The sequence below is a fragment of the Meles meles genome, chromosome 5 (genome assembly GCF_922984935.1).
Source record: "Meles meles chromosome 5, mMelMel3.1 paternal haplotype, whole genome shotgun sequence".
In the NCBI taxonomy this organism is placed as follows: domain Eukaryota; kingdom Metazoa; phylum Chordata; class Mammalia; order Carnivora; family Mustelidae; genus Meles; species Meles meles.
In genome coordinates, this window is record NC_060070.1 from 61,457,716 (window position 1) to 61,738,227 (window position 280,512).

General features: G+C 37.8%; 1 protein-coding gene across 8 annotated transcripts; it reads right to left on the bottom strand.

Annotated features, from left to right (window-relative positions):
- Positions 1-72,179: 72,179 nt before the first annotated feature.
- ADGRG6 (adhesion G protein-coupled receptor G6) lies at positions 72,180-208,709 on the bottom strand. 8 transcript variants are annotated; one of them, XM_046004886.1, is made up of 26 exons: positions 208,107-208,708; positions 200,223-200,323; positions 142,329-142,673; positions 139,523-140,146; positions 130,794-130,862; positions 128,261-128,344; positions 122,150-122,235; positions 119,326-119,378; positions 118,301-118,363; positions 115,033-115,175; positions 112,129-112,240; positions 110,964-111,028; positions 110,075-110,285; positions 108,886-109,057; positions 107,392-107,532; positions 104,716-104,835; positions 103,065-103,110; positions 101,596-101,702; positions 96,916-97,043; positions 95,399-95,667; positions 94,134-94,230; positions 92,573-92,856; positions 80,949-81,050; positions 80,162-80,314; positions 77,555-77,599; positions 74,948-75,083 (listed from the first exon to the last, which is right to left on the bottom strand). In XM_046004886.1, coding segments are annotated over exons 1-25 (3,591 nt in total). In that variant the 5' UTR covers positions 208,109-208,708; the 3' UTR covers positions 74,948-75,083; positions 77,555-77,585. The 8 variants fall into 8 exon arrangements, with proteins under 8 accessions (XP_045860837.1, XP_045860838.1, XP_045860839.1 ...); XM_046004887.1 differs by having other exon boundaries at positions 142,329-142,670; positions 208,107-208,706; XM_046004881.1 differs by lacking the exon at positions 77,555-77,599 and having other exon boundaries at positions 72,180-75,083.
- Between the last annotated feature and the right edge of the window lie 71,803 nt (positions 208,710-280,512).

The window sequence follows — 280,512 nt, forward strand, 5'->3', positions numbered from 1 at the left end:
GGAGAAGATATTTGCAAACGACTTATCAGATAAACGGCTAGTACCCAAAATCTATAAGGAACTTAGCAAACTCAACACCCAAAGAACAAACAATCCAATCAAGAAATGGGCAGAGGACATGAACAGACATTTCTGCAAAGAAGACATCCAGATGGCCAACAGACACATGAAAAAGTGCTCCACGTCACTTGGCATCAGGGAAATACAAATCAAAACCACAATGAGATATCACCTCACACCAGTCAGAATGGCTAAAATGAACAAGTCAGGAAATGACAGATGCTGGCGAGGATGCGGAGAAAGGGGAACCCTCCTCCACTGTTGGTGGGAATGCAAGCTGGTGCAACCACTCTCGAAAACAGCATGGAAGTTCCTCAAAATGTTGAAAATAGAACTACCCTATGACCCAGCAATTGCACTACTGGGTATTTACAACGTAGTGATCCGAAAGGGCTCGTGTACCCGAATGTTTATAGCAGCAATGTCTACAATAGCCAAACTATGGAAAGAACCTAGATGTCCATCAACAGATGAATGGATAAAGAAGAAGTGGTATATATACACAATGGAATACTATGCAGCCATCAAAAGAAATGACATCTTGCCATTTGCAATGACGTGGATGGAACTAGAGGGTATCATGCTTAGTGAAATAAGTCAATCGGAGAAAGACAACTATCATATGATCTCCCTGATATGAAGACGTGGAGATGCAACATGGGGGGTTAGGGGGATAGGAGAAGAATAAATGAAACAAGATGGGATTGGGAGGGAGACAAACCATAAATGACTCTTAATCTCACAAATCAACTGGGGGTTGCTGGGGGGGAGATGGGGTTGGGAGAGGGGGAGGGTGTTATGGACATTGGGAAGGGTATATGCTATGGTGAGTTTTGTGAAGTGTGTAAACCTGGCGATTCACAGACCTGTACCCCTGGGGATAAAAATACATTATATGTTTATTAAAAAAAAAAAGAAAGGATGAATACCCAACTTTTGTAGCAACATGGACAGGACTGGAAGTGATTATGCTGAGTGAAATAAGTCAAGCAGAGAGAGTCAAGTATCATATGGTTTCACTTATTTGTGGAGCATAACAAATGACATGGAAGACATTGGGAGATGGAGAGGAGAAGGAAGTTGAGGGAAATTGGAAGGGGAGGCGAACCATAAGAGACTATGGACTCTGAAAAACAACCTGAGGGTTTTTAGGGGCAGGGGTGGGAGGTTGGGGGAACCAGGTGGTGGGTAATAGGGAGTGAACGTATTGCATGGAGCACTGGGTGTTGTGCAAAAACAATGAATACTGTTATGCTGAAAAAATAAATAAATTAATTAATTAATTAAAAATAAAAAAATAAATTAAAAAAACACCACATTGGGAAATTAAAACAGAGGAGGAAAAAAGTGACCTTACTATTCCTTTATTGAAATCAACCTGCATCTCTTAACCAAAGGAGCCTCAGTGTAGGGAGACAACCTATTCTTTATCTAGACTTAGGGCTGGACACATGTTTATTGGAGATAGACATCAATGAAGTAGATGCCCTTTGAAGATAATGCTTCATCAATCAAAGCTTAAGTCAGGTACTTGCATAACAAAAAAGAATTTTAAAGTCAGGGCTCACACTACAATCTACACCATGATGCCAAGGCATCAGAGACAAAGGTGAGGACATTGACTGCCTGGTAGCTGGTATGCTAAAAGTCAGGGGTAGGGCATATTGTAACCCAGAAAGTGCACATCTAACTGGGATTATAGTAGCAATTCCATAATAATTACACAGGCAATAATCTGAAGTATAAGAATACTCACTAAGAGTTTCTGAATTCTGAATGGATCTGGTAAGGAGGAAAAGATGAATGTTTATTCTTCATTAGCAAAGGTACATCTTACCCAATTGCTGATAGCTTGAGAGAAAAGAGAAAAGGGTTTCCTTAAATCTGGAAAAGCAAAACATAAAAGAACCAACAATATTTCAAAAAAGCCATAAAAAATTATAGTTATCTTCATCAGGTCATTCAGTCCTATGTAATTAATTCTTGATCTTTATCTTTCATTAGCAATGTTATGAACACAATTTTTCCTTAGAGCTCCATAAACTATTCCCAACTCAGTGACATGATCGGAGAATTATCAGAAACATGTTCTTGGGGCACCTGGGTGGATCAGTCATTAAGCATCTATCTTAGTCTCTGGTCCTGATTCCAGGACCCTGGGATCAAGCCCCACATCTGGCTCCCTGCTTGGCAGGAAGCTTGCTTCTTCCTCTCCCACTCCCCGTGCTGTGTTCCCTCTCTTACTCTCTCTGTCGAATAAATAAATTAAATCTTAAAAAAAGAGAGAGAGAGAGAAACGTGTTCTTGTCAGAGTCTTTTCCATGAATCTCCCTGAAAATGAAACACTTTTGTAAAAGCACAGGGTAAAACAATAACTGCAAATGCCAAAGGACATAAAAATGTCCATAGCTAAAGATCCGATGAGAGTTTGTTATAATGTAATTAAGAAGGAAGTTTTATTATTGCTGTGACATACAGTGTTTTAAGACGATAACTGGAATTATGACAGATAACATTTCATATCAGATTTTTAAGAATTTCACATAGTTTCTGAAACACTTAATTAATGACCCATATCCACACCATGATATGCATAAGAAAGGCTTAGCATTATTTATTTGACAATGCTATGAAATTTAACATATCAAATAAGCCTAATTAGTTTAATGTCTCTCTTTTCCTAAGGAGAGAAAAAAAGACTCTTGAAATGTCCCAGTGACCCTTTGGAAAATACCAAGTTATTTCCAGGTCAAAAAGATTCACTTAAGATTTGATTTGAGCAAGTTTGTCAAAACTATTACAAGGTTTGGACACTTGACTAACTGGGATCACAGTTCATTATGAAACAATACTTACTTATCTATTTAACCAAAGTGACAAAAATTTTAAAGACAAAACAACAAGTTACATAGTGTGAGCAAAACTTAGCTATTTTAATTTTCTTAAGTAATCAAATACCTGATTAAGACAACATGATACACAGGAAATTATTTTGATAAAACACCAAAATCTTTGCTTTCTGTTCAGATTACTTCAAAAGTAAAGAAACACTAAAACTCAGGAGCAGACCAATGCTCCAAGAAAACTTTGTTCTTTTTTTTTTTTAAGATTTTATTTATTCATTTCTTTTTTATACTTTTTTTAAAATTTCTTTTCAGAATAACGGAATTCATTGTTTATGCACCACACCCAGTGCTCCATGCAATACGTGCCCTCCATAATACCCACCACCTGGCTCCCCCAACCTCCTACCCTCTGCCCCTTCAAAACCCTCACATTATTTATTCATTTGACAGAGGGAGGGGGATGAGAAGTAGGCAGAGAGGCAGGCAGAGAGAGGAGGGGAAGCAGGCTCCCCGCGGAGCAGAGAGCCAGATGCGATGTGGGGCTTCATCCCAGGACCCTGGAATCATGACCTGAGCTGAAGGCAGAGGCTTTAACCCACTGAGCCACCCAGGTGCCCCGAAAACTTTGTTCTTTTAGCAGATGAAAGAAAATTACAAAAGCATAGTATTGATACTAAAGCTTATTTAAAAAGAAAAAAAAGGGCGCCTGGGTGGCTCAGTGGGTTAAGCCGCTGCCTTCGGCTCAGGTCATGATCTCAGGGTCCTGAGATCGAGCCCCGCATCAGGCTCTCTCTGCTCGGCAGGGAGCCTGCTTCTCTTCCTCTCGCTCTGCCTGCCTCTCTGTCTGCTCGTGATCTCTCTCTGTCAAATAAATAAATAAAATCTTAAAAAATAAAAAACACCATTATAATAACAATTCATTTTAGCCAACTTGACCCTCAAAAAGTGAAATTCTCTTTCCTGCTCTTTCTTCCCAACTTTCTATACTATTTTGTCTTTTATTTTCTTCTTTCTTATTCTGAAATAACTAGCTTTTCTTTTCTTTTTTTAGGAAAAAATTACATTCTTTTTCTTTAACAAAAATGCATTTCCATACCTCATACCTTCTCTTAGCCAAAAACACATCCTAGTTTTCTTGCATACTGAGTTGTCCCCTTATTATTTCTAGTAGCTTTAATAACACATATTAATCTGAATTCTTAACCCTTAGAAATCCCAGATTCTAGTTGAAACCTCAAAACCGAAAAGCAATTATAAGCTGTTATACCAGTATTCTTTACATTGGCAAATTTATGAATACATTTCATAATGTCTAGAAGCATATATTTCCTCACAGCACTATTTTTCAGCCATGAAAAACACAGCAATGTTTATTAACAGATCCAAGTATATCAATTCAATTCCTCTGTAATAGGAGGTTTAAAATAGGTAAATTTAAACTTAATTGTTGAGCAATTAATATTTTTATATTTAATCTTATTTAGAAATGATCTAGACATGCAAGGAATTCCCACTGTTTACATTAACTTAGCAAAATTCTAAAGTTTCAAGTTGCCAAAGATATTTGAGAAACTGTTTTGAAGGAGATACAGCATAACATATAATTATTGTTGAAAAGTTTACCCAAAATTTTACTCCACTTATATCTATGTAAATCATTTGGCTTCCCAAAATGATGTTTAGACTACCAATGAAACTTGATTACATAGTAGCCAAAGTCAGTTGTCATTCCAAGCTATTTTTCTTGTTGACAAAATTCATAATAGAGAGAATATGAATTTATTTGACTAGTAAACACAGGTAGAATTTAAGTTGTTTATCTGCATTATATTTATTGCTCACAACTCTGAAGACATACCTATTTTAATTAAGACAAATTTAAACTAGCTTTTATTTACCAAAGATTATCTCAGATGATGTAAGCTTGAAAAATATTTGGGTTAGTGTCTATATTTCTGAGTTTTAGGAATACTTAATTCATTAGCACCCATTATTAAGCCAATTAAATAGAGCTCTTTCACAAATTAACTTTGGCAATACTATCTGGAAGTGGCGGGGGGAAAACACATATGCCTAACATAAACCCATAGACATTCATAAACATAAGGCAGACACAGAGACCCTATAGCTTCTATTCCAAATATTAGCCACAAATCAGTTACAAATGACAGTTGAACCCAAATTGCCAGATAAAACAAGTTAAGTTTATCTACTCCTATGGCTAAAGCTTTACTAATGTTTGTGGGGAAGACTTTCAAGATTTGTATTTGTCCTTGATTAGCAAGCTTATGGAGGCTGTGGACTAGGTTTTATGCAAGGAAGTTTTTATAACATTTTGTGTGTGTGTGTGTGTGTGTGTGTGTGTGTGTATATATATAGAGAGAGAGAGAGAGAGTATAGTTGACATATAACATTACATTAATTGCAGGTGTACAATATAGTGATTCAACTTTATACCTTAAGCTATGCTCACCGGAAGTGCAGCATTTTTATTTTAAAAGGCCTTCCTCTTCCTCCCCCACCCCCCACTTTTTCTTTCAGTCTCAAGTGATTGCAGGCAGAGTTGTATTTACTTTATAATGTGTTTGTATTTCAAAGACATGGCAAGATTTACATCTTCAAGGGACAGAGAAAGATTGTGAGTTTTCTCCTAGGAGTTTCATTGTCTTTCGGATGGTTTCCATAGTCCTCATAAAATGTAGTAGCACTGCCTCGTTCTTAGGGAGAGTACCCTAGAAAACTAATTCTTGGACTCAAGGTCAAATGGGACCTCCTCAGGCTTGGAAATGAAGAGGGGGTCATTTGGGTCACTGTGGTCATGGAAATGATAAATCCATGGGACCATGTCAATTTTGTGCAGCAGGAGATGGGCTTCATCTCAATGTTTTCCATTCCCCGCAAGCCTTAGCAATGATCACTGTGATGGAGGAATGGGCACAGTACCACGTAATAAATGTCCAAGTGAGGAGAGGGAAGGCCCTGGTATGAATATGGATAGCTCTAGAGGCCTTTGCCTTCCCATTTCACTCTTCTTCCTCACTAGAACCCTGTCAGCTTTTCCCTTGGTGGCAGGTTCATTCCTTGTGAAGTGTGCTTCTAGTTTTACCCCGTTCAAGAAAACAAGCACAAAGCCCAGTTGGATCTTTAACAAAATCACAGATTTTAGTGTCTTTAGACACTAAAACCCAATTGATGGGTTTTGGCAGCTGTGAATAACAATTCAGAGCCTATTCCAAACAAAGGAGAAAACTCACATTAGTCAATTAGTTCCCCCTCTCTTCTTCCTGATGTGTAAAATCTGTAAGAAAGGTTTGAATTTCAGGTGAGGTAGAGCTTTTGATCTTAATTTCTATTTCTTATTTTTATTGTTACCTTAATGTTACATGTCATTACCAGAAAATTTTGGATGACCTCCCTCATTGTGAACACTCTTTATAGGTAGCTGCTTTCCTTTCTAGGGTGTCCCAAGAGACTGCTCTGGGATTGGGGTCCATCTCCACCAGTTAGATGTGCATAGAGTCTTTGGGAAAAGACCTAGGCCTCAGGAATGTGACACCAGCCCCAGGGCATGCCAGTGTGCATGGCACTAATACCCAGGAAAGCCGTCATGGGGTTTTGCATTTCTCAAAGAGCCTGTATACTTCCTTTGTTTCTTGCACCAGATGTTCAAGAATTTGTATTTGTCCATTAATCTTTAAGCAAAATCACTCCAGAGATTGGGCCCATAATATCCCAACAGGTGAGAGGGCAAAGAAGAAGAGTAGTAAGTGAAGGTGGTGACACAGAGACCACAAGCCTCTGTGCTATTTTCCCTTTGGTGAGGCTAATAGTTTCCAGTTACAAGACGGGTTTAGGATATATAGTCTTGGTGTCACTGACTAGCTCAGTGGTCACAGGTGGCATTCTCCCATCCTCTTTACCCATGGAAATCTTTTCTGGGGGCCTTTAGCCCAGAGTCTGTCCTTGGGTATTGACCATAGCCTTGCAATCAAATCCTCTCTCCCTAGTCATCCTTGGCCTTGCTGTGTGGAGGACCCTTGTGCTCATTAAATCAATTAGTCAATTAGGGACTTTATAATTATTGGTCTAATCATCTTGTTAGACCTTATGGCCTTGATTGTGCTACTCTGGGGAGATCGTTGGATTATTATGGTACCTTTTGCATTGGATACCACAGGGACACAGAACAGAGGCAGTATGCAAAAGCATTTAATTGTAGGGTAGATCCAGAGCAAGTAGGGCTCCTGTCCCAGATGGTGTTACCCACCTGAGTTAGGTGGTTAGTAAGCAAGTTGCAGGTAGAGGGCATTCCTTTAAATTTAAATTACGTAGCACACCTGGGGTCACACAGTGAGTTTGAGGGTAGGAAAAAAGAGAAAGAGAGGGAAAGTGAACATGGGGCTGGGGTTCTGCTTTTATTGGGGTCAAGGGTGGGACCTATGACTTATGGGTTTACTCTTATTGGTGCATTTAAAGTATAGTAGTAGGAATTGAAAGCAGGAGAGAAAAGAACAAGTGACTAAGTGGTCAGTTATTGAACTTGGCCAACATCTCTAAACCAAAGGGAATAGCCTTGCGGGAAAGTGGCCTGATTATCTAGTTGTGAGGCTGTCCAAGTGTTTATCTGAGATCACCATCCTTGAAGTATATACCTCTTTGAAATGGACGCTGCACAATCAAAGCTTAAGTCAGGCACTTGCATTACAAAACAGAGAAAAAAAAAACTGTCAGTGCTTATAGGACAATGAGCCAACATTACAAAACAGCTGAGAGAAGTAAAATGAAGTTGCAGAATGACTTAAGAAAAAACATTGTCAAAATTACACTCTTCAGGATATATAAGGAGATATAAAACCTTAATAATTATTTATTTAAATCATTTTATTTTATCAATATGTCACATGCAGTATCACAATTCAGCTGGCAGCTGGTATTTATTTTTGAAAGATTCTGGAATTCTTTTCCTGAAAATCAGCTTTCATAATGGCATTCTTGCTCATTGCCTCTTAAAAATGGTACAGTCTTATTATATCATAGCTGTTTCAGCAATAACATGATAGATGCTTTGAAGAACTTTTCATTGATTATAAGAGTGTAAGGACCAGTAATTGATTAGATATATGGATGAAAGATAGGAATATGAAAAAGGCAACACATCTTAGATGACCAGGTCATTGGAGATTTCAACGAGAACAAAAAAAGTTGCAGAGAGAAATTATATTGTGAATAATGGATTTAATTTTGATTCCAATAAATTAGCAGCAGTGTCAGGAAACCCAAGGAAAAGGGCTCAGGAGGCACATTCATGACCATGAAAAGACCGTTCTTGATTTGTGATTTACTTTGTTCTTGTGTGTGGCAGGATCTCTCCTTCCATGCAGGGTTGTTCTTATGCACTAAGTCATGAATACTCTATTTACTTGAATAATGAATGTTGATAGATATTTCCGAACAAGCCACTAGGACATATATCTGTATTTATTCATTCATTTGTTTGTTTATAAGAAAATATACCCATATTAAACTAATTGGCTAACTTATTAGCTCTATCTTGTGTATTTGTCAATAGAAAATATATATGAAGTCAGCTTTTTCAGAACTACCTCAGGGAAACAGCAAGTTTTCTACTATACAATCTGTAAGTCTTGATTAGGAATAGAGATTGTGTTAATATGAAGTAGAAGACTTATTCACTAAAAACATTCATGGATCAGGTAAAGAATATCAAGGAGAAGGCCAGTAAGCAAGTGACAGGTTGCCGGAGTACCCACTGAGGGTCCTCAATTTGATTTAACTGTTATTGAAGGAAACCAATGATCTGAGATAGGCCATTGCAAAAAAATATTGAAGCTTTTATAATTTTATGAGAATAGAATGTGAAAATGTGGGAGAAATCAAGTATAAGATGTTTGGGGATCCTATTCTCTAAACAGTGAGGGACAAGGGTAGCAAGGAGGATTTAGGGTTAACCTTCTCTTAAAAAGGTAACTGTCAATGTATTTGTGTAAGAGGAGAAGAATGCCAGAAATCTGAGGATTAGAGAACATTTGATCTAGTGTAGAGGAAATATTAGATTGAATGTCAATATGAGAAGACTGAGGTTTATGTATGTTGAAATAAGAAATGCTGAATTGATGAACTTATATTTGGCATTATGCTTAAGTGGGTTTAGGACCTGTAATTTGGAGTTGACTCCTACCCATTCAAGAAATAATTGAAATATTTAAAATTTAGCCTCAGCTATTCTAGAAAAATAAACAAAAGCCTATTATTAATTTAAATATTTTAAATTACAGGAATCAAAACATATCTTAGTAACTATGATGTAGAGTAGGGAACGCAATGAGTAAGATCCCCATGTCTGAATGAAGGGAAGCAGCATACTGGACAATAGCACTCTATCATAGAAAACTACCTTCTAATTTCCTCTTTCTAAAACTAATTTGCTCAAAATAGCTTACCTATTAAGAGTGGGACCTAAACCCAGATGATCTGATTCTGAAGGAACAATATCAGTTTTGAGTCTCTTGCTTCCACTTTGCTCCCATCTGTAGATTGCATGGAAGCAACCTGCATCTGAACTACTTTGCCATCGTTTGATCTCCTTTCCAAGTGGAAACTTGAGCAGTTTAATATTCCCTTCACATATCTGTTTATGTTACTCAGATCAGCTCTAGATGTTCAAATTTGTAGCTCAAATTCAATGATGTGTACCTTTCTTAAATTAATAATCGATCTTTTAATCTTCTTAGATGTAATGCTAATCGGACAGTTAAACAAGTTTTATTCCAAGTTCTCAAGGCTAAAAGAAAATTCAAGAATAGCCTTAAAGGGAACATAGCAGAGGGGTGCCTGGGTGGCTCAGTTAGTTGGATGTCCAACTCTTGATTTTGGCTCAGGTCATATCTTGGGATCCTGGAATTGAGTCCCACATTGGCCTCTACACTCAGTGCAGGGTCCTCTTGTCCCCCTGCTTCTGCTCCTCTGCCCAAGTTGCACATGCTCTATTTCTAAAATAAAAAATAAAATCTTTAGAAAAGAGGGGAGGTACAACAGCTAGCCCTGGAGTTCTCAGATAGGCAACAAGAAATACCGTAAGAGTTGGCCACACCTTTTTCTTACCTTCTGCATGCATGGGTAATTATCAAGTTTTTATCTCTAAGTGACTAATGAACTTTGTTGTCAGGGAGTGGTATATCCTTCATTCTATATTCTGGGAAGGTGTATTTAAGGGAATGGGCCTCTGACTATGGTAATGTTTCAGTGCTTTCCTAGTCAGAAACAGAGAATTCATTAAAAGAGGCTATTGGATTGAGGTTTATAAGGAAGTTAGTGGGATTAAGCAGAAACAGTTACAAAGCTCCCAGGCATGATATCACTACACTAAGGGACAAAGGGATAAAAGAGTTAACAGAACCTAAAGAAAGTGCAGTGCTTAGCTGTAAATAAGCTCTGTCAGACAGGAGCTACAGCTTTCAGAGAACAAACAAGAAAGAAAAGAAAAAAAAAACCTTACACAAGCTTAGTAATGACTCAGCAGGCCCAGGTTTAGGGAAAGATACCCAACCTGATATCACTTTCCTTCCTCAGTCCTATCTCCAGCCAGTGCAGCACTGCCAACCCACGTGGGAAGCCGATGACCAGAGAGCCTTTGATAAGACATGGAGGTCATTCTCCCAGGGCATCAGGAACAGCTAAGGGGAGTGCATCTGAGGGGCAGGCAGTGTCCAGTGCAGATGATGACAGTGAGTGAGGTTAAGGCAAATTGACTTTTTTGTGGACCAATGCTGGTTTTATCTGTGAAGTATTTGATAATGATTCTCTAAATCAATGGCTCTTGGGAGCAGAGATCTGTTGTTAATAACACCCTCGGGATCAAGGAGTAAACTTCACTGTCTGAATCTGGAGTCTGAGCTGGGACGGTTCAAATCATGGCTTATCTGTTAATAACCCTGGGCCAAAGCAGATGGGGCACTCATAAAAGAATCCAGCAGGATGTCAATGGCTTTCACTTTCCTAGAGAAACAACCACAAGGGTGAAGTAGATGAAATCAGCAAAGAAGAGGTTATTTCATGGTCAGGCTTCTTCTAGGGTATTGGGAACAGGAGACAATGCAAAAGTTTTTGCAAATGAGTTGGCAATGTTTCTTTAAAAGCCAATTAAAGGAACCTCAGATTGAAAATGACTGTGAACAATGTTTTTCTCATTTCAAATCGGGGATTTGAGGTTCATTTGTGAGAAATCAATGTAACCACATTTATCCTTGGGTTATTATTGAAAAAATATATAGTATAGTTACAGTGCAAATGATTTTAGTCTTTTGAAGCTATGGGTAATATGAATACTAACTGAATGGAAATTTCAGGTTAATGTGTATGAAATGACAATTCAATAATGATGAGGAATATTTGGGGGGGCACGTTTAATCTCAAAAAAGATAGGTAACTTCTATGCAAAAAGAATCATTGTATTGCAGTAAATGATGTAACCTCAAAAATTTCACGGGATGGGTTCAATCACGTTTTCACAACCCAGCACATTTCAGCATCAGTTAAATATATGCTGTGAATGCAGAGGAATAAGGCCGGTATTGATGACAGCAAGCCTTGCAAAAACCAGACCCGGCACAGCACTCCCCTTTTGTTTTCCCCCTTTCATGAAAGGGCTTCAAGCGTTCATTTGAAATTTGTCTCTTAATCTGTTTTCCATTGATGGCAGCAACTGAAAAAGTTTTCAGCCAGAAAAAGTCAAGTTAAGTCAAACCAGTTTTGTGTGCAGCAAGCATACAAATTGGCTATTTTTTTAAAAAAATCAGAACTTAACCATATGCTTTGAATTCAGAAGTGGGATTACATACTAAAAAGCTGCGTTATCCTTAAATCACCTTGTGTGTGTGTGTGTGTGTACGTGTGTTCACATGCACGTGTCTGCTTGTGTTTGAATGCATATGTATCCCTGTATGCGGGTGCATGTGCATGCCTGTGAACACACAGGCAAGTGTAAGTCTGTTTTCTCAGCACTCTGCTTTGCAGATGATCCTGAAACAGGGACAGTGGGATGAGTGACCATTACCAGAGATTCTACCACAGTCCCCCACAGAGATTGTCTGTTACGGAGGCTGGAGAGACACCTCACTCTAAATGTACTCTGAGATAATATGTAGAGAGCTCCATGAAGCATAGAAAAGATTTCAGTAAAGTGCCTTTAATAAATAACACTTGAATAGATATGTTCTTTTAAAAAAATAACATGCTGTTAAATAGTGTACCTTGAAGTTTAAGAGATTCACCATTGGTGAATGGATGTGTATGATAAAAATGTTCTACACACTGGAAATACATACAAGAAAAGGAATAAAGAGAGAGCACACCCAGACACTTTTCCAGCAAGTTAAGCAGTTGGATGGATTCAAAATACCTCTAGAAGTGACTGCTTCATAGTCTCCATCCCAGGCAGATTTATATACAACGCCAAAGTTTCAGGGTTTTTAAAATTTTTGTCTGGGTGCTATGCATATATGAATATGGGGCACAGGCCCCGGTATTTTTACTGGGGTTGGAGACCAGAAGTGTATGGCCATCCTATATGCCTCAATGAGCTCTGGCTCTAGCAAGAGGGAAGCATGTTTCAGCCCTTCTCCACATCCCAGACAATATGCTTCTTCCAGAAGTCAGAATGAGGCATAGAGAAAGTATCCAGTGGGGATCTTGAAAGGGCCAGTCAATCGGGATGTTATTCTATCTCGTAACCAAGATTGGGTGAGAAGTGGAGTGTCACAAGAATTACCCATCCCAATTTGACCATTTTTGGGGGGAGGGTACCTACCTTTCCGTGTTCACAGCCCCTGGGAACTATCATATATATATATTTTTTTAAATAAACAAGTGTATTCCTTTACTCACTTTCCTACAATGTTATATGTAAATGAATTACCAAATAACCTTTCCCAGACCTGTTTTTGAACACTGAGGCAAAAACATGTGCTCTAAGGTCTTTGTATCTCAGCAATGTTTCCAATTATCCAACAACATTTACCAGATGGTGCATCAGTGTAAAGAGACTGGATACTGCTCTGGGACCCCCACCCCATTCTCTCACACACTAAGCAATTAGAGATGCCTGATCAGAATCAGTGTGACAGCAGTCTGTGACCACCTGGGGCTGGACCCTCATTGAGCAGGGTAGATCACCAGCTGGGACTCTCAGGTCAGGCTTGAGGTGGAGAAAGAAGGAAACTTAAGTATGCATCCTCTTCCTCTCTTTCATACCTGCTCCAATATGTCTGGTCATGTTTCTCCAGACCTTTGGACAAGTGGTAGTGGAGAAGGATGGAATGGTGAAAAGAAGACGGTAGAAACATAGCTACAAATAGAAGGATCACACCCTTCACCAAACTGCTGGTCAACATAGAAGTGTTTGTATGGCTGCTACAGTCAAAATAGAGGGGCATGGATGTTGATGTTACAGACTTCTATATATAGACATTCTGTATGCTAGTTCTCCAAAATCTGGGAAAATTTCCTCCCTAATCATAGATAAATCCAATTACACTTCTGGAATACTTATTTATTATAATCTTTATCATATTTTATCAATCAGTAATAATTTTTTAAAATTTTCAAAATTAAGCAAAGATTTTGACAAGATTTCCAAAAACAATGGAATGTAACTCCTGAGAAGTCACCTATGGTTACCTTGTGGTTGGATTCAGACAGAAGTTTTGATTTTTAATTTTTTAGTGAAATCAAGAAGCATAGATGGGCTGTGACTTTCTGTGACTTCCATAACACATTATATCCTTCTATCACTTATCATATTTTATGTAGTCATTTCTGAATTTTTCAGCTCATAACATGCATTAAAAAATAAAATATTTGCATTAATCATTGAGCTAATTGGATAAAGTTGCCCATAGCTAGAGGCAACTGGTCTTGGGATCCAGTCATCCATTGCCCAACTAGTCTCCCTGGTTCTGAGTTTACCAAATTGAACTCTTTGCAGGCTTTAAGAATGTCTTCTCTGACTGCAGAGCAATGGGGAGCCTGGCCATTTTGGTCTTTTTGAAAACACTGACAGGTGAACAATGCTCTGAAAACAAATTAAAAGTGTCATTCTGAAGAGACCTGAATTGACTTCATGACACATGGATCCCAATCTAAGCAAGGATAATTTACACTGTGATTGCTTATCTGCCACATCGGATTTATCTTTTTCCTGGCTACTACATGCATGCTGCCGTGGGAAGTCAACTATCACTACTATTCTTCTAACAGCAGAGTCTCCTTATATCTTGATATTTCAAGAGACAATGAAAACATGTAACACCTTTTCTTACCTACATTTCAACCACCCTTGCTTCAAAGCCCTAGTGTGACTCCCTGATACTCTACCTTAATTGTGAGAGCATGATATATAGAAATGTTAATAAAATACAATCTATTCTAGTTATCAAATAACATCAAACTTGAGTATAAAGATCCCAGACTTTGAGTCTGTATCAGTGAGGATAGGCTAGTTCATTTATCATTAGACTGCATGTCCATCATGATCCGTAAGAGGGTTTTCCTCATCATTAACACTGAGGAAGCCAGATGTAGAAGACTCCATCTCAACATGTTCTTCATCAATGCAGAGGTGGGGAAGAGAAGCATGGCAAACCACACGCTGATACTTAAAGCTTCTGACCAAATATAATCCATTATTTCTTCAGCTCAAATTTCATTGGCTAAACAAGTCACATGGGTATTTCTGAGTTTTTTGCAGGTAGGGACACCCAGTACTTGTAAATAATAATACAGTGTACTGCTGACTGCATGGTCTCATTAACAGAAAGAAGGCATTCATTTGTTCAGCAAACACCTTTGAGCACCTATTATGTGTCATGACTGGTTGAGGCTCTTACAACATGTCAAACACAAAAACATATAGAGATCCCTGCCCTCATGCACTTTATATTTTAGTGGGGAGACAAAGACAATGCACAATAGCATAATGTATAAGTAAGGTATATGTTTTGTTAGAAGTTGATAACTGCTATGGAAAAAGAAATTTTAGAACAGGGTTAGGGAGCAAAGGGTAGTATGTGATTGGAAGTGCCAGAGAAAGAGGAATGGCAATTTTAAATAGAATGTCAATTTTAAATAAGTAAAATATGAGCAAAAATTTGAAGTAGGTCAGGGAGTTACCTAAATGTATATCTGATCATATATGTCTTCTTTGGCTTTTATTTTGAGTGAGTTGGGAAACCATTGATAGCTTTTGAACAGAGAAATGGCATGACTAATGGACTTCTGTTTTAAAAGGAACTTCTCTGTTGAACATGGACTATAGGGTTCAGGATAAAAGCAAGTGGATACATTAGAAAGGTACCTCAGGAATCCAGGCGAGGGTAGCAGCATTGGAGATGGTGGGAAATAGTCAGAATCTGGATATTTCCTGAAAGTAGTGACAACAGATTTGGGGAAGGACTAAATGTGGGATGTGAGAGAAAGTTTTTATCCTAAAGAATTAGATGGCTAGTGTAGGAGTGCTGACAATACTGACTCCATTTTGGCCCTCCATCTTGTTCATGGTTGCTCAGTGCCCTCTCTTGGGACTATGTGTTCTGGGCCCCTTGGAGATTAATATACATACTTAAAAGTGCTTGCCAAGGCCAGGTTTGGGGGAGGCTTGTTTTGGCCTCCCGCAAATCTGTTAGAGATAACATGGTCTTTCCCCTTCCTGATGCAAGTTGATGCCACAAGATCTAATTGAAAGTTAGCTGGCATTTAGGTGCATGCAAGTTGCCCTTTGCGGTGTGCGTGAATCCTTTAACCTCACTGCAATGCCCCTCTGTAGGTCCCCTCACTCTGTAAAATTTGTGGACTAAGGTCTGGATTTTGCAGGGCATAATTATGCAGCTGCCATGGATTGTCCTCCATCTGATCCCCCCTCTGTCAGTAAATTACCCTGGATAAAACTCTGTTGAACTGTTTGGAATGATCCACTTCATTTTCTGGTCTCCAAGTGCCTTCTCAATTTGGGGAGTACATTACTGCCTCTCCTCTACCTTCTAATAAGAAAAGTGGAGCAGAGCTCATGTGGGGCAGAATCTGGGGGAAGATAATTTGGTTTTATATATGCTACATTTGAAACATTTATTAGATGTTATGTGAAGATATCAATTAGGGAATTTAACATACAAATCTGAAGTTGAGCAGACAGATTGGAGTTGAAGATAGAAACTCAAGAGTTGTCAAAGTGTGGATGGTATTAAAGCCATTAAAGCTGTGATATTAAATCAGAAATATGAGTGGGGGCACCTGGATGGCTCAGCGGGTAAGGCCTCTGCTTTCGGCTTGGGTCCTGATCTCAGGGTCTTAGGATCGAGCCCTGTTCCAGCTCTGCTCAGTGGGAAGCCTGCTTCTCCCTCTCTCTCTGCCTGCCTCTCTGCCTACTTGTGATCTCTCTCTCTCTCTGTCAAATGAATAAATAAAATCTTAAAAAAAAAAGAAAGAAATATGAGCAAAGGTATTGAAGGGAAGGAAATCCAGGCCTGAATCCCGAAACACTCCAAAACTAAAGGATGTTACTGAGTTTTATAGGTCCAGTGTAAATCAACCATAGAGTTCATTTAGTTCTTGGTTTTTGTTTGTTTTTTTATTTGTTTTGTTTTGTTTTGTTTTTTGCCTCTTTAGGTTATCCTACACGAAAATGCATTTTCAATTCAGTGGACTTTTTGAATGAAAGGTATTTATTCCCTGCTATCATGTAGGAACTAGGCTCCAAATCAATTCAATTTGAAATGAAATATGAAATGAGATCTATGACTCTGTGCTAAGGATAAAAAAAAAAGTAATAATAAATGAAAGAACCATTACTCTAGTCTTAAATCTATGCATTTCTTGTATTTTCAATGGGTCAGAATGAGCTGTTTTTCAAAAAATATGAAGAAGAAGAGGGGAGGAGGAAGAGAAGGCAGTGAAGAAGAAGAAAAAGGAAAGCAAGCCGGAAGTGAGGGAGAAAGAGAAAAGGAGTGGGAAGTAGGAGAGAAGAAAAATGCTTGAAACTCATCAGTGGCTTCCTACTGGCCTTGGGATAGACTCCAGTCTTTTATTACCCGTTCTTGCTGCCTCTCCAGCCCTCTCCTCATTCTGGTCTTATTTTTTTTTTAAGATTTTATTTATTTATTTGACAGAGAGAGATTACAAGTAGGCAGAGAGGCAGGCAGAAAGAGGAAGGGAAGCAGGCTCCCCGCTGAGCAGAGAGCCTGATGAGATGAGATGTGGGGCTGGATCCCAGGACCCTGGGATTATGACCTGAGTCGAAGGCAGAGGCTTTAACCCACTGAGCCACCCAGGCGCCCTCTGGTCTTATTCTTAAGTACCCTTCAGGTCTTAGCTTCAATGCCAAGTCTCTGACCCCATCCCTATACTCTCCCCAGACTGGAAAATGTGTCTCGATATTTGCTTCTATAATCCCCTTTGCTTCTTTTAGCGTGTGCATGATATGTTGTTATATTTGGACTCAGCCAGGTTGTGTTGCTCATCCACATATGCCCAGAGCCCAACATTTTATGAGACGTTCAACCAAAAGTTAAGAATATGAGTAATAAATGATAAAAGGACACTAAAGTTTTATTCTCTTTCTATAGAATGTTTACTTTCTAATGGGGATAAAATCTTTGATACCAGTTAGAGCTAAACCTGTAATTGATAGTAGGTCTGAGGAAGAAGGCTCGAAATACTAGGAGAAGTATCATGGAGAAAAACCTTAGCTGCTCAAAAAGTTTGGACCAGGGAAGGAAGTGGTAATTCTCTGTGTCCTGCTCCCTGCAGGAGGGAGGATGAGATGGGTGGAGCATGAGTGAAAGTTCTGCATATTTCTTGGCATTCTTCCTCTTCCTCATTCTTCTCCTCTCTGCTTTAACATTTCACAAAGGAGAAAGCATTCTTTCTTTCTTGAATTAATGTAAATTTATTTGGGATTACCTCATTCTGAAAGCTGTTTCTATCTGCCTGCTTTTAATTTGCTGGTATTTCAGAAAAGAAGATGATTTATGGATGTGTCAAACAATTCATGTTTGAAGTAACTTAAATACCAGCATTATTTGTCCTGTTGAATATTTCAAGTATGAAAAAAATATTTGTCTTTAGAGTCTTCAGATGCTTAAACTATATGGGAATATGTAATACCTGCCATAGTGCTCTGATTGCTCGTGTGTTCTCATGAAATGAGCAGTCATGGACAAATGACTTAGCTGGTTGGCCAAGACAGATGGAAAGATCAGATTAAGAAAGTCTGGATCAGAGAGCTATGTATAGACTTAATGGAAGTGGAAGTGAGAATGGACATATCAGATGTAATATATACATGAAATAAAGTTCTTTGTATTCCATGATAATGGTCACCTGAGAGCACCCACTACAGGAAAAAAAAGAAAGAAATCCACCACTAAACCAAACAGACAGGACAGAACAACTTGACAAGTTGACACCAGTCAGTCTCTATCATCAGATGTAAGTACTCAACAATATGTGAGTGGAATAGTTCTGGTGGCAGGAATGGAGGCTATGCATGGGTCCAACAACATGAGCTGCCATTCCCAGTGCTAATCTAGCCAATGGTACTGACAAATATCTCACCTACGAGTAACAGAAACAGAAAACAATGATGACATCCTCTCCCCCCACACACTTCTTCCCTGGTATGGCATTTTATTTTGAGATCAATCAGCCACTTGGCAGAAAGTTGGCTAGCATGGATATCATCTATGCTAAAAAGAGCAGTGATTCATTTTTATGGGAATTGATTCATATATCTGGTTTGAGTTTACTTTTCCTTCCTGTAGAGCCTCAGCTGACACCACTCTTTGAAAGCTGAAAGTGGTTGATCCATTAATATGGCATCTCACATAACATTAGATCAAAGTAAGTGAATCATTTCACAACAAATTGGGTGCAAGAGTGGGCAAGCAATCATGGGCTCCCTGGGTCTCACCACACACTGCACCACCCAGAAGATGCAAACTAATAATGGTGGAAAGCTTGTTGATGGCATAGTTGATGTACTAGCCTGGGGACATTACCTTTCAAGGATGGAGAACCATCCTCCCAGATGTAATATATACATGAAATAAAGAGCTATTATATGGTGTTGTGTCCCCAACAGGTAAAATATATGTGTCTGGGAACCAAGGGATGGGAGAAGAATAACTTCACTTCTCATCAATATAATCAACCCTATTGGGGAATTTGTGCCTAGGGTCTGTGATTTTAGAGGTCCTGGTGCCCAAAGGAGACATGTTTCCAGCAGGGAATACAACAAACATGCAACTGAATATTAAGTAACCCTGCCATCAGGAAACATTAATTTCTCGTGCCAAAAGACCTACATTTAAGAAGAGGAACTTCTACCATAATCAGGAGATGGAACTAATCTTCAGAAGGAGTTGGGACTGTTTATCACACAATGGAAGTGGAGGGGAATTATGTGTGGTACCTAAACAAATTAGCTGGGTGTCTATTATAGTCCTCTTTCCCGATTCCTAATTTTGATGATAAATGGACAACTGCAATAGCCATAACCTGACAAAGGCATGGTGATGAGGTGCTTGGAGTCCTCAGGAATGAAAATCTAGGTCACCCCACCAGCCAACTAGACCAGCCAAAGTGCTAACAAAGAGGGGAATCTAAAATGTAAAATAAAGGAAGAAGATAATACGTCATAGTGTAACCTTGAGACCAGATGAAACAAAGGTTTATTATCCACTAGCTACCTTCTTCTAAGTCTCACCCAGGAAAAGAGGTCAACTACTATCCTGGAGGAGTTTCTCCATAATATATAAAATTAGGTTGATCCAAGAGGAACAAAGAGAGGAATGTCATGGGTGCTGCACTGCCTTGCTTAAGTTTCTTGTTAGGTCTGCAGAACCTATTTCCTATGGGCTGAAGATAGTTACGTCACCCAGCTTCATGCTCCTTTGTTGGGGCCATCTGTACCCAGTAACTTCTCAACATAGGGGCATAAGTCCTTACCTCTCTGCCTCAACAAGGCAACTCTGAAGGTCCATCCAAGCTTCAGGACTCCCAGTTGCTTGAGGTTGGCCCAATCTCTTCCTTTGTCCTTTCTTGTTTCCTGTTCTTCCTTCCCATGGATTTTGATCCTAATAGCACTTCCTAACAAAGTTCATGCCCACATATCTCTGTCTTGGAGTCTGCTTCCCAGGGGCCAGTCCCTGGACAGATCAATGCACAAAGATAGAAGAAAGGTTTAGGGAAGCAAAAGGGCTGCTACTACCACTTCCAGGCCTAAAGGAACAAGAAGAGGAGCTTGGAATAAGAGCTAGATAGGAAAACCAACTGGACAGTTTGTAAAGATTCTATCAGAAGCACAAGGCCAAGCCCTGTCAACCTCCGCCTCTCATTCCTCCCACTCTTTGAACTTCTGCTGGTCCCTCCCATTGGTAGAACCAAAATGGATGCTGGAGGTTCAGTGATTCCATACAGTCCATCCTCCTGGGGTAGTAAAAAATGTGGAAAAGATTAAAGACTGGGTTTGGAGGGACAAATGAAAGTTATACCATAGCCTGTTTGGTTATGCTGAAGCTTTCTTTTTTCCGCCTTTTCCAGGAATAAAATTAGATTGTAGTTCTACCTTAGAGATAGGATGTGACTTCTACTTTGAGTTATTAGTGTCAATTAACTAATATACAAATAAAATGAGATCAAAAGAAATGTTTATTTGAATATGAAGGGCAAAGACTTAGATCATAACAAAGCCAGCTCTTTAAGTGAGATTTTATGCAACTGCATTTATAAGAAACAACATTATTAAAAACTGCTACAAAAACTGGGACAATGATGTTCCTGTTAAATTCTTGCAAGGGAGATGATGTCAGCCCCCACCTCATTTCTAGGCTTTTACCAGCTTAGATTCCAAATGCCCTGCCATTCTGCAGACTCAATCTTTCTTCAGACAAGGAGCAATCCATATGTAAGGCATTCAACTATATCAAACTCCACATTTAATAAGTTCAAGGATTAAGTTATGTTTCTAAATCCAAAAAGTTCAGATAACATGTTCATCAGATAGTAAGCAGAGTCAGAATTTGAACTCACGCCTTTCTTACTCATAGCCAATGATCTTTCCACCAATCACACATTATTAATTCTTCGGTGTTGTACCATTGGTTCATATACGTACACCAGCAGAAGTCATTACTTCATGCAATGTTGTCTGTCAAATGGGAGCTTTGGGCTCTAGATTCTGGTTTCCTATGGAGTGGCTATGATGTTATTAAGGTATAATCATTTCTCTTTAGTATAGAAAACAATTGTGGGTTTCTCCATAGGGAAGGGCTTTTGCAACATGAAATTTTATTTCAGCCAGAAAAGTAAAGAAAATTTCTTGTTTTGGTTGATACATCATCATTAGAACATATATAAGCTGTAAAGATGAGCAAATGTGGCTGTGAAAGCCAGGTTGTCATCGGGGTATTCTATCCAATCTTCTAAAAGAATGGCCTTTCTGGTTGGAAATCTGAAAATGGTCAGAAATTCTGCAACTATTTTTATCAGATCAGAGATTATAAGTTAAAACATAGAGACTTTGCAGATGAGTCTTTCTTGGTCATCAATGTGCTTTCTAAAATATTTTTTACTTATCTGACAATTTTTAAAAATCATACTCCTAATATAAAAAATTGGGCTGTACACTTCACCATAGAACTCACCATTTCACATAGTTTACACTGGCCCTGCAACATTCATTTAAGATCTGTAGACATCTCAGCTTATGACTGCTGGTCTAGGTCTTCAGTAATTTCTTATGATGTTCTGAGTTTCATGATTTGATGGCTTTAGAGCTTAATGTCAAAATGGTCCAAATGGAAAAGCCCTTGTTTCTTTTTTTCTTAAACAAGGAGGACAGTCAAGCCTTCAGTCCATATTATATTTACATGATACACAAACAGATTAATGATATTGTAGTCTAAGGAGACATTTGGGAGGGGAAAATAGTTTCGTGATTTAACCAGAGTGCAAATTTTACCTGGTACATAGTTTTTGATATTTATCCTCAGAGAACACCTACTTCTCTGCCTGGGTGATGTATATACCATTCAGACTGAAGTATGTAGATGTGAGAATAGTATTTAATTCATTCCTCTCATTTCCTTGTCTTTGGGGCTTTGGTGCTGACACTGAGCTGTGATGCAAACAGACACCAACTTTGAAGATTCCAAAGGTTTTCCTTTTTTCTTTTCTTTTCCCATCTCTCATCAAAAACATCTTTTTCCTTTTTGCACATTTAAAAAGTAAACCTGAAGCTAACACTTCAAACTTCCTTTAGCAAGAGTTTCTTTAGTAAAAATGTGGCTTGCCTTAACTAAGCTCCAGAGCTTGCCAGCTATCTTCCCTCACTGGAATTGAGGTGGGATGCAGAGAGATGAAGAGCACTGATGATTGATGAGATCTTATGGGCAGAAAATATTTCCAATTTTAATTTATTAGGTTTGTATTGACAAAGAAACCATAAGCCTTTAAAAGCTTACTTCATTCACATATTTTTTGGCGAACGAAAAGTTTCACTGTTGCCAAGTAAAAATGCTTCCTTTATTTCTCTCACTTCTGCTGACATATAATTTTTTTGGAAAGACTTAATTAGAATCAGAAAGCAGCTGATCCAGCCAGAACTGTTGATGGAGACAAGGTGTTTGGTAGCTGGATCCTGCTTTTTAAAATATATTTCCCTGGTTTTGCTATAGAAAGGAGTGAAGAAGCACAACAGTTCTTTGGCAGCAGAGAGTTCCTCTCACACTGGAGCACTTTCACTCAGGGAAAAAGGAAAACTAGGGCTGCATGTACTACCCCTACCAATATGGATGCTGCTGACCTTGGAGGTTTCAAAAGAATAAATGTTGTTTTATGATTCTTGAAATTGCTGTTGCAGTGAAAAAATAATTTGACTTCCTGATGAATTCTTTAGAAAAATGATTTTTGCAGTCTCTTCAGCTCTGTATTGGTAGCCAGAAATGAAAGAGTTAAAGATGCTGAAAAATAAGTACCTTCTATAATCATGAATTTGGGGGAAGAAGTGGGTGTATCCATTTGGTGCTTGCCAACTCTTGCTTTCTGTTTACTTCCCTCTTGTGTAATCGTTCTTCATGATGCTCTTGTTGATGTTAACATTTAATGAGGGCCAAAAATATGCTATGCCCTCCGTGGTTTCACAGAAAAAAGTAAAGCCCTTTCTCTGATGTCTCACAAGATGAAATGAAGGTAGATAATAAAAGATTATAATGGGAGATATAACTATAGAATTATACACTGAATTCCACCAGCCGTTCTCAAAACAACACAAAATACCACTCCTCCAAAGATAAAAATCAAAATGAGGCAAACTGATTGATGGCCAGACCATATATACTAGAATATGGGGGGAAATATGTTTTCAGTGAATATACATTCATGAACTTATAACTTTAACCCTTCCAAAGTCCTGGAATAGGCTCTATGTGGAATAAAACGTGTTTCTATCATATTCTTGACCTAAAGGAATTTCTGATCTGTTAAGAAAGATAAAGACAAAGGGGCGCCTGGGTGGCTCAGTGGGTTAAAGCCGCTGCCTTCGGCTCAGGTCATGATCTCAGGGTCCTGGGATCGAGCCCCGCATCGGGCTCTATGCTCGATGGGGAGCCTGCTTCCTCCTCTCTCTCTGCCTGCCTCTCTGACTACTTGTGATCTCTCTCTCTCTCTGTCAAATAAATAAATAAAATATTTAAAAAAAAAGAAAGATAAAGACAAAATAGGTACAAGATATCTGCTGACTGGACAATACCACTTGTTTAATAAGAGGAAGCCGATGACTTTTCCCATGCAGGTGTCATCTAAGGTCTGAAACCTTAGTTCAGACCACATCATGTACTGTCTAGTCTCCTGATATCAGTCTTGTTTCTCTTTTGTCCATTCTTTTTAATCAGTAGCTGGTGGGCATTTCTCATCTGGAGAAAACCTGAAGGTTATGCAGGACTTGGACAACAGAGGGGAACTAAACATGTTCTCAGAAGAAATTCACATGTGAGATAAGCACATGAATGACATAACAGTACATATGAGGAAATGGAAGACACGTCTGTGCCTCTGCATCGGATTCTGAGAGGGAGGAGGTAGTGCGAGGTGAGGCAGGAAATGCAGCAAGGTCTTGCAGGTTACGTGGATGAGCTTATGCTTTCTCGGATATGTGAATATTTGAAGGTGCAGAAGACTTTGGGGCGGTGCATGGCATCCCTTCACACTTCCTACTTTCCACATCTCTCTACCTCTTTGTATCCATAGGACATCTTACTCTCCCTTAATAGCACTCTATTGGGATTTCCTTTCTATGCCTGTAATTGAGACTCAGAATTCAGGGCCCAGAAATACAGCAGACAGATAGTTATCTTTCCTTTTAGATAAATTTGTTTGTATTGGATAAAATATTTAAAACAAAATTATGATAGTATAAAATTCATTTGTAGGGAAAAAGGAACCCCTCAAGTGCCAAGAATAAAATGGGATTTTAAAGTCAAAACAGTGAATGTCTAAGCTGATGTCAGGAGGTATCTAACTCATGTAAAATCTCCAAAGGCTAAAAACAGGAAGTTTAGTATCCTCCCAGGAAATCCCAAGCCAGGACCATACGATGGCACAAACTGGGTGGCTTAAAATAACAGAAATTTCTTTTTGTCACAGTTCTGGAAGCCAGAAGTCCAAAACCGAAGTGCTGACAATGTTAGCTTTTTCTGGAGGCTCTGAGGGAGAATCTATACCAGGCTTCTCACCTGGCTCCTAGTGGTGCTGGCAGTCCTTGGAAGTCCTTGGTTTGTGGCTGCATCACCGCCATCCCAGTCTCCATTGTCACAGGCCTTCTTTCCTTTGTCTATCTCTGGGTCTCCGTATCAAAATCTCCCTCTGCTTTCTCTTATAAAGGTACTAGTCATTGGACTTAAGGTCTGCCCTAATCCAACACACCTCATCTTAATTTGATTACATCTACCAAGACCTCTTTCCAAATCAGACACATTGATAGATCTAAGGGACTATGATTTAAACATATCATTTTGGGAGGAAACACACTTCAACCCACTAACAAAGACATTAATACAAAATTCAGTCCATAATAGTAAAATACCTATGGTGCCACATGAAAGCAAATATAAAATATCTCACTAGAACAATCTCCTCCATTCAAGGCACATGGGACTCCCAACAAAAATATACACACAAACACACACCTGAATATTAGCTTATAGAAAAAAATGACAGAGAACACAAGGAAATGATATTCCACAAGGAAGAAATAGTAAGCACAACAATAAGGGACAAGAATTGGAAATAACAAAACACATCCTAAGGATTTAAAATTATGAAAAGCATACACCATAAAATAGTACTGAAGTGCTTAAGACATAAAAAAACAAGAAATAGGAAATAAAATGAAATATAGGGGGTGCCTGGGTGGCTCAGTGGGTTAAGCCGCTGCCTTCAGCTCAGGTCCTGATCTCAGGGTCCTGGGATCAAGTCCCGCATTGGGCTCTCTGCTCAGCAGGGAGCCTGCTTCCCCCTCTCTCTCTCTGCCTGCCTCTCTATCTCCTTGTGATCTCTCTCTGTCAAATAAATAAATAAAATCTTAAAAAAAATGAAATATAGGAGTAAGAATAATGTGGACTTAGAAAAGAGAAAACAAGTGGCACTCCAGACATAAAAATATATATTATTAAGCTAACAAACTTCATAAATTGGTGTGCTCGCTTCGGCAGCACATATACCAAACTTCATAAATTGGTTTAACAATAGATTAAACATAATTGAAGGGGGAAAAATCAGTTTGTTGGAAGATGAATCTGGTACAAGTGCTCTGAAAGAAGCTCAAATAGATCAAAACATAAAAATAATTTGTTAAAGATTGAGAAAGGAGCATGAAGGACTAAAGTTGAAAATCCAATATATATTCAATTAATTCTGAAGAAGAAAAGAAAATTAATTTATGTGAGGCAATGTTTAAAAATATAATGACCGACAATTTTGTAGAATTGGGAAAAGTTATGACCCTCAGATTCATCCCTGAGCATCATAGATTCTCAATAGACTTTGGACTCTCAGACAAAGAAAAAATCCTAAACAAGCAAACACACCAGCTTAACAAAAAGAACAGATAATCTGTAAAGGAAGAACAATGGGACTGGAGATAAAATTTCTTACCAGTAAAAGTAAAGGCTGGAAGACCATTGAATAATAATACCTTTCAAGTGCCAGGGGAAAATAATAGTCAACTAGAATTCTACCTTAGGTGATTCAAGAAGGAAGGTGAGAGAAAGCTGAACTGAATGAATGAATGAATGAATGAACGAAGAAGCAAGTAAATAAATAACAGAATGAGTCACAAGCAATACAAAAGCCATAAGTAAATGAGAAAATAAGAAAGTAAAATGAAGCTCAGGGAGGAAAGAAAAGAATAGGACCATGGACCACAAAGCAATAGAAATTTTAGAAAGTATAGTTACTAGTAACCTATCTAACGAATGTAGGTATAAAAACAATGAATGACACATTAGCACACCAAATCTAGCAGTGTACGTAAAAAGTGAGAGTGGGGCAAGAAGTGAATAGCCAGAGGCTTTTCATGGCCGTGAAACTGTTGCCATTATACATTTGTCCCACATTATAGAATACATAACACCAAGAGTGAACCCTAATGTAAACTAAGGACTTTGGATGATAACATTGCGTCAATGTTATAAAAACTGTACCACTGTGATGGGGGATGTTGATAATGCAGGAGACTATGCATGTGTGGGGACAGAGGTATGTAAAGAACCTCTGTACCTTTCTCTCATTTTTGCTATTAATCAAAAACTTCTCTAAAAAATTAACATCTTAAAAGAAATACATTTGACAAAGGAGAATTTATTTCAGAAAGATAAGGATGTACTGATATTATCAAATGTAGTAAGATCAGAATATGTAGTAAACACATTTTAAAAGGGAAAAATGGGGAAACAAAGTACTTGAATATCTCATTTGATGTAGAAGTAGTATCAGATGAAATTCAACATTCAAATGTTATAATGCATGTGCACACACACACAGACACACACACAACACACACAAACGGGCTTACTTAGCTAACTATGAATAAGAAGGAAACCCTTCAACAGGTGAAGAAAATCTAACAAACACATATCGCAAAAACATTATTTATCGAACATCAAAGGTATTTTGCAAAATCCCAAATAACACAAAGGTGCCAATTTATAGACTTAACGATTTTTTAACTTTTTATTTTCAATGACTTCTAAGCTTACAGAAAAGTTAAAGAATTTTTTACTATCTCTCACCCAGTATCCCCAAATATTAACATTTTATATGACCCATAGTATAATTATGAAACCAGGAAATTACCACCAGTACAATGCTATCAACTATGGACCTTATTGAAATTTTGCCATAATACACTTTCCCTGGTTTCTATGTTACATTTCCTTGTTTATACACATAATTGTCCCCAGCAATTTGTAATAATTCCTTAGTGTTTCCTTGTCTTTCATTATCTAGACATGTTAAAAAATATTGATCAGTTATTTTGTTGAATGTGTCTTAGTTTGGATTTGTTTGCCATTTTTTTAGAACTGGGCTGAGATTATGCAATTTTGGTAAAACTAACACAGAAATAAGGCTGTGTTCTTCTCAGTGTGTCATACCATGGGGTTCAGCATGTCCATTTGTATATGTTTTTAATATTTGTGATGGTAGCAACAAGAAATGGTAAGGCAGAAAATAAAGTTTAAGAATTGGAATGAATACAGTAAGTTACCTTTTTCACATATAATGCTTATCTATATAGAAAATCCAGTATTTTTCACATATAATGTTTATCTATATAGAAAAGACAGTACACAAACCAACTATTAAAACCAATTAGATAATTAAGTTTTCTAGATAAATGATAAAATATAATATTTTTATTCAACTGCATTAACTGATTTGAAAATGCAATAATAAAGTAAAATGTCATTTACTAAAATGTAAAAAAAACAGAATATGCAAAAACTTTATTGTAGGACTTGAAAGAATAACTAAATGCATAAGGAGATGCACTACATTGAAGGAGAAAAATAAACTATGACAGTTCTCCCAAAATTGCTCTATAAATTCAAAGTAATTCCTGTCAGTTTCAGCATGGTTTTTCAGAGAATTAGACAAGCTGATCCTAAAAGATTATAGGAAAATGAACCATCAAGATAAGATAACACAATTTGATAGGAGATTTAAAATTCTTAGTAAATAAAACTGTGATATTTGTGTGTGGATAAATAAATAGACCAACTGAAAAAAAATGGAGCAGAAACACTCTCATATTTTGAGTACTTTGGAATATGACCAAGATGGCATTAAAAATTAATGGGAAAAGGATGGATTACTGAAAATTTTTTTTATTTTATTTATTTATTTGACAGAGAGAGAGGTCACAAGTAGGCAGAGAAGCAGGCAGAGAGAGAGAGGGAGAAACAGGCTCCCCACTGAGCAGAGAGCCCGATGCGGGGCTCGATCCCAGGACCCTGAGACCATGACCTGAGCCGAAGGCAGAGACTTAAACCACTGAGCCACCCAGGCGCCCCCTGAAAATGTTTTTTGATAATTGGTTATTTCCATTAATCCCTATGTCACACTATGACAAAATATCAATCCCAAATGATTTAAAAGTCCACAGTGAAAAAACCAAACACTCAGAAGTTCAGAAAAGGTTGGAGATTATGAAAGCAAGTAGGAATACCTTAAAGCCTAATAAATGAATAAGCCATATAGAAAAATGTGTATATTTGTCTACTCCAAGATTTAAAACTTCCCTTTAAAAAGGTACATGTAAAGACAGTGAAAGGAGAAGTAAACAAAATATTGGAAACTCATATAATGGACAAAGAATTAGCATTCAGATATCATACAACTTAGATTATAAAATGCACATTTCCCCGTATTTTAATATCTCTAAACTGGATACCTATTGCTACTGAGAAGATAGTTTGACAATATCTAGTAAAGTTGAGGACACTCATACCATTTAACCAAGCATTTCTGCTCCCAGATATACACCTTAAGCCAGTATTTTTTAAACTTTTGGTGCTGACTCATTGCTAGGTCGTAGAGTCAATTCAGTATATCACCCTCAGAATTTAGAAAGGAATAGAATAACATAGAATGGAATGGGATGGGATGGGATGGGATGGGATGGGATGGGATGGGATGGGATGGGATGGGGTGGGATAGAAAAGAAAACAAATACATCAGATTGTACCGCAATTTTGTTTCAGTTAGATGCAGGCATATGTTTCTGTGTGTTTGCATTTGGGCTTGTGGATGACGACATAAAAGGTAGTCATACTGTGTGTCCTTGTCAAAACAAGGTTGAAAAACACTGCCCTGGAGAAATTCTCACAATATGAGCAAGGAGGCATATACAAGAATGCTCACTGCAACACTTTTTTTTTTTAAGATTTTATTTATTTGACAGACCGAGATCACAAGTAGGCAGAGAGGCAGGCAGAGAGAGAGGGGGAGGCAGGCTCCCTGCTGAGCAGAGAGCCCGATGCAGGGCTTGATCCCAAGATCCTGAGATCATGACCTGAGCCGAAGGAGGGGCTTTAACCCACTGAACCACCCAGGCACCCCAGCACTATTCTTTTTTTTTTTTTTTAAAGATTTTATTTATTTATTTGTCAGAGAGAAAGAGAGAGAGAGACCACACAAGCAGACAGAGTGGCAGGCAGAGGCAGAGAGAGAAGCAGGCTCCCTACTGAGGAAGGAGCCCTATGTGGGACTCGATCCCAAGACCCTGGGATCATGACCTGAGCTGAAGGCAGCGGCTTAACCGACTGAGGCACCCAGGCGTCCCCCCAGCACTATTCTTAATAGCAAAGTTTTAAATGTGTAAGTATTCTTCAAAAATAAAAAAAAAATGGATTATGGTAAACTCATATAAAAGAATAACAGTAAATTAGCAGAATATACTGAACTTAGTCTATGTGTGTCAAATCGGATAATTTTGAATGGAAGATGTAATGTCCTAGAGGGCTTATAAAGTGTGATACGATTTTGAAATATTAAAAATCAAAATCATGCATTTTGTAACCATGACCACCAGATAAGCAGTCTAATAGTTACCTTGGGGAAAAATGAAGGAGAGAGGGAGAAAGGAAAATTAAACTTTTGGCAGAAAGTCCTTCAATTCTCTTGGTAACATTTTCTTTTTCATCAAATTAAGTCTTTAGAAAATTTGGCAAAATGCTGATACTTATATCTGCTTAGTATTATATTAATTGCTATATTTTTGACTATCTGAATTATTTTACAATAAAAATTAATTTCTTTTTTTTTTTTAAGATTTTATTTATTTATTTATTTGACAGACAGAGATCACAAGTAGGTAGAGAGGCAGGCAGAGAGAGAGGAGGAAGCAGGCTCCCCGCTGAGCAGAGAGCCTGACGCGGGGCTCGATCCCAGGACCCTGAGATCATGACCTGAGCCGAAGGCAGAGGCTTAACCCACTGAGCCATGCAGGCGCCCCTAAAAATTAATTTCTTGACAACAAAACAAAGTATTGCATAAATCACGTCTATTGCATATCCTTAGCATCTAGGGCATGCTTGGATATAGTAGTTGCTTAATTCATTGGCTAGTCAACCAGTGGACTTTAGGATATTGATATCTTTAGAGTGCTTGCTAAAACCAGGTATCTTGCATGAGATAAACTGGTAGAGTGCTCAGGCTTGTAGGAAGAGGGTAGGCAGGGTTGGCAGGTGACAACCTTATGACTAATTGCTTTTTCATTCCTAAGCACTCCATAGGAAATCAGGAGGAGAGTTCAGACACCCCAGATAATGTATTTTTAAAAATTATTGCAGAATTTCATTTTACTCCAGCAATGATACAAACACAGTTATACTACAAGCAATGTCTCAATGTGGAGAGAACTGCCAGATAATGTATTTTTTAAAAATTTTTTAAAGATTTTATTTATTTATTTGAGAGACAGAGATCACAAGTAGGCAGATAGGCAGGCAGAGAGAGAGAGGGAGAAGCAGGCTCCCTGCTGAGCAGAGAGCCCAATGCAATGCTGGGCGATCCGAGGACCCTGGGATCATGACCCGAGGTGCCCCCAGATAATGTATTTTTGATGGAGATGACAGCGTGAAGAAAAATATCACCATCCCCCCTTCTTAAAGAATGCAAAGTAAGAACCAAGAAGGGATGTTCGGTTGCTGGATGCTTTTCATCAGTGTCAGGAATTCCCAGGAGGATATCTTGATCCCAAGAAAATCCCAAAGGGGAAGGAGGAAAACCTTAGGGCATCACAGGACAACCCCAGGTGCCTCAGGCTGCCATGAAGCTGGAGATTCAGCAAAGGGGTGCATGTGAAGAGAGAGACAAAGAGGATTTCGGCCTCAGGGGAATGGCTTGCCTTGACTGTGTGTGGCTTTGTAAATTCCTCTGCATTTCTCCTAGTGTGAGGATCCAAGGCAGCTCTACTCAGGATACAGCCCATCCAAGCTACATCCAGCTGTGATGGATGCTATTGCTCTCAGGGAGAGGACAGAAATAGGTTTGTGAAGGCATACAATTCCCTGGTTTAGAGAAAAAGAGAGAATTTGCAGTGAGAGAAAGATTGTCCACACCCATTCTTCCTTGTCTGAAATGCTGCCTCAGAGAATATGCAGTTCTAAGCCATTCAAGGTTGATTAAAAGTGAAAATCCCCTTAGTACCTGATCACAGACCTAAGGAATCAATTGGTCCCAAATTATGTCTCAGTGCTTATTGTACCAGCCTTGTTGCACCTGATTAGGGGAGATAGGGGGCATAGGACAGTTTCCTAGGGATAATTTTATAATCTCCTTGAGTTTTCATCTTTTAAGAGAGGAATCTATTTATTTTGACAAGGAAGAAGAGGAATTTTCTTCTCTCCTTTTTTTCCTAGCAGTGGCTTTGTGAGGTGGGGGATGGAGGGAAGGGCTGTTCCCATTTGGAGAACGAGTGCACTGGCAGACCAGAACACCATGCAGACTGGAGACCAAGTCCAGGGCTAAAAGGAAGGGACCAGGGTGGGGAAAGAATGAAGGAAAAAGAATAGAGAAACAAAATAATGCCTAAAAGCTATAGTGGTTTACTATAGATCAATCAGTTTATAGAATCGTTTAGACATTGCTTCATTTAACCCTCTAACAACCCTAAGAGATAAGCACAGTAGAATTATTAAGGATAAATACAGGAGGTTTAAAAAACAAAGTAACTTGCCTGTGGGAGTCATTAGGTTTGCTCACCACTACTACACATCCCCTCCTTCTAAGTGCATGGTAGAAGAGTATCCTTCCGCTTCCTGAAGGTAAGTGTCACCATGTGACTTGTTTTGGCTAATAAAATATTAGTGGTGACATATGCCACTACTGGACAGTTTTAGGAAACTGTGCTTCCTACGTCCTTCTCTTCCCCTTGTCATGACAAACCAGAGCCACTCCAGTCTGGGTCCCAGAATGAAGAAAAATGAGCCAGTTCTGTACTGATTGGAAAGCATAGCCAAAATCTACTGTTTCAGCCCTTCCCATGATTTTATAAGTAGCTAATTCTGTGAATTCCATCCCTTTTTGATTAAAATACCTGCCATGTTTTCTGTTACCTTTCTTGACTAATAAACTTAGGGAAAGACTCCTGTAGAATCTGACACAGAGAACTACTCCCTCCTTGACCATCTCCCTTTGGCCCTGGTGGCATTGTTTTTTCTAAGTTTTCTTACTCCTTCCCAGTGCCCTTCACAGGTTCCGCACCCCCTGCCCATCCCTAAAATGTTGCTTTGTTTCAAATTTGATCCTTGGCAGCCTTTTCTTTTTGCACATTTTGCCCATAAAATTCTATCCACACATGTTCATTTTCTATCGTAATCTATATGGATGCCTGCCAATATGTTGATGGCTATTTTCAGACCTCCCTTTTGAGTTCCATATCTGTGTTTGCAGCTACCAACTAGACATCTCTATTCAAGCACTACATAAATACGTAAAACTCAAAATGGAACTATCCTCCTCAACACCACCAAACTTGCTCTTCCTCTGGGGAGTCACTTCTCAGCTAATGATATCATCTTCTTCAACTCCTTCTTTCCACTAACCCTCACACTTTACCTCCCATCTGTCAACTCTACTTAAGCAAGTTTATTCTGTCCTCTTCTCCATCACTTTTTAGTTCAGAAAATACACATTAAAAACAGAAATATGTCAGAAACATCATGTCAGACAATGGTGAATAAGATGCGGTCTCTGTCCTCAGAAATCTTAGTTTAGTTCATGCATCATTATGCCTCACCCAGCCTATGGCAATAACCATCTAAAAGGCGCATCACTCCAATGTACCTCGTTATTGCTAACGTGATCTTTCTGTATTGAATTTGAGATTAGAGAGTCTTCTGTACTCAAGAGTGATCTGGTTTTGAATGATTTACTACTTCTTAGTTATGTACCCTAGTAACTCAAGTAAATTTTATGTTATGTTCTTCTATGTAAATAGGCATAGGGAGCTAAATAAATGTTAATTAAATGTAATTAAATTAATTAAATGTAATTAAAATAAAAATCTGATCAAGTTACTAGCCAGCTTATACTTCTTTTGTGACTCTTTGTTATGAATAAGAAAAAGTCAGGGGCACCTGGGTGGCTCAGTTGGTTGAGCGACTGCCTTCGGCTCAGGTCATGATCCCGTACTTCCGGGATCGAGTCCCGCATCGGGCTCCCAGCATCTTGGGGAGTCTGCTTCTCCCTCTGACTTTCTCCTCTCTCATGCTCTCTCTCACTCATTCTCTCTCAAATAAATAAATAAAATCTTTAAAAAAAAAGAAAAAGTCAAATTCTCTTTATCATAGGGTATTAGAATCTTAATGAACAGGATAGAATAAATTTGACTTTGTTTCTCTGCACCCCCACACACCTATCCTGTGTTCCCACCACACTGAATGACTTGTACTGAATGTATCTGTTATGTTCTTTCTGGCCTTTGTGTTCTTGTGCAATCTGTTCTTTCTGGCTAGAACACTCTTCTCATGGTTCACTGTGGACTACTGATCATTTTTCAAGACTCAATTCATTCAGCAATATTTATTGGTTATTTATAATTTCCCAGAGACTACTATAGGCACTGGGGAATTGAAATTTTATAAGACATTGTATCTGTTTGGGAGGCCCTTACATTTTAATGAGAGAAGTGTTTAGTAAGCAGGTCATTATAATACCAGGTGGTAGGAACTGTGATGGCAGAAGAATACAGAGAAAAACTATCTCAGATTCAGAGGGTGCGAGATTTTGGGGCTGAGGAGATGCCTGAGCTGGGTTTTAAAAGAGGAGATGGGGGGCACCTGGGTGGCTCAGTGGGTTAAGCCGCTGCCTTCGGCTCAGGTCATGATCTCAGGGTCCTGGGATCGAGTCCCGCATCGGGCTCTCTGCTCAGCAGGGAGCCTGCTTCCTTCTCTCTCTCTGCCTGCCTCTCTGCCTACTTGTGATCTCTCTCTGTCAAATAAATAAATAAAATCTTTAAAAAAATAAAAAATAAATAAAAGAGGAGATGGGAGGTGCCTGGGTGGCTCAGTGGGTTAAATCCTCTGCCTTCTGCTCAGGTCATGATCTCAGGGTCCTGGGATAGAGCCCCATGTCAGGCTCTGTGCTCAGTGGGGAGCCTGTTTCCTCCTCTCTCTCCGCCTGCTTCTCTGCCTACTTGTGATCTCCATCTGTCAAATAAATAAACAAAATCTTTTTAAAAATAAATAAATAAGAAGATGGAAGAGAGGAATTAGAGCGTATAGTCAATGCTTTTGAGCAATTTGCTATAGAAGGGAGAAGAGAAATAGGGTACAAACTCTTGGGGAAATTGGGTCAAAAGAGGTGTGTGTGTGTGTGTGTGTGTGTGTGTGTGTGTGTTTAAGATAGGAAATATAAAAACATGTTTCTATACTGATATAAACAACACAACTGATTCAATAAAGAAGCAGTAATTGATAGGGTAATGAGAGTGGAGAGTTGTGAAGTGGTGACTTTGAGAGAACAAAAAAGACAGGATCCAGTGCACAAAGGAAGGACTTGACTAGAGATTGGAACATGGAGTAGTAGAAGGACTTATCTACAGTACACTCATGCCTGTCTTCTCCTCTGGTATACTCATTCTCATCTTTCTAGAAGCTCTTATTACCATTTTCCCAGCAGAGATAGGATTTTAACCATACCTCTGTAAGTAGAAATCTCAAAAAAAAATCTGTAGAATGAATAATAAATTATGAATAGCCTAGAGACTGCACTAATATGTGCAAACCTAAAACACCAACATGTGCAAACCTAAAACACAAAACCTAAAACCTAAAATCTTGTCCAAAGGAAAGAATAATTGAATTACATATTGTCTTTTGGAGCACACTTATCCATGAATTAAAAACTACCTTTAAATGAACTTTTGGGATTTCATTAAGGTAAAAAGCTTCTACACAGCATAAGGAACAGTCAACAAAGTGAAGAGTCAACCCACAGAATGGTGAAGATATTTGCAAATGACACTACAGACAAAGGACTGATATCCAAGATCTATAAAAAACTTCTCAAACCCAAAACCCAGAGAACAAATAATCAAGTCAAAAAATGGCCAGAAGACATGAACAGACACTTCTCCAAAGACTACATACAAATGGCTAGAAGACACATGAAAAAATGTTCATGTGTCAGAGAATTCAAATCAAAACCACATTGAGATAACACCTTACTCTAGGTAGAATGGCAAAAATTGACAAGGCAAGAAACAAGTGTTGGAGAAGTTATGGAGAAAGGGAAACCCTTTCATACTGTTGGTGGGAATGCAAGTTGGTGCAGCCACTTCGGAAAACAGTGTTGAATTTCCTCAAAAAATTAGAAATAGAGCTACTCTATGACCAGCAATTGCAATACTGGGTATTTACCCCGAAGATACAGATGTAGTGAAAAAAAGGGCCATATGTACCCCAACGTTCATAGAAGCAATGGCCATATTCGCCAATCTGTGGAAAAACCAAGACACCCTTCAACAGATGAATGGATAAAGAAGATGGGTATATATACACAATGGAATACTATGCAGCCATCAAAAAATGAAATCTTGCCATTTGCGACAACATGGATGGAACTAGAAAAACTGTTTTTTAAAAGATTTTATTTACTTATTTGAGAGAGAGAGAGAGAGAGCAAGAGTGGAGGAAGGGACAAAGGCAGAGGGAGAGGGAGAAAAAAACACTCCACTGAACATGGACCCTACTCTAGGGTGCAATTCTAGGACCCCCAGATCGTGACTGGAGCTGAAGTCAGACACTTAACCAACTGAGCCACCCGGTGCCCCTGAAGAAAAAATTTTTTAGTAGAAAGATTAAATTATATAATTACTTATCACAGCACAGTTAATTAAAAAAAAACAGGAAACAAAATAATCTATAAGAGGAAATTAGATTTAGAATTTTATTAAATTTGATACAGCCACTGAAATGAATAAATAAAAGAATAGGTATATTTAATGATAAAAACCTGTTTATTATATGTATATATATAATAAATAGATACAAATATATATTTATATATAAATATAAATTGTATATATAAATATATATTTAAGTGAAATAAACAGTATGCAAATAATATGTTCAATATTTGTTTTAGGAAAGATACAGATTTATGCATTGGAAAAATTATCATATAATTTTCTTTGCATATTGGAAAAATCATAGTTTTTTTTTCTTTTCTCTTTCTTTTTGCTTATCTAAATTTTCTAGTTTCTGCAATGAAAAGATATTACTTTTGATTTTTAAGTGTTATTTTTCATTAAGAAAAATCTATTTGCTGCATATTCTATCAACTCCTACAGTCAACATTCTATCCATGTGGCCTATTTTAATTCTAATCCTAATTGTCATCTTAATTCTCCATCACTAACATCTTTAACAGACCACATTTTCCTTCAGCTCTTAGGAGCAAAAGTATTTTACCTCAGTGTTAAATCTCTCCTGAAGTAAAAGACTGTTCATATAGTGTTAGCATTCACCTGGGAGGAGTGTGATGGTGTGGCAATCATTTTATATTTTCCATTCCAGACCAGGAATTGTACATGTGATCTGGGCATGTCAGAAATAAATGTTCATGGCCATTGGATATCTACCTAGCCTTAAAAATGCGCAGTAGCATTTTTCATGCTGTTTCTTCAGGTGGTAAATTACTATTCATTTATCATCTTAGAATATTTCATTTTCTCCATTGCAAGTATGCTGCTTAAAAAGTAGTCTTCAGTCTTTTGAATGAGGAAAGGGACGGTTTAAACTGGTGATTGCTTTATATCTCTAACACAGAATCTATAGCATCTCCAAAAGGACACTGAAGAAGTGTTATACAACTGGTGTTTGTGTTTCCTGGTTTGGCTTGTCATAGGTAAAAGTAACATTTTCAATTTTATGTGCTTAATGCCCTCCATCTTAGTTATCCTTAATTTCCACTGTAATCGTCTCCAAAATTAGCCACCAATAGAACACAAGCCTCCTCTCCAAATATAGCCTCCACCAGAACTAAAATAGCAAGCTTCTTTTTTTCTCTTTCTTCTTGGTCACAATCACAGAAGAGAGAATTCAGTAAAATTCTTCCTTGTGAGGAGCATCTTAAACATAATTTGAATCCTTTTGAAAAATAACATCTCTCTAGATGTATAGCTGCCAGGGGTTGAGACTATTAATGTTTAATATGGCCAGTGTTCCTTTATACCTAGAATGGATTTTGATTAAGCAACTATGTGGACTTGTCTCTAGGCCAGGTAATGGGAAGCAGGCTGTCAGTTCCCCTCACACTGTATGTTTTCACCGGTACTAGTCCTGAGGAATGCCAATGTGTGTGGAAGAAGGAAATGCAGTAAGAGAAGATTCAGAAGGAAAATAATTTTTAAAAATAGCAAAAGAGAATAGGAAGGATCTGCACATTCATGGGGGGAGTTCAGAATTATAAATATATGGGGAATAAGTGCCAGAGAGGAAAAAAAAAAACAGACTAGAACAAGACTACAAGATTATTCAGATGTTGGATGCCCAGATAATTGAGAAAATATCAGTCTTGGTCAAGGAGAAAGAAGTACAAACTAAAGATTTAGAGAGCTTCTCCAAACTAGAAAATTAAGAAATGAGTATAGGGGAGTTATGATGTTTCATGCACAACAAATATTCAGGTATGGCACTCTTTTCTACCCTTCAAAGGAAGGACTTTGGAGTGAAACAAGCCAGAAAGGCATCTAGAGGGAATTGTCATTTATTGGAGGGAGAAAGTCTTTGGAGGGGGAAAGATTTGAGAGTTTTTCCCATTTGTGCCTCATGGAGCAAGATACCTTCCTCCAACCCCACCCTCAACCTGAGTCTGCTTTCTTTTATTTAAAGTGGGCAGTTTAGCCACTATCTCTTTGGAGTTTTATTATCTCTGAAAATAGATAGCATGATGCCTAATATGTGATTGATGCCTCCACAAAAATGTCTATAATTACTTCAGAGAATGTTCAAACCTGTAAATACAGCTTCCCAGGAAATGCTTGGTTACTCTGACTTTGGGGTATAAGTAACACAGTGATACTATACATGTTTGTCTAATGTACCCAATGTCATTCACTTTTTATGAACAAACCAACATAATGCACAGGTTAATTGATAAATAATATTTTCTCACTGAACATCATGATTCGGTGTTAAATATTATAAATACACAGTAAATACATTTTGCTTTCCCTGTATAAATTTAGGAAGTAGCAAAGACCAGAATGGAGAAATGGATAAGAATCAACAACAGAGGTCAGGTAGAATATGGTCAGAGTATTAGTCTCTGGTATCAAACAGACCTGATTTGAAAGACTGGCTGTGCCCACTTAATGCTCTGTGGTCCTGAGCAAATTGTTGCATCTCTGTAAGTATCAGTTTCTTCAACTCTATAATATAATGAACATAGTAAATATTAGTTATTGTCATTAGTAAGTAAGACATAAATGGGTCTTCAAGAATGGGGGGTAGTGGACTCAAGTCCCTTCCTTGCCTAGTGTAGAGATGCAGGCTTATGGTAAGAACTTGAAGCATCCAAAATGGACCTAAAATTAGGCATTGTGTTTGTAGGTATAAACTTTTCTCTGCCCCTTGGTTAAGTGTTGAGAACTCATTTCATATTAAATAAACACTTCTGAGTTTTATTTTTAAGTTACTGTTAGAGATGGTAGGATTTGCAAAGATGAATAAACACCCAATCACAGTTTCTTTAAAGCATACATTACTGAGATACATACAGAGACAAATATATACAGAGACATACAAGTGAGAAAGTGACATGTGTCATAAGCCAAGTGTAGATAAAATGCTATGGGACTTTGGAAAATTATTACTTTCAGTTGGGGGTAATAGAGATGTGATAACTTCTCATGGTTTTTTTAAACCCCCCAAAATCGTATCTAAATATGGGGTTATTGAGACACAAACAAGCTCTACTTTCCAATTAATCAGGGGATATTTGAGTACAAATTGGAATTATGTCATGAAGAGCACCATAAACCAATATGTGTGGGTTCCTTTCAATTTGAGGTAAAAGATCAGTTTGTACTATTGAGTGGAAGTTCCCATATGAAAAAAAAATATACTGACTGAACAAGCCAACCAGAAATTTTGGTTCTAATTCAGTTACCTCGTAGATGATTAGCCTTAGAGGAGAGTGAGCGAATTGTACCAGGACTTCTCAAATATGACATTAACAATAAACCAACGATTAACTAACGGTCACTATGGAGAAGTGTTCAATCAGACAACACTATTTGTCTATACTCAACAATGTGGAAAGCAAGTAGCTCCAAAGACTTAAAACCACTTCCCTGCATAATAGAGCATTTTGTCTGCTGGGAAAAAAGAAAGTATAACCTTAATTGCAAATGGGCTCTCAACTCTGAGAAAGTATTTCTTATTTGACTGAAGATCAGAACAGCAAGTTTGCCGTTACTTGGCAAAACTAAATAATGACAGGATGTCTTTTTCACAGATTTGATATTGATTTTGACCTATGGATTCTCTGACAGACTGTTTTTACATGTCTATAATCTCTGCAACTCTTTAAGATTACATAACTACATAAACTACATAATGTAATTCAGACCATTTGAAGTCTCCATTGTTTAGGCTATTTTTAAATGTTAGTGGTGCAAGAAATCAGCTTATTACATATTCCCTATTCCTATTTCCAGATATTCTCATTCAGTGAGTTTTGGGTGGGACACAAGTTTTGGTATATGTCATAAATGGCCCCAAGTCATTTTGATGCAAGAGGTCCATGGACTGTATGTGAGAAATCCTGCTATAGATTTACTAAGCTTGATGTAATGGCCTCCTTTAATCAAAGATCTAGTAAGTTCTTTCTTCCTGAAATTTCTAGAGCGCATCCTGTTCCCATGTTCATTCTTTCTTAAAAATGCCACTCACTCCTGGGCCAAATCTTTGCCATGCTGTGAAAAAGAAAAATATTCTTTCTGTGAAACTGTTTAAATGCTCAAAGTTAGTTGTCTTCCAAGTAGGTGTGTGCACCCTAAGATTTGCACAAGGAGAGCCACTGGAGAAGGAAAAAAAATTAGAATTTCTATTTCTATTTGATTTTATCTAAAAAGAAAAATTAAACGTTTTAATTTCATATTGGGGCAATAGTATAAGTGTGTGGTTTCTTTTTTTAAAGATTTGTTTATCTATTTGAAAGAGAGAGAGAGAGAGAAGGAGAGCTGGGGGGCAGGGAGAAGGAAATAGAGAGAGAATATCAAAATATCAAACAGACCCTATGCTGAGTGTGGAGCTTGATATGGGGCTCTATCCCAGAATCCAGGATCATGACCTGAGCTGAAACCAAGAGTCAGACACTTTACCGACTGAGCCACTCAAGCACCCCAAGTGCATTATTTCTAAGTAAGTAAATATACAATAGAAGCATGACCCCTCAAACATTTTTTACTGGTAAGAATGAGTTATGAAGACAATGAGAATCAACTGCTTTGAGCAGTAAATTTCCCATTTTCCTAAAGTTTTTAGCATTTATTAGAGCCTTGTATCATTACTTACATGTAATGTGCTTAGGTCTTCTTTTCCCATTTAGAATATAAACTGGTGGGCAGTTTAATTCCCTCTTCCCACACCTAGCACTTAGCCCAGAGCTTTCAATTAGTGGACGTTAAATGACTATTAGGAGATTAACTGACATGTTTCACGTCTTTCAGTCTATTCATTCTCTAATGTCAGTAAGATTGGCAGTACCACTGACTGCCCTTTTTTATCCATATTTTCATATGCTGTGTCAGCCAGAATGACTTTTTACTCCTGTTTCCCTCCGGCCAACAAATACATCGTTGCACCAGCTCCAACGCTACCTCTGATGGCTTTCCTACTTCCCCAGCCTCTGTTAACTCTACTTGTTTTCCTGACTTTCCTGAGTAATTCATCCATAATTCTGTCATAGTCATTGTGATGCTGTGTGCAAGCCTGAACTTTCCTGGATTCAAATTTACAAGAGAAAGACTTAGGTTTTATGTCTATAACATAGGAGACACTCAATGTGTGTTTTTAAATGCTTGGTTGAGTAATGAATGAAGGAACAAAAAAGCTGCCTTTATTCTTTGTCTGTGGAGATAAAGAATCTTAGAAATATGCATATAAATTTAAAAAGAAGAAAGCATAATTTTATCAACTTAAAGGGAGTTTTCACAGCATCTTTTCATTTCAGTGTGTGAATTGCTATGTTAGAACTAAGAAAATTAGTCCAGTTTCCTTTCAAAGATAGCAATTTATAAACAATTACAAATAAGAAATGCCTTAAAGAATGCACAAGCACCCCAGAGTGCATCCCAGAGTGCTGATGAGTTTATATGGTGATTTTAGGAAATAAATGGATGAAGTTAAATATATATGAAAGGATAAGAAATAATCTTAATTAAAGTTCATCTCTTTAGATCAACAATACAAGAAACAATAGGTGTCAGTGAGGATGTGGAGAAGGAGAAATCCCCTTACACCTCTGCACATCACTGCAGCCACTACGGAAAACAATATGGAGGTTCCCAAAAGTTAAAAATAGAACTACCCTATGATCCAGCAATTGACCTACTAGATATTTACTCAAAGAATACAAAAATACTAATTCAAAGTATTAACATTAATAAAAACATATTAACATTAAGAAATATTGCGCCCCGATGTTTATAGCAGCATTATCTACAATAGCCAAATTATGGAAATAGCCCAAATACCCATTGACTGATAAACGGATAAAGACAATGTGATGTGTATATGTGCACATATGTGTGAGTACACACACACACACACACACACACAGGAATATTACTGAGCCATAAAAAGAACGAGAGCTTGCCGTTTGCAATGACATGAGTGGAGGTAAAGAGTACTATGCTGAAAAAAATAAGTCAGTCAAAGAAAAACAAATACCATGTGATTTCACTCATATGTAGAATTTAAGAAACAAAACAAAGGAATAGAGAGAAAAAGGGAGGCACACCAAGAAACAGACTCTTTTTTTTTTAAGATTTTATTTATTTATTTGACAGAGAGAAATCACAAGAGAGGCAGGCAGAGAGAGAGGAAGGGAAGCAGGCTCTCTGCTGAGCAGAGAGCCCGATGTGGGACTCGATCCCAGGATCCTGAGATCATGACCTGAGCTGAAGGCAGCGCTTAACCCACTGAGCCACCCAGGCGCCCAAGAAGCAGACTCGTAACTATAGAGAACAAACTGATGGTCACTGGAGGGGAGGTGGGCAGGGAAGTGGGTTAAACAGATGATGTGAATTAAGGAGTGCACTTGTGATGAGCCCTGGGTGTTGTATGGAAGTGTTGAATCACTAAATTGTACACCTGAAACTAATATTACAAGGTATTTTAACTAACTAGAATTTAAATAAAAACTTAAAAAAATGAATCTCTGTCCAGGCTTACTTTCATTTTTTAAACAAATATTTGAACACAGTATTTGGAAATTTTCCATAGTTATATTATTCCAATATATTTTTTAAAATCTCGTATTTCCTAGTAGCTGAGCATGACTCCATCACATTAAGTGTATATTGCCAGAATGATTCTAACTGAGATGTTTTATAATATGTTCAGGTTGCTATTCTATATTCTATGCCTAAAACCCTAAAGATATTACCAAGGAACTTTTGAGCCAGGAAGTGATTGGAAGGCCTGATTTTACCCTGAAAAAGATGGACAAAATGTTCTGGTATTTACAGTAAATGAATATTTATACCTATCATCAGGAAAGTCCCTTCCTTCCTTCCTTCCTTTCATCCTTTTCTCTTTTCTTCCCTTTCACCCTCCCTCTCTTCCTTCCTTCCTTCCCTTCTGGCAAATTCAGTGATAAAGGTAAATAATAAAGCTGTAGAAAGTAACTGTTATTCAAGAGCATAAAACTATTCAAAACTTTGTCTGAAGCCATCCTCGTGAAAGGTAGTAGTAGCTTCAGGTAGGAAGGGGGCAGCATCTTTATTTTATTTCTGATTTTAGGGAGAATATATTCAATTTTTCACAATTAACTGCAATATTATCTCTGTTTTTCATAGTTCTTTATCAAACTGAAGATGTTCCCTTCTATTTCTAGATTATTGAGAGATTTTTCTCAGGAATGGATATTGGACTTTGTCAAATGTTTTTTCTTCATCTTTTGAAATAATATACATATATTTTTAGTTTGTTAAAATGTTATTTACACTGACTGATTTTCAAAGTTAACCAACCTTGAATTCCTCAGAAAAACCATACTTGATGTCTACTCTCACCACTAGAACAAGAACTGAAATTTGCACAGTTGTAGAATATGAGTTCAATATACAAAGCTATTTTTACTTTTATGCACAATCAATGAACAATAAGAAATTGAAATTTTAAAGAATACTGTTCACAATAATATAAAAATTATTAATTTAGTGATAAATCTGGCAAAAGATCTATATAACTTGTATACAGAAAACTACCAATGTTCCTGAGAGAATTTTAAAAAATTAAAGGATATCTAAATAAATGTAGAGATATACCTTATCCATGGGTTAGAAAATTCAATATTAAGATGTTAATTCTCTCAAAATTGGCCTACACATTGCAAACAAACCCAACCAAAATTCTAGAAGTCTATTTTGTAAGGATTGAGAATCTGATTCTAAAATTCATATGAAAGTACAAAGAATAAGAATAGACAAAACAAATTTGAAAAGGAAGAGCAAATTTGGATAATATTTCAAGATTGTTTATAAAGTATTGGTAATCAATACAGTGTAGCATCAACATAAAAATAGGATAGATAAAGGGACCAGAATCCAGAAATACACGGCACCGATGTGGACAACAAACACCTGACAACGGTGCAAAGCTACTCAGTGGAGAAAGAATCCTCTTTTCAACAAATGGAACTGGGATCATTGGACATCCACATGGCCTCTCCCCCAGAATGAACGTTGAGCTATACATCACACCATAGACAAAAATTAGATCAGAGGGAATCAGAGAAGTAAATGTCAAACCTGAAGAAAACATAGGTGAAGTTATCATGACCTTGGGCTCGCAAAGATTTCTTCGCTTCCACACTAGACACGCCAAACATAAAAGAAAAAAATGATAATCAGACCTCATCAAAAAATTAAAACTTAGCTCTTCAAAAGATGCTGTTAAGAGACTACAAAGGCAAACTGAGAAAATATTTGGAAAATATCTGTAAGGAACTCATGTCCCGTATATAAAAAATTCTCAAAACTCAGTAATAAGAAAAAAAAATTAAAAAATGATCAGGATTCCTGGCTAGCTCAGTCGTAGAGCATGTGACTCTTGATCTCAACACTGTGGGTTCAAGCCCCATGTTGGGCATGGAGACGACTTTATTTATTTGTTTTTAAGACTATTTATTTATTTATTTGACAGACAGTGATCACAAGTAGGCAGAGAGGCAGACAGAGAGAGAGAGGAGGAAGCAAGTTCCCCGCTGAACAGAGAGCCTGATGAGGGGCTTGATCCCAGGACTCTGGGATCATGACCTGAGCCAAAGGCAGAGGCTTTAACCCATTGAGCCACCCAGGCGCCCCCGTGGAGCCGACTTTAAAAAAAATGATCAAAATAATTGACTAGGCATTTCACTAAAGAAGACATAGGGATGGCAAATAAATATATGGAAAGATGCTCAGCATCTTTAGTCATTAGGGAAACACAAATTAAAACCACACTCAGGTACCTGTTATGGAAATGAAAAAGATTAATCATGCCACTCACTGGCAAAAGCATGAAAGAATGGGCACTCTCATTCACTGCTGGCGGGAGTATAAAATTGTTATGACTTTTTGGAAAATTTCATCGGTTTCTTAAAAAGATAAACATCCACCTTCTATAGGATCCAGCCATTCCCCTCATATTATTTACCTGTGAGAAAAGGAAAGGTTTGCCCACATAAAGAATTATATACAAATGTTCACAGCAGCCCCATTAAAGATAGCCCCAAGCTGGAAGTAATTCATGTCATCTACAGATGAATAAATAAACAAATTGTGGTTTACCCATATAATGGAAAACTACTCAGTAATAAAAAAGAAATGAACTACTGACATATGCAATGACATTGGTGAATCAGAATAATCCTGCTGAGTGAAAGAAGCTAGACATAAAAGAATCCATACTGTATGATGTCATTTATATAAAATTTTTAAAAATTCAAATTAACTTATACTGACAGAAAGTAAGTTAGCAGTTGCCTGGGGATGGAAATGGAGGGTAGAGAGGATGGGCTATAAAGAATGACAGGAAGCTTTTGGAAGTGAGGGACCCGTTCATGGTCTTGTTTGTGGTAATGACTTCACAGTTGTATACATATGTCAAATCTTTTAAAATTGTACTCATTTTTGTACAAAATTATACAAAAAATTTAAATTATCCATTTTCAATATGTGCAGTTGATTGCGTGCCAGTTACACCTCCAGCAAATCTGAGGCATGTGTACCTGTTAGAAAAGATGAAAGACTGTAATAAAGCACTTTAGAATTTTAACATCTAAAATGACTCTTAAAAAGCTTCTTTTATAATTGTATTTATTTTATTTTTTAAATTGATAGGTGAAATAAAAAGAACAGTTTTTCTCAAAAGAAAATTCTAGGAGGACCTGGTCATCCCCCTAGGTCCTGGGTAAGTCTTTTTGCCTTCTAAGATAGTTGGATCCCGGCATACACCTCCACAGTTTCTTCACAGTAAACTGTGTATAGGCTAATTTCTCATTTACCCCCACATATTGTTAAAGGCTTTATTGCTTCTTCACCTTTGATTCTTGCTAAAATGTTATTGCTTCCTACAATTATGCTCAGAGTCAAGTACAGCCAAGTGGCTTGAAGTCATGTATGTGTCAGCCACTGTTTCTATAAAAGTCCTCACTTTATTGCTAACGAACCAAAGACACATTTTTAGATTTTACAATAACTTCTGTATGGTTGGATCATCTTTAATCATGCATGATGTAGAAACAAGGAAGGAAAGTTAGATTTCTTTAGCCTCAGTATTCTAACAGAATGAAAAATAGTGAGTAAAATGTACTTAGCCAATTGCCAAGCATCTTGCAACCAATAGTCTTTATTATTGTTACGTCTTTATCATTGCGTCCCAATGAATGTCCATCTGTCTGTCTGGCTATGAGCCTCACTCTCCTCCGTGTCTGTTTCCAGACAGAAAAAACTATCAAACTTCCCAAGGCAAAAACAAGCAGAAACTAGTAAGTGATGTAGCTTGGGTTTCAAGCCCTTTCTGCCTGACACTACTTGTCACCATTCTTGTGTGCTGCTTTCCACAACTGCCAACTGACGTGTTAAAATACATAGTAGACTCTCATAGTAGGTGCTTGGTATTTCAGGGATTGAATAGAATTGAAGCTTGTATTAGGAAGAAGGGATGGTTGCACGCCAATACTTATTTTGCATAACGTGACCTTGTATGTGGCTTCCTTAACAGAAGGCAATGCAGTTTCATTTCTCTGCGGTTCCCTGAGTAATTTCCCACTGCATTTGCTATGTATCCCCCGCCACTTGCCAAAACCCAGATGCTCTTTTTCGATCTGTATTTGTTCAGTAGCTGTATTGTGCATGCTATCAATTGGTCAGTTGGCACTCATAATATTTATACCTTTATGATTCAAACAGTGCCAATTCTCTTGGGGGGAAGAGAGCAGTTGTTGATATATTTTGGCCTGAAGATCTTATTCTGTAAGACATCAGCCTGTGCTTACATTTCCCTTTCACAAACATTAGAAGTAAAAAATCTTTTCTTCCTCTCCATTTTGTTATAAACCTAAGCTTGCTCTAAAAAATAATCTTGAAGGGACACCTGGGTGGCTCAGTCGGTTAAGGGTCTGACTCCTGATTTTGGCTCAGGTCAGATCTAGGGTCCTGAGATGGAGCCCCATCTGGAACTCCTCATTCAAAAGGGAGTCTGTTTGGGACTCTCTCTCTCCCTCTGTACCTCCCCCTCCCAAATAAATAAACCTTCAAAAATAATCATTAAAAAATCCTTTTTTAAAAGATCTTATTTATTTATTTGCGAGAGAAGAGAGAGCACAAGCAGAGGAAGAGGCAGAGTGAGAGGGAGAAGCAGACTCCCTGCTGAGCTGGGAGACCTATGTGAGTTGGGAGCCCGATGCATGGCTGGATCCCAGGACCTGGAGATCAAGACCCGAGCCCAAGGCAGACACTTTACCATCTGAGCCACCCAGGTGCCTCCCCCCTCAAAAAAAATCCTTTTTTCTTCTTCTCATTTGCATTGCATTCCACATCCCATTCCCATCCTAGAGAAACCATGAAAAAAATTCAGGGTGTAACTAAACTTTTAAGTATTTTACACGATAATAGCTTGGTGAGTGGGGTGTGTGTGTGTGGCTATGTGTGTGTGTGTGTGGCTATGTGTGTGTGTGTGTGTGTGTGTGATTTGTGCTTATTATGAAAATATTCTTTAGTTGATATTGGTATATTAATTTTTAAAAATCTAATTTTCCAAAAATATTATGGGGGAAAGACCAAACATGTCATGAGTGCCTACTATGTACTATGTACGTGAGATTTTGCATAGGATGAGAAATCTTATAAGAAATCCTAGGAAAATGGAGGTTCTGAGAAACTAAAGAAATTGTCACATTGTAAGTGGCACAATCTGGATTATTTGATCCCAGCTATGCCTATTTTAATGTTCCTCATTGCAGTTACTGGAGGGAAAAGAGGATTCTCATATTGGGAAAGTTGCTGCTGTCTACTGGTGTTAACACCCTTCTTACCTTGAGTCTTGTTCTCCTCAATTCAGGAGGAATTAAAGCTAGTTTTAGAGAAACAAAGTTTAGTTCAGAGGTAATGAGGAGGAGCAGTCTTGCCTCATCTCTCTACTTCTTGTTACCCACAGGGAAGCTCTGGTAAATATTGGAGGAGAGCTGAGTGAAAGAATTGTTAGGGCTACTCATGAGGTCCCTGAGGGCTGTTCACATCGTGATGGCCACTTTTAAGCCTCTGTGGTTCTACTCTGGAAAGGAAGAGTGGAAAAGGTAGGAAGGCAGTCAGTGGAGAAGGGACTCATTAGAAACAGAACGGGGTATAGTAATTTGAAAAAAGAAAAAAAAGGCAGCAAGCAGAGAACATAAGGGTTGGAGGTCAACGATATGTTTCATTAGCTCCTCTGAGCTACTAATGGAATATGGATTGTTTGCCCTGTGATGGCTGGTTACAGCATAAGTCAGTGGTGATGTTCTTGCAGAATACATTATCAAACTTTCTCCTGCCATAGCTGATATATCATCATTTTACAGTAAGGCAAACATAAATGACATAGTAAATTTTCTCAAGAAAGAAAAACATAAGGGAAGCAATTCGACAAGTTTATAAATCTTCTCTTTTATAAATGTCCTCTCAACGCATCATATATTCATTAATTTGAATCGTACTTTTGAGTTGTAGGACACAAGGGTACCATTCCCAGCTTTTGGTTGGGAAAATTTAGATGCTATAACCAAGTTATTTAGCCAAAGCCTTATATGGGTTTGTGGCAGAAGAACATAGGTCTCCCAACCCAAGTGCTGTCAGTTACTAGTTGGACTTAATATGTTTCCTTCCTGCCAGGAAAGACTATGCAGTTTACTGCAGGTGAGGGCTTCTGAGGGGTAGAATTCTCAGCTGGGAATTTCCTGTGAAAGAAATCTCACCCTGAGAAATAAGTACCTCCAGTCAAGTTGCGCAGAGTTCCCACTGGGGATAGGGGAGAGGGCTGGCTGTTCAGCCCATGGGGATAATGTGCTCTTTTCCTCAAGCAGACATCCAGGAACTGCTTCCTCACAAACTTCAGGTCTCAACAAGAGATGTCCTCATTTTGCAAATAGAAAATTGACAGCCTGACGAGCTATGTCTAAAATTCCATGGGGAATCATCTCTGATCTCCAAAATATCCTAATAGACTCTTCCTTGAATCAATCTTCCTCCTTCCTTTCTTCCTTCCTTCCTTCCTTCCTTCCTTTTTCCCTCCCTCCTTCCCTCCCTCTTTCTCTAACATTTCCTCTCAACTCTTTTTTGCCAATTAGATTAGAGAACATTAAAAAATGAAAAGAAAAAATGAATATCTCTTTTCCTGGGAATTGTCAGAGAGCAAGCCACTTTCTCATGCAGTAATACTTATAAGAGACGTTATCCTTGTCAAGCACCTAATGTGGGCAAGATACTTTATAGGCATCGTTTCTATTCCTAACACAAACACTAACAAGTGATTGTGCTTAATCTCATTTTATAGATGAGGAGAGTAAAGCACTCAGAATAAGGAAATTGCTGACGGTCATACAGTGACCTTGGATTAGAGGTGAGATCGGAAATGAGGTGCACATGGAGGCAAAACCCATGTTTCTTTCTCATGCAGTCCATCCTGAAAACTCAGAACAGGCTTGGGGTAGATTTGGTGTTTAATATGGAGAGATCAGCAGAAAGAACTATTTAACTCAAGACCAAATGGTTGATTCCCTGAAGTATTTGGTTTCACTGAGGGAGGTGTTGCATGCTGGCTTTTTTGTCTATCTGTGAGCCATGACAAGAAAAATAATTTTTATGATATGTGTGCTCCTGGCGCTTGGCTCCAAATGGCCAGTGAATGAATGAGTGAAATGTAGCTGGAAGGAAGGTGGAAACAGGAAGCAGCGTGGCCTCTCAGAAGTGATGTAATGCCTCCCTTCCACCCCACAGTCTATAAAACATCTTCAGAACAGGTGTCTTCTGGAACGACAAGACTCAGAGAGCTCAGTGCCTAATGAGTCCAGGCATTTCCTAACAGTACATCATGATGATCCCTTTAGACCAGAGCGCATGGAGTTATTCCCTCTACCAAGTAATTAAATTGCGTGACATCCCTTCTCCCACACCTACTCCCACCCTCACACGTGGCTTTCTAAATGAGAACATGTGGCACTGTAATGTGCTTAGCAGTACCAGGTGTGGGGTGTAAATCTATCTAAGGAGTAGGAGACAGGCATGGAGGAAGAAACCTCTCTGTGCCTTTGAGTAACTCAGGAAGAGAGAACTCAAATAGCTAGTAGATTAAAGGCTTTATTTTAGCTTGTCATTGCTGCTCCTTAATAAAGAAATTGTCCCTAGAAAAGGAAATAGTGAATTTTTGTGGTACTTGGTACACCTCCAAGGCTTCAAACACTGAACAGCAATATCTGAATCACTCCAGGAGTTTGCACAAATTCTTTTGTCTCTGTCCAGCATTGTGCCAACATTAATTCTTCACGTCTGCTTCTTTGGATCAGCTGACAGTGGCTTCACTGCCTTTTTGTGTTGATCTTATTCATGTCTTTGGAGGTGAGCTTCTTTCTTTAGGATGGAATGAGGACAAGAGGAATAGAACTGGAGTTTAGCCACCAGGCAGATGTCAGTGACCCCCAAATTGTCAAGCCTGGGGAGTTGAGCAGCTGCATTCCCTCCTAGGCAACCAGATAATGATGGGGCTTCTGGTACTGGTTTGGAAGCATTAGCCAACACTATGCAACCTCAGGACTGTTCCCAACCAGAAACATTCAATGGCTCCCAGGCAGCCAAAGAAGATACCAGGGTCTCTTTTTCTCTCTGTGTCTTCCTTCCCCCTCTCTTTATCCCCTTGCCCCTCTTTCCCTTTTTCTCCTTCTTTTCTCTGATTGTGGCAAATATGTAGAAATTCAAGGATTCAATAATAAGAATAGCAAGTACTCATTATAGAAACTTAGAAAGATGGAAAAGTTTAAAGAAGAAAACAAATGGCACCAGGAAATCGTAATTTACAAATAAACACTATTACTATGTTTTTATCCAGCCTTCCAGCTCATTTTACTATGTGTGGGAGGGGGAGGAAAGCATGAAATTATCAAACCTTTCTAAGGATTATTGTGCTTCATCTTATAAAGGTAAATATAATTTACCATGAAATGATGATGAAGTGTGAAGACTGAATTATGGTATTTCCTATTGGTCACCCTAAAACCCATATTCTTCATATTTTAGCATAATATTTTATAGTAATTTTAGTTTTATAAACAAGAAAAAATAGTATGAAGTATTTCTGCTCAACCTGAACCCACATCCCCAACTGTTAATATCTTACCACATTTGCTTTATCATTCAGTCTGCCTTACATTCTCTTCCATAGATGATAGATGATAGGTAGGTAGGTAGGTACATGGATAGGTGGATTTTTTTCTAAACTTTTTGAGAGAAGTTATAAGTTGCAGACCTTGTACCCATTTACTGATGAATACCTCAGTGTGTATTTCCCAAAAATAAGATCATTCTTTTATATAACCATATACATCTATCAAAATCAGGAAATTAACAATGATACAGAACTATTATATAATCCACAGACCTTTTTCAAATATTTCCAGTTTCCCATGAATATCCTTTCAAAAGATTGTGTGTGTGTGTGTGTGTGTGTGTGTGTGTGTGTGTGTGTGCATATTTCATGTTTCTGGTTTGAAACCAGATCTAGGGTTACACATCTAATTTAATTGCTAGGCTTTTTGAGTTTCCGTTAACATTGAAAACTTCTCAGCCTTACTTTTTTGGTTATGCCATTTTTGAAGAGCCATTTATTTTGTAGAATGTGCTCCAATTTAAGTTAGTTTGGTGTTTCCTTATAGCTGGATTGAAGCTTTATATTTTTAGCAAAATACCATAAAATATTCCATCTTTCTCAGTATATCATATTAGGAGAGACATAATAACTACCTTACTACTGGTGATATTAACTATAATTACCAGATTAAGGTAGTATCTTCCAGATTTCCTCACTGTAAAATTATTTTAACCTTTTCCATTAGTAAGTTTCTGTTGGAAGAAGTATCTTATGAAAGATACTTATATATATAAGGATGGATACTTATATATATACACTTATGAAAGATACATATTCTTATGAGATATATATATATATATTATTAACTTGTCCTATAAGGTCTTAAAAACGTAGTTGACGGGGGCGCCTGGGTGGCTCAGTGGATTAAGCCGCTGCCTTCGGCTCAGGTCATGATCTCGGGGTCCTGAGATCGAGCCCCGCGTTGGGCTCTCTGCTCCGCAGGGAGCCTGCTTCCTCCTCTCTCTCTGCCTACTTGTGATCTCTCTCTCTGTCAAATAAATAAAAATAAAATCTTAAAAAAAAAAAAAAAAAACGTAGTTGACGGAGCTAGAATGTAAACCCAGGAAGACTAATTCTCAAGTCTGTATTAGCCAGTCTCCCAACATCCTTTGACCTTTTGTCACCCTTCCCACCACTGCCTATGACTACGGTAGGGTGGTTTTCAGAACCCTTTGGCTCAGTCCACTATGGTTCCGCAGTAAGCCATATACCTCTGGCTTTTGGCACTTACTTCAGCTTGATGCCAAAATGCCGGGGAGCCAGTGTTCTCTGTAGGCAAACTTCTTCCCTCTGAGAACATGTGTCAGAAGGTGTTCAGTTGAAATCTGGCTGATGTATTTGAGAACATGGTAAAGCATGAAGATAATGTGATTATTCAGAAGACATTGTATTGAAAATATAAAAATATACTCTAAATAAAAGTTTTCCTTTGCTCTAATGACACCAGTTTGTTATAATCAGGATTTAGGTTTTTGTTTTTGTTTTTATTTTTACAAAGCAGCAAACATTTTTGAGATTATTACTATCTCACCCTTAATTCAAGGAATTTGATGAATAATGACTATTTAGAGCTGGAAGGAATTTTTGCAAGATCACTCAGACTGGTAGTATCCAGACTGTGCTCTGGGGAAGCTCAAGATTCAAGAAGAGAAAGTTCAAAGAGAGAAAGATGGAAGCTCAAGAGACAAAAAGTCTCCTTCAACTCAAGCACGTTCTCTTATTTTATATGTTGAACTTTTGGATGAATTTTTTTTAAAAGATTCCACTGGTAAAAATATTTGAACTTAATTACCTAACCCAATGCCTTAATTTTTAAAGAAAAAGAAATTAAGGCCCAGAGAGATTAAATAACTCACTCAGGAACCCACAAAATCAGTGACAAGACAAGCACTAGAACTTTCTCTTTCTCTCCCTCTCTCTCTCTCTTTTTTTTTAAAGTAAGTTCTCTTTCCAGTGTGGGGCTTGAACTCACCACTGGGAGATCAAGAATCCCATGCTCTATGACTGAGCCAACCAAGATTCCTAAAGGCCAGAACTCTTTAACCCTGAGTATTTGTGACCCTGAGACTCAGTGTGGTGAAATGTTAGAGAAAATGTTGGGTCAACTGATGTGTATCTAACATTGGTTGAGAGACTAGAGAAATCATTTTCCCATTCTTTTTTTTTTTTTAAGATTTTTTTTTGTTTTATTTATTTATTTGACAGATAGAGATCACAAGTAGGGAGAAAGGCAGGCAGAGAGAGAGAGAGAGGAGGAAGCAGGCTCCCTGCCAAGCAGAGAGCCCGATGCGGGGCTTGATCCCAGGACACTGGGATCATGACCTGAGTGAAAGGCAGAGGCTTAACCCACTGAGCCACCCAGGCCCCTCATTTTCCCATTCTTAAGTCTCCTTATATACAAGAGGATTTTAGCTGTCTTTGTTTTCCTTCTTTTCACCATTTTGTCTTGGAAATGTGGCTTTCAACAGAAACAGAACAGTTCTTCTCAGGAAGAACAAGGGGAAATTTAAAGAGAAGCTCTGGACAATTATCTCTTCCTGCTTACACATACTACTTCCTCATCACAGCAGTTTTTTGACTGTTCATTGACCAGTGGCAACCAGACTCTGCATAAGAACCTTGCACACAGTAGGAGATCCATAAACATTTAAGTATATTGATATACCAATCCCCAAAGATTTTCTTTAATTCTACAAAAATTAATTTTTGTGAATTTATTTTTGTTCAATTAGCCAGCATATAGTACATCATTAGTTTTTGATGTAGTGTGCAACGATTCATTAGCTGCGTATAACACCGAGTGCACATCACCACACCCGCCTTCCTTAATACCAATCCCCAAAGATTGAACCCACCGCATTCTAACTTTATGCTCAGCTATTATTAATGGTGCAATGCCATCTGCTGGCAGTATGAGTAATTACAGTTGCATCCGTGAAAAATTTTGAGGGACTTTTTCCTTTCTTGCTTTATATTGCGTTAACAGAGAAAATTGTGTGGGAACATTTTATGTCTTTATAATAAAATAAAAAATATGATCTCTGTAGGCCATAAAAATCTCTTCATTTTCCCTGCAAAAATGACAAAACATGAACCCTCACCTATAGTGAGAATTCTAAGCAAGCCAGGGGAAAGGCTGGAAGCGAATACACCTGAATCCTGAATAAGGAACCGAACAATGGTGAGGCGCGCCCCCCTGTGGACATTCTGAGCCTTACCTAAAATGGTGAGGTGGGACTCCTTAAAAGAATTTTAAATTAACAATAAGATTTCTGACTCCCTAGAAAATTCTCAAGTTTCATTTGCTATGGAGTTTGGTCCTTTAGAAACAAAATCTTCCTTGGCATGTTTAAATTCTTTTAACATAAGCCCTTGTGAGAAAAATTTGTGTTTTTTAGAAACAAGAATAGGTTACTACAATGTGGGATTTCTCTGGGCCTCGAGGTTGTCCTATAAAAGATGGATTGTTCTAGAGAAACTCTAAGGTAATTACAGCCTTGAAAACCATTAAGTCTGCTAAGCATTTCAGCTTTCCTCTTCAAAAGCGTCCTCACCACTCTCCTCTCTCTAGGATACAGTGCCTGTGAATATGAGAACTTACATGGCAAGTGGGAGTTTGTAGATGTGATTAAGAAGGATTGTCCAATGGGAGGATGGTCCTGAATTATACAGATCAACTCAATGTAATGACAAGGAGCCTCGTAAGAGGGAAGGAAGACCAAAATCAAAAAAGACAATGTGACAGCAGAAATAGATTGGAGTGATGTGGCCAGGAGTGTCAGCAACCTCCAGAAGCTGGAGCTTCCAGAAAGAATCTGCCATGTCAACACCTTGCTCCAGAAGACTCATTTCAGATTTCCGATCTCCAGAACATTAAGAGAATAAATTGTGTTGTATTAAGTCACTAAAATCATGGCAATCTGTTACAATAGCAATAGGGAATGGGTAGCAGACATATTTTTAATAAATAATGATTTTAATATAATCATGGTGCTATTATCAGATTCCGCAAAGTCAACCACTCCTTAATACCAAATGCCATGTTCAAACATCCTTAATTTTATGGTTCCAATCACTGTGTATTACTGTCACCTGTTTAACACACCTGCTTCCCCCACCAGACCATGATGAGTTAATTAAGAAGGGTTGATTCTGTTCAGCAATGTATGCCCTACAGTGCTCAGGTTGTAGCATATAGTAGGCGCCTAATAAAAAGGGTTGAATTGAAGTTAATCAGAGCCACGAATAGCCTTGATGTGAAATTTCTGAAAATGCAACTTCACTCTCATGACTACAGTGTACACCAAATCAGAAAGATATCTCACTCCAACGACAAAGTTACTGTTTATTGAGTGGCCAATCTGGCAGATCTTATTGCGTGTAGTTTTAAATCTAATTGTTCTAACCGCTCTGTGAAATAGCTGGTGTTATCATATACAACCATACCTTGATTTATTATGCTTCACTTTATCGTGCTTTTCAGATAATGCGTTGTTTTGCAGATGAAAGTTTCGTGGCAATCCCTCATCAAGCAAGTCTATCGGTGCCATTTTTCCAATGGCACTTTCTCACTTTGTGTCTATGTCACATTTCGGCAATTCTTGAAATATAGCCTACCTTTTCATTATTATTATATTTGTTGTGGTTTTACGGTAATCAGCAATCCTTGATGTTACTGCTGTAATTGTTGAGGGCACCATGAACCACAGCGATATGAGATGGCATCTACCACCCTGATCAGTCAGCAGCCATTAATAATCAAGGCAAGACCCTCCAGCAGCAGAGAGGAGGACTCACTGGAAGCTCAGATGATGGTTAGCATTTCTTAGCAATAATGTATTTTTTTCCCACAGATTTTATTTATTTATTTGACAGACAGAGATCACAAGTAGGCAGAGAGGCAGGCAGAGAGAGAGAGAGAAGCAGGCTCCCCACTGAGCAGAGAGCCTGATGCGGGGCTCGATTCCAGGACCCTGAGATCATGACCTGAGCAGAAGGCAGAGGCTTAACCCACTGAGCCACCCAGGCGCCCCAATAATGTATTTTTTAAATTAAGGTAGGGGGCGTCCAACTGAAATTTAAAGGTCAGTAACTGGATTAACGTCATTCAACAGGTGATTAGCTCAGACAAGATTCAAATCGTGGAAACATCTACTGTGAGCCACCCTGCCTTCTTCATGAATAACAGCTGCTTAGTGCGTTGAAGGGCACAAGAACAAATAGGATGGGGGAGGAGGGGAGCGCAAACCATGAAGCCCACAATACCGCTTGCTTGCTGTAATTCCCGCAGTAGAACTGTAGGTGGAGACAGACTGGCAAAGAGAGTGCCTGGAACCTGGCAAATTGGAAGGTAACGATTCATGTTCAATGTAAAATGCCATTTAGTTCCGGAGTTATGACTGCGTAGGAATGAAGGTCATCCCCGCCCCCCCCAAAATATCAGCTGCAGTAAAAACAAAATAACCCCCTTAAAAGGCTATGGTATGGTAAGATTCCTGGGTATCGGTTAGATTTTGCACCCTCTCACTTTTTACGGTGCTAGGCTAATTTACGCCTCCTGAATTGATCCAGGTCCTAATCCCTGGAACCTGTGACCAGTACCTTGTATAGCGATACAGGCTTGCAGGTGTGACTCAGTTAAGGATCTTGAGATAGTGAGAATGTCCTGGATTAATTTCGTGGGCCCTAAACATAATCACAAATGTCCTTATAAGACAGAGAGGGAAGGAATGATGCACACAGAGAAGACGGCAATGGGACTGAAGCGGAGAAAGACTGATCTCTAGAAATGAAGAAAGGGTCCCTGAGGTGAGAACGGAAGGAGTGGAGAAGAATCTGGGAAAGGCAAAGAAATGGATTCTCCCCTAGAGCCTCCAAGGGAGTGTAACCTGGCTGACACCTTGACTGTGTAGCCCACTGAATCTCACTTGGAATTTCTGGCCTCCGGAATCATAAGAGAATAAATCTGTATCATTTTAAGCCACCGAGATTGTGGGCAACATGTTAGAGCCGTCACTGGAAACTAGTACACATACATAAAGAGATTATCTCTAATTGCAGGTGTATTTTAGTTTCTAGAAAAGGCATGCTTCAGAAAATACTCCTAAAAAGTATATCGCCCTCTCCAACAAAATTTTCCATTGTCTTTTATTATGAAACAGCAAAAATCATATTACAGAACTTCAAGGGAATTCCATATTCCAGGAGCCATTAAAACTGGCCCTCTAGCGACTATCACACGGTTTTACTTTTAAAACTACATACACAAAAGAAACTCAGGAATTGTAAATGCAGCTTGATGAATTTTAAAACAGTGGATGTTCCTGTGTTATTAGCGTCCGTCAAGAAATAGAACATTCCCAGCGTCCCAGACAGCTCCTGCCATGCTTCCTCATAGCCATTTCATAGGCACTCTCAGCCTTGCCCCTAAGTATCTTCTTGACTTGTACCTGGTTCTGACATTTATTTATTTATTTAAAGATTTTATTTATTTATTTGACAGCGATCAGGAGAGAGAGTGATAGAAAGCAGAAGTGAGGCGGCAGCAGAGGGAGATGGAGAAGCAGGCTCCCCACAGAGCAGAAAAAGAGGGGAGAGAGCATCGTAAGCTGACTCCTCAGTGAGGGTAGAGCCCAATATGGGGCACAGTCCTATGACCCTGAGATCACGACCTGTGTGGAAACCAAGAGTCAGATGCCTAACCAATGCACCACCCAGGCAGGCATCCCACTGTGGCTTTATAATAAGTCTTGATATATGACAATGTTAGTTCAGATCTTTAAAGCTTGCCTTAGTTATGGTTGTCTCTGTTTTTCTACAAAAAATTATAGTTTTAGCTTGTCAGTTTGTATATACAACAAAAGAAGTCCCACTGGGATTTTTAAAATAGGATTGAATTGAGTGTACAGATCAATTTGAGAAGAACTCATATTTTTATATTAATGACTTTCTCAACCTATGAATGTGGTATACATTCCTGTTTTATCCATGCCATCTTCAACTCTCAGCCTTTGTCAATAAGGTTTTATATTTTTCAGTGTAAAGATCTTGCATATTTTTTCTACATTTATGATTTTTATGCTATTTCAAGTGTCCATCTTTTATAATTTTGTTTTCATGTGAGTTACTGTTTATATAAAGAAATACGTAGCATGCAGATATATAGAGAAATACATTTTATGTGTTATTTGACATTTTATCCAGTAGTCTTATTAAATTTATTTATTAATTCTAATTTAGATATTATTCTTTTAGATGTTCTATGTACAGAATCACAGTATCTGCACATAATTACATTTTTAATTTTTTTAACATAATTACATTTATGTATCTCTTCCTTTATAATCCTCATAATTTCTATTTTTTCTTGTCTGATTTTCCCTCTAAGGCTTATTGAATAGATGTTGTGTTGGCATGCACCTTTGTCTTGTTCCCAAAAGCAAAATAAAGCTTTTCATATGAAATCTGATATCAAATGAAATCTGATATTTATGGTAGTATTTATTTTGTAGGTCATCTAGATTCCTAGTTTGCCAACAGGTGTTCATAAGAGAGCTTTTCTGTATCTATGAAGACGATCATATGCCTTTCCTACCTTATTTTGTTTACATCACAGTAAGTGATTATCTAAAATGAAACCCATCTTATCACTCCTATTCAACATTGAACTGATGGTTTCTGCCAGTGCAATAAAATAAGAAGAAATAAAAGTCATCCAGGTTGAAAAGAATCAAATTGTCTTTATTTCTGGATGACATGATTGTATATATAACAAATCCAATAGAATCTATAAAATAGTTGCTAGAACTCATAAATGACTTTAGAAATGTTACAGGATACAGAAACAATTGTGTTTTTATATTCTGGCAATTAACAATAAAAAGTTGCAATTTAAAAAATAAATATAATTAATAATAGCATTAACAATATGAAACAATAAATCTGACAAAAGATACAATTGATATATAGATACACTAAAAATGAGACATGACTAACAGAAATTAAAGGAGATATAAATAGTTGGAAATGTGTCCACTGTTAACAGGTTGGAAGTCAATATATTTAAGACGTCAACTATCCCAACTTGATTTGTAGATTCAAAGCACCTTCAATCAAAATCCCAAAAGGCATATGTGTATGTTATGTATGTGTGTGGGCGTGTGTGTGTGTGTGTGTGTGTGTGTGTGTGTGTGTGGGCTGATAGACAGATGTAGGTATAGACTTATTAAACTTAAACTCTGCCTTATTAAAAGACTTGGGGGTCAGCAAACTATAGCCTGCCAGCGAAATCTCACCAGCCATCTGTTTTAGTAAATAAAATTTTATTAGACCACAGCCTTGCTCATTGATTTGTACACTGTCTAATACTGCTTTCATGCTACAGTGGGAGAGCTGAGAAGTTGCAACAGAGATCATATCCTTATAGCCTACAAAACCTAGAATATTTACTATCTAGCCCTTAGAAAATGATTGCCATTCTGTGCTAAAACTTCTATGATAGGCGAAGGAATTAGCCTAGATAAGACAATTTTGAAAAAGAAGAAAGATTTGGAAGACTAAACTATCAATAAAAAGGAAAAGGCTACTGATACAAGAAATTAGATGGATGGATTTCAAAAGCATGCTGAGGAAAATAAATATGTATGCAATGAATAAGTATATAATGAGTACTGTGTAATTACATCTGTGGTAACTTTTAGAATAGAACTAATTTATAGTGACAGGAATGTGATTTTCTGTGGTTAAAGAGATTGCAAAAGACATGAGTGACCTTTCAGGAAGATGGCAATTCTGTATTTTGTGGTAGTGGTTACATGGGTTTACACTTTTGTCAAATCTTACTGAACTATATGCTTAAAATGATTACAATCAATAAAGTTGATTCAGGGAAAAAGAAAAATGGATATAAGGAGCACAGGTACAGGTATATTAATCCAAAAACAGATGTGTGGCTTTGAGGAGTATGAAGTTCCTCAAAGTCACAGGTTTCTCAAGATGACTCTCGCTTGCCATGAAGCCCTGTCACAGGTTTTTGTTCTGTTCCTGGGATTCAGAAATCACTAACTATATTATTTTCCATCAAGGCTGGTGTCATGGTTGCTTTTTAAAAAAAATTTTCATAAGACTTTATTTATTTATTTGACAGAGATCACAAGTAGGCAGAGAGGCAGGCAGGTGGGGGGGTGGGGAAGCAGGCTCCCCACTGAGCAGAGAGCCTGATTTGGGGCTTGATCCCAGGACCCTGAGATCATGACCTGAGCTGAAGGCAGAGGCTTAACCCACTGAGCCACCCAGGCGCCCCTCATGGTTACTTTTATGTTTCACCTTGTAAGAGCCATGTGTGCCCAGATTACCCATTGTTTCTGGGCGTATCTGTAAAGATGTTTCTGGATGACATGAGCATTTGAATCCATGGACTCCGTAAAGGAGGTCGCCTCATATGGGTGGGCATGATCCAGTTTGTTGAGGGCCTGAATGGAACAAAAATTGGAGGAAAGAATATGTCCCTTTTTACCTCCCTTGCTGAGTTGGGACACCTCATTCATCTGTTCAGCCCTTGGACTGCATTTTGGACATGGACTGTATTACACAGCTGGCCTTCCTGGGTCTCCAGCTTGCAGACAACAGAGCGTGGAATTTCTTAACCTCCTTAAGCATATAAGCCAGTTCCCATAATATATGTCCATATACATATATATTAATCATGGGCTCTGAGTATTATGAAAGCCTTGAACTCTAAGGAAAGGACTTTATATCTGATTTAGTGAACAAGACAGGGGAGAGGGTGGTGATACAGTCAGAACTTAGATTTTAGGAAAATTATTCAGGTTTCTGTGTGTATGATATTTGGTGTACATACCACACGATATACTCGATGAAAGTGGGTTGGATGAATTTTAGAAATACGGCTTTATAAATTCAGGATTTAAGAACAAAGCAACAAAAGGAATGTAAGAGTCCTCCATGCAAACTGATAAAAGAGTGACATTAAGGTTCACAAAATCTTAGTACTTGTTACGCTGTATGGTATGTATATACATTAACGACAGGAGCCAGCAGGGATGTGGGTGATTTTACATATAATAGAAATTCACATGCAGGATAAATAGAGAACACTATCTGCTATTATTATGATTATGCTAGTAATCTAATGGGCAGCTATTTTGAGAGATGGTAAGGATAGAGTTGGGTAGTGAATCTTACTGGGGGATGAAAAAGCCACAAAAGATCATAGTAAAACAGAAGCATCTCTCTTAGACTAAGAACTGGGAGAAGGAAATCATGCTAAAATTTGGAGAACATGAGCGTAGCTAGAAACCTGGATTCTGACAGAAAAACATCATAAATTTTGGAGACATTATGGACTTCGGGTTTTTTTTTTTCCACTAACAAGTTGGCAACATCTGCAGAATGTGGCCTAGATCGTATGTTTCCATTGCTATTTGAGAGCCTGGACTTTGAAGGCACAAAGTTGTCACCAGCATCAAAAACACTAGTTTTCCCAGGAGCAACAAACCCTAATGATACTTCACATTACTGGTTTTGGTTCCACTCAGTCAGGACGGGAGGTATATATAGTAATTTTCTGAGAGCATTGCAGCCAATGCTGGAGGCCGCTGGCTGTGCTATAGGAGGAAAGCATTTCCTGAAGCTGAGGGATCCTCTAAGAGGGAATTCCATATTCCAGGAAAAAGACTGTGTTTGGTAGGGCCACCAACTTACTAGGTAGAAGTGTCCCCAAGTCTAAGGTCAAATTTCTGAGTGACAAGTTACTAGTTCATGGAGACACAGAGATGCCTTTTCTTTGTTTTGTTTTTTGAGATGCCTTCTTTAACAACCACAATTTCCAGTCATGGTCAGAGACCTGAGACTCTAAGAGGGTATAGGATTCCACAATTCAGGGAATTTGGCTTACTAGAAAACTGACTGTACCAATCAAGGTCACAATCCTTGATCATTTACAAAATACTTCTACATACTTTATCTCCACTGATCTCCACAATCAGGTGTTATCATCATCAGAATCACCCCCCTCCCCCCTCTTCAGAGGTGAAAAAAACCTGGCTTGGAAAGATAAAGATAAAAAAAAAAAAGAAGTTAGTTTTGCAGTCCTGACTATCACTTTAAAGGAATAGTCAGGACTGCAAGACTAACTTCTTCTTTTTTTTTTTTTTTAAGATTTTATTTATTTACCTGACTGACAGAGAGCACAAATGGGCAGAGAGGCAGGCAGAGACAGAGAGGGGGGAAGCGGGCCCCCCACCAAGCAGAAAGCCCCATTGGGGGGCCCAATCCCAGGATCCTGGGACCACGACCTGAGCAGAAGGCAGAGGCCTCAACTCACTCTGCCACCCAGGCGCCCCCAAAACTAACTTCTTAATGGAAAGTCCTTTGTTGTTTTCACAACATCATGCTATCAGCTTCTGATTTAAGGCAATCACACTTAAGGGACAGAAAGAACCATCAATATATATTTTTTAAGATTTTATTTATTTATTTGAGAGAGAGCATAAGCAGGGGGAGGGAAGGGGCAGAAGGAGAGGGAGGAAGCAGGCTCCCCGCTGAGCAGGGAGCCCAAGGCGGGGCTTGATCCCAGGACCCTGGGATCCTGACTTGAGCTGAAGGCAGTTGCTTAACCAACTGAGCCCCAGGTGCCCCAGAATCAACAATATTATCAACATTTTAATTAGAAATGAATGACACTTTTATATCATTTTCCTGGACTTTTGGAGAGATATTATAAAGAAGAAATAAGGTTGGGAGAAACCGGGAGTTGGTGGCTGGGACACATGACCTCCTTCAATTCCACAAGGTTAGCCTTTTCAGAGACAGTTTCCAAAGACAAGAGTTAGCACTGCCCCTTGTAAACTCCAGGAAATGTTCAAGTGTTTACCTTCCAGAAATGTCCGAATCCTATGTGGGGACAAGAATGAGAAGAGATACATGAAGTGGGTAACAGCACTCCATCCTGCAAAATCACATTGCACGTAGTCCCTCCCTATTAGCATACAGGTGATGGTTAATTTTACATGTCAGCTTGGCTGGGAAACAGTGTACAATTGGCCAAGCATTATGCTTGGTGTTTCTGTGAAGTGTTTTTGCTTCTCTCAAACAAGAATGAGTGTTGCCGGCAGATTGCTTTTAGACATAGACCACAGCTCTTCTTTGCGTCTCCAGCCTGCCGGCCTCTCCCATCAGATTTTGGACTTGTCCACAATTGCATGAGCCAATTCCTTGAAATAAACTTCTCTGTATCTAGTGGTTTTATTTCTCTGGAGAACCCTAAATAATCAATAACACTACATATATTATATGGTTTATAATATGTATTATACATACACGCACAGACACACTCATAGACACAAACAGATATATCTTTGTACACTCTATGCAGCCATTGAATAAATGAGCTCTACTGCCCCCCTATGGAATTAAATCTAGCGTGCCGACCAAGTAAACAGATCCTCCTTTTAAGACGATGACGACCACACCCCAGTTGCCTCCAGGTTTGAGGTTCAGGGTTTAAGAGAGAAGGCAGTAATCTCAGTTGAATTCTAGTTGCCTCCTTCTTTGAGAAGGAAACAGAGAAGGACTCAAATTGCCTTCCAGTCCTCTAGGAGACCGTTTTCATTCGCCTGGATAATATGGAGCAATTTATACCCGAAGGAATGTTTCATTAAAACCAGCAGCTCAGGCGCCTGGGTGGCTCAGTGGGTTAAACCTCTGCCTTTGGCTCAGGTCATGATCTCAGGGTCCTGGGATTGAGCCCCGCATCAGACTCTCTGCTCAGCAGGGAGCCTGCTTCCCCTCTCTGTTTCTGTCTGTCTCTCTGCCTGCTTGTGACCTCTCTCTCTGTCAAATAAATAAATAAAATCTTAAACAAAAAACAAAAAAAACAACAGCCCATGTTCATGAATTCGAAACAGAACACTACTGTCATTTGGGAAACACTAGATTCTAGATCCCTGTCCACACCCACGCTGGACTCGACAGACAGAGGTTTGCGTTGATGAGAATTTAGGAGGAGGGAGGGGTTGGGGTGTGGTGGATTTGCCCTGATATTTCCTTGTAACTGGAGAAAGCAAGGGGTTCATGTCATAAATCCTTCCAGAAGTGCTTAGAAGCCCTAGGAGCCTCAGCCTGGGTAGATCCGTAGGTGTAAAGAGGCAGCTGTAAACCTGGAGAGGCTGTGTCATGTACCTGCTAGAGCCACCATGACTCCAGGTCGTTCATGGCCACTTGGATCCCATATACATACTATGTGAGATATAGGAAAAAAATCAAGGGAAGGACTACAGAGAGTCTGCTCTCTGCAGTGGAGTAAACACTGTGCAAAACAACAGAACAAATGTTTGAGAGAAAGATCCTTTGAAAAAAAATGTCCAAGTCAATCGAGAATTATTTGGAAGAATGAAAAGCCTCAACTATGTTAGCAATCCCTTATCGCTTTTGTGGATGAAAACAACAACAAAAACCCCCAAACCAAACCCAAGCAGAACAAAACAAAATGAAACAAAAAACAACCCAATGCTTTGTAGCTACCGACCAATTTTTCTGTTAACGGTGGCAAAGGTCTAGTAAAACATTTTCTAACTCTTCTGTGTGGAGTATTTGCTTAGGATTGTTTCTAAGAAAACATCCTTTTAATAATTCTGAGCACTTTATTTAGAAAGCAGTCTGTGTGTACGTGTGTATACATTTTCACACATATATAGTTATCTACCAAAAATGTTGAAGAAATGCTGGTTTGTTTGTTTTTTGGTTTTTTGTTTTACCTTTGGGTTAAAATGTAACTGGAAGCCAACTAATCAGACTAGTGTATATTTGCAGAAATATACCTGCATTAACACTAAGATACTAATCTAATAGCTGCCTGGACTGCCAAGTTATTCAAGAAACCCTCCTCCTCTGCCCCACGATTTGCCTTGCCATAGACAGTTTCCTATTGTCGTGATGTCTGTAAACTCATTACAACTTAGGAGACTCTCAGGGACCTTGAAAGGGAATCACATGAATATTACCTTTTCAAAATGTGTCTTCTGTTTTCAGCAATATTCTGTACTAAGAACTGCCTTCCATAACTTATATGCACAAAGCTTTCTTTAATTTGAATGCAGCCCTGGCCTCGGCATTCAGGGGCAAAGGTAAAATGTCCTCTGGGCTGTGGGGCATGTCCATGTGTACTTATTAAATGGCCCCCTATTGGTTTTGCCTTCTCGCTCACCCAGCAAGAGATTCTGTATTGCACGTCTGAGGACAATTCTTGGCAACAGGCAAGTCTGTTTTGCCTGCTGTCTTTGTATTTCCTGCTGATCTGTTTTCTCCTTTTCCCCTGTGGCTATGCACATTGTTGTCACGCAGCTGGGGAGGAGAAATGGGACTTTTTTGTACCCATGTTGGGAGGATCATTAATTCCACAGACTTGTTCAAAGAAAACTGGGGTTTTATCTCTGATTTTCACAATGAGTACTGACTTGCTAATGAACTATATTCTCCTTTGTATTTGAGAGTGAATCTTCCTACTAATTTAATCCCTAAAGATTTCATTAGTGCCCTAAAAATATTAAAGTATGTGTACAGAAAAGGCATTTATTTTGAAAATAAAAAGACATAGAATTTACATTCCCTTGAAAAATTCAGATGGAAGGAGATCAGATGTCTTGGTTGATAGTTTTTGGGTATTTAGAGTCTGTGTTTAAATGGAAACTATGAGCATTTTTATATTTAAAGAAGTTAAAGGGAATTATAAAATTCTAGTGCTAAAAATATTTGAGCTCTTAATCAGCCTCTTTTAATTAATTTATTGATTTTTAAGATTTTATTTATTTGAGAAAGAGAGAGATCACAAGCAGAGGAGAAGAGTAGAGGGAGAAAGAGACTCCCCGCTGGGTGGGGAGCCCGATGTGGGACTCGATTGCAGGATCCTGGGATCATGACCTGAGCCAAAGGCAGACGCTTCACTGACTGAGCCAGCCAGGTGTCCTCAACCTCTTTTATTTACCAGATAAACTGAGGCCTACAGCAGATGGGTGACATACTAAAGTCACGCAGCATAGACCATTGCTAGAAGAGTAAACACTCCCTAAAAATTAAACTTGTGACGTTCCTTCTACATTATATGACTCCTTTCAGAGGGCAGGAGCTATTGGCTTTAGCAAAATGTGATCAATACCTTTCCAAACCTAAACAATATTAACTGCTTTCTCTAGTTCTTATCCTTACTAGTTATGGGTATCATAGCTTACCATCCTTGCTGTAGGCTGTAACATAGGTTTCTTGTAGAAACTGCTAGACAGACAGGCTAATAAGCTAGTTGGGATCTCACACTTTTCATTAACTGCAACAAGCTAACCAGAACGAAAGTATATTTGCCAGAAGTTCCTACAAAGCAACTCTAAAAGATACTGGCTTTCTGTTAGCCAAATTACCACTGTTCTCTCAACAACCTGACAGACATCCAAGGGAACTGATGAATTTACAAAATGGGGATAAAAATTAATCCTCAAATGCTCAATTCAGCATGCTTCCTAAACGTCTCTTGATTTTACACATTGAATGTAGAGAGAGAAAAAATATGGTAGTCACATTTAATCTCTAAATCCCCCTTTGTAGTATTAAAATATCTTCTCTCTGTAAATCACAGCAGAAGATACTGCGCTCTGGTGTCCTGTGCTGGATGTTTGCTGAGCCTCTGCTCAGCAGCACTGGGAAGGGGTCCGGTAGCAATCCATCAGAGTGACTCTGCATGGCTCCTGGCTACACAGACTTTGAGGCGGACTGTCTAGCCATTTTGTATTTCTGTGAATTGGGAGGGGTGCCCAGAGTGGGGCGCGCCACTTGGATCTTTCCCAAGAGAACTTACTGCAAGGAGCAGAGTCAACTAATGGCCTCTAGATATTTGCCTCAGAGGTCAGCTGCTGTATGCGGTGTCCCTGTAGACATGAAGACCGTCTTTTCCTAAACAATCCCAACCAGCACGGAGCACAGTGGAAGTTGCGCGGTATGGGGGTGGGGGGCGGTGCGTCCACCCAACATGGTGCCCAGGGATGAGAGATCTGTGGGCTGCGCAGGCTGCCAGGACTAGCTCAGAGTTGGGCTGCGCTCCGAGGCTCTTCCTACACCATCCTTCTCCCTCCAACTCTCCTTACATGGGAATGACACCTGCAGGCGCTCCTTCGCCGCCTCCTGCTCCCTCTGGCTCCTTCATCTTTCACAGGTGTTGTTCTCAGTGAATTGCTCGGGTTTCTAAACCCATACTGCTTCCTGGAAGACCCAAGCTGACACAATGAGCTGGTAATAAATCATTTTTTTCCATAATCCACTTGTTCTAATTGAATATACTTTAAGAATCCTGTCTGAATTAGCAAGTTTGAATGACCACAGCTTCCCCTGATGGGGCAGCCTGTGCAGCCACAGTCACACCAAATATTGTTGGACAACGTATAGACACTTGAATAAAGCTGGGTGAACCAGGCTTTGTTTTTTTGTTGTTGCTTTGTTTTTTTTTGTTGTTTTTTCTGATTTGCAAGGTTCTGATCAATCTCTTAAAACCATTATTAATGGAAGTAAAGCTGACAATGTTGTATTAGTTTCAGATAGGCAACATAGTGACTCAGCAATCCTTTACATTATACTCTGCTCACCACAGTAAGTGTAGCTACCTTTTGTCACCAAATAAGGTTATTACAGTATCATAGACTATGTTTCCTATGCCGTGCTCTTCATCCCTGTTATTTATTTGTAACTGGAAGTTGGTACCTCTTAATCCAACTAGGGGCTCTTTCTCAAGAATTTAAATTAAGAGATACTGAAAAAAAGGTGGTCTGGTACTGAGAGGCAGAGATGTAATTTCGTGTTTAGGGTGGAGGCCCAAATCGGCACGGTGGTGATTTCAGACCTCACGTAAAGCACAGCTATGAGGGGGAGGTGAGTCTAGAGCAGGTGTGGAATGATGCACAAAGCTGAAACGTCATAGCTTCACCACGTTATAGACTGTCTGGTGGTTTCCTACAGAACTAAACACACTCTCACCGCACAATCCCGCCGTTGTGCTCCTTGGTATTTATCCGAAGGAGGACCCTCTGTGCTCTCACATTGAATTCCCTAGTACTGAAGCTAGTTTGTGCCATTAAACAGTTTGCAAGACAACTGCTCGAAAGCAGGTTTATAAGTTTATTTGTCTCAGACTTGAGTTGAACCTAGCTCCTTATTCAATACCATTAAAATTATTTAGAGTTACTACCAAACTGATTTTTTTTTCGTTCTTACCCCACTTGCCGTATCATATAAAGTAAAGGGTAAAGGGCCTTGTGCAATGTAACGTTAATACTTTTCCTCCCTTTGCTTTTTTTTCAAATTATGTTCTTGCAAACCCACCAAAATACAAGGTACTTTGGAGATCTACTTTTCCAAAATATAAAATGCAAACAGACCCAGCAAACTCCATATGAATTTCAACTTAATTCAATAAACTTTAAAACCAAGCACCTGATATGTGGCCCCAATAGGCTATCACTTATGAAAATGATGAGCATAAGCTTAACCCTTAATATTAACTTCAATCACTAGAAGACATACATGTATGGTTCTTTCAAGAAAACCATAATACAGGGGCACCTGGGTGGCTCAGTCCATTAAGCATCTGCCTTCGGCTCAGGACATGATCTCAGGGTCTTGGGATCAAGCCCCCCCATCACGTTCCCCGCTCAGCGGGAAGTCTGCTTCTCCTTCACATTCTCCCTCTGTGCTCTCCTGCTCTAATAAATTTTAAAAAATCTTAAAAAAATATATAATGTGTCAAGTTTATGTGGACACTTTATATTTGTTGCCATTGTGTTACGGCAGAAAATCCATTAACTCTAATTTGGCAGTATTGATTACAGCTCAGATCTTTACAGATAAACATTATTTTTTGAGTTAAAATAGCTTCATGTCATATTCATTCACTCTACCCAGCAAATTCCTTGTAGGATGGTTACAGGGTTATAATCATTTAATATCCTTGATTGATGGAGCTTCAGGATGATGAAGGAGGAAATTAAGGAAAATACTGCAGTGCTCTAGAGATCTTTCTTTTGCTCCAAGAGTATTTAAACTTTCTTTTGTATTGTTTTCTCATGCAGTGCAACTAGACACTCTAAATATTAATATTAATATGATTTAATGTGAATATCAAATCTTTCACTTTCACTGGCATCTTGAATTTATAAAAATAATTTAAATTGATTCAGAATGAAAATGAGTCAAGCCAACCAGAAGATGTCATTTGAAAGATTCAAAAGATTTTGGAGTATGTCTGAAATGATTCATCATCCAATTATTCATAAATGTTTAAAATAAATCCTTGATCAATAAGGTTTGAGACTTTAGAATATTAAGTGTTTGGTTAGGCCCTTGAAATAAACTAGCTTTTCAAAACATACCAAATAAAAAATATTTTAATGAGATGATTTAGGGAATGTACTTGTAAAAGCTACTCTAAGGGCAAATACCACTTACTTGGTAAATTAACCAAGGATTTACATTCCCTGTAAGGTTGCTCCAAATCTTTTTAATTTTACTCAGATCCCCATCTGGACACCACCTCTGTTATAATACCCAGCAGGTGAAGTGAGGCTCTACATTATTTTGACTGATAAAAATCAAGAAACTCAACAAGCTTTCCTCACTCTCTATCTGGTTATCCCTCCTTGTCTCACGTAGTAACTATCTTCCTCCCTCCAAAGGGCACAGTGCCTCTTCTCTTTGCCAAGACCAGCTCACTCCCTACAGTTCCCACTCCTCTGCCTTCTAATTATCCTTCTGTGGTCACCATCTTAAAGTCTCCTTGCAGTGAGGATTCTGCTCCTTCCCTGCCAGTAACCTGTATGCCTCCCGGGCCTGCCCCAGCCACATGCCCCCCTCTTAAGCTGTGACCTGGACTCAGCCTCCTTCTGCTTCCACACCCCACAGTCATGCCACCCTCACCTGTGTTCCACTCCCACTGTGGACTTCCCGAGCACCAGGCCTGGAATGACTCTCCTTACTCTCAGGACAGGCCTATCAGAATTTCGGAAATTTGAAAACCCCACGGTCACTAACCTGCTGTGGGCCCAGAGCTTCTGTCTGACATTCTGGAAGCTCTCATTGGAATCTCATGACATGGATCCCATCCTCAGAATGCCTTCCTTCACGAGGATGCCGGTTCTTTGAGGAAGGCCTCGAGACCCTCCAATGTAGAAGAGTGAACAGAGACCTACGGATTTACGTTTGAACCCACTCTGACTTCCTCTGCGGCCACAACAGGTTACTTATCAACTTCAATCAACATGCCCCAAAAGGAAGATTAAAACAATAACCCCTCCTAGAATTCTGCCAGAAATAAGGAGAGAGAGCAAAGAAGTATCTTGTAGCCAAGTATGTTTGCAGATTTATCTTTTTTTTTCCCCCCTCTTAAGTCCAAAGTACCCAGTTTGGTGTGAGGCTACCTGTGGTAATAAAACATGTCACCCCCCGCCCCCATTTTTGTGTTTCTGACAGGCTATAGAATACAAATGCAAACATTTGAATATTTCACATTTGTTCTCATTTTTCTCTACGCTGGCAGGAAAAGAAAACCATTACTTTACTCTTCCTTAAAATGAAGAGGGAGGTCAGGAAGAAGAAAGGGTGGGAGGAAGAGGAGGAGAGCAGAAGGGAGGGAAGGAGGGAGGCAGGAGGCAGGGAGGGAGGCCTTAAATGCCTTTATATAAGGAAATTAGAATGTTATTCAACTGCAAACACTGTAGTGCTTCCCAAACACTGCATGTGTAAAGCCCAGTTCCTCTAGATTTCACAAGATTGCAAACACAGGTCCGCCCGCGCATCCAATCAGTGTTTCCCATCCACTCGCCCCAGCTGCTCCCCAGGCTTTCTGAAGTAACCTGCTTGTGTATGAGTGTAGACGAATCGCAGCAACTGCTTGCCTGTTTTCTTAACATGGCTTGGCCGGGAGTTGTGAACATTGGCTCAGAAGACCCGATTTCACAGTGACCAGCCAACACGCCTCACAACTTAGCACTGAGTAGGGCTGGGAGCCAAATTGGCCTTGGCTCTCTGCAGAAGAGAGCCTCAATAACCACAGAAAAGGGATGTGGGGAGGTTCTGTTCTAATCATGCAAGTAAGCTGGCTAAATTCTGTCATTTTCTAAGCTTCCCACAATGAAAACAGCAACTATAAATATGAGAAAACATCTCAAGACCTAACTCCATGTTATATTACTGACTTGGTTCTCTTTTTGAGATGCTGAAGATATCCTCAAAAAGGAACCTACATTATTTCTAATCTTCCATAGGGCTTGGCTTGGTCATCTTAAGAAAATCTAAGAACTTCAAAATGGATTAATCCCCGGTAAACTGGATCTTCGTAATATATTCATTCTTAGTGTTTGGGCAAAGTAACACCATGTCACTAGCTTAATTGGTGGCAGGTTATTTTCCAGTTGTCCAGGGATCTTTTCCTATTTAGGAGACAGAAATAAAAACACTCACTCATAAAGGAATTGAATAATTTGGAACACGAACAACGTAAGTATTTATTTGAAAAACATTTTCCATTTAAGTAAAATGACAAATCAGTTACAATAACTTCTTACTACTAATTCTAATTTGCACTCACAGTCACTTTTATTCATCATATTCAAAGATATTACTACAGAAAACTATTTCACAAAGTACTTAGGAAAAATATATACAGTCTCTCCAATAGAAAGTTAATTAAAATAACAAATCCAGGCAATATAAAGCTAAGATATGAAACAAGCTGGCACTTATAAACACAAATAAATAAATATGTACAAAAGAGTCTATGCCAACAATGGACAAAGAAAAGCTTCACAATGCAAGGAACAATGGTAAGAAGACAAAGTGTCTCAGAACCCTAGACTAAGACTAACATAATGTAGTTAAAAAAGATGAAAAGGAAGAAAAAAAAGAAACACCAGGGAATATGAATTGGTATTATTCCCAAGGTTAGGCTAAATTAAATTTTGGCTCTACAGCTAAATTCCTGCAATTCTTCTCTGAGGGAACCCAGTGAAGGCGAGAAACCCATGCTTGGAACTGAGGGTAGAATTTGGCTCAGTCTTTTAAATTCATCTGCAAATGTTTTTATTCAACTGTTTCTTCATTTCTCCTTACCTGATTGCTGGAAATTTTGAAAGCAGAGTTGACACTGTTGTCGATGATGAAAAAAAGAAAACGTTTTCCCTGGTCTGAATGAACAGGAGTAGAAATGAAAGCCATTTTGGAAGCTATCTCTGAAATACTATTAACTAATTATATACTTTGGGGAGAAATCTCACAGTAGAAAAATAATGAAATTCTCTCATGAATCTCTAAGGCTTGGGGGAAAGTATATGAAGATTCAGTGATGATTTAAGACTATTTTTTATCTACATGTAACCTCTGCCAGAATAAGCAGCCTATTAACAATACACCTATAGCAAAGGATTTGGCTCTACTTCAGTGAATTTTAGTGTACTTGAGGCTTATTATTCTTTCCTACTATATATACTCCTCCCCTGTGAAAGTCAAGCTGGGTAATGCTCATGTCTCCCAGGCCTGGTCCAGGCTGCTGCAAAATGAAATGGTAATAAAATCCCACCACCATATTACCTTATCACCCACTTAAGTCTGGCTAATAGCTTTATGACTGAAGATCAGCAAAAGCTGAGAGGTCCCTTGGATGCTGCATAGCCTGAAATCTCTCCTAGGTCTCAGACTGAGAGCTACCTGCTTTTTGCACAGAAAGACCCCCAGATGCTCAGTTCTAGCTTTTGTCTTCAAGCAGAATGGCACTACCAGAAGGCCTTGTCTTCTCACCATGCAGGTTAGTATCTCCCAGAACCTGATACTTCTGGGGTAACCCAGAGCAAATATAAAAGTACAACATGTACTGAGACCAATTTCTAAAGACCTAGATACAACTCCATCATATTTAAGAGTAATTTAAAAGTCCTCTCTCACACATTCACTAGGAAGCAGGTCACTTAGGGTAGTTTGAAATTTAGGTAAACTACTCAATATGCATGATTTGTACACAGAAACCTAATTTATCTATCTTGCCAGACCTTCTTTGGCTTTTATAATCAGAGGGCTCATGTACAAATGGTTTTTAGACTAACAACTGCAGACCCACATGTTTATAAAGTATTTTGTCTAAAATAAGTCACCCATATGTCTCAGTTTATATTCTTTGGAACAAAATGCTTGAAAAGGAAGTAAAGAGGATTTCCAATTGTGCAAATGGAAATGTCTTAAAGTCTCTAGAGCAAGGACAGGACCACAGAGTCTCAATGACTGTATTTTCTAAAAGGGAGACACTATTATACACAGTATGTCTAATGGAAATCCTCATTCCTCCCATGAGTCTATGGGCTCAACAGATAATAGAGGAGCAAAACCAGAGGTCTAACAGATTCATTCTTCAGCAGGTACTTGGAAGTCCACTTTAATATAATCTCAACATTATACTTCATTCAAATGTATGGGATTAAATTCTAATTTATGATGATGCTTAAACTTTATGTCTTGAGTATGGTAAGTGAAATAGTAGAAATTTACAAGGCCTCATATTAACTGAGTCAAAATTTTGGAAATTCTTTCTCAAGCATATTAATGTTCTGAAGGTGAAACATTTGGTATAAAAAGAATTAATTCCTTTCTAATCCTTGGGTCAGATATTAAGCATTCTTCTGTATCTATGGTTGAAAATTTATGGAAAGTAAAGAAATGCTACCACATTCATAGACACTAGCACTGAGAAGGGACTTGTGGGCATCCAAATAGTTATGACTATTCCTATGCTTTTCATTGTTGAGAAAGATGATGTACAAATGGCATATCTAAACCTTAATAGTGAGGCGTGAATGAGCTCTGAGCTATGCTTGTCCCTTACTCTGCCGCTCCCTTGTCCATTGACTTTAACGTCCCCCACCTCCCTGAGTTCTGATTAGTCCAATCCAATTATAGATTTTAAAAAATCACATCCCCTGCAGCTACTGGGTCATGTTGCTCTCAGTACTAAAGTTTTAGTGATGATCAAAATGCTCCTATGGAAGAAATGCACTGAAAAGACAGATATTTTAAATTTCACAAAAGCCTTCTTAACAAAGTACGTTCCTCATACACGTATATCCAGTTACCAAGGTCACAGCACGTTCCTGTGTGTTCGTCACGGTTTTCGCTGCTGCAGAGCTTCATGCCACATAGGTGGATTCTTCTCTGGCATACTAACCCCATTAAAACTTTGTGCTGTGGCTAAAGTTGTCTGACATGATAATATTTTTATAGAAGTTATCTGAATGAGCATTGCAATAACCTTTGACCTTATCAATGACCTGGTGGACAGGGATGATTGATGTTTGTTCTCCATCAGCATGGGTCAATTTTGACAAGGATTTGTCCCTGGAAGCGCTGTCTGCAAGAAATGATACCAGAAATTAGACTGCGAGATGAGGTGACTGTGCCTAAGGGCCACCAAAATGGGCATTATTTTGCACATTCAAGTACACAAAGGAAATGAAGTCCTGTTCTTTCTTAGGTTAGGTAATAGGCAGCACTAACATTTCATGCTTCTCATCTTCAAAGTGCATTTCTGTGCATGATTAAATATTAATTTGCCTCCTAGTAATGTATGTTGGAATTTGTTTCAAGAAATATTCCTGTAAAGTGGCATTTTTCAAAGGGTCAATGAATAGAATAATCAGAAAATTGCCACGAAAATAAAATGTGGCAAGTAACTCAAAAGAAGCAGGGGCAGATTATATAGCAAATAAATTAAAAGCGACAAAAACATCTATGAAAGAAATGTCTGATGTCTAAGATAAGATTTCAGAATAATACAGGGTGGGGGAAACGGGCAGATGACCATAAATTGATAGGTACATTACACTATCCTCTCTACTTTTTATATATGTTTACCACATTCCATAATAAAAACTTTTATGAAACATAATCTAAACTATGTTGAAGAATAAAGTGAATGAAAATGAACATGAAAGGGTATTTTGAACACATTTCTCCATAGTTTTTAACTTATAAAAAATGATTGGAATAAAAAAGTCACCTTTTCTTAATTATTTCTAAACTATAGAAATCAAAATTATCAGAAATATTTACAGATGTGTTTTTATTATCTATGCTACTTTCTCAGAATGATGTTATTGTTGATGGCAATAATATCAGAGCAATTGATGGTGACAGAGGACTGCTAAATACATTTCTGTTCCAAATTTCTCAATATTATTTGTTTATTTATTCATTTTAATTTCAATTCCAGTTAACACACAGTGTAATATTGGTTTCAGGTGTGAAATTTAATGATTCAATGCTCAATACCATATATTTAAGTATTATCTCCCTAGAACCAAAACCTTTCTAAAATTGGTTCAGATAGTAGTCTAAAACTCACACAAACCCTATTATCTACAAATTCATATGGCTGTCGTTATGTACCCTATGAATATTTTGTTAAGTATCAGCTCTTTTCCCCTCCCCAACACACTTTGGAGAAAAATTCGAACCTAAAATTAACCACACGGATCTCCCACCAGTGAAGACCAAATGTGACGTTTGATGAAGTATTCCATTCCCTATGTTGTATATTCTCTATTAACTGTGGAAAAGCCAAAACTCTATCATGAAAAATTCCTTCTAGGAATCATGGCTCCAAATTTGATATGTTCATTGCAGGCATTTTTCTGCTTTGTGTAAGTTGCCCCAGCATGTGACATAACATGAAAAATCCATGAGTAATTGGTAAAAGCCATCATTGCTCCATCTGTTGTCTTTGGAAATGACTCATATTGTTCAACTGCTGTCTTGTGTGGAAGGAGACACTAAATAAAATGAAGGCTAAAAGAGGAAATGGTGTGTCCACTCCCTACTAAAGGAAGAAAGAGAAAACAGATGGCTCATGGCAAGAATGGCAAGTTGAAGCATGGCAGAATGATTACATCCAGGACTGGTGAGGAAAGGCTGAGGAAGTCATTGTAGAAAGGCCCCTCCCCATTTAGCTCTCAGCAAGCTGACTGATCCTGTGCTTCCTTCAGTTCATATAGTCACTAGCCATTGGTTTTCTACTGAGAATTTTTCTGTTAATTTAAACATCAGTAACAAATAATTTGTGTTTGATGTTTTTTAGAAAAACCACACATCCTCAAAGAAGCTTCAAGGATACACTCATTCTGCTTCATTGACAACTTCCAGGAGCAGGGGCCTTTGAGATATTTTTGACCAGCTCCTTTTCAAATATGTGATCCAATTTTCTGGGTCTTATAGTCAATAAGGTAGAATTGTGAGTAAGGGCTGTATTTCAACATGTATGCTATTCCCAGTCCTCTGGTTAGACATTACATCATTAACAATAGAGATTTTGGTTATAGCTGGAAGTTTGAAAACCAGGGGCTAGGGAAATGAACTATTATTTGACCTATGCTGAAATATCAAGCAGGTAAAAATCTTCAAAAAGCAGGCTTGGAGTGGACGATTTCTCCATTATGACTTCTATGAATGTACCATGACATAGCCAGTAATTCATAAGAGCAGTGAAAAAGTAAAGAATTTTACTCTCTTCTATAACGAACTTCTCAAGTACTACTTTCTCTTCATTATTTTACCTGACACATGACCCATTAACTCTAGAGCATGGTACATTTCCTAGAAGGAGCAGCTTGCAGACACCCCCATGCAGAGAAGAACCAACACAGCACACAACCATTCGAAATTCCAGAAATTCCAGCTCAATGAAGGAATGTCATTGTGCTAGCTGAATATTGTAAAGAACAAGCAATTTTGCTGGTGCAGCAAGAGTCTTAGTTTAATCCATGCAAATATTCTTCTATTACCTTGCAAAAAATTCATGCATTCAAAAAAGTAATAAAAGTTTACCTGAATGATCCACTTTTGCTGAAGAATGCTCTTAGAAGACATTATCTACACCATAAACATATGAATTTCTAGATCAATTTCAAGAAATAAACCAACTAGATATCCAAGATGATATGCAGTGACTTTTTGCATACTCCAAGGGACCCAGTACACCAGCAGTCACACTGAGAACTGGCTAGGTAGCTAAAGACCATTGGTATATCAGTTGAAAGGAAACCTTAAGTTATTATGTCACAGAAGTAATGTCATATAGCTGACTTATGCTAGTTGACAAGAACTCATTTAACCCCAAGGTTTTTGTTATGGGAAACAGAAAAACAATAATGCATTCCTTTAAAAAACAAAAACAAAAACAAGAACATGCACAACATTCTGAAATAGCAAAGTTTTTCTTTGGCACCTCCATTTCTGTATTTCCTTTTATCTTTTGGTCGATTTTCCCCATAATTCTTAATACGCCTAAATATTTCATTAAGACTTCCAAAATGCCCCCTGTTCAAATGATCGACCTTGTTATCTTTTCTCCCCTTTGAATAGGGGTATTTTTCTGGCTAGCTATTCTCAGCTGTATTAAGAGGAAAACAATTTAGTTGGTCTAATCCCTATTCATTCATAACTGATGTACAATGCACTATTTGCATTAGAAGGGCAGGCAAAATGAGTAATTTTTTTCTTATAAATGGGATTGCTTTAATTTCTCTTTCTGCCACCTCATTATTAGCGTATAGAAATTCAACAGATTCTAGTATATTAGTGTTGTATCCTACAACGTTACTGAAATTCATTTATCATTTCTAGTAGTCTTATGGTAGAATCTTTAGGGTTTTCTGAATATAATATCATGTCCTCTGCAAATAGTGAACATTTTACTTCTTCCTGACTAATGTGGATCCTTTTTCTTTTTCTTATATGACTGCTATGGCTAGGTCTTTCAAAACTATGTTGAATAAAAGTGGTGAGAGTGGACATCCTTGTCTTGTTCCTGATCTTAGAGGAAAAGCTCTCAGTTTTTACCACTGAGTATGATGTTACCTGTGAGTTTTTCATATATGGCCTTTATTATGTTGAAGTATGTTTCTTCTAAAACCTACTTTGTTTTTACCATGAATGAATGTTGTATTTTGTCGAATGCTTTTTCTGCATCTATGAAGATGATCATACAAACATCTAATTTTAAGGCTGATTAAATAATGTGAAAAATTCATTCATTGTAAGTAAAAGAAATTTGTGCCAGGGAACTACCAACTAGGTAGAATAATATATCTCAGACTATACACCTGTCATCAATTTTCTTACTCAGGTATTTAAAGAAGGGAATGCACAGGCCTCTTAATTTTAGGCAGAATTATTTGTGTACAGGACTCAGAGGTTGCATCTTATACTGGAAGGGAGTCCACAGCTTTCATTTGGTTCTTGTAAGTGTCCTCTACTACAAGAAATTTTTAGAACTGCTATCCTAAGCTGCTCTAAATTTTCAGGTCTTTAATTAATTTTGTAATTAACAAACTCTCCAAACGCTCAAACACTTTTCCATAGAGCTATCTTGAATCTGGGGCAGTGGCCATTCCAGTTGCAAGTTACGGACTGTGGTGTAAACAGAGACATGTAAAATGATTCAAATGTACATAAGGGTCATTTGAAATCTAAGTGTTTGCAATATGAACATTTACAGATACATTACACAACATGCTTCTTATTTGCAAAAAGCCAAATATGAATCTCTTCAGTGTCATTCACCTCTGCTTATGTTTAATAACTAAACAAATTCAAAATTAAGTTATTTCCATTATCCTTTTAGAAGATCTTTAATTAGGAAGTGCTGGTGCTAAGTGTTGACAGCTGTTTGCCTGAAGCATAATTAGTATTTCAAAATAGCAATTATGCTTTTTTCCTTTGAAATTATTAAAAGATTGCAACTTCCCACACCACTCACTGGCTATCAAGTACGGCAAAAGAATCTTTATTTCTACATTGTCTTCAGGATTATTCACACACATGCTTAGTGTCAGAACCTGTGGTCACTGTAAATATCATGACAGTCCAGAAGATGAACAAAGACATGATGTTTCTCACCATCCTGTATCACTTGCCAAATACGATGCTCTCTATTCTGTCATATTTAATCAAGCAATTAGCAATAACACTTCCAATGGTTAAGGACTTAAGCCTTAAAGGTAATATACCCTGTATAGTGTTTCCACCTGTTCCCATGCCAACTTGCCAATTAACTTTCATAATAAGTTATAAAACATGAAATACACAGTATTATGAATAATTGCAACTCAGTTTCGGTATTTTTAAAATAAAAACATAACTTTTTAAAATATAGTATTTTTGAAAAGAAAACAGGTTTAAAGCAAATGAAATAATAATAATACTCAGAGCTAATAATATTATGGCTCGATTTTGGTTATAAAACTTAAAAAAGACAAAAACGTCCCCAAAAGTGTTGGATAAAGTCTTCAAAGAGATTGTGATTTTCATAAATCTAACATAAACACCCTAAAGGGCACTGTTATCTATCAATATTCATGATATGCCAATTGTAATATAAAGATGGTGAGAAATGGACCAGAGAACATCTTTACCACTGTTAGAATGACTCACCAGTATGGCTATTCCTTTTGAAGTAAGTAGTAGAGCTGGATTTAGATTTGGATGTAAGGTATGTTGAGTTGGACCCAATGGAGCTTGAGGACAAAGATTTCCCTAGGTTATCAGAACTTTTCTTAATGATATTGGTGGCTGTCTTGCTCCAGTCTGAAAGAAAGTACATCTCTCCGTGAATGTGTTTCAGAGGGCATATGTTCTACTATGAAGAATCACCACTGTATTATTTAAGTAATTTAGCCAAAGCACTCAATTTTGTATGTTAGCAAAGGGCTCAGAGAAGAGACTGGCATATGAACAATGTAAGCTTCAAACTTTGACCTGTAGCACATATTGTTTAAAATCCTACTTCAATTTTGTAAGGGTGAGAGGTAATTATTGCCAAAAAAAAAAGTAATGCTATTCTTCAAGTACTTTTTCTATACCAAGAAAAATGTCTTTGCCTAATAATGTGATCAAGGGCCTCGAAAACATGGAAAGGAGCAGGTAGTATGGTGGAACCCCTGGATATCTGAGTTGTCAAATTGGACACAAAACCTTGAACAACTCCGTTCACCTGGCTGGAATTCATGTTTTTCTGTAGAATAGAAGGGTCAGGCCCAGAGTCCCCAGATAGCTTGCAGTCCTAGTATTCCAAGATTCCAACTAAGCATCTTCACGGGCAACACTTTTACAATGTGCTACCACTGGGACTGCACTGCTCTGACAACGGAAGGCCAGGTGACGAAGGTTTCTGACTGCTCTCCTCTTAGGTATAAAACCAATGACCAACATGCCCCTTTACCTGAGTTGTCTGCTAACCGAAATCTCCCACAGCAGAGATGCCGTCTCCACTGTTTCTGAACATTTTCCTTCATAGCACAGTGGAAAATAAATATAAATAAGCCTGGAACAGAAGAAAATATAAACCTTTAAGCCAACAGACACATTCTTAAAGATAAATCTTGTGAAACACATGGATTCATTTTAAGTTTTTTTTTTGTTTTTTTTTTGTTTTTTTTTTTAGTGTCTGAGTCACCAAGAAACAAGATCTTAAGGGATCTTGAAGTATGTAGATGTTTTAATCTTTTAGAACAGAATAGGACGGCTCAAATAAAACTCGAATAATTATACATATCTGATTCTTTGTCTGTTCTGTTCAGCAATTATTATAACTTGGCCTAAAGGTTAAGCTGAAATGGGCAATTTTCTATTTAAGAGGCGTTTAATAATTCTCTTATGTTTGTTTTAAAATTCTATAAAAGCATCTCAAAAATCATAGAAAAAGGGAGAAAACTGAAAATATCTATAAGTTCAATTACAATTTGTGTATTCTAAGCTATTTTATGTATATGTATTTTTATAAGTTTGGGCCACAGAAAAATGGCATTTTTATGGGTCAAAACTGGCCAAAAATCAGCAAATTCGTGTGGCTCTACCTAGCCTGCTTTAGTTTTTCAACATTTTTAAAAGATTTTATTCATTTAATTTAGAGAGAGAGATTTTATTTATTTGAGAGAGAGCACAACCATGAGGGGCAGAGGGAGAAGGGGAGAGAATTTCAAGGAGACTCTATGTTTAACCGTATACATACCCAGCTACTCCCTGGCTTACTATATTTTCTATGGCTACACTGTCCCAGTACATACTCATCCTCTCCAGTCATGTGCTATGAGAGCCACATGCTAATTTTTACATTTGTCCCCATTTCCTTCTCTTCCTGCCACCGCCACCAAATACAGGACATCTTCATTGGCTGTACCTCTCTACCTAGCAGCATCTCAAATGCCTAATGTTCTAAACAGACATCCTCTTCATTACTACCCTCAAACCAACATCTCAAGTTCATTCCTGTCCAACACCATTTCAAAGGCTCTTCTTTCAAATCTTCCTGTAAGTACTTCCCATCTGTCACTCAGGTGTTAGATCAACTGTTAACTCTTCAAAGAGGCCATAACCAACTGTTTATTTCATTTTCATTTTACTTTAATGTTTTGGCTCTAGTCACACCCTTGCACCTACTCTTGTCAGGGCACTAATCAGTACCCGATCTTCCTGTATTCCTCATTTATTTGTTTGCTTGGTTGTCTATTGCTAGGAAATAATGAGCTCCAAGAGCACAGGATATTTGTCACCCAATGCTGTACTGGCCATTCCCAGAAGGGTACCAGGAACTAAGCAGGAACTCCATGAACGTTGAATGAATGAATAGAAAGCTTAATTAACTGCTCATCTATTTACATGAGCTAACTGAATACTTACACGTACATTCTCATGTGTTAAATGTATTTGGCGGTAGGGGATGAATGACAGGAGTAGAACACAAATTAAGGAGCCACAGAATGTAAAGAAAATATATTTAAGGCAAAAGTTTCTAAAAAGTATGCAACCTAGTTGCCCAGGTACTACCTTAGTAATATACCATGGTAACCAGAATATCCACATAAGGGAGGGTCTTTTAGAGGGCATAGGGTTTGAACTGAGTCTAAAGAAAGCTTTGGCTAGGGAGGCAAGGGAAGTTTCCAAAAAGGATAATTCATTCGGTGACTACTAAGCACTGTTAGGCAGGAGGAACGGTTGTTTTAAGCCGGATATTCCAAGGTAAACAAGGTAGATGATCATTGCATTCATGAGGCAATGGATCTAGCATAGAAAGATATAAAAGAAAAAAAATACAGTAAATTTAAGGGACATTAAGACTTTAAGACTTATCTGTTCTTTTCAAATATGGAGTATTCATCAAGAAAACTGTAAATTACATTGTACAACTGGAAAAGTGGGGGAAAGTATTCAAAGGACTCTCTTTTGATGTGTGTCATTAAACTCGGAAAATTTGTCTAAGGTTATGCTTGTATGTTTTTATGTTTCAATATCTTAACTCAAAATGGTCTATAATTTAATTCCAGAATAAATTACATTATGAACTATTAGACAAGAAGTGTGCTGGATGCTACAGGATGGGCCCTGACCCCAGTGAAGGACCATGGCTGATTCTCCTCTTCAGGGATTGGCTTCTTGGATCATCAGTGAGTCTCTGACATTCAGGAGGGACTTTATAAATTCCTATTGCTATCTCTGATCACTGATTTCAATAGATAGCTAACTCACTAAAAAATTCCTGGGAAATGCAAATGTATTTATCTCTAAGAGGTATAAATAAGACGTACAATGACCTAAGTGAAGTAATACTGGTCATCAGCAATATTACCAATTTATTATTTTTATGATTAAATCATCCTCTGTATATTTATATAAGTAAAACTATTCTTTTACTTATGTATTATTTATTACTAGTATTTTATTCTTAATAAAATGGTTAATAAAGGAAATATATCCTAGTGACCTAGTTATTTGTCCAAAATGATATCAGGATAGGGTAAGGAAGTTCTAATTTTAAAAGAAAGCTCTAACAAATATGAATCAGATTTCAAATACTGAATCACAAAACAAACAAACGCACACACACACACACACACACACACACACACACACCCAGAGCTTGTTGACGGTGCCTATGCTGTGGGTAAGAAGGTGGCTGCTGGGTTGGGCAGGGAGAGCCAGAGAGAAGTGGCTGTTTGCAGACCTGCCTGGCTTCGGCATGACTAGTCTCAGAGTAGGGGGAAGATTTCCTTCCACACTCCAAACCCTCAGAGTCAGCACCAGGAGGCTGACCCACCTTCCCAAGGAGTAGGAGAAGACCTCACTGGGTTTGGACCTCACCCTCACACTGACTAAATCTGACTGCTTGTCAAAACCTTCCCACACGTACAACCCCCATTCCCTATGCAGTTTGCTTGATACAGACAATCCCGTCAATAGGTAAACATGGCTTTTGGTAGCACGGAACCAAGGTATAGAAACAATCTGAATCAGTTAACAGATTCTTTGAAGTTTCTTCGAGGTGGTGGCCACAAGGAGCAGGGGGCACGAAAGCCTGAGGATAGGTTAACACAAGTCACAGATGAAGGAGGCTGCCAGTGGAGGGGACAAAGCCCCTGCCGTGGGTTTACTCTATTTTTGTGAACTGGGGCAGAATTTGCAGGGTTTGTTCTTAGAGGTATTTTTGTCAGATCCTGAAAACCCAGGTAACCATGTGTTCTCAACGCACTGTTTCACAAAATCACGTATCAGCGCTGGGAGAGATTACAAACTTCAATGAGAAACCTTCCTCCCCAGGCGTCACTCACTATAGGGCCTCGCACTGAGCAAATGATTTTCTTTTAGTGGCGAGCAGGAGGTGAAGTTGCCCGATGTTGCTTCCTTTGTGTCACACTCAACAATTTTTATACATGTCATATCTATTCGAGGAAAAAAATCTTCAGGGGTTATGTCTGGTGTTTTGAGGACACTGGGAGGGAAACAGTTCTTGGATTCACTTTGTCATCCTTGCTGGGATGCTAAGATGGGCATTACATTGAGGGTCTGACGCTGACCACAGCCACAGAGGAGGAGGTTAAAGATAAAACTGACTTAATAAAACAATTTTTTAGATTGTGCAGTGCTGTTCTAAGTTATAATTACACAGCATTAGATGACAGGGCCTATTTTTAAGCAGCTGTATGCGCCAGTAAATCTAGAGGCACCCAGTAAGTTCAAGAGATGCTGGAATGTAAATTACATTCAAAATCAGAACATCTCTTCTAAACGGCTATGATGGCAGTCATTGAAATAATCCCCACCCACCCCCCCACAACCACGAACTGCGATGCTGTAAGACTAAAATTAAACGCCAGGCACGAGAAATTAGAATTCTTAGGAGTTAATATATTTTTAAATGCCAAGATTCTTTAGCCATGAGATACATTTCCATTTTAAAGCAGAATAGAATTCTCATAACAGGTTATTTTACTATTCAGAGTAACAAGCCCTTTCCGCATGAATTTAAATTAGTCTGGCAATTAATAATACACCAAGATTCTTACAGGACAAAACCTCCCGTTTACAGTTCAGCTGTGGGAAATGTGGTAGCTATGCACATCTGGAAGAACACACATTCTCAGTATGGAGAGAGATTCTAAGTACCTCGGGGAGGAGATGGAGAAAACGCAGCAAGAGAGCCAAGGGAACTTGGAGGCCAAAGGGAGAAAACAGAGGGCTAGTCCCTCCTTAATTTTGAAGGTTTTTCCGCTCCCCCTTCATATATTTATAGGTGTTGGTGCCAGAAGCAGAGCTAAAATCACAACACCTTAAAGTTCTACACTGACATCCAAGGGAACCTGTTTGATTTCTCATCCCCATCTATGCTCTCTTTCTAGCAAATGTTTTCCCTTTGAGAATCATCCTATCAACCACACGGCACCTCAGAGAGTATCTCCATACCACCCGGAAAAACATGCTCTTCTAGTTTTCTGGAAAGGGCTTTCAGCAGGGACCAGGGACCAGGATAATTGGACCATACTCTTCATACTGACTTACAGCTTTATTTAACTGACCAGGGAGTAGAGAATATTGCTCATAAAAGTTGGAAGCTGAAATGGGTGAAAAGATTCAGTGAGAACTAAAACCTTTACTTCATCCTGACAGGCTAAATGCTAGTTCCATGAAACCTTTATAACTCACAAAACACAACTCATGATGGTCTTTCTTTGGTGAATTTTAGCCTGAAAACCAACCACTCTAATGAATCCAAGCCAAAATTCCTTAGCAATCATTTCTTTGACTTGATAACTGCTTTGATTCTTTATTTTAACTGCATGAACCCAGATTCCATGTTGGAACAAGAATAAAAACAAAAACTTAAACATATTTTAAACTAATAGATTCCCAACACATCCTCTACATACACCCCCCCATCTCCCTTGCTTTCCTTTTACCACACCACCTTTCACTAACAAGAGGGACCTGCCCCCTTAAAAAACAAAAATCTAGATCAAAATGCGAATTCAGTATGTTGTACTTCTTCGTGAATTTTGCCTTTTTCTTATGTAAAATAAATGACCTTTTCAATTTCGATGGTAGATGGTGTTGCAAGTATGTGGGATGGTGAGTCTGCCCATGGGCACTGCCAGGGAAGAAAAGGTAATGAACTCCACCTCCCCAAATCCTCCCTGGGAAGCACATCACAGGCCAAGGCTGGGGCAGCAAACATGCTGAAGGGACACCTACAAGAGTGACCTAAACTTGGAGTCAGAAATTTTCTGAGAACTCTCATCAAGAACTGGATTTGGTTTTTGATACCTAGTCCTGTCACTGACCTGGGAATGCCTTCATTCCCATTCTTCAGGCAGCATGTCTGGGGTGGGGAGGAAGCTTCCTTCTAAATATTGGCACTATGTTTGCTGTAGATTTTATGAGCTGTGTTTAACTATGAATTTAGAAGAAAAAAATTCTGAGCCTCAATATTTTGGCTAGGAATTTAGCTCCCGCATGGGACTCATTCTCTTTGGTTGATTCTGGCAAAGATCTGGGGCTTTCTGGGGCAGATATAAAATGAGCAGCCAAAGGGATGTTCTCAGATCTTGAGCCTGATTATCAAAAGTTAAAAAAAAATTTTGCCAAGGAACAGTTCCCCTTGGATATAAAAACGAAAGCGGGGCAGTAAAATTCAGGGCAGCACATGCTATCATTCTTTCTCGGCTCCAAAATATCCCTTTCGAGAAGCCTCGGTGGAGGGGAAACCAACAACAACAACAAAACCCAAATCAAAACCCAAACCTTGGGTCCTCAACTCTCAATGAGTGCTTTACTGACAAAAGGCCACTGACACTTCCAGCAAGATTGTCATCAACAAATTCCAACAAATGGCCTCCCTTAATTTTTTCTTACTCTGGATAATAAAAGATCCAGAAACATAGTTAGGGGCAAGGCGATAGATTAGCTATCGATAAATTCAGGGAAACAGGGTGGAGTCAGAGTAGGTAGTGATGAGTGAATCACATCTTAATCAGGTCCACAAGCACAATTTGTTCTGGAATTTTGATGGGTAAATCATTAAGAATTAATCAAATCACATATGTGAGCAAAAAAGGATGCATGCTCTAGATAAATAATTTTTTTTTTTATAAGTAGGTTCCACACCCAGGGTAGAGCCCAATGCGGGGCTTGAACTCATGACCTCGAGATCAAGAACTGGACTGAGATCAAGGGTTGGCTACTTAAATTACTGAGCCACCCAGGCACCCCAAGAGAACTGCTTCTTGACAAAAATGGTCTAGATTACCTCTCAGCTTCCTAGCAAGCCTGAGTCCAAGTCTCTGAATGGCTCATATATTCTGTTGTCACAGAGACATAGCCAGCTGGCCGCTGCGCTGGGTTTATAGCTCTCTTTGAGAACCTCTTGAATCCTTTCATACTAGCAAGATGCCCTTTAGAAAATTATTTCTCTATGGCACAAAATGCCCTGCCAATAGAGGAGTAATTTATTTCCTTGCAGTGCGTGACATCTCAGCCAACATGACATCGTTTCGGATGTTAGGGTTTTAAGGTGGTTCATGTCTTTACCTTGGCACCAATGCCCTATGTTGCGTATGTGATTACAACACAGCTTAGCTTTCAGGAGGCTCCTAACTCTTAATTGGATTTTTCTTACTTTACCAGTAAGATTAAAATAATAATAATAATAAACATATTCCCTTTAATTATTTTTTTCTGAGTAAGGGTAAGAATAACATTTATTCATTAAGCATATAATTACTAAAGGTTTTTTCAATGGATACAGATACTCACTTCTTAGAAACTTTTAAACAAAAAATTGAAGGGCAGTAACTTATTTTCCTTATGCTTTACTCCATCATAATATATTTTTCTATTTTAACATATGCTATATTATAAATATTACACTGTGAAATTCAGACTGATTTTGGAGAGTCATTAACTCTTCTGAGCCTGTTTATTCATCTATAAAATGCAGAAAATACCTTCTTTCTTGGGTACCTACTTTCTATTGTTGCTTTAAGAATTATATCAAATCACTGATGTTGTGTGTAAGTTTCTTACAAGCCATAATGCATTATGCAATACAAGTTATTTCTGTTGCTTTGGGTATATCTTAATGTTATCAAATTAATTAATAGCAAGCATTATTTCTGAGTAGACTGACAACCCTCTATGTTCACCATGGCAGCTTCTATTTCTAGAACCATACGTTGCATCTTATGCTTTCATAAATATGTACAGCAAATGGGCTGATTGTGCCTGAGATGATTAGTCAATATTGTTTCACATGCCTAGAAAAGAAAAATTGAAGACCACCTTCTTGCTAACGGAATAGATTTCAGATCTTGATAAACTTACCAGGAGTGTTAAACTTCCCTATATATTGAAAAAGCCTAAAAAAAAAAAAAAAAAAAAAAAGCCTAATCTAATAAATAATGTCAAATGTCTTTGTACAGTTCATGAAAAATATACACAGCCTGAATACTGTTCACGACTTTTCTAATGAGCAACTTTGTGCACATACTGCATCTCAGAGCAATAACTTATTGCTTATTGTAGAATAACTTATTCTACAAGCACATCAATATTGCCAAGGGCAAGAGGAGCTCAAGAGGACTCTGGCCATGATCTTCTCAACAATCTGGGAATTGCCTTTTACTTCTTTAAAATGAGTTACATTGTATTTCCTGAAGTGTAGGCTAATGTTCTCAGACATGTGAATTATGATACACTTTTGTCAAACATCTGTTCCCTTTTAAACAGCAATTTGTATACCATGCCATATTCTCAAGTTGTAGTCTTTAGAAAAAATTAAAATATCTAGTACAGTGATCTGCCACTTTCATCCTGGGAACGCAACAAGGATAGCAAAAGCAGGTATAGATGTAACACTACCATGGCAAGATAAGACATATTTATCTTTTCATCTTATAAGAAAAAAAATCAGTGGATCGATTAAAATATAATTTGTTGAAGTGAAGAAGGTAAAATAATTTTAAAAAAGCAATGTACTGTGAAAAATTAGAAAATAAGCTTAGATTCAAGCTCATTTCAAATCATGATTTCATTTGCTCATTCAAATAGGTATAATTTTGGTTATAAGCCACACAGGTTATAATAATTTCCTAATATTCAGATGAGATCTGGCACGTTCAGGGTGGTATGGCTGTAGACAATTTCCTAATATTCAATTAGCACTATTTTGGCAGTTAAGTTGTATGGTTATAAATGCCCATAAAAATTAAAAAATACATATACTAATAACAAAAATATATATTAAACTGAACATTAAAATACTAAAGAGGCATGTACAAAATTTTAAAATGTAGGCTCTGCAAATTTATGTAAGTATCCATATAATTATACATGTATATGTGTTTGAATGCACTCATATCCATACATGCATTTATTTATAAGAACCCTGAAAGATAAAATGGATTTTTCACATGTTTGCATCAAAGTTTGGAAGACAGACACAAAAACGAAACGCAAGCTGCTAGCAGAAGCCACGCCTGTGACAGAGACATCTTGGCTTCCCTGCAGACACAGCTTGAACATCTGTCCTTGGAGGCCTCACCTCTGTAACACTAAAGGGTGACTTGTGGGATTCAAAATGAAGACCTGCTGATTTTCAGATGAGCAGCTCCAAGCTAAATCTGAGACTAAAATTTGTTTGGCATAGATTTAGTTTTTAGAATATTATATCACATTCTAAACCTTTGGCTGTTGCTGAGTCTAATACTGGTAGGTGTCAATTAGCTATGGTATGGCATTAATCAAGAAGACCGCTCACCCTAACCACTCTAGAAAAAGAAGAGTTTACTTTAATGAAACTCAACACCAGTGTTGAGTGTTTTGTGGCAGCATCGTTCCAAACTTTCTGTTGACTCTTTTCACGTACCTCCAGTTCCCCCTGCCCCATCACAGCCTAAAATACGGCACTGCCCTATCTCACCCAGACCACCGAATTAGTCTCCTCTCTGCTCTCCCTACAGATACTCTGAGAGCTCTAATCCCTTCTCCACATTATGTCCAGCTTCGTCTTTCTAAAACGCTCATCTGATCATGTCATTCCACAGGCCTAGAAGATTTCAAAGACTTTGCATGGCTCTTAGCAAGATCAAAACGTGGGGCCTTCTGGTCCAGCCCCAGCCTTCCGTTTGTGCCATGCCCACCACTCTGTCACTCTGTAGCTCTTTCTTGGTTCTCCTGTTATTTGAGCATTCTTTTAATTCCTGGGGCATACTCATAATCACCAAGGATAGCAGGGTTTTTGCACATGGAGGGCCCTCCACTTGAAATTTTCTCTTCTTGGTTCCTACCCGCACCTTCACCTTATTGTCCCTACGTATCCTTCAGATTACAGCTTAGACACTGATTTCTGTCGTGTGTTCTCACCACCACCAGCTACGTTTCACAGGTGACTATCTAGTTAATGGCAGTCTCTCCCACTAGAACATAAACTCCATGAGACAAAGGGATCATGTCAAGTTTCTTTTTTTTTTTTTTCTGGAATAAAAAAATACTAGAAAGAATAAAAAAGACAATATAGTCTGCCTAAGTCTTACCTCAGTTTATTTTGCCTAGATACTACCTACAGTTCACGGACTTGTTTCTTTAGATGGTTTAGATTCTAAGGGCACCTTTTAACAAAGCATATGCTTCCAACAACAGCCAACAGCCTTTTCTTGGAAGGTTCAGGAATGACTCAAATAAGAACCATTAAGTGACTTTCTATAGCATCCTGACAAGTTTTTGTACAAGCTCAGCCAGTAAGCAATTGTTGGTGGACTCATATGCTCGGTATCACTGTGTTTTAATTTAAATTTCCTTTTCAGGAAGTGTTTTTAATGTCACTGGATATGCAGAAATCTGTTCTGAATTTATATAATTTAACATCAGTCTTAAAAGTTAGCAATTTATGAAGAACTGGGACTTGATGATGGTTTAGAACATTTTTCCCTCCTGACAGGAGACCTAGCCTGGGAAAAATAAGACATCCCAATTCTCATTAATGGAAACAGAGCTGAACAGACAACTGTAGCTGCTGAAGCTTACTAAAACTGCCAGGAAATTCTAAAAGCAAAAACAAGGTTGGGCTGGCAGATTAATGTGCCTGAAATATAAAACCACGGAATTTCTAATGTTAAGGGACATTTTTGTCAATATTTATCTAGGCACTTTTATATTGTATATTACGGAATAAATTAAATAGAGGAATGCTCACTTTACAAAGCGAGATATGAAGGTGCATTCATATGCTACTTATCCAGTTTCACTAAAGATAATGAGCCCACATATTTCCTCTGTTATGGAAGAGTGAACCTGAATAAAATTCACTGAACTAATTAATGCCTTTTTATGCCAGAAGAGTCTCAGGTTGGACTTCGGCCATCTTGAAAGCTCCTTCCCTTCTTCACCCAGCAATTCATTTACTTGTTTAACAATCACTGAGCACCTACTGCATGACAATTTTTTTTTTTTGCAGGAGCTCATGAGCTGGTGGAAAAACTAGGAGTAAGACAAAGCGTGTATGTATGATACAAAACAGTGAACACTCCCCTGCGGATAAATACCAAGTTCTCTTAGAATGCACATGTAGGGGAGCAGCTGTCCAGGCATCTTGTTCAGTGAGTAATACAACATGCCCCCCACCACGCCACCCACCCCAGCTCAGATTTCATCAGCTTTAGTCAGTTCGCCTTTCCCCACGTGCTTACAACTGCACAGCCAGGAGCTTCAGGTAAGCCCGTAGTAATGCCCTACTCAAAAAATTCCAAGCTTTGTCCCCTTGTTCCTTTGTTGTGTGGGCCTCCTGGTGCTTCTGAACATTGGGGAACTATATCAACAGCCCAAGGTATATCCAATATCTTAAAGAATGTCATTCAGCTTTTGAAAAATATAATTTATGCTTATTTAAGTTTAAATGTTAAATTCATCATGGAGTATACTCAGGTGTGTATTATGGAATCAGAAGCATGACCGTAAGCTCCTCAGAGGAAGCCTTCGATTTTTGTGCACAGCAGGCCATTGGCAAATGTTTGCTAAATTGTTGAACTAATTGCTGTATCTCAAGAGAAAATGAGCACTTTTGAGCTGGAGTACTGGTATTTATTTTGAAAACCAAGGAGCCAAAGAATCTAGAAGTGTTCTGTCCCTGCATAGATACTAAAACTTCTTCTGGCCAAGATTGTTACATCCACGTAGGATATTAAGGAAAACTGTGTAGAAGGTAAAAGTTATCTGTGCCTCCGTTTAAACTCCTCATTGGATACCTCCATGCTCCATATTTAGTCATTAAACAATACAGATTTATTGAGCACCTACTACCTGCCAGGCACTGTTCTAAGTGATACACCTCACTGAAAACAAACTGACATCCTACCTCACCTTTCTGTTCAAGATCCTTTTAGTGAGTACCCTGTACCTGGAACTATGTTCATTACCTGGAACAAAGACATAGAAATTTAGCACAGCATCTGCCCTTAAATGAAGCTGTCTGTACCCATGATAAAAGTTGGAAGGCAGCAATTACAAAGGTACCGCTTATCTTACCTTGTAATGAATTGAAGATGGAGAACAGGTACATAAAAGGGACATTTAAAGGTCCCCAGGCAAAGAAAGCAAAACCCCATGTCATGCCCAGCAGAAACGTCAGGCTGACCACACTGCGCAAGTTCCTTAGAACCTCTTCACGCAGGGTCCGGTTGCTTCTTTTGCCATTCCTCCCACAGATTTGCACCATCACCACGATGAACATGGCAACATTCAGGAAAAACATGACTCCAAAGTACCCAGCACAGGTCACATAAAATACGACTGGATCCTGAATCCAACAGCTGAAAGAAGAAGAAACCAGAAAGAAAAAGAGATTTATTACCACATCCTGTTGACTGAAGGCTTCTCCTGGCTTAGTTTGGGTTTCAGCAGATTTTATAGCTGGGCCTTTCTCAATGCCTTTAGACAGTCACTTCATTTTCCTGGGCCTCAGTTTCTTTTTTGATGTTTACACAGTCGTTTTTTGTTTTTTTGGGGGGGGGGTTTGTTTTGGCTAGCCATCATCCTAATATCAAGTTATTTAAGTCAACAATTAAAAAGAAAACAGGGTGGCTTCTTGAATTTTGACTTGGCGTGAAGACACTCGTGTTTGGCTCACCCCAAACCACGTCTAGACCCCTTTCCTCTTATGAGACTACACTCCAGAGAATGGGAAATCAAAGTACTCATTTTCTCAATTTCTTTTGCATTTAAGGGGGGACCACGGGGACACTGTTCTATGAAATGGGGAAGCAAAATCTTCTAGGGGATTTTTGGGAGAGACTCTAATGTGTTCTTTCTGCTTCCACCATGAAAACAAGCTCTGGAGCTGTAGCAACCACATACTAAATTTCAGAGAAAGGCCAGGATCTCTGTAGAGCTGCTGATCCTGACATTTTCAGCCATAAGACCAATGGCAGTTGCTGCCTAATTCCATGTCTCCCATCATGCAAGCAGAGTAAATTCCTACTTAAGACACATATAAATCATGAATTCCATTACTGTTGCAAAATAATTCCTGTTAATATAAGTGGCCTAGTTGAGGCAAGACTTCATTATAGAACTTTGATACTCCTATAGTAACGTTCCTCATGAAGTTAAAAAGCTTACACCAATCACAACATCTTTATAAGATGCGGAAGGATATACTTGACATTCAGAATCATACACACACACACACACACACACACACAGATAGATAGAAAATAGATGAAAGTAATTTAAAAATTGTACCATGTGTAACATGTTCTATGAGTAAAGTCAACACAAACTACAATTTGCAGATGCCCCCATGCCTAATTAATACTATGGGAGTTCTTAAGGTACCTCAAAACATTGGAGAAAGTATTTAAAGCAATTAAATTTATCTAAAAATTCTCGTGAAAAAGGGAATTATGTATTCCACACTGGAACATGTCTGCCACAAAGGCAAAATCTGTCTTGAACATCTTTGAATCCCAGACCCTAACATGATTCCTGGCATATAACAAATGCTCAGTAAATCAGACTACTGATGGCACAGGAAGCAAAGGAGATACACTCATCACAAATAAATTTCCAACAAGTTGTTATTACTTACAATTCATCCCCCTGTCCTTTTCCATAAGTATCTTTTCCGTAGACCTCTTTTTGTTTTCCGCTTACCAGAACAATGGACACGACTAAACTAGGCAGACCTGTTACAGAAAGACCATGACATAAGCAACTGCTCCAAAGCATCTAGAACTGCCTTAGAAGACTGATAATGGCAGGGGGGAAAAGAGAGAGAGAGAAAGAAACCCCCCCACATCACAGAATTTTTTTTTAGAACTAGCAACTTGCTTAAAAAAGCAACAATATCCCTTCTTTGGTGTGGAATGTCCAACTCTAACTGGCAACAGTTAAAACCTGTTCTTAAATGACAGTTAAATATTGTGTTTGCTTACTGTTACTCATTAGAGACCCAGAACCTGGTTTATTCTGAATCCAGAGCAAATGTCCTTCGTTGATGACAGCTGCCAGAGTTTGGGCAGTAAGGGAACTGCAGTTTATTTTGTCCCTTTCTATGTAAAGAAAACTCTTTAGAAACAGTGGGGAAGAAACCATGGGGCTATAAAGTTTTTCCAGTCTCCTCTTTTCTCTCCAGAGAATCAATAAAGTCTTTTCATGTATATTTCACTGGGGAAGCCCACACCACCTTAATTCCCTGAAAGATGCTTTTAGTGCCCAATATCTTGGAAATGTCCCATACATCTGTATTGCTATCTCTGCCCCCACCCCAAGAAAAAAAGAAAAGAGCAAGCTCTAAATGTTTGCTCCATTATGAACCCAGATAGAGAAAGAAGCCCATTTAGAAGATTCCGAACAGGCTAAGGCTACCATCCACGTCTGGCTAAGGAATCATATTAAGAAGTACAAGGCAAGAATTTTGTCAGTATTCTGGTTGCACACACAAAAATAACATTCTCTTGCTGGATCCAAGACATGCGCATGTGTTCGGGGGTGAGGACAGCAAGGAGTCTAAGCTGCTTTTATATTTTGAAACATAATGGAAATGCACCACTGTCCGCCAGCTGCTTCTCCAGACTTGGGTGGGCTGGCTCTGGTCACAGGAAATAAGTTTGTGGTGACTCAGGAGGCTAGGGCTTTTTCCTTTACTCCTGAATTTAGTAAGAATGGCTGAACAGTTTTTAAAAATACCATTCTGAGGAAGCCCCTGCCTTGGGATGTGTACATCAAACCCGCATCATTCACAATTTTGAATTTTCTTTTAGCAGCACTAATCTTTCAACATAGGACTTTCCTGTGAGCGACGGGCAAGTTCTCTGACAGTGAACACAAAGCCAAAACTTTTATGAGGCTTACCCCAGCCAACGATGCAGAATTTCAGTATGTATCTGCGAATGTAAGTGTTAAACACTTTAACCAGGGCAATGTACATGTGAACTGCTTCCAGCCCCATCCAGGTAAAGGTTGCAAGAAGGAAGAAATGGAGCAGGGCTGCAATGGCCATGCAAAGGCCGTCCACGTGAAATGAGGTGATCCAGCCGTCCAAGAGGAAAAGGAGGTTCAAGAACAACAGGGCTGTACTCAAGTTCATCAGGATTTTGGAGGGGTAGTCCCTTCGCAACTTTCTGGAAAAGGGAAAAATGAAGAGGAGAAGGAATACTGTAAATTAGTATTTTAAGCACAGGTGGTAAATTGCTATCTTCTACAGATCCCCGCCATGGAGCCATCTTTGTGATGGCACCACTAGGAGGAGATTTGTATCTAATTAGGAGTATTTAAGAATATTTATGAGTATTTGGCAAATTACTAAGTTTTTAAAAAATTTTTAAACATTTTATTTATTTGAGAGAGAGAGAAAGAACAAGTGCACAAATAGGGAGAGGGGCAGTGGGAGAGGGAGAAGCAGACTCCCAGCTGTGCACAGAGCCAGACTCAGAGCTTGACCCCAGGACCCTGGGATCTTGATCCAAGCGGAAGGCAGATACTTAACTGGCTCAGCCACCCAGGTGTCCCAAAAGTTTTTTTAATATCAATTTTATTTCAAAACTGTTTCCAACTGTTTACCAAATTTCTAATTAGTTTCAATGGATTGTTGTTTTAAATCCAGAAAACATATTAGTTATAAAAATGAGATTTTTGTTAAAAAATTTCCCTAAAATTCTCTGAAATTTCCTGATTTTTAATGAGGTAAGGATCCATTAAAAAAAAAAGTTCCTGTTGGGGCACCTGGGTGGGTCAGTCAGTTAAGCATCTGCCTCTGCTTCAGGTCATGATCTGGGGTCCTGGGATGGAGCCCTACCCCCAGGGTCACTGCTTGGAAGGGAGTCTGCTTCTCTCTTTCCCTCTGATACTCTTCCCCTTCCCCCTGTTCATGCTCGGGGACAAGCTCTCTCTCTCTCTGAATAAATAAATAATGAATAAATAAATGAATAAATAAAAAATCTTTACAAAAAAAAGGGTTCTTGTTTCAGGACTAATTTTGTTTTAAATTAACATAATGTATTATTTGTTTCGGGGTACAGATCTATGATTCATCAGTCTTACGCAATTCACATTTTAGGACTAATTTTATAAGATCTGTGAAGCAAATGTTTTCATATTTACCATGTAAAAAGTGCTTTGAACCATTTTTATTTATATGTTAATCATCTATTAAATGCATTTTATCCATGGACAAAGAATACTTATACATTAAGATTCTATAGCGAGAAAATTTATGTTGCATGATATATGTTATGAGAAACCTGAACACTAAAGTTGAACCATTCTCCATGATTCAAAAAGTGTACAGGTATTTTTTAAAGCAAAGGCAATTTTCTTATTCACATTTTGGGGCAGTTAGCACTGGGTTTTGAAAGATAAAAAATACTTACTCAAATGCAACATATGTCAGGAGAGTGGCTGCTGAAAAGATAGCAGATATCCCACACCCAATATAGGTGATGAAGGTGAGAACTTTGGTGTTTCTTGCATCTAACTGAGAGGCAGTTCCTTGAAGGTCCTACATAAAAACATGGGAAGCAGCTGTTAAGAATCTCTCTTTTCACAGGAATGGTGTTTTATTAGAAAGTTCATTGCTAGCACTTACAATTTTAGCATAATCTGAGGGGCTACAAACAACACTGCAAATCAATATCGAAGCTTCCATTTATTGTACTCTTGCTGATCATTCCATGAAGCCAAAGTGTAGCATTACTGAGAGGGTTGCATGTTGCTTTCTCTCATTACCTGGGAATCCAAACTCTTTGCCCACCAGAATAGCCTGAGCAGCAAAACCACTGGGTTGGCCCCCCACCAGAAATTGGGGAGGTCACTGCCTTGCATAATAAATGATCAGGCCCATTGCTAACATTCACAGGGCTAAGGACACAAGTACAAATAGAGGCCACCATGGCCAATGGGAGCCCTGAGGCAAGTGCTGGCTTTCCAGTAGTGGGGGGCTCAGCCAGCGGACAGCCAGAGACTGGTGCCTCTGAGTGTAGTGCTGAGGATCTTAACTGTGGTCATTTCAAAGCTTGGTATGTATTGGGCTGAATGGTCTTTATTTATTTTTTTATAAGTGAGAAACCATTATAGATTTTTAGATTAAAGAGACTTTTTTTTTTTTAATCCCTGTTGACCTGAGAGGGCACCATTTAAAGTGTTATGATTTATGGAATGGAAAGAAGTAAACACTTTCTAGCATATTAACATGAAGTATTAATTTCACTTTGCAGAGGCAAACCTGTAAAGTCTGGGTCTGGGAGGGAAATTTTTCTTTTCCTCCTTAAATAGGGAATTGGGTTAGGGACAAATCTTGAGTTAAGACCATCCACTAATCTTGGTTGGAGAAGAAAAGACATCTCTGTTATACGCAGGTGTTCAAAAATGGAGACTTCTTGGAGAAAGGCCATATTCCAAAGGGGATAATTGGTTTAAAATTTTAGGTCTTAAAGAAACTTTTTTTAGGTCTTAAATTATGAAAAAATAAGTTCTGCTTTATAAGATTTTCATTTTATGTGTTAATTCTCTTTAATTTTCACCAGCATGCTGATAAAACTTGTTACTCACAAACAAAGCCTCCAGTAGGTGGTGTTTGCATGTGAGTATGTGTCTGTGAAATGATGACAGGAGAGTCAGTCTAAGGTTTGGCTAAGGCAGTAAGAAACGGGTAACCACTTCTGTGGCTCCCAAAAATGCACAGTGATCGAATTCAGCAGACACAGGGCTCTAGGTCAGAAGGGACTTAGCCTACCTTTTTCTTCCAGAAATCCCCCCAAACACTGGAAGAACCTGGGGCTGCCCTGGCACATAGGATGGGGTTCAAGTCAGTGTCAGTGGACTCACAGATAGATTACCCTGACCAACATTTTGGTTACTCCAGGATTTCATGGAGCAGAGAAATGGTCTTGAGGAATCTCCAGGTAACTTGTTCTGACCTCTTGAAAAACTTGTGGCTTCCCATCTAGGTGAGGTGGTGAACTTGCAAGCCACAATTAAAACCACAATTTAAAGTGTAAATTAAATAATGTTGTTTACTATTACACATTCACAAACAACTCTCATGTTGTTTTGTACTTTTAGAGAATGAAGAATATGAAAATATTTATTCCTCTGAATTAGCCAACATGAAAATGTACTAATGTTAAAAGTATTAAAATCAGTTTTACTACAAGAGAATATTAACAGAGGATATTAAATCCTTCACACATTTGTAGATTAAAAGATAATAATTACAGGTCTGGGGTATTTTTTTAAATTTTTTTATTTATTTCTTATTTTTTTATAAACATATAATGGATTTTTATCCCCAGGGGTACAGGTCTGTGAATCGCCAGGTTTACACACTTCACAGCACTCACCATAGCACACACCCTCCCCAATGTCCATAACCCCACTCCCCCTCTCCCAACCCCCCCTTTTTTAACCTCCCATATGGTCAGTGTGTCACAGGGCAATGTAGACTCTGGGAGTATCTTATATAAATGAATAAAGAGTTTGTAAATCAAGAAAGTCTCTTAGCAAAGTCTTGGTGGTCTGGAAAAGCTGAGGGGACATGGGCTCATCGCCAGGAAGGATAGATTCTTGGAAAGTTTTTCTCCCAGCAGTTTATAAAGTTGTAAGAGCAGCCAAGGTGCAAAGAACAGTACTAAAAAAATGCATATATTTACATATATGTAAAACTAATTATTTTATCAAATGGCAACAGAAAAATACACAATTACAAATTCATAATAAAATTCAAACCACAGCATGGGGGGTTAGGGGGATAGGAGAAGAATAAATGAAACAAGATGGCATTGGGAGGGAGACAAACCATAAATGACTCTTAATCTCACAAAACAAACTGGGGGTTGCTGGGGGGAGGTGGGGTTGGGAGAGGGGGAGGGGGTTATGGACATTGGGGAGGGTATGTGCTATCGTGAGTGCTGTGAAGTGTGTAAACCTGGCAATTCACAGACCTGTACCCCTGGGTACAAAAATACATTATATGTTTATAAAAAAAAAAAATTGGAAGGGGAGGCGAACCATAAGAGACTGTGGACTCTGAGAAACAACCTGAGGGTTTTGAAGGGGCAGGGGTGGGAGGTTGGGGGAACAGGTGGTGGGTAATATGGAGGGCACGTATTGCATGGAGCACTGGGTGTTGTGCAAAAACAATGACTACTGTTACGCTGAAAAAAATAAATAAATTTAAATACTGAAAAAAAAAATTCAAACCATATGTGAAGAAACTAACCAAAGTAACAGGAAACCAACTTTGGTGACACATAAACCACTGCTGTATACTGAACTGTATTACTGGTTACATATTTATCTAACCCTAGACCTACAACATACACAATCGTGCTCAAACACACACATGGACACACATATATGTGTGCACATGTACACAATTCAAAGAGATAAATGAATTAAGCTAGAGCTTATATACCTGAGTGAATAATGTTGCAAATCAATGTTTCCTAAAAGAATGTCTACTGTCACTTTTGGAGAAAGGAGAACATGGAAGTTAAAACTGAGTGTGTTTTGGGGCGTTTGGGTTGCTCAGCTGGTGAATGTCTGACTCTTGCTTTCTACTTAGGTCATGATCTCAGGTTCTTGAGATTAAGACCCATATCGGGCTCTGCACTCCATGTGGAGTCTGCTTGAGATTCTCTTTCTCCCCCTCTCCCTCTGCCCCTTCCCCAGCTCATACTCTCTCTATCTGTATCTCTCTCTAAAATAAATAAATAAAATCTTAAAACCAAACCAAACCAAACCAAGAGTGTGTTTGTTTTACTTAGAGAAAACATGCTATAGTTTAATTGTTCATTTTCATGCTCTAGCAGTAGACAAAAATAGTTATATTTTGGGAAAGTTAAAAAGTTATTTGCTATAATTGCTGCCTTTTTCAATGACTTGCTTTATCCCTCAGAGCATTTATGCAGTAGAGTGTCAGGAAGATCACTTTCAGGATGGCCGTATGACATCGGCCATTTACACTGGCAAGTCGGTTCATGAGCCTAATGCCATATCCCACAGTCCCTACTGCACCTGCCCAGCCCCACGGGAAATGGGAGTAAGATCTAATGGAGGGGAAAAACGTAACCATGATGTCTGTGATTCAAATTCAAAAAGCTTTACTGTCTCAGCATACATGAACGCCATCATCATTTAAAAAAGCAAATGTGGTTTGATCCTTGGGAACTATACCAACTACCAGAAACAAGAGCTCTGTTACAACTGGAAGGATACAGAACACATCTGAAATGTATCTTCAAAAACACACATGTATGAGATATAAGACAGAGGTAAAAGCCTATCTGTGAATCCAAGAAAGTTGTTACATGGAGGGTGGCTCTCAAAATTTTGGCAAGATGAAAAAAAAATGTTGACGTGATCTAATTTTTGTTTTAAAACTGTTGGACAGGCTGGCTAATGAGACAAAAATAGGGCCATAGGAAAGAAGGAAGGAAAGAAAGAATAATATGAAGGTCTAGTGGTAACAGACATGTCACACCCCCCTCTTCTCTTGCAGTCCTAAGGACTTCATGGTGTCCTAGTCCCTAACCTGTCCCAACAGGCTGTGCTCACCAGGGGTTGGGGCCGGGGCTGCATCATTTGGGGTGACAGCTGGATCACCTAGCACAGTACCTTCTATAAAGTCACATTCAATCCAATGAGTGATAATACAAGAACAATATTTTATCAAAATTTTCACAGTTCCCCTCCGTGTTAGTAAACCCCAACATTATCTTCCTCTTTAACTTTTTTCTCTCTCCCTCCCCCTTTCCTCTCTGCCTCCCCAACTCTGTTTCTATCTTAATTCAAGAGTCTCATGGTGATCCTCTTATTTCTAGGATTATTTATCATTGCTGTTAATACTACAGGAAAAAAGAATTCTTTTTTATAATTACTGTTACATATTTTAAATATGTGATCTCTCCTAATTACCAAGATTCAAAATACAGATGATAATTATCAGGAAATAATTTCCCAAAACACATAATCTAAAAAAGCTGACTTACAAAAAGAAGTATGCCTTCCTAAATTATACCATTTCAAAATGAGTTTAGAAATTCCTCCCCTACCATCAGAATTCCGAAGTGTGTGAGGTGGTTACATAAGCAGACGGTCTCGCTCTCATCTGAATTTCTGTGTGCCACACATCCTGAAGTGTTCCAAAATCCAGAACTTTCTGCAAGAGGAAGTCCACAAACAGTGTGAAAATAACAGCAGGCCAGTTCCTTTTCTATAATAGATGATACCTTCTTTAGGAAAATATGCCTCAGTCTTTTCTGCCTTGCAGTTTATCAGTCAAACAGATAAAATTCTTAAAGCTGCCAATACTCAGAATAATTTAGATTCCTGGAATCATAGATTGTTAGTGCTGGGTTGGCAGCAGGACATTATCTAGTCAGTGATTTTCAACTGTGTTCTATTGAAGATCCTGCAAAAGTCTGATTTTAGTTTAACTTTTAATGTATTACAAAATAAACTTCCATGAAGAGTATCCCCCTTTCAAATATGTTACATACTAATGAAGTCTGAAGATCAATACATTTTTTTGCCTTGGGTCAGCCTCTATTTTTGTAAAGACATAAGAACAAACAGAGGTCAGCATTCTTAATATGTACAAAGCAATCATGCACAGTGGAAACCTCTTATAAATGCCCTTAGTGCATCTTATCTGACTTTTATGGCAGGATGTGGAATATGAGCAATTTATATATTTGAAGAATATTTTAAGTCTGCAAGGTGATATCATTTTAATTATTTTCCAGCAAATCCAATTTCTTAAAACTGTGCAACTAGAAACCAAACAACATAACTTTCCAGCTGTGATAAGGCTTATCAAAAACAGAGGTTGGGACACCTTCAGACTCCACTTCTACCAAGAAGCAGGAGTACTGGTCCTAGTTTAGATTTAGGCAGGGTAATCCCACCGGGTATCCCCGAGGGAAGGTGACCCTTAGGGGGCAGAGAAGGGAAGTTTAATAGCTTGCTCTTCCCATCGAAGAGATCCCCATACCTCATACCTAGTGACTTCTCCCTGAATTGTGCCTTTTCCTCTTAATTGTCAAATGCCATTTTGGAGGCAGTTCATTTCTTTCAAGCAACATGCATGTATTATAACCATTTCTTATTTATAGTCCTTTAGTATGTTTTCCCCATAATCTGAAGTCTGGTAGCTAGATTCTAAATTGTGTGCCTCATGCATATTAATACTCTCAGAGGCATCCTTAAAAGAATGAGATCAAGCATATATCGATGTTCATCTAAAAGTGGCAATCAAAATGCATACTGTATTTTCAAAATAACTGAAATCAAAGAGATTGGTAAAAAAAAAAAGGTCAAGTTTACTTATTTCTTCTTGCAATGAGTAAAAAGTTGCAGAAATTCGGTTCACTTCCCAAGCTACCTAAACTAAACTCTGCAGTTCAGTTATCACACTTACACTGTGACTCATTCTGGCTGGGGTGGAATGAAAGGAAACGGGGGTGTCTAACAATGTTTAAAATTCAGTTGTTCTTAAGACAGCCAATATTTTAAAACTTACCGTTTTTGTTCAGATCCCAGAAGGCACAGATGGGATGAGGCACTGCCTATATTAACATAAGAATAAACATGCGAAATTGTGTTTAAAATAAGTGAAAGATCTTATGATCTGAATATGGGAAAAGAGTCAAAATGCTAAGGTTTTCACAAAGAAAGAGACCGGTATTAGTCATGCCGATACGATCTAGGAACAGCAGGCAGTCCAGAAGGATCTCCTCTCACAGATATTTCAAGTGGAAATCAACCATAACCTCGTGAGGAATCATGCTTCCCATTTATCTAAAGGTGACTACGTATGTCCCACCATAAAATGCTGTCCTCAGCATTTATCAAAGCTCTTTACATTGTAACCTCGGTTTACTTTCAAAATTCTCCTTTATGTCTAAGTATGTGCCCAGAATTGAAAGTAAGGATTCAAACAGATATTTTAAACATCCCTGTTCACAGCAACGTTACTCTCAAGAAAAAAGAGGTGGAAACAATCAAAGTATGATGAATGGATTAAAAAATGTAAGACACACACACACACACACACACACACACACACACACGGAATATTATCCAGCCTTAAAAAGGAAGGAAATTCTGGTAGATGCTATAACCTGAATGAACCTGGAAAAAGATGGTTAAATGAAATAAGCTAGTCACAAAAGGGCAAATACTATACGATTTCAATTACAAGAGGTGCCTAGAGTGGTTAAGTTCTCAGAAAGGGAGAGTAAAATGGTGGTCATAGGGGCCCAGGGGAGGGGAAATGGGGAGCTACTATATAATGGTCCACAGTTTCGGTTGGAGAGCACGAAGAAGGTCACACAATAGTACACTTAAAAATGGTTAAAATAGTAAATATTATGTAATGTACATTTTACCACAATAAAAAAAATTCTTTATGGATGAAGGAGCTGAAACAAAGGAAGCCAGAGGGTAGAGCAAGGACGTCTCAGAGGGCTCAGTGACAAAGCCAGGCTAGTTCTTAGATGACCTAACTTTCAAGCCTCAGTCCTTATCAGCCAGCTTCCTTCCTGCCTGCCTTCCTGCTTTCCTAATAAATGCGAGACTCATGAGTGGGCCCTCTGGAAAAGAGTGGAGAGCCTGTGCCTGGCCTTACCTGAGACCAAAGGACCCCCATATAATTTTATCAAATAAACAGACGATAGCAAGGGCATTGAAGCAACAAAAAAAGCAACATTTGCCAAGATTCGAGATAACTGCTAACCTCTCAAAAAATGAGTCAATCCTGCCCTGTTTCCCTTCTGCTTTCCCAGTAGCAGTAATTTCTGGCTTTAAAAAAAACAACCAAACCTTTTAACGGCAGGATGGTGCAACGGCATCTGCCTCTAATTTCTCAAACTGATGTGTCGTTCCTTAAAAAGCGGGGTCCTTCTCTTCACTCTCATTCTTCTGAAGACCGAATCCTAGAAGGGATGAATCCCCCCACTTGCCAACATTTACTGTGACATTACAGCACCACCTGCTTACCTGTTCTCTCCTGTTTGGAAAGTTGCCCTCCTCCAAAAAGTGCCAGAATAAAATTCTTAACATGTAGGGAAGAAGAAGAAGAAAAAGAAGAAGAAGAAGAAAAAAAAAAAAAGACCCCACACTTCTCTGAAATCATCTGCCTCTGTTCATTGTCCTTTGTGGCATTTTCTTACCTGGTTTCTCATATGTTTGATTTTAATTCGAACAGGATCCTTCAGACCCTGGATAGTCGTGTTTCCAATACTGCATGCCATCACATAACTCACTAAGCTGCGTTTCTTGGTTTCTACATCCTTTGAAAGAAAAAAAAAAATGTATTACTAGTCAGAAATACACTTGTATTTGATTTTGTGCTCCCAAACATGCAAACTGTCAGCACTTTTTGCTTTTAAGATTTTCAATTATAGAACATCCTGTTTATAAGATCGAATTGTTGGCTTTCCTGAAAGAGCTTTGCTATTTCCCTTATTATAATAAATACATTGAGGGAAGATTATGAGCTAATGTTATAAGGCGATGTTCATAAAACCTCACTCGTGATTGCTGTGACTGATGTCAGCCAGTTAACATCAGAAACAATGTGAACCCAGAAATCATGTACTCATAAAAGCCACGAAACAATTAGATCATTTCCCTGCCCTAGAAAACAGATGAAGTTGTTTGCTCTTAGAGAAGTATAAAAGAAACACGGTGAGAAAAATAAACTAAAAGAAAAAAAAATTCATCATTCAAATCCACGCTAACAACGACCTGACGTGTTTAGTAACTTACAACTAAATGTAATTCTACTAGATGAAGTTCCCATCCAGAACTTCTTTTTTTCTTTTAAAGATTTATTTGATAGCGAGTGAGAGAGAGAACGAGCATGGGTGTGGGGGCAGAGCGAGAAGGAGGGCGTCTTATTCAGACTCCATGCTGAGCATGGATCTGAGGAGGAGGGGCTCATTCTCGGGACTCTGAGATCATGACCATGAGATCATTACCTGAGCCAAAACCCAAGAGTCAGACATTTAACCAACAGTACCATCTAGATATCCCCATCCAGAATTTCTACCTTCTTTCATTGTACACTTGCCACCCTCTGGAGCTTCCCCTTCAGATATGAGGTTGTGAAGAAATCAAAGCAGTGAATCCATATTGCAAAATGACTGGGGCCAACAGCATGTCTGTCAGCAAGACCTTCTCTCATTCCCTCTTCCCTCATGTTTTTCTTGTCAAACCTCCTGCATTTCTCTGTTGCAGCTTACAAATCAGCTGTCTGGGAATAATTACATGGCTTCTTACATGCCAAATAAATCTCAGCATTCAGAGTATGGCTTTTCTGTTACTTACGTGTGATCATGCTCAATAAAGTTGGTAATGGCTTGTGGATACCTAATCTTTTCTTTAAAAAATATTCATCTCTTGACTATGGACTCTGAAAAACAACTTGAGGGTTTTGAAGGGGCGGGGGTGGGAGGTTGGGGGAACAGGTGGTGGGTAATAGGGAGGGCACGTATTGCATGGAGCACTGGGTATTGTGCAAAAACAATGAATACTGTTACGCTGAAAAAATAAATTAATTAATTAAAAGACAAAAAAAATATTCATCTCTTGTTCAGTATGTTAAGGGAGTAGCAGAGAATCCTTAAAATCTTCTGACTCTGCTACAAATTTACTTTAAAAAGCAAATATATGTTTCCTAATAATATGTTGATTGGGAGGTACCAAGGGAGAAGGGAAAGGCAGCATGCAGAAGACCGACTCAAAATGAAACAATGACAGATTCTGACAGTTCTAACCTTTCTTCCAAACCCTTCCCTCTGGACTCAACCTCTTTGAACAGAGCCTCCTTCACCACCCATCACATTTTTGTGACACATACTGCATTGTTTTGTTTTTCAAGCTGGCATTGTAAGCCTCAAATAATTTTTACAAGTGCAGTTTTATCTGTTCCTAACTATTAAAGCCTTCAGAATAATAGTAATCACATTCTTAATTTACCCCAAATTTTATATAGCTTGTTTCTAAAACACTGGCTGAAAAAATGTTAAAATTTTAGAATTATTGTAAATGATTTCATGGTATTTCTTCTCCGCAACTTACATTGCCACGCCTCTGTACGTGACAGTTGGAAGCAATGCTGTTGGCCTTGAGACTTGCCTATTTTCTCTTACACAGATGACATTGTTTAATATATGCTGGTATTTAATAGACAATTTCTATTTTTTAGAAAGAGTTCAGTGAAACTACTCTGGATAGGGTTGTACTTTCACAGGCAATGAGAGGCCACCAGTGTTTGCTGGCAGTGGACTTTCTAGTATCTAGAAATGATGCCAATAATAATGACAGTATGTGCTCAGCACAATGCCACCCAACTCTGGGGTGTGAAGGCCAAAGATCATTTGAAATATTAATGGGAAAACTGATTAAAGCCAAGAATGCTGCTCATTATGTAAACAGTCCTTCCTGCTGAATTAAAAAAAACAGAAACAAAAACCAAACCTTTCCTTTGGCATACAGTTTCTTTGACTCTGAAGGTCTAAATTGTTGGAGAGCATAAAATATTTAACAAAAGGAATAATAAATAATCCTTTCTCCACAAATTCCATTCCTAATTGTACCATGCAAGTCTTAATCTAGTATTTGATTTATTTAAAAAACCTAAATGAACACTTCCTGTAATAAGGATATAATCATCTGAAATAAAATGCTTAACTAATTATGTTAAAATGTTTCATTTTTGAAGATATAGTAGGTTAATTTCTCTATATCTCTTGATATATTTTCAAGGAATCCAAACTTTCATATTTTCCTTCTGAGCAAAGAAACTCAACTTGCAACTGAAAAATGATTTAATGAACCCTTACCTGAAAAAGTCCAGTTTTATTGAAGAAAGTAAACTGTGCTCTTTTAACTAATACAGAATCTTCTTGACTTAAATTCTCAAGTAAGTTGGGAGGCAAAATTACAGAAGCCAATGGATCCATTTGTCCACTCTCAAAATTCATCTGTCACACAAAGAGAGATGCACAGGTCAAGTAATGACAAATTACCATAACTACTCCATGTACTGAACGAGGCAGGAGAGGGGCTACTTGGCTAGGGCTGGGATTTCCCTTTACCTCCACTAGAGTCACTGCCCTCCTGACTGAATCCCTACAGACAAAAGCCTGGATCTTCTCTGAGTTTTGCAAATGTGGAAAAACAGAAGATGCACTGATTTCAAGACAAGTAGAGCGATCCACAAATCAGCTAACATCTTCAAGTATGAGTGAGATTTACACTTAATAGACTTTGAACTTTTCTCAAAACACTTAGTGAAAGATAACTACAAAAAAAAGGAAAAAAAAAACCCACAAGATTGGAGTTGATTTGTCTGGTTGCTGAGACCGAGTATCTCTGCACAGAGGAAGCAGCAGAAGTTGTATGAATACTCTTCGATATCATTTCCCCAGAACCCGCAGATCAGGCCAAAACATGTCTTTCCACAAATGGATTCAGAATGAGACTGAAGCTGACCAAGTTTTCACTCTTAAATGTGAAACAGAAATATCCAAAAGGGCCGCTACTCTGAGGCGAAAAACATCCTTCCTTTCCTCCAGATTTTTAAACATTCCATCTTGGTTTATCTCCACAGTGGAGAAGCGCCACTGCGGGCTCTCCCGTCTCAAGGACGATGTTCCAATCATTTCATTTACCCATGCGGCTAACACTGACACACGTGGGAACTTGAAAGCTATCTGCTGAACGGTCACATCCACAGGGCAGAGAGGCTCTCCATTAACCCATCCAGTCTCATTACTGCCTACCCCCTCCCAGGCTCCATGCCACTGGTTCTCAACAGAGCGCTGTTCAAAGACTAGCCCAATCTGCAATGCCGGGAAACTTGTTCCAAGTGCAAACCTTGGAGATCCACCCAGGACCGACTAACTTAGAAGCTCTGGGGATGGGAGCCCGCACTCTGTTCTGACAAGCACTCCAGGTGATACTATGCAGTTTGACAACAATTGGTAGGGTTGAATACAGGCCAGTGCTTCCCACCTAGACCCTGAATAAAGCCCTTTCTTCTAACTGGGAAGATCCCCTCCCATCACTCTCAATAGGGGGTTCCCACTAATGGTTGAACACTCAGTTCCACTGTCACCTCTTGCAGAAGGTAAGCTGACCACCCCATCACACAGGTGCTAAAAGGACACCTCCTCTCAGTGTCCACATGCCTGTGGCTACTGCTACGATTAACCTCAGCAGACCTACGCGCCTGCCACCCCACCAACCAAGATCCTGAAGCAGAAACTGGCAAGTGATCAGGTAGTTTTTCTTTGTCTAATTAATTAAAATTAAAGAAAGCACCAGCTCATTACCTGGAAATAGGATTCATTATTGCTTGGAAGACTGATGCTAAAATTTGAAATTTCATTTGTCCCTGGGGACAGGGATGATACTCCAAGGGCCAAATTCCGAGTTGTAATATTCACATGGGATGTACTACTTAGGTCTATCTTGAAGGCCAATTCGTCAATTGTTTTTAAAGCTCTAAAGAAATGATAATACCACTGTTAACACGTTATTTATGTACTTGTACACATGCGATTTGCAGCAGGACAAAATACAGACCAACTAAAACCGCCTTTAAATTTTCTGATCTTAATGACGTGAATACCAACAAAATTATTCCAAACCACAAAAACATCAATAAAAATACAGAATCATACTGATGAATACATCCTCAGGAGAAATATCCTTTAAGGAATACCAACCATTACATCACCCTAAACAAATATTGTTTTTCACTTCCTAGTCTTTTTCTTTCCTTTTATATAAAAATACCTTTTCTATTTCATAACTGAGTGAGAATCAAAGGAAAATAATGATGTAAAAGCATTTCTTTGGACTCTAAGACACTATAAAGAAGTTTATAATTATTATGTAGATAAAGAAAGCAAAAAAATACATTTTAACAGATACAAGATTTTCATTGAAAAAATTTGGTTGAAAGGAAGGAAACAAGAAATATTAACACATTAACTGAAATAAGTAGATGCCTACTAATTGTGTAAAAATGGTACATTTCACATGTCCTGAGCATTTTCATTCCTGAAGTACAATGATCACAGCTATGGCATTTCCATGTCACAGTCCGTAGGACAGAATTTACATCGACCACATTATGCATAAAAGATCTGAGCGGAATGTTTGCTAAATGTCTCCTTTGCAAGAAAAGTGTCCTATGCTAATATATATAATAGCTTATCTTGTGAATTAATTCCAGTTAACTTTTTTTCAGATGAGAAATGACATACTGATTATGTTTTTCTGGAGCTATTTATATATCTTGCCAGATGGACAATCCTAATCATTTTGTAAATTATATTTCTCAAGAGAGAAAATAGAGAACTTTGAAATCCATTTTGTGAATGATCTTGGGAAATGTCCATGCATCTTCTGGAGATTTAAACGACGAAAGCTGGACACCTAGCAGTCAGATAACTGAGAAATTACATAACATGTATCCAATAAATTTTAATCTCCAGAAGAAAAAAAAATACTTACTCAGAAGAAGACTCAAGCAAGTCACTGTCTGGACTGGTTAAGATATTAGAAAATATATTCATTAAAGTTGAACCAAGCATTATATCAATGTTTTCTTCTTTATTCACAATCCTTTTGACCTGTTCTACAATTCTGGTAATATTGGCTGAGCTTAAGGTCTGCCCATCACTGGTTAAATTTAAAATTTCGTTGGCCACTTCATTTGCTTCCTCTAAAAAAAGACAGAAACAAACAAATAACAACAACACACAAAATCTTGAACATTTCAGGAATCCAAAACATACTTCACTTCATATTTTCACTTCATAATCCCAACTTTGGAGGGATCAATATTCATACAGAGTTCTAAGAGAACTATCCCCAGAATCACAAAAAATAAGTGTATATCTCCTGCTTAAAAATAATACACAACTAGGGGTGCCTGGGTGGCTCAGTTGGTTAAGAGTCTGTCTTAGGCTCAGGTCATGGTCTCAGGGTCCTGGGATCTACCATCAGTAGGCTCCCTGCTCAGTGGGGAGCCTGCTTCCCTCTACCCCTTCCCCTCCACCCCCGACCAAGGTTTCATGCTCGCTCTCTTCCTCAAATGAATAATAAATAAAATATTTAAAGAAAAGAATACACAACTGAAAAACATTGACACAAGTATCAATTTATATGTTACATGTTCTCTAAAATTGTCTATTTTTAATCTCCAACAGAAAAAACAGTTAAAAAAAAAAGTTAGAATCTGGAAAACAGAATTTTCTACCTTAAGTGAAACAATCATTTACTTAGTTTTTGTTATTACAATGGTTATCATATAGGAGAAGAATATATCTAAAGAGGATGAAAACTATGACGTATGAAATCATTTCATTTTGCCTGTGAGAACTGAAGAAAAATTGCTCACTTGAACAATTGGAGAGATCAGGAGGCCCCCAGTAGACTACAGATGTGTTGGTAGAGTCATGATAACTATGGAACAAAACAAGATATTTCAAATATTTGGCATAAATGACATTTTAAATGACAAAATTAGTTAATAATAAGTTTGAGAGTTTGCCTTTGGTACCTAGGTAAGTTTCATTTGAAAATAAAATTGTAATACATGGAACTAAAACTCCCACTAAGAATCTTATTAGAAAAAAAAATCAGGTGCCATGTACCCTGGAAACACTATTGTGTGTCCTAAGCTAGGATATTCTGGTTACTAAGGTCAATGGCATACTCAGTAACATGGGTCAAACACCTCTTTAAGAATTTTGATAAAATCTGATTTTGATTTCACAAGACTCAGCAAATCGGGTTACAATCCACACTTTATAGGTGAGGGAAAAGACAGAGAAATCAAAGAACATTCCAAAGTCTCACAGCCAGGAAGAGGTAGAGCCTTGTTTTAAACTAGGGTCAGTAACTCTCTAAAGCTCCTTCCTTCCTTCCTTCCTTCCTTCCTTCCTATCACATGTCAAACAGCAGAATGTGCAAAGTTGGGCCAGTTTCCATTGCTGATCCCTTCTTTCCCTGTGAGAAAACTCTAACTGGGGGTGAGGCAGAGGGTGAAGGGCTGGTCTTAGTATTCAGTGAATCCTCTGCGGTCATGCTGTGTCTGAGGTTTTTGCTAAACTCTTCAGAAAAATCTATTCCCTGACAGCCTGCATTAGCAGCCCAATCTGAATCTTGAATGTATTCCCTCTTTTTCTGCCTCTTTTCACCCCCTCCACCAATAACCATTTCCAACTGTTTAAAAGTTTTGGAATTTCAGATGCATATTCCAAAGCTGTGGGTTAGTGCTGTTCATCCACATGCTTTGCTCTAGAATCACCCTATGGTTTCCAGATTTCCCCATCTTTCTTTGGAGAAGGCTTACATCAGCATGGTGCCTGGAGTCAAAAGGCTTCTCTGGGTAACCTACCTGCCTCTTTACCCTCCATTAAGTGTGTGATTTAGGTATTCACAGACTTTCTTGCCCATCTTTCCAATCAATATGCAATGCATGGGAGCTATCGTGCAACCTGTGTAACCCAGGAAGGTAGGTAATATGGAGCTCTACTAGCAAGATTCAATAAAAGCATTACCATGTCCGTGAAGCATAAAAGCCCTGTTTCCCTACACAGGGATGGATGTTTACAGAAGGTTGGACGGTTGGCCAGTAATAGTCTTTGGGATCCTCATCTTCAGGACAATAACCTACATGAAAATAAAAGCCAACATGGACATGTTAATCTATTCTTTGAAGTTACGGGTGAAAGATGAGAGAAAATGATGGTGTTGGTACTTAGGTATTTATTTCATGTAATACTAAAGTACCAGTTTTTTGTGGTTAGAATTTGTAAAAATTTAGAAATCAGGAACAATAAACATTTAGTACATTTCAGATACCAAAATTATTCAAGTCAAACCACACACCTAAGTAAGTATAATCATAAAACATGCATCATTATTCTAACATAAATCATTAGCCAATAAAATGAGTAAGATAAAGATATATTCAAAAAATAAACACTACATGCAATGATAATCCTGAAAAATTCAGAATGTGATTTTTGAAGATCAAAATATGATCTTTTTCCAAAGGTGAAACCCTATAAAGTAATGCATTAATTGTGCTGTCATTGAGTTGTAAGCATATTTTATGGAAAAGTTGTCTAGCTGTTCTGAAAGCATCTATTGCCTGGACGTTTGCTGGGGGGATGGCAAGAGGAGACCCATGAACCAGCATCACAGGCCTCTTGCACATGCCCTTCTCCTCAAATCATCCTACCTGTTGTTGGAAAACTCTGTGGGCAAACGTCATGGCATCAGTAATTCAGATTTTATGATTTTAAAAATACTTCAAATATACGCAATATATTAATGACAACAAAATTATGTCATTTCAGGACTGAAAAATAGCAAGTTATACCAGACTATTGGAAACTTGTATTAGAGTCACCAGCCAAATATTTAAAGAAATTTCCCATCTACACATTCTAAACCTTAACATCACCAGGGTTTGTTCTTAATATTTTCAATTGGTAGGAACTTCTCCTCATAGGTCCACTTGGAGAAAAAAAATAAAGCACAGAATTTACATTAAGTCATATAAATTATATATCTAGGTATGCAGAGAGTTTTCTGGAATTCCTCAGTCCCTTAGGACAGAGATGAAGCTGGCTGACCCTCACAGAGCTACCCTGTCATATATAATCCACCATTCATCAAGCCACTTCCTCATGGAGACTCATTTGTGAAAGGTAGCATGTGCACTCTCTCCAGCCTCATGAAGCCCCATTTGCTAATAAGCAAGCACTTTCCCACAGAGACTGAGAAAGTGTTCATGATGATGATGTTCATAATGATGACTGGCATTCTGCCACCTCTGTGAGTTCTCTGTAGTTGTGTAAGTGGACACATTACATATGGGTAGGTCCTTATCGAAGCAGGGATGCCTGCTTTACTATCACACCGGGATTCTGGCCTCAGTGGGAATCAGCCTCTTAGAAACCGAGAAATAACTTGCTTCCCTCACCTTAGCCTAATGTGTGTGTATCAGGAAAAGTATCAGTTTTATTTCCCTTGATCTCTATTAATATGCTTAATCATAACATAATCATATAACATTACAATAATGACTTCACTTCTGGTTGTCCACATATGTGACCATTAATGTTACCAAAATATTTACATCAAACCTCATTCACTTAGTTTTTCAAGTATTTAAGTGATAGGAAATGTGCTGGGTGTTCACAGGGCAGGTAGGAAGTGAGGGTGATTAAAAAAACAAGCTAACAAACAAAGAAAGAGGTGTTCTCAAGCCAGAGGAGATTCCTGTTTAAAGAAAATATCCATAAGAATGTAAATAAGTCCAGTCAAATACTGGTCTTCTAATTTGTCCAGTGTTCTAGGGATCCAGAAAGCAGGAAGTGGATGCTCAAAGGCACTGACTCCTACTTATGCATCATGATGTCACAAAACACATCACAGAAAAGACAACTTTGGGCTGTCTTTAAAACAATGGTGTGATATCAAGTGGAGTGTGGGAGTACGGAAGAGCCATGAGGGCAAGACACAGAAGAGCATCAAGGAGCATGGCATGTCTGCAGAGGTACACGTGTGTGGTTGGAACTCCATATGCAAATGGCATCTAGGCAAGAACTGATTCTAAATCTGGGCTAAGTCCCATATTTTCTTATTCCTGTGAAGTCAGTGCTATCATTAATGAAGATAGGAAGCATAAGAGAAGGAGATGTTTTCTAATAAGAAACTGCCTTTTCTAAGGTTTACCTCATTAGAGTTCCCATATATCCACATATATACTTTTTAAAATTAACATATAATGTACTATTTGTTTCAGGGGTACAGGCCTGTGAATCATCAGTCTCATACAATTCACAGCACTCACCATAGCACGTACCCTCCCCCATGTCCATCACCCAGCCACCCTAACCCTCTCCCCCACCCCTCACCCCAGCAACCCTCAGTTTGCTTCCTGAGAGTAAGAGTCTCTTATCGTTTGTCTCCCTTCCCCAGTCCCATCTTGTTTCATTTTGCCCTCCCTTCCCCTTATGACTCCCCCACACTGCCTCTCAAACTCCTCATAACAGAGAGACCACAAGATAATTGTCTTTCTCTGACTTATTTCACTTAGTATAATAACCTCTAGTTCCACATATACACTCTTTATTCCTTAAGTTGAAGTCAATTCTGATCAAGCCTACATGGGCACTTTGTTCATATTCTTAGTTTTTCCAGAACAGGTCCCCCCAATAAAGTGTAAACTCTCCTCTGCCTCTTTCATTCCTTTAGATTCACATGTGTCGATCTCTCTGATGTGAACCACGTCACCCACTTGTTACTAAGCCACCAATATGATGACATCATCATCGGAAAGAATAGTTTTCAATACGCAAACAATGCACAGAGGAAGAATATCGTTGTTGCTGCCTCAATTAAACCTGAAAAGTTATATAAAATACACATAAAAAATTAAAGGCACTTACCCAGTTGCCTCACACTCACTGTATACAGCCTCAAGCCCTCATCCAGGGACTCATTATTTTTTAAGATCTTCTGTTCAATGTCTTTTCCTTCTAAACTGGCATTGTTGGTAGCATTGTAAACTAGAAGGGCCAAAATCACCAACCTAGAAAAATGTTGCAGATGTAATTATTGGGATTGCTGATTGGTTGGTTGATTTTTTTTTTTTTTTTTTTTTTTGGTGGAAAAGAAGGACATTTGGATATGGTAGTAAAAGGGATGACCATGAAGGGTTGAGATAGGAGAAACAGGCCAAGGCACTCAGAGACTCCTGTGGCTACATAAATTGTAATGTTAATAATATCTCAGTATGACTAGATTATATATATAAGATATCTCCTGTATAATTCTATCATATCATATCACTATCACCTCATTTCTTTTAAGAACTATTTTAAGTAATATTTATAGCATACAGGCAAGAAAGGATCATACTTGTGGTTAATTCTTGTTTCTTTAGAGCCAAAAATGAAGTTTTTTTAGAAAAGTTCCAATGAATCTGACTAAACTGATCATTTGACTTTAAAATTATTAAGGGTGTTATTGTTTACAAACGTTTTACAATTTCTCCAGAATAGTGATAATGATTTTCCATCTCTGTGAAGCATTGCCAGTATGTTGTATGGTGAAAAGTTACAAAATAAATACTTAAAATATACATGGTGATTGCGGGGGTATTACAGAAGGAGTTTATAGACTGTCTGACCTTGGATGTCTTTAAAAAGAAAACATTTCTATGAGAAGCAGAGGTACATCCTAAAAACCCCACCAAAACTTTTGGTTCTACATTCTGAAATAATATAATTTTCTGTTTCACTATACTCATAGCTAGAGTCAATAGCAGAAATCAAAACACGCCAATTTCAACATAATAATGCTGCTTTTGAAATAAGTATTGCCAATAGAGAGGCATGACATATTGTATTTATAAAATTATGTAGGTGTCAATAAAAATAAAACAGAATACTGATATATTTGTGGTGCTAAAAAATGAAAGACTGAAATCTATGCTATTCAAGGTTAGGTGAAATGAAAGAAGGGCTCCATTTTTCCCCTAAATATCTGTGTTAATTTCAAAGACAAAGTGTGACTGTTCTCATAATTCAGTCCGAAAAGCTATTTATCTCAAAAATGATCTACTCCCCACTGTTCACATATAAGTCATACTTCAGGTTGAGCAAGACACAGATGTAAAAAGAATGGTGAACTGTGATAACTTAATGATTTTTTAAGTGGCCTAGGAAAAGTATCCTCTGATTAAATTATTGTAGGAAGATAAGCTTTGCTACTCCAGTTACTGAGAGCTTAGTGTTGGGAACATGACCTTTTACTTCTCTTGAATACTAAGAACATAATGAGCACAATGCATTGTGATAATCCTGAATACCCAAATTCAGCAATTCAAGAGCGGCCATGCATTTTCACTGGTCTTATCTCTGTATTTTCCTCTCTCATCCTGAAAACTGAAGTTCATTTATGGTTCCACAAAGTTTCATTGGTTGTTACCATCAATCATCCTTTATTTGAATAAACCCGTCTCTGCAGCTTTGGTTTCCTCTCTGTCCAGGCAATAGAGGAGGATAGGATTATCTGAGGTTATGGTCTATGTTAAGTGTTACAACAAATTGAAGAAAAAGTTTGGAAAAAAGTTTGTGTATAAAACTAATAGAGTCTGGTTTTGAGAAAAACTATGAGGGACTACAAAGATTCATCTCTGAGCGTAGAGAGGAGAAAAAAGGGGAAAGACTATAAGAATACATTTTAAAACAATTCAAAAATCATTAAAACATGCTTAAACAATAGGCTTTTAAATAATTTCAAAAATTTTTGAGACAAAGATTCAAAGATACATACTGAAGAAAAACTAAACATGTGGACTTTTCCGTATACATGGTCTTAGTTCCCTCTCCCTGTAATTTTCTGTAAAGTTGCCTGTTGGTTTGACAGACAGAAAACGGAGATCCCATGAATTTAAATGTTTTTCAAGCAAGAGTTTCTGAGATACTGATGTACACGAATGATGGCTGACTTAGTATTACCGGGTATTAGAAGAATCATAGAAGGTCCACTAAAAAGGGCACTGCTGACTTCAAGAGGATTCATGACTGGTGACACCCCAAACTACGGCTGCCTCAATTATTAGACAAAGTGTTCAGCAAAGGGATCCATATCTCTGATCTGTTATTCAAAGATCAACATGACCGAGCAGCACAGGTTAGAGAAAAAATGATTTGGCTAAATAGAAAAATCCTGTCACCATCAAGAGTATAGTATTAAAGTAATTATTCTGTTCTTCAGATCATAAAGGAAAAAGAACAAAGAAGATAAAAACAAATTTCCCTCATTAGATAGCTTGAGCCAGTCTGTTGAATATATACCAAAATGAAAAGTTTCAATTATAACTTAAACACATCTGCTTTCCTAATATTAAACAGAAAAAAAAAAAAAAAAAGAAACTCTCTGGCCAACTCTCATATAAAATTCTATTTTTATTTTTTCCTAGTAAGATTATATCACCTGAAAAGAAGGATATTCCATCATTATGGTTTAAATTTGTAAAATTAATTCAGTGTATTGACACAGAGCCAGACTTAATGAACTTTTGCCTTTCAACTATTTTCTTTTCTCTTCTTTGGAAATGTAATAGACTACCTGAACACAACTAAATTTACTTCATTTAGGAGTTTAAGTTTTTTTAAATTACACAGCACTCTGAACAGTTGGCCTTTATATGCCAGCTGAATCTGTAGGACAGATCTGTTAAATTACCTGCTTGCTTAAGTCATCATCTTGATTTAAATTTTAAAATGGAGACTTCCAAAAATTAACTATTACCCATATTATTAGATGCTACTGTACATAAGCACCTTACTTAAAGCTGTAAATATCTTTTTTTTTTTTTTTTGACGGTCTTTTTGAAATTTCAATTAAGAGGTAATGGGTTATCGTAAGTAAACTAAAAATACAAAAAATAATAACTCATACATTTTAAGTGTTCTACTTCTAAATTATTTTTCATCAGATGTACATCTCTATCCACTCTACTATTTGATGCCTTTGACCACAAGACAAAAAAAAAAAAAAAATTAGTGTGCCAGTGTTAAAGAGATAACTTAAAAGCATTACCTGTTAAAATGTTTCCCTCATCTCATTATTTTCACTTCTCTACCAGTCAAAACAAAGAGCTAGAGAAAGAATGTTACACTCTCTGTGAGGCTTTGTCAGTGTTACCTTTGATCATTCACAATGCTTCTCTTGACTTTAATCTTGTCCTCTTCCGTGCTCAGGTGAAAACTATAAATACAAATATGTATATTCATTATCAACCTCATCTGCCACATCATCAGCAACAAAATTTGAGGAGGTAAAAGAAAGAGGCAAAATGAACATTCTAAGCCAGTATTTCCAGCACGTGTCCTGAGGTTCCTGTTCTTTTCATATGTCCGAGATCAAATGGCTCCTTTGTAAATAAGCTTGGCAGCTGTGCGCCCTTGTTCTCTTTTCAAGACTCATGATGCCATGTTGGTTATACTAAATAATCTGAGATATTTGGATTTATAGAAATCTGCTTCAGTTTGTTTAAGAATGTACTTCCTGAGCTAATTCAACATGTGATCCCTTTTCATGTGTTAACTTATGATGTCTCTTGGGTTCACAGAATATCTCTCTAGGGGTAATGACATACACTTTTGAAAACTAATTTGAAACTGTGAATGCAAGTTGCAGAGGAGGATATGTGGATGATACTATTTGCTAGGCAGTGCAAGTATTTAAATAGAATAGTAAAATAAATTTTTGAAAAGCTAGGTGCAGAGTGTAAATGTCTTATCTTGTAGAAAAACAGCCTCCAAACTGCGGTGCTATCACTGGTTCACTGGGGTGTGAGATGAAACTAACAGAACTTCTATAAATACTTGATTATCTTGTTATAATTTGTAATATATTTCTAACATGTACTGGTTAAGTAAGACACAAATTTATTTAAAATCACAATTATATTTTGGGAATACATACTAGTTTTTTAAAAACAGATTGGGATCCATGATCAAAAGAAAATTAAAACCAATTGCTGAAGCACTGAAGATTTTTATGCAAAGAAATGATATAATACAGAGTTGTTTTAGAAAGACTATAAATATGGTGTATGTATATGTGCGTACTGGTATCATGTGTGTGGGGTATAGTCAGAGAGATGAAGAGTAGCATTTAACTAGACACTACTTTTTATTTTTCAAATCATTCATTCCGTCATTTACCTGATATTAACCACATAAACAGTGTAGTTCCAATTTTGGAAGGTTGAATTGAGCTGAAAAACACAATGGAAAAGGGTGAGTTCTGATAATACTTTCTAAATAATATCTGAATCTAGTTTCTTCCCTCCCAAAAGATAAGTTGTTATTGGAATAAGACCCTGGGAAAATCCCAGAGAGCCAGAGGAGTGAAAGAAAGGTAAAAATAACATTCACTGGATCATAATATGCCAAGAACTTTACAATGGTTGTTTCTTCGATCTCACAACGACTAATGAGATCGGTATTATCTGTTCCCCCACCCTTATAGATGAAGAAACTGAGCTTCATGGAGAGGAAACAGCTTGCCCAATGTCCCCAACTAAGAAGTAGCAGATCCCAGATTGGAATCCAAGTATGTTTGTCTGGAAACACTATACTTTTCCTCTCTAGTCCATATTATAATGGGCCCCACTCTAGTGGTTCTTTGAATTAGCCATAACACTGAGGGCTACATAGGAGGATAAACACAATAAACACCTTCTATATTCTTTATTCAACAAACATGGTTTGTTGTGGTACAATAACACATATTTTTCTAGTAAGTATCTCTTAAAGGATATTAGTAAGAAGAATTACAAATTAACAACACAAACCCTTAAAAAACAAACAAAATGAGTTCAATATTATTGGGAACTATGTTAATTATTATGTGGGTTATTTAACAGTCTTATAGGTCTTAGCACCAGACTTTTTAAAGAAGCAATGGATTATGGATTCCTCTCAATATAAATAGCAACCTCCCATGATGCACTGTCCAATACGATCACAAATGGGATATCTTTACTGTTATGAAATCTTCCTATTTCTGTATCACTTTCAAAGGTTTTTTTAGGTCTTATTTCATACACACAGTTAGCCTTCTTTGCAAGCATTCTTAAAGTTGAATGTAAATTCTACGAGGTGCTGACAAAAAGTATTAAATTATTTTAAAATTAAAACAGCAATAATATGAATCAGGAACACCACTTGTGTTTTCTCTAGTATCAAGCATCTGCTTTGGTATCTTGCATCCTAAATGAAAAGTTTCCAGTAAAGTTTAGATTCAGATGAGAATGAAGCTACATTGAAAACTATGCACGTAATAAATATAAATGTAAAATTATATGCTGCCTAAGGCACAGACTCTCCAGTAAATGTTAATTTCCCAGATTAATAATATTAGTAGTGGCTTATTTGAGAATGAAAATAAAGAATTTTATCTTTTTTAATTATTCTGACTTAAAACAAAAAGAATTCTTGGAAGTAAATGGGTTGCAAGACATTGGGGAGGGTATGTGCTATGGTGAGTGCTGTGAATTGTCTAAGACTGATGAATCACAGACGTGTACCCTTGAAACAAATAATATATTATATGTTAATAAAAATTAAATTAAATTAAATTAAATTTTAAAAAAGAATAGGCTCTTTATATAAGGCTGACCTCCATTTGGAAATGAAATATATCTCCCAGTGTTTGAATTAATTACTGACCGTAATATGTCAGTCCAAAAAGTCAACAGCCCCATTTTTCATTGACTTCTATTAGAGAATGTTGCTCTTCTCAATTTTATAATAGAATTGTTCTATCCATATGATTGTTTCCTATGTTAACCTGTTTTAAAGTGTATTGAGAATAGGAGTTTTCTTACTATAGACCCTTCAAAACAAGACTGTATTGTTATATTAAGTTATTCTTCAAAGATAGATAGATGATAGACAGATAGGTAGACAGACAGTCACCTCTACATCTCAATGTATGATTTAACTTTGTTTTGCTACCAAGGGAATGCTTACTAGATACCTTCTGCATAAGAAGATCTGTCTTTCACAAAATGTATACTAGAGTGACTTTATTCAGTGTTAAGACTACAGTAGTATTACATATAAAAAGCAGTACAAAGTCTCAATATGCAGTAGACAAAAAAGAAAAAAGAAAAAAAGAAACCTATGGAAAATGAAATTTTTGTTATGGAGACTAAAAAATAGGTGACGTCTGTAAGGACAAGAAAAAAAATACTGAGGTTGTTTTCTTTTTACTGGTAATTATAAAAATTTTCATTAATAGAATACTGATTAAATAAATTAGTATGCCCTAAATCTCCAACAACAGAAGACTTGGGAAATCAATGACCAGGTAGCCGCATAATGGAATACTATGCACCATTAAAAAAAAAAAGAGGAAGGTCTCTGCTCACTTACAATATAAATCTGGCAATAACAAAAGTAAGTACAGTGTGTAGAATGGTATGCAAAATATGTTTTTAGTGTAAAAAGGAGGGAAAAGAGGAATCTATAGTCTTATTTTCTCTTATATGCACAAAGAAATTCAGGGGGAAAAAATAAGAAAAATTAATAGTGATTGCTAAGCAGATGGGTTGGTCTCCAGGGAGATAGGCTACAGGGATGGGTAGAATATTTTCATGATATATTTTGTTATGCTTTTTGGTTTATGAATCAAATATTCAAACACTTAAATTAAAGATATATAATCAGTTTTTTAAAGCTCTGCTGAAAATGTAGGGATATAGTAGTAAACAAAGATACCTATGAAACATATTTCTATTTGTGTGGTTCTTTTCTTCCTTAGATATTAATCGTCTATTAGGCTTGTCCTTGATTCAAGTGCACCTCCCTTTCTAGAAATCAGCATACACCTCACTTCTACATCTATTCTTAGTATGTATAAGGAACAGTGTCTATGTACCAGTGTGATCTGTGGACTCAGTTATCCAGACAGCAGAGTCCCTTCCAGATTTCCTGAGGTTAAAGTTTTCAAATCAAAAAGAAATTGTACAAGTTCACTTACCCATTCTGCTGCCTTGCTCTGCACTTTAACCTCAGGGTGACGAAGGATATTTTGCATCACTATGGAAATTCTATAGACAATTCCATCTGTCCATTGGAAATAGGATTTAGTCCATTAATTATAATTTACAGTTATATAATTCCCAATTTAAATTTACAATCACACAATTTTAAACACTTTAAAAGAAATGCCTTTTTTGGGATATAGAGATTCCAGGAGGAATGAATAAGTCACAATAATAAAAGGTACAGTGCAGAGAACACAGTCAGCGGCATTGTAATAGCATTTGTGTGATGACAGATGGTAGCTATACTTGTAGTGAATACAGCATAACACACGCACTTGTCAAATCACTTTGTTGTACACCTTAACACTGTCAACTATACTTCAGTTAAAAAAAAACTAAAAAGAACAGAATACCTTCTACATAGGTACAGAAAATTTGAGATATTTTGACATGCTCATTGACCTTTGTAACTTCTTAGAAAGAGTTCTCAATTAATTTATTCTTATAAATAATTCATTGTCTCGCAGTTATCACTTCCATATTTCTTTAATTCTATGGATTTTGGAAATGAATTCTAAAATTTTTTCATGACTTTTTCATGTACAATTTGATCTCTTATAACAATTATCATTTTTTTGTACACTATAAAGAATGACAGAGTTTGGGATATGAAAACTTGAGTGGGATGATGGATGAAGTTAACCTGAAAAAGAATAAGCATACATATATTTGGTGCCCTTGGTCCCTTATTCTTCTTTTTCTCTTTCCCCTCCCGAATATAGCATTTATTTCTACTCATTTACCAGATTTTTCATCAAAATTCCATAAATATAGTCGCTTGTATCAGAGTAAAGGGGAAAAGAAAAAATATTTGCAGATAGAAATTTAACTGGGCTAAGTTGCTTCAGAAAGAAAAATCTTATGGGAGAGGAAAGTTCTGCCTTTTTCTTTTTGGGACAATCTTTAAAGTAGCCTGATATATATATATATATATATATATACACACACACACACACATATATACATACATACACACACACACACACACACATATACACACACACATATATTTTTTTTGTAAATGTAAATTGAAGTTACCAGCCAGGCTTTGCTAAATCTCTCTAGATGTGTGTTAGAGGGTAACTTACTATAAGCAGCTAATAAAAAAAAAAAATCATTTTAAAATATCATAGGCTATATATACAGAGAAAAAAAAACTGAATATCTGTTATTGTCAGTCATCTTTCTTCATGATCTTCATCTTTCTTCTTATAGTTTGGTATATCTTAAGTAAAGTAAGCACAGAAAATGTAGAAATATATAATTAAAACAATGTTGGGGAATAGATTTAATAAAAAAGTTGGGAAGTCAATAGAAAAAATATAAAACTCTGACTCTGGAAACCCCTATAATCTATCAAATTGGAAATTCCAGTCACACTACTAAAGGAATGCTTTTCCATTATGGGGTCAGAATCTCATGCTAAAAATTTTTCCACTCCCCGATGTAATAATATAAATACATGAAATTTGCACAAGTCCAAGGACAAATGGGTTTAACTTATGTAGACTAGGTTATTTAGCTTCTAAAGCACTTCAGGTATTTTAATGATTTTTGATTTTATGTTTCTCTCAAAATATTCTGAATTTAAAATATTTAGAGGAGTATATTTAGAGGAGTATAAAACAAATGATATTAATTCAGATTTTTAAAAAAAGCCTTTTTCACATAGCATATGTCATCAAATCAAATCACGGACATTCTGAGTGACTGAGAAGAAATCCAAATTGTAGAAGTCCAAGAGATATTCCAGGATCCTAAGGGTATCCTGTGTTTCCCAGTATCAGCAGAGGAACTGAAAAGCAACCACTAGATGGAGACCTAAAGCATGTGTTTAAGAGTACTGTTCTTTCCCTCTCAGGAAAATATTGCAAAATACTAAAACTCATTATTTTTTTTTATTACTGACATTTCTGTAATGTTTTGGAAACATTTAAGATATTCTTCTTTAAATTTTAAATATTTCCTGCCTCATTTTTTTCCAATCTGCTGTTATTTATAAATGAAAAACACATCCAATATCAGAGACAGCCTAAATCAATATATAAATACAGCACTCTCCCTAGAGTGAAAGTGCTTACAGCAAATAAAACGTGAACACAGAGAACAATGTAACATCTTATGTTACAGATTCTCTTATGCTGTAGATCATTTCCAAGTAGTCTCCCTTCAGAAGCCTCAGAATGAGGCATTTATATACTCGGGAGTCTACTTGTTACACTTATTTAAAATTTCTGAATAATGTAGGCAAACAAGTCCAGGAATGAACTGTCAAAACAAGATAAAATGTCCACCAAAGAACTGGTAGGAGGGGTTTGGGATTGCAGCAAAATAGCTGGCTTAAGCATTGCTGCTGCAGAAAATGCACAATTAAGACATACTGATTTAGGCGTTCCCATGTCATCCCGGCAGTCAAGGGTCTTCTATAGGTGTAATAACTCCCACAGGGTCTCAATAGAAACACTAATCACACATTTTCATATGTTCCAGAGACTTCAAAAGATGTATGCATTGTCTTAATAATGACAGCCGAGCCAAAAGAATTCAGGATAGACATTTCTTAAGGTGGGGGGCATGGTGGGGGGACAAATTTACAAGCATACCCATTTTCCAATAGAGAGGACACTTTCAATCAAGTAGAACCTTAAAGTAGAAATCACTGCTTGCCATTATAGATGTGGTGTCAAAACAGTATATTCCTGTCAATAGGTCTTTCTCCAATTAATCATTTTTTTGGTCCTTCTTAACACTCCAGGGTTTCTTAGGAGACATAGAAACGACACTATGTATTTATTTTATATTCAAGGAGTGAAACAGAGGTTTGAAAGGGTAGGTTTTAAAACATTTGTTTGAAAAGAAAGATGTTGTAGTATACACCAAATGTTGTTTTATTTATTTATTTTTTTTTTTCCAAATGTTGTTTTAGAGTCAAAATGATATCTTTGAACTGGTGATGAGGTCACTATAACATGACAGTTGGATTTATAATATCACTGGAGTTCTGCTCATTCTACACACATGATTTCTTTAGGTAACTGGCATCCAAAGCTAGACTGATTGTCCAATCCATACACACATCCAGAGAAATTTTTTTTACTTGAATAGTTAAACATATGTCAAGAATCTGGAAGCATGGGGCGCCTGGGTTGCCCAGTGGGTTAAAGCCTCTCCCTTCCGCTCAGGTCATGATCCCAGGGTCCTGGGATCGTGCCCTGCATCCCTGCTGAGCAGAGAGCCTGCTTCCCTCTCTCTTTCTGTCTGCCTCTCTGGCTACTTGTGATCTCTCTGTCAACTAAATAAATAAAATCTTAAAAAAAAAAAAAAAGAATCTGGAAGCAGTGATGTAATTAATATGTGTAAGCTAGACTTTTAGAACAATAATAAGGACTAACGGAGTTATTCCCTTACTTGGGTTACTTGTGTTGACCCCACAAGATTTAATATTCAGTAGCACTGGAGTGATGATTCAAGCACAGAAATTACAGTTTGGTATGCAAATAATAATTGGCCCAAGAGTGCTCCTTAAGAGTGTAATGGAAAAGGCTCAAAAGTTATTTGTGAGAATACCTAGATTATCCATCTCATATTGAAATATCTGTTTATGAAAAATAACTTAAAGATATGATTTTCCTATATACAAACTGAGGTAACAGAAACAAGTCATATTGAAGATAACAAAAAGAACTTTCCATAGAGAAACAGGAACACTTCATAAAGTTTAGGAAAAGAAATTTTATGGATACACTGAAGAAATATGTCTGATTATTAAACAGTCACAACCCCACTCCCCTCCCCACACCAGCATATCATCACTGATAGACCCAGCAAAACTCTTCAATAAACCAGAATTTAAAGGACAGGATAAGTTAGATGACAAATTTGATAGTTGTGCCTATCTTTCTTACAGTGAATAAAACAGGATTTTCTAATATATCAGATCGTAAGCCTGAGTGAGTTTCCCAAGGAATAAGAAAAGTGTATCTGGAATTGCTGACAGTATATAAATAATTTAGATAGTCTAGAACATGACGTTAAATCCCACTTATTCACAAGGTGAACAAGTAATTCTCTTTCCAATTATTTCTAATTTGACTACATCAAAGAAAAAATATTTATTAGATTACAGTCTGTCTCTCTTTGTTAACTCTCCCTTTTTAAAAAAGATAATGAAGTCTTCAGGCATAGAGATATGAGAAAGCAATATGATATAGGGAAAATTCAATAACATTGTTTTCATTACACTTATTCTTGCTTTTCATTTCTGTTTTACAACAAACTACTGATTTTACAAGAGCAATATCGATTTTCCCATATAAATGCAAATGTTTAAATAAAAATGTGAGTCAATTTAGATTTAAAACTATTAAATCAATAGTATAGATGGTTCAAGGATGTGGCAAAAAGTATTCTGATAGTACGCAGATTTGAAAACACAATTTTGAGAATATTTCTACCATGTGATGACTGTGGAGTAATTTTAAATGCTAGGATTACTTTTTTTTTTAAATCAAGAATCATCTAAATTGCATTTTTCCCTTTAATGTAGTCAAGTCAAGCCATTTTAACCGAGTCTAACATTTGCTTGCTTTGTTGAAACTCCAATGAAGGTTATGACGCAGAGAGAGATGGCTGAACAAGGCTCTCTTCAAGAATGTCAGAAATTATATGATTGAGTGAATACAGCTCCACTCCACCAAGTCAAGGACTCTGAAGCATCGTATAAACGTTCTTGGGCAGTAGAGGATGTGCCTGTCCTAGAGGGAGAATGCCACAGAGGCTCTTTGTATATTCATACAAAGAGCGAAATACTTAGTTAGAATTATAATATTCCCATCCACTGGCTGGAGTCCATGTGAAATATGCACTGGGAACGTCAGCCGCTGCTGCTTTCCTGGGGGTTGCTGGAATGTTTGCCCCGTTATAAATCTCCTTGGTGTAACTACCAGAATAACCATAAACACTTCCCTGAATCGATGTCTTTGTAACCCTAGTGAAATTTATATCTATGTTGCATGTAAAATATTCCATACTTCCAATTTAAATGTCCTCACAGAGGAAGTTGGTGTAACCCCTGAAGCCGAAGAAAAAATGAACTATGTGGGTTTCTTTTCTCTGGGTTTTGGTCCCTGGTGATATATTACAGATGTTTTGGCCTCCCAAGTTAAATGATTGGGGTTGAGAAAATGCCTTTGTTTCTAATAGCTCATATTTGAGAATATTACTGTAGGCAAGGCAATGGCGTGGTCACCTGACTGGAATTTCTCTTTTCTAGGAGAGACTTAAAACATTTACTCTGAATTACCAAGGCTATGTAGTCCATATAGGTGGCAGACTAAATAATAACTCACGTTACCTGGCATTTTCCCTGCTCATTTATGTATCTCATATATCTGCCCTATTTACAAATTACAAAAAATATAAATATATAAATAGAAGAGTATATGTGGGAAAAGAGGCAAGAAGTATTGACACTTAAATTGAAATTTCATCAGCTGAAAACTGACTTAGTTGATATGTAATCACATTCTAACCATTATTCTTCACAAATAAAAACATAGAGCAAAGTATTATCATATAAATAGATCTAAATGTCATGAACACTTAAATAAAGTTGGTTTCAGTGAGAAATTACATTACTAACATAATTTAGTTTTTTTGAAATTATAAAATTCTTTAAGAAACTGGTTTCCTGAAGAGTATAATCTGACAAAATACCATGAATACTTTTTCAGATATCTAGTATAAAGCAAATTAATCCCTTTTAATGAAATGTTTTTCTCTTAACGCTTCCTTTGAAAGCAGTTTTTGCTAAAAATGGGTAAGAGTAGTACTGGAAATGTATTCATACCACCGGTCATTAGAATAAGGAACTCAAGGGAGTCAAGTGATATTTATTTCTCTTACTAATCTTTACAAATGTACAAATGTACCGATTGAGTCCAATGATAGAAATTTTGTTTGAACATTAGATTTTCCACTCTTAGAAGACAATTTTTTTTATCACATCAGACATACTACAAATAAAAAAGGTAATGATTTCTTACCATTGCTTTGCATAGCGATTCTATTAGTAACAGGCATGTTAGTGGTGACAGTGGGTGGTGTAGTACTAGGAGAGTCTACAGTAGCTGGTAATAAAGATGAGAAAGATGTAATTTTGCAAAGAGCACATGACAGTTAATTTGGATGAGCAATCTACAATTAATGCATGAAAATATACAGAGGAGGAATAGAAACCATTTCTTGCTACTAAATACAACAGACTCTAGGGTTATAATGCATAAAATGAAGCAATGCTTCCTGTGGCACATTAAGAATCACTTCATATGGCCTTTGGGGTCACGCTGTGCAAGAGCATGGAGCTGGTACCAAGGAAAGAACATTGAGATTCTAGACCCAGGTCTGCCTGTAACAGATTGATGACCACATAGTGAATTACTAAATCTTTCTAGAACTCAATTTCCAAAGTTTGTAAAAAGAAACGTTTAGAGAAGGCAGTCTGTATTGCACCTATCAGTTTGAGAAATTATCTAAACTAAGTTAGTCTTCCACTGAGACTAGAGAAATAAAGTCTCCGAGGAAAACGTATTTCTCCTTGAAAAGATAAATGTAAAGAAAAACAGAAGAGAATGAAATGTATAGACTATATAGAATATAAATGTATAGAATCATTTACATATCCCAATAACTCTGCTAAATGTTGATGGATAAAATGGATTTCATAAGAACAAGCCTTACAGGGGAGACCTTTTCAAGGCATTATGTCATAGCTATGCTTCTTATACTATTAAAACTTTCAAAGATTAAACCCTTATGGAATGCTTTATTATCTTTCTAAGGGATTCTGGAGGAGCTGTATAGGTAGTAAAAGAACTATACACACAATCTCCCTTTAGTTTATCTTAGGAGTATGTTTGTACTAGATGTACATTCATATACACAATGACCATTACGCAGTTCCACAGTGTAGCGGTTAGCACGTCTGCTTTACAATGGCCATTTGTTATATATCTCAATTTTAAAAATATTACCTAAATTTAAGACATTCACTTGATTATGCATTGTGTGATCATGATTATGATTACCTTCTAAAAGTGAAATTCTTTGATTCAAAATATACATCCTTAACTAAAATAATTTTCCATTCCAAAGTATTCTTTTTAAAGTTTTTCTTTTTTGAACCTGAGGGTTTTGAAGGGTCAGGGGTGGGAGGTTGGGGGAACAGGTGGTGGGTAATGGGGAGGGCACGTTTTGCATGGAGCACTGGGTGTTGTGCAAAAAGAATGAATACTGTTACGCTGAAAAAATAAATAAAATGAGAAAAAAAAAAAGAATGAATACTGTTACGCTGAAAAAAATAAATAAAATGGAAAATAAAGTTTTTCTTTTTTAAAATTATGAACAATTATATTTATCTTAATGCAAAATACATCATGAATTTAAAAATGCTTTTTGGCCATTTAGGACATGGGGAAGGGGAATTGCTGGGCACTTGGTCTTTGATCTGTGGAATCAGGACTATAGGTGTCTCAGATTAAAAGAAAACAACATACCCTTCAGATCTCGAACTTAGCAAAATTAAGTTTTCTTCCTATCTCATTTAACTATTTCAAGACTAGAGTGAGTTCATGGAAATTCTGTAATGACTTTATTTTCAGAGATCATTCATCAGTAATAATAACGAGAAATACAGTCTCAGAAAAGAAGGAAACATAATACTGAATTACATCCCTTCTTCCTGACTACTCCCACACTAGAACCACAGAAGAGAGCTTAGGTTACTACTTAGAAACAGTTCTAACTCCTGTCACTTTCAGGATATGATGCTCCTAATAAGAGATCCAGCTTTTTCAAAAGGCATTGTCATGATTCTTAATGTGGCACATAGAACATGTTACTTTGTAAAGAAATATTTAATAGAATAAATGGATGAAAATGGGTCATAAGTAATTAGGAGGAACAATGATAAAATTAAAGCAAAATACTTATTATTTTAAAACTTTAATTATATATTACTTGCATGCAACTATTTAGTACATAATTTATAACTGGAATATTGGCCATAATATAGTCATTGTGCATTATAATATAATTACATTAAGATTTGTTTAATATAACTAATTTTATCTTAATATTTAAGTTATATTGTACACCATGAACTGCCTTATGGTCTTGTCTCTAGGTTAACTGAATATTGAACTTAATTTTCCCCTTATTTTTTACACACGAATACCTTTTCAAAATACTACATGACTATATTTATGCAGGACCTTTGCAATACTCTTGAGAATAAAAAGAGGAAAAAATGAAATAAATCTTTGTTTAATAACATATAATCATCCACATTTAAAAACCCAGTCCTTTATGGAAAATGGTCATCCAGCATGTGAATGCATTCTTTCTCCACAGTGTATGTACTGTGCACCCACACAACTAAAACACATCCAGAAATTCTTCTGTTTTGCTGGTTTCTGGCTTCTCAAGTGAAAAGTAAGATAATAATCAAAACAATTACAACCCCATTATCCAAAACAGCAAGTAGGAAACAGACTCCGGAGGATGATGTTGGCTCCCTACCTTGGCAGAGGGTCCCCAAATCAGCACAGCTGGCTAGTTCTGCTGCCGGGAGTGGGATCAGGTAGGAACCTTGATCAACACAGAGGAATTATACAAGTTTAATTGACGATTTAATGACATTATCCAAAAAAAAAAAAAAAAAACCCACCAAATGCCCACGAATCTTATGGTTGGCATAATGGGAGCAGCCCTAGAAGAGTCCATCAATAATACTCCAACATCAAGAAAGTCTCTTAAGGTCTTTGTGTCGTTTCCACAAGTGTAAAATCAGGTTATTGAAATTTCCCTCAAAATCTTCAACTCAATTTATTGTCTATCCACACATGAAATGAAAAGAAGTGCTACTTCCTATTAAAGTTTGTGTAAAAAATCCAGGGCCATTTCACAGAACAAATTACAAAGCTCTGGTAGAAATTCATATAAATAAAGTAATATAAACATCAAAGATAAGTTTCAAAAGTAAACTTAGATATTATTAATATTCATTAAATGCATATTTTTGGTTCACAGGCACCAGCATATGCCATTTGCAATTCCAGAAATATGTTCCTGTGGCTTCAAGTTGGTCTCTGTGTCTTTTTATTTCAAATTTTTTTTTTTTTCTGACTCATCCTCAGCAAGAAACAGTGTAGAGCTGGCTTCCTAGTAGGATAAAGGATTTTCTCTGTTACATTAAATCTCCCTGACAGTTAACAGACTTTCATCAACAGGTTGAGTCTGGGGAAGATGTGCTAAACTTATCACAAAGCACCTGCGCTATGCAGAAAGACAGAAGAATAAATACAAATATTTATATATGCACACACATGCACAAATACTTGTATTTGATTTTAAAAGGACATTTCTATAACACCAATTCCAGTCTAATATTTAAACATTTTCCAAACTGTCTTGTGGGAATAGTACATGAAGGCAGAGCAGGTTAGATCTTTTGATCTAACAAAAGATGTCTAATTAGGTAACTGATGTGCATAAGCAGAAAGCTTCCCAACAGTTTTTAACAGCATCTCATGAATCATGACTTCTTCATTCTCAACTGCCTCAGGCACCTAAGCCCAAGGAAGAACTGTTATTTCAGAAAAAACTCAACTCTACAGGCAGGTCTATGAAGTTACCTGGCAAGAAACCCTCATAATAGACATTTACATGTCCATTCAAAAAAAAAAAGTAAACATTGTTTAATGTGTGAGGTACACAGGCTAGAATAACGCTCTAAGACAATGTCACTGCCATCAGGATGGGAGATAGAATCACAGTTCTCTCAATGCTGTAAGTACTCAGTGGCTCAAAGGAGGGTATAATTAGCAGCTTGGTGAGAAGGGGGAAAGAGAATCCAGTACAAAGAAGGTATCAGTATCACTACACTGATGTGGGGGCAAAAGACTAGAGATGGATATTCCTCGCAAACAGAATTACTGAAATATACACCAAGATGGGAGTGAAAAGTTCTGAGAATCTGGGTGACATGGCATTACTGGAGTAGAGTATAGGAGTGATCGGATATACAGGTAAGGGATACCAGTGGAGACTCTTATAGAATATTAGCACCATGCGTGCTAGGACTCTTCCAATGGCATATCCCACACACATAGTAGTGGGTACTCAATCTTTACCAAATACAGTTCTGGATACATCATCATGAATGACTGATAGCATTTTGAACTCTTTCTTAGAGGAAAGGGAAAATATGAAAGGAAAGTAAGTGAGAAAATTAGATTTAAATCTGAAACCACTTTTGAGGCTCCAGAGCCAACCAAAAGGGAATATATAATAAGAATAAATAATATTATTAAGTCATGCTTGATATCATGAATACAATGAGGACGACAAGAAAGAAATGGATGTAAGACATCCAAAGATAGAATGCATGATATGTAGTAACTAATCAGAGAAGAGAGAAAGAAATAGAAGACAAGGGCATATTTTTCTGGTTTCCAGCTTGAGAAATTGGTAGATAATGATATCATAGAAGGAAAGAGGAAATACTAAAAGAACAGCAGACTTAGGTAGGGTGGGATGAATAAGTCCAGTAATGGGAATTGAGGTGCCTGTGTGACGTCTGGATACATGGGCAGGTACACGGGTTTTTGTAAGAGGTCTAGCCAAGAAAAAATGCTGCAAAATCTATAGATGTGTCTGGGATTGCTCGAGCTAGAGTGGAGATTTGATGGAACCACAAATACTCCTATTTTCAAATATCATATTTTTTTTAAAGAGGTCTAGATCTGAGAAGTAAAAAGAGTTCTTGTAGAAGGTGGTTTTATAGAATTTAAGTGAAGAAAGTTTCACAGAAGATGTGGCCATATCAAGTGTACTAAAATGGTCAAGAATGGTCAAAACCAAGAAGACCTTTAACTCTGCATTGGAATTTTGGTGGTAACTTTAGAGGAATTAGTTTCAGTAGCGTGGGAATGATGAACTCATGAGCACCATCTGAGAAGTGACTGCAAGAAGAGGAAGCCTGGCTATGAAAGAAAGCAGAGACTGGGAGGGTGAGTTTGAAAAACTGGAAACTTAGACAAGTGTGCTGTGGAAAAGGGCATCTGAGGAGGCAGAAGTTGAGGCTTGCCTGGTCAGGACCGAGGCAAAATTCTACAGTCAAAGTTTCTGTCCTTTCTCATTTTACTTAACTTATGACCCCTTTTTGTAGAACCTTACTTCTCTGTGAGGTACTTATATTTTAGTGAGGAATTTCTGAAAACTAAAAAGGCTTCAAAACTCAAAATGAGGAAATGTCAGCCACTGCAACGTAAGGGAGAGAGAAAGATCCTTGGATGGAGTTCCTGTGCTTCTCAAATTACACACAATGTTGGCTGTCAAAGGTTCCTTAGGCCTTTCTGGCAGTGATACAATATCTCTGGAAGACAAAGAGAGATAAGGAAATGGTGTGGGAAAGAAGTTTCTAGACTAACTACACTTCCAGTGCAGTATGTTAAGGGGATCAAAGGTGGAAATGAGGAAAGAATCAGAAGAGTTATGATTTAGAGCATAATACTTAATAATTTTTTTAATATTCATTGTATGGTAACAATTATAAATTTGTTGTATAGTAACAAGTGTCATTGTATGATAACAAGAATAAATTCCAATATGGGACACCCCTGTCACAGGAAATTATAATACTTCTCAATATTTAAATTATTGGTTGCTCTTTTTTGGGTACTTAGACTGTAGCAAATTGATACTGCATTATAAACACTCAATAAACACTGTTTTATGATGATTCAATACAGAAACAGAAATTAGATCTGGAGACTACATGGTGTAAGTGTAAGTGACAAATTTATTTTTTTTTTATTTTAAGAGTTTATTATTTGTTTATTTATTTATTTATTAGAGAGAAAGAAAGAGTCAGAGGAGGAGCAGAGGGAGAGGAAGGAGCAGACTCTGCATTGAGAGGGGAGCCCAACATGGGGCTCAATTCCATGACCCTGAGATCAGGACCTGAGCTGAAACGAAGAGTCAGACCCTTAACTGACAGAACCACCCAGATGCTTCACAAGTGACAAATATAATTAGCAGAAAATTACATTGATAAATGAAAGCTTTATTACAAATACACCAAAATACATAAACAAATACATAAAATATACAAAGTATACGCAAACTTTTTATTTCTACCCAGTTCCATTTTCAGCGTATCTGCATAAAAAAGTCATTCTAGCATCAGTTTTCCTAGGTGGACATATTTATGAACCAGATTGTTAAGGAAGAAGAGACAGTTTTCTTTCCTGGATCATAATATAATTATTATCAAGGGATTATATTCAGAATGTGACCTGTGCATGTTCATTGATGTTTGTGGATACCACAAAGGTTTTTAAAGGCATTTATTTAATATTAACTGTAAAATTTAGTGCCAAGTTTCCTTGCAAGATGTAGTCACTGAAAATTAACAGGTGATGAAAGGGTGCAAACTTGTTAATCTCTCTTCTCTATCTGTTGTCCTTCCAAAATCTTGCCACTGAAAGGAGTCACTATTTACACAGGTTGTGGTAAAAAAAGACTGATGTGCAGCCAAGAACTCATCTTATATTCTACATAATGATAATCCAAATAATAGCCAAATCCTCACAGTGAGTGGCAATAATGAGAAAAAAAAATTGCTTTCAATTCCATCTTTGCAGTTATTATTAAAATGAATTTTATAATTTTTCATAAATATACTCAAAATAACATTATTTCTGGACCCTTTTATTCTCATAAAGAGTTTGGGGCATCTTCATAGAATAGAGTCCTCTGTAAAGATTAAATAATTTTTTCCTGATTTTATTATTTAAAAAAGAATTCATTTATCTAAAAATGCTACACTCAATAATTTTTTTAGGGATGAATGAAGGAGCCAATAGTGAGTCACAATTTTATGGCTGTGAAGGACAGAATGTAACAATTGACAATGAAAGGGTAGGAATCCAAGAGTTGATGAAGCGTTGGTAATTAAGAACAAAAATTTGTAAGTGAAAATAAAAGTCAGTACAAATCCAAAAATTTCTAGAAAAGAATAACAAAAAAGTTGGGTACTTATGAATTGTGTCTTATCTCTACATCCAAAAGTGGTTCATAAATGGAAGTGTTTAATAAATTTTGTTAAATAAATGTAGTTTGTTTGAACTTAGACTGTTTATTGGGTTATACTGTACCACTCCTCAGGAAAGAGCAGTCATCAGGAAAATAAATAAAACTCGTATAGAAGGCACTATTTGTTCTTTGTGAAAAATGATGGACAGTAGCCAGTACCTAAACTCAAAACATAACACAGGCAAATACTTGCAGTTATAATTAAAGAGTCCACTCACTAGGAAAACTATCTATGGAGGTCATAAAACTGAATATGTTTAATAAAATTGGGTAAATAAAATATGATTAATAAAATTATAAAATAAAAATTCTAAGAAAAAGAATGATGCTATACAATGAAAAAGAATTACTGCTAAATAAAGTCTTTCTGAAAAAAAAATAGAAAAGATTAACTGTGTTTAAAAAAAAAAACAAGCCTGCTGAAAATTTCTTAATTAAGATATAGTTCCTCACAAGGCTTAGAATAGTGTAGGAAAACAAAAAATTCTAAATCTGAAATTGTTGAAACATTACTTAATAATATGTTGATTTTATTAAGGCTAGGATATTTACTATTTGAAACAAATACAGGATGCTTTAATGTTAGTATAATCAGTTTTGTTTTACCATCTTAATTTTCATATCATAATTTACTCAGCAACAGACCTTTGGAAAATCTATTCATTCTTCCACCACATGTTGAATCTGGAATTAAAGGTCATATTTAACAGACATTGTCAGTCCAATGGAATGTTAGGCATGAAATTCTATTTTCCCATTGGTTACTGTACTGATCATTAGTTTTTGGAAATTACTGTTACGATAAACAGCAAGCCAAATGTTCCAGGGGAAAAAAAAAAGAAAGGTTAAAATGTTAACAGAGTAAACTTTTTTTCACTTGTTGAAAGTTCTGCTTAGCTAACAAGCTTAGATATCCTCTCTCTTACAGGTATTTCCTGCCAGTTAATAAGTGACTCCAGTTCCTCAACTCCCAAAGCTGATGACTGAATAGCGGGAAACTCCCTCTCCAGTGATGACTCCTGAAACACAGCCCAGGATATCTGAATCCACGGAATGGGGTGTTTGACATCATTGTGGAATGTCAAGAAAACTGCTATAAAAATTAAAGGAATTCAAGCCCACTGAGTCTGTACCTTGTGCTACTCTTTCAATGAAATCATTTTGAAAACGTATAGATGACTACGTTACACCAGCATATGTTTGATGTGTCCCAGTCATCTTAAGCCTTGGGAAAGGAGTTTTAAAGAGAGTGTTAAAGAAAGTGTGAGGACACCCATATATAAATCTTGGGGAAGGGGGACAGGAGATGTGCGTGTTAGTTCACCAACTGCCTTGACCCCTTACTTTATTTTATTTTATTTTTTTAAGTTTCAGTTTCCTGCCCTATGTTAAGTGAAGGGACTGGTCTAAGTTGGAATTCCCAAAAAGAAATGCCTCCTGGAGCCAGAAGGCCATCTGAAGATGAAAGGGGGCTGGTGGAAGAAGAATACGGAGAGCGGTAAGGGCTGAGGAGAACGCCCATCCCTTCACAAGGAGCGAACACCACCTAGCTCCAGCTGTGTTGGCCTGGCAGCAAGACTAGCCCAGGCTTTGTTTCTTGTTTGCCAGCAAATCCAAAAATTTATTTTTATTTGAAATCATTTTTTTTTAATGTTGGAAATAAATCATCGTTTAAAAGCATTGTGTGGAACAAACATAAATAAATGAGAACAACTAAATGCTACCACCATCATGGATGTCTGAAGGTTAAATGAGCTCATGAGGGGCTGATTGACTCCCCCTGGTCCTGGAAACCTAGCAGGTCTTTACCATAGTCATCCAAAGTGTGTGCTTCAGAAGGTTGGACCCTCATGATTTTTTAGACTACTTTCAAGGATCTTTCAAGAAAATTTTCTCTGCAAGGGCCAATAGTAAAAATGTTAGGATGGTGGCTATGTTACAGTCTTCCATCATCACCAACTCTGACCCTGTAGCAAGAGGTAGCCATAGACAATACACAGTCTCCTAGTCATGGCTGTGTTCCAATAAAACTTTATTTACAAAAATAGGTGGCCTGCCATAGGCCTTCCTAGTTTGCCAACCCCTGGTCTAGAGGATTTCCTAGGGAAGTTTAGGAATCAATCCATGTACATCCCTCATATTTTATCACATTAATGTATCAAAGAGGCAATGCAGGAAAGAAACCTTATGACTTTTGTTTAAAACAAATATAATATTTATGCCCCAGAAAGCTAGTGTTTTCCCACAGATCACTCCTGGGCCTTCATACTCCTTATCCGGGCAAGAACTAGCTCACCTACTCTACTATGTCCCATCTTCTAGTCCGGTTTATTCCAAAAGACAGTTGAATTTATACGTGTAAGAGACATAGCTCTAAAATTAAACTCCTGTGTTCACCTCCTGGCTTGCCACTTATTAATTGACACTAGATAAGTTACTTAATTTCTTTGGGCCTTAGATTTCACATCTGCAAAATGCAGTTAGTAATAAGATCCACATCAGGGGCCTACATTGTAGAAAAGAGTGAGTATGTGTAAAAGGCTTAAAACAGTACCTAGAAAATATGCATTGAATATTCAAGTTAAGCACATAATTTAAGTGTTAGCAATTATTAAATACCTACTCAAATTTTTTTTGGTTGCCATCGTCCTCAAATATTTCCCCGTAGAAAGGCAACTATTAAATGGTCTATATTATGACTTTTTAATAATAGCCAAAGATATGGTGAAAATAGGCCACTAGAGCAAAAATAATTACCCTGAACATAAGAAGACAATCACTGCCCTCTCGCTGTTCACCAACCCACAACAAACACACACACTTGATATTCTTAATTTCTTCACTGAGTGCAAGTCTTCTCAAGGGTCCCTGACCACCCTCTGCAGCTAGTCAGACTGAGAGGACGCTGGGGAACACCATCAGCTCTTATAGAGTTCTGCAGACTTCTTCTGCAACATGCTTGTGGTTTACCCTCTGCCCAACAACCCACAAGAAAATACCCCTCAAATGGCATCACTTCATAACCTCTCACCATTTGCGGGATCACCATGGACCACACGAAGGGATGGGTGACTTACACTGAGAGTTTGGTGACAAGAGTTCCCCAGGGCAGAAGGGTACACACAGGTCAGGGAAATGGGGGAGGTGGTCTCAGGTCTTCAAAGGGGTCCTACTTTGTTCAAACTATTGGGAATGAAGTTCTGAAAAAAATTCTCCTCCAAAATCACATGAGAATTACTTTTTAACATCAGACTCCTCCTTTTCTCTTTTAATGAAAGTTATTTCTGTGACTAAAAAGTATTTATTATCAACACTTTAGATTTAGTCATATTACATTATCAAAAGTGACAATGAAACTTTACTTTTTGTATTTTAATCAGTCCTGTAACAAAATAAGGACTTCCAAAATTAACTTAGGTACATAGAAAATGTTTGATAGAAGTCTATTTCAATATAATGTTGTCATATGAATGATTTTCCTAAATATTTTGCATTTAGCTACTTCCAGCAATATCACATTTAAAGTCTCTCAAAGAGCAACTATTATGAGTATTCGAAACAAACAACAAATGCTCATCTTCAAACAGAGAAGAAAGTTCAAAGAAAAATTTGATAATTTCTGATTATCAAAGATTTTTCCATAAAATGGACAGCTTCGATATTTTATCCTGGCTGACTAAATACCATTCCTTTTCAATGGTGGTTGTTTATTTAAATAACATAATGGAAATTTCATAAAGATCAGCTTTTTATTGTACCTCTTTGTGATCAAAAACAATAACTTATTAATTTATTTTGTTTCAGTCCCAGTGTTAACCTTTCTATTTGAGGTATGACAGTTACAACTTTTGTTACATCACTGATAAACTGTGTGATATTTTATGACATAAGGAAAACTTTAAAATGGTAGAACCAAGAGCTTTGATTGAATAAGGAAGGTTTGTAATCAAATGGATACTATGCTTGGCTGAGCATGTAACATTTTAAAAATCAAAAGCTCATTAATGACAACTACATATATACACACACAAGAACATACACACCCATATATATACACACATACACAGACACAGGTACATGTGTATGATTTCTTGTTCACCAACATTCATTGAATAATTAAAAAAGGTGGGGAGGGACATGCCCAGACTTACCACAGCTTAGGTTGCTTTCTGCTTTCAGAGCTAGGGTGGGGATATTCCAGAAGTCATTTTGCCAGTCAACCACATTCCCTTTCACATGGCAGCTGAGGTTGGAGAGGACTTTGGAATTCATGGTAAAATTCCAGAGTCGAAAGTTATAAATGTCCCCTTTTAGGGAGGCAATCTCATTGTGACGGGAGCCTAACAACAACTTCCCATTTCCAGGAATAACTTCACTGATGGTAGAATCGCACGGAACTTCTTCATAGTTTCTTTTGAAATTTACACCAACAGAACCCAGAGAATTATTCCAAATGATGCAGAGCTGCTCAAAGCTTTCTGTGAAAATGTCTTCTTTATCCTTCACAGGTAACACGCTGTTTAGGAAGCATTTTGAGCCAGAAATAGAAATAAAGTAGCCATTCTTGGCCTTTCCAAAGCTAAGCAACTGTGTGAAAGATGCATTTGAGTAGGAGAAAGCTATCCACTCATGGTCTTCCTTGCCGATTTTGGTTGCTTCAAAACAGAGAGTGAAAGCGCTGAGCTCTGGAATAGAGACACTTTTGGCAACAGATACCTGGTAACTATCTAGCGTCTGGGGTAAAATAACCTTCTGGTTCCTTAAGGACACAGCAACTAGGAAAAATAATAACAGATAAAATGTATTAACTTCAAATAAGAACTAATGAGAGACACAAAACATCTGATATGCCCACCCCCACCACACCCCATCACCCCTCTTTCATGATTCTCTATCACCAACCCATCATCTTGTACCAATAACAGCAATATGTAGCCCCACCCATATTAACTCTAATCACGGTGGGATCTCACATCAAAACTTTTGAGCTAGAGACGACCAAGATGATAAATATCTTTTTTAAATACCGGACCTGAACAAAAAAAAAAACAAAAAAAAAAAACAAAAAACGAAACCTTCAAAAACCCAAATTAAGGAAACTGCTATTTCAAGAAAGCTCTGTTTATACATTTTTCCAAATAATTTTCTAAACATAAAAGCTAATAGTTCTATTTTTCATTAACAAGAGCCTTTTACTCTTCCTAAACACTCCTATGCTACTTCAGATACCCTATTTCCTATTCATTTTCCCCATCACCAGGTCATTTCAGGAACAAAGGTAAAAATACTCCTATTATGGAAAGGCAGTCCAATAAAAAAATAAAAATGGAATTTTAAGCCATATTTCCTTTATGGCAGGGCCTCTGCACTCCTTTCTGAGGGAGAGCAAGGAGCAGAGGTAAATGGGGCAGACAATGCAACTTCCTATCCCAGCTCGTCCGCAAAATGCAGTGTGACCTTGGACCTGTTACTTCAGGTCCTCAGTCTGCTCATCCATAAAATGAAAGACAATGGCACATATCACACAGGTGGTCAACAGGAACTAATACGTGGAAAGCACTAGGAAAGTGTCTGTTAAAGTCAGTCTATAGTTAGGATTGATTACTAATGTTACTGGTTATTAATAGATTACTATTATCATCTGCATAATATATTCCAAATAAAATGAATTATCTTAGTCTCTCTGACACATGTGAAGTTGTTAAATAATATAACGGATTTCACCCTCTGTTAATGTAATAGACACCACGAAACATGTACTGACTGAGACAGAAGTAGCTTTCCTCGAAAATTCTGTTTAATGCTAGCTTCATAGGAATGCTAGTTTGAGCATTTTTAAATATTACCAAGAACAGGTCTATACTTTTTTAAAAAAAGGCATTTTAAAATAAACATTCTAGTTAAAAATCCAGGATGGAATTTAATAGAATCATGGATTTTTAAGCCTACTTTTTAAACACAAAGCATTTGAGAGCTCTAGTTACCCAAAGGGATATTTATGTAATAGGAACCCAGTATTCTACATGTATTATTGAAAGGGCTGAAAGGAAATATGTCCATCAACACTTTATTAGTGGTTATGGCTGGTTTATAGATATATGGGCAATTCCACTTTGCTTCTTTTTTATTTTCAAATTTCCTATAATGTTTTACAATTTTTAAAACATTATTTGAAAAATTGAAGCACATTCTCCAATTAATCACACATGCATCTAATGTCAATCACAAACAATAAATAACCGTGCCACCAAAAACACAATTTATAATGATGAGGGTCATTTTCATAAAGGTGCCTTTCTCTCTCGTTTCTTTCACACATGACATCTACTTACGAAGCTACTCTTGAAGCTTGAGTTTTCCTTAAGCAAAGAGAGGTTTTAGAGAGACTGAGATTATTCAAATGCTTTAATATGCCAAAATCTGGGAAATATGTTTGAAAGAAATATTTTTTTTCCTTTCATTAGTCATTTTTAAGGGGCTTTCCTCGGGCTATGTTGTTTATTAGCTTTAGTTATAAATAGCTCTTTTTTATTTTATATGTTAATTTTTTTATATTTGTCCCCTAGCATAGTTCCTTAAAAGGGCAACATCTTAAAAGACTAAAATAAAATGATTTCTGAAAAGGAATATTTTAAATGTTCAGTGAAGAACTGTCAGCATTGCAGCTTTTAATTATTAGCTGTGGAATATCTACAATATCTTCCAAGAAGCCTTTAAATGTTCTGCATATAAACAATATAAACAAATTTGGCTCTACTGTGACCAGATTTTGGATCTGGTAACTGTATATTGCTAATGAGAATGTTCAGTGAATATTAACAGATTCTTGCCCTTAAATTCTAATCCTAATCACTCACATTCACATAAAAGGGCATAACTCTGTCTTCGGGTCCCGGTGTTTACTGTAGAACATGTTAAATGAAAGCAGAAGGTTGGCGCCGCCTGTGGTTTACATACCTCTGATGTAGCTGGCATTGAAACCTTTCTTCTGGATGCTAAAGTCGCTTGAAAAGGACACTTGCATCTCATTCGCACTTGAGTTAAATGATAGGCCTTTGGCAGTTGCTCCACAAAATTTAGTCTGGCTCTCTCCATTTTCAAGGGATAATGAGTCATAAATGCAATTGGGAGCTTCTTCAATGTCGAAATCATTAAACGTTATCTGAATGATATAGCCGGTGGGGGCTCGCAGGGTCCACAAGCAAGCTTGGCTGTTAGGGTAGTCGTTAGGGTAGCATGGAGAAGTAAACGTCCCAGAAGGGCTGGACAGGACAACCCTGCAGTTGGCACATCCCCACACTGTTGGCCAGACAAGAGAGAGACAGAGAGAAGGGCGGGGATCAGAGGCGAACAATAAACCGAGAATACCACACACTGGGCACAATCAAACAAAAAGCATTTTAAAACCCCAAAAGACAATCATGCAATATAAAAAGAGAATGAAACCATCTCAAGGAGAAGAAACAGAGGAACAAAAGGTAAAAGAAAAAGAAAATTTTAGAGCAATGATTCTTAAACTTGGGGGGTCATATACTCTAAAATAATCTGATGAAAGTTACAGTAACTCTCTGTCAAATGCACGGAAGCCACTACAAACGTGGTATACTGTTTTAGGGAGTTCATGAGGCCCCAGGAGGTAACCCTGGATGTCCCAAAGGTTCCCTGGCCTGGGTTAAGAATCTCTACTATAGAGAGTAACTGCACTGGGGTAAGGGAGTTACAGAACCATCAAGGAAGACAGAAGTCAGTATTAAAACCATGGACATAAAGCAACATAAATACTTAGGAAATAAATATTTAAAGAGAAATCTACTAACACAAAATAAACAAGCAAGTAAGTTATCTTCTGGCAGATTGTACTTTTTTTCTAAAATTCAAAAAAATTGCATCACCTTGCATGTGTGGAACATTTATAGTTTTTAAAATGCTTTCACTTATCTCATGTGTTCATTACAGTTGTTAAGTCTATACATGTGTGATGATCTCATTCTTTCATTCATGCAGTGAAGATTTATTGAGTGCCTGCTACATGCCAGGCACTATTCTAAATAGTATATACTAATCAGCAAGAAAGTCAAAGCCTATGTCTGAATGATTCTTACACATCAGTTCTGGGCCCAAAGATAAACAAATAATATAATGACAGATGGTAGTAAGAGGAGGAAGAGAAGTAAAGCAATCTATTCTTTCTCAATTATTAGTCATCCGGGGCCTGGTCACCAGTGGAACGAGACACCGAGGTCTACTGTCTTTCTGTCTGGTGGTGCTTTGGTAATTAATATTCATGTTCTTTTAAATATTTCTATAAGTATAGGCAGTAATTTCATTCATTCAACATTCTGGATAAACAAACTGCCATAAAACTTACACATACACTTTAAAACAATAAGACACTTTAACCATGTTAATGAAAATCACTCAAAATTTGTAACCTCCCTCTTTTACTGGGTTGAGTAAAATAAATATGCAATAATTTTTCTTAAACATGATAGTTACTACAAATACAGTTGGTAATATGCAAGGACTTATCAGATATCTTACACCACTCAGGTTAGGTTTTTCTTTTTTCTTTCCCTAATGGCCACCTTGGGTTATGTACCGTATCCTCGAAAACACTGCTCCCCATCAATTCTTTCTAACTTGCCCTCCCTCTGCTCCTCCTCCCTATGTCTTCAATGTCTTATATGGGGATGAAGACAGAAAGAGGAAAACAAATTATGATCACCAAGTGTTAGCCAAACGCCTTCTCTCATGCACCTCTGGAACACCACATTCCTCTCTGTATCTCTAACCAGAGCAGTTGCGTTCCTTCACTTGTGACATTATTCGCTTGTTTGTTTTTCCCACTCTTCTCTGAACCCAACAAACAGAGTATATACTGTTCTACTTACCTTCTTACTCCTCAGGACCTCACTGCATCCCTGGTACACAGAAGACTTTCGATAAAATTTGTTAAATTTGTGAACAAATCCATGAATAGCTTAGATCATGTCTCAATTAAAGAAGGACTAAATATAGTATATGAAACTAAGCCAAACAAAGTCCAAATTAGAAAAAAGACAGTGCATGAGCTCTGTAATGTATCTTTGGATGGGGCTTTGGGCTCTTTTTTCCAATAGTTTCACTCATAGTATAAGATTGAGAACACTGGGCCTCTCTCACCCTTTAGCTTCCTGTAAATGTACCCTGGGCCAAAAGAGAGAAGTAATCCTACTAAATTAACAATAATGTACCCAGTAAAAGGCACTGAAGACTAAAAAAGAAGAAGGGAAAGGGAAATCAGATACAATCTGTGTGTCATCTAAACATCCATGATGTATCACCATTTTTGCAAAATGAAATACCATCCCCTACGTCCAACACCCAAGTAATGTTCATGACTTCCTTTATCCTGATGTATATACTTTTTTACCAAATTCTTCTCTAAGAGCTGAATGAAAAGTACAGGAACCTTCAACCTGATTGAGCATGTGGACTCTGTAATCTTGAAAAAATTAATCTCTCTGTGCCTCAGTTTCACAGCCTTCATTTCACACTGATGGCAATGGAAGCACCCACCTCCCATGGTTATTGAGAGGATTAGATAGGTTAATATTCGAAAGTCCTGGGAGCCACACCAGAGAGGTGCACCAAGTGTCCTGGGAGCACCATACCCATGTTGGCTGTCGTTAACCATCACTGTAACACAAAATCCATGCATCGATAACTTCAGAAATAAAAAGAGCATCCCACTTTAATAGAATCTCTTTTTCTTTTTGGCACTCATTGGGATGAAAAAGTGAAAGAGAAAAACGCAATAATATTCATTTAAAAGCCATTTAAAGCATTCTACAATTCTCATCTGAAGTCACTAGACAGTAGTTAGAGAGTGCTCTGAAACCCCAATGGTCCTAGTTGGATGAAAAAATCAATTGAACCAGGCACAGTATCATTATGCCCATCATATTTATAGATAACTTCACAGTAAAGGGCTTCACATATATTATCTCATTTGACATCAAGAACAACCCTGGGAATTAGTACCACCTCTATCTTCAGATGGAACTAATAAGGCTAACAGATTATATAATTTGCTCAAAGTTAACATCTAATTGCTAAGAGGACCAAGACTCAAACCAGTGGTTCTAAATATAAGTCTAGTGTTTTTCTAGGGGGAAAGTTTCCACAATATGGTGATTTGAATTTGACCATTTAGAGCAATCAACTGTCACTGTTAATCAATTCCTATACAACGAACTGGTTCATTAGAACTTAATTCGTTTCCGCCCCCCGCCTTAAAGGCACAGCTACTTAAAAAGACAGCTACTGTAGGAGCCACTGAATGCGGTCTTGGTAAACCCAGAGTTAACATATTTTCTAAGATACTCAACTCAAAACATCTGGCTCAAATTGTTTTCAAAAGCCAAGGTCGTGTAACACATTCACAACTATAAATTTATAAAAGCGAAGTTTTCGGGTAATCTAAACAACAAACCAAATTCCACCCTCAGCCCCTGCCTATGCTTATAAATGTTTAGTAATAACTTACTCATGCTTATTTCATGAAACTTTATTCTTCAAAAAAACTCAAATCTAAGACTAAAAACCTCTCAGTCATGCAAAAGCCTATTGCAATTTATAAGCAACATTTAGACCCAGATTTCATAATGATGACCTTCTATGTTTTTTGTCATTGTCGTTTTATCTCAGAGATTTGGACTCTCATCCCACCCTTGCCTCAAATCCTTCCTTCTAAACAAATAGTATGTTCTTTACAATTTAAGGCTGGAGTATCAGGTTCCAAAAGATAAATCAAAAGAAATCAATTTTAGCTTCTTTCAACACAGATCTGTAGATGGAATAACTTTTTCCTCCACTGTGTTAAATGATGAGCAGAAAGAATGCATTTAAATGAAATCTTGTTTTTTATTTGAATGCATCTCAAACTGCTGCTGATGAGTCTGTTGGAAAACCTTGCCGGTGAAAATCAGCTCAGAAAATTTTGCTTCAGTTGCCCGATACATCTCTTCAAAGTCATTGTTTGAGTTATCTATGTGAACATACTAAATTCTAATGAATAAAGTTTATTAAGTTGCTTCAGAAGGTTTAAAATATTTAGTAGCCTCAGAGGGTTCTGAAGATTAAGTGGAAAGGTCAACAACTGAGAATTCCAGGATCTGTTCTAACGCCTCAATCATCGCAAAGCCAGGAGGAGTCACACAGGATTTCTCCAGACTGAGTACAATGCTGCCAATCATAACATCACTGGGCTGTCAAATAGCTGACTGATAATAGACAGAACTATATATAATATATAGCCATCAAAGTAAGTGTTTAAATTTAAGTGATTTCAGGCCTCTATGCATATTTTTTCAGGATGGCAAGGAATTTGAAGGCGGTCTGGCTGTGACATCTGCGTTTCTGTTAATGTGACAGACTTGGCAAGCATTCCCACCTTCCCTTACAAGCTCTGCACTCAGAGATAGTATTTCCATGGAGGGGAGGATCCCTCCTAAACCAGGGTTACACTGGTCATTCCAGTCTCCTGCTGGCATTTCCAGCACCCAAGCAAGGATATCAATATGTTCCCAAACTCCTCCTCAAACACTGGTTTCCCCAGAGTTAACTAGAAAATTGTCTGATTTCCCACTGTGATGTTTCAGCCTCAAAATATTCTTTGGAGGCACCATGGATATGGAGCAAGCACCGTGACTTGCATATTAGTTTAAAAGGGTAGCATTTTACCTGAATCAGTTCAATTAAATTTGACATAGCTAGAAAATTAAGGAGATGTTGAAGTTTCCTTGATGAAGCACCATAAAGCCCAACAATTTTTTAAAATCTCCAAAAAGATTCACATGCACCATACCTTCAGATACAGTTCTAGCTTCTGTAATATTATTAATGTTTAAACTTTAAGTTTGTCTTTCCATAATCACCGGAGAATAAGAAAGTTCCATATGTAACTGTGAAAGATAATACTTTCTGGATCCAAACACGTGAACTGCTGGAAATCCTTCCAGACTCACTTTATTTCGCTTGCAAGAGGCTTAAGCACACAAGCATGTCTGCATGCATATGCACACACACCCATACACATTTTCATGGGAAACTCCCCTCTCTTAACCAGTGGCTGAATCCTTCTCCAGCTGTTAAAAAACAAACAAACAAAACAATCTAAGGCAATGTATAACTTTAAACAAACTAAAGCTGCAGGGCCCATCACTTAACCTACCTTCTGGTTAACATGTTCAAGTCTCTTATCCCCTTCCATATTCCTGCACTGCAAACCACCCCCCCCCAACCCGGCCAACTCTGTATTAATCCAGCCATGGACCTTTTGCTCTCTAGTACATAGGCTTCCAGGAAAGAATCCACAAAACTGTGTAGTTTTATACTGAAGAGGTTTCCAATTTTATCTCACTCACCCTCTTCAACATTCGATGTCTCTGAACACTCCGTGATTCTTGAGTCTCTCCACTCATAGCTCCTAGGTAGGAGCTGATTCTCCTGATTCTCCTCCTGCTCTTCTCTCAGCCCTCTCTGAGCTTGCCCCTGCTCTAACTGCCCTCACAATCTTTGCTATTTTAAGTGTGATCTTCAGACCCACAATTTCAGCATCACTTCATGCTTGTTAGACATACAGAATAAACCAGACCTACTAAACAAAACCTGTATTTAAATATATATGTATATATATATATATATCTTTTAAATTTTTTTAAAGATTTTGATTTATGAGAGAAAGACAGAGAAAGAGAGACAGAGAGAGAGAGAGAGAACACGGTCAGAGGGAGAAGAAGACTACCCAACCTGAGCCAAAGGCAGACGCTTAACCGACTGAGCCACCCAGGTGCCTGCAAAACCTGTATTTTAAGAAGATTATCTGGTGATTCATAAGTACATTAAAATCTGAGAAGTGCTCCTTTAAATAACAAAATACTACGGAAGCTAATCACAATCATAGCACATACACCTTCTTCCAGAGCGATCTGCCCCTCCTACATCTCATGCAGTCATATTGATACCATCACCCCAGGGAAGGACCCCTGACCTGAAGGGAACTAAATCATGGGCTTGGCTACCCAGATTCTCTGAGAATGGGAAGTTAAGGACACAGATAATTTATTCAGAGAATGATAAAAAATGGAATGCCAAAGTTCTATGAATTCAAGGATAGCAGCATAGCTTGCCTTCTTGCAATGGAAGGACACTGATGAGCAGAGAAAAAAGAAAGTAAATGCAGAGAACACAGAGATAAGAGACAATCAGACTTTTGAGAAACAGAGAGACTAATTTTACACATTCCATGTCCAGACGTCAATGAGAGGAGCTGTTCTTTGTGGCTCATCCTTAAATTCTATGATAAGAACTCTTACACCTGCCATCTCATTTCTCTTGATCCACCTTCAGTAGATTTCTGTTCCTTACCACCAAGAGTGCCTCGAGGCAATACTTTATGGGGCTCTCCTCCCCCTTCAGCTTTTCTTTCTTTTTTTTTTTTTTTCCCTTCAGCTTTTCTGTCTCTACACTCAGTCTCTCTGGATGATCTCATCCAAACACAGGCCTTCATTATGTCCAAATGCTGATGACATGCATGTCCTATGAGTACCACACCCACACTCTCGAATGTCTACTCAATATCTCCACGTGGATATCCCATAGATCCCTCAATTCAAACACCATTCCTCAAGTGATTTGTTTTTATCCATTTTACAACTCTTAGTAGTATGAGAAACATCCAAACTAGAACTAAGAATATTCCCATCTTCCTGCTCCTATACCTTTTCAAATATTTTATCAAGAGCTGGGTAATTATCTTATTCACAGTTATTCAATTTATCCCTTATCTCATTCCCATGCTACTCAGTTTAAGGTTCACAACTTTTCTCTCTTGGACAAAAAGCTCACTAGCTAGTCTCCTTGTCTTATCACCTCCAACTCATCTTTCACGTCACTATAAGAAAGATCTATGAAAATATAAATGCAAGGACAAAAATATGTTTTCTCTAATTCAAAATCTTCTCTAGAATCCAAAAGGACAAGCTTCTTTGAATGACACATACAACACCCATATTGTCAGGTTCACACTGTCTTCTCATTTCTTACCATCTCCCCATTTCCATTCACTTAGTAAATACTTCTTAAGCATCTCTGTGCCTGGCATTGGGAATATTAAGCATATTGTGGACAGGATACAATCCCTACATCTGGATTATTTCAAATACAGGCAAATAAATAGGCAGCAATAAAGCACAATGTGAAAATTGATCTGATAGAACAAGTAGATGAGTGCAATCACCTGGATTTAGAATTCTTGTAAACAGTGCCATTTCTAACAAATGAGAAAGAAACTAAGACCTAAACATGCAGCACATAAGTGGGCCATATAAAAAGAAAAGTATTCCAGCTAGTAGGTCAGCAGGTGCAAAGGGTAGCAAGTGAAAGAGAACATGACTGTTCAGATAACCTAAGAGTTTCATTTTGTGGAAACATAGTATCCAAAGTGAGGCAAAACAAGATAAAGATGACAAAGTAGGCTGAACGAGATTCTGCAGGATTCTGCAAGCCATCCTAAAGAAAATGAAAATAATAGTAAGAGCAGTAGGGAAAATAAGAGGTTTTAATTAAGGGAAAGTAAATTAATCAGATTTGTGTTTAGCACAGCTTTTTTTTTTTAATCCTTACCCTTCTATATATAAACAACACAAAACTACCAGCAAACAAAGTCCCTTGTGTGAATCCCTGCAGCCTCACTCAAAAGACTTGACAGGAAACAAGAAGAAAGAGACAGCAAACTACCCTGGTGGCTCATTTGTGGAGAGAGAATAGTCGTCAAAAGCAGAAGAAGATTAATTCTGCAAGGACTCCCCAAAGCACAGCCTAACTGTTGATGGGTAAGATCTGAAACCTACAAAGTGATCAATCTAGTGTTCATTGAAGATCTGTCTTACTGTGATCTTACATGTTTTATTACCTCTGACGAAAAACTGAGGGAACTATAAAAAACAAACACCCACCTAATGTTCATTTCACTTGAGAATGTCACAGAAAACTTCTCCATATGGTTTATCTAGACAGCATTGCAGGGTAAAACTGGTTTACGCTGGCATTAGCCAGAAAAATATTGCTAAATATTACCAATACAAATGGAGAATGTCTTAGCCTAATTAAAGCTAATTATAGTTCTAATACCCATGAAGGCAATGATATCATTATTGGAAGTTACTAACTTCTTGAGCACATGAATGCAACTAATGAGAGATCCATACAAAATACTAGGACTGCACTTGGCTGCTAGAAAGATGCTCAAATAATGTTAGTTTTTAGTGTTGTCATGACTGTGGTTGCTGCTTCATAGCAGAGCACGTGAGCAATGTTTCAGATTCTGTTAGTTCATTCATTCATTCGTTCATTCCTTTTACTGGGCCCCTACTTCCATTCATTTCCAGATTTCTCTTCCATGTCTTTACATATGTTTAACAGAGGGTGGGCAGAATTGGAGGTTGGAGTCAAAGGTCATTGCTTCCAATTCATGGCATGTTATGTGGTGCAGATGAAGAACCTGAAAGTAATTGTTACAATGGGTTTTGGTTTAACAATCCTGCCCTCCCAATAAATTGGGAGAATATATCTGGAAGAAGATGGCAGTGGCAGGGCAAGTGTTCCCTGTAGCTCAAATTTTCCAAACGAGTCTTTAATTTGAGGGCATTAAAAACAACAATAACAAAAAAACCCAACTTAGGTTTGTTCACATAAATGGCAGCGGTTTAATTCGTGAAGGGCTTGGAGCAAAGTAAACGACAGATGCAACTAGCATAATTTTGCCCCTTTATGGAATACTTTTTGTGTAAACATTTTGGAAATAAGAAAGGGCTGATGTAAAAGTTCCATAATATAGATTTTTTTAATTAAAATGTTTTTCAGTAAAAGTTTCCATTTAATACATAAACAGGTTGTTTAAATATGCTGTCTAACTGCCTTAAATTAATCCATTGCTGGAATTAATTACTCTTCAAAATATTTACATAATGTCAACTTTGCACACAGATCTCAAGAATAATATATTTGAGGACTGTATGAAAGAGGGAAGGAAAAAGAGAAACAGATTCTTTTAAGTTTGTTCAGCACACTCTGAAATTAAACTTTATAAAGTTCTATTTCCAACTTTTTCCTAGCTAAATCACAAGAGCTGATTAAAAATATTTTGTTATTATTTTCAAAAAAGAAACACTGTGGCAAGGACAATATACTCTTGATGCTGAGCTAGAAGCTCTCTCAAAATCTTTTCCAGATGTAAAATCATATTTTTTGAGGTAATTTTTTTTCTATGAGAGAGAGAGAGGGAAAGAATGAGTGGGAGCGGCAAAGGGATTAGGAAAACAGAGCCCAACGTGGTACTTGATGTCATGACCCTGAGATCACGACCTGAGCTGAAATCAAGAGTCAGATGCTTAATCGACTGAGCCACCCAGGTGCCCACAGAGTATTTTCTTTAAAATTTCCATATAAGCCATTTAAACTCATATATATATAAAAACAGAGAAGTAATAATTATAACAACCTGATAACAACTAGCTATATGGTGAGTGATTACTTTGTGCCAGATGAGAGAAAACTACATTGAGATAATGTTTACCTCTTGAGATAATGTTTATATGAATATTTGGTCATATTATGAATGGATCACAGTGCGTTCTGGTCTTGGCTCTTCCATTAACCAACCATGGGACTCTGAGCTAGTCACTAGCCATTGAGGCCTCGGTTGCCACATCTGTAAGGAACATCTCTTCCAGCTCTGAAACCCCAGTATGGATGATAGATTCAAATTTTCACACACCTTGGAGCTTTAGTCGCTCCCTTTAGTAGGAGAAAGCTTCCAGGAGAGTCATGAGGATATCTGATACTTCCCTAAGGAAAAGAATGCACTGATCATTCATGGAACTATGAGGAAATGGGGTCTTTTCGAGTATCCAGGAGTCCCAACCTGTTTGTGTTCATTTGTCCACATTGAGCCAGATGTCAGCCAGCACAGGTTGAATGAAAGTAGAGCTAATGGTCAGCAAACATCCTGGCTTCTGGGACATATTCCGACTGCTCAAGAAAATTTCCACATCTTGCTAACAGTGGTTATTATGCTATTTTGAATATTGCTGGCTTAGAATTATAGAGCAGCTGTGACAGACTGTAAAGATTTAGAGTGTGGTTACATCAGGGAAAAAAATCACCTACTCACTACCTAATATAGCTGCTTTAGTGTGTTCTTGATGTCTACCAGCTTACTCTACAAAGGAAAAAATAGTTTATTGCTTTTATAAAGTTAATACACCTATTGAGAAGTAAGGTTGAATTTTGGTTTGCCACACTATTGCCAAAATGTTTATCTAATTTTCAAATTGCCCTGGGTTGGGAATGAGGTAATATAGATGCAAACTTCACAGGGCTTCTGGAAGGTTCTGGAAGGCACAGCCAGGCAACTCCACTGACTTCACATTTAAACTGCTTCACCTCTGTCCCAGGGGTCACCCACATCAATCACAAAATCTGCAGCAAAAACACGCTTGAGAAAGTTCATGAAGGTCACCAAACTTTATAATTATAAATTTGCAGGGTAGTAGAAAAATTGACTTGCTTACTCTCTTCTGGCCACTTGTATTTTTAAACTCCAGAAAAATGGGAGAGTGACCTGTCATAGGTGGGTGCGTAAGGTCACACCTGCAGACAAGCCAGACAGAAGGCCACACCACCACAAGTGGGCGGGCTGGGTGGTCTGCAGAGCAAACAGCGCAGCATGTTTCCAGCTGGAGGCACAGACCTAGGAACAGAAGCTTGCTGGTGTCCGGGATATTTGAACTGGGGCAAACAGGACAGCCGTTGAAAAGAGGAGGTGAGCTCAAGCTGCAAACATCTGTTTTAGCCCCATGTGAGGGGCTTAATGATCACTTGAAATTCCCATCAAATTTCTCCTATACTCTTGACTGTAAATTGCTCCTATTTAGCTGTGCAGCATTGAGAAAAGAGGAAATATTATTTGAACATGCAGATTCCCTTCATGATCCTCCACAGAACACCACGCAGGGGAGCTTCGGAGGGCATTCTCGAAGGAAATGACTTTGGAATAACAACAGGTATAGCTCTATTCTGGTTCAATACAAGTTAATAACCCACAGTTTAGTTGTCCCACTCCAAAATAACACTGACGAAGAGGCAGACTGAGCCCTAGGGATTATCACAATGACACAGGGAAGTCCCTTTTATAGAAAAACTGGAAGGAAAATTTCAAACAATGGCAATTTGGGATTCCAATATAAATACAAAGCTTTGGATAAATATATATCATTTTTCTAGGGACAGGAATATGATAGGACTGTAAGTCCTCTTGGCATCAAATCTCAACCCCCCAAAAGATGAGAAACTTTAGACTTGGGATTCCTTAATAATGCATTAAATTAATAATTTTAAATTATTATTTAATATATTTATTTTATTAAATAAATTAAATAAATTTATTAAATAAATATATATAAATTTTATTTATATATTTATATTTATATTACATATATTTATATTTATATTTTATATATTATATTTATATATTATTATATAAATATATATAAATTTTATTTATTATTCAATTAATTAATTAAATTAAATTAAAAATATTCTCTAATATCTGTATGCCTCTACTAAATTTAAACATAGTAAATAAATTTAGAGTGCCAAGATATCTGAAGTCATGTACAATCATCTTTCCATATGTAGGAGATGTTTGGATAACATATCTTTCTGAAATTTATTTACTAAAATAATTTGAATTGAATTTCTACTTCTACTTAGCAAAATCAAAATGATTTTCTCCTTCTTCAATATACTCAGCTGACTTTCAGTTTTTATGATGAGCATGACATAAGGCTTTCTGAAAGACCACCCAGCCAGTGTGATTCTGTTCTATGTGGAAGGCCTGTTAGCCTCACAATGCAAAATGGGCCAAAACACAAAGTTAACCGAAAGTTTAATGAAAATTAATTTTTGCTTGTAAAGTGATGTCAAAAGTTTACATATATGTGATTTTGCCTGAAAGGAATCACTTTTTAAATTACTGAAAATATTTTTTTGTCCAATACATCATTTTTATGCATGTTATTTTATGACACTTTATACATTTTCTATAAAACTAAGTCACGATTCAAAAGCAGACAATGCAGATGAAGTTCCTCGGTCACTCTCTCTGTCTCCCAACAAATAGTCAGGAGGAAATCTACATATCCTACTGATCTTAAGGTGCAGACCAAAGCTCTTGGCTACAACATGAGAGAGAATGTTCTAAGTGACTGTGCCTAAGACAACGGACAGCTGACAAATGGAGGATCATATCTGGCCATTAACAACACAGACACAGCAAAGCCCTTTCCAAAGAAGACTATGAGAAAAGGAGAATGTTAAAGGACAGCTTGTCTTGTCATTTGTTTACTAGATTTGAACATTTGCTCCCTGGAGAGCTGAACATTAAACACCTAGGATTCACAGAAGTTCTTTTGGACACCAATCTAAGTTTCTAGTTGAACTGGCTTTGAAGTTGCTCCTATGCCAACATCTTTACAGCTGTTCTCAGTATGTAAACCCTCCATATACTTGACTAGAAATAGCACACTGGCTGGAACTTTCTGCACAGTGTTTCAGTGAAAGACAGTACTGTCCTCTAAAGCACATTATTCAACAATTCGATTCGGGCTGCCGAAGCCAAAGACAAAGGCAGCACTATATCCTGTGTAATTCAATCAATTTGCTTCATGATGTCATTTTTAGGTACAGCCTTTCAATTCACAGTCTGATTTTTTTACATGGCTTTGAGTGATGTAGAAGCCATGTAAAAAGATGTACATCTACCCCTAGGGGTACACTCCTTTCAGAAATATAAGGGCTTTGGTGAAAAAAATCTCCTAAGTTGAAGTAATTTTTCTATTAAAACCATTAATAAAGGCAAATGTTAATGTTCATGAAATGTGAATGAAAAAAACTACATCAAATTGTAGTCCCCTCTGTGTATCATTCAAGTAATATTAATGAGCTTATCCTTTCACTGTCTTTAGTGGATGGGAAAAAAATAGAAAAAGAAAAGATAATGTCAGTGTTCATTGATGTGACCCAGGATTGTAGGGGAAGATTGGGAGAGAACATGTTACACTAAGAATATTTGATATAAGATGTGATTAAATCATTGCAAGACAAGTGTTATCTTGTTAGACATAATTGGAAATGCACAAGGGCAGATGAAACTATCGCATTTACCTGTCAACCTACTTTGCTAATTGGTAGTAACAAATACAAAGAAGTAAAGTAAGATACATTTTAGACACGGCTTGGGCGGGAGCCTTTGCCGTCTGTTTCCTCTTTGATTCTATGGGTTGTATCCAATAAAAATGGAAGTAGAGAGAAAAAAAACAAGTGGGTATCTCTAAGATGACCCACTTATCTTGAGTTCATACTGTGACACTGTGTAATGCCAACACATGAAGTTACAGACTTCCTTCAAACCACATAGAGAAACGGTTGGTTTTTTTGGTGGGCTTTTGTTGTTGTTTGGTTTTGTATTTTCGGGTTTTTTGTTGTTGGACTGGGGGAGATCTGAAAATCTTGTGGCATGCCCTCTGAAACTTAAGACTATTTTCCTTGGCATCCTTCACCTAATTTTATTTGTTTGTTTTCCTTGTCAAATATTTTTTTTCTGAATTAAATACCAAAATTCGTAAGATGAGTCAAACTAAATAAATAAATAAATAATAAAAAGGGAAAAGTCCTATGTGTGTATCCATCATGCCCTCCAAATACATACGTGATACATACATAGACAATTTCCATGTGGTCAGACTGCATGCCCACCCGGTTCACTTCTAAATCTCCAATGCCCAATGACACATGGCAAGGATTCAGCACTCAAACACCCCAAAATTGAGAAAAAAGAATACGGAAATATATACCCTACACATGCATCCTTCAAAATATATGCAGCATTAACATAAATATATTTACACGTTTTTAAATATGTATGTTACGAGATAATTTTTTTTGCAATAATCAATAAAATCAAAAAAATCAATGCAATAATGAGTTTTACATGATAAAAGAGCATTAAGTCGTTCATTCCTTCCTGTTTATGGTAGAAGTTAAACTGAATTCCATTCCAGGCTGAGATTACATTTAATTTCATATAATATGCTTGCTTCTCTCTAGTTGACCTATACTTATTATGTATAAGGCGCACATTATAAGCACTAAAGAGGAAAATTATTTCCTTCAGGAATAACAAGAAGCCACAGCAGAAATGTCATAAACTTGTTGACCTAGAAGAGGCCTGCTTTACTGAAGGCCAGTTGTTGACTTTATGCATTGTTTCATCTTGAACCACTTGGATCTCTATCGTCAAAACATCTGATAGGATACTACTGTTTCTAGTTCACCCACCCCATCCCTTCATTTTTCAGATGTTTAAGCTAGAGCCCAGAGATACCAACAGACTTGCCAAGGAGAACGCCATGAATTAAAATCAAAATAAGAATCATTTCTGCTTCCCAGCTCCAGTAAATGTAAATATTCTCTAATATCTGTATGCCTCCACTAAATTTAAACATAGTAAATAAATTTAGAGTGCCAAGATATCTGAAGTCATGTACAATCATCTTTCCATATGTAAATTAAATTCTTATAACAGTCTTGCAAATTACAGTGTTGTCATGATTTTATTAATGAGAAAAATGATTTCTCTGTATCATTTTAATGTATCACCTTGCTTCTATAATCTAGCCCATACACTTCTGAAAGCCAGGGATCACATCTAACTTGGTTTAGCCAACATCACATGCTAAATCTATTTCGGATAGTGGCAAGTATGGGTGGTCACAGTATTAGTAATAATTAATTTAATCCAAACTTTCTCCAGAACCAAAGGACTTCAAAGAATCTTAGAGTTTAGAGAACCCATTCCAACCATATTTCTTACCATAAGCAGCAGCAAAAAGAACATAAGCTTTGGAGTCAGGGAGACTTAGCATTTGTATGTGATTTTGAGCAAGTTATTTAACCTCTAGACCCCTTTTTTCTTCTTAGAAAAGGAAAGAAGTCACCTCCTTTTTTTTTGTGGCTACTGAATGGATGAGTGAAATCCTCCATAAAGGACCTCATGCATGGCTGACATGACATGGCTGTTTGATCACTCAAACAGTAATGGGTGCAGACGCCCCTTCAGATCCCTCTTCTCTCAGATGCCAGGACTGTCAGCTACTGACAGTTCACAGTTGAGTTTTCCTCAAGACTGCCATCGGCTGAAGAGAGACACCTCACCCAAGGTCCCACCACTTTCCTGGTGTAGTCCCCACCCAATGACAGACCAAAGATGGGATACAAGGCCTAGCCCCCCAGATCCAGAGCTCCCTGTAGTATCTGCTGAGGGTACTGTGGCCATCGAAGCCTAGCTTCTCCCTCGGCTCTGCTCTTCCCTCCCTGCCTCGCAGGGGTTGGTTGAAGGATACTCACTGATAAATCTCCATCTCAGAGTTTGAGCCGCAAGAACCAAACCTAGATCATCTGATCATTGTCTTGTGCCTAAATGAAATGGTAGACATTGAGGATGCTCAAAAAAGAAATCGCTATTCAAACTGTAAAGATGTGATAAATACTGAAGTAAGAAGTCAAAGGTGTTAAGTCTGGTTCCAATTACTACCTAGGTATGCTGGGCTGCTTATTTAATATCTCAGCTTTAATGGTTTAAAATGTGATGGACTGGGGCGCCTGGGTGGCTCAGTGGGTTAAAGCCTCTGCCTTCAGCTCAGGTCATGATCCCAGGGCCCTGGGATCGAGTCCCGCATAGGGCTCTCTGCTCAGCAGGGAGCCTGCTTCCTCCTCTGTGCCTGTTTCTCTGCCTACTTGTGATTTCTGTCTGTCAAATAAACAAATAAAATCTTTAAAAAAATAAAATAAAATAAAATGTAGTGGACTATAACTTTGACATAAAACTTAGGTTCCCTCCTTTTAGTTCTCCCTTTAGGCCCTAGTATTTCTGCCAGGCCAAGAAAAACATGACCTCTATTGGAAAAAAAAAAACAAAAAACAATACACCCATTTTTATCAAACCCTAATCCATTCACAAGCCTGAGATGATGAATTTAAAGTTTGTAATTTTTTCTTAACAGTTTTGGAATGCACAACTTTCCAGATTAATCTAGCCAAGTAGAAATTCATTAAATAACTTATTATGGAATAATAATGCAAATATATTATTGGTAAGTGAAATTTCCTATATTACCATGAAGACTAGAAATTAGTTTTAGGAAACTAGTCCTTCTAAATATCTCAAAAGAAAACTCCATGGCTACGTATTTATTCGCTTATGACTCATGAATTTTTTGAGGCCCAGAGAGGAAGCTACTGAAGTGCACTTTTGTGCACAGTAAAGATGCTTTCAAGAGATGTCAGGAATGAACAGTAGAAGGACAGTTTTAAATAATGTAGGGAATTAGAAAATGACATTTTCCTAATATTCTAGTTTTACCAATCCAAAGATATATATTGTTCCCACCAGGAAAACGACCTATCTCATGCCTGTATCTAAATTTGTCTCACCCATTTGATCTTTTAGCATTTGCTACAGAGTCCGATTATAAGAAGGTTCACTTGTTCAAAGTTGGATTTTTATATTCCCTCTGATGTATTCTCTAGAGGGCTTCACAAACACCATTTTAAAAATATACTGTACTAGAACATAAACCTATCGCTCATGTTTGTTTTTCATTGAATTTCTGGTAAGCGGGTGGTGTGATGATTCTCAAAACCTTAATTCCACCACTCCATTCCCATGTAGCTAATGGGTTCAGAAAAACCCAACCACGAAAACATAATCACAGTAGTTCTCTGTAAAGAGGTACCTGAAACCTCATTGATCACGACACTTAAAATGTTCCCTGTGAAGGTCAAATTCAAAACATATTTATGAAAAATAAACCTTTATGTTTAGATTTTAAATCTGTTGGCCAGAAAAAACAGGGCATTTTGGTCCAAAATATAAAAAAAAACTAACCCAGGAATCCAGGAGAACATTCAGCAACTTTATTCAAACAAAAACTCTTATTAGTACTTGGGTGCTATATTGAAGAGTTCCCCAAGAATTTAGAAATCAGATTGTTCTTTAAAGTGTTCAGTTTTAACTCTTTTGTATTGATAGTGACAAAATCATCTTAGAAAAAGAGTCTTACTGAGGAAGACTTGAACTCAATGGTAGCACCTATCTAAATACTGTACAGGGCCAACAAGAAAATCCTAGCAAATGGCCCAGAGACCTCCTGCCACTGATAAGATCAAACCTCTCAGGACACGGATACACAGGCTCACTTGGATGGATAAGGTCAAAAATGGGATTCATCAAAATCTTCTAGTTCATATTCAGACCACTGTCTGGTTTCCTACATAGGTGGACCAACAATTCTTCTGGTTCCTCTAATATTACTCATTATATATCAACAAATTAACTCATTACAAGTTGGTTTCTCAAGTAGTAATATTCCCAAAAAAGCAACACAAACGGGGCAATATCAAAAATATTTAACAACCCATAACAATTAGGACTTGGGCCCTAACCAATCAGAGCAGACGCTGGCCAGGGAGGCAGACCATGAAAAACAGCTGAATATCAGTTCTGACCGTGACTTCTGCACTTACTTTTTACCTGTAAGTGAACTTCCAGTTACTTGTTTAACATTTTTCTCCTCTCTTACACAGTGAAGTTCCTGGGCACAGGCACTGTCTCATTTGCCACCGTATCTCCAAAACCTAGTATAAGTCCTAGCCCTGGCCTTAGCTCTGAGAACACATGAATGAATGAGCAAACAAATATTCGTCCAGATGAATTTCCTTTTAGGAGATAGATCTACTTTCATGGTGGATTTAAAATCAAACTTCTGAGCCTTCAAGACTCAGGGTTAGACCAATTCACTATGGCAAGGAGTAGCCTTCAGAGAGGTCTCCTGAGAAACTTTCAGCAGCCTTCCTACCACAGGAAGCCCACTGTTCTGACCCAGCCCTGCAGACACCATGGGATTCCCCCCTACAGAACCTACAGGGAAATCACCAGCATGAGAAAACAAGTTTACATTCTTTGCTGTCTGAACACAAATCTAAGACATAACAGTAACTAACATAATGGATTAAGATAATAAGCCAATTTTCTGCAAATGAAAATCTGGCTAGTTGTTATAAGTTTGATTACTGAAATAGTCACTTCAATTATGAAATAATACAACTTCCTTTTTCAATTTGTTTTGCTTTACCCCCAGACCATTAACCATGTTGTCACTGGGAAAAGTGCATTTTTGGTTGAGGGAATTATTTGATCCTAAATTTACATGAAATATAATATAAACCATCCTAGAGGGCATATTCAGAGCATACTGTAGGGAGTGGGGCTAATATTTAAGATATTGTTTCTCTTTTGTGTATCAGAAACACCCACTAAAAATTAGTGCATTTAACTGACATGTAAACCAAAAAGACTTTTTGAATTCATACACAGTTGATCATGTTTTGAAAAGTATTTCTAACCAAAAAAACCAAGATGTTGAATATAGTTTAACTTTATAGTTACAAACCAAACTTTTATTCCATATTTTCATTATATTTACAATGTTTATAGTGATCAGCCAACAAGTATGAGCAGAACAGCCTTTGCTATGACTGCCAAGGATATGAAGATATTTTTTCAAGTTATGTACATTTTCCCCTCATCAAGCTACTAACTGAAAACTAAAGAAAGATTACAGATAATTACATTTTTATATCAAAAATCCTTAACACATCACCAAAGCTATAGCACATATTTCTTTTCTCCTTTGCCACTCTGCAGAAAATTTCTCAATCATGCTTTTTAAAATGCCAAATGAATATTCTTCAGCCTTCTTTGACTTCCATCATGGACAATATTTTACTATCCGGTCACTGAATGACCCCTGATTCTGACCTTTATTAGGGATGATTTAACTCTCAGTTTCCCCCTTTCACCTTTCTGCTATGTTCTACCTTTGGTACCAGGAATTATTTGAAGGGGGAGTAGAATCAGTTCATCTCTCCATATCCCCATCATCTCAAGGTATCTGCAAATATCTTTATAGTCATCAATCTGTTTTATTGCAAAGACACCTAAGGAACTATAAGTGAATATCACAATGATAGATATGTTAAACAAGGTGTGTGTGTGTGTGTGTGTGTGTGTATATCTCTTCTGTGTATCCTTTCCATTAAATCTTACCTACAATTACCGCCTAAAATAGAATGGGAAATAGAAGTGGAAACAACTTTTTATTTATAGTTTTAAAGCACCAGCCACATTAACAAAATTTTTTGAAGGAGGCAGTGCCTCTTAATATACCACATAATATTAAATGTCTAAAGAAAACATTTAACTAGTTAATTGTAAATTAATAGGCTATCTAGCCTCAGAAATTTTTTTCCCTTTAAATATTCTCCCACATTATTTTGTTTAAAATATGTTTGTAATTAAATGCCAAGTTAATTTTAAATGCAAAGGATAAATCTTACTATACCTTTCAAGTCATGACCTAATAGCTTTGTGTAGCATGCTAAAATTCATGAAAAATATTCAGATAGTAGCAATAAACCAGTTCAAATATCATTTAGTACAAAGTAAAACTTATTTATACTGATCATCATATTGTCAGATGGGATTTTTCTCAAGCATGTATTCTTTTTTTTTTTCTTTTTTACAGTTTTGGCCTCATGTAATATTTTTCTTGTCACTAATACTCTGGAAACAAAACAATCAGTGACACCATCTACGAGGTTTTTTTTCCTTTCACATTTCACAGTGTAATAAATTCGGAATAATGAATCATGTATTAGCGTGCAAGCTAGATCTTTCTGATTTCTCTCTGAACATCCTTTCAATCTCCCAACCGAAAAAAAAATCCAGTAGGAACTGTAGTTATTGTTCAACACGGTATCTTTCATACATTTCATTTAGCATGTAGATAAACTTTAGAAACAGGAATTCAGTGCTGAAAATTTCAAATATTAATGAAGTATACCAAATATAATATGATGGGGTATTATAAATCTTAATGTTTCAATTCAGAAGAATATAAATTAAGAACTTCCCCTTTTTGAACTTTTTCTTTTGCCAGATAATTCACATAAAAAGTCTTGAAGAAATAAGTGAACTGCAAATTTTCATGGCTGTGGATTTGGCTAATCTAAAAGTTATGGATGATTAAATATTATTACACTTAACCACCAAACATATTTTCCAAATTGATGGCTCTTGCTCTCACTTTTTTTTTTTCAAGATTTTTATTTGTTTATTTGAGGCAGAAAGAGCACAAGAGAGAACAAGCCGGGGGAGAGGCAGAGGGAGAGAGAGAAGCAGACTCCCTGCTGAGCAGGGATTAGGATGTGGGGCTTGATCCCAGGACTCTGAGATCACAACCTGAGCAGAACGCAGACACTTAACCAACTGAGCCACCCACACACTGCTCGTTCTCTCTCCTTTGATTATTAATATTAAAACTATTTTTATATTGTAGAAATTTTAAAATCCGTAATTTAAAATCTATAATTTTACAATCTCAGGAAAACCTGTATAATAATAATAAAATAATAAAATAAAATAAAATAAAAATAATAAAATATGCATCTCTAAAAACTTCATATTTTTATCTTTCAAAGAATAATTTCATTAAATAAGATCATGAGAGAAAAGCCATAATTTAAAATAAACAGTACATAAAGATCTTTAGTCCAAAATGTTAAGGTACTTCTTCATTTTTATTGAAATCAAGAAGTAGAATTTGTTTTTCTAACTGTTATTAATAGTAAAACTTACTATATATTTGTTTAAAGATGGCTATCTCTGGCTACTGAATTTTTTTAGATACTACGTTATTTTCTTACATCCAAGTGCTTTCTTTATTCCAAACAACCAAGTAAATTTTAATTAATTTCTCCATGAATATGAAGACCATCTAGGCACTTATTTAGGTATCACTGAAGTTATTAAATAAAAGTATAGAAATAGCAGCCAACATATTTATAGAGTTGTCCAAAAGCACATCACATTTTACAGTAAAAGCAAGAGAATACATTTGTAGACAAATATCTATATCTTTACCCAGTTTAATACAAAGAATACATTTATGTGTATCTGGGAGCCAGGCTGGGGTCCATATAAAGCAATAGCACATGAGTAAGTCAGAAGTCAAAATCTTATCTGTAGTCTCAGCAAAAACTGCAGTTGTCTAACTATATTTTAAAGTAAGTAAAATTTGGTCTTTTCCATTATTTTCCTCTTCTAAATTTAAGGTATTTAATGTGGGGAGATAATTCATGCCAGATGAGCATGAATGAAATTAATTTCGGTTTTTTTCCTACAAGATGATTGGCTTTAAGGAGTTTTGATAATCTCTTTTTAAATTGCTTATAAGTTTAGCAAAATGAAAAAGGAAATTCAATGGAAAGAACCCTACTGCCAGCTTTGTGGCTTATTATTCTGATTTTTGGAAAAGAACAACTGAGATGGCCTGTTAATTACGAACACTTCTAGATGCTTTATTTAGATGGTACAGCTTCAATAAGGATGCTCAGGAAATTAAGGTTTTCATAATAAATATTTTCAAGTTAATGATAAGGATCATTTCTCCTAAAATTCCTTTTCAAAGAATCTCCTATGTGCTACACAACAATAAAAATCATCTACATTTTCCTTGGTTCTTCAGGATATTATAATTTCTCATTTTGAATAAATAATTACCATTGAACTACAGCATAAATATGGATTGGGAAGGCATTATAGAAATGAATCTCTTCCGGAATCTGATTTTTGGAATAAATCCCTGAGATAAACTTAGTTCCCTAATGTTTTTCCTTTCAACAGTTTCCTCTGGCCTCTGGGGAATGTTTTTTCCATGCAGTTATACTTTGACTCTTTACCAGTTGTTCATCTTTCCAAAACTCCCACTGCCCTGCTTGCCTTTCACTTCATTTTATTCCTTCTTTGAGCACAGGTCCTTGTAAGGCAGCCTCCTGTAACCAGCTGAGTCACCAAACACCAAAAAAGTGTTTCCTGGATTAGCCCTAAATGGCCTGCCTTCGAAGCCTGGGACCTGAGTCCAGCTTCCACCCTTGACATTGACAAAACAAAACCAGTTTGGGGGCATTTCAAATTCAAGTGATCAAGTTTTTTTTGTTTGTTTGTTTGTTTTTTTTTAAGTTGGTATTCACTGATAAAATACTCACAGAATTATAGAACTCTAACTAGAATAGAATTAGAGAGCAGACAGCCCATGATTTCATTGTGTAATTTAGAAGGAGAAGGAAAAAGAGGAAGAATAGGAGGAAAACAGTGTAACCAGTCCAAGGCCACATAGTTACTCACACATTACTCGGTAGTGTAACTACCATTAGAATCTTGCTCTCCAATGAACTCTCCATTCATATTTCTAAGAGTAATAAACCAAGATCTTGATTTTCCATTAAAAAGTATACTAAGCTCTTACCGTATGTTAAGCAGCTCAATGAGGCAGACACTATTAATAACACTACTGAAGAGTTAATAAAACCAAACCTTAAAGAAAAGTAAGTACTCCCAAGTCACAGAGCTTCCAAGTGCCAGAAGCAGGATTCGAACTAAAGGAATCCACTCCAGGACTTCCCTGCCACCCTAGCAGCACCATCATTAATTACCTTCAAAACCAGAAGTCAATTCTGGGCTGTCATTTTCCATTTTGAAGAACTCTTCTTTCTCAAAATCCACCAGCCAGAAGCATACTCTCTTAACACATTCCCTTTTATTTTTACTTTTTTTTTTAAATTTTTATTTATTTACTTGACAGACAGAGATCACAAGCAGGCAGAGAGGCAGGCAGAGAGAGAGGGGGAAGCAGGCTCCTTGCTGAGCAGAGACCCCCGATGCGGGGCTTGATCCCAGGACCCTGAGATCATGACCTGAGCTGAAGGCAGAGGCTTAAACCACTGAGCCATATAGGCGCCCCTTATTTTTACTTTTTAACTTTTTCTTGTGGATTTATTTATTTGGCGGTGAGGGGTAGAAAGAGAGAGAGAATCTTAAGGCTGAGCATAGCAGGACTCAATCCCAGGACCCTGAGATCACGACCTGAGCCCAAATCAAGAGTTGGCTGTTTACTGACTGAGACACTCAGGCGAACCCTTTTTAATTTTGGAGACATCTTTCTACAACGACTTCCGAAACCAATTCCTACCCCCTGCATTTTATGAAACCATTGTTTTTTGTAAATATTAAAAATGTTACATGGGCACCTGGGTGGCTCAGCCCGTTAAACATCTGCCTTCAGCTCAGGTCAAGATCCCAGCATCCTGGGATGGAGTCCCAAACTGACTCCCTTTTTAGCAGGGAGTCTGCTTCTCCCTCTGCCTGCCACTCCCCCTGCTTGTGCACTCCTGCTCTCTCCCTCTCTCTCAAAAAAAAAAAAAAAAAGAAAAAGTGTTGGACTCTTGGTTTCAGCTCAGGTCATGATCTCAGGGTTGTGGGATGGAGTCTCAGGTCGGACTCACACTCAGCACAGAATCTGCTTCTTCCTCTCCCTCTGCTCCTCCCCTTCTCGTGCTCACTCGCACACGCTCTCTCTCTCTCTCTCACTCTCAAATAAATAAATAAATAATATATTTAAAAGAAAAAGTTACAACCCATGTCATCCTATAATGCCCTGAAGTTTAGGATGACCAAAGAAAATGACAGAGTGAAGCAGTACTCTAACTCACATAAACCCCTCAATTTAATATAAAAGTCTCCTCAAAGACCCTGGGGTAACAGAAACATACATTACAGAAATTTCAAATAAACGCTCCAAGCTTTTAAAAGTTACCCACTTGCAAATTAGCAATTTCACTCTTCAAGAAATAAAGATTTCTCTGTTTCTACTTGGTTTAGGCGGGAAGACGAGGACGCTTCTCTCTCTGGGAAAGTCTATGACTCAAAAGGCCTAAAAGTCCAGAAAGAATGGAAATCTCTTTCTCCCTTTATTTTGTTGTTAACTAAAGAGGAAGGATATATTCTTGGGAAATTCTTCTTAGTACATTTAAGTTCTTGCTTCATATGACGGACATATGAGCACTGATGATTATATGCTCTCTGACTTTATACACCTACATCTACATGAGCACTTCTTTATTCTTGCAAGTGATCTTAGTCTCGTAAGGCCTCCGAGAGTGAGTTAAATGTACATCCTGGGAACTGAATAAATACAGGGTTTTCATGAACAGGGAGACCTGTGATAGGCAGTAAACATTTGATGATAAACGAATGGCCACAGATAAGCACTCATTCCTGGGACTACATCTGTAGTCCACATTGTCTTCTTTGCAAAATAACTTGCAGCAATTGTTGGTATGTCAGCATAACACCACATATTAATCTAACTCCCACTTCTAGTGTTCCTCTTCCCACAGACATGTGGTCACATGCAGACAAGAGCCCGATCTCACTGCACATACGAGCCACTGGTAATACGCAATATTTATCACTAATAAGACAAAAATATGGAGTTAATTTTATCAAATAAGAGTGGCTTCACATTGTCTAACTCTGCATCCAATATTTAAAAGCTTTTCTGTCTGTAGATCAGGAGCCAGAATCTCTAATGTCAACCACACCTGCAGAACACATGTTAAATAACAACTCAGTGCAGAAGGGAATACTTACTCTATTACATTGAAGAGTAATTCACTAGAATAAAAGGGGGGAAAAAAGCACCTGGTTTCTAAAGTTTCAGTGATGTAAGGTAGTCGAGAAACAATTATCTGGCATTAAATATAAACAGCTGTAATGAAAAGATTAAGTAGGTAATTTCATGGCAGTTTTTGTTCTGTGCTTCCAATAAGGCCCATAATAATCCTTAAAGTCCAAACGTCCGAGGAACATGGGTAGTCTTGAGGAGGCCTGCTCGTAATCACTAAATGTGAGTGCTACACAAACCCACCCCTTGAAATCACAAAAGGATTATGTTTTTTAACATAAGACAATGTCAGAAGGAACACAGAATGACAAATATGGGTACTCTAGCAAAGCAGGAGGAGAAAAAAAGAAATGGCCTGTTTGTATCAGTACTCATTCTTGGCACTACAGAGGGAAAGGAGGAGTTCCAATTTTAGTGTAGTTTCTAGAAAGCCCTGAGATCAGCCCTGATATAACTATGCTTGATGGTTTCTCAACCGAATCCTCAATTTCAGTGCTCCATGCCAATTCTGATTGCCTGCTGGTCTCCAGTTTCTTTGGAGGCATAAACATTGCTATACCTCCAACACCAATGGGCAATTTACAGTACAGAAGGGATTCCCCACCTGGCTGGTTTTTGCATGAGCTCTGAGTGGTCTACTAACCTCTGGTAAGTGGTTATAAAAGTCTGTGCATATCTAGTGTCAGATTCTCAAAAGGTCTCTGGCTCAAAAATGTGAAGAATTTGTCCTACTAAGGAATATAAATACTAATATTAATATCTGAGATTTGTATACTAGCTAGCTAAGGCAGGTTACAAAGTAGTAATTGTCCAAGATAAGAAGATGTAAGAATAATGATTAAGTTCTTACAAGTTTAGAGTTAATACAATGTCCAGTGGGATGTGGACTGTGTTTCTGTCTATGGCAAGGGGTGGGATTGGCGAATTTCTGGATTAGTCACTGAGACGAAAGTTCATTTATATCCGGGTTGCTTCCACATTTACAAGGGTGTGTGGGGCTAGATAGATGAAAGGATGAGTAAATGAATGATCGGTATGATCTGAATTGGAAAAAAAAATCATTAAAATGATTTCATTACATACCAGATCAAATTAAGAATTATACTTCATTTCTTTTAGATTATTTGTAGGATTATAATATATAAATCTAATGATGTCAATTGTTCTATACCTATTTATGAAATGCTAATTACCTTAGTAAAACTTTGGCTGAAAACTTTTTACATTAAAATGATATAAAAGAAAATTAATTTGGATATTTTAAAGTCTTATGGCTAAGATGAGTGTGATTATATATCAATGTAAATTTACGAACCATTATTTAAATACCAAGTATATGTTTTAAGTTTTTTAATTTATGTAATAGAATAAATACTCTTATTTAGAGCATTCATTAAGAATTAAATTATTGAACTACAATCAAAGAAAATCAGGTATTCTCAACATTGTTTAAGAAACAACTTTAATATAATTAAAACCACAGATCTCCTTCATTTTATTAAAGTATCAAAAGTACAGGGCATAAAAAAAGGTTACCAGAATATCTGCTCATTTTCAGCACAAGAAGTATATTTAAATCCAGTGTCAAAAAGTTATATAAGTAATCAGATGTTAACTCGTCACTAATATTCTTGTCATATACATCAAGAGGTGTCCTCGTCCTCAGGTAGGAAGTCACCGCCACACAGGACTGTAGAGTCAGACTTAGGATGTGGTTATACCTTCCACAGATTACCCCTCATTTAAATCCCTCCAAGAATAAAATCAACCCAGAGCTCCCTTCGCAGGGAGGAATCACCAGGAGAAAAGGTATGTTTCTGCTCTCTATACGCTGTTGCCGTTTTTCTAGTTTGTTTTGGTTTCATTGTTTGAGTCACATTGCAGCATTCAGCAAACCAGTCCATGGGGGGAGGGGGAACCTAAGACGACTGACCCACAATTTATTTGGTTTTAATTAAGACTTCCAAAAGACAAAGTGAATATTTATTCTTAATCTCCGGTACCACTTGAGCGCTTCCAGCAGGTGGAGATTTTGTTCACCCTCAGAGTTACAGGTTGGTAAACGCACACTCCCAAATTCACAAAGAATACCAGATCACGTGACGTTCTTGAAGACTCATAATATCATAATAAAATGATAGCATATAAACCTAAGGAATGCTAATGGAAAGAAATTTTGAAGATGAAAATTAGATAGAAGGGTCTCTGAAATTTATTCAAAAAGAGGAAAAAAAAATGCCCCTCTTGAAGCACACAGTAGTGGAAGGAACCATGCCCTGAACCTCTCTGCACATTAGCTCACTCACATTCACACCTTGATGGTGAAGTCCGTGGGTGGTCCCCCACCTTGGCATCTCCATATCCCAGGAAATGCAACATGACGCAGGGATGGAGAATATTGGATTTGAAAACAGACAGTTACAAACTCAGTTTGCTCATTGGTATAATGACAATAACACCATCTCCCTAAGGCAGTTGTCATAAAAAAAGATAATACAGATGCGTATTTGTGTATGTGTGTGTATAGGATTGTCTGTAATAGCTACCACAGTACCTTAGAACATGCCTCAACATGCGGTGGCTGTTATACTAGTAGAATGACTGCATTTAATTACCAGCAGCATATACTAGAGTTGCTATGATATCATAAGTAAACTACTGAGTCAAGGATTTTAGTTGCAACTATAGCAGTTATTATAACATACAAGTAGAAAAAGAGGAAAAAGAAAATCTGCAAAGACTCCTCAACTGCAGTCTGAACTGTATGTGCGGTGAAACCAGCTGTGAATAAGGATTTGACTTTCTGAATGCCTGTTTAGACCACAGTCAGTCATCTGACAACGCTATCACCTGCATGTCATTTTAGAGATCACTGGAAGTTCCCTGTTAGTATGCCCCAGTTGCCTCATTTCCCCCAAGAAAGAAAAAGAGAAGCAATGCCAACCTCCAATGGAGCTGATCCAAAACTACGAATTAAGTCTGACTTAAAAGCCTTTATCCCCAAGAGAAGTCTGAGCTTCGGGGAAGAACACTGCACAGCTGGGCACAGAAAGGCATTGCTGTTACCCAGAAAGGGAAAAAGGACATCATGAAAAGTCACTGCAAGTAACAAACAAAACTTGACTTATAATTGGGGGCTGTTTTTTGTTCTTTCACATATAAAAAATTATACGGCACCCCAGTTTCCAAGCTCTTGAAAAGTTGTTCAAATCCTTCACGGATACCTCCAACTCAGGGAAAAAGACACATGGGTTTGTTCGCTTCTCACACTTCTACTCTCTGAGAGGGATGCTGACTATATTTTCTTTTTCTTTTTTTTTTCCTTATAAGATTTTACTTATTTATTTGACACCGAGAGGGAGCGCATAGCAGAGGGAGAGGGAGCTGATGCAATGTAGGGCTCCATCCCAGGACCCTGGGATCATGACCTGAGACGAAGGCAGATGCTTAACTGACTGAGCTGCCCTGGCATCCCCCTGACTACATTTTCTTAAAATTCTCTTCTTTCTCAGCTTCCAATAAATATTATCTCTGGCTTATCCTTATTCATTATTCTTTTATTATTCCCTTCTTAGATTTTTCCTTCTCATTCCCTATATTTTGATGTTCTCCAAAGTTTGGCTTAGAAGTCTCTTTTCTCCTGAGTTTCTCCTTTTGGGATTTCATCAAATCTGATTATGTCAGTTTTGTCCTCTGTGTAAATAACTCCCAAATCCAAGTCTCAATTCCTGGCCTCCGTTCCAATTCCTGATCTCTTTTTCAATTCCTGACCTCTGTTCAGCACTGGTGGCTGTCACGTGGACAGGACAACCTGCCTTCACTGTGATACCCTCCAAAACCTTTCCTCCCTATGCACTTCCCATTTTAGTGAAAGGCAGCACTGTCTTCCTCGGAGCCGAATTCCCACTTCTGTTCTGGCCTTCAACTTATTTCACTTATTTTATCCCTCCCTTTTCATCCTTCTTCCCCAAACCTTTTTGTCCACTACTACTAAATTAATATTTGTGAAACAAAACTCATGTCTGCCTTTATTTAAAAAAACCAAAGTCCTTCGATAGGGGTCCCTGGGTGGCTCAGTAGGTTAAGGTACTGCCTTCGGCTCAGGTCATGATCCCAGGGTCGTGGGATCAAGCCCTGCATCAGGCTCCCTGCTCAGTGGGGAGCCTGCTTCTCTCTCTCCCTCTGCTGCTCTGCCTGCTTGTGCTCTCTCACTCTGTTAAATAAATAAATAAAATCTTAAAAAAAAAAAAAAAAAAGCCCTTTTGGTAGAAATCAGGTGTCCAAAGGCCAAACATCTGAACCCAAAATACCTAATGCTGCTTCGGACTGCTTTTGCCCCAGTGCCGTCCTCCCATCAGCTATATTAAAGGAAAATCTCTGCTCTAGCTCCTTAGATGTGGCTTCCACTGACCCTGTGTAAGCTCCTTTCTCTGCCAGAGTAATACCAAATACTAAATGCAATGATAAACTCTTTACTAGATGTGTTTGCATTCATTGCAAATCACACTTACCCAACTGAGAATTATAATCACTCCCACAGATTTTTATATGACTTTGAAAAGAATCTCATATTCTGCTTATTTTCCTGAAACATATATTACTTTGAATTTATGTGGTTACTTTGTTTTAAAGGAGTGTCACAGCTAATCTTATTGCATATTAAAGGACGTTTATGAAAAACAGTAAAACTTTGAGTATGAAAGAGAAATAAGGTGTAACCAAAACAGTCACAGAATCACAGATTCTTGGCAAGGGACCCTTGGGTTCATCTGATTCGAACTGTGACCCAGTGCTACAACCCCAGTGTGGCAACTCCTGCCAGACAATGTTCTGGCTGCCGTCGGACTCTCCAGTGAGAGGAAGCTCATTACTTTGGGGAATGGGACATTCCATTGTTGGCAGCTCTAATTGTTAGAAAGTTCTTCCTTACTCTGGGCCAACACATACTTCCTGGTGAGTTTTCCTCATCACTCCCAGCTCTGGTGCTACAAACACTTGGGCTTCTGTTATTTCTACAATCTGTTAATGTCTGCAAATCTACCTTATTGTTTTAGGGGCAACTGGCTGGTACAGTCCGGATCTCCTAGTGGTTAACCCTGTTTAGTATGTCTCATAGCCTTGGGACTGAAGAGTTCTTTTGCCTTTCCTTTCTCCTTAACCACTTTGTTTAGCCATTCATTGTTTTGATTCCCTGCTTCTTACATGAAATATTATTTATCCTAGCTTCCCCATTAGGTCATTTTCTTCCATCTTTCATCTAGGAATTGTATATTTCTTCTAATGATCGTATTTCTAGAATTTCAGGTTAAGCTGCCATACCTTCGGGCTCACCTTAGAAACATCCTGAAGCTACCACAGAACAGACTGCTACACCCATTCACCGAGAGACACCACTTTCCTCCCAAGTCAACCATCTGATATCATGAATGGGTGGTAATCTGTATTAGCTTTCCCTCGGCAAACATCATTAAGTTACATACATGCAATCCCTTGGAAAAGATTTTATTCCACAAAATGTCTGAACTAAGGGCAGTGATAGTTGCACAGGACATGAGATAAGAGGCAGAAGTCTGAATTTAAGCCCTACCCAGCCACTACCTCCTAATGTCAGGATGGGCAAATCCCCAAACTTCTCTGCAATTCAACTTCCTCAACCCTAATAATAAACTACAAGGCATCTGTTACATTGTTTCAACCTTACTATAGGTAATATCTAGGTATTTTTAACTCCATCTTCAAAAGATCAGAACATGAAGTACAGTCTCTAAATTCCCAGACCCCAAAGCTTAAAGGTGATGAAGGCGAGTTAGGGGTTCTAATTGGACTGATCCCAACACCCACTCTTGAGTATACCATACGCTCAAATGAGGAAGAATTCCCTGATATCCAAGATCTATCATCTTTTACGATGCTAATGACATATGCAGACACTCAAAGAATAGTAAAATTGTTAAGAAGGAACATAACCCTGAAAAACCAACATTTGCTACACCTGGTAATGAATTAAAATAAATGACTCAACATACAGTGTTCTTTTTCTAACCCTTTGGTCCTCCCATTCTGCTCAACATTATTCCCTGAGCCGCTCTGATCACTGAGGCACTGATTAACAAACCCAAGCAAGAAAAATAAATTAATGTTGTTTCAGTCAAGTCCTGTATCATGTATTCTCTTTGTTCTGAAATTTGTGACAAACCACAAGATCATACTTCTGTAATGTTATCACTGTTTGGATGATGGAAGTCTGTGACCATCTCTACTCTCTCGCTTTTGGAACAGTTCAAACACCTCTGAGTCAGTAAGGTAAGTGCCAGGCTATTTTTATGCTCTGTCAATTTCCTAGTGTAGCTAAGTTTGATAACTAGACAGCACACTGGCATTGCCATATGCTTAACTTTCCAGGCGTCTGGATAGAAGCCCTTCCCTGGAAGGTTTAAGAGTTCTCATTGGCCTGTTCCTCTGCCATGATCCCTCAGCCCTCCGATGGTTTTGTACTTGTATCTCTGGAGTGGGAGGAAAAGGGGCTCAAGGGTCTTCTCACTAATTTATACAGAATAATTTACAGAGGAGGGAGATCTGGATAAAACCATAAAGACAAACCAAACAGATATATACAAAATAAACATAACCTATCTTTATTTCTCTTGCAAAAGCTTTCATATCTTGGCTTGGTACATAATAATGTTTTATGTCCACACACCATCCAAGCCTCACAGCAAGATTTAGATAGAAAGGAAATCATTTCCTAGAGAAACTGCCTTGGAATGAGGTGGCTCATTATCTAAGCCAGCAGAATGTCAACTGTGCTTAACCCAGACTTCCTTCACAAATGAGGCAAAAAACATCCTGGTTAAAAACATTCTAGTTTAGGGGAGAACACAGAAAGGTCACCAAGCTAATATTTACATAACTTACTTTTATTAAAAATAAAAACTTTCCATTTCTATGGAATGTCTTCTAATATATATGTTTAAATTTCTGAGTTGACTTCAAAGAGACTATCACTAACATTCCAAGACACGCTACCTACTTTTCACTATGCTAAAAAGTACAGCCCTTCTTCAACACTTCTGTATCTAAATCTTTTGTCAGGGAGGATGGGAACATATTTTACAATGTAGAGATACAGTTTTTAAAGTAATCAGCAAGGGACAACCTACCCGTATTTTGGTATTAAATTCTGTTATATCTATTTGAAGAACTGTGTGCCATATCTGAATTGAGATACAGTTTCTCTTCTGAAACACCAATATAAATTTTAGATCTGACAGTATTTTATTCTTAAGATCTAAAGATTTTTATTTAATTGTCCCATCATGGAGCTCTTGTTAACACAAGATATTAATACCGTCCTGAATTGTTTGAGGTACCAGTATTCACATCTCATTAAATGATGGTCTAACATTCTAGACAAAAACGTTAACATGAAAACATGCCAAATTCCATAAGCTGTGAATTAAGTTGATTAGTTAATGGAGAGAGGATGGGGGAAGTAATGAGACATATTTTCCTACTTAGTCATAAGTACACTAAAAAAAAAAAAAAAGGCAGTTTAAAAAAATAGCAGAGGACAATAATTTTCATCAACCCTTCTGTTCCATTAACCCTGCTTCTAGGGATCAATATTGTTGCTTTAATTTTTTTTAAATATACCATTCTAGATCCATAGTCTGTGACTATCAGGGCTTTTCAGAACTATTTTCATCAATGAAAATACAGCAAGGTCAAGTTAACGACATTTCTAAAAAGTTTTCTTTTAGCATCCTTTTCAGGAGGTCATGTCATTGTTGGAGCCCCATTGCATTTTTGTCATACAGCATGATGATTATACCAGCAAACACAGAACAGAAGAATCTCTTTTCATTTCTGACCCTGCAAGATGAGATCACAGAAAGCCTCACACAAAGCCCATGGGCTGCAGGACATGTTTCACTGGACCTAAAAAGACACAGCTCTTTTCACTGTGGCTTTTCTTTGAACTACACACTTGGAAGGCGCCATAAGATTCAAGGGGGGGAGGGCCAATGACAGAAAAAGAAGACACACTAAATCTTCTCAGAACTAGGGGGAACAGGAATGGCAAAGGTTAGAACTTAAGGGGAAACCCTAAAAAGTCCAGGACAATTGAAAAACACTAGTTTGATGTTTTTTTTTATAAGATTTTACTTATTTATTTGACAGAGAGAGAGAAAGAGATCACAAGCAGGCAGAGAGGCAGGCAGAGAGAGAGGAGGAAGAAGGCTCCCTGCTGAGCAGACAGCCCAATGTGGGACTCGATCCCAGGACCCTGAGATCATGACCTGCGCCACCCAGGTGCCCCTTGATGGTTGTTTTTTATTATGATTATTGTTTTCCTGCTATCTCCCATAGAATATCCATGTGACTTGCAAGCATCCCTAACCCCGACTTGGAAGGATACCCGACCTTCCTGAACCCCATCAATGACTTCCAAGCAAAGGTAAGTTTTGCTTCTGGGCTCCCACAGAAAAACTGTTGATCAAGCCCAGTTCATAAATGAAGCTTAAAAAAAACCCTTTTTGAAAGTAATTCTGAAATGTTCTACATGGCCAAGAATTCTATGCTTTAAAAATCCCAGGCTACAGGTTCCTCTGATGTCTAATAAATTGAAAATTGATTTTTCAAGAGAGAAAGAGCATGTTTTCATACTTTAGTAATGAAAATGGAAAGAATACATTGTAAATTCCTCCTCCTCAAAGTCCCAAGTTAATGACCATTAGGGGGAAAAGGCATATAAACTATTTTCAACGTTCAGCCCACTGAATGCATTCAACACTACAAGGACATATAGTAAATCAAACTGTCTTCTTCTCAAGCATATGTTATTGCTTTTCCTGAAGGGAAAGGCAAGGTATCAAAAACACTACTACACTAGCTGTTTCTTGATTCCAGACAGAGTATAGAAGACTCTGAGTCCCAAAAGGATCCAGTGACCTAGTAGCTGACACCACAGGACAGGGGAAGCCCTTTCCTTAATATGGTTTTCATGATTAATGAATGACATTACCATATTCACTCCCACACCTTTCCGGCTTGCAGAAGTCCCTTCTGGCTGAAAATACCATCAAGAAAAAAATGTTCTCACCACCTAGTTCTGAGGCTCTCCTCTACCCTGTTTTTCTGCTTTTCAAAAAAGTTACAGTGGCAAGTAAAAAAAAAAAAAAAAATCTTCCAGCAGAACATTTTTTTTTCCCTTGCCAGAACCTATTAAAGACTAAAATAAAAGAGCAAGCAGCTGCTGGCCATGCGCTGCCCTGAAGAGGGAAGTTCTGTAGCAGTTCTCACACAACTAAACTTTGCACAGCTGCCTTCCCCTACCTTTTCTTTTTCTGCCCTCTTCTCTTCATAGGCAGCAGATCCACAACTCCCACAAACTTACAAGAGAGGCAAGGGATGTCAAGGAGTGACCTGGGAATGCCTTTGCTGCCTGAGTGTTTAAAGTACTGATGTTTAAATAAAAAAGAAACCTTCAGGGTCAGAACACATTTTTATCACATAGAGGTCCTTGGCTTGATTCTCCCTTCGTGGGGATCAGCACGGGCTCTGACTTCAGTGATGGGAACTTTCTACAAGTGACGACTCTTCACTAGAGGAAGAAGGAAAGGCTAGATGTTGTAGCTTAAGTTCACTTTGTTAGAATTTTCTTTTAGGAAGGATCATGAAAATCTGACAGATCACGCTAAGGGTTGCTACAGATGGCTGATGCCCTGTGGCCAGATTCTTACATAATTCTCTGCTTCCCTTTCAAAAGTAAAAATAGTCGAGGAAAGAAAATGAGAAATATTTCCCTCCAATGATTGGGGAGGAGATAATATTGTCCTTGTGTCTACTTTTAGTTATTCATAAATTGTTTATTGAGATGAAACTGCAAACATTTAGAAAGCAAAAAAACTGCTAACAAAACATGCATATTATGCACTTCCCCTGGAAAGTCTTCTAAATGGATCATTTCCTCAAAAGTTCATTTTCGAGATCCTTGATGGAAACAAAATATTATTTTCCAAAATACCACTTACTGGGTGAATAATCATTCACTGTGCAAATCACTATGCTGAATAATGAGAGAAACTATAGCTACCATTTCACTGGTGCCTTCCCAGGGGTCAGGTTCTGATAGATACATTGCGCAGATCGGTCAACTGTCAAAACCACCTTCTGGATTTGAAACTGTCAGGGCCACATTTCACAGAAGTAACTTCTCCCCAAACCGCAGAAGCAGTACTCCCTCTCGTCGTCTGTCCTCTGGGCCCACATACTGAACCACCACAGGTAGGCCATGTTGGAGGGTGCAGACGACAAAAATCAAAAAACAAAAAAAAAGTATTATAAACACTGCCTGGGCTCCTTAGATGTCTCAGGAAAAGATTAATAAACTCTAACTTGAATTTCAACGGCCATGAACAAGAGTTTAAAACAGTGATTCTCTTGTTAAAACATAGACTTGTTAAAACACGAACTTGATAAAACGTAGACTGCTAGATCTCACCCCCAGTTTCTGAATCAGTAGGGTTGGGATGGGGCCCAGGAATCTGCATTGCTACCAAGTTCCCACATGATGGGGATGACTGCTAGTCCCAGGACAAGCCCACACTTTAAGAACCTCAAACCATCATAGCAGGGATACTAAAAATTGAAACATAGTGGAAGAAATTTTGTTCAGTACTATTATTGAATAAAATTAAGCATAAAATGCATCCCCTGACTCATGGTTACAGAGAGGAAGTACATTGACTCAGAGAAGAATAAGCATGTGAACCATCACAGCCTTTGCTTGCTTGTTCTTTGTGGGCCTTTGGTGGATTTACCTCTAATAAAATGGAAAGAACAAAGACTAGGAGCCAAAAGAACTACATTCTGGTTCTTCTTCCACAGAACTGTGCTGCTGCTTTTTTTTTTTTTTTTTAAGATTTATTTATTTATTTGAGAGAGAGAAAAAGAGAGAGAGCAAGTGAGGGGAGGAGCAGGGGGAGAGGGAGAGAGAGAATCTCAAGCAGGAGCAAGGAGTACAAGTCCAATATGGGGCCTCATATCACAACCCTGAGATCATGACCTAAGCCGAAATCGAGAATCAGATGCTTAACCAACTGAGCTACCCAGGAGCCTCAGCTGTGTTGCTGCTTCTTAAAGTCGGTCTCCCCTTCTGTGCAACACAATAGTAAATAATTCCTTTCCTTCTTTTTTTGTTTTGTTGTTGTTGTTGTTGTTGTTGTTGTTGTTGTTTTGGAACATTGTAAGAATCTGATGAAGTAACTAAATAAAAAATATTTTATATACTAAGGAAAATATACACAACAAACTAAATATTACTGTGACTCTGGTTACATCTGATTTAGTCTCAAAATGTACGACTTTTGTTTTCTTTAGAGAAAATTAAATTTTATATCAGTTTATGAATTGTTGATCATAGTGAATCATGCTTAGAGTATATTTTAACTCAAAAGTTTCCTAAAGAAAGGAAACCATGGAAGAGAACTTAGTGGGAAAAATGGAAAAGAGTTTACCCTTTATAAAAATAACTCCCGAGAAATAAAATGAATGAGGTTGATTACACAATTCTCTTGAGGAGAAGGACCAGAAATAGAAAGGTGATGGGTAAGAAATCTTTCACAGTTACTGCCAGACACAGGTAAAAAACAGTTCTGGTGTTATGCAGTTGTCAAAAAAAGTATATATTTCCTAAAAATATCTAATAGCCATTTTTAAACCAAACTGAGTAACACTTGTTTAACCTCAGAAGTCTATTCAAAGTTGATACTAAGAAAATCTGTTCCTTACTAGCACTGATCTTCATACTGTGTTCCGAAGCAATGTTTTTTAGTATAAAAAGTAGACTTCAGTGGTTAAATTTGAATTAGAGGAGTGTCCAGTTTGCACAGAAAGTTGCTGTTGTGGTACTTCCAGTTCCTCCTAGTTCTCAAAGTCTTATTAAAATAAATAAATTTTAAAAACCTAAATTCCTCCTTTTCTCTCCTTGTCTGTCATTCTAGTTCAAGCCGTGGTTCATTTTTCTCGGCCTTCATTTTATGAGCCTCCAACAATTAAAACATTTTTAGCAAAATATCCCATTGATGACTGTGTTACAACTGGAAACAATAAAATATAAATACCCAAGCAAAGTCTTAAAACGAGATGTGACATCAGTGTGGGGAAGCAGTATAGGCCACCCCAAAATGTGCCACTTTGGCCTGTGGACTGTTTTGAACAGAAGGCAATCAAGACCCAGCAGACTCAAGAAAAACTTACACTTCTCCCTCAATTACCTAAAAATTTTGATAGGGATCTGCCCTAGAAAAAGAGCTATTCACAGGCATTACTTTTGATGTGGCAGGGCAGACATCTAATTATCAGACATCTGCTCTTCTTATCAGGCTGTGAATCACGGCTCCCCGCCTTGAAGCCCCAGGCTTTTATCCCACCCCTCAGCTCAGGATGGTATATAAGCCTCAACTAACTGACTTTTCCTTGAGTATCACATCTTTAGGTCTCTAGTTGCACAAAACTCAATTTGTTTTTTTTTCCTGTGAATCCATCTTCTGACAATTTAACAATTAGACCAGCTAAAGACCCCAGAAGAGAAGGAGGGAACCTTTGTTCACCCCTATACTAGTCCTTCATAATCAGACCAAGAGGAGAAATTATACTTTTACAATACCCACAATTTGGTATTGAATCATTAAACAATGTACAGAGATTTTTCCGAACGTTATCAGTTTCTAAAAGAATGATCAATGTCAATTAATCTAAAACGGATTCTTAAAGTGAACAGATTTTTAAATGAAAAGCAAACGTACGCAAATACAAATTCTGTAAGTTTACAGAAAGAGTTCATAGCCAACTAACCACTGACCTCCCCCAATAGACCAATAGACACACACACACAAACAACCACACACACACACACACACACACACACACACACTCCTTTTACCCTTACACAGCTTGATTGTATGGCCCTTTCACAGATGCTTCTGTAATCACTTCAGCCATGAAGTCTGTCTCCACCTAATAACTAAGTTTTGATAACAGATGATCTCAGCCTCATAGAATGAGTTTGTCCCTGCACCATTAACTTAAAATAACACTGAATAGTCAAGGGGTACATAAGAACAAAACAACTCTCTTCTGGACAAGGAGACGGCGTTAGTGTGACACTCATCTTGAACTACATTCAAGACCAAAAAAAAAAAAAAGAAAGAAAGAAAAGCTGAGAGTCTGAAAAATTATGATAACATTGCATATTATAAATAATTAGGCCTGATAATATGCTAATTATTCTAAAATTAAAATTAACTTTTTAAAATGTTTTATTTTTTTATTTAATGGGGGGGGGCACCTGGGTGGCTCAGTGGGTTAAAGCCTCTGTCTTCGGCTCAGGTCATGATCTCAGGGCCCTGGGATCGAGCCCCGCATCGGGCTCTCTGCTCAGCAGGGAGCCTGCTTCCCCCTCTCTCTCTCTCTGCCCCTTGTGATCTCTGTCCGTCAAATAAATAAATAAATAAATAAATATCTTTTAAAAAAAAAAAAAAGAGGAGCACGCACAAGCAGGCAGAGAGAAAGGAGAAGCAGGGAGCCTGATGCAAGACTCAATCCCAGGACCCTGAGATCATGACTTGAGCACAAGGCAGATACTTAACCATCTGAGCCACCTAGGCACCCCTTAATTCCCATTTATTTTGTATTGGAGTTTAAAAAATTCACAAATGGTATACCAATGTAGGGAAAAGGAACCACAACAACTGGGGATCGTTTATTAACAATAATTTTTCTTTTTAGGAGGGAGGACAGAGAAACAAAATCAAAGTTCTGAATTCATCTTGATGCATACTGCTTTAAATTAGCCTGCATTATTGTTTCAGAAACAACCCACTTAAAATTAAGTAGAATTATTTTGAAGACACGTTGAAAAAATGTATTTTTTGCTATATATTCTTAACTCTCTTTCCCCATTTTAATATTTGCTTACTACCTCCCAGTCACCTATACACATGCATATTTTGTGAACATGATATACCTAATATTTAGTCCTGATACTTTATTATTCTAAACCCTATATTTCTACATTATAATTATAGTCATTTTGAAGTAGTTAATAAAATTATTTTATATTAATGGAACTTTAGATGGTTGTTTTTTCTACAATAGATGGTATTAAATGAGCATGTATAAAGCCTTTGCTTTTATTAAATTATTCTCTTTGAGATTTCCCAGTAATTAATCAGAAGGTATAATATCATCTCCCTGGACGCTTCTATTATAGACTATTTTTAAAAATCAAACATATACAATTTTAGTATAATAAATCCACTGTTATAAGAGATAAATCTTTCTAAAAATCTACATATATTCATTTCAATAAGAAACATATCAGATAAACTGAAAAAGCACTGGTTACATCATATTTCTAAATAATTCACAATAAGGATGCTTTAATTTGACTTTTTAACAATAAGGCATAGACAAAATGAATTCTGAAATATTTGGTCTTAAAAAGTCAAAACTACCAAGTCCAAAATGTACTGATTCTTATATTGCAAAAAATAAGTTCCTAGTTGGTTGTTCAGACCTTAAAATTCTTTTTCCCATGGAAATAACATTATAAAATTCTGTAAAAATCCCAGGCCAACCCATAACATAGCTAAAACAAAATTAACAGCAGCCCAGAATCCCTAGCCCACTTAATACCGTGGAACTTTAGCCTGAGATTCTGCTAAACTGTGAGCCTCATGGGAGTGGTAAAGAGTATGAAAAGAGAGCTGGGTAGAAGTTTTTGTACCTCTCCTCCTCTCCTGTGGAAAGGGGGGGGAACGTGGGTTATAGCAGAAGTATGTGCCGGGAGCACAACACTATCAAAGGGATGGGTCAGTCAAAAAAAGACAGGAAGAGGTAAACTTCATGATACTGGCCTTTAGACACACTATTTTGTTAAGATCACGGCTTTTACGTACCAACTTCTTGGGAGGTATTCTCTCATTTTGTCTGTATATCGACAAAGTCAAAATGAATGAAATGAAGAAGGGGCCACCAGGGGCTGCCACACTCGGATTAATTCAGGCCAAACCTGCTCTAAACTAAAATGGATGCTTGTGCCTTGGCCTGCTTTTTCACAACATGGTTTCTATGCCTTTCCCATCAAACCTGTAGAGTGGATGAGTTACCCTAATCTCAAATGTCTCCCTTTAAATAGTGTACCTTCTTTCACTCATATTGGAGTACCTACACTCTCCTGGTTTTGTGCAGAATAAAGAAGAAGAGATGACCGCAACTTTAGGCACTCCTAATCAATAAGAAAAAAAATATGAACATTAACAATCGTGAAATGCAATACGGCAACAAAACCTAAAGTACAAACTGTTACAGAATTCCAATGGAGAGATGGAGAAAAATTGGAGATTTAAAAAAATATTTCCTGCTCCAATTCTACTTTTAAAAATGGGATCCAATTTGTGGTTACATGGATATACACAGACATGAAAATTAAGGAAAAGAAACCACCCATCTTAAAAGCCTCGTTTTAAATGCTTCTGACATCAAGAGGGCATTTACTATGGGTCTTGAGATGGGGAAGCATTTTATTAGGTAGCAAAGGGCAAATGAGTTTTAGGTTGAGGATGAGGTGTGAAGAAAGACTTGAAGGCATGGAAGTACATGGAATGCCAGAGAAAAGTAGGTTTTTCACTTTTTTTTCCTTAGGTTATGAATAGGGAAACTCAGAAATAGCTTAGAAAATACCTGCTGAAGCTCCGTGGCGAAGGACCTTGACTGACAATCCCTAAAGGCAGCATTTACTTTGCAACTGAAAGCCTTTCGAGGTTCCCAAGCATATTAGACTTTACTAAATGTTTATATATGAAAGTGGTTTTTACTAGATGGCAGAGGAAGACAGGAGACAACAGTGCCAATTTTTTGTTACTACAAAAGTTGGGGCAAGAAGCAATAAGAGTCTGCATTAAAACAGAACATTCAAAAACAAGAGATTCCCAGATTTTGCAATAGATTAGATTATCTAAGAAGTGTTGCTTAAAAAGAGACAAAGATACCTCTGAAAGTTTTAATTCTAGAGGAAAGAAAAATAATGGTATTAGTAAGACACTGAGACTAGGAAAAACAGCTTAGATTGAAGAAAACTACAACAAGCTGAATAGTCAAAGCTGTTAGTCCTGGGTGGCTGGCATTCAGCTGCTTCCCACTGGGTGAGTTGTGCTTATTGATTATGTTTGTCTCGGACTATTTTTTGCTGGTTGGACTTCATATAGTAGTTACAAAATGTATTATATTTTACATGAACCAATAAAATTATGAAAGTCAAAGGACGCATGAATCCATGAAAACTTGGTTGAATGGTTAGGAAAGTTTTTTATAAAGATAAATGAAACAGCCATTCAGTTAGATACGGGTTTGACGATCTTTAATGACTCCGGTGGGAAAACAAAGATTCTGCATTCAGAACACGTCATAAGGATCTCGCTCCAGTGTAAAGGAATCAAATTTATTTAAAAACCACAAGCCCACATTATGGGCTTGATTGATGCAAGACAGACAACACTGAGCTCCAATTCAAAGCTATCCTCAAAGGCCCCAGTGCTATATGAAATCAATGGCAAATAAATGTAAGCTTATGTTAAGTGCAAATTAAACGGTAGGGGTCTCCTGGCTCAGCCATGATGATGTCACAACTATTGGATTCCTCTCCCAGCATAAGCAAAAACAGACATGGATGAAATACATGAAGCAATTGCTTTCAGATACTGGAAAACTGACAGAACAAAGCTCTCTCATCCTTGGGAGAAAAGAAACACTAGGTGAGCCCCTAGTGTGAGTCCCTAGACATGTCTGTCTGAAAGTCCTCTCCAAGCCATTGTACAGGTAACTGGAACGCAAGCAGAGGGTAGTGGCTTCACAAGAGAGACTATAAAATTTTCCCTACTCTACCATGTTATAAGCTTGGTTTCAAGATACCCCTGGTACCTTAATAATGTACGATTTTTTTTTTTGAGAGAGAGAGAGAGAGACAACACACAAATAAAGGGGAAGGGCAGAGGGAGAGAAGGAGAGAATCTTAAGCAAGTTTCCACGCTCAGCGTGGAGCTCAGTGCCTTGATCTCACAACCCTGACATCATGACCTGAGCCAAAATCAAGAGTAGGATGCCTAACTGACTGAGCCACCCAGGCGCCCCTTTTTAAGATTTTTAAGAAAAAAAATTTTTTACGAAGATTTTTAAGAAAATAAAATGTCCTAGTCCATGGCCTCACCAATGATACTATAACTATTAGCACAGGCCCTCCATAGCAAAATATCTGCCAAATCAGCTTAATTTTAAATTTGTATGAAACTCAGAAATGAGACCAGAATTTAAGATGTAAAAGTTGAGCTTTACTTTTTGCAATATTTGTGAAGTGTAAAGTTAGACCCCTAACCCCCTTTAGATTTCCTGAATTACACATAGTGCTTCTTCAAATTACCCACCCAATAAGGATACATTCTCATTTCCATGAGAGGTTTGTGTATAATCTCTGCATCATCTGGTATCTTAATATTAACAGCTGATGATAATGGGTCCCATTATTTTGCTTCAATCAATGGCCACATTCTCATTAGACCCTTCATGGGCAAACAGTGACCTTTATACAGGGATACAGTCATAGCAGGTGCTTCTCCAGAAATGAGACTATCTTGACTGATGCTTTCAACCCACTATTTACCCATGTAAACCTCTCAAGTCAGTAACCAGGGCAGAACAAATAACTCCTCAAAAACCACTCACCAGGTGCTGACTCCACTCTAGGTTGGAATTTTCAAGTGCTCAACTGAAACTTACTTTCTGATTCATGCTTTATATTTGCTGAGTAATCAAATTTACAAAAATTTTCAAATTTTCAAAAATTTACAAATTTTCACAAGATCTATGAATTTTTTAAATGAGTACAAATAACTTCACAGTAATCGAGCAACAGCTCCATTTAGAACAAATTAAACAGAAGAAAAATATGCTTACAAGTCAGTGGGAGTTAGTTTCCCTGGGCCACCTTTTTTATCTTTAACTTTTATTAAAGGTAACAAGTCAAAACTATAATAAGTCTACCATAAGGTTTCAGTTAAAAAGCAAAATCCAATTAATGCATGAAAAATACAGAAAATAGGGAAGAGTGATATGCTGATTATTGCATTTGGTTTACTTGATGGAGGAAAGAGCCTCTCAAGGAAAGCTGCTGCCAGGCAAAGGTGTAGAGGTGTAGTAATTTTAACTTCAGAATGTGTGTAGGGACTGAAGAAGGATGAAATGCAAGCTTACTCTTGAGCTAGGTGAAGTTTATACCCTTTCTAGAAATGTCTTCTCTGACATACACAAAAGAATATTCCTCAGTACTGAAAATAACTGAACAACCATAATAATCCATATATAGTAATACTGAATATTCTTTTCCTGGTGGCAAAAAACAAACAAACAAACAGAAAAAAACAGAGCAAATACAATAAAGTTGTGCTTTAAAAAGCCATTATTTAATTCCTGATACAACTAGTAAAATCCTGAGAGTTCTGAGGTCCCTAAAATTCCATCTGTTATGACCCCAGAACTATTAACCAGTATTTTTTCCAATTGGAAGTTTCTTTTTTTGGAGGTGTAACTGACATACGGTAAAATGCAGAGATTTCAAGAGTGCTGTTCAATGAGTTTTGATAGGTGTATTCCCCTACATAACGATATTCCCACCAAACTTCGGAACGATTCCATCAACCCAGGGTATCTTCCTGAGTCTCCTTCCAGTCGGTTGCTCCCCAGAGGCACCAACTGTTCTGATTTTTATCATTATGGGTTAATTGGGTCTATCCTAGAAGTCCATATAAGTAAAATCACAGAGAATATACTCTGTGTCCCTTCCTTGCTCAACATTTCTTACAGACCCCATTCATGCTGTTGACATATCATTAGTTGATTTCTTTCTCACAGAGTACTGCTCTATTTGATGAATATACCAAAGTCTGTTGATCCGTTTACATCCTGATAGACATATGAATTTTTCCCAGTTTGGGGTTATTGAGAATAATGATATTATGAAATAGTTATGGAAGTTTTGTGAGCAAATGTTTTAATTTCTTTTGAATGAATACCCCATAATTAAATTATCAAACCACAGTGAAGATGTGTGTGTATGTGTGTGTGTGTGTGTGTGTGTGTGTATAATCTTTTAAAAAAACTACTGGACAGCTTTGCAAAGTGGCTGTACAATTTTACACTTGCCCCAGCAATGTATGAAAATTCCAACTGTTCCACATCTTCATCACCACCAGAATTTTTCAGTTGTTTTCAATTCTAGCTAAGCTAGTGGAGATGAAGTGGTGTCTCCTGCTTTCAGGATGAGATTACCACTATCCAAACCAGTCTTCTTAGGCAGAAACATTAACCAGTAGAATTAGATTAGGGAATTTTATATACATATCACAAATGAGCACTATATACATATATATATATATACACATACATACACTGTATATATACCAATATAAAATCAAGATATTTTATAATCATGTCTATAAACTATATTCATATCATTCATACATAAAACTATAAAAACAGGAAGTATGAATTAATTTTATATTATTATGAAATCAATGCATGTTATTGCTAGAAACATAAAGATATGATGAAAAAGGAAACACCTGAATCTCAAGAACACAGAGTTTGCTATCATGTTATATTTTTCTTTATTTTAACTCAGACCATTGTATTAAAAAAAGCATACTAGTTATAGTTTGATGTCCTGCCCTTTTCAATTGTGTTTGAATCTTGATCCCATTATACTAAACATTTGAAATAAAATAGTTAGAAACATGTGTACCATTTTGTCATGTAAATATGCCAGAATTTATCAAATGCCCCATTGTTGAATATTTAGGTTATGTTTACTATTTAGTAATTATAACAAAGCCCTAAGCACATATTGAAAAGGTATCGCTGGCTGCAAATGAACATTTTTGCAATATTTAATTTCAGAGTCCACATTTAACTCATGTTACTGATTGACCAAGTGCCATTGATGTCACACAAAATTTTTCATTATCATCATTAGTTTAGATGCATTTTTAAAGTAAATTTATGTCCTGGCATGTGGCGTTCAAGTTTAAATAAAATCCAACATAGGTTTGAATTTTTAAAATATGTTTCTCAAAAGCATATTTTTACTCTCAAACAGTACAGGATTCACCAGCATTTTTAACCTGAAATAGCCCACTACATGTTTTCTGATTTTATTTCTGACTAGAATTACTAAAATTAAAACACGCAGAAGGTAGTATGGTCTTACTTTTTTTTTTTTTTTTTTTTTAGTATGGTCTTACTTTTGAAAAAATGACAAGTCCTTTAATAATAAAGAAAGCAAAATTACACTTTTATTATTAGATTTCAAATCTAATTTTCTGCTTCAATATGAATAACAAAATCAGATTAATTTATATATTCTGCCCTAAAAGCTAAAAGACTTCCAACCTATTTTAACAAAGGCTAATGACCAAAACAGTTAAGTAAGGTGTGGTTTTCAGCACTAAATTTTTATATCTTACGTATCTCTGCTTCCCACAAATAGGAGCTTTAAATGTAAATTAACCAAAACTTCCCAGTTCAAAATGTTTTCAAATATAATTACAACAAAAATAAAGGTCATTGTAAAGCGAAGCCAGGCACAAGTATGGAACAAATATTAAAGACACACTTTTTTTTTTTTCACTCAAACCAACCACTTTGAGATAAATACCATAATAACTGCTAGTATCCTAATACCAGAAAATGTTAAGATATAACGGGAATATTGAAAAGGCAAGAAACAGGAATGGAAAACAACTAGGAAAATCAGGATATTAATATGATTTAAATGAGAAATAAAAAAAGAGAATATAAGCTGATGGGAAATCGGAGGCACCTAAAGAAACAATTTGAAGAATATGAAAAACTGCATGCAAAAAGGTATACTGTAAAAGTTAAATGCAAATATACTAAATTTTAAATCATTAGTCATCCTATTTTGTGACATAGTTTCATCCTTAAAAAGACTTTCTATGAAGGAAGGGTTTCCTTACTCCCTTAGCAGCAAACATTATTATAGCAAATGTGTTCCATCTACTTTAAAAAATTCTTAGAAATAAAAAAAACCTTTGGAAAACATCAGACTACTCAGGAGATCTTTAGGGCTTTGGAAAACCATACATAATTGTTTACACACACACACACACACACACACACACACACACACACACACACACGTGTCAATGCATCTCCAAAACAGAATTATCTATTTTCTAAGGGTGAGGAAGTAACAGATCCAAATGTAGACTACTCTTTCAAACATTCAAAAATGAAGGGAATAAAAAATGAAAATGACTTTCTAAAAGAACAAAAGTCTTTGAGGGGAGGTGGGAAATTTTTGTTTTGAAAAGACAATACATGAATATGTTTGTGAGCTAACCTGGGGAAGACATAAAGAAGTTAAAAGTTCAAGGTACAGGTTATGGTGAGGATAGCTGGGGAAAAGACTAACAAAGGGGAAAGAGAATTTTAAGACAATAATCACCTTTTTCTCCATTTCCAATAAAACTAGGTATTTCTAAAAATGAATATAAGTGTACGTTTTAATAGTGATGAAAGTAGTTTGGTACTAAAAAAAGACATATTTCCACAAGAAGCTTAGTCCTTGAGGCAAGTATACATAAATAAACTATTCTGGTTATTGTACACATTTAGAATGACCACTTTCTTCTTTTGGCACAAATAATTCTTGTAAAGTTTTATGAAACTGCATCTCTCAAACAGTCGGTCTTCCACAAAGACAGAAGTTTTGACCATTAGTTTTTAAAATTAAACACCTATGATAGCAAAACTGAAAACATAAAACAGAGCACCTATGATAACATAACTGAATATTTATGATATGTATTATATAATGGATATTTACAACACACATATAACAGTTATTTATAAATCCATGGCTAAATCCTAATTTTGCTTCACAAAAACATATAAATTCTCTACCTGCAGCACTCATTCAATATTTAATTGAGGTCCTACCTATTTGGCAGGCACTTGGTAGGGCATACCAAAGCTAGGGAGCCATGAAATTACATAAACAGGACTGGACTCTATCTCGTAGGTAATGAGTATCTTCAAGGCAACGTAATCAGGACAGCGTCATGATTTCAAGTGTAGTTTAACAGAAACATTGAATGCAGGGAGATGACTTAGGAGCTCATTTAACACACCTGGTAGAGATGAACGCCTTGGAGGTAACAGTTATAAAGATGAAGGTGACATTTCTAATATAGTTTCAGCAACCCTTAGTCACAATTAAATATGGGTTCAAGCAATAAAGAGAAGGCATCAGGGGTGCCTGGAATTCTATTATAACTCCAGCTTCTTGATATGTGTATGGATGCTATTCACCATTGGTGAGCAAGGTGAAGCTGCCATTTCTGAAGCAAAATGATACCATAGAGAAAAAGCATACACTATGCATTCAATAAACAAAAAACAGTCTGTCCTGGAGTTACCTAACTATAACCCTAGGGAAGTTCTTAACCTCTGTTCCCTTCAGCATGCATTTCAGATTGCTCAAACCCTCCTGGTCCTAGCTAGTAGTGATAAGTCTCTCTCCCCTCCTGGGCTGGAAGTTCTCACTCGGCTCTTTGAGCACAGCTCCCTGAGTAACATCCTTCACGGTCTGGCCTTCCACTGGCCTAACTTCATTCCCTACTCTCTTCTGCAGAGATCCTTTATTCTAGGAACAAAAAGTATTTATCCTGCCACAGTCATTTTCAAGGCATCATTTTCAAGGCAAACCTTTGGCCCTTTCTCCCCCAACACTGCCCTTCTCTATTTTCAAAACCATTTTCCATTTTCCTGCTTTCTCCTCTCAGCAGAAGGGATACTTGATGAGTAGGAACCACTCCGAGGACAGCCTCAGTTTTTACAGCGGGCCATACAATCTGATTGCAGGGAAATCTCTTCAAATGGTCAGTGGGGAAGCCATACCATTTTGTAAATATTTTATTCATCGCTCCTGGTAAAAGACATAGGTTTTTTAAGAAGATTTTATTTATCTGACAGAGAGAAAAAGAGAGCATAAGCAGGGGGAGCTGCAGAAGAAAAGGGAAAAGCAGGCTCTCCATTGACAAGGAAGCCCAATGCCTGGCTCGATCCTAGGACCCTGGGATCATGACCTGAGTCAAAGGCAGACACTTAACCGTCGGAGCCACCCAGGCACTCCGATGACATAGTTTTAACATTATTTCCTCCATGACAACATATCTGAGCTCTCCTCTGCCATCTCTTGATAGATCACCCTTGCAATTCTATTAGACCACATATTACAGCACTCCCAATTTGTCTTATATTAGCCTCCTCATCAACAATGTCAAAAATCCCTAACATTCAGGACCATGATTTTGCTCTAACATATATCTGATACACATACGCACACAACACTCACATATTATTATATTATTATGACATAGCCATCAGCTTTTAAATGCATCTAAAAAAAAGCAATATTAATTCTATGTTCTTTGTATGGCATTTAAATAAAATTATGTTCTCACAAGTGTTTAACATACTTTAATAATATTAGGGGGGGCAAGGCTCTGATCTTAAATCAGCTAGACTCACCGTGCTAAGGAAATCAAAGGCACAGAAGGGTGGCTTGGAAAGCAGTTTGATTCATTCATTACACATTTACTGAAAACCTTTTTTGGGGCCACAAGAAGCATCATATGCATAAACAGATATCCCCTTCAACACAAGAAAAGCATCATATTTATAAACAGATATCCCCTTCAACACAAGAAATGTTTGAAAATTCAGAGACGGCTTTCTACTGGAGTAGTTACTAAGAGGGGCAGACGTCCCTACTATATGTGTGAGAGACATGTATGCAAGTCAGAAGATAAGTCATGAGAGTCCTAACCAAACACCAACAAAAGCATCAAAGCAACTGAACTGGAAGAAAAAAGTCCTATGTCAAAGGAACAAAGGCTCCAAAAGGAAAAAAACCACAAACCTCATTGTTTATTGAAACATTAGTATTTCATCAGTACTGGATAGAAATGCGAGGTCACGAGCTTCCTCCAAGTCACAGATTTTCAGGTTACCATTCTCAAGAGAGATGAGATTAGCAGTCCAAGAGAAAAGCTAATATTGACCTGTGATGAGCCAGCTAGCAGACAGTTGGTGCACACGATCGGATTAAGAGCATTCAGGAAGTGGTGGAGTCCACATTCCACAGTGCCCTCGTGCATACTTAGAGCTCATTCTTTCTGAAACACCTAACACCCAGGCAAAATATCTTTTAAAAGTCTTGCTTTCCCCCCCTGTAGCACCATTACTGAGGCCCCTGAAATCACTAGGACCAGAAAATTCTCATCCTGTTCCTTAAAATTCTCTTCAATAAAGCCAGTAATCCAGCAAAACTGTTACTTACACTCAATAGGGGTGACTGTTAAGAATACATATTTAAAGCAAAAAATAAAATAAAGGAAGAAAAGAACTGTGGACGTGTTTAAAAGCAGTGATTAATATTCCCATTCAGATGATATTCTTTCTTCCAGCTCTGTTATTTCACTTTGACAACATTCTTTAAAGTTTTGACTGGGGAAAGAGATCTTCTAAGAAGGTCCTTTTGTTCAGAGATTTGCAAATAGGATAAGCAGTAGCTCATCCCTGTACCTTTGCCCTGACTAATAACAGTGATTAGTGTAATAAAAATCTGATTTTTAATTGAGTTGACACAATCTATCACCTAAGCTCCTATGTGAACACTTCATTGCTTTTATCTAAACCAGAAACACCAGGCCTGAAGCAGATTACGTTAAAGAAAGACATCCTTTCTGGTTCATAAGAGTTGATGTACTGAAGAAAACTTCGTTAACTTTTTAAAAATAGTATATCCTTGGGCACCTGGGTGGCTCAGGGGGTTAAGCCTCTGCCTTCAGCTCAGGTCATGATCTCAGGGTCCTGGGATCGAGTCCCACATGGGGCTCCCTGCTCAGCAGGGAGCCTGTTCCTCCCCTCTCTCTCTCTGCCTGCCTGCCTACTTGTGATCTCTCTCTGTCAAATAAATAAATAAAATCTTTAAAAAAATAATAAAAAAAAATAGTATATCCTTTCTCAGTCACAAGTTTAAAATGAAGCTAATTTAGGAATGACTGTAAACCAAGATTAGTTTATGCCTCTCTGAGTTTTTTTTTTTTTTTTTTTTTTTTTTTTTTTTTTTTTTTTTTTTTTTTTGTTTTTAAATCTTTTTTTTTTTCCCTTTTTATTTATTTTTTTTTCAGCGTAACAGTATTCATTCTTTTTGCACAACACCCAGTGCTCCATGCAAAACGTGCCCTCCCCATCACCCACCACCTGTTCCCCCAACCTCCCACCCCTGACCCTTCAAAACCCTCAGGTTGTTTTTCAGAGTCCATAGTCTCTTATGGTTCGCCTCCCCTCCCCAATGTCCATAGCCCGCTCCCCCTCTCCCAATCCCACCTCCCCCCAGCAACCCCCAGTTTGTTTTGTGAGATTAAGAGTCATTTATGGTTTGTCTCCCTCCCAATCCCATCTTGTTTCATTTATTCTTCTCCTATCCCCCTACCCCCCCCATGTTGCTTCTCCATGTCCTCATATCAGGGAGATCATATGATAGTTGTCTTTCTCCGATTGACTTATTTCACTAAGCATGATACGCTCTAGTTCCATCCACGTCGTCGCAAATGGCAAGATTTCATTTCTTTTGATGGCTGCATAGTATTCCATTGTGTATATATACCACATCTTCTTGATCCATTCATCTGTTGATGGACATCTAGGTTCTTTCCATAGTCTGGGGTATTTACCCTAAAGATACAAACATAGTGATCCGAAGGGGCACGTGTACCCGAATGTTTATAGCAGCCTCTCTGAGTTTTTTCGTTTTGTCTTTTTTTTTCTCTTTGGGCTTTTTTTTTAAATTATTATTATTTTTAATAGTTAGAAAGGTTTATCTGAACTGTGAGAGCCTCCATCCATGTGCTAGCAAAAGATGCTGTTTTCTTTTCAGGTGTTTTACAGCCTTAGCGCAGCAGAAGGGAAAGGATGTTTATAATATTGTGACTTCACGCTCATTGTGGGATGAATATATTTTCTCATATAACCCCCATACTTCTCTCCTCTGCTGCCATGCCCCGCAAAATATATTTACTTTTAAAATCTGGAATAAGTTTCTCTCTCTCTGGTTCGTTTCCATTTTGTTCTTTTCCACATTCTTTACCTGTGGAATCCTATGATATTGCAGTCGTAGTAAGAACAGTGTCAAAAAGCACCTATTCTCCTTGCTAAAATAAAATGAAAACTCCTTAAAGAATTATTCATTTGAAAATCCAGGAAAATGTTTATCTGGCAAAGTCTAGAGTTCCCCCCAGATCTCTCCTGTCGTTTATCTGGCAAAGTCTACAGTTCCCCCCGGATCTCTCCTGTCAAACAAAATTACCTGACCAATCTCCAGTGTAGAAATTACCTGCTACAAGAAAGGAAATGTTCACAGAAGAAACTTTTGAAGTAAAACCAAACTATGTGTACCTTAAAAAACTTAGCCTGTACCACACACACACACACACACACACACACACACACTCTAAGTTGTAAACTGAGAAAAACTTCAAGATCTTTAGTACGAATTCTTCAGCATTAAGATTCCTTCTTCATGTCCTGATTTCCAGCGATGAGGAATTTAAAGGATAGCTGGTTTTATTTCTTGACAACCTATTACTAGGAGAGTCATCTGGTACTTACAGAGCCAACCCAATCATCTTATCTTTGCTCTGAGATAATTTAGAATAAGTCTGTTATCACTTCCAAATGGCCACTAGCTTACTCTGACTGACTTCATTGCTCCAAAGTAAAAGTGCCATTTCTCTGCCTTTTTTTTTTATTCAGCAGGATTTTTACTTTAAAAAAAAAAAAAAGAATTGCTACGCAAAAGCAACCAAGTTGTAGCTGACAAAGGGTGTGAGTCTGCAGTGGCAGCCCACCCCCAGAGAGCTTCTCATAGCACAGGGACCCAGAGATGTCCTGAAGCACTCCTCAGACCTCTCGAGACCCTTCACCGAGCAGATCTTCCTGCTGCTGCTCCTGTTTACGAATTCTCTCTAAAGGATGACAACCGTGCCTGGAGACAGCGTGATCTGACCAAGGAAGAGCAGGATTCTGCTGACAACCCCCTCTTCCTAATGCCGTCAAGTGGGGTCAGCTTCATTAGTGGCCCCATCACTGCTCAGTCACTTGAAATTGTCACTGTGGTGACAAGTCATCCTCTTTCCACATTCATGTGATTGGCGTTAAAGACCCCAATGTAGGATTTCATGGTTACCTACATCAAATTCAGATCACCTCAAAGGTACACAAAGGAAATTATCTGGGAAGATGCTTCAAGGAAATTTTTGTGTACCAATTTCTGGGGTTAATTCAATCACATTGACTCCTCTAATCTCAGGTGTAGAATAAGACTCTTGTCTTATTCTTTTCACTGATGGCTGTGGACAGTAATTTGGTGTATTTTGATCCTAACTGAAAAACAAACTTTATTACTATATAATTTTCTGTTAGTTGCTTGATCATTATTCTGCTATTTTTTTCACTTGATAAGAACAGTCTGCTGGGTCATAGGGTAATTCCATTTTTAGCTTTTTGAGGAACCACTATACTGTTTTCCACAGTGGCTGCACCAGCTTGCATTCCCACCAACAGTGTGTGAGGGTTCCTTTTTCTCCACATCCTTGCCAACACTTAATATTTCTTGTATCTTTGATTTTAGCCATCCCAGCAGGTGTTAGGTGATATCTTATTTGTAGTTTTGATTTGCATTTCCTTGATGATGAGTGATTTATAGCAGCATTATTCACAATAGTCAAATTTGAGAAGCAGCCCAAGTGTCCACTGACAGACAGATGAATAAAGAAGATGTGTATATATACTTATGATACAGTATGGTATGTTATATGGTGTGCATATCATAAGATGTGGCATGCATATGCATACAATGGAATATTATTCAGCCATAAAAAGGAAGAAAATCTTGCCATTTGTAACAACATGGATGGAGCTAGAGAGTATAATGCTAAGTGAAATATGAGAAAGACAAATACCATATGATTTCACTCATATGTGGAATTTAAGAAAGAAAACAAATGATCAAGGAAAAAAGACAGAGAGAGAAGCCAAGGAAAAGACTCTTAACTACTGAGAACAAACTGATGGCTACCAGAGGTGGGGTAAGTAGTGAGACGGGTGAAATGTGTGATAGTGATTAAGGAGTGCACCTGGCATCATGAGCACTGGATGACTTATGAAAGTGCTGAATCACTATATTGTACACTTGAAACTAATATTACACTGTATGCTCACTATAATGGAATTATAAAGATAATAGTTAGCATAATTAGAGCCTTGTTTTTTTTACCTTTCAGACACATTCATACTAAAATGTCCCCCCCAAAATTGGCAGACTTGTAAAAAGATTATTTTTCTATCCATTTGAAAGATTTTTTGATCAAATATAAAAATGTGCATAAGGTGATATATGTCTAACACACAAATATAGATTGCAATGTAATTGCTGCTATAGGATAATTGCTCATTCTTTGATCATGAAAAAAATTAACACACAAAGTATAGGATTGCTTTTACCTACCTGCCTTTTAGAACTGTGCTGTGCTCTGGTCTAGAAAGTACATAATTCAGGCCAGATTGTACTTTCAAAAACATTTCCCCTTTTAGCTACTGATGTATCATAGATATCAGAACACTGCGCTTTGAAATAATCTGCTGATATCATCTATTTTTCAAAAGAGAAGGGAGGCTCCTCCTTCAGTGCTCATGACTAAGGCTATCTGTATGAAACAGGCTCCGGGTTGCTTAGGAATTCATTGGCTCCTGGCTGTTTGTTTCCCACTTCACTTCGAGCAGTAACCTTCAGTCTGCTTGAGATACCATCATTCATCCTCAGAGCCATGGAGTGTCATGCTACATAAAAAGAGATTATTTTTTGAAACACCTTTAAGAGATTCCTATCAAATAAAGGAAGACCCAGAGTTGCATGTCTAACAGAAAGTTAGAACATTCATGTACTTCAACAGTCACCCTGCCCATTTTTTTAACATGGCTTAAAAAAAAAAAATCAGGTTTTCTTTTGTTTTTCCAAATTACTAAAGGAATATACATTCATTGTAACAAGGCAAATAATTCAGAGCCATATAAAGTCCCACTGCCTTCCCCCTTGTTCCAACCTATGCTCGAGGATGACCCATTATAAAACCTGATGTGTATCATTCTATGTTTTACTATGACTTTTAAATAATCTTAAATAAACATATATACACATAACACATTCCAGTTTTATAACACAACCTATTACAGATCTGATGTTGTTCAGCAATTTGTTTTTTAACTTAACATTCTTTTCAATGACATCTTTCAAAGTCAATATACAGTTTGACCACATTGTTTTGAGTGACTGCATAGTATTTCATAGTATTAATGTAAAATAATTTATATAGCCATTCCCCCAATGAAGAAAAATTAAGTTTTTGTTGAATGTTTGCTACTACAGTGTTAGAGTTAACATACCGGTACATATTTCTCTATATATTATTTATTTCTGTAGGATAGATACCTACACGTGGGAGTGATATACCAAAGAAAATACAAATTCTTAATTAAAAAAAAAATGTTACCTTCTTACTCTCCCAAGAGACAGAGCCAACAGTGTTAATGTGTTCCCTTTCCCCAACAACTTTGAGAATATTGGATATGGATATTATCAATGTTTCTAAATGTTGACCAGGTAGTGGATAAAAAAGAATCATGTATTATTGTTTTAATCTGCACTTCTGTGCGACTAGTTTAAATATTCAGCTGTTGTTTTGTTGTAGTCCCTATAAAAAGTTATATTCGTCACTTCTCAATAGACAATGAGTTTTTTCTACATTCCTTTTTTAAATCCTGAAGGGCACAAACTTTTGTACTATTTGCTTTGTAAATGCCCCCTTGAAACTACAAATTGTTAACTTACCTTACCTACTGGAAGACTTAATCTTGTAATTTTATTATATGAATTAAATGAAGGATGTTATCCAAATCTACAAGATTCTGATTTTTAATCACCTCACCTAAATTCAATCTTAACAATCAAAAGAGGTTTTTTCAACCCTGCAACCTACTATCACAACCAAATTACCAAACATTAACAACCAAGGGAGCAACCAAATTCTATACAGATTATCAGTAAAGGGTAACATTGTAAGAGGATGGCAAGGGGACCAGAAGGCTTATCTGAGGTGGTAATAATTAAGATTGTGGTGTCAAGAAATAATCAGGTGTGTGCAATTAAGGAAGAAGAGGGGATAAGGGAGGCATGGTCAAGAAACAGATGGGCCAACCTATCTAGAAAATAGTAAGGCGGAGGTGCCTGGGTGGCTCAGTGGGTTAAAGCCTCTGCCTTTGGCTCAGGTCATGATCCCAGGGTCCTGGGATCGCATCCCGCATCGGGCTCTCTACTCAGCGGGGAGCCTGCTTCTCTGTCTCTCTCTGCCTACTTGTGATCTCCGTCTGTCAAATAAATAAATAAAATCTTTAAAAAAGAAAAGAAAATAGTAAGGTGGGAGAGTATAGACAGAAAGTGAAGTCAGTTTGGGGATAGGAGGTAGGAATCATGAGTCTTGCTGGCCAAGTTTGAGGCCCATCATACATCAAAGTACGGATGAGGATAAAGCTACCATAGAAGTAACTCCAGAGTCAAGGAAGGGGCCACTGCTGAAAATACAGATTTAGGAGACATTGGCGTCAAGATGCCACTGAAAGCCATTGAACTCCATAAGATCACATAGAGGTCATCCAAAGAAGTGAAAACGTCAGAGAGTGCATACACTGAGACACAACATCACAGTTAAGCACCAAATGTTCTTCAAACATACAGTTACTCAAAATTACACTCTGATGTAAAGATAGGACTTTGATCATTAGATATGTCTGAAGTTTTGATATGCATTATTTTAGGGAATCCTTTACCGAGTTGTAAGGCAAAAGTTTTATATTAAAGTACCAATAATAATCCCCAAAACATTTTTTGTGAGTTAGATACTTATGGGTGAAGTGGCAGCATTCTGAGTGACTCATGATTACAGATATATAGATACAAAGTGTTCTGGATTCGTGAGTAAACACAGATTACTATCTGTCACAAAGCCCTACATGATGCACATCAAGAACTGGGTAATGCAAAGAATTTTTAAAAAAGATTTCTTATGTGAGATGGTAACTTAAAAACAAACTTAAGGATTCTGATTCCCATGACCTTGAGATTGAGTCCCCTCCTTAAATTCTGCAACCCAGTTGCTTTGCTGGTCCTACCCTAGTCCTAGCCAGGAGACTCCTTTAAATTAGTCTGAGAACATGTGCTTTTTTTCATTGATTCAAGTGATTAAGAAAGTGAAAGTGCATATGTCAATTAAAATGTTGACATCAAAAATAAAAAGTCTCAATTTAAGGTCTGAAGAAGGCTTGAAAATTGACAAAAGTCATGACCTAATAAAAATGAAAGTAAATAGATCTTGATAATTTTAATTTCATAATTTATTTTATATCATGTAATTGGTTCTTAGAGGGTTACTTTTCAAAGTTAAGAAGAAGTCCAACACTGTAACCAAGTAAATCCAATGTATATTGAATTTTCAGTTCTCTTCAAAAGTTTCTTTCCTCTTTTGACAATGAAAGAGAAAGGGTGGCTTTATCATGAAACTGCAACAAATTCACAAAAAACTTCAAAGATCAGTTTTGTTTTGAAGCCATTAAGCAAGTGCCAGGGATTTTCCAAGTTAGTAGCTGAAACTCTTAAAATACTTGCTGGCTTGGAAAATCATACTTATATATTAAATACAAGTTGAATTTCTTAATCCATGAATAAACAATTTCAGCAGATAATCTATTTTATCATGCATTAAACATATTATTTTTAACATGCAGATACATTATAAATATGAAATGCATAAAATCTTGATTAAACCCCAAGTAATAAATACACAAGATTACATGAGTGGGGCACCTAGGTGTCCCAGTGGGTTAAAGCCTCTGCCTTCAGCTCAGGTCATGATCTCAGGGTCCTGGGATCGAGCCCCATGTCAGGCTCTCTGCTCAGCGGGGAGCCTGCTTCCCCCCCCCTTGTGATCTCTCTCTGTCAAATAAATAAATAAAATCTTAAAAAAAAAAAGACTACATGATTAACCATTTTATTCTAAAAACAAATAGAGCAAACTGAATGAATATAGCAATTAAAAAAAAAGAGTAAAACAAAATGGACTTAAGAGAAACGCAGTTTGCTCAGGCACAAAATCAGATATTGGGGAAAGTTTACTTTTAAATATCACTTACATTCCTCAGGTTGATTGGCTCAGTCACACAACTGTTCATAGAAAATTTTGCTTGCAACAACAGCTAAAAGCATCTTGTTTCACAGTTCAAAAAATTGTAATTACAAATATCTGCTATTTTTATTCCAAAAAATACTATAATTAAAATTAAATTTTTCATATCATTTTAAGCCAACTAAATAAACTTTATGTTCTAAAAACTTAATTTCAAATTCCTGTCTTATACAGAACATCCTAAGAAAATCAAGATGAATACAAACAACTAAGTCTATACTTTACTTTCCATAAATAACTATACAAAAACTTGAGAAAAGAAAGAATCAAGTACTGTATATTTATTCAATAGTAGAAGAACGAACTAGCACATTTTTAATGTCAGACATGTAGCTATCTCCTCATTCAATATGGGCTAGATAAATAAATAAAACTAATAGAAATGCAGCAAAGATTAAAGAAATATACTCATTAGAAAATAGAGAAATGATCAAAGTAATACTGTCCACATAGAAGTCAGAGAGGCCATGGACAGCAAAAGCCTGTAAAGAGAGGAGCAGAAAAAGAAAAAGACAAGAAACAAAGTTGACTTAAATCAGTAGCACAGTTATACTGAAGGCAATAGGATCACTATTAAATTCAGCATTTGCAAGAGAAAGAGTCTTACTTACCTGAAAGAGGAACATACACAATACATAAAGCCAATAAGAACAAAAGAGAACAGGGCTTCCGTTTCCAATGACAGTTCCACATTTGGTCTGAGTGAAACATCCTGCAACAGAAGAAAGTAACCCTCAGGCCACTCAGTATTCAGTAAAGCATTAGACAATCATAGTCAAAGTGTAGGTTTACAGCAGAGATCGGAAAATAGAAATCGTTTTCAATCTTGCTTCCCAATAAAGAAAGAACTTTAAGCTAATTAGGCAAAAGAAAAAAAAAAAATCCATGCATGTTATTTGCCACTTGGTGGCACCTTCCTTATCAGAGAATATACATAACACATGTTTTCCCAATGAAGATGGGGAAATATTCAGATAATTCAAGTTCATTTATTAAAAAATAAAGCAATTTCAGTTTCAACCTTCAGCATAACCAGTCACATGCCCATCTGTGTGGCAAGAGAATTTTCTATCTACCTCTTCTATAACCTTCCAAAAATTTAGACTTTAAGAAAATGTTTTCATTTTATAACATCTGCTGTTTTACAAATGGAAACATTTAAAATAAAAATAAATTGTCTACTTGTCTTTTTGCCCCTAAAATAAAGCAATGAAGCATTAATATCCAAGAAGAAAAACTTCTTTATATATAACAATAGTTACCAATGTTTTTAAGTCACTAGTAAACACCACGTATTATAGAACCAGTAAATGACATTAGATGGAGGGCTGGTGCTTTGAAAACTCTCAATTATTTGCCTATACAGTGACCTCATCTTTAAGCTCAAAAGAGTACCTAATAATAGTTTAGACAGAAACATCCATTTTATCTTGGCTTCAAAGAGTGGTATGATACCATGCATTGACTCAACCCCATCACAAGAGGCAAGCCTGAGAACAGGGCAGCAAGTGTAAAGGTCAGTCACCATAAGAGCCATAAAAGGATCAGTGAGCATGACAGCCATCAGGCAGGAAGATGGTGAAGTAGCAGTAAGAAATCTCCAGATCTTAAAATCTTCAAAAGGAGTTACCATGGTTCCAGGTGATAATTGAGAGTCTTTTTATTTCTAAAAAGAGAAACAACCAATAAGATACTGTAGAATTCCAGTAATACTTTCTTTACCTGAAGGTTGTTTATCTGGAGCAAAATCTGGAATACCAAGCACAAAACCAGAAAAGTAGGAAAGGGAATGCTCAAATAAGCAAAAATAGACATCAAGTGATTCCTACACTTGCCTCAAGCCTTCATTTCCAGTCCATCTTTACTGTTAGAAACCACCTAAGCAGCAAAGAGAACAAGCTCCAGAGTCAGACAGATCAAGGTTGCTACCTGTTAAACCATGCAACACTTGGGAAATTCACTTGACCACCCTGCACCTCCGATTTTTTTTAAATTATTTTTATTAACATATAATGTATTACTTGCCCCACGGGTACATGTCTATGAATCGCCAGGATTACAGATTTCACAGCACTCACCATAGCACATGCCCTCCCCAGTGTCCATCATCCAGCCACCCTGTCCCTACCCACCCCACCACAAGAGACTCCTAATCTCACAAAACATACTGAGGATTGCACCTCCTATTTTTCACCCGTAAAACAGAAAAAGCAATAGAACATAAACCATATAGTTGTTGGATGATTAAATCAGAACATGTCAAAAAAATCGGAGCACATCTTTTAAGAACAGTGCCTGACACTCAGCACTCAACAAATATTAGTTATTATTATTGCTACCACCATCCTGGGCATACTAATACAAGTATGGTTATTCTGTCCATAGTAAAATCAAAAGAAAAGGCTTAGACAAGAATGGACAATAGGATGTCATAAACCAACACCAATCAATTGATTTTGTGACTACCTCTGGGTCACCTGGGAAGAGAAATGGAATGGGTTATTCATGTCTGCCGTGAATACAGAAATTCTGAGGCCTGTCTCATACTCATGCCATGTTTTTATATTCACCCAACTAGAAGTTCTAGCATCACAGAGCTCCTACTGGAAATTCTAAACTAGGCAAAGCTTAAGATCTGAAGAGTACTTTTCTGTATGGAGGGCATGTTTTAAAATACCTCCATCCAAGATGTTTGAAATTTAAAGCAATGTTAGCACTTATGAAAAGCAATATGCCACAGTACATCATCATAATAATATAATAATAATGAATGTGAACTCTGGAACAGCAGAATTACAACTGCTGCTTCTATTTATTGTGTGACTTTAGAGACAAGTACTTAAAACTCAGGACTACTTCCTCTACTGTAAATAGAGTATCATCCACCAAAAAGGTAGAAGTAATACTGCATGTCACTTAGTAAGGGCTTTAAAAAGGGTAGACAAGGGACGCCTGGGTGGCTCAGTGGGTTAAAGCCTCTGCCTTCAGCTCAGGTCATGATCCCAGGGTCCTGGGATGGAGCCCCACGTCGGGCTCTCTGCTCAGCAGGGAGCCTGCTTCCTCCTCTCTCCCTACTTGAGATCTCTATCTGTCAAATAAATAAATAAAATCTTAAAAAAAGAATGAACTAGAAGAGGAGGTTCTGCTTTAAAAAAAAAAGGGGGGGGTAGATAATAGGGGTGTCTGGGTGGTTCAGTTGGTTAAGCTGCCTTCAGCTCAGGTCATGATCCCAGAGTCCTGGGATCCAGCCCCATGTCAGCTTTCCTGCTCAGAGGGGAGCTTGCTTCTCTCTCTCCCTCAGCCCTTCCTCCTGCTTGTGTTCTCCTGCTCTTGCTCTCTCAAATAAATAAATAAAATCTTTGGGGGAAAAAGGGTAGACGATAGGCTTCTGTTACATGGAAAGTTCACTCATTTGGAAGAATGGGTTCATTTCCCACTGATGGTGGACGAATGAGGTGTTTCCCATTCATGCCATGGATGAATGAGTATGCTTCTAAAACAACAACAAAAACAACAACAAACACAGTTATATATTCAAAGAAGTTTAGAGTTGGGAAGACCAAAGATGAAATCTAACCTTCTCATTTCACAGAGGAGGAAACTGAGGCCCAGGGAAATAAAGGGGCAGAGCCATCAAAACTGGCTGCCTGCTGTACCATCACCAGTCAGGAATGTCAGCCCAAGAGAACTCCCAGCTTCTTAATCTTTGTGGCACATGACAGTTTTCCTTTATCAATATGTGAATGATGGTCTCCTCTCAGATTTAGGTGCTCTCTCAACAATCCTCAAAGAATGTTTGTTAGCTTGGCAGCATTCAATTCCATTTCTTTCACCATGCAACTTTCTTTTGCTACAACAGGTTCTGACAGTTAAGGATTCCAGACTCAATCCTGAAGCTGTTTTACAAAAACTGCCTGCAATCCTTTCAGACAAAAGCTGCAAATGACCCAGTACCTCGTCCATTCTGGGTCCCAAGACTCCATCACTTTGTATTAAAAAGGAACCCAGGACAGGGCAAGCACTTGGAACCAAACTCAAACCCCATGACAAGTCAACTTTCATCCAGTTGACTGTTTACTGAAGAACAGAAACAAATAAATTAAGAATAGAACGGAGGAAGGAAAGCACTGTGTGTCTTCTCAGGGGATCACTTAGAAAAGACACATCCCTGAGATTCAAATAACTTTCTCACAAGAACGGAAAATCCTGAACAGGGTTACTAAGGTTCTAAATGGGAACGACAAAAAACATAACACAATCTTGTATCACTTGAGTTGTAGCCTCAAAGTTCTGAAGAGAGCAAGAATATTTTTTTTTAAAGTAAATGAGAGTCATATATAGACCTCTGCCACCTGAACAGAATCTAAAAATATAAAACCTATCTCTGCAAAAACATTACAAAGCTAAACTACTTGACCAAGATCATGTAATCAGTGGTGGCACAGCCAAAACACCCACTGGGTCACCGGGCTTCCAAGTCACCTACCTCTAACTGCAAATTTGTTCCCCTTTTCAAATGGCATAGTCTACAAAATACAGTATGCTTGAGTCCTATTTCAGGAACTCTAGAACTTAACCCTTCCATAGGAATTGTTTTTAACATCAGAATGACCCCTTGTAAATGTGACTTAAGGCAAACACATCACTGAAATAATCTGTAATCTCGAAAAGCTACCATCTTGCACCTTTTTAATCCTGCTGGGTCCCTTAAAAGTCAAATTTAAAGAGAAATTAGTGAAAACATTTTGAAATCAGTGGAGAACCTGACATGGCACTAATTCTATTACCTGTAACGGTCAGAATTACATTCATTCCTCACCTCCCAAGTGTATTTCTGTATCAAATCTTGTCAGAAAGGGACATGAGGAGTAGCACAGAGACTACCTTAATTCTTCTAGAGTGAAAAGAATGAATTTGGTTTATTCAAGTCTGCTCATAATTGGGAGAAACTGGGTAAAGGGTGCACTGGGTCTTTACTATTTCTTCCAACCTTATGAAATCTACAAACTTCTCAATAAAATTTTCGATTAAAAAAGCAATTGGGAGGGAGACAAACCATAAATGACTCTTAATCTCACAAAACAAACTGGGGGTTGCTGGGGGGAGGTGGGATTGGGAGAGGGGGAGCGGGCTATGGACATTGGGGAGGGGAGGCGAACCATAAGAGACTATGGACTCTGAAAAACAACCTGAGGGTTTTGAAGGGTCAGGGGTGGGAGGTTGGGGGAACAGGTGGTGGGTAATGGGGAGGGCACGTTTTGCATGGAGCACTGGGTGTTGTGCAAAAAGAATGAATACTGTTACGCTGAAAAAATAAATAAAATGGAAAAAAAAAAAAAAAAAAAAAGCAAAGCCCGGAGCCCTGATGTATATAATTTACATTCAGATGATTCAGGAAAAATACTGTGTGTGTGTGTACAGAGAGTAGTGGGTGGGGGGAAGAAGAAAGGATGGAAAATAAAGCAAATGGGATAAACATTTACATTAAGTGATTCTGCATAAAGAATAAACAGGTGTTCTTTGTATTATTCTTGCAACTTTTCTGTAGGCTTATAATTCCTTCTAAATAAATTTCAACAGAGCCATCCACATTTCCACTGAAGTGTATCACATGAAGTTTTTCATGACACTCCCATCACTATTATTTTTTCATCATCACCAGCTTGATAGAAGTAGCATCTCATTTGGATTTCCTTTATTTGGATCGGCATGTTCAAGTTCTTTTTGTAAGTTTTCTATTATAATAGAAAGATTTTTCTTAGCGATTTGTGATTTTTTTTAACCAATGCTATACGAAATACGTTAAGCCTTTGTCATATTTGCTACAAATAGTTTTAAACACAGTAATCTTGAAGTTTTCCTTAGAGCATTCCAAATAATTCCATCCTGAGTAATGCTTATAAGGGAGAGTAAGATGATACTCAGGTAGTCACGTTCAAGTTTTATTGGCATTTTTAGTTACCACTGAAAAGTCCTTTAAATGTTAGCATCCCACTCACCAAGTATGCATCTTAACACAATCCAATGTAGATAATAAGATAAGGGCATCCAATCAGAAACGAAATGGAACGATATGGGGGTTTTTTGCCTAAGCACGCCACACACATGGAACAAAGTCTTATTCTATTTAGTCTAAAATCCAAATTGTCTCTAGAAACTTTTAATCATCCCATCAGAAATGTAAACTCTGTAAGAGATGGGCAGTTAGAAAAATGGTCAAGTTTAAGGAAGTGGTTGTCAGTTTATTTTTAATGTATAAACTGATTCTCTTTCAAATCATTATTTCCAGAAATCAGAGTGACGTGTCCAGTTAGGCAGTAAAACTACAAGCTTCTAATATTTCCCATAAGCCAAGAGACAATAGCCTCATTCACCATTCACACTGGAAAAGCACAATGTCATGTAATTTATATAAGCCATAAATGGAAAGATCAGGAGTTTCATACAGCTTGAGACCAGTTTAGCAAGACCAAGTCTTGCTAAATCTATTAAATTTCTTAGGATATGAAAAATATGTGGTCGCTACAACTCCAAATATACTTATAAAATCTGTAATACCATAACCTGAATGTCACAATATATTAATACTCTTTCTTCACAAAGAGTAGGCAGAAAATATCTGTTTGTGTGCCTGAACCCATTAAAATTAAAATTTAAAAGATAAGAGTTTGTATTCCCATTTTAACATTTTTCAACAAGATAGTAAGAATATTTATTGTGGAAAGGTTAATATTATTTCCATATATTCTAACATACTAATATCTAAAAGAATTCAGATCATCTTAAACCATTCTGTATGAATTATAAACAGCAAAATGGAAAAAGAAACAGTTATAATCTGGCAAGAAATGGAAAAAGCTCAATAAAGAAACTAAAATTAGGGTACTAAACTGCGTATCTTATGTGATTAAATATTCATATTTTTACTCTATATAACAGAAGAAGTTTTAGTCATGTGCAATTCAAATGGGCTACATAACTTAATTGCATAATGAGGAATTCTGTACAATACCTGTTGATCAGTTTCACGTGTTTTATTTAAAAATTGGTATTCACACTTTTTTCATTTCCCATGAGATCTAAATTACCTAGGAAAGCTGAAAGGAAGCTAGACAAATATCTGCTGTTGAAAACCTTACTATATTTTTAGGAAAAACCAAAGTTCAAAACAAATTCACATTCATTTAAAATATGTCGCCTGTATGAGAACCACTCTTATGTGGGACTGTTGGCTGCATCCCAAGAAAAATTATTTCAGGTTAACCTTACTGATTCCACTGGTATAAATGAAACCTTAAAACTCACAGGTGTGGAATTACTTCACATGCAGTTTTAGTAAAAATAAATAGTTCTTTCCTAATTATACTGCCTACTACCAGGAACAGTGGGGCAGAGTTGGGCTTGTGGGCACTACTCTTTTCCTATTTGAAAACTGTGCTGGGAGGGGAGAGGAGGAGAAGCTGCACAACAGGGAAAGACAGGGCCTGAGGCGCAAGTCTTTTCCTAGGTTTTAAGCTGAAAGAGGAAATTTTAATGGAAACTTAAGGACCCAGTAGCTGGGGAAGGGAGGGTGAATATCAATTTCTAGAAACCCTTGTGTATCTGTGGAAGGGAGTAAAATGTCTGTCAGGGTATCTGCACAAGATTAAATAAAACATCAGAGGGAAAATTACATATTACAAGAAAAAGCAACTTCTGAATTGGCCACAAAAATGGGCTCTTTTTAGGACAATCTTCTTTTTTGTGTTCTGGAAGGCCCAAGCCGTTCTCGGTGGCCCTTTCGCGGGGTCGCTCTGAGGAACCTCACCACGTCCATGGTTTAACTCCATAAAATCAAAACCTTTTAGGCTTCTCTGACCAGTCATAGAAGTGGGGTACATGACATAGAAGTCATGTACCCCACTTCTAATTCAAGGCAAGTCGCCTCCCGGGTACCATCCCATAAATGGCATATTCCTTCATTACTTTTTAATCTACAAAATACAACCAAGAAATTTTTCTGCGCGTTTTTTTTAACCATTCAAATAACCCAAAGATCCAAGAATAACTTCTACAGTCAAGGGTGTCAACGTGTAAAGTCAACATTTTCTCGGTGTACCAGTACCTTTCCAAGCCCCCAGGTGTTGATCCAGGATCCCTCTTTCTTGGCAGGGCAAGGCCCCTGGATAGAGGAGCTGTGGCTGTTACTCCCTGTTTAATTTGACTCGAAAACACATTTTCTCCATTCTTGAAGCCCTGCCCTTTTCATTATGCTTTACACCGCCCCAATCTGAGGTTTACCTCTCCCTGGGAAAAAAAAAGCAAGCCCCACACACATGTCACTGCTCCGCCAGGCAACACCAGCTCACTCCTCAGTGCCTCAGGGGTCAAACTGAAGACAAACCGGTTTATTCCGTCAATGTAGTACTTACAAAATCACTTAGTTGAGGTGGGGAGCGTAGGGGTAGAGACAGGTAAAGGTGTGAAGGAATTCTCAGCTGAAAGGTGAGACTTACATGTTGGCATCACTGCGCTGAGGTCCCCAGGGCCCGCACGGTCATGGTCCACAGTCTTCCCCTGGCTCTTCAGCTCTGGGTTCCCCGACGGAGACCCCGGGCGCCCGAGCGGAGCGCGGCGGCCCGACCCTCCTTCACGCTCTTTCTGGAGAGTTCATCGGGGTTTCCTGGCAGCCACTCCACGCCCGCGCAAGGTGGGAGGCCGGCGCGGCGGAGTTCAAGTACGGATCGTCGCGGCTAGGAGGAGGGCGGGGCGGCAGGTTCCCCCTTACAGACAAGTTTAAGAAAAGTTAGGGCGAGAAGGTGAGGGCGATTGTGTCTGCCTCCGAGCTGGTGCCGGGTGCTCCAGGTGATCTGGGCCGGGCGCGGGGTGGAGGGGTCTGACCCGGCAAGTCCTCGCCCCCGCCCGCGGGAGGCGGCACGTGGTCACCCTTTGTGGCTCTCGTTCCCCACCCCCACCCCCCGCCTGCGGGCTCCAGCTGCTCCCAGCGCCCGCCCACTCGGCCGGAGCTGGGGGCTCAGGTGCGGCTGCCCCGGCGGCGCGCGGCGTCTGGCCGGGCCCCGCGCGGCCCTAAGGCGGCCCCAGTCTCGACGCTCCTCGGCAGGGGCCGTCCCCCAAGCGCCGCTGCCCCACCCAGGATCGCGTGCCCCGGGGCAGTCGGACTGCGAGGCTGGAGAGGCGCTCCCCCAACGGGCAGCCGGGTCGGGATGGGCGATTGGCGCAGGGCCGGGCTCGGCTCCCGGCGGGGGGAGGGGACGGGGCAGACCCGAGGTCAGCAAAAAGCCGTGAGCCCTGAATTCAGGAGACTCTCCGCCCAAGAAACGAGAAGCTCGGAATGCGGGCATCTCCTCTCCGCCTGCTGGGATTCCGTGCTCTCAGCCCACCCAGGTCCCTGCGCGGGACCCCTCCACCGAGCTCCCGGGCACCGCCTTGCTTTTCTGTACTTCTCTTGATCTTTTCTGTCCCCTTTCCTTCCCTGCTAACTCCTGTTTTCTTTCACCTCTCCCCTTTCTTCCTTCTTTCTTCGTTCTCTTGTTCTTTTTCCTACTAAAAATCGGAGTGAAGCGGGGGGAGCCCGTGTGTCTTCCGGTACCGTCGCCCCATCGCGTGGTCTCTGCGGGAAAGGGGATGTCTCTCACCACACCCTTCTCCACCGAGGGTGAAGACCAGACGTAAGCGGAGGCTGAGAAGGCAGTTTCAGTACACCTATTCCCGCCCCCGCACCCACCGCAGATGCACCCACTACCTGCTCCCCCCTATTTGCTGACATCTATAGTTCCACAAGTAGATATTCATCATTTTGACTTAGAATTTTGTCTTCCTCATTACATGCCTCTAAATATCGCTGAGAAGTGGTAATACTTAAAACCTTTGCCACTGCCTTTAGTTTGAGTTGTTCACATCCCTTCAGGAAAGAAGAATTTGAAGGGGGAGTGAGTGCTGGGATATGAGGTGGAAATAAACGGGGGGGGGGGGGGAGCGGGGCTGGGCTGAAAATGGGTGCAGAGAGATTCAGTGAAAGCAGAACTTGGCAGGACTAGTGGCAAACTGATCCACAGTTTTGACTGAGCCCGTCCTGCCAGGATCCTCTCTACTGCTTCACTGGGTCTTAGAGATAGGACTAGATAAATTGCACTTTCTTTTAAAACCTGCATCATTCAAAAAAAAAAAAAAAAAAAAAGGAAGGGGGCTGGGAAAATGTTCACGTAACATATTTCATTCAGCAGAATTGATTTGCGAATACGAACCCCAGTAACTCACTGAGGAAAAGTGCACTGCCTGGATTCCAGTGCTCTTACAAAGTAGCTGACCCTGACTGGCAAAAAGATCTGGACACACCTCCTGGGTGATGAGAAGAGAAAAAAAAAAAAAAAAGGGACTCACATTTGGAAAGTAGCTCCCTTCCCCTGTGAACTGCCAGTTCATCCCCGAAATGCTGGAGGCAGATCTTCCAGTGATACAGCTGGATTACACAGCCAGAGCCGGAGCAGCCCGGCTTGAACAGTGAGCATGCACATGCATACATACACGGGCCACACAAAGAAGTGCCAACAAATTTATAAAACATGGATGGGCTCATGATAGAAAACTGTCCGGGTGGAAAGAAAGTAGAGCAGGACTGGAGCACAGACAGCTACTGGCAGAGAGGAAGCTGGAAGGCCGCCACCAAATTCAGAGGGCTGAAAATCCAGGGTGTATTCTTCTTGTGACTTTTATCAGTGTTTATTTTGATGAATAAACAGTATAATTAATAGAGACATTGAATTTAGTACTAAAGGGAAACTGAAGTTCCTCTGTCCAGAGCTCTCTTATTACAGAATGGGAAATGAGACCCAGAGATGTGAGGTCTGCACTAACTAGCTGGAAGTGGCCAAGGGCTAGGATCCAGGTCTTACAATTCACATCAGTCTCTATGACACCAGGATGTCCTAGGAACATTTAAGTGCCACTCATCGAATTTTCTTTAGAGCAACAGTATTTATTATTTCATGGTTCTCAGGTACAGGAATCTGAGGGCAGCTTAGCTCGGTATCTCACAAGACTGGCTAAGGCTACAGTCTCATCTGAAGGCCTGACTAAGGAGTGAGCTACTTCCAAGTTCATATGTATAGTTGGCTCCCCTCAGAATTTTAAAGCTGGGAAACACAAAGGCAAAAAATGAAATATAAATAACTGTTTTCAGGTTCTGTGGAGAAATAGAACAAAGAGGATGTATATGTACAATATAAGGAGAGATTTAAGGAATTAGCCTGTGTAGTTGTAGAATACAAGTTCAAAATCTTCAGGGCAGGCCTGCAGGCTGGAGACAGGGAAGAGCTACAGTCCAAGTCCAAAGGTAGTCTGATGGCAGGAGGTGAATCTTTGTTCTATTAAGACCTTCCACTAATTGGATGAGGCTCACCTCCATTACAGACAGGAATGTGCTTTACTCAATGTCCACTGATCTAAATGTTAACCTTGTCTAAAAAACATCTTCACAGAAACAAGCAGAATAATGTTTGATCAAATATCTGGACACTGTGGCCCAGCCAAGCAGACATATAAAATTAACCATCATAATAACTGAAACAAATACACATACGCCTGGAAGATGGGAGTAGTATATTTACATGTGCCATTATATGCTAAAATGTTCATAAAATATATATATTGTTATTTCTATATGATTCCATGAGTCATAGGTAAAATATTTCTCAAGACAGGGCCTGTCATTCATCAGTACGTTAGTGAAACCTGTATATTTTGATACTTCTGTGATTGAACTGAGGATTTGTTCTTTTCTTTGAAAGAGTTTTTTAGGAGGGGTGTCTGAATGGCTCTGTCAGTCAAATGTCTGCCTTCAGCTCAGGTCAGGATCTCAGGGTCTGGGGATCGAGCCCCATATTGGGCTCCCTGCTCAGTGGGAGCCTGCTTCTCCCTCTCCCTCTGACCCTCTTCCCTGCTTGTGCTCTCTCTCTTTCTCTGTCTCAAATAAATAAATAAAATCTTTTAAACAAAAATAAGAAAGAACATGTTAGGGAAAGGGAGAATGAACAGGAAAGTACATGATCTTTTAATGCAACAACCTGAGTTCAAAACTTGTTCCTGTAATTCACCAGCACTATGAACTCTGGCAGTTTACTATGTAAACCATAAACTTGATTTGTAATAATACTTATAATGTTTAACTCATGGGGTCATTAGGCAGCTTCAATGAGCTAACAAGACAGAGCACCCAGCATATTTCCTGGAATTTGGTAATATCTGTTGCCTTTGCCTCCCTAATGCATCATCCTAAAACTGAAAGTGCCAGAACCACATTCCTTTGCACACAGGAATCCTCTGACAACATTCCAGACAAAATGAATATTGAACATCTGTTTGAATCCTTAGCATTGATGAACACTCAACTATGAGAAACTTCCTCTTTCTGTTGATTGAATCAAACATTCATGCCATCAACTTCCATTCAGAACAAGGACATTCTATCTTCCACAAAAAGCCTTTCAAATATCTGAAGACAGCTAGCATCTCTCTCTACTCAGCTTTTCCTTATTCAGTTGCCACAGCCGTGATTAGTTTAACCATTCAGTGCCTGGCCCCTCATTACACATGTGATTCATCCTTTCCTGTGGAAACGGGAGTCAATATCAGTCCTTTTGACAACGTACTCAAGGTGGATTCCACAGCTCCTGATAACAGTAAGATCCTTACCTTTCCTGAACCGGATATTTCTGTTGTGTAAACAAAAGCTAATATTGACCTTTTAAGCAGCCACATAAATATTTATAGTAAGAATAGGAGTACCTATTATTATATTGATCTTCTACCATATGGTAGGGAGTGTATAAATTTTATGCTACAAAGCTAGTTGCTCAAGATATATATCTTAATTTGTAAATAATTCAACCCAATTTCTGTTTTAATTTCTCATTCTGCCTTAATAAGTTGGATTCCTCCCCGTTTCACCAGGCTAGCTGCTTTCTTTAGAAGGGAGGGTAGAAAAACAGGTTCTTGATTCATCTGTCTCAGCAGACATCAACCTGCTAATGTCCAGGGATGCTGATGACCTGATCATCAGTCCACATAGGTTTGTCAATCTTGTCAATGAGTCCGTGACTCTCTGTTGACTTCTTGATGGGTCATCACTATCCATCAACCTAGCCCATTCTAGGCCCTTGACCCCTCTCTGGAATCTCACAGAGATGAGAGAGGCAGCATTCAGGAAACCACTCAGTTCTCTGCTCTAATACACCCACAATCTCTCTTACTTCCTTCCCCTTCTAACCTGAGAAGGGAGATAGCTTCTCTTTCTCTGCTGTGACTCAACACTTCATCTATATCTCCACTCCTTTTAGTTCTCTTGGTGTGATGCTTAGGGTATGAAAAACAAATCCAGACACCCCAAATTCTTCCTGTTTTTTCTTCTCTGCCCCATCATTTCCAGAAGCTATGAGCATACATCAGCTTGAAACTTGTATAGGGAGAAGGAGAAGGGGAAACAACTAAAGGGAAAAAGGAAAACAAAAAGTGAATCTCACAAAAATATCATGCCTCCACAAATTCAGGTGCTCTGCAAATGATTGTTCTTCCCATTTAAAGATAGGAAATTAAAGTTCAAAGTGCTTATGCAACTTATCCAAGATCACACAGCAAGTAAGGGAAAGCTGAGCCCACACCAGTCTGATTTCCAATATTGTACTTTTCCTGCACGGCCTCTCTTCTTTGTTGGCCCCACTTACCTTTTCCCATGAGGGGTCACGAGGTTAGACATCCTGTCCTGCCCTAATGCAATAATCTGAATCCAGGTCAGGGAGTCTAGTGTTTTATTTTGTTGCATTCAATCCAGTTTGTAGAAATCCATTTGAAATTTGATTCCTGTATTAATGTTGTTAACAATCTTTTCCAAGTTTTTGTTACATGAAGATTTAATAATTCCATTTTCTGTATTTGAGTCATAAATGACAATACTGACCCAAGCAAAGTCCTGTGGAACTCCATGAAGGGGCTGCTACCTAACAGCTAATTTACTAATAGTCAATGTTGGAAGACACACATTTTCAACCAGTTCTTATCCGACTTGCTTTACTCTTCTACCATCTGTTTTCCCGAGCTGGGGCCCCCAGATGATCGCAGGACAGTATATACGTCAGGAAATTCATATAGCTTTTATACTTTCCCGATCTGCTTACCAATCTCGATGTTCTAGTTTCCATCTGTGAACGTGAGTTTGAGGATAGGACTTGCTCTTGGTGAGCTCTTACTGGCTCTTAGTAATATCTCCTGTTCAAGGGCTCAAAGTTATCTTTTATATAACCCATCCTCGACAATGTCTAGGAGGAACAGCAAATTCATTAGATTCTACTTCCCACAAATCCTTTTTTCTGATGATAAAATGAAAACAAATTAGGTATTGTTTTAAAGCTGATGTGACATTCATTGTGAGTCTGATTCTCCTAGCCTTTGGTGACTAACGTAGGCTGCTGTGAATTTTGGGCACTGGCAGCTAGCTCTGCAGTCTTCCACTGATAATGAAAATATTAATATTGACAGCAATTACCATCATTAGAGCTGCCTATACACCTGACACTCTATTGAAATAATTACATGCAGTACTCCTTTACTCTTCACACTCACACTAAAGATATTGAGATTTGGCCTAAAAGAGCCTAGGCAATCAAAACTTAAACTCAGTTCTTTCTACCTCAACTCCTATACCCTTGACCAACCTACCCCAGTCTAGCTGTAGTTGCCTAGAATATTTACATAGAGGTTTGAGTGGACAGTCTGGTCAGAGGACGTGCAAGTGAAGTAGATATGGATCTAGCATACAGGTACAAGCATACAGGTGTTTCTGCTTGTGTTACTCAGCTTTTAAAAGCACTCTAAAACCAGCTTTCATTAGCAGGGTAGGCGTTAGTTAATGTGTCTGAGAATCCAGCTGAACAGATAAACATCTCAGTTTCAAAAACTGGGAAACAATCCTGAATTATATAAGAAGATCAAATGTAAATAAATGCGATAATAAGAGCTACATTCATCCAAGTAATCATTAATTTCCCTTTCATTCATTTATCTTCATCAATGAAAATGTTGATTGCCTACTTTATGTCAAGCATTGTTCTAAGTACTGTCATTATAGCAATGGACAAAAATAAAGTCTGCTTTCATTGATCTTAAATTCCCCTTGGGGTAGGAGGGAAGGTAAATGGTAATGTAATAAAAAATACATTTGGAGTCTATAGACGCTGATAAGTTCCATGAAACAAAAGCAAGAAGGGATTTTAAAAGACTGCGATGACAGGTGCAATTTTCTAAAAGAGTGGTCAGGGAAAGCCTCTCTGATAAGATGCCATCATAGAAGAAATTTGAATTAACTGGTGAATAGAACCAGGCAGTATACAAAAGGAGAGTGTGCCAAGGAAGGATAACAGGTGCAAATGCTCTGTAGTAGTATAGGCTTAGCCTGCATATCAGAGTAAGGAGAACAGAGAGGCAGGACTTGAAGCAAAAAGAAAGAATGAGATTTGAGAGAGCACAGGCAAGAGAACAGACATTGGATTTTTTTGTAGTATAAATAAACATTGGAATAATTTTGAATAAACAAAAGTGTTGTCTGACATATTGGAAAATAGAAACTAGGGAGTTCATAAGTGGAAGCAGAGAGACTAGTAGGCGGCATCATCAAAGAAAGAGATGATAATGATTTGAACTAAGGTGATAGAAATGGAAGTGGTGAAAAGTTATCGGACTTGGGATATTTTTTTTTTTAAGATTTTATTTATTTACTTGACAGAAAGAGATCACAAGTAGGCAGAGAGGCAGGCAGAGAGAGGGAAGCAGGCCCCCTGTTGAGCAGAGAGCCCGATGTGGGACTCGATCCCAGGACCCTGAGATCATGACCTGAGCCGAAGGCAGCGGCTTAACCCACTGAGCCACCCAGGCGCCCCCGGACTTGGGATATTTTGAAGGTAATTTGCTGATAACTGGATCTGGAGCAGAAATGCGAGTACTCTGGCCTTTTCACCTCGATATGAGTGAGTTGAGTTGTTAATACCTGAGGGAGCAGACTGAGGGAGAAGCAGGTTTGGGAGGGAAATCAAGAGGTCAGTTTTAGAGATGGTAAGTCTGAGATGTCTATTAACCAATATAATACATGCAACTATCACACTGCTTGGAAATGTGTTAGGTGCTTGATAAAAGTTCCTTACTTAATTAAGCAAGCAAAAACATTGCATCTGAAGATTTTTCTTGAGATCTCTGTCAAATTTCTTTGGCAACTGTTTTTAGAATAAACTTTCATAGAAAAGTAGGAAATTTCATGAAGTCATGAAGAACAAGTTTGATTCTCAGCGACAGAGGAAGAGAGTGAGAATTTGGAGCAGTGGGACTGTTTTAATCACAATGTAGGAAATGATGATAAATACTTCAGGGCAAGCAAGGAAATGGCCTGGCTGCAGTCATAGATTCTAGAGGCTGATAAGGAGTGAAAGGCTAATTGATGGCAGATTGTGAAAGGCTTGGAGGGTCAGACTAAAGAGTTTGACTTATTTTCAATTGTCGTCTGTTTTTGTTTATCTAATTGGCAAAGGAGCCACAGGATGAAAGCAATGTTTGTAGAGAATTAATCAGGAGGGACTATATTAGAGAAGATTTATGCAACAGGAGGACTGTAGTAGCTCTGAGTGAGAAAGAATTGTGGTAACAATGGAAATGGAAAGCAAGCAACAGGTTCAAGAGGCTTATGAAGGCAAGGAGATGTGGTTGTTATCTAGTGCAAACTCCATAATAGATACCAAAGCTCTTTGATGTTTGGCATCATCCCAACAAAGTATGATTGCCTGGATTCTTGTTAATTTACACAATTATACATGATCTTTTGTTATTTTTACATGCTCTAGCTGTGGGAGTCCTCAAGGCTGTTTACCAGGGTGGTGGTTCTCTTTCTCAGCACATGGTAGGACTCTTTCATTTCTCTAGGATGTGAGGCACAGGAATGTGACTTGCTTTGGGAAATAGGAGATGAGCCTAAATGGTGTGTTGTCACGTTTGAGGACAGAGTTTTTATTTTTATTTTTTACTTTTTATTATTTTTAAAGGTTTTATTTATTCATTTGAAAGAGAGAGAGCACAAGCAGAGGGAGACACAGAGGCAGAGAGAGAAACTGGGAGCGGGAGATGGGGCTCAATCCCAGGACCTGGAGATCATGACCTCAACTGAAGGCAGATGCTTAACCATCTGAGCATTCCAAACACCCTGGGGCAGAAGTTTTAAAAAGTAGAGTGCAAATTTATCACCATCTCTTCCTGATGCAGCCAGTGGCAATATTAAAAACTGGTGGAGATTGCATCAGCTGATTTCATCAGTTTCAAAGTAAGGATGGTTGGAACAGCTACTCCAGCAAACCAGCAGAGTCAGGTGTGAGTGAGAAAATTTGTTTCTATAAGCCACTAAAATTGGGGTTATTTGTTACTAGGGAATAATCTAGTTAATCCTGAACTGATAAAGTAACTGTTACCTGAGGAATTAATAAAGTATTATACAGTCAAATGTCAAAGATATTTAAATAATTTAAAGGAACGTATTTTATGTGGGAAATCTTATTTTTGTTTTTCGAAAGTATTGAGCAACAGATATAACACAAACTGTAATGATACTCATAACTCTGGCCAAAAAGAGACAAGCAAACGGGAAGTAATAGTTTTTATTATGTATTTGTTTTCCTGAGTTGACTTTATACAAGTTTCTGTGACCCGTTTTGTGTTTTTTTTTTTAATCAAAGTAAAGTAATTTTCCAGGGATTTGGCAGAAAATGAAAAGTGTGTGCATATGTGTGTGTATGTGCGTGCGTGTGCGTGCGCATGTGCACGAGAGAGGGGAAAATCAAATTCCTCCTGGGAGAAAAACAAATAGGGACAGGAAGTAAACACTTTGTGAAACGAATACTAATATTCTTTACTGGTACAGAACTTAATATCTGAGATACTTTTCTACAATTGGAGAAAAAATAATTAACTTGAAAAGCTGATTAAAAAGATAAACACACTCAACACAAAGGACATTATGTCATTTCATTTAGACCCACATGCCCAAGAATATTTATAGATGTGAACAGACACCAATTTTACATTTCAGGCATATTAGAACTGGTAAAGACTCTTCTGGACCAAACTCTGGGTCAGCTCCTCAGAGCCTAACTAGACCCCATCCTTGGGCACATCCTCAAGAGCTCAGTTTTAGCAAGAATCCTGCTAAGTCAGTTCAGCCAGAAACCCCACCCTTAATATCTGAACAAATCCCTCATCCCAGCCATTTCCCAGATCGTATCTGGTCATCGTGGCTTACCTGCACAAGAATCCTGTCAAGTTCATTTATTCCCCTTTACCCGTGATGTTGCCTCTTAGTAGGCCTTTGGTCCTAAGCTGCTCCTTATATAGATCCCAAAGAAGCTCCTTACCTCACTATTGACAGCAGAGGAATTTCGTACCTCCAATTTCTTTCTTTTTTTTTTCCCCTCAAGATTTGATTTATTTATTTATTTATTTATTTATTTATTTATTTATTTAACAGAGAGAGAGAGAGAGAGAGAGAGAGAGCCCAAGAAGGAAGAGTGGCAGGCGGAGGGAGAAGGAGAAGTAGGCTCCCCGCTGAGCAGAGAGACAAATGTGGGGCTCCGTCCCAGGACCCTGGGATTATGACCTGAGCCAAAAGCAGACACGTGACCATCTGAGCCACCCAGGTGCCCCTCGTACCTCCAATTTATGATTCTTCCTGGACTGAGAGCAGTTATGCTTGTTCACTATTGGTCTCCTTCGCAGCACATCTAGGTTTGACTTCCATCTGCGAAATAACATTTCTTTCCTCCATTAGCTTTTCAGATTCATGTATTGATCTTTGGATGACAGGTATCTCCAAGTCCCACTGAAGATGGGGTTTGTTCGAAGGCAAAATATTTCATGATCATGAAAAATAAATGTTAAATAGTGCGGTAAATGGTGAAAATGATCATTTAAAACCTAAAGAATACCTTATAAACTTAAGCACATTTATTGAGAATTAATTATTTACAAAGTTGAAGTTGAGTACCTTTATTCTGATTTTTCAAAAATTATGCTTAAAAGCCGAGTTTCAAAATATGTAAAATCCTTGTCATGCTGAGCTAATTGAATTTATATTCTTAAGTAGTATCTTTACTCTGTCATAACTTTGAACTAAATGCAATTTCTTAACATCGATGAAGTTAATCTCACATTTTTTTATTTAACACATTTTATTTAACATTTATTAACATTTAACATTTATTAACATTTAACATTAACATTTATTTAACTGTAATCTTGTCCCAGTTCATATATAAATATAGGAAACCTCAAAGACGATAATAGCTATCATTTCCAGTGCTAATTTTTAAGGCATACTTACTACATCCTACTAAATCTTATTGCAATGCTTCTTAAGTGATTCTGAAATAATCAACTCTTACGTCAGGTTTTAGTCCAGAAAATTTTTAAACAAAAATCAAAATCAGTATATATTGCTTATATTTCTAGAAACACTAACAAATGCCCCCCCGCACACACACACAATACTTGGCTCATCAGACATGTCTACAGTTGACAAAATTCTATCAGTATCTAGAGGAAAAGCTCAGTAGAGGTACTAATCTGCATAGGAAGGTTTTTAGGAAGGAAAAATTGATCTTAGATTTTTAAATCTATGTATTCCTTAGCAAAATGAGAACTAGTTTAAAATGTCAACTCTTTGAAAAAAATGGGCTTTTTTTCATTAAAGATTTATACAATTTATTTTTCAGTCCCAGATATCTATTCACATGTTTTAAACATTTGAATATATTTTGTCTAAAAATATTTGTATGCTTAAATTCCAACTAGATTATTGATTATTGATTTGATATTAAGTTTGCTAATTGATGTGGAATGTTGCCAGAGTTGGGACTTCTTCTTTTTCTCTTATTTCATAGCACTTTTAATCATATTTTATCTGCTGATCTTGGAGAAATGAATTTTATTGTTAAAATTGTCAGATAGAGTCAGGACAATTGGGAACAAAGGAAAGCACAATCCCAGGCCAAGAAATATGACTGAAAATAAGACGTATCTTTTAAACAGTAGAGGAGAGTTGTTAAAAAAAGGAATAAGCTGTCAAATTTGTTTCAAATGAATAGCTGCTCATCGAACTTAGCTTTGAAATAGAGGCCTCAAAGAGTAAGAAATCAAGAAGTTCTAGAACCTGGGTCCAGCAAAAAGAGCAATGAACTTGGGACTCCAATAGAAAACAGAGCACAGCGGAAAAACACACAGATGGGAACCATAGAAGAATGGATAAAATCCAGGCTCTACCATTCACTCGTTAGGTGGCCTTGGGCAGAGATTGGTTTCGAGCCTGATTCCGTATCTATAAGTGGGAATAAATGATGCCCAGCTTCACTCATTGTTATTATGCTTAGAGATCTTATTTGTAAAATGTTGGGTGGAGTCAGAGCTTAGAGATGACAGGAGCTATTATTATTAATTGTAATTAGAAACAGAATCAGGTCTTTCTATGGAAAAAAAAAATCCCTCAGTGAAGAGGCAAAATTCACTAACAATATATAGCAAAAAATAGTTGTTAAATCAAACCAAGTTGGATTCCATGACTCTGTTTAGTGTCTGTATGTTCCCATCTTGCATTTAGTTGTACACAGCATTCCTTGAATGGTGGTGTAATAGATTTTGCTATCTCAAATGTTCATGGTCTGGCTGACTACCATAGAATAAAGACAAAGATCTCGGACTATGGAGGTGTGACATACCCACCAAAGATTTTTTGGTGTTTCTGTATTTACTGTAAATGTATAAGCCAGGTGAACTGGATACACCTAAAACCCTTCCAACACAGTAATTTTGTGAGCAGTACCATCACCAGACACTACTTTTTTCTGAGTTCTCTATAAACCCGTTCTGTTTTTGATTGACAAGAAAATTACAAGACTCTTGTTCTCATAATTTCCCTGAAGTGCCACTTGTATTATGCATGGGGTTTTTGAAAATAATTTCTTATTTGTTTTATTGAAACATTCCAAAATGTCTTTTCAAACTAAAGTTAAAATAAGGAGCACCTAGGTGGCTCAGTCAGTTAAGCATCTGCTTTCAGCTCAGGTCATGATCCCAGGATCCTGGAATTAAATCCCACATTGGGCTCTCTGCTTAGAGGGGAGTTTGCTTCTCCCTCTCCTTCTGCCTGCCACACCCCCTGCTTATGCACACTCTCTTTCTCTCTCTCTCTCTCAAATAAATATATAAAATATTTTTTAAAATAAAGTTAAACTAATACATTGAGCTATATCATCTTTTTTTACTGTAATAAAATACACATAACATAAAATTACCGTTTTAAACATTTTCAAGTGTATAGTTCAGTGCATTAAGTACATTCTCATTGTTGTCAACCAACACTACTTTCTATCTTCAGAACTTCTTCATCTTTCCAGTCTGAAACTCTTTACCTATTAAACAGTAACTCCTCTTTCTCACCTCTCCCAGCCTCGGGTAAATTCTATTCGGCTTTCTATCTCCATGGATTTGATTTATTCTAGGTGCATCAAATATGTTTCCTTTGTGTCTGGCTCATTTTACTTGGCATAACGTCTTCATATTTCATCTGTGTTGCAGCACATATCAGAATTTCATTTCTTTTTAAGGTTGTGGGGTTTTTTTTCCACTTTCAAAGGCATAAATTATTAATTAACCTTATTTTTAATTGACTTATTTTTTTAGGAGCAGTTTTAGGCTCATAGCAAAATTGAGAGGATGATACAGAGATTTCCCAAACATCCCTCTGTCCCCACACAGGCACAGTCTCCTCCATTATCACCAACCCCTCACCAGAGTGATACATTTACTGCAACTGATGAACCTACATTGGCACATCATTATAACCTCCAAGTCCACAGTTTATGTTAGGGTTCACTCTTGTTATGCATTCCATGAGTTTGGACCGGTGTATTAGGACATGCCTACATTTTATATAGTACCACAGAATATTTTCATCATCCTAAGAATCCTCCGTGCTCCATCTATTCATCCATCCCTCCCCCAACCCCTAGCAACCACTGAGACTTTTTACTGTCTCCATAGTTATGCTTTTTCCCGAATGTTATATGGTTGGAATTATATGTATGGTTGATTTCGTTCACTTAGCAATACGCATTTAAATTTCTTCCATGGCTATGGACATTGGGGAGGGGAGGCGAACCATAAGAGACTATGGACTCTGAAAAACAACCTGAGGGTTTTGAAGGGTCAGGGGTGGGAGGTTGGGGGAACAGGTGGTGGGTGATGGGGAGGGCACGTTTTGCATGGAGCACTGGGTGTTGTGCAAAAAGAATGAATACTGTTATGCTGAAAAAATTAAAAAAAAAAAAAGTAAATTTCTTCCATGTCTTGATAGCTCATTTCTTTCTAGTGCTGAATAAAATTCTATCCTCTAGACATAGTACAGTTATCTATCCGTTCACCTACTGAAGAACATGTTTTTTTACATTTCAATTCTTGTATAGTTACAGTGTTATATTAGTTTCCTTTGTACAATATAGTAACTCAACTATTCCAGACATCACTTAGTGCTCATCAGAACAAGTGCACTCCTTAATATCCATCACCTATCTCACTCATCCCCCTACCCACCCCCCCTCTGATAATCACCAGTTTGTTAATGTGTTTTGTGGTTTTTTTTTGTTTTTAAGTAAGCTCTATGCTCAATGTGGGGTCTGTACTCATGACCCTGAGATCAAGAGTTGTGTGCTCTACTAACCGAGCCAAGCAGGCACCCCCGCCCCCAAATCAGGTTGTTTTTATAACTGAGTCTGTTTCTTGGTTTGTCTCTCTCTCTCCTTTTTTTAATCTTTGCTCACTTTTTCTGTAGTTTCTTAAATTCCACACATGAGTGAAATCATATGTTATTTGTCCTTCTCTGACTTATATCACTTAGCATAATACCCTCTAGCTCCATCCATGTCATTACAAATGGCAAAATTTCTTTCTTTTTTAATGGCTGAATAATATTCCATATAATATAATATATTATATATAATATTCCATATATATAAAGAATATATATATATATATGTCCACCTATCACTGGATACTGTATAATTTGGCTATTATAAATACTACTATAAACATAGGGATATATAGCCCTTTGAATTACTGTTTTTGCATTTGGGGGGTAAATACAACTACTAAATCATAGGGTAGTTTTACTTTTAACTTTTGGAGGAGCCCTCATACTCTTTTCCACAGTAGCTACCCTAGTTTGCATTCCTACCAACAGTGCAAGAGGGTTTCTTTTTCTGCACAACCTTGCCAGCATGTTATTTCCTGTGTTTTTAATCTTACCCATACTGAAGGACATCTTGGTTGCTCTAAGTCTTGACAGTTATGAAAACATCTGCTATAAATACCCATGTACAGGTTTTCATGCAGATGTAAGTTTGCAACTCTTTTGCATTAATACCAAAAAGCATCATTGTTGGATCATATGGTAAGGATATATTTAGTTTTGTAAGACACTGTCAAACTATATTCCAAAGTGGCTGTACCATTTTGTATTTTCACCAGCAATGAATGAGGATTCCTATTGTTCCGCATTCTTGCCAGCATTTGGTGTTGTCAGTGTGTTGAATTTTGACCATTGCAATAGGTGTGTAGTGATAGCTCATCTTAATTTACATTTCCCTGATGACATATGAGTGGAGCCTTTTTTCATGTATAGACTTTTCATCTGTATGTCTTCTTTGTCGAGGTATCTGTTAAGGCCTGTTTTTCAACTGAGTTGTTTGTTTTACTATTGGATTTTAAGTGTTCTTTGTATATCTTGGATAATAGACCTTTATCAGATGTATCTTCTACAAGTATTTTCTCCAAGTCTGTGGCTTTTCTGCTCATTTTCTTGACATTGTCTTTTGCAGAGCGGAAATGTTTAATTTTAATGAAGTCTTTCACAGATTGTGCCTTTGGTGTTGTATCTAAAGAGTCATCCTTATACTCATAGAATCTCATAGGTTATCTTCTAGGAGACTAACGGTTTGGTTTTATAGTTAGGTCTGTGATCTTTTTTGAGTTAATTTCTATGAAGGCTGTGTGGTGTGTGTCTGCCATTGATTATTGCATTTGGCAAAAAATTTTTACAGTACCATTCATTGAAAAGAGTATCTTGTCCCCACTCTGTTGCTTTTGCTCCTTTGTCAAAGATCAGTCACTATGTTTATGTGGGTCTATTGCTGGTCTCTATTCTGTGCCCCTGATCTGTTTGTCTATTCTTTCACTATTACCACAATCTTGATTACTGTTGCTTTATAATAAGTCTTGACATCAGGTCGTGTCTGTTTTCTGACTTTATCTTCTTTATTATGATGTTGGCTAGTTTGAGTCTCCTGCCTCTCTGTATAAACTTTGGAATGAGTTTGTCAATATCCACAAAATTCTTGCTGAGGTTTTGGTTGGTTGTTACATGTATTGTTAGAAGTTTAATTCTCTGAGTTGGGAGGGTGTCCTGTAGGAATCACACATAACATTACAAAGTACCCAGTGAACCCAAGGCTTTTGAAACAGAGTCATGGTCCTGATTAGAAACAGGACAGGGCTGGTGGAGACCATGCTGATTACAAGCTTATGACCCTTCTGCAACCCAATTCTAGCTCTGATAACAGGTCAGAGATTGTGGCTGTGGATAATCTCACTAGCTCAGAACTTAATTCTTATCATTGAAATTTGCTACATCATTTCTGAAGAACCAAAAGTAAATTCAACCTGGAGGAAAATAGAACAAATTCTACTCACTTCTTTCCCCCCTTTTCCCTGTCTCCATTAGCCAGCATTAAATATTTGAGCAAAAATAAAAACAAAAGAATGTTTGGAATGATTACAATGCTACCTGGTAAATGAAAGAAAGAGGGAAGGGTACCTTTATAGACTTTATAGCAAGCAAATCTTTTTTCCAATAAAAACTTTTGCTTTGTAAACTGTTTTAATATGCCACGGAATGAATAATTATGTTTAAAAAGTGGCAATAAAATTAAAGCAGACAAGAAGGAGGTGCCTGCCATGAAAGCCAGAATTAAAACTTCTTTTGAAGCTGTGAAATATCATTAATCTTTGAGTGAAGTGAAAACAATCCTCCCTCTATTCTCACATAGACAGCTGCTAATGGTTAGGTAGTTTCAGGAAAAAAAATATTTTGACATGGAAAATGCTAGTGCATTTGGGCATGGGCAACTATGTCTAGAATCCAAACTAATTCAACCAATAAAATATTTTTAACTGTATTTTATTAAAAATATTTTAAATGGTATATTCATTCAGTAGTATGATGATATTTTTCTTAATCATTTCTATAGCATATTAATACATTTATAATCAGTTTCTCCTCACGCATTTAAAAAATTATGGCTGGTATCAAAGAAATCATCATTCATACCACAAACCGGTTTTTTGTTTTACTTTGTCAGAATCTCCAGATATGTCCGTTAAACTTCACACGGCTACTGTTTGAATGCTAAATACCATTTATGATCTTTGGAGTTGCATCATTGGCTCACATATTTCTATTTTTATATCTGGCCATTGATTTAGGTGGAAGGAAATCTCGGCCAAAACTAATAAGATTCATGTCTGTGAACGCCTGATCATTTTTATGGTTTCCCCAAATGAACCTGAATCACAGATCTTGCTTTCCTAACTTAGCTAGACTCAACAAGCTTTTACTCTTATAATCAAGGCATAGGTCATTGCTTTGGATAGGAACTGACTCCAACGAAGCTCAAGAGAACTATTAATCGATTCCTATTAGACACTGTTTGGCCTTCAGTCTTTTTCATCACACTAATACTGTTAACACAAAATAAAGACATATTTTAAAGTGGCTAGATTTATTCTTCAAATATATTTAAAATGGCCACTGTCTCTTATGGAAGAAATGACCCTTTCACTGAATCATTATAAAAGTAGATGAGAAGATACGAAAATAATTTGTTTGACCCTCAGAGCAAGAGTCATGATACAACTGGGAATTTCTTCGATTTAATTATTAGCAAATCAACATTTCCTGAGTTTCTATTGTGTAAAGGACCCAATGAGTGGTATTATTCAGTATTTCATAGAACGAGGAATGATAATCCCAGACTGGAAGATTATTTTTTATGTGTGCTCATATCTAAAGCCACTTTTCAAATTTATTAATCAGATTTTACCAATGTGATAAAGTTCCCTTTTTAGATCTAACTGAAAAGAGTAATAAACATAAAACACTTATTAATTATGTAGCCTGGGACAGAATAGGGATTAAATAAATTACAGTAATTGTTATTATTAACAAAGGTATTACATTTTATTTTTGTACTATTATTTTGTCTTCAAAACAGTCCCCTGTCATTAAGGTAAAGAATTGACATAATACTTTCATCATTTTTTACTTATTCTTTTATGTACCTAAATTTCCTCCTAAAGATATAAATTTCTTTCCTTCAAATCAAATTTAACCCTGAATTTCTGCCTGACATCATAATTTATTAATAAGTTGATATCATATTTTTCCTGTTCGGTCACATTTCACTTTGCATATATTATGAAGTTTATAATTATTTACATTATATATTTTCCTTAATGTTCATATGCAAAATAATGATACGGTAAAGTTAATATTTTGGGTTTCATCAACAAACTATATATTACATAAATATAAGTGTGAGATATAAGTTTTGTAATGATATATAAATATATCTGGTACAAATTTAATCTGAATTTAAAATGTAAGAACATTTTTTAATTATTTGTCTTTTAGATTTAATTTTTAGATTTCTAAGACTAACAGTTTTGATGTAATTACTAGTTCTATAATTTTTATAGTTACAGAAACATAGTATCAAATGAAAGAAACATTAATTTTGGAGTGAAAATAATCATATGGAGCATTGCCATAGTTCCAGAGAAGCTAAGTTGAATGGAGTATGGAATGGACCATGGGGATATTAAAGCATTGTCTCTTGCATTCTGAGACTATGCTTTATAACTATCTAAAAGACTTTGAAAATTTAGCTTAATTTTGGTAAAATTGGAATTATAGCAACCCCTATTCCACATATTGTGTGGATTACATTAAATAATAGATGGGCAATGCCTTAAAAACTGCCAAGTGTTGGGCACATATTTGTTATTATTTGAATATTTTCCATGTGATTTAAATTGTTTTCAGATTTCTAGTTTAGAATGTCATAAAAAAATCAACAGCTTCATCTTCAATGACAGTAAGAAACAGTGTCATAATGTCGAACCATAATAAATAAAGAAGGGCCTCTGAGTGTGATAAAACCCTGCCATTATAGGAGAGAATACAAGGAGAAGACCTTGGGCAGATTTGGCAGAGCTTAGTGTACTTCGGTATAAGTAGAAACATTTATGGGCGAAGCCAATTGGAACAATTAGAGTAGGGTAGCCTGGATGGACTCTGAAACACCCTTCAACCCTCTTGGCATCATGTCCTCTGGAAGAGGAAGCAAGACTGAATGAAGAAATGGAAAAAACATGGCAACTTGGAAAGAAACTGTGTATTGGTATGGCAGTATAGTGGAGACTCTCAGTGAGTTATAGTACTACAACTGTCAATTTTCATGAAGCACACTCAAGACAAAATTAGGACAAGTCACGTGTATGCATACACACACACACACACACACACACACACACATACACACACCCCTTTGGTTGTATGAATTGTTTTTCCTGATCAATGGTGATTTCCAGGATGCCAGCTAAAGCAAAAACAAAACAAAACAAAACAAACAAAGATAGCAACTATAAGCCCAAAAAACTAGGCAGCAGAGACATCAGGTACAATCCACCACATGAAAGACAAGTTTCATAATTTGCATCCGGGCAAGTTGCAGACCACTAGACAAAAACCAACAGTCCTCAGAAGAACAAAATAGGTTCCATAATTGCTGTTGTGTCTAGTTTTTAACTAAAATGTATTAGCTATAATACAGAAAAATCAGGAAACAAAGCTATCAATAGACACTAATTTAAAGTGGGTCCAGGGGGTTGAATTTAATAGTTATAAGCTTCAAAACACTACTGCAAATATATTCAAGTAATTAAAAGAAATTTGTTCAAATAATTAAAGAAAATATCATACTAATGAGTAAATATGTAAGAATACCAACAAAGAAATAGAAACTAATTTTGAAACCTGAAAAATCTAAATCTAAAAGAGTACAATAACTGCACTTTAAAAACTAACATGAACTCAGATGATCTCAGATGTTGCAAGAAAAAAAAAACTAATACATTTGAAAAATTATGCCATCTGACAAATAGAAAAGAAGAAAAGATTGAAGAAAATGAAAAAAAATTGTGTGACAGTATCAAGGGATGCAACACACATGTAATCAGAGACCCAGAAGAAAAGGACTGAAAGAAGCTGGCAGAAAAAACAAAAACAAAAACATTTAAAGAAATAATGGCTTAAAATTTCTTAAATTCGTCGAAAAACATAAATTTACAAATCCAAGATGCTTTGTGTAACTGAATTGGAATAAAAACAGAGGCACCCCAGTAGCTCAGTTGGTTAAGCTTCTGACTCTTGATTTTGGCTCAGGTTAGGACTTCAGTGTCCTGAGATTGAGCCCCACATTGGGCTTTGTGCTCAGCATGGAGTCTGCTGGAGATTCTCTCTCCCTCTACCCCTCCCCCAGCCCTCTTTTTCTCTCTTTCTCTCTAAAAAATAAAGTCTTAAAAAATTGTTTAAAAAACAGAGAAAGTAGTACCCAGCCACATCAAATTCAAACTAATAAAAACTAAAAATAAATAGAAAACCTGAAAGCAACAAGAGAAAAATGACATAAATAGATAACTATATGATTCATGTTCAACCTTTCATCAGAAATGATGGAGGCTAGATATTGGGATGACATATTCAAAGCAGTGAAAGAAAAATTGTTCAAGTATCTATAGTCAGAGAAATTATCCTTCAAAAACTAAAGCTAAAATCAAGACATTTTTAAGTTGAAATAATTGAGAGAAATTAAAATAGGTTGAAAGAAAAGGGAGAGAAAACAATGTACAAGTAAATAAAAAGCACAAGAAAACTGGAGTTGCTTTATTACTCTATTAATATAAGACAAAAACTTCTAACTAAGGAATATTGCAGCAGAAAAAGTAAAATATTTCATGAAGTTGAAAGAGTTGATTCAATGATTATAAATTTATAAGCATCTAATTGCAGATCTCCCCAAACTGGCAGAAATAAAAGGAGAAATTAATAAATTTAAAACCATAGTAGAAGATTTCCATACTCCTTTTTCAGTATTTGATATAAAAAGTAGACAGTAAAATTGGGATGAATAGAGAAGACTCGAACACACTATCAACCAATTGACACTTATAGAAGACACCACATAACCCAACATGATATACAATCAATTTAAGCATACATGGGCTATTTGTCAATATGGACCATAAGCCATATAACAATTGTCAATAAATTTGAAGTATCGATATCATACAAAGTGTGTTCTCCAACAATATGAAACTTGAATTCAAACACACGTGTATGTGGAAGTTTACCCAAGTATTTTGAAATTAAGTATTTAGAAATTTAATTAATCCATTAGCCAAAAAATAACTTAAAAAAATTAGAAAGCATTTTGAGGTGAATGATAGTGGACACATGTTATAGCAAAATTTGTAGAATGAAAATAAAGCAGTGCTAAAAGGGAAATTTTATTTTAGATTTTATTTATTTGAGAGAGAACGAGTGAGCCCACAGATGGGGGGAGAGGCAGAGGGAGAGGGATAAACAGACTCCAGGCTGAGTGCAAAGCCCAATGTGGGGGTGAATCCCAGGACCCTGAGATTGTAACCTGATCCTAATTCAGATGCTTTATGGATGGAGCCACCCAGGTGCCCCTTCAAGGGAAATGTATAGCAATCAACACTTACATGAGAAAAAAAGAAAGGTCTAGAATCAATGACATAATTTTCAACTTAAAAAGCTAATATTAAAAAAAAACCCTATTTAAGTAGAATGGATGAAACAAAAAAAGAGTGGAAATCAATGAAATAGAAAGGAGTAAAGCAATAGAGAAAATATATGAAATGAGAAGGTGGCGTTTAAAAAACCTTGATAAATTGGTAAAACTCTAGCTCATCTGATCAATAAAAAAGAGAAACACAATATGTCAATATCAGGAATGAAAAAGATGAGAGGGTTCTATAGATATTGAAATGATCATATTACGAAAAACTCTATGCCAATAAAGCAATACTTAGACTAAATAGACAAGTTCCTTAAAAGAAACTACTAAAATCTGAATCTAAGAAGGAACAGAAAATCTGAATGGTGAATTTAAAGTATCAAATTCATGGGGCACCTGGGTGGCTCAGTGGGTTGGGGCCTCTGCCTTCAGCTCAGGTCATGATCCCCGGGGTCCTGGGATCAAGCCCCACATGGAGCCCCGCATCGGGCTCTCAGCTTGGCAGGAAGCCTGCTTCCCTTCCTCTCTCTCTGCCTGCCTCTCTGCCTACTTGTGATCTCTGTCAAATAAATAAATAAAATCTTTTAAAAAAGTATCAAATTCATAATTAAAATGCTTTCTACAAAAAATAATTCTGAGCCCAGGTGGTTTAACTGGTAAATCCTATCAAACATTAAAGAAATAGTATTAGTCCTACACAAATTCTATCAGAAAACAGAAAAAGGGGAATATTTACCAACTTGTTTTATGGGGCCATTATAACTCTGACAGAAAAATCAGAAAGAAAATGTTACAAGACAAAAAATCCACAAATATTCCTCTTAAGTAAGCTCAGTTGCAAAAATCCTTAAGGACATCAGCAATTTAAACACAGCACAACACAAAGAGTAGAAGGAGAGGAACGAAATATTTGCATTTGAGATAGAACATGTTAGTTGGGAAATTTTCCATACAAGAGGCAGAAACATGAAGAGCATCACTTTAAAGTCATGTAGATAGGGATTCACATTCTGCTCTTACTTACTTTATAATTCTGGACTGTTACTATATCTCTGGGTACTAACTGTAAAATGGGAAGGAAAAAACCTCTTATCATGGGATTGTTGTGAGGAATGAATGGTAGATAATGTATAAACATTACTTAAAACAGAACCCAGGAAATGGAATAAGGTCAACAAATTTTAGATATAGATATCAGGTTGAGAAAACAGTGAGAAGAAGCAGAATTAGAACAGCACAGACATGTTTTGGTAAAGACCAAGATTCTTCTTTTTCTAGATGACTAGATGTGAAGTAAGGGATTCAGCTACTAAGATGAAGAATTAAAGAGCCCATTTTCTGAAGGTCTTGCTGAGTGGAAAGTGCATTTTATCCCACACACATCCATGGATAGTTGAATCAAGTTGTGAAATACTCAAAACTTTAAGAAGAATAGTCTGACATCTTTGTAGTAAAGCTTGAAATCAAGCAACGTGATGCCCCCAGTTTTGTTTTTCTTTTTCAACATTTCCTTAGCAACTCGGGGTCTCTTTTGATCCCATACAAATTTTAGGATTATTTGCTCCAGCTCTTTGAAAAATGCCAGTGGAATTTTGATCGGAATGGCACTGAAAGTATAGATTGCTCTAGGCAGTATAGACATTTTAACAATGTTTAAGCTGTGATCACCAAGACAGCATGGTACTGGCATAAAAACAGACACATAGACCAGTGAAACAGAGTAGAGAGCCCAGATATGGACCCTCAACTCTATGGTCAAATAATCTTTGACAAAGCAGGAAAAAATATACAGTGGAAAAAAAACAGTCTCTTCAATAAATGGTGCTGGGAAAACTGGACAGCTATATGTAGAAGAATGAAACTCGACCATTCTCTTACACCATACACAAAGATAAACTTGAAGTGGATAAAAGACCTCAACATGATGCAGGAATCCTAGAGGAGAATGTAGGCAGTAACCTTTTCGACATTGGCCACAGCAATTTCTTTCAAGATATGTCTCCAAAGGCAAAGGAAACAAAAGCGAAAATGGATTTTTGGGACTTCATCAAGATCAAAGCTTCTGCACAGCAAAGGAAACAGTCACCAAAACTAAGAAGCAACCCACGGAATGGGAGAAGATATTTGCAAATGACAATGCAGACAAAGGGCTAATATCCAGGATCTCTAAAGAATTCCTCACACTCAACACATGCGAAACAGATAATCATGTAAAAAAATGGGCAGAAGACATGAACAGCCATTTCTGCAATGAAGACATACAAATGGCTAACAGACACATAGAAAAAATGTTCATCATCACTAGCCATCAGGGAGATTCAAATCAAAACCACATTGAGATACCACCTTCCACCAGTTAGAATGGCCAAAATTAACAAGACAGTAAGCAACATGTGTTGAAGACGATGTGGAGAATCGGGAACCCTCTTACATTGTTGGTTGGAATGCAAGCTGGTACAGCCACTTTGGAAAACAGTGTGGAGATTCCTTAGGAAATTAAAAATAGAGCTTCCCTATGACCTTGCAATTGCACTACTGGGTATTTACCCCAAAGATACAGTTGTAGTGAAAAGAAGGGCCATCTGTACCCCAATGTTTATAGCAGCAATGGCCACGGTTACCAAACTGTGGAAAGAACCAAGATGCCCTTCGATGGATGAATGGATAAGGAAGATGTGGTCCATATACACGATGGAGTATTATGCCTCCATCAGAAAGGATGAATACCCAACTTTTGTATCAACATGGATGGGACTGGAAGAGATTATGCTGAGGGAACTAAGTCAAGCAGAGAGGGTCAATTATCATATGGTTTCACTTATTTGTGGAGCATAAGGAATAACACGGAGGACATGGGGAGATGGAGAGAAGAAGCAAGTTGGGGGAAATTAGAGGGGGAGAAGAACCATGAGAGACTGTGGACTCTGAAAAACAATCTGAGGGTTTTGGAGGGGTGGGGGGTGGGAGGTTGGGAGAGTCTGGTGGTAGGTATTAGGGAGGGCACATATTGCATGGAGCACTGGGTGTGGTGCATAAACAATGAATTCTGAAACACTGAAAAGAAGTTAAAAAATAAATAAAATTTAAAAAAAAGAATAGTTCGACAAGTGTAGAAAATGGGTTGCAGTTTTAAAATATTTATGTGTGTGTTGGAACAGTTCAGGCAAGGAAACTGGCATTAAATATGAAAAGAGGGATCTGACGTTCTGGGGACAAAAGAGGTGGCGAAATGGTTCTGAGCTTTATCTAGATGAACAGAAAGATGGTAATTCCAAAATATGAGCGAGAAAAAAGTATAGGAAAAAAAATGAGTTAAACATTTATGATAGTAAAGTGATCCCACTCTCATTCCTGTCCTTTGCAGACACTGGAACTTTCTGCTCTTTAAACAAGTCATTTAACTTGGCTAAGCTTCAGATGACTCATGTCTCCATTGAGACAGAAAATGTAAAAAGAGAGAGAGAGAGGAATTAACAAACCTTAGTCATCATCATAGAATTGCTATATTGCAGTGAGGACAAAGACCTGGATATGAATATTACTGTTATTATTCAAATAGAACATAATCTAGTCACACAGAGTATTTGCTTAAACCAGGCTGTTATCTGGTTTAGAGCATGCTTTTCCTATAGCCAAAGTCTTGCTAATTGACAGGGCATTCTGAGGTCACAGTTCAGGGAAGTATCCTTTGTTCTCAAGAAAGAAGACAGTCCTTGTTCTCACTCCTCATCTCTTGGCTCCAGAATTAAATACTGCATAAAATTACTTGTTCCAGGTTTAGGAAAAACCCTTTATGAATTAGAAGCATGGGGGAGGGGGACAGGGAAAGGATGCAAGAGATTTATAAAATACATGTGTACAGGAATCAGGAAATTAAGCATTTGTAAAAACTACCACAGTGCGAGGGAGTATGCGCAAATATGATGACACTGAAATCTTCCTGGATTTCATAGGAAAGAGGCATCATTTTGCTTCTGACTGGGACGCACAAGGAAGACTTCGGAAAGAAAGCGACATTCAATTGGCTCTTAAAAAATGTGAACCTTCGTACTAATCTCTCCCTAAAGCCTCCCCTTTTTCTCCTCTTTTTTAAAATTTTTTATTTTTTTAAAGATTTTATTTATTTATTTGAGAGAGAGTGGGAGTGTGAGAGAGAGAGCACACAGAGGGACAGGGAGAAGCAGCCTCCCCACTGAGTCGAGAATGTGGGGCTCAATCCTAGGACCCTGAGATCATGAGCTGAGCCAAACACAGACACTTAACCAACAGAGCCACCCAGGAGCCCATCTTCTTTCTCTTATCTCTCCCATGTCCCCCATGTCCCTAACCTAGGCTACCTTGTGATTTTTCTGTTCTCTCTCTACCCCTGGTAAAATCTGCTGCCAACTTAGAAGTTGAACTTCTAACTACTAACTTCTAACTTCAGTTGAACTTCTAACAACTAGAAGCTGCCTTCTTCCCTGGGTACTTGTAGTTTAACAGGTAAGGGACAAAATTAATAGATAGCTAGAGGTAAAATTTCAGGTATTTACAATATTAGTGAAGATAATTTTTAGGAGAAGCCTTTGCCAGCACCTGGGAAATCAGTTCTGTTTATCGATTTTAAGTGACCCATAATCAGCAGGTACATTCAACTAGTAGAAATCAGAAAAAAATATCAGAATGGAGGGATCCCTGGTTGTCTCAGCCGGTTAAACATCCGCCTTTAGCTCAGGTCATGATCCCAGGGTCCAAGGGATCGAGTCCCACATCGGCTCCCTGCTCAGCCGAGAGTCTGCTTCTCCCTCTGCCTGGTGCTCTCCTTGCTTATGCTCTGACAAATGAGTAAATAAAATATTTAATATCAGAATGGCAACTGGAATGCAACATTGTAGGGGAGTCATCTTTTAAAAGATAGAGAGAGAACACCACCTTATTATGATGCAACACGCCAATGTTAACACAGAACCCAAATTGTTTACAAGTGGATGTGAAAAAAATGATTGGAAAGACTTTCACTTGGATTGTATCAGAAGCAACACTAGGTCCAAGAAAAATACCATTTATGTACCTTCCAGCTGTATGGAAGTGTACATCGTGGACACTTGATATTTGTGCCGTTGACAAAGCTGAGTGTGGAACTGGCAGCTGTGCCCCACAGTTGTCATTGCCAAGTCATTATTAAATTCCTCCTTAAAATATCCCATTGGTTGAGTGAGGGGAGTATTTTGATAAGTGCCCAGAATTCCACTAGAAGTTTGTACACTGTCCCTGTTCTCGAGGCTGATAAAGATATGCCCTCTGAAACTTCCCCAAATGTGGTTTCTCTGGGGCTTCTTTTTGTTTCCTTTTATTTTGTTTTCAGGAACCTTTATTCTTTGGCCACCTGGACCTCATAGCAGCATTTCTCTGCATTCACTTACATGCGTATGCCTAATGGCCAATTAATAAATAAAAAGAATACCTAATTTCCCTCCCTCAAGATAGAAATGTTGGCAGAAACATGTGGTTTTAAAACTTACTATGCATGAAAAACAAGGAACTGGTGGGTGGTCAGTACAATCCAGTGGTCACAATGGAAACCAGAGCAAAGCAAAAAGCTCCTTGTGGAAAAGACTATGTGTATGTCAGAGATAAAAATATGCAAAGACCCCCATTGGGCAGGGAGTCTCTACAGCAAATAAAAAGTAAATTTCACGTTGTCTCAGAATGGAGTTTTTAGTGGTTTGGCTTGAAATGTAAATAAAACAAAAGATGACAGAAAAAAAGCATAAAATGTCATTGAGCTGAATTTGTAAATCAGTGAAATAGATTACTGATAAAAGTGGAATAATGTACTTGCTTTTAAAAATTGAGAATGATGATTGGGTGTAGATCATTATCCAACTATAGTTCAACCTGGATACGAAGAGGTGAAACCCATGACCCTCTATTGACATTTTTGTTTTTCTGTGATTGGTTCTCTTACGTCCACTGCTAAGTTAAAGTAAGGAGTCAGAGCTCTGACTTCTTCCACCTCAGAAGCTTCTAACTAAAAAATAAAAATAAAAATAAAAATGGAAGGTATAAATTATCCCCGAGTTGCTAAAAATATAGCCTCTCATTAGAGCTGCTGAGAGCCTATTGAGAAGTTATATGTGAAGCTCTTGGAGGTCTTCAGGTTTCTGAAGCAGAAAATAAATGACAAGTAATGGACCCCTCCATGACCACTCTGATCTCTGATCCATGAACTCTCTGAGCTAAAACAGTTGGATCCATATTCAAGTTGGATTCACTTTAGAAAAGGAAAAGCCCAGAGCAACATTGAGTTCTCTGGTTCCTCAAGTATAATTCTTTGTCCCTTTTCCTTTCTTCCTGTGAAATTCAATCGTTAGTGACTGAGGTCCCATGAATGTGCTTAGAAGTTGACCAGCTTCTGTGGGAATTGGAAAAGAAGTGAAAGGTGAGTTCATATCTGAACGCAGGAATGGGATAAACACAGAAAGCAGGGGAGGAGACGCATATTTATAAGCAAAACACTATCATCAAAAAAGTATCATAGTGGAGCTAAGTAGGAAATGGGAGGCCTACCTGGCTAGAGTGGTACATTCTAAGAACAGGAAATGATGATATCTGAATTTTAGGGATCATTTTAAAAGAGCAAAAATATATTATCATTCTTTCCTGAGAGAAGCCTTTTGACTTTTTCCAGTTCCTTAGAAAGCAAAATAGACATTTTACCTCTCTCCTTTGACCTACTGATCTGGGCAGGAACAACTACAATGTAACTAGCGTGTTGTATCCGGGGGTTACTGCTGTGTTTTATATTCATTAGGCATTACTGGTCAGGGATTTGGGGCAATTTTAACCTCAGAAATTTGAGACTCAAAGATGCCAGAGGATTTATCTAAAGGTATACACACCAAGTAGATAATGAAGATTCAAATGTAGATTCTCTGACAACCCCAGCTCCTTTCAACACGACATTTTCCTAGACAACCATACTGTTCTCAGGAGCTTTGCAGGATGTGTCAGGGGTTACTTAGAGCCAAGTAAACATGGTGTATAATCCTGGGGCATCCATTTTACCCCCCCCACACACACAAAACTTAAATAAATAAATAAATCACAGATATATTAAAAATAACATGAATTTTAAAAATAAGTGAAAACCAAAACACAGCCTTTAAGGTAGATAAGAGAAAAAACTCTCTAAAGGCCTGAGCTGTAAGGGCGGCCATTTTAGATTTCTTCCTAAGTCAACATGACTGTATGTAAACTTTACATAAACCAAAAGCCCGGTTTATGGTCACTAAGCATACCTTGCATACCTGCTTTGTAAATGAGTAGCCAAATGGAAAAACATCTTGTCCTTAAGATATTGTTCAATAGCCCTACTCCCTGCGTTCCTTGTCATTAAAACTTGTGATTCCTGCCTATATGATAATCTATAATCTTTTGAGCTTTTACAAGGTATAAAAAGTTACATATTCCATAAAAACTCTTCATTCTCCAGGGCACTATCTTCCCTGTGAAGATTGTTTCCTGGGGAACTGTCCTACTTTAGGCTAGAACAAAACTCTCTTTCTTACTTTAAGAGATTCTAAAAGTTTTGTTTGCTTTGTATCAATAAAGGAAGACTTTAAGGATGATTGGTCTTTAAAGAAAAATTCAGGCTTTCTTCTAAGAGCTTACCACAGTGGATGTTTGTTGGTGTCCCCTACTCAGCACCCATTCACTCTTACCTTTAGGTATTTACATCTCCCAGGTTCCTATCTCCTTTCATTGTTTGCAGTCTTGGAGCCATCCAGAAATACTGTGCTCTCCCTGGCTCACCACAGGGTAAACAGAAAGGCATAGCTGCGTTAATCACATTTTGTCTTCTAAGGATTTTAACTCTTGAGCCTAAATTAAAAAAAAAAAAAATGGTTGTAACGTACACCTTCTAATTTGGGTGGCTCACTGATAAACGCGATAGGGTTTTTGTTGCCACAAGGAGGCCTGGAGCTAGCTGTTTCCTGAACTTTCTTTTCCTAGGTCTTGTACTTCTTCAATTCTGTGATCTCACTCAGCAACTTACAATAAATTCCCTTTTTGCTTAAATCATCCAGTCTGTTTACATTGCTTGCAACTGAAGAACCCTAATGAATGTACCAGTTCTCTTTGTACATCAAGAACAGTAGTTAATATAAAAAAAAACAATTTAAACATATCTTGCCCATGATGTACAATGTAATGTGTGTGTGTAATGTATGATGTGTGTGTATACATATATATGTATATGAGAGATATTTATATATAGATTGAGATAATAACAAAGGGAGGTTCAGCTCAGGGAGAAGAAATTATCAGTCTGGTATGAGACATCTTTTGGCTTTTCCCAGTGCCTTAGAAAGTATAAGATATAAAGTCAATGAATATATCTAGACACTCTTATCTTACTTTTCCTGGACCTCTGTTAGAGCATGTAGCCTCCTATGTTCTCTAGTCACAGATCTATATCAGATACACACCCAATCTGCCAAGTAGAAAATAAGCCCTGTCCATAGGATCTATGACTCACTCATGCCTCCATCTTCCATTCCAGGGACACGGTGCAGAGTGCTAGAAGTTCCTGCATATGGTGTTGTTGCTTGGAATTATATCATCTCCACTTAGACCTGTAGAGATGTATTACTGAAAGAGACCTAAAGATGACTTAATCAGGGCTTTATTAACAAAGAAATCAAAGGTCAGAATAAAGTGATTGGCTTTGATGATCTAGAAAGTTAGAGACAACCCTGGACTAAAAATTCAGATTTCTCGACTTTAAATTCACATAGTCCTCGCCCTTCTGTTTCATGGCCACACTGCATCATCTAGGTATCTAAATGCATTTGACTTCATATTAAGAGCTATAAGTTCTTTGCTCTTGGGGGACAAACCTTGCAAACTAGTCTTAGGGAAAAGTTGTTTCAACTTTAGTCAATCAAAATATAAACTCCTAAGGCAGGATGCATGCTTTCCTCTTCTCTTAGTGGCCTCTTGAGCTCCTAGCAAGCTGCTGGGAACACAAGGGCAACCAATCAAATATCTTTTCAGTGTGTGAATTTTGGACTCCATGCTACCACCTGAAGAGCTGAAGAAGGACAGGGCTGTTAGAATACAGCACACATGAATCAGGGGATTCTTGAAAGGGATTCCTCTGGCTTTTTGGAGTAAAAGAGTTGCAGCGGCCCTTTGATCTGTTTCCTTCCCACATCAGGCAAACTTTCTTAACGTCTGGCTGCCACCTTCGCGGTTCCCCAGATTTTTTGTATATCTCATGGAAATACTGATGTCTGGGTCTCCATTCCCACCCCAAAAAAGGCATGTTGGGGGATGAACTTCCCTATTTATAATTGAAAAATCTCTGAATTAAGTGAAATTGCATACAAATCCACTCAAGCTTACCAAAATATTTAGAAAAGAAGGAAGTGGCCGGTTAAAAACTTTACCCCAACACTTTCCTGATTAACAATTGAGTTCTCCCCATGCTTTGGCATTGAAGAGGGAGGCATTTTTTTTGAGAAACATGTTTTAGAGATGTCTGACACATATTTGACCCACTCGTATAGCTAAGAGCTTTTATGTTTTGGTGGCCTGGCTGAAGAAGAAAAGGAACAACAAACTTCACCATGGAAAACTGAGATGGAGAATTATCAACCCCGTCTATAAACATGGCTTTTCTGCATGACTATGATTAGAAGGGCACCAACTCCTCACGGGGCTGTTATTTATGAGGAAATCATTTTTTCCAGAAGAGAGAGAATCATCTATAGAGAAATTATAACCTTTTAAACAGAAAAGGGAGTGAGAAATAGGTTTTTTAAAAGTCAGAATAAATGCCCTTGGCAATGAAAATTAAACAATAATGTCTTGACCTAGGCATAGCCAGTTCCAAGAAGACTCACACGGCTACCTGGATTACTATGAAACAATGTGCCATGATTTTAGGTACATTATTTCATTAATTCTCAGTTACTCCAAGAGTAGATATTCATACTATCCCCATTGTGCACATGAGAAAATTTAGCTAAAATTACATAGTTGGAAAGCGATGGAACCAGCTTTTTAATGCAGCTCTGTTCTGATTCCAAACGGCATCTTTTGACCAATACACTTTACTACTTATTACCCATACCCGAAGAAATAACAGCAGGCTCTGGAAAAGAAGGCATCCAAAGAATATTTTCCTCAGGCAACATTCTTCATAGCATCAGAAGAGATGAACACCTAGAGCCCCCTCCTCAGAATGCTCAATGCCTGCTCTGAAACAAGTCTGGCTAATATGTGAGCCCATAAGCCAGAGCTGCTTACCAAGCACACAATGTAGTGACTCGTTTGTGGCCCTCACAGCACTCAGTGCAACTGTAGGCACACAGAGTATTTTCATAGAGCCCCTTAAATTAACATGGCAATGATACAAAATATGGAGCCTCTGGCATTGGGTAGATTTGAGGATAGATTCCGTTTTTATCAGGCATTGGCCAATGTAACTGGTCACAGTTCACTTAACTTTTCTGAGCCTGTTTGCTCATCTGTAAAATAACGATAATAAAAATAATAACATGCAGCATTATTGTTAGGATTAAATGAGAAAAGCACAACTTCAGGTATCTGACACTTTTCTAAGGATTCCGTTCTTTTCCATTGAGTAGTTTCTACTTTCCAACAGTCCACAGCCTTGAGTTTCATTCTCTTCAGAAAGCAGGACCAATGTAAAGCGACATATTGAGCCTCAGAAGAGGAGAAAGGTGAAGGTTGGGTCCGCAGATGTGGAGAACTTGGCTGTTTCCCCCTCATTCCCATGGACACGGTGTAATGGGCATGGTCTGTGGCCCTATGACATCCACTGTGGCCCCTGCTGCTGCATCTTGGGGGCTGGCATTGATCGCATGGGAGGTCTGATGGAGATGCATGTTTAGAGTCTGTCTCTATAGTAACAACAACAGTAACCATAACAATAAAGTATTCGTGAAACTCTTTAACCTTACTCTTACTAGTTGAAAATCTTACTTTGGAGCCCAGAGCACAGTGCAAACTGATAAATTTAGATGGGTGTCAGAATGTCCATTGTCTTTCTCTGGCCATACTCCCTTTTCTTTCTCCTCCCCAGTGGCACACTTCTTTCTCTAGGTTTGAGCTAAGAAATTGGGCTGTTTCATCTGGTTTTCCCTTCGATGGAGCTGGTAGGGTGGATATTTTCAGGTCCTGGGTGTCTCTGGAAGGAGTGACAGAAATTAGTGCTTCCTGATGCATGAAACGGTTTCAGACAGAGGTCTCCCTTGTCCCTCAAAACTTCTCTGGTAAAGTCACAGCACAAGACCTCTGGGTCTATTGTTCCATTTACTAAAGGGTGATAAGATGGCCTGTACTGTTTCATATAACGGGCTAGGTCAGGTCTCCAGGAGGAGGGTAGGGAAGCTTCCAGAAATACGACAGGTGGGAAGTAGAATTCCTCCTGTCCCCTCTGTATATACTTTATAGTTTATAAAGGGATTTTGCATGCTGGAGTCAATGGGAAATCCCCAAAACACAGACCCCACAAAATTCCTTTTAAAAATATAGGAAGGAGAATGCATAGTGATAATGAAATGTATAGCTTCGCTGTTAGAACTTCTCAAAAAACCATTTGTGATATTTTATGCATTTTTAAACATCACCATCCTCTTGAAATTGGCAGTTGTGTACTACTTTTTCTTTGCTACATTTCTTAAGATTAGAAATCAAATAGAATGTACATCTTTCCTTCAAGACACACTATTAATAGGGATTTTTCCTAAATATATTATAAGATGATTATTTGCTTAGGTTTGGCAGCTGCACCGAATCTGCTAGAATGTAAAATGTGAGTGGCTGGGGGCTTGTCTGGTTTTATCCACTGCTGTGTAACCCAGCTGCCAGTGCAGGAGGCACTTGGAAAGTATTTGTGGAATTAGCCAGTAATTTACAAAAGGGCACTTCTGTGCCTACGATAACAATTTCTGTCTCTGACCACATATTTCTCTCAATTCCTCTAGCCTTGTGACCAAATCCTGTCCCTCTCCAGCCTTCCCCTCAGCCTTTACTTTCCCTCCCCTCCCACCACATTCTTACTTTAGTGCCTATCCTCTGCCATCCAACACACACACACACACACACACACACACACACACACATATCCCTTTACATTATTCCTGAGATCTGTCTGGAGAAGTGAGAAATTTGCTATGCTAACCTCAACCAGTTGTCAATGGATTGGGTGCCGACACACCAATGGATTTCAACGTACATGGAAGTGATGATTGCATAGGAGGACTTCAGAAACTAGAACACTGTAGTTAAAATTCTTTCCCTGTAATTTTTATACTTCTCTGATTTAGTTGTAGTGAACAGAGCCTTAAGGCAAGGCCATGATGTGATTCGCAATCTGAGGGACCCAACTGGATGGCTATAACTACTGAAGTTCAGCTGGTTGACAACGTGAGAAGTCATCCAGGAGATACAACTCACATGCACGTAGTTTTTCTACCTAAAAACTCTCCTTTTTATCCAGATAAGTAATATAAAATCTACAGTAGGGTTGCTTCTCTCTCTCTCTCTCTCTCTCTCTCTCTTTTTTTTTTTTAAGAGAGCAAGAACAGAGCAAGAGGGAGAGAGCATGAGCTGGGATGGGGGTGGGGAGCAGAGGGAGAGAGAGAATCTTAAGAAGGTTCCACACCCAGCACAGAGCCTGATGTGGGACTCAATCTCATGGTCAAGATCATGACCTGAGTCAAAATCAAGAGCCAATGCTTAACCAACTGAGCTACCCAGGCACCCAGCTTCCTAATTTCTGAAAAGTTTTCAAACATCCTATTTAAAAATAACTATTTGAGTCTACATTCCCTTTATAGCAACCACTATAGAGTGGTAAGGAAAGGATTTAAAGAGAACATTTTTCTCTCAGATGTGTTTTACTCATAGTACATGATAGCAACTCTTTTCAACTAGTCTGAGTTACTTGTATGCTAGGAGATACTGATTTCCTTGGCCCTCAGGGTGGCTGGAACCCTGGGGATGGTCATTTCTGACCAAGAGCAGGTTTGTCTGGATTTCCTCAAATGGTAAGTGGTGGCACAGGCTCCAGGGCCCTGCAGGTGACAAACATCTAGCACTCACCGTTCCTCAGTGATGTGACCAGTCAAACAAGATCACCAAGAAAGTTGACAACTGCTTTAGCAACTAACAACCCCCATGTTCCTCCACTGGGGAGGCTGTGGGAAGAGCTTGCTTGCCAGGTGCCCCAGGAACAGGCTACAGTCCAGGGTTAGCTGATCCAAGGAAGCTTGGCCTCATCCCCTGGCAACAGCAACATCAGGTAGTGGCTTCAAGCCTGTGTGCTCACTCATCAGACACGTGGTCACCATATGTTCATCAATAAGAGAAGAAAAAGAAACATTAGTTTCTCCATAAATTTAAACTTTTGTAAGTTTTTGGATGGGTAAAACAGGAGGTTGTGATATTGTTGTCACTTCATTTTGTGAACAAAGTATCTCTTCATTGAAGATTGGAAATTCCATGTTGCTATTTCAAACTGGCTTTAAAAAGTTATAGTCACAACAGCTAGTGTAAGTTTCACATTAACCATACTGGAAATTTTAATTTTGAAGTGGTATACAACTTCCTGTCTTTGTAGATTTGCATGTAGATTTGCATATGTATTTTACATAATTTTAAAACAAGATTTAAATTTAAAAAAGGATTTCCAAATATAAAAAAAATCATTTAAAAAACAAGTGAATCGGGCTGCCTTGGAGGCTCAGTTGATTAAGCATCCAGCTCTTAATTTCAGCTCAGGTCATGATCTCAGGGTTGTGAAATCGAACTCTGCATCAGGCTCCATGCTCTGCATAGAGTCTACTTGAAATTCTTTCTTTCCCTCTCCCTCTGTCCCACTTCCCCACCCCCTGATCATGCTCTGTCTTTCTCTCTCTCTCTCTCAAATAATAAATAAATAAAATCTTTTAAAAATAATAAAATAAAAAATAAGTTAATCTACTTGTATTTATTTATTGATGCCACACATATACCAAGTGGAACTATTTCAAGTTACTTTATTTTTTTTTTAAAAGATTTTATTTATTTATTTGACAGAGGGAGATCACAAGTAGCAGAGAGGCAGGCAGAGAGAGAGGGAAGCAGGCTCCCTGCTGAGCAGAGAGCCCGATGTGGGACTCGATCCCAGGACCCTGAGATCATGACCTGAGCCGAAGGCAGTGGCTTAACCCACTGAGCCACCCAGGTGTCCCATCAAGTTACTTTAAAACACAGGAATTAATGTAACTTTATTGGGCTATCAATGACAGAAGAATTGTTAAAATGCTTAGTTATATTGTTAGTAGTAATTTTGCTCTTATTCTGAGAGTGTTCTGTGAATCACATGTATTAAATCAAATGAGTAATTTGCATGATATTCAAATTTTAGCATCCCATTATCTTGGAAAACCAGAATTCTTGGTATTGGAGAAAAGTAAAAAACAAAACAAAACACAAAACTTAAGATAGTTGAGGATATGTAAAAACCATACAGTTCTGAATTTGTACTGGGCATACCAGACTTAGTTTCTATTTTTTGTAGCTCTGTTCACTGAAAAGACCTAGAAATGATGAGTAGTATCAAGGTACCCCTAGAGCCTGGATTATGGCCCATAAGTGTTATTTTCCATTAAAACAAAACAAAACAAAAACAACTTATCTTAGGGATATGTATGATTTTTAGGTCTGGGACAGGAAGTATATAAATGAGCCTAGAACAAGTTATTATACCAGATGAATGAAACTATCAAAGATTAGAATTGGGTCAAAAGGACTCAGGATCTAACAGAAAGTGGTCTCACCAATCAAAGATGGGACATCTATTAGGATAATGACTACAGTGGGTTAAAACACATCTCATATGTTTATATCCATGACTTCTAGTAATACTGGAAACAAGCAGAACCTAATGGTTGCTGTTAGAGGATGTGGTGGAACCAATTGATTATTATGAGAATAGTAAATAAAGGGGGGGAAAAATCCCATGTATGTCCTGCCTTTCCTATAAAAGAGATGCCACCAAATCATAGACAAGGGGAGTTTCTCTTTATAGATGTGTTCCAGTCAAAGAAAATAGGAATGGCACTGTAATCCATAATGAACTAATGGGTCAGGTTTATGAACATCAGTGCACCAAACATCACCAAAAGGAGGGGAAGCACTAGTTGTGTGCCTCCTTATGGAAGAACATAACACCAACAACGTGGTCTTCAAAAACATCAACTTGAACCTGGTTATGCCACTGGCTCGGAAATGCATGTGTTATAATCACCAAACCTAACCAAGGATCTGCAACAAATAAAATGAACAACAACAACAACAACAAGGTAAATAAATAAATAACATTGGAAGGAGAAAGCTAAATATAAAAAAAATACTTAAAAACAATGATATACTATTAAACTCACCCTGGGGAGAAGAAAAATCATGATTTGTAATGTTTGCCAATTTCCTTGGTATAAAAATTCAAAAAACTACAAAACTTCAGTATCATGTTGATTTTTCTGAGTCTTTTGTCTTTCTTCTTTAAAAATTTTTTTTTAAGGCTTTATTTATTTACATGAGAGAGAGTGAGAGCAAGAGAGAGGGAACACAGAGGGAGAAGCAGACTCTGTGCTGAGCAGAAAGCCCCAGAGGGGCTTGATCCCAGGACCCCGGGATCATGACCTGAGCTGAAGGTAAATTCTTAACCAACTGAGCTACCCAGGTACCCCTCTTTTGCCTTCCCATAAGAACTCATTAACAAAACACTACGGAAAATCAGGCTCGGATGGCAAATGATGAAATTCAGTCCCGCACAGGCTTCCCAGCCCCTTAGGAAACAGAGAGGAATAAGAAAAAGGATCCCGAAGGCAACGACTATCCCAATACTCTTTACTATTGTCATTTTTCTACTGGCCACATCTATTTAGAGAAGAGGATGTATGCTGTAGGACCTGCCTGACCTATGCTCTCTTTTCTATTGCCCTGGCATTGTAGGAGGCACCAGAACAGTGGTTCTCAACTTTGATCATACAAAAATCAGTATACCAGTGTCAGGGATCCACCATGAGCTTGTGACTGGTCTGGAGTGGGATCAAGGTATTCATTTTTTTTTTTTTAATTTCTCCAGGTAATTCAGATGTACAGCCAGAGTTGAGGACCACCGCATAGAGAAAATCCCTCTGTAGGGTGCCTGGGTGGCTCAGTTGTTTAAGTGACTTCTTCAGCTTACGTCATGATCCTGGAGTCTCAGGATTGAGTCCCACATCGGGCTCCCTGCTCGGCAGGGAGTCTGCTTCTCCCTCTGACCCTCCCTGCTCTCATGCTCTTTCTCTAATTATCTCTCAAAGAAATAAATACAATTTTAAGGAAAAAAAAGAAAAGAAAAATCTCTCTGTAAAATAACTAATTATTTTATACAGAGGGTCATTTTATCCAGAGCGCTAAAGCACAGATTCTCTACAGCTTCAAGTGGATTAAAAGTTTGAGATGCCGAGTCCCTCAGTCTCTGAATTGCTTGGGCCCCTGAGCCTTTGCCTGGAGCAGCCTCTTCTATGTCTCTTAATTTCCATAATGCCCTGCCAATATAGTATCATTTTCTCTGTGTGCCCAAACACAAAAAAGCCTGGGAAGTTTGAATGTAAATGAGAGCCTTGTTTCCAGAGAGCACTAGAAAATGCCCACTTGTTACCAGGCAAGGAGAGAAACACAAAAGGGGCGCCTCTCTCTTCTTTCCTGTGGCGGTCATAAAAAGGAACAACTCAGATCCCGCAGTGGGAGCGCATTTGACGGACGGCTGCAGCTGTGGCTCCCATCCCACCCCGCTTCTCCACGCTCCCCGCCCAGCCAGTGGCTGAGCTCTGCAGGGGCATTGGAACCAGCTACCCTGACCTGGCTGGGTCTCCTGTAACGAGCAACTTTGTCCCAAGAACCCCCCACTGGCCTGGCTGAAATCTCAGAGATGTGCTGAAGTCTGAGACTCTCATTCTCAAGCCAGTCCTCCTGCCCTCACCTTTCCTTTCCTGAGGTCAGATGGAAGGTTCTGATGTCCTCTCCTATTCCCTTCCTTTAACCTTTACAAGCATGTCCCCCAGTAACTCTCTTGCACTCTAGTCCCATTTTGGCATCTGCTTTTCAGAGGCCTAAAACTAACACACGCCCATTAGCTCAGTAGTGAGAACCAGTCCATCAGATAGAGTGGCTGTTTCCTTGGAAGATAGAAAATGTCCAGCTTTGTGAGATAGGATAAGAAAACACATTTCTGGAAAAACTAAAGGAAGTCGTGTTTCAGTTGGTTCAGGAAAGAGATCTTCAACTACGGATAAGGAGACCAGAGCTTCAGGGGATTTCCAGAAATGAGTTGGGAACAAAAAATTAGAACCACAAGCTGCAAGGAAGAGTATTCTAAGTGAGTTATTGGCTCAGGTGTGGGGGATATACATTCATTCAATAATTAACCAACAAATATTTGAATATCTACTCTATGCCAGATCCTTTGAATATATTGCTGAAAAGAAAAAGAAAAACCATGTTTCCTTCCTGGTGGAGTTTCAGTGTTAATGGCAGATATGAAAGGTAAACTCCCCACTTCTCAGTCTCTGATGGGAGCTGTCCTAAATTTTACTTCTCTGACTGGCTGCCCTTGAGATGTTTTATTCTCCTCTGCACTGTTAATGCAAAGGATTTCTCTTCCTTCCCTTCCAACATCCTTCTAACCCAAAGCCAACCTTGAACTAAGCCTATTGTGTAACAAGATATTTGCATATATCTGCTTTTCCAAACAAACTTTGAACCTCATGAGGTCTCCAGATTCCAACATGGAACAGGAATCCAATAAATGCTTACATACTAAGTAAAGAGCAAGACAAGATTTTGAAAGATGTAGCTTTTAGGGGCAGCTGTCCTCAGTTTATGTTTTTGGGAACACCAAGTAAGAGAGTCTGAACAAAGGGGAAGATCATACAGTTATGCATAGTAAACCTTTCTCTTGAAGAACATCAATCAGATTAACAAAATAAAGGCTCTGAGAAGTCCTGTAATGAAACATTTAAATTTGTTTAATCTGAATTTTCCAAAGTTTAGTGTATTACTATTTATATTGAACTACAGATTTATTGAGTTGCAGTAAATGGTGATCTATTTTCAGATATGGCAATTTTCAGGTGTAAAATCACTCTCACATTAATATATTTAGCTTTATCATAACAATACTCTGATTTCTTTATCATATTTTATTGATCATAATTTTTTTCTAAATTTAAATATTTGTCCATTAACTATTCTCTTTGATAGGTCTGTTTCATGGAAGAACAGAACACTATTTGCAAGATCAAATTTATATATGAAGAATGCCAAGATGAGGGAGTGGGTCTTTTTAGTCAATTGAACAGGAGAGAATATAGCTATATCATTTATTTTCTAAAAAAGATTTATTTATTTGAAAGAGAGAGGGGGAGGGAGCCTGAAGGGCAAAAAGAGAGGGAGAGAAGCACACTCCCTGCTGAACGCAGAGCTTAACACTGGGATCTGTCTCAGGTCCCTGAGATCATGACCTGAGCCAACATCAAGAGTTGGACACTTAACCAAGTGAACCACCCAGGCACCCTTAGCTGTATCATTTAAAGTCATCTGAGAAACTGCTTTCTACCTAGTGTGTTATAATAATTTTTTAAAATGTTCATTACACTTCTGTTAGCATTTTATTTGTGTTAATTAATATTAGTATTAGTCTTAGTAAGAAGGGAAATTTACCTGGGAACTTCACACACAAAGTAGCTTACCTATTAATTTTAGTAACAAAACTGGTATCTTTGAATGTATTCATCCTCCCTGTTTAACAGCACAGAATACAATTGAAGCGAGTCCACACCTATGCACTTTTATCAAGACCATGGGCAAGAACAATCACTATCAATTAACCAAAGAGAACAAGGACTAATATCGGCCTTCGAAAATTCTGATGTGTCTTTTCAATGATTTTCTCATTTTAATACTTCTCTGTGTAAAGGGATAAAGAAAGTAAGAGAGTGTAGCTTAGTGTTTCAGAGTAAGGATTAGAGACAGGATAAACCTGGATTCAAAATAATAGTTTCACCATTTATTAGTTTCTGCTTAAGTTCTAATTAGTAATGCAAGGATTTATTGGTAAGAATAAAAATTGCTACCTTGCATTTTTTTGCTAAAACTATAAAGATTTTGCCAGTATATTTAAAGACGAAAATGGATGTAAATGTGAAGTATTTTATTGATATATGACAATAGTCATTTCATTTATTTTTATTCATGGTCCTCTATCTTTTTAAATTTTTTTTAACATATAATGTATTATTTACCCCAGGAGTACAGGTCTGTGAATCGTCAGGCTTACACTCTTCACAGCATTCACCACAGCAAATACCCTCCCTAATGTCTATAACCCAACCACACTTTTATGGTCTTCTGTTTTAAAAGGTCAAATTTCTCTCTTCGATATTTTCTATGGTGATGATCAGGGATTCTTGTACACAAAGCTTTAAGTATGGGAAAGTTTTGCTCGATTAGTAGAATCGATACTACGAGGTAGTCTAGTATTGACTAGAAAAGTATGCTGTCTAAAAGTAATAAATATAGAATACTTTCCATCATAAAATAATGTTGCATTTCTTCAATTACCTATGAAAGTATCTAAAAGTATCTGGCATTTTATAATCTGATTTTGGACTGCAAGAATTTTGCCCTACAACTTTTCCCAAAATTCTGCCCCAGACTGATGGCAAAACTTTGTCGCACAACAAGTAAATTTGTAATTTTGAAAATTTCACAATTTTCATTTCAAACACAGAGAAGAGCCCAGAAGATACTATAACCCAGGTGTACCCAACGCTGATAATAAACATTCATAGTCCGCCATAGTTATTCCAGATCTGTAAACTAGAACTTCCTCCACGATCTTCCCTTTCCTTAGCTTACTTGCCTGAGACAGCCATTATCTGAAAACTGGGAGGTTTTCCTCGGCATGTTTTTAGGTGTTTCACACATTTGTATGTCTCCATGAACAATAGGCACTATTGTTCTTTTCTATTTTAAAGTGTTGAATAAGTGGTGGCATGTCAAACATACTCTTGCAACTTTATCTGTTTCTGAACTTTTTATGTATTACTTCACACATGCTGATCTATATAAATGCTTTGAATTTAATGACAGCATAAATTATACTGAATGAGGAAAGCACTTGATAATTTTTCCAGGATTTAAAAACAAATATTTGATATGTACTACAGATCTAATTTCTTCTTTGCCTCTCACAGGTTGGGGTTTTTTTTTTGTTGTTGTTGTTTGTTTGTTTGTTTGTCCCAAAGCCAATTATTAAATATTCTTGTTTTCTTACTGATCTGTAATGCTCTCCTCCCCCTTTCCTGGAGTCTCCAGACCCTTATTCTCTATACTTCAGATCCTCATTCACACCAGAACTGCATTGACCTACAATATGAGTGCCACTAGGCACGTGTAGCTCTTTAAATTTAAATTAATTAAATGTTAAAAGTTTAGTTGCTCGATTTTCTCACCTCATTTCAAGTGCTCAGCAGCTCACATGTGGCTAGTGAACCTCCGAATGGGAGAGCAGTCTATATATAGAGCATTTCCATCAACACAGAAAGTTCCATTGATGGGAAAGAGATGCATCAGCGTGTAAGTGACTAATGATAAAATATTTTTCCTTCAGTGGGCTCTCTACATTTAACTCGATTCTTTTACGAAATGAATCCAACTCGGATATTAGCCTTTGTTTAAAGTAAGGCTGAAGCATCTAGCCTCTGGGCTTCCCCCCAAAGCACAGCATCGAGGTCGGTGGCTCCCAAAACTGATTGCATATTAGAATCACCTGAAAATTGAAATACTAGTGTGGGGAGATGGGATGGGGAACTATTGGTTTTAAAAGCTCTGCAGGTGAATTCTAACATTTGGCTGGCTCTGGGAACCACAGACCTAAGTGGGGACCTAGCCTGGCCGGCTCTGTGACCCTGCTGACTTTGCTGCCCTTGCTGCCACCTCCCTTCTCTGTCCTTCACTGTCAGGTCTGTAGGCCAGGCCCAGGCCTTCATTCTCACACACCTGCCTCTGGCCTTACAATTTGCCATGGACCCAAGCTTGGCCTTTCCCTTCCCATGGCATCTTCTGCTATATCTGGAGCTCCGCTCTGGCAGCAGCGACCCGCTTATCTTTCTTCACTTCATAGCAATTGCTCTTGTTAGAATTTCAGTCTAACTGACCTATACACTTAATATTGGTAAAGGTGCTTCAACCATGCCAGTGATAGGAGTAGAAGTGAATTTCCACAGACAGGAAGTTATTGGTTACTCGGTTTCTCCTGTTCATTTCCTATTAGACAACCAAAATTAAATGGAGAGAGACTATTTTTTTTAAAAAGATTTTATTTATTTGTCAGAGAGATAGGCACAGCGAGAGAAGGAACAGAAGCAGGGGGAGTGAGAGAGGGAGAACAAGCTTCCCGCGGAGCCAGCAGCCGGATGTGGGGCACGATCCCAGGACCCTGGGACTATGACCTGAGCTGAAGGCAGATGCTTAATGACTGAGCCACCCAGGCACCGCATGAGAGAGAGTATTTTTCATACAGTTCTCAGAGAACCCCAGAACCCAGAACCATAGAAGGACCATCGGAGACATTTAGTCGAAGGTACCATTAGTGTGAGTAGATGTTAAAATGTTGAAGATCTCACTGGACACGCCATGGGCTAGAGGCACAACCAAGCACTCACTCAGCTCTGTTCACTCCCGGGCAGACCTCTGCCCAATATATGCTGCTGTCCCTCTTCAAGTAAACATTCATTTAAAGCAAAAACAAACAATTTGAAATCCTTATGATAAAGTAATATTTAACTGTCAGAATGACTTTTTTCAAAGTATGGGTTGGGAATGGGGGGAAAAAATCCAACTTTTGTGGGTCTCCAATATTATTATACAACTTGTGGGACTCTCACAGGGAATGCATCACGTGGGGAAAGAAATATTTATTAAAATTTTGAAAAGAAATAATAACTATAACTTCCAAAAACCAGACACCACACACTTGGCAATACAGAAAAGATATTTTGTGACTTAATTGCTGATCCACCTTGTAATACTTTTTTACTATATATTTCTTGTTTCCATTTTTCAGGTGAGAAAATCCAGGTTCCAGGGTGTAAGCAGATCACCTCCCAGTGTGTTAGATGCCTCTCATTGGTTGGGGCTTTCTATACCTTTCTGAGTGCACAGATTATAGTGTGACCTTTGTATGTGTTCATTTCCCCCATTCAAGCCTCACTGCTGAGGGAAAAGCCAAGGTCTTGTCTGAGTCCAAACCCTCAGTGCCTCTTGGTGGGCAGTCAACACAAGTGTACACTTTATATGCCTGCATTTCTTAAAGGACTAGTACTTACAGCCACCATCTGGCTTCATTTGTAAACTCTGCAGATGGTTCTTTGAGATGTAGAGCTAAGAACCTCTCTAGACACAAGAGTGGTAAGAGTTGCTTGCAATTCCTATTCTTTAAAAACAAGGCCCCCTTTTACACTGTGGGGAAAAAAACATGTAAATCTTGGGGCGCCTGGGTGGCTCAGTGGTTTAAGCTGCTGCCTTCGGCTCAGGTCATGATCTCGGGATCCTGGGATCGAGTCCCGCATCGGGCTCTCTGCTTGGCAGGGAGCCTGCTTCCTTCTCACTAAAAAAAAAAAAAACAAAACAAAAAAAAACACGTAAATCTTCCACCTCCATTAAAGCATGGGAACTACTTATAATGGGGAAATTAAAAAAAAAAAAAAATTCTTCCTTTAAACTGCAGCCAGTGGGGAAAGACAGAGGCCTCCAGGCTGGAGCCTGGGCCATCCTCACCAAATCTGTTGGCCTTTTTCAAATAATTGGCATTTCCTTTGGAAATCATTTATTGTAGGTAGTTTCCCTCCTCTGGTGCACTATTTTTAGAACATTCTTATTGGTTGTAATTTCTTGCCAGCGTGTGAGTTATTTGTAATGTTTTCCTCCATCAAGAATCCCTGTTGTGGTTTATTTTTAATGGACTTATTGCCTATTCCCAGTAGGAAAGTTTTATGATGGAATTTATAGCTACTCGATTACTTTCTTCACGTGTTTTAGATTTGTGAACCTCCTGGGAAATAGTGTATAGCAGAAACGTTAATTTGGCTCCGTCTGTGACTTTTACTCCGTGCCCCTGCAGGAGTGTTGCAGCCTGCCCAGTGGCCAGCCTCACCTCTTCCTCCCGTCGGGTCCTGGTACAACCTCATCCATCAGGAAATTGAATAAAAGTAAAACTGGAGAGTTCTCCCTTACGATCAACATCATTTTTGGTTCATTTCAATTTTATTCCCATTGCAACTTTGGAGCACTTCAGCTGTGTGGGAAGAAGGAAATTGAAGTAAGGGTTTTTTCAGGACTGAGCAGGTTAGATTTTTTGTTGTTGTTGTTTTAATTGTGGATTTTCTTTGTCTTAAACACACAAACACACTGTCATCCTTTTGAGGTGACACTTGCAGATTTTCAAACTGGATAGTAATAATTTAAAAAATGCAACTGCTTTTTTTTTGTTGCAACTGCTTTTCAAACTAAAACGGTTTGTGAAAGATCCAGGCAACCAGAGCTGTTCTGGGACGCAGATGTCCCCTAAATACATTTGATAACTCTTCAAGGAGCAGACTTCCCTCCCCCTCCCTTTAAAAAAATAAAAAACTGTTTTAGTTTCGTTTTCATTTAAGTTCAAGGGGAAAGTATTTCGTTATTTAACTGATATTTAAAAGGGAATATTAATTAAAAATTCAGACTTTTTTGAGCAGAATAAAACCACTGAGAGGGAATAAGAGGTTAGCAGGTAAAATGGAAGTTAGCAGAATGATAGCAAAGACAAAGTGTCAATAATAATAGTAGCTGCATTTTTCTAACACCTTTAGACTTTTTGAATCTTTAACATAATCTTCACTGATCCACCTCTAATTTTCTGGAGAGGTCAAGGAATAAAGGATAGGACACCCTCACTCCTTCTCAATAATAAGGAAGAAAGGAGAAAAGGATATTTCACAACAAATGAACTGACTTTTTTTGAGGTAGATGTATTTCAAGGATCTAATTTCTAGACATTTTAAAATAAGGAATCTTTCTTCATTGTTAATGGAAAGTTACAGCCACTTAAGGAACTTAAAGTTTTGAATGTATCATTTGGGAGCTCTTTAATGAGTAGGAATGTCTTACTCATTCTTCCATGATCTCACTATTAATAGCTATAATTGAAGTGTACCATAAAGTTTCAAGGAATGTTGATCCACCGGGAGTTAAGGCCTTATTTTGTCGTACATTGAAGAGGTTAATTAAAGGCATCAAGGACATGGGGTAAAAGAAACAGAACATTATTTTAAGTTTTTATTTATTTATTAATCCATCAATCGCAGCATTATTAACCTCTCTCCTTTTCCTCAGTTATCATTAGTAATTCTGAAGTCCCTTTAGGAATGACCAGATAGGAAGGAAAATGGAATGAATCAAGATCATATGTAAATTACTGTCCTTCTGGGGAAACACAATGAATTGATCCATTCTGTGAGTTCCTGAGAACCTAGGTGAAGGAGACAATTGGATCCTTGAGTGTAATTGAAATCATGATGAGTAAATGCTCCTTACACTGAAGGGCCCATGAACAGTCCTCTGTAAGCATGTAAAATTAAATAAGACTTGACTGAACAAGTTCTACAGGCCAGGTATCATATAGTCAATGGAGCACAGTACAGAGCTCCTTGTGAAGGCTGGGAAGTGTCAGCCCAAACCAATGGCCAGAGTTCATATTCTCTGATGCTCAGATATTCCATTTACCTCAGTTCAACAAATTTACTGAAGGCCAGTTACGTGTTAGTGATGGGGAGCTGATACAATATACAAGGCATGGGTTCTTCATGCTAAGAGCTTGGCAGTTTATCATCTGGTGAAGTGAATCCTGAATTCTTCCCAACTTGACTTTCCACTGTTCCCAAAGTGCACGTGGAGCCTTCTGCTTCTGAAGATAAAATAGATTCAGCTTCTTACCTAATAGTATCTCTTATTCCTTTATTTGAGCTATTTGTTGGGGGAGCAATTACTGAATACTTATTCTAGATACATGAGTTCATTTATTGTCACTTCACTTAATCGGGTTTGCTTTTCATGAGCCTCTTACACTTCAGATTTTGTCCCTGGGTTTTTCCAGATCTTACATTGTGAATTTCCTTCTCTCTTTATCCCTGGTCCGGACGTATTTCTCCCTCACTGTCTCCCATTTCTCATTTCTCTTTCCACATCTCTCTTCCTCTCCTCTCTTTCCAAAGGCAAAACTAAACTAAGGCTAAAAATTATTAGAATAGTTAACAAATACTATACAGAAACTCAATGATGTATTTGGCTAATGGATGGGAGTGAAAGTTTATGATACTTAAATTTCATCTGTAAGAATTCATGTCTTTAAAAACTCTGAAGTAACTGTTCAGAGAACGTGAGCATGTTTATTTCAACAGGCTGATCTCTTAGTTTTTTCTATCCTTTGAACGTTCAGATTTTTGCTTGTAGATTTCACAGAGGAACCCATGTGCTCACGCTACACAAACATGACTTTACTGTTAGGATAAAGCAAAAACTTCTTTAGTGCCTATGAAATAAAATACAAATACTCAACCTTAAGAATTATGGTCATCCCTAACTTCTCTGTAATTTGCCTCTCCACCCTTTTTCTTCCTAGCTTCCTGCCATCCTCTGCTCCCATCTTGTTGTCCGTTCAGTGCTCTGCACCTTCCTGCCCTCACACCTGTGTTCACAGTCTGTCCCCACAGCTGCATTGCCTTGAAGCCTAGTCCGCCTTCAGTGTCTCTCTCATCCATGAACCGCTGGAAACATTTTAGACCTTTAATATCATTAATATTAATATTATGTTGTAATTGCAACTTTTGGGGCCTCCTTTGCATCAGCCAATCACCATGCTAAGCACTCTGTATATATTATCTCATTGCATCCTTCCAAAGTTAAGGAGATAGACGTTTCAAAGCTTGCTCAAATTCACCAGTGTCCACGTAGAATTGGACCTCAGGTGTACATCAGTCCACGGTTCAGATTTGCAACGTGAGGGAAGAATAACTGAAAAAAACTGAAGGAGAAACTTCAAGCAGTGAAGTTAGAAATTGACAAAAATAATCTAAGTGAGAAGTAATGGGTGAATTAGTGGCAATAGGGAAAAGGGGAAACTAGTAGAAATACTATCATGATATAATTGACAACACCCAATATTTGACTGACTGTGAAGGCACAAGAAAGATCAAGAAACATCTTGGTTACCAGTGTTGGTGACAAGGGCAAATGAGGGTTCCATGAGAGCTGTGGCCTGGTTGGGATTGAAGTCAAGCAGAGCAAAAACATTTACTTTGAGATAATAGCTTAAGCATAACCTGTTGCATTTTTTTTTTTTTTCCTCTGAGTAACTGAGATTTGTCCCTGGTGGTCCTTCTGCCAAGAAGTCTAAGACCTAAACTTGATCTTATAGCCCAAAGGTAGCAGGAGGGCAGGTCCAGAAAAAGACATTTTTAAGTAATCATCATTACTCTGCTTTCAATTTCAAAGAGATTTTTTTTTAAGATTTTATTTATTTATTTGACAGAGAGAGATCACAAGTAGGCAGAGAGGCAGGCAGAGAGAGAGGAGGAAGCAGGCTCCCTCCAGAGCAGAGAGCCCGATGCGGGGCTCGATCCCAGGACCCTGAGATCATGACCTGAGCCGAAGACAGCGGCTTAATCCACTGAGCCACCCAGGCGCCCCCAAAGAGATATTTTTTAAGTCCACAGCAAGATGATAGTTTGAAAAGAAATCTTTTTATTTTGTAAGAGACTTCCTTTATTGGAGAGAAAGAATTTTCTAAGCCAGGCTTTGAATATTAAGAGTCATAAACAGACGACTGTAGCATAAAGTGTTTTTTTTAATTTAATTTTATTTTCAGTGTTCCAAAATTCATTGTTTATGCACCACACCCAGTGCTCCATGCAATAAGTGCCCTCCACAATACCCACCACCAGGCGTACCCATCCCCCAACCCCCTCCCTCCAAAACCCTCAGTTAGAACAAAGAAGGATGTGGCTGGGACAAGAAGGCGGTTCCTGTTAGGGAGGAAAAGGAAATAAAAATTCTTTCAACATCTAAGGAGAGGAGCTGGGGTGTCACGGGGAGGGAGAAGGTAGAAGAGAAAGCGAGAGTGTGCATGAACATAGTGAAGCATGAAGAGCAAGAGATGAGCCAAGTGGGGGATCTCGTACATGCTCCACGGCTACCTTGTCAAGCAGAAGGAGGAGAGGATCTGGTTCTAGGTCCTGCGATGGAAAAATCCCAGTAGGTTTAGGAGAATCATAAAGGAGAGAACTTGTTCCTTCTTTTCTACAGCATGGCCCCTATGAAGAGGCCAACATTCAGCATAATCCCAGAGCAGCAAGACATCCCAAGAAGACAGCGGTGAACAAAGACAGTAATTATCAGTGATAATTATCAGTGATAAAGACAGTAATTATCAGTGATAAAGAAGGGCTTTAGGTGGAAAGGTCTCCAATGTCATTCCCGGTTCCCAGGGCCTGTAGGTGGATTGCAAGGTATCCAGAACTTTCTGTATGTCTTGGACCAGGAATGGAGAAGTGGTACTAGAACTGGAAGAAGCCAGAGGTCAGGAAGCAGAGGCTAAAGAGTGAGGAATCACAGCACTAGAGACCATTGCTGAGAAGTAATATGGGAGAAGAATGGAATCTGAAAGAACAGAATGGGCCTAGCTATGCCACCAGGTGTGGGTGGTAGCCCATGCACCATGTTAGTGACCAGTGGGGTCAACCTAAAGCACAGAAGAGGCCCCTAGGGCAAGGGATGTGGCAAACTAGGAGATCCTTTCCTCTTCATGCAACAGAGCATGTAAGGTGTGTGATACGTGAAATCATCTCTGGTCAGACAAGCAGAAAGGGGAAGATGAGGGATGAGTGTTCAAAATTTATTCTAGGGTTTAAACTGGAAAGATGTTAATAAAATTAAATTGGCAAGCAGAAAAGGCAGGAAGTCATGTGGAGTTATCTTCATATGAAGCAGTTTAGATAATTTATAGAAAAATTAATTTAAAGTTTTCTGAATCTGAGTCAAGGTGGGTCCATTTTGACTTCTCCATTTTAGATGGCCTCAAATCAACTTTGTTCTTTATGGTGTGGTGCTCAGATCTGTGTCATTAATAAACAGAGGCTATCTGACAGTTTTTTATTTTAGCTATTTTTTTCTCAATAAGTAGGTGCTAAACTCAGATATTAAATTTCAAAATTAATAAAACATTCACAAAAAGCTTTGTGCCTTATAAATGTGCCAGGGTAAAGTTCTAGTTGTCCCACCAGAATTACACTGACAAAATAGGGAACATAATTAAAAAAAAAAGACTTGGGAGGGAAAATTATGAATTTGTTATTTTAACATTTTCATTTTAGAATAGTTTTAGATTCATAGAAAAATTATAACGATGGCACAGAGATTTTTTTTGTCTACTTACACTCAGTTTTCCTATTTTTAATCTCTTATCTGAGTGTGTTATGTTTGTCACCATTAATAATCACATATTCATACATAATTGTTAACTAAATTGCATACTTTATTCAGATTTTCTTACTTTTTATCTAATGTCTTTTATTGTTCCTGGATCCCTTCCAGGATATGACATTGCAGTTAGCTGTTATGGTTCCTTTGGTTTCTCTTGGCTGATGGTTTCTCAGACTTTTCTGGTTTTTGATGATCTTGTCAGTTTTGAGAAGTACTGGTCAAGTATCTTATTGAAAGTGCCTCAATTAGTATTTGTCTGATGTTTTTTCTTGTGATTGGACTAGAGTTGTGACTTTGAGAGGAATAACACAGAGAAAAAGTACCATTTTTATGACATCATGTTAGGGGTATATACTGTCAAGTTGTTGGTTGATGTTGATCACCTGGCTGAGGTAGTGTTTGCCCAGCCTCTTCACCATGAAATTATCCCTGTCCTCTCCTTTTCATACTACACTCTTTAGAAGAAAGTCATTCTGCACAGCTCACATGTGAAAGAATAGAGAAATATGCTCCATTCCATTGAAGGAGAAGTCTGTACATAAAATGAATTCATTTTGACACACAGAGTTCAATATGCCTTAGAAATAAATTGTGGAAACTCTCTGGGAGGGTTGAAAACACAAAATTGTAGCTCCGTAGAAAAACAATGGTGAGAGAGTGAGAGAGAGAAAGAGATCAGTCCACAGAAGGATGATATTAAGTAGGTATCTAGAAGATGAGAGAGAGAGGGGGTGCCTAGGTAGCTCAGTTGATTAAGTGTCTGTCTTTGAGTTAGGTTATGCTTCTAGGGTTCTGGGATCAAGCACCGCATCAGGCTCCTTGCTCAGTGGGGAGTCTGCTTCTCCTTCTGACCTTTCCCACACACTCTCTCTTTCTTTCACTCTCTCTAATAAATAAATAAATAAATAAAATCTTAAAAAAAAAAAAAAGATGGGAGAGAGATGAAGGGAGAGAAGGAGGACCGCTAGAGAACAACGTACCTGAAGCCAATAGAAAACAGTTTCAAAAGGAGAGAAGATTTTAAGTGCTGCAAGAAAGACAAGAAATTTTGTGCCTCTATTAATTAACAGAAACTGGAACATATTGTTTTGAGTTTATGTCATTGTCACCTCTTAGCCCTTCCCACAGCTGACATGCCCATTTCTCCACTAAACTCTGGTCATGTGTTATCTTGGTTTTCCCAATGAATTATTTTTTACTGTTATTACCAATTTTCATTCCACAGCATCCGGTGGAAGAAGGGGATTCCTGACGTAGCAAATTGTTAGGATGCTTTTGTATCACAACTGGGTATTTTCTTATGAAAGACTATTTTCTGAAGTACCCTTTTAAGTTCAGAGGTACTTCAGAAAAATAATGGATGGGTAGACAGCTCATGTACCGAAATGATCCTCTGAGAGAGCACTCCTTGGGAACTCTGCACACAAATACCACGTATGCCAGCACCAAGAGAGGCAGGGTGCGGTGGGAGAGGCAGGGAAATGGAGTGAGAAGAGGTGGGTTTTATCCTCAGCTGCATTTCTCTTCAAGCTACATGATGTCAAGGAAGACTCCTCATCTTTGACGTTGGCTTCATCATCCATGAGGTGAGCAGCCTGGGCTAGCTGCTCCCTACATGTCTAGTCATTGTGTTATGTGATCTGAATTGTACATGATTTGGTATTAAGTAAACTCAACATATAAAGAAAGGTTTTATTTAATATAATAGTAAACATCTTCCTCTTAAACTAACTACTTTCAGGCAACAGAGACAAGCACAATTATACTTTGGTGAAATCCATTTTTTTAGTCAGACTATCCTGACAGCCTCAAGACTTTGGCAAATATTTCAGTCAGAGCCACACCGGAATTTACTCACTTAAGGCATACCATAGAAATGGTCAATTCTAAACCAGATACTTGTGATGCCACATAGACCAAAATCAAAAGGAAACTGACCCTTTTAAGACCTTGTTTTTCAGCCTCTGCCCTTGAAGTGGTATTTGGTAGATGAAGGGAAGGATGTTCCTAGAAATTAAAATATTGCTGGAAGAGTAATTCAGGGCTTTAGGATATAAATTTGTCTAAGAAGACTATTCTGAGGAAAAAGAAGAAGAAGAAAGAGAAGGAGAGGAAGAGAAGGAGCACTGTTTGAGGGATTCTGACAGAGATAATATATGTAAATTAGCCAGCACCATCTCTGGCTCATGAGAGTAACTCAATATATTCAACTTTTTATAAAACAAGGCCTAGCTTTCACTGGGCACTAATTAACTGTATTAGCAACCGGCAGCCAAAGTACCTTTTTTTTTCTCCCAGTGCAACATTAAGGTGCTAGTATTTTTTTTTTTTTTCCGTCTTTGGCTTGCTCAGGGGAGTTATGTGTAAATCTTTTGTATTTTGAGCCATTCTTAAAATTTACCAGTGGAGATAATATCTGTAACAAACATGAGTTTTGAAAATAAACCTTTTTTTTTAGTTTTTAGTTTTTAGAAACTGGGACATGGAGAAAGATTTCCTGGATCTTGTTGCATTTATGTCCAGCAACCCCAGTTCTGGAAAGATAACCCCACTTGTTATGGGTGGAAGCCTGATTTCCGCCCCATTTATATTACCTTGGAAAGAGTGAAGCCCAGATGAATGTTTATAACACTGCTGTACTTACTAATTTTCGAGTCTCTGTCCCTTGGACTAAACCCTGAGTCTACTGGGAAAACATGTTGTGTCTTTGCCTGGCACTTGGTGGAGTACCTGTAAGGTACTCAATATATAGTTGAAGGATAGGCGTTATCTCTAGGTTCCAAATGTAAGGATAAAACCAGTTCTAAAACACAAATTTCTTAGATGGTGCCAAGAGGCCACTGGGTCAGAATGGTGGGTAGCAGCTGTGGTTAAACATTCTTCATAACCTTTTTCACCACCACCAAAGGCACCTTACATAAAACCAGAGTGCAGGTCATCCAAGCTTCAAAGCAGATCTGTCTGGTTCTCCTTGCAACTAGATGGCCTCTAGGCCCCAACTACACAGCAATTTTGGAGCTGACCATTCTGAGTTTTATTGGAGTGCTTCCTGCCTCTAGTGAGCATTCCATTTATGTGAAAATTTTATTCATAAGCTTTGAGAATATGTTTTCTCAAGCCTAGACTCTCTGTGTTTTTCCAAAAACAAATACACTGGGATTATTGCACATTCATCATTTTATCCTCCGTTAGAAGTGAGCTCTCCAAAAGTCAGGAACAGCAGTTTTTGCTCCCTTTATAATTTATACTCCCATTTTATGCCAGTCCTTTGCATTTTATGGCTAGGATGATGCTTTTTGCATAGTGAGAGCTCAATCACTATTTTTTTTAGGTGAACTTCTATGCAAACTCACCCTAATGGAATTGTGACCTCATTGCTTTGCACATACACAGGTTGTTCAAACTGCTGTGGGCTACTCAGCAACCTGGACACACTGTGATCTACACTCGTACACATTGTGTGTAGACATCAATGAAATGTTTGTCAAGAATAGTATTCAGACCATTACTTTCGCCTTGTCTCAGTGACACATTGTTCTACCAAAATGAATAAATGAATATATGAATGAATGAATAAAACCTCATCAATGTGACACTGAACTTCTATTGTGCTGAGCATCCACTCCATGTAATAATCAAGTCAGTCATTTCATACCCATCCTTTCCAGCTGTTTAAACAATTCTTCATTGTTATTTCCCTTTGCAGCTGAAGAAATTGAGGCTCAGAGAGATTAGATAACTTTCCTTCAGGTAGTAAGTGGCAGACCCAGGTTTGTAACACATCAACCGCAAAATTCTCATTTTTTTCCTCATTACACAACTAGTATCCTAAGATCAAGATTGCCTTGGGTTCCCTTGAATACAAATATAATAGTTTCCCCAAAAGATTGTTTAAATAGTGACTCTCCAATATCACTTTAATTTCATAGGCCTTAAGGGAAAAATTATTGTAACTAACTGTTTAGGTGTTGTTCAAGGAGATAGTTGTTGTTTTTTCCCCTTCCTAAATCAATTTATTCTTTAAAGAGAATTCCCTCAGCAGGTGATTATACCTGAGATGAACCCCTGTTCAACTTGTGCTTCTTACCAAGTAAGGTGCAGTGTGTAGGGAAGCCCTCAAATGCATAAGATGCTCCTTTTCATTGAGACTTTAAGGAAATTTTAAAATAAATATAAAAGGCAAGATGTAGAATATAACATTTTTATGAATCGGAAGTTACAGCTCATGACTTCAGAGCTGCCACAGTCTTCTCCTCTCCAGAACACTTGGCAGGTATGTGTTCATTCTCTGTCTTCTGGGGAAGAACATTTCAGAAGCATTGATTTACTCTATTTTCAAAAAACGTAATTCCCTTTTATGAAGTTTGCCTCCCAGTTTATTTAGACATTACTTTGTATTTTAACTTTTTTTTCTTGAGAGTTTTGAATTTGTCAATTCCATGGAGTTTTGAATATGTCAATTCTATATCTTGAATAAGGAAGAAGTGGATTTTAGGTATAGCTTTTCTACTATTGCTCATAGCTGTGCATTTTCTTTTTTCTTTTTTTTTTAAGATTTTATTTATTTATTTATTTATTTATTTATTTATTTGAGAGAGAGAGCACAAGCAGGGGGAAGAGGAGAGGCAGAAGGAGAAGCAGACTCCCTGTTGATCAGGGAGCCTGGCAGGGCTTAATCCCAGGACCCTGGGATCATGACTGAAGCCAAAGGCAGACACTTAATGGACTGTGCTACCCAGATGCGCCTCTGTGCTTTTTCTTCTCACTGAGAACAGATTCAGAAGATGTAGTACTTGTTCACCATCATCGTTTAGGACTCTGCGTCTTGTGTTGGTTTATCATCAGCTTTGATGTCCAGACGTGGGAAAAGTTGGTAGGCCCCCTTGCATGGCTCTTCATATCATGTGCTGCCACACTTCCATTTATACTTTACACAGGACATCACATCAGCGCTTCAAAAATAGTCTGTTTTTACTCAAGCAGACCTTATGTCATAGGTACTGATGTCTCCACCATTTCATAAAAAAGGAAATAGAAGTTTTGTCGTTTTAAGTAACTTGTCCATGGCAACATGGCCAGAGAGTTGCTGGACCAGAATTTATTCTGGTGACTGGACGTCAAGGCCTGTATTTTTATTATTATTCATTTATTTTTTCCCGTGAGGAGATAATTATTTATTATATACCCAGAAATATAAAATTACAGACGAATTTATGCACATAAGCATGCACTTCCTGCTTCGACTGAGGTTCAGAGAGTGGAAGACATACTTTTTTTTTTTTCAGTATTTAAATTTATTTTTTCAGCGTAACAGTATTCATTGTTTTTGTACAACACCCAGTGCTCCATGCAATACGTGGCCTCCCCATTACCCACCACCTGTTCCCCCAACCTCCCACCCCCGACCCTGGAAGACATACTTTTAGCAAGAGTTTCAAAGAGCATTGAACTATTACAGTTAGAGTTGGAGATTAAAGAAATATTCTCTTGGCATATCAGAACAATGCTAAGGGACAGAAAAGAGGTTGGTGAAAGCCATGCTTACCTCTTGCTGACATTTCTAAATGATTTGATCTTTAGATGAGTTGCACACGTCAATCGGTTAGTAACAACAACAACAAAAAAACCTCTTCAATAATGATGGCTCTTTCCTATCATAAACCAAGACATCTTTAAAAGTAGGGCCTGATGACTAGTTTAGAAAAACTCAACATCATAACATTAACTTCCACACACACACATACACACACACTTTGGCATAAATTTCTAACATTCAAATACACAGTTCCTAGTCACTCTTTAGACAAATCAGTTAATTCTGTTATTATTGTACATTTTACGGACAACTCGTTCTGTTAGGTCCATCAGAACCGAGTATAATTCATTCTAGGTTTTCTAAAGAATTCATACTTAATGTCTTCCAGGATTACTGGTACTTCCTGACATTGAACTCTCTTGATTAAAATCCTTGTCATTATATTTTATGACAGGAATCAGGAAAATTTCTCTAAAGGGCCAAAAAATAAATAATTTAGGCTTTTTTGCACTCTCCAGTTTTGGTCATGACTAGTCAACTACTGGTACTGCATCATGAAAGCAGCCACAAACAATGCATAAAAGAATATATAAATAAATGGCCTCATTCTAATAAAACTTTATTGATAAAAACTGGTGGTGGGCCAGATTTGGCCCATAGGTCATACTTTGCTGACCTCTGTTCTATGATATAAAATCCTGAGGTAACATTGTTTAATACCTTGATAGAATCAGTGCCACTTTGCTCCTGTGAAGGAAGGCATCTTCTCTAGGCAAATCCACTCTCAGTGTTCTTAATTCTTATAATGAAATGTCAACTATACTTGCATACATAGTGAAGTATGAGAAACATTTAAACTACTAATAAAATATATGTTCATCACTAATTTTTCAAATAAACATAACATCTAGAATTTAAGGATCTTTTCATACAGAAGTGTGTTAAAACACATATGCAATCTGTTTGATGTCAAAAAACGAGTGAGATTGAATGAGGTTAAGTATGGAATGAAGTTGAGGGAGAGAGTATTTCTAGATAGAGCTTCAGTATATATGAACATCCTGGGGCAGGAGAAAACAATGATTTGGGGGGGGCCTATGAGAAGCCTCATAGCTTCATACAAAGAGCAAGGCAGAGAGTAATACGAGGCCAAATCGAGAGGCAGGTGTGGCTCAGATGACAGAGCACCTGAGAAGCACCGTGAAGGATTCTGGTCTTTAGCCAGAGGGCAGTGGGGTCATACTGAGGGTGTTTAAACAGTGGTACAAAAGAATCAGATCTAAGGTTTTAAAAAGTTTGGAGCATGTTTAACTTGTCTACCTTTAGAGTCATCCCAATAGAAATGTCAGATGAGGGGCGCCTGGGTGGCTCAGCGGGTTAAAGCCTCTGTCTTTAGCTCAGGTCATGATCCCAGGGTCCTGGGATTGAGCCCCGCATCGGGCTCTCTGCTTAGCGGGGAGCCTGCTTCCTCCTTTCTCTCCCTCTGCCTGCTTCTCTGCCTACTTGTAATCTCTGTCAGATAAATAAATCTTTAAAAAAAAAAAAAAGAAATGTCAGAATGTCAGATGAAGTCTGGAATATAGAAATTAAAAAACAAGATCTAAGTAATACAGTTAGAAATCATCAGCAAGTCCATGGTTAACTGAGGGGTGGCAGGGAGATGAGACAGAGTAGGGAGAGAGGTAGAAGAGCCCAGATCCGCAGTGTGAGGGATCACACCTTTAATGGCTGGGGGAGGAGGATCCTGTTGAGGGTTCCTGATTTTCTTTCAGATGATCTAAATAATGTACGGAGTATGTACTGAGTGCTTACAGTGTGTTGGGACCTGTCTAGGGCCTGGAGTTACAGCAGTGAAGGAAACACAGTCTTTACCCTTAATGGAGTGATAAAGTGTCTGACAATAAATAGTGAACAAGAGTCCGAACTAACTAGAAAAGTAGATCTCTCTCTCTCTGCTCAGCGAGTGTTGCTTCTCAAGGCCATCAGAGTGCTCCCCTCCTCCTCCTGTTGGTTTTTCTTCTTGTGTGTCCTGTCAGAGATCCCATTCCCCAAACATTGCAGGAAGAAGCCATCAGACATAACTGACCATGTGATCCTCCAAGTTCAGTGCACTGGGTGGGTGAGGGTGAAAGGTGGCCTCGTGGGTAAGAGTCGAGATAATAGTGCACAGTGGGGGTTATGGTTTCCATGATTCTTATGCATCCACAGTGTTAGGAGGCCAGAGAGAGAGCAAGACAGATCAGCACAAAGGGAATTTCACTAAGAAACGCAGGCTAGGCCAGGAGGTTTTGTTTTGTTTTTGTTTTTGTTTTCTTAAGATTTTATTTATTTGACAGACAGATCACAAGTAGGCAGAGAGGCAGGCAGAGAGGCAGGCAGAGAACGAGGAGGAAGCAGGCTCCCCGCTGAGCAGAGAGCCCGATGTGGGACTCGATCCCAAGACCCTGAGATCATGACCTGAGCTGAAGGCAGAGGCTTTAACCCATCGAGCCACCCAGGCGCCCCATAGACCAGGAGGTTTTGACATGTTGGTTCTACACAAATAGACCTTAAAATTCCAATAGACCAATCCCTCCTTACACACAGAGGTGCTTGAAAATGTGCCTGGGTGAGGTAAGTGGAGAGCTGTCCATGTCTCCTGGGGAGCAGGGCTTTTCTTTTTCACCACAGGCCCTGGAGAAGCTGTGAGCTGCGTCCTCAGGGTGGGTTTCCTACTGTCCCTTTGAGGACTGCAGTCTGGTTGGCCTTGGGCAGCCTGACAGCTGAGCACATCCAGCTGCCTTTCCTCCTCAATGTCTGAGAAGGATGGATGCTGACGTTATGGGGGGGATTTCTCAGCATGATGGGATTATGGGTGATCCTTATTATTTATATATTTTTCTACATTTTCTTCAGGAAAAGCCTGTTACTAAAAAAAAAAAAAAAAAAAAACCCAAATCTTACTACTATCTACAAGAACAAAATGGTTAAGCCACAGCAAATAGAGAAATTCCAATCCTGTATCTTAGAAGAACAAAAATTTTTCCTGAGACTGATGACCATGCAATGCTCTCATTGACCCAGGAAATATCGATGACAGCAAGTGACAAGAGCGCGGGTGTGTAATGGTAGTGTTTAGACTTTGAAGTCACAGGGATATGATATAAATACCACCTCCTGTCCTTACTGGCTTCACAGACTTGGAAACTTACTCAATCTCTTTGGTTTCAGAGTCCTTTGATGTAAATAGGAACGAGCACACACCCTCCAGAGCTACCATAAGACTGCACACACAACACGCCCTTTGTGGAGGGCCTGTCACAGGGAACGCTCTTAATATGCAATTCGTGTGATAGACATAGACACCGATTTCCTGCAGTCTTTTGATCCACGACATCCTGTGCTGAACCCTGAAAAGAGGGAGAGAGATTTATTTCACAAATAAGTGATAACGTTTTAGAAAAGGCAGAGATCTCCCTGAATCTTGTGCACCCGGAGGAAGCAGACACAGGAGGTTTCTGTCCTAGGCTAAATGGGGGGCGGGGCCTGAGGTCTTCTGACTCCTAGATCAGGGCTCTCTACATCACAGCGTTTTGTGATAAGGTGATACACTGATTTAGTGTTTTCAGAGAAGCAAGGATCCTTACAACTCTTTGAATTATTTTAGTTATTAAAGTACATTAGCATAATGAGAATAAAGTAAATTAGCACAATTATACTCTTAAGGATACTCTTAATCAAAAGAAGTTTTCTTTCAAATATGTATTTATTTAAATGTTTGCTTATTTTTTTAAAGATTTCATTTATTTTATTTGAGATAGAGAGTGAGAGAGAGAGTAAGAACATGCATGGGGAGAAGAGGCAGAGAGAGAGGGAGAGGGAGAAGCAGGCTCCCCGCAGAGTATGGAGCCCAATGCGGGGCTCCATCCCAGGACCTGAGATCATGACCTGAGCCGAAGGCAGAGGCTTAACTGAGTGAGCCACCCAGACACCCATGTGTGCTTATTTTTTGAGTTTGGTTTTAATTCCTTCTCAAAGTTAAAGGAATCCACATGGGGAAATTATCAACAAGAAAATACAAATATAAACTAACTGGTATGCATGATTTGACTGTACAGAATAGATCCAAATATACTTGTGTGTGTGTTTAAAGATTTTATTTATTTATTTATTTATTTGACAGAGAGAGAGAGAGATCACAAGTAGGCAGAGAGGCAGGCAGAGAGAGAGCAGGCTCCCCGCTGAGCAGAGAGCCCGATGAGGGGCTCGATCCCCCGATGCGGGACCCTGGGATCATGACCTGAGCGGAAGGCAGAGGCTTTAACCCACTGAGCCACCCAGGCACCCCATATACTTGTGTTTTATATATATAATACAGTATGGACTCTAGGTTCATGTTTTCCATCATCTTTATTTAATGAAAGTGGCATGAGAATAATACAAAAGCTGTATTTTATTTCAGAACTAAATACTTGATCAAATCAAAGAGAGTAATCAATTAAGCTGGATGTCAGACCTTACATTAACAAAGAATAAATGGAGCTCTGATATTGTCCCCCAGGTCTAATTTAATGAACTAGTTACTAGCTTTAGTCTCTCCTTTCACAGACGTTCATTGGTAAAGCATGTGAAGAGTCTCTTATTTTATTCTGTTGTTGGGTTCCAACTAAGTTTAAATAATAAAAAATCAGAACGAAAAAAATCTGTTGTAGTAAACATTTTTTTAAGTTTCAATTACAGGACCCTATCCTACTTGATCATGGTTTATGATCCTTTTAGTGTACTGGTGAATTAGGTTTACTAATATTTTGCTAAGTATTTTTGTGTCTGTTCATTAGAGATACGGCCTGGAATTTTCTTTTCTTACGGTGGCATCTTTGTCTGGTTTTGGCAGTATTTTATTTTCTATGAGATAAAAAATTAGTTTCAAAAAAACCAGAGCTGCTTAGTCCAAACTGTGCATCAGCAATATGTATTTTCTGTCTTTTGTTACTATTTACCATACCATACACAAGCATTTAGGAAGTGTGTAGTTGTATGAATATACCAATAAAATGCTAGTCTTAGTTGAGGATTGCTACTAGAGACATGAGATGTTTGTTAGGTGTGAAGGTATGTAAGTGCTTTAATGAAAAAACTTGCTATGAAGCACAAGTTAAATATTTATGAATTTTAAGCTAAATTTTAGCATCATTTGACTTTTTTACATTTTAGAAAACTCTCTGAAAGACATTCTAAAAATCTCCTATGTAAAAGTCTATGTTATTTAATACAACTTTATGTTCCTGAGGTCAGGATGACTATGCATCTTTAGTAATGAGAAATACTAGCTTTGAATTCCTGAGAATGCATTAGGGTTCATGAAGTATGGAAAGCAGATGTATCAACTAAATTAGACCTTGCACAGTGGAAAGTTGGCAACATTCTAGTTTTGGCATTCCATTTTGTCCAAGGTCCAGATAGCATACTTTATTATATACTGTATGTACTTGACCTCAGCAAAACTAGCATGTCTGTCTTTAATTACTCAAAGGAGCCAGTTCTAGGAAAGAAGGATTAGATTGTTTTATGCATATTTTTGAAAGTAAATTGATCGATAATTTAGAATTTTATAATGTTTGCATTGGCAGTTCTATTTTTTTTTAATTTTCTTAAGATCCAAATGTACACAGTTAGAAAGACTGCTTGTAATAAGAATGTGGACATGCTGAGAAGTGTGTTGCAAGTGCCCAACGGCAGACAGCACCCTGCTGTTGATAAACTCATGTTAGTTACCTCATGATTGTGGTTTTCTATGAGGGAAGAAACATCTCTTTTGGAATTACAAAGAAAAAAAATTTTTTTATGATAGACTACAAAATAATAGATAAGAATGCATTGGTAGAATTATATCAGGTACTTCCCTAGAACTTTACTGAACCCAAATATCATTACCAATTTTCATTAACTAAAAACTTCAAAAGGTGCCATTTATAGTTAACAAGTAGGATAATGGAAACTCCTTTGTAAATCATTTTTGCATTAATGTGTTATAACAAATTAGGAACTGATCCCAAGAATTTCAATAAAGAATCATCAGAGACTCTGCCACCACTGGGAATGGAAAATATATCTCCTTTGGCATAGGACTTCTTTGTTGGGTTTTCATTTTCTTACAACAATTCCCTAACATGATATTTTGGTAGCTGCTGGGCTCATTTGGAAGCTCATAAAATAATAATGCTGATGAAAAGGATTAAAATCACTCCTCCCTTGGCTCTGATTCTTGCATGAATGAGTTGCATATATGAATGTAATCCAGATTTGGAAATGGTGGAAGCCAGAAAAAATAAGAACCCCTAAGAAAGGTGAGAGAAAAAGTAAAGCTTGAATAAGAACTATAACTATGATTTTGCTACAAAATTTTTTTTAAAGGTTTTATTTATTTACTTGACAAACAGAGATCACAAGTAGGCAGAGAGGGAGGCAGAGAGAGAGAGGGAAGCAGGCTCCCTGCTGAGCAGAGAGCACGACGCGGGGCTTGATCTCAGGACCCTGGGATCATGACCTGAGCTGAAGGCAGACGCTTTAACCCACTGAGCCACCCAGGTGCCCCTTGCTACAAAACTTTTTACTGGAACATTTGGACAACTGTCAAAAAAATATACCATCTTCCTCTAGGGCCCCACCACATACTGATTGGTGTCATTGTCAAACTACCTAAGGTTTTCCTTTTAACTGTAGCAACAGACAGTGCTAGGCAGGAGTTTTAAACTTATTTTTGTGCATGAAGGCCTTTGGAGAAGTTTCTCAGAATGTTATTTTTAAATGTATAAAATAAATAGTGTACTAGTTTTCTATTGCTGCCAGAACAAATATTCACAAACTTAGTTGGCTTTCACAGCACAAATATATCATCTTCAAGTTCTGAAGGTCAGAAGTCTGATAGGGGTCTCCGTGGGCTAAAATTAAGGTGTTGGCAGGACTGCACTTCTTTTTGAAGGATCTAAGGGAGGATCTGTGCTTCTCATCTTAATGCAGTTTCTAAAGGCCACCCACATGCCTTGGCTGCTGGCTTCCTTTTCCATCTTCAAAATCTGCAAAGGCTAATCAAGTCCTTTGTTCATTCTCCTCTCTGACCACCTGGGGAAGGTTCTCTGCATTCAGGAATGCTTGTGGTTAGATTGAGCTCATCTGGAGAATCCAGAATAATCTCCCCATCTCAAAGTCCTTTACCTTAATTACAACTGCAAAGTCCCTTTTGCCACTTACAGATTCTAGGGTTTGGGTGTGGGCCTCCTTAAAGGTCATTATTTTACCTAACTGGGTTATGGATGAAACAATCATGTGGAAATAAATAATAAAATTATATTAAAATCCAAATTTGCAATAAAATAATAGATGTTTGTCTTTATTAATACAATAATATCTAGAGCAGATCAAATAATGTCCATACATAGAAAATAATGATAACCATGGATGACTTTCCAATCTATCAGGAACAATCACAAAGGCTGTAATGAGGGAGAAAAACATCTGTCATGTTTTTATTGGTGACAGAGTCACAAGAAGTGTTAATCCTGCCATGGTTTGTGGTTTTGATATTCCTAATTGGAAGAAATGTTATATGTCAGCTAGAGATTAAAAAAATAAAGATGTATTTTTTTTCCTCTCCTCCACAACCCCAGATCCTCTTTCAGGTTGAAGAGCTCTGTGCTAAAGAGACGTCAAGAAATGATAACCCAGATGGGGCGCCTGGGTGGCTCAGTGGGTTGGGCCTCTCTCTTTGGCTCAGGTCATGATCTCAGGGTCTTGGGATCCAGCCCTGTATCAGGCTCTCTGCTCAGCGGGAAGCCTGCCACCCCCACCGACCCCCGCCTGCCTCTCTCTGTCTGCTTCTCTGCCTACTTGTGATCTCTCTCTCTCTCTCAAATAAATAAATAAAATGTTTAGGCGGGGGGGAAAAAGAAAAGAAATGATAACCCTGACGTTATTCTGATGTGGGCGCGGAGAGCACAGCCCCTCCCATGGCCACAAGAATTATCCAGGACAGTGAGCCTGAAAGAAGACCACAGCAGGTAAGGGGGAGTTTTGATAACATCAGAAAAATCCTATCCTCTTCAAGCTCTGCTTTCTCCACAAAGCATTCTTGGACACTTGGACCTGCTCTTGGTCGCTCTCTCAACTCCATTTTCCATAGCACATTTCCATTGTTTCCAGACACAGGCACAGCCTGCACCTCCTTCTTGCCTCTCATTTGTTTGGCACCTTGCTCTGCATTGCCCTGGGATGCTCGACGTCTTTTCACGTATATGTTCTGCCTCACTCTGAATCTCTGCAAGGAAAAGTGATATACATCTGCATTCTTTCAGGACAGCAATAAGGGCTTTTTAGGGTAATAGCGAGTGAATATTTACAATGTGATTGACCAACTATCCAATGAATAATCCTCACTGAATTTACATGTGTATTGTGGAGAAAACATGCAAATGTCAAGAATTAGCAGAGAGTCTTTTTGATCTAGCTTTTAGAACAAGATATATTTTACAAAAAGATCCTTGGTCTGAGAAACGGAGTTTTCCTTCTTTTCTTTTTGCTTTTTTTGTTCCACTGATTAACCAGCTTTGTGATCCTGAGCAAGTAACTGCATCTCTCCCGGGCCTCAAGCCCAACCTCTGCGTAGAGGGTGGGATTAGATCATTTCTAAGGGCCCTTCCCTCTTGAAGAGTTCGTGAATCAGAGTGGATGTCACATTACTAAAGTTTTTAACACTTCATTAGGACTGAATTCAAGTTTCCACGATTATTCAGTTCTCCCAAGAAGTTTAAGAGTTTAAACGTCTAAGGACTGAGACTTTCCTGAAAAAGTAAATTGTGACTCTATCAAACACACTCCTCATAAGATTTATTCCTTCTTGTCAAAAGACTCATTTGATATGACATGTTCTATCTCCAGTCCTACTCAGACTCTTTCATACCCAGACGAAAGAGGATTAATTGGTAAAGTCTTCAGAAGCCTTTTTATGAGAGCAGACTGTGAATTTTTCCGCAAATTTCTTATAAACACTTACGCATCCTGATAACTTACCATAAGCTCTTGTGGAACAGTTTTGGCAACGGTAACCACCAATGAGTCTCTGAGCTGGATTTCAGAGATATTTCCTGTGAATTATTGAGATTGAGTTAACCCCTTACTTCCATCTTTCTAAAGATCTTAAAACAGCCACTCCCTGAACTGCTTCCAATTTCCTTGCCACCTCACTCTCCCCAGCCCTGTTCTGTCCTGTCTGCTCCACAGCACAATCCTCCTCATGAGGAACCGACCCCTCCCTGTGATCTCAGGTCTCTGACAGACGTAAGGCATAGAGCAGGGGGATGAAGATCATGGAGAGGACTGCGCCTTCTACGAAGATGGGATCTACAAGTAGATATACTTTCAGCTTGAGAAAGAATAAAAATACTTTATTTAGAAGGCTTTAGAATTTACTTAGGATTTATATAGAAGGAAAGGATTTAGACTGGAATCCATTCCATCTTTAAGAGGTTGCTGTCTATCTCATTGGAACGATGTGACGGTACTCACTCAATGTGGCTATACTGTTAGGCAGTTTCTCCTCATGGCTATTTCACTGTAACTGAAAAAAGCTATCATGCCCTTTCCTACTACTGTGTTTTTCCTTTTATGCTCCCCCTTTATCTTAATTACCCACTTCATTTTATTGGAATAAGGTACAACTCAAATGTTAGCATCCCAGGGAAATGTCCTGCTCCAGCTTCCCCAGTTTGGGGGAAAAAAATGTTTCAATAGCAATTCATGAATATCTTCATTCTGGCACTTAAAACCATGCCTCCAGTTATGTTTACTTGTGCACATCTGTGCCTACATAGATTTTAAGCTCCTGAGCAGCAGAGACTTCTAACAAAACTCTGTGCCCTCAGGTTACAATAATAGAAAATAAGTTATCTTATAATTTTGCTTTTTGCTCCACACAATTCTAAAGAGTATTTTCAAAAGAATTACTAGTATCTGATACATATACATAAATATATGTATATACGATATACATAATATTTTATACACAAACACGTATTTAACAGGATTATGTTATTCTAAGCAATACTGGGATTTTTCTCAAAAAATGATACCAATACTTAATACATTAATCTGACAGTTTTTATTATAGTGACTTGGAATACATTTTCCCCCAAGATGCAGTTGCTATAGCAAAAGCTCTCAGACTAATTCATTTTGAAAATACTTAGGATATCAGGAAATGTTCATAAGCAGTATCTCAAGACAATATTAAAAAAAAGAATCAATAAGTATATACTCAGTAAATAAATACACTCATTTATTAATAAAGACACCTATTTTAATTCATCAAAAAAGGCAGACACGTTTGCAGTCTTCACACATGTAGAAATAAAATCTCCAATCATGAGGAAAACAGGGCCAGCAGATCATTCTCATATCATCCTATGTAGAAGTCACTCTAAAAAAAGGAGAAAGGAAACAACTGCAAAAAAAAAAAAAAAAAAAGGATTTATTTTATTTAGGGTCATAAGGACAAATTTAAAGGGTTTAGGATACCAGGCATATTTTCTTACTGTTCTGTCAATTATTGAGATGGGTATTAAAATCTCTGATTATGATTGTAGACTTCTCCTTGCAATTATATTAGTTTTTGCTTCATGTATTTTGAAGTTCTTTTGTTAGGTACATAAACCCTCAGGGTTGTAATGTTCTGTTGATTAACTGACCACTTTATCATTTTAAAATGACTCTCTTTATCCATGGGAATATTCTTTGCTCTCAAATCTTCTTTGTCAGATTTTCTCTCCCTGGTAATCTTCACACTAGCAGAAGAAAATATCCCACCTAAAGGAACAGTAATTATTTTGCCATACGGGTCCTTGGCTTCAACTTTATTCAAAGGGATATATTTACTGAATTCTTGACATATTAACATAAGATGTTCAGGGGATGTTTATTTATTAAATGGACGTCAGGCTTTGTGTTTTGAAAACATAACGTAATGATGCATCTAGTTCAAATAAGGAGTGATTCAAGGACTATAGACCTCAAATTGTATCAAAGGATTATTCAGAGACTTGAAGAATCTGAGATCTTCAAGGATGTTAGATATCCAGCCCTGCCCACTCCTGTTATTTGTGGTAAAACTAACCCTCAGAGGAGGGTCAGGAAGGGCAAACTTTCTTAGATGATAGAACAGATTATGACAACATGGGGACCAGAAACCCCGTTTCCTGACTCAGAAAAGAACACTCTTTACATTACATCACCCTATGCCCATGGCTATATTATCTTCACATCTTTTCTTCAGTTGCTTGTCTTTGGAGCAATGGACAGAAGACAAGAATATATACATTGAGAAAAAAAATTCAAATGAGTCCCAACTTCCACGAAAGTGTTAGGGTCTCAGGGGCAGCTTCTTTAATTTTAAACTCCCATTTATTTGTCCATTCACCTATAATCTTTCATTTACAATTTCCTTAGACAAAATAATGAAGTTCAACATAATCTGGATATATTTTCCTGTTTTTAACATATAGAGGGTTTGTTGTTGTTGTTGATGTTAAACAATCACAATGGCTTGAATGTATTAATCTCTCCAAGAGTATGGATGGACCAAGAACATATAACATACACCTGCAGAGAACATGTATGTTACTAGGATGTTATTAGTGGATACTATAGGAATGTTCTGAGCACATCTGACCCACTGTTATCTTCACAATTTCAACAGATAAAGAACCCTGAATTTGAATTAGGAGTCAAGACTTTCTGGGTCGTGTGGATGGACTCTACACATTATCCCAGTATTCTGATGTTGTAGAATGAGGGTTTTTTTTTTTTTTTTTTTTTTTTTTTAGATAACAATGATGAACAGATAATTTCAGAATCTTTTGAGGAAATTCTCATCTCACTCTATAATATTAGAGAACAGAGTTTTCTGCACATTAATTAACCTTTATTTGATGATTTCAGTATAATTTCTTCAGTCCTCACCCAGTCATCTGTTAATTTTACTGGTTAGAGATACTTAGTCTGCATCAGGCATCACCTGGAATACTAAGGATTTACAAATATAAATAGCTCTCACCATTAAGGAGGTTAGCATCTTAATGAAGAGAGATTGTGTAAGTAAAGCTTCACTTACACGATGTATGAAGAGGAAAACGGTAATTTTTGCCAGGTTGCAGTTAGAGGGGTTTCATTAGTTTTAGACAGAAAGTATAAAGCGTGGTGCAGCAGACACATCTAAACATCCTTCCTCCTTCTTCCGGGACTCTGACTCTCCCCCAGAGCACAACACAAGTATCACAACCGAGGGCCCAAGAAGACCAAAACAATTCTATGGGTTACCACCAATGAAGCAAGCAATCAATATGGTCAAGGGCATATTTGAGGGGATCAAAGTCTTCATAGAGATACACAGATACAGATAATTTCTTAGAGCACAAATTGAGCCACAGATTTTTGGAGGAAATTGAGAATTGAAATCATACTTCCCATCACTTTCAAAATGAAAATGTCAATTCTTTGGCCCAACCCTCAGTGCTTTTATCCTCTTGCCTCCTGTCTTAGTCAGCTTGGGCTGCCATCACAAAATACCACAGGTGGTTTTGGTGAGGGAAATTTATTTTCTCACAGTTCTGGAAGCTAGACATCTGGGATCAAGGTGCCGCAAGGGCTGGCTTCTGGTGAGTCCTCTCTTTTCAAGTTTGTAGATGGCTGCCTTCTTGCTGTGGCCTCACATGACCTTTTTATGTGCTTAGAGAAATAGAGAAATAGAAAAAAAAATGTGTGCTTAGAGAAATAAAATAGAAATAGAGAAATGGAGTAAGGAGAGCAAAGAGAGAGAACGGTATCTTCAGTGTCTCTTCCTTTTCTCACAAGGAGACCAGTGCTATGGAACTCAGGCCACACTGCTCACTTCCTCTAACTTACCTCCTGAAAGGCCCCATCTCCAAATACGGTCACGTTGGGGGTTGAGCTTTAACTTAGGAAGTTTGGCAGGCCACAATTCAGTGCTTAACCCCTCTCCACCTGTGTGATCTCACATTTACAACTCCCATTCCTCATAGGCTTTCTGCCACAGGAACACCAAATTCTTCAAATTCCCCTAATTTCTTACATTCTTTCCCCTTCATGCTGTTGTGCATGCTTTGTTTTTGCTCATTTCTTCCTGCGTCTCTGCCTGGTAAACCTACAGTTCAAACTCTTCTTCAAGGCCTTCCCCGACCTTTCCCAGGAAGAACTACTGTGTCTTGTATATAACCTCCAATAATATCACATTATCATGGTAAGTTTTAATTGAGCGTGGATGCTCAATACATATTATTTTTGAACATACAAATGATGCTAATATTTTTACAAGATCTCTTAATATTGCTGAACCATGAAGCTAGTTCTCCGGAAAGTTATAAGTTATTGTTAAACAGTCACCTCTTTCCCCCTCCAAATTCAAGGGATTTCTGGAAGGACAGGTGCTCTTGCCTCAGATTTTCAGATAGAATTTTGAGGAAGTAACTAATCATAAATATTATTAATTTTATATTGATGTTCATAGCCCTGATTTCCTGATGGGTCTAATGTATTTTTAAAATAAAAATACTTGAGATAGGGGTGCCTGGGTGGCTCAGTGGGTTAAAGCCTCTGCCTTCAGCTCAGGTCATGATCCCAGGGTCCTGGGATCGAGCCCCACATCGGGTTCTCTGCTCAGAGGGGAGTCTGCTTCCCCCTCTCTCTCTGCCTGCCTCTCTGCCTATTTGTGATTTCTGTCAAATAAATAAATAAAATTAAAAAAAATACTTGAGATAAACCTTGTATACTTGAAGTCAAAATAGTAACATTATTTAAAATAAAAGGAAAAAATGGGAAGCTCGGGTCTCCCTAGTGATGTGGGACACCCTCTCCAAGATAATGTATTTATCCTTTGCATTCAACTCCTGCTTATTTTCTCCCTGGACTCAGTCCATATACTACCAGGCCATCAGCTCCAGACTGTGTGTTCCTGTTCTTTATTCACTACCTCACACCTGCAGTTAATTGTAACACATTGCGTAGATAACTGAAAAATCTAGCTGATACACCTCCCACTAATAATAGGGATCATGACCTTGCCTGAGACCCATGACCTTGGTAATGTGCAGTTCACTTAGAACATCTCACTATACTTACAATTTAACTGGTGATTTACCTACATGGATGATAACATGTTGTCTGAAACAGGTAGCCTGAACTTAGAAACTTTCAGTATTAGCTATATGGCTTCAGGACAGTTAGTATCCGGTGGCTCAGTTTCCTCACCTATAAAAGAGGGACAATGATAGGACCCACCTCTCAGGATCACTGGCAGAATTAAACAAATTAACACATGTAAAATACTTAGAATAGTGCCTGGTCCTTAGTGGGCACTTAAATGCTATTATTTTTACTATTATTAAAATATTGCTTACTTGTAATTAGTCTTACTTAAATACAGTCCAGTGAATGAGCTTTCGGTCTCAGAATTCCATACTGACATCAAAATTATAACCAACCAGGTAAGCACACCTCTACATGAGGGATGTCTTAAAATTTTGTCATCTTTTATAAGAACCTTTCTATTGGTGCAAGTTTACTTATAGCCCAAAGTAGATGATCTGATCCAACTGCTCTGATACATGAGTGAAGTTAAAAAATAATGGGGATGGGTAGGGGAAGCTGTGGAGATAACCAAACTCTTCAACCCCTAGTCAGTTCCTGTTTTTTCAGAGTTGAAGATTATTTGTAACAATGCTGCTATTATGGTATAAATTTCTTTAAAATAGCATGTAATCTAATTTTAAGGCATATACAGTAACCTCACATTTCTAGAAGTACAAGTTATGTATATACAGAGAGATCCATTCATATGAACACCCCAAGCTGTTAACTTTCAAGAACTGTAACTGGAGTCTTTTTCTGGGTGTAATCTTGAAGCCTGCATTCATCCTTGGTCACGGGATCCCTAACCATGGGATCGGTCCTTGGCTTCTAGCTCCAGCTCAGCGGTGATTTGGTGAGATGTCTGTGACAATCAAGTATAGGTAGAACTTTATCTTTTCTTCCCCCTCTGTCTGCACTGGCAAAACAATGTTATCAAATAGTTTTACTCAGGATGGTCACAAGAACCTGGGAACACTGTACTTCAGCCTGAATGTTAGCAGAATTCAGCAACAATCTATCTCTACTGCAATTAACAACCACTCATTCTTTTCAGGCGTTCAGGTTAAAGACTTGGGAGTCAATCTTCATTCTTCCTATGCTCATACCTCATATCCAGTTTATTGGAAATACTATGTGTCTACTTAAAACATAGCTAGAAACCAATGACATCCTGTTACCTCTGGTCTAAGCCATCATACCTCACCTTCGTTATTGCAATCTTCTTGTAACTGGTCTCCCAGCTTCCACTCTTACCCGCCTTATGGCGTAGTCTTTGCACTGTAGCCAATATGATCCTTTTAATGATCTCCCCTCCCAGATTCTCATTCTTTGTGATTTGGGTAGAGCTAAAATTACTTAAACTTCAGGGACCGCCAGACTACCTAAAGCATCTCTTAACTCAGATTGCCAGACCCCATCCTTACAGTTTCTTCTGATTGGGTAGAACTGGGGCAAGAGCCCAAGATTTGCATTTCTAACAATTACCCTTTGAAAAACCACTGGTTGAATATATGATACACTTTTTATTACGTTTCTCTGTTTCCTTTCCATAAGGATATAAACTCTATGAAGAAAGAATTTTTTTCTTATTTCCGGCTGATTTCTCATGCAAAAGACAATACCAGGTATAGTAGCTACTCATTAAATATATGTTGAATGACTAAATAAAAATTTCTTATCCTAGTGTTACATCAAAAAATTTCTAACTGTATCTTGTCAGATTTCATATGAAGAAATACAAAGCTAAAAATATTTATAGTTTAATCCCCTTAGGCAAGAAAGCATTGTAAAGCAATTGGACACAGAGACAACTGGGATTTCCTGATATTTGGGAAATAAATTAATAATTGACATTATTATCTTCACATTACGGTTAGTAACAATAAACATTTGTGGTCTGCTATCAGCTGCTGAACACTTCACCTAAAGCATCTCATAACAAATTCTGAGGAAGCTAGCGATGTTGCTTCCATTTTACAGATAAGTGCTGTTACAACACAGCCCACTTATCAGTGAACTCCAGGGCTTCCACTTTATCTTTTCCCCCCAATGTGCTCTCCCAGTTGGGAGCAACCAAGTAGGGTGTGAAATGGGAAGGGACAGTTTTCTTTCAAGTGTCCAGGCATGTGAAGATCTGAATTAAAATTTGCTGGATTTGGGGCGCCTGGGTGGCTCAGTGGGTTAAAGCCTCTGCCTTCGGCTCAGGTCATGATCCCAGGGTCCTGGGATCGAGCCCCGCATCGGGCTCTCTGCTCAGCAGGGAGCCTGCCTCCTCCTCTCTCTGTGCCTGCCTTTCTGCCTGCTTGTGATTTCTGTCTGTCAAATAAATAAATAAAATCTTAAAAAAAAAAATTTGCTGATTTACCTCTTGTAACACTAAAGATCATCCTAGACTCTCTCCTACTACAGTAAAAGTGTAGAGGAATGCATCAGAGTACGAGCATTCTAGATGCGAATGTTGAACTCTACAGATGTTATAGGAATTTAGTTGTGAAAGATATGGAAGACATCTTTCAGAAGGATATGAACACATTTTTCAGCCCCACATGGTTTGTGGGGCTTGTA

What these genes read in the sequence shown, in the direction of transcription:
- ADGRG6 (XM_046004881.1), bottom strand. An exon ending in AGAAAGCAACCTAAGCTGTG is followed by an intron (nt 130,863 to 139,522) that starts GTAAGTCTGGGC and finishes GTGTTGATCAAG; the next exon opens with GTTCCTACCTGATCCCACTC. An exon ending in AAAGGACAGGGGGATGAATT is followed by an intron (nt 92,857 to 94,133) that starts GTAAGTAATAAC and finishes TTCTTCTTTCAG; the next exon opens with CTGTTGGATTCAGGATCCAG.